General features: G+C 39.5%; 5 protein-coding genes across 5 annotated transcripts; 3 read left to right on the top strand and 2 right to left on the bottom strand.

Annotated features, from left to right (window-relative positions):
- Nucleotides 1-88,835: 88,835 nt before the first annotated feature.
- EDN3 (endothelin 3) lies at nucleotides 88,836-123,237 on the bottom strand. The gene is made up of 4 exons (XM_070940099.1): nucleotides 123,186-123,237; nucleotides 121,121-121,394; nucleotides 89,912-90,082; nucleotides 88,836-88,911 (listed from the first exon to the last, which is right to left on the bottom strand). Exons 1-4 carry the CDS (start codon nucleotides 123,235-123,237, stop codon nucleotides 88,836-88,838), a joined length of 573 nt encoding a protein of 190 aa, XP_070796200.1.
- A 34,823-nt stretch (nucleotides 123,238-158,060) lies between these two features.
- ZNF831 (zinc finger protein 831) lies at nucleotides 158,061-222,863 on the bottom strand. Its single transcript, XM_070940098.1, is given in 6 exon segments — nucleotides 158,061-158,678; nucleotides 159,509-159,591; nucleotides 162,447-162,607; nucleotides 164,414-164,547; nucleotides 165,496-169,625; nucleotides 222,791-222,863. Coding segments are annotated over 6 exon segments (5,199 nt in total).
- A 1,921-nt stretch (nucleotides 222,864-224,784) lies between these two features.
- Nucleotides 224,785-233,410, top strand: LOC139314461 (androgen-induced gene 1 protein-like). Its single transcript, XM_070940097.1, has 6 exons — nucleotides 224,785-224,952; nucleotides 226,574-226,717; nucleotides 229,562-229,663; nucleotides 230,181-230,296; nucleotides 231,910-232,061; nucleotides 233,385-233,410. Exons 1-6 carry the CDS (start codon nucleotides 224,785-224,787, stop codon nucleotides 233,408-233,410), a joined length of 708 nt encoding a protein of 235 aa, XP_070796198.1.
- Nucleotides 233,411-261,083: 27,673 nt separating this feature from the next.
- On the top strand, nucleotides 261,084-270,305 carry LOC139315101 (aurora kinase C-like). The gene is made up of 7 exons (XM_070941123.1): nucleotides 261,084-261,147; nucleotides 261,975-262,032; nucleotides 263,635-263,826; nucleotides 265,610-265,748; nucleotides 266,838-266,986; nucleotides 268,602-268,776; nucleotides 270,102-270,305. The coding sequence occupies exons 1-7, from the start codon at nucleotides 261,084-261,086 to the stop codon at nucleotides 270,303-270,305; spliced, it is 981 nt and encodes a 326-aa protein (XP_070797224.1).
- A 6,400-nt stretch (nucleotides 270,306-276,705) lies between these two features.
- On the top strand, nucleotides 276,706-285,632 carry PRELID3B (PRELI domain containing 3B). The gene is made up of 6 exons (XM_070940096.1): nucleotides 276,706-276,824; nucleotides 279,200-279,368; nucleotides 280,262-280,351; nucleotides 280,756-280,826; nucleotides 283,143-283,245; nucleotides 284,206-285,632. Exons 1-6 carry the CDS (start codon nucleotides 276,793-276,795, stop codon nucleotides 284,323-284,325), a joined length of 585 nt encoding a protein of 194 aa, XP_070796197.1. The 5' UTR covers nucleotides 276,706-276,792; the 3' UTR covers nucleotides 284,326-285,632.
- Nucleotides 285,633-288,358: the final 2,726 nt, after the last annotated feature.

Raw genomic sequence — 288,358 nt, 5'->3', positions numbered from 1 at the left:
TGAACTAAGACTTCCAGCATCTCTAACCATCGGCCAACCTGCCCAGAGGTTGCAATTTAATAAAGTTTGTGTTTTCCTGTGATACAGGGTAGCTGGTGTAAAATACACACACACACAGCCACGAGAATAAAAAATACTAGCTAAAGAAAACAACTTTTAATAGAAAGTAGCTTAACTCAAAGGCTGGCATTCTAGCTTATTTCATTCTGATTTGTGTTGTGTGCTATTTATGTCTATCCACATACTAATTAAAGTAAGGATAGAAAAATCTTTGTTTTACAGTGACCTGGACGCACAACAGTAGAGCAGAATGCATGGATGTTCAAACACCACTTTCACAAAGTACGAACAATATGCTTTGAAAACAGAGGGGAAGATTATGGAAGACATTGAAAAACATGTCTGCAATTGGCGTCAGTTTCCTTCCAAATCAAAGCAAGGAATGAATCATCCCAAATTGGCTGTTTTCTATGAATCAGCAAAATTATAAAGCCCTCTCATTTGGGTGATTCAGCAAGCTGTGCGTATCACTAACCCATCTTCTGTGCTGCTTGATTTCGTTTTGGTTTTTTTTTTCATTTGAAAAGAGAAAATGTCCAGAGGAAAGATTGCCAAAATGGTAGCAACAATAACAATAGCATTCTCATTACTATACAGCAGAGTGCAAACAAATAATAATGGTATTAAAGTGTTTAAAAAGAAGAAAGAAAGCCCATATCTTGGGAATGGTTGAATTGATTTTCCTGCACATTGCAAAGAATTAAACGAATTTCTACAACTCCGTGCGATAACAGAATAACAGAGTTGGAAGGGGCTTTGAAGGTCTTCTAGTCCAGCCACCTGCTCAAGCAGGAGATCGTATACCATTTTAGACAAATGATTGTCCAATCTCTTCTTTAAAATCTCCAGTGTTGGAGCACCCACAACTTCTGGAAGCAAATTGTTCTACTGATTATTTGTTCTCACTATCAGGAAATTTCTCTTTAGTTCTAGGTTGAATCTCTCCGTGATTAGTTTCACTCCATTGCTTTTTGTCCTGCTTTCAGGTGCTTTGGAGAATAGCTTGGCCCCTTCTTCTTTGTGGAAGCCCCTGAGATATTGAAACACTGCTATCATGTCTCCCCTAGTCCTTATTTTCATTGAACTAGACATACCCCAATTGTATGCTTTATCCTCCAGTCCCCTAATCATCTTTGTTGCTCTTCTCTGCACTCATTTTTCAAAAGTTTTGGAGAATAAATCCCCTAACATTCAGAAAGACAATTAAACAAATGGCGAGACCTGCAATCTATTATATTTGAGAACTACCAAATTAAGAAAGGTCTTCTTTTACACAGAGATTGTAAAATTATATGGATATATGCTTCATTGATTTTGCTTCTGGTTTTTTATGTTCTATATTTGGACTCTTGTGCACTTTTCTGAATCCTTAGTGCCTGGGGTGATTTAAAATGCAGTTAAATAAACAAATGAAAAACTGAAGCTGGACCATCTATGGTGAGAACAGTTCACATCTACATATAGATGTAGACACATAACTGAAAAATCACTTCCTCTAGAAAAAGTTTGACTTGTATAATCGAAATGTTTCTTCCAATGTTCAACCAAATCATCTATTTTGTAATTCCTATCAAATTTAATTGAGCCCTGCAAGAGGATAGTTATTAATATAAGTTCATTTTATGTTCTTACTTTATTTGTTTAGCTTTCTCTGAATGCAGAATATTACATTTGTCTCTGCTGATTTCCATTGTGCTACTTTTCAGCGTGTTCTCCATTTGATCAAATTTATATCCAATTCCTTCTAAATGGCTAACATTCCTCTTAGATTTAAATCACTTACCGAAAAATTCTTCACTGAAATTTAGCAAGTGGTCATCAAATGAAGATGGTGCCATTTTTTGCTTTTTGCTTAAAAAAAACAAATTGTGTTTCTCAACCTTGACAACTTTAAGGTTGCTTTAAGGACCTCAATTCCCATAATTTCTCAATTCCCATAATATTCCCATAACTTTAAGGACCTCAATTCCCATAATCAACCAATTAGATCAGAAGTGGGGAACAATGGCCCTTTTACGACTTGTGGACTTCAACTCCCAGAATTCCTGAGCCAGCCTGGCTCAGGAATTCTGGGAGTTGAAGTCCACAAGTCATAAAGGGGTTATGGATCCCCAGTTCTAAACTAGATAGATACCATGTCTTGAGGTGGAAAATAGCTGCTCTGTATAGCCCTAATCTTTATTTCCAAGATTCAGTTACCCTGTTTCCCCCAAAATAAGACATCCCCTGATAATAAGCCCAAACAGGGTTTATTGCACATGGCAATAAGGCCAAGCACTTATTTCAGGGTTCAAAAAAATATAAGACAGGGTCTTATTTTTGGGGAAACATGGTAGTACCCCAAATGTGAATTCCGTGGGGTGTGAGGAAGGGCATCTGACAAGCAAACGCTCAGCTCCATCCAGTCCCCCCAACTCTACCCCGAATTAAGGGATTACAGGGTCATAAAAGGGAGTTTTTAGTGACCACATGGGTGGATTTTTCTCAAAAATGATCTAACCTAGTTTTTCAGGTCTTCCAACAATGTAACTGAGTCCATCTACCTTGCTGTTGGTCATCCTCTTCTTCTCTTTCCTTCCACCTTTCCCAGCATTAGAGTCTTTTTCAGAGAGCTGGATTTTTGCAGAATGTGTGCAAAGAGGCATAATTTGACCTGGTCATTTGTATCTCTAATGAGAACTCTTGAGATGATTTTGTTTGTCTATGGTATTCCCAGGAGACCTTGCCAACACTAAAGTTCAAAATGTGTCTGAATTAATTTTAGCGTCTGAAAACTCCCCATGCTGGAAGTTTTATTTATTTTTTCTTAGCATGATAGAAATTCGTTTTTAAGAAGATGTTGGATAACCATTTGTCTGAAGTGGTGTAGGGTTTCCTGCCTAAGCAGGGTTTTGGACTGGAAGACCTCCAAGGTCCCTTCCAACTCTGTTATTCTATTCTATTCTAATCATTCTGAGATCATTTTTGTCCAATGTATGGAGTAACCATGTTTAAATGAAAATAAGAAACAATTCAATATATTTTAAAATCAAGACCAGATTATTTTTTAGGTAATCTAGGGTTGTTTTGTTTTAAGTAACAAGTGCAAGGTGGTGTAGCTGGAGCACTGGAAGAGACCACATACCTATTCTCTCATATAGAGAACTCTATTTCAAAATACTTTCCTACTCACTGAATCCTCCTTGAACTTAAGAACTTGCTCAATAAAATTCTGCTCCTGGAATAGGAACAGTGGTGGGTTCCTCCTGGTTCAGCCGAGCCGGTAGCAGTGACAATATGACGTCACCGAACCGTGTGATGTGAATTCTAGTCCTACCTTAGCCACAAAGCCAAGTGGGTGACCTTGGGCACAGTCACTTTCTCTCAGCTCTAGGTAAGAGGCAATGGCAAACCACTTCTGAAAAATTTTGCCAAGAAAACTACAGGGATTTGTCCAGAAAGTGTCTAAGATCTCACACATTTGAACTGGGGGAAAAAAAACCTTCTGAGTTATCTCAGTAACTTAAAACTTAAAACAACCACATAACCACAAGAGGTCCCCCTTAGACAGGAAAAAAAAGATTATACAAATACATGCCACTATGAATTAGAGTGATTCCAAATAATATTGCAGTTGTTATGAAATCTCCAGGTCTCATGCGGAGTTTCATGGGGAGTTCTAATTATATCATATCCCAGACTTGGAAAACATTCTTATAATATTCCCAGTTGTTTCCCCAATGCTATTTCTGGCTTTGTGTTCAACAGAGAAAACACATAAATGAAAGATGGATGACACGTCATTAGCTTTTAGTGCCAGAGGTTCTTTATCTCAATATACCCAGAGTTGCTCCTACCTTAATCGCATCTCTTAAACATTAATGTTGCACTGATAATTAGATTATGATCACTGCAAGTGATCATGGAAAGTGAAAGGGAAAACCACAGATCTTTTAGAAAACTTTTATTCCAAATGAAGCTAATTTCTTATTCTTACTGTCAGGCCTGGAAGCCATCTTTTTCGTTGGGCCTTCAGGCCTGCCACATTTCCTACTGTGGGAAACTGGTAGGGGGATTGTATGGAGCCAGGGTGACATATAGTCATAATAACATTCCTTTGTCAGAGAGTCAAGGACATTTTGCCCTGCATTGGGAGGGCTGTGACTTGGAGGAATCTCCAGTTGGCATGGTGGATTGACTGGACCATGTGATGGACATGTGGGTGTTCGGCAGGGATTTGGATTTTCCTTTGGGTGGGGAAAACCTGGAAACTTTCAGATTCGGGTTTTCCCAGATATGCCAATAGGACATCATTAATAAAATAGAACTTGGAGAAAACTCAACCCTCAGAGTTTTCTTTCGTTGGGGTGTTACTTGGAACCCTGATGCTCACATCTCTTGGGAGGCAAAATTACCTCATTTGTAGTTTACCTTAACAAGTAAATATCATGACACAACCTTTTAAAATATAAAAAGAGATTTTTGAATTCGTCAGAGTACATAATAGCCCGTGCACAAATTGAAAAATCCCTCAAATTCAATTAAAATTCAGTGTGGTACCCACTGATTAATCAAATTCAAGTAACTTCCATTAACTTTTTAGGAATTGTATTACAGATGCTCCACCTACCAATGGATAATCCTCAAAAAGAATTTACCTGCTGATAATACCCCTTAGTTATTCAACATATATCATTTAACCGATTAACAGAGTTGGAAGGGACCTTGTAGGTCATCTAGTCCAACTCTGATGTAGGCCATGTATGGACAAGAAATATATACTAGATGGCAGTGGTAATCTACTTTCATATTGTTGCTGAATAATATCCATTATTTCATAAGAGTTGAGCTCGGTTCAAAGGAGGCTTTCATTTTTTATATATAACCCATGTGACCTTACGTGTCCATTGATTGCATGAGCTATGCCAACTTTCCTAACCAAATCATACCAACACAGATATTCCAGCAATCAGTAAATGGGGATCCTTCAAGACTTCCACTGTTATAGTCTCCTTGTCAGAAGCAACAAGTAGAAAAAGGTGATTGTGTGTTGTTCAATTTCTTTTTTTTTATTCCATTGAACGGTGTCTAATTCTCAGAGATTGTCTGGACAAGTTCCCAAAGTTTTCTTGGCAAGGTTTTTCAGACGTGGTTTGCCATTGCTTCCTTCCTAGGGCTGCGAGAAAGTGACTGGCTCAAGATCACTCAGTTGGTCTAAGGCGGGACTAGAACTCACCGATTCTTAGTTTCAAGCCTGATGCCTTAATCTTTATACCAAACTGTTCTCCCGTTGTCCAGTTTATGTGATGTCAAAGTAGCCAGGCTGGGCAGAAAAGGTAGTGGCAAAGTCCTGCCTCTCTCCCAAAACATTGATAAGATCCTGATAATCTTCTTTCGGTGATGTTGTATCTGTTCCATCTCATGGAGACTAAGAGCAAGTTACAAATTCAAGCAAGGATCATGCATGCGGGGAGCAATAGAATGAATGGAGTGTATGTTTATGATTAAATCACTCCAAAATCAATCCCTGTATTATAATAATTTAGGCCTTAGGAGACATCATTAGAAATTGTTCCTGAATCATAGCTAATATTGTGACTTCCAGATTTTACAACTTGGAAATATTTAATTTAGCAATTCAATTCAAAACTGACCAATTCAACTAGACTTGATTTAGCAAGACCAGTCATCCTGAGACAGTTGCCCTACAAATGTGCCGGAGTTATACTAAATATGGAATTGCAACATAGCAATAGCACTTAGACTTATATACTGCTTCATAGTGCTTTTACAGCCCTCTCTAAGCAGTTTACAGAATCAGCATATTGCCCCCAACAATCTGGGTCCTCATCCAAAATCCAAAATTGTCAAACAGCATTCTGCAACTTTTAAGTGTTTAAAAAAGAAGGCATATAGGAGGGGTGGGATGCTAGTGTAATTTCTCAAGAGACAAGACAGGAAACTAAAGCTGACCTACTATGAGCCCTAAATTCTCTCTTAAAGACCAATCTCATTCTGTGTAGACGTTCTCCTCTCACTCCCTAGTAGTTAGCTGCACATCTGGCTGGATAGATCTAACTACAGAAAAATTAGAATGCCTGAAGCATTTAGAAACAGCAGCATAGCATGATACCTAAGACACATTACTATAGGTGTCCTCAGAGAACGACCTCACGCTGATGTGGTGTAAGTTCATGAAACATTAGACTAGGCTAAAATGGAAATGGACAGTTAAAGATGACGGGTCCTTGGTGCTCTCTCAGTTTACTTGTTTTCTTGCAGATGTTTCATTACCAAACTAGTTAACCTCATCAGTGCTCGTCATTTTGGCCTTAGAGAGGGCCTAGTTTGAGTAATGAAGTGTCTGCAAGAAAACAAGCACACCAGTGGTGGGATTCAAATTTTTTTACTATCGGCTTGGTGGGCATGGCATGGCTTGGTGGGCATGGCTTGGTGAGCATGGCAGGGGAAGGATACTGTAAAATCTCCATTCCCTCCCCACTCCAGGTGAAGGTTACTGCAAAATCCCCATTTCTCCCTATCAGCTGGGACTCAGGAGGCAGAGAATAGATGGGGCGGGGCCAGCCAGAGGTGGTATTTGCCGGTTCTCTGAACTACTCAAAATTTCCGCTACTGGTTCTCCAGAACTGGTCAGAACCTGCTGAATACCACCACGCTCAGAGAACACCAAGGTCCCTTCATGTCAACCCAGAGCAACAAATATTCTCCTCTATCAGTACAGTTAAAGATGCAGCACATTGCATTTTGTGGGAGAGCTCAACTCCCTCTATGCTACAGGTCACCAGATATGAGCATTTTGATAAATAAATATTTAAAACCAGTGACTGTCTATAGCAATAGCACTTAGACTTACTCTATTTTTCAGAGTATAAGACGCACTGGAGTATAAGACGCACCTTAGTTTTGGGGGAAGAAAATAGGGGGGAAAGTTCTGCCTACCAGGTATTCATCTGGCTAGTCCTTAGCGTGGTCAACTTCAGCACATTAGTTCACTCGTTGGTTTTGAGGTTGGGGCTGGTTGGGGCTAAAAAACAGCTTCTAAAGCACAGCTGATTGTCGGAGGGAGCAGCAATTAGAAAAGCAGGCAAAGCACGGATGATGGAAGATCGCTTTGCTTGTGTTGGGGCTGAAAAACAGCTTCAAAAGCACAGCTGATCATCGGAGGGAGCTCCAGTGACTAAAGCAAGCCAAGCGTGGAAGGGGTAAGAGTAGGGAGCAGCTGTTCCGGGTAGCCATTTTGGGCACCACATGGGGTTACATTCAGAGAATAAGATGCACCCAATAAATCAGCCTCTTTTAGGAAGGAAAAAAGTGTGTCTTATACTCCGAAAAATATGGTATATACCACTTCACAGTGCTTTACAGCCCTCTCTAAGCGTTGTACAGAGTTGTACAGAGTCAGCATATTGCCCCCAACAATATGGGTTCTCATTTTACCAACCTCAAAAGGATAGAACGCTGAATCAACCTTGAGCTGGTTAGGATCGAATTCCTGGCAGTAGGCAGAGTTAGCCTACAATATTGCATTCTAACCACTGCACCACCAAGGCTCTTGTTGTTATAATCAGGCCATCATGCATTAACCAATAGCATGATTTATTTGTTTGGGCACAGCAATTGAGGCAACCACACCAAAGGTGTTTCATTAACATAAGTTGAAGGTTTAGTGTGTCTTGGGTGACATCAATTATTGTAAGGTGGCTATAATACCTTCCTCCTGCCCTGGCAGTGTGCCATAACCACTTGTATGGGTTTCAAGAGAGCGATCACAACATTTGGAGTAAAACATATTTTATTCTTCTGTCAGAAGGAATATGAGAGGCTTATATATCTTCAGCTTCAAGGAAGCTGCCAAATAAAGCAGGAGATAAACCCCAAGGCAAATGTCCCATCACGCAGCCGTCATGGTAGAGATCAAAACAAGACAGAGGTGTACTCCTAATTGCGAGCCACAAAAATTTAGCTAAGCAGATGTATTACCTTAGTGTTTTTAGGATTACAGAACCTAATCGAGTAAAACATGTGAAAGTTTTAGGAAACCCCACAGTTGCTGCCAAGAGATTATCAGCCTGGGGAATCCAGAACAGCTAAATGTACCTGAGAGAGAAAAATCTTCTGCAGATAATGTCTCTCCACCAGCTACGATAACATCAATCTGAGGTGGTTGCTCAGAAGGCAGAGACACTGTTGTAGAAAGCTGGTGGTTAAATTTTCAGACCTCCTGATTAGATAGTAGCTGAAAAAAGAATACAGGGAGCCCATGACTTAAAACCATTCATTTACAACAGCACTGGAAAAAAAGTGACTTATAAACGGTTCTTCGCCTATGATCATCAAAGCATCTCCACAGTCACGTGATCAAAATTCAGGCACTTGGCAACCGGCCTGTATTTACAATGGCGGCAGCAGCATCCTGTGATCATGTGACTACCATTTGCAACTTTCCAAGCCAACTTTTGACAAGTAGTCGGTGGGGAAAGCCAGGTTCACTTAATAACCATGTGATTCACTTAACAACTGCCGTGATTCTCCTAACAGACATGCCAAGAAGGTCATCAAATGGGACACAACTCACTTAAGTTTACCAATGGAAGTTCTGATCCCAATTGGGGGTCATAAGTCAAGGGCTACCTAGAGAGAGAAAAGCTTCCCCTCTGTCCAGCACTAAAAAGCATTCTAGGATGACACATCCTACACCACATTACATTGCTATTTGTTTTAAAGGACCGGTTGGCACTTTCAATCAAGAGGCGATGAAATCAGTGGTGGGATTCAAATAATTTAACAACTGGTTCTCTGCCCTAATGCCCGGCTGGGTGGGCGTGGCCGTGGTGAGTGTGGCCAGGGGGTGTGACAGGCAGCACTCGGCCTCCTGCACCCCCCTGGGAGTGAAACCAGGCTGGGGGGGCGCTGCACCCCCCCGTGCCCCATTTTGGGCCTAGAAAGCCTTCCTGCAGCCTCCTGGGAGTGCAAATGGGGCGTGTGGGGACTCCTGGAAGGGGCGGGGAGGGGAGGGGTCAGCCAGCAATTTAACTAGCGGTTGACCCGAATCAGCCCGAACCGCCTCAAACCAGCTGAATCCCACCACTGGATGAAATAGAGAATTTAGAGAATGTATCAGAATGGCAGAGAGGCTCCATCTTTTCAAAGATAATTCTCTGCTGTTCTTTCAAATGCTGTTATTATAATATATGTCTACATACTTCAGGGTGATTAATAGATGCCGACATCCACAAAACTTGCAATTATTGGAAATGACACCTCAGAGTCATGTACTATTCAAAGGTTGTAGACAAAGGTTGTAGATAGGTCAGACTGAAGTCGGCGTTTTTCTAAGTTGTCTAAGCCCAAAATTTGGAGTCTGGTGGCATAAGGTATTTTATTGTGGTTAGAGGAATGGAGGACTCTTCTCGTAAAATATCTCTGGACTCTCTTGATTGTATTTATATCTGATATGCAGTGCGGGTTCCAGACAGATGAGCTGTATTCAAGAATTGGTCTAGCAAATGTTTTGTATGCTCTAGTTAGTAGTACAACATTACCAGAGAAGAAGCTACACAAGATTAGGTTAACAACTCTTAATGCCTTTTTGGCAATGTTGTTACAATGGGCTCTGGCACTTAGATCTTTAGAAATGAGTATCTCCCTCCCTCCTTCCCTCCTTCCTACTCTTATGAATTATGGGAACACCTGCACACTTCTCTAATAGGCACCATTTAACTTCAAACACCTTTTAAAAATATGTGCCTGCTCTTTATAGCAAACGGGTGCAAACTGATGCCTAGATAAGCCTTCTTTTCTTGTTTTCTCATGCTGTTTAATTTATGTGTTATGATTTTGATTGGGAAATACTAAGATTCTTGAATAAGCAATAAATGAAAGCTTTATTTCCATCTTGTCAGAGTTTCAGGTTGAATTATATAACTATTCTTTTATTTCGGAGGCGAGGTGTGTGTGTGTTTTTTTTAAATAACCCTCGGAGGGATTCTTAGTCATTGACATCCTAAATTGTGAACATTTTTTCAGTTTGCTGTCTGGAATTCCTGGGGAAAATGTCACATGCCTGATTTATTTGCACAATTGTTCTTGAATAAGAAGCATCATTAATACTCCATTGAATACAGTGATATTTAGCTTCAGTGTATAGGAAAAACACTATATTTCAATGTGCGTATCCTCATATGAATTCAGTATTTGCATCGCACATTTAACCAGATTATATTCACACAACATTACTAACCAAACAATTGCTAATGTTTTGTGGGTCAGTGTGTTATGTGGGCTCAGCTCATGGTTTATGAATCAATGCATTGTGTGAATACAGAAAAGCAGTTTAATAGAAACTAAGGTGTTGTGTAAGTTACCACAGAGAATCTTCATTCCTTCAAGGAAGATCAGGTGATTGTTTTTCCAAATTATACCACCAAGGATCAGAAGGGTATGCACTATGCTTGGGTCTTTCTCCCAAAATAAGAGGGAGGCAGGTGACAAATCTGGAAATGGAAGGATATTTATTGAAATGAGAGCAGGTAGGTGGTGGTGAAAAGCTAGATTTCTGTGTCTCTTTGCTGTTGACTAGCCACCATCTGGATTTCTCCAACCAAGGTCCAAGGCTTTTTGTAAAATGCCCTGCAGCTGTGTTTTTTAATTTAAAAAACACTTTCTTGTTTAAAAGGCTTTCATTTTAAAACATATTATTTATTTATATCACACCTTTAATATTTTTATAAATAACTCAAGGCAGAAAACATATTTCTGGAGGCAATCTGTTCCACTGGTTAATTATTCTCACTGTTAGGAATTTTCTCCACAATTCCAGGTTGCTTCTCTCTTTGATTAGTTGCCAACCATTATTTCTTGTCCTGCCCTCTGGTACTTTGGAGAATAATTTGACCCCCTCTTCTTTGTGGCAGCCTCTCAAATATTGGAATACTGCTCTCATGTCACCCCTAATTCTTCTTTTCTTTAGAATAGACAGACCCAAAACCTGCAGGCCATACTCCAGATTCGGACTGGATTGCTGGATCCAGTAGTGATGGCGGCAGGTGGTTCGGAGGACCAGAAGCAAAAATCCCTGCCCTCCCCCCATGCCCAGCTGAGCCGCGCAATCATCAGAGGCTTTTTTTTATTTTTAAAAGCATTTTTTCTACAACCTCTTTGGCTGAAAAAATGCTTTTAAAAGTAAAAAAAAAAAGCCAATGATGATTGCGCGGCTCAGCTGGGATCATCAGAGGCTTTTAAAAGCATTTTTTCTACAACCTCTTCAGCCAAAGAGGTTGTAGAAAAAAATGCTTTTAAAAGCCTCTGACAATCCCAGCTGAGTTGCCTGATCATCAGAGGCTTTTACAAGCATTTTTTTTACAACCACTTTGGCCGAAGAGGTTGTAGGGAAAAAAAATTTAAAAGAAAAAAAAGCCTCTGCCAATCAGGCAACTCAGCTGAGATCGTCAGAGGTTTTTAAAAGAAAAAAAAAGCCTCTGCCAATCAGGCAACTCAGCTGGGATCGTCAGAGGCTTTTAAAAGCATTTTTTTTACAACCTCTTCGACTGAAGAGATTGTAGAAAAAATGGTTTTAAAAGTAAAAAGTAAAAAAAAAGTTGGCCACGCCCACCCAGTAACATTACCCCACCACCACCAAGCCACACCGACAGAACCGAAAGTAACAAATTTTACATTTCACCACTGCTGCAGCCGTTCTTGATATGGTTCCAACTGTTATGGCCAATGATAGTTCAGGTGATCAAAAAAAAGCATTTGAATTTGGGAATGGTTTTATTCCTCACCTTAGGAATTACCTTGTTTTATTCATAGGTTTTAAAGAGATACATGGGTACTAAGTCTTGTTTTCATTTATGATGCTCTTTGGAAGTAGATTACAGAAGTGCTCTAGATCACTTCCCAATAGCTACCTGTTCTGTCCCCGTACCACACACGCACCTCCACAGACAGCCTGGAGTTAATAAGCCACACAACAAAACTCTTTGAAGATAAAGCTGGCAGCAACCCAGTGGCTAGCTGCCAATTCAGACTTTACTCACACAAAACAAAGATTAGACTGCAAGCATTCCGATAAAACAGGCAGAGTGTCAACAATACAAGGATTAATCCAAATGCAGTCCGATAAAGCAGGCAAAGTCCAGTAACGCAGAGATCATGAAGTATTTCCAGTTTTTGCTCGTCACAAACTGAACTGGCCACCACACCCACATTTATACCCTGTGGGGTGTGGTCCAATGACTCAGCTAATCTCTGGCACGCCTTCCCCTCTGTTGTGCACGCTTCTCCCTACGCCTCTGTCACGGGTCCAGCCAGCACTTATCTTCTTCGTCGCTGTCCACCTGTGGCTGCGGGGACGTGTTTGGCTCTGAGCCTATCATTTGGCCTTCAGTGTCCTCCGGAGGCATTGCCAGAGAGGAGGGTCCTGGAGAGGGAGGCCTTGCCAACTCCTCTCCCTCACTCTCAGAGTCTGCATCTGTCGATAGCCCAGGCTCAGGCAACGGAGCCACAACACTACCTCATAACTTATATATTCTTTTCTACCTTTTCTATATGTTGCTTTTAATGTAATTCCAAAGCTACGGAAGGATTTACATCTGAAGTGTGTAGTTGATTGATTGCTTGATTAACTATATACCATCAAGTCATTTTTGACCCCTAGCAGCTACATAGATAGATCTGCCCCTAACCTGCTCTTTCAAATCTCTCAACAGTGTACACATCTGAAGGTGCAGATGAAGAAACTTTCCTCTAATGATTCCTGCTATTGAGCTAAATTTCACCTAATCTGTATTTTACATTTGGTTTTTCTTGCTTAAATGTAGAACGTTAATTTTCTCTCTGTTGAATTTCATTTTGACAGGAAGGGCCCAGGGTTTGAGTCTGTTGAGATCCATCTGGAACTTGTGATGGTACTGGCTTGCTGTTTTGATCCTTGCATTCTGATTATGTTCTCACCAGGGGTGAAATGCTCCCGGTTCGGACCGGATCGGATGATCCGGTAGCGATTGTCGCAGTTGCTTCAGCAATCCGGTAGTGATGGCGGAGCAAAGCTCCACCCACCTGCCCGGGTATCGTTACTTCCTGGTTTTAACCAGGAAATAATGTGTTTTTTACCTTCTGCGCATGCTTGTTTTGCACATGTGCAGAAGGTCTGCGCGTGCATGTGACGTGCACACACACACACACAAGCGAAGCAAGCACATGCACGGGGCGCATGCACTTCTGAACCCGTAAGGAAGGTAAGTAGATTTCACCCCTGGTTCTCACATGAATGCTATGTTCAAAAAAACCCAATTCTGATAGGAATTTGCAGATCGTCAGTAGCCCTGAAGCTGGTGGAAAAGCAATCTATTGTGTAACTCATACGGAAGAAAAAGAAGTGGGAAAAGCTCGTAACACAATAAAATCCCTCAAGGCTGTGAGAGGGTGGAAGACAATTAATTGCCTGAACCTGAGAGCAATACATTTTATTGATGACAGGCCTTGTAATTTCACAGCCAAGATTCAGTTTTCACTTAGCAACTTGCATATGCCAAATGTGTTTATTCTCTGGGGGGAAATGTTGCTTTCACACTTTCAGGAATGTAGTTCCACCCTGTAATGGGAGTGAAGCTGCATATGTTGCTTACTTAATAAAAGATAATGAGTAAAGTTAATTACAGGTACATGCCTGCTTTTTTCTTCTTGTCCAGATCCCAATTCAGTTTCGGGAGCTGCTGCAAAATCTGTTCAACGTGAATTTTTTTTCCTTTATCCTAATCTTTCTTGAGGTTGATCACTGTGCTGAGATCATATGGAAAACATACAGATGTCTGTCTGTGCTTAGAGTTTTTACTTTTTTTCAAACTTTTCTGAAGTTAGGAAGTAGACTCTTGAATGCCCCCAAAATTGCTTGGCATCTTTTCTGTAAAATGAAGGGGAAAAAAATCTAAAAATTTCCTACAGGTCTCAACAAAGTTGAATAAAGCCATTTTTGTCACCACAGCTCCTACCTAAGGACTGAAGAGGAAGCATGATTGGTAATGTTTTGTCATATTTGAGTTCCCGCAGTGGAAATGTCATGAAGGATAATTATAAGATAGAAGTATCAAGGAAAACTTCAGCTAGCTTCTCTCTTCAATTCTCAAAATTCTCAGCAATGCTTATTCTGGGGGCCGCCAGGTGGGAGAATATCTGTTAACCTCTTTCTGCTGTTCAACCACACCTCTCAGAGCAGTTGCTCAATGTTACGTATGCTGACAGCAGTAAGAATGCTCTATGCATAAAAATGGAAAGATTTTAATTCCCACAATGGAAGACTGGCTGCAAAAGCAGGTGGAATTAGCAGGGATGGCTAAATCGACTGCTTTAATTAAAGAAAGGAATAGAACTGCTTTTGTTTCTACTTGGAAACCGCTTCTGGACTTTGTGCTTGAGGTGGGGGGAAAAAGTGAAACTTTGATTTTGAGTTTTGCTGATTGGCTAGGTTTGTTGTTATAGAAATGGCTAGTATGTAAAAGTTAAAAGTTGACGTATGTTATTTCCATTTTCTATCGTGCTAAAGAGTCGGAAGTCAATGCTTTTCTTTCTCTTTTTTTTTCTTTCTTTCCTTCTTTACGCTACACTTTTTCTTCTTCTCTTTTCCTTCCCTACTTTCCCATTATTTTCGTTTTTCTTTGTATTTTATATTTCAACAAACTAATATAATTCATTCCTTCAAAGGAGCTGTTCAAGTTCTTTCAGTCAGTGTGTCCATGGATAGTAAATTGTTGACATTGAATTAGGTAGTTAGGGCTTTTTTTCTCCCCTTCTTCTTATCATTTTTTTAATAATTTACTGTTGTAGTGTTGACACCTGCTCAGATCTTTTGGGGAACCGAGGGACATATGAATAGTAGAAATTAACAATAAAGCAAACAAACAAGTAAAATTACACAGAAATGTTCATGAATTTACTGGAATCTCTTATTCAGGCTATGTGGCTTTGTCTCAAAACGTTTTTCCTGCTAACTATACTTGTGGAAATCCTCACCACTCTAAAATAAGAGAGCAGAAAGGTCAACTCAATCATTTCATTCAGAGCAATTCAGCCACTCACCATAAATCACTTCATTATCCACTCCTTCTGAAAATATTAGTCCCTAGCATATTAAAGATAAACCAATTCCAAGACTCATCAGATATGCAGACAAAACCAAACTGGCAGGAATAGCCAACACTCCAAAAGATATCCCAAAGGTGTTTTTTCAAGAGGCAACTGGACTTCTTGGTTTTTCTTTGAAGTCATTTCACTTCTCATCCAAGAAGCTTTTCAAAGAAAAACCAGAGAGTCCAATTGCCTCTTGAAAAAGCACTTTTGGGACAACCATGACCTGGATGACTGAGAATCTCCATAGACACTCCAGAAGATAAGCTTGAGTTACCAAAAGACCTCAATAGAATGGAACACTGGGCCCTATCTAACAAAATGAGATTCAATTGTAAGAAATATAAGGTTTTACATTTGGGCAACAAAAAACAAATGCACAGGTATAGAATAAGTTGTACCTGTCTCAACCTTTAAAGCGCTCCATGGCACAGGACCCGGGTACCTTCGAGACCGACTCCTGCCACCAATAGCCTCCCACTGGCCAGTTCGCTCCCACAGAGAGAGTCTCCTTAGGGTGCCATCGGCCAAGTTATGTCGGCTGGCGACACCCAGGGGGAGGGCCTTCTCTGTGGGAGCCCCAGCCCTGTGGAACGAACTGCCCCCAGAAATACGTAAGCTCTCCGACCTCTGGGTGTTTCGTTGTGCACTCAAGACCCTGTTGTTCCACCAGGCTGGTCTATCAACATAACAATTTTAAATTGGGTTTTAAATTTCTGGGGTTTTAAATCGAGCCGAATTTATTTAATAATTTTAAACTATTTTAACTGATGTTGTCTTGTGTTTTTAATAGGCTGTACACCGCCCTGAGTCCTTCGGGAGAAGGGCGGTATAGAAATAAAATTATTCTTATTCTTATTCTTCAATAGTAGTAAGTCTGAGAAGGATTTTGGAGTCTTAGTCGACAATCACTTAAATATGAGCCAAGAGTATGATGCAGCTGCCAAAAAAGCCAACACAGTCCTAGGCTGTATTAACAGAGGAATTGAATCAAGATCATGTGAAGTGTCAGTACTATTTTGTAATGTCTTTGTAAGACCACACTTGAAATATTGTATCCAGTTTTGGTTGCCACAATATAAAAAAGTTGTCAAGATTTTAGAAAGAGTGCAGAGAAGAGCAACAAAGACTGAAGGCTAAAACAAATGAAGAATGGTTGCAGTGTTCTAATATCTAAGGAATTAAAATATAAGAAATTAAAAGATGCTTGCTCCTGGGGAGGAAAGCTATGGCAAATCTAGATAGCTTACTAAAAAGCAGAGACATAGCTGTGCCAACAAAAGTGTGTATAGTCAAGGCTATGGTTTTCCCAGTTGCAATGTATGGCTGTGAAAGTTGGACCATAAGAAAGGCTGAGTGCCAAAGAATTGAGGCCTTTGAACTATGGTGCTGGAGAAAACTCCTGCAAGTCCCTTGGACTACAAGGCAATTAAACCAGTCAGTCCTAGAAGAGATCAACCCTGAATGCTCTTTAGAAGGCCAGATCCTGAAGATGAAACTCAAATACTTTGGCCACCTAATGAGAAGGAAGGACTCACTGGAGAAGAGCCTAATGCTGGGAATGATTGAGGGCAAAAGAAGAAGGGGACAACAGAGAATGAGGTGGTTGGATGGCGTCACTGAAGCAGTAGATGTGAGTTTAAATGGACTCCAGATGATGGTAGAGGACAAGAATGCCTGGAGGAACATTATCCATGGGGTCATAATGGGTCAGACACAACTTCACAACTAACAACAACAACAATATCTAAGGGGCTGCCACAAAGAAGAGGGAGTCAACCTAGTCTCTAAAGCACCTAGAGGTAGGACAAGAAGCAATGGGTGGAAACTGGTCAGAACCTGGAATAAGGAAGAATTTCCTGACGTGAGTATGATTGATCAGTGGAACAGCTTGCCTCCCAGAGTTGTGGGTTATCCATAGCTGGAGGTTTTCAAGAACAGATTAGACAATGGTAATGGGATGGTATAAGGTCTCCTTCCTTGGGTAGGGGGTAGGACGAGAAGATCTCCAAGGTCCCTTCCAGGTCTATGTTTCTTAGATTATGCAAGTCTTTGGGAAGTATGCTATTCCTGATTCCAGGGCAGAGGATGGACAAGAGACAAGCTGGAATAGATCCTAAGAAGATGAGAAAGTTGATTAGGAGACTAATCAAATCCATTAGAAAAGATGGATGGGACAGAGAAAGGAAGACGAAGGTGTAACAAACCTCTGAGAAGTGTAATGTTCCTATTTTGTTTTTCAAAACAACCCACAGTCTGGTGAAATACAATACTTAGAAATACAATACTTCTTCAAGGCCATTTGACATCTAATTCAGAAACTGGATTGGCCAAATAGCTGACATATTTGTGAAAGAAAGTAAGGTTAGGTTATTTAAGAACCTATATTAAAAAAAAAAAAAAAACTAAAAGTGGAACAATTTTCTAGTCTCAGAGACACATTTAAATACCCTTTGATTTCAGTGCAAGAGAGTTAATTATTTTCCAAAATCATCCCAGGGATCATTCATTATAAATGTTAAAGGTGTGATGAGTACTTACCATGCCACGCACCCTAGCCTTGAGGTAAAATTGATCTCAAGATACTATTTCAGTTATGCAGTGGTAGGCCATACCATGGCTCCCTTCAAGAAACAGACACCTTATTTGCCAAATAAGTGCAGTGGAGAAAGAATCTCAATAATAAACAGAATAGAAAAGCCCGCTGATGCATAAGGTGCTTGTTAATTGGCTTAATGGGAGATATCCAATTAGTTGTAAAGATTTAATTTGCGTTTGAAAAATGTAGGTTGACTCATCCAGTTATGGTATATGTGAACAACTACTCCTTCTTTCCACTTAAACTAGCTCTAGGAATTGTCCACAGGGCAAGGAGACGCAGATTATTTCATTGGCAACTTGAAGTGGAAAGAAGGTGGACACTAATAATTTGATCTCTGAATGGCTGGGAAGGCAGGAGCTCAGTAATATCCCTGGCATTTTTCTAAAGAGTAACCACCTGATCATGTATTTTCTTTTCCTTCTCCAGATGGTTTGAAAGTCTGACCTAGCATGGCACGAAAAGGTGGGGCAGAATGTGGGAGCCCTGCAGGATGATTGAGGTAGAAGAACACCTGAGATGTTCTTCAGGCACAGAACATGCCTGGACTTCTTCACCATTTCATTAAAGCCTTTGATATTTTTCCAAAAGAGAAATTACAAGATCAAGCTAAACGGAAGTTTGAACCACTTGGCTGCTGATCCAATGACAAATAAGCAGAGCATGTGGCATTATCTTATTGTCTCAGAGATGAAATGGCACATATCTTTCTTTGAGTATACATTGACCAGTTCAGTTCAGTACATAGTCATTGTTTTCACACCTATGCTATGTTGGAAGAAATATCCTTCTGGGTTCAGTTCCAAGTGGGGAAAAAGACACTGGAAACATGGTGGCTGTTTGGAAAGATGGTTTAATGATGGACAGGATCACATGGCTTGAGTTCCTGAAAAGAAAAAGGCTGAGATGCTGAGAGTTCCTGGGTTTTATGCCCTCTCTGAGCTTTGAACTTCCTGGGGCACAGAAGAGTATCCTGATTGGTTGCTGTCAGAGGTCACAGCTAGCCTTGCTGGCTGATGTAATCTTCCCAGGTGCCATGTGGGAAGTTTCTGTTGCTAGATGTGTCCTTTGTGTTGCAGATGTTGTGTTTGTGTTGAGGCCTTAATGGCCCATTGACAAAGGTGTGGGGAATGAGTTTCTGCTTCTCTGAGGTTCTACTTCTCTTTTAGGGGAAATATTCTTCCTTTTTAGTATATCCTAAAATAATTCATTTTTCTAGCTTCCAACAGCTAAGAATCTTCTTTTGTGGTGATCCTTCCTCAAACAGATTGAGGAGAGATCAGATGTTTTAATCCTGGGATTTTCAGCTTCCTTCCAAAAAAGCTGCTTTGCACCTGTTTTGGTTACCATACAGTACAAGCAACCATAAAAAAACATATAATAATGCTAGATGGGCCAAAATGGATAATTTATCTAGATTTAAAATATACATGTTAGATCGGTTCTGAGAATGTTTTCTAATTCATATGAGAACTGAAATGATTTTTTTCATTTAAGGAATACCCCAGGCCAGAGGTCCCCAACCCCCAGGCCGTGATCCTATACCGGGTCGCGGCTTGTTCAGAACCAGGCCATGGAAGCAGGGGGGGGAGTGTGTTTGTGAGAGATCATGTGCCAGAAAGGTTGGGGAACGCTGCTCCAGATGATTGAATAATTTGTCTGATTTCCAGGATCATTTAGGATCCTTCAGCTCATAGGTTTCTGCATCAGAGTTTCCCTTCTTGGTCTTGTAAATGCATATGCCTGGTACAGTGGTGGCTTTCAAAAATTTTTACTACCGGTTCTGTGGGTGTGGCTTGGTGGGCTGGCAGGGGAAGGATACTGTCAAATCTCCACTCCCTCCCCAATCCAGGGGAAGGTTATTGCAAAATCCCCATTTCCTCCCAATCAGCTAGGACTTGGGAGGCAGAGAATAGATGGGGGCGGGGCCAGTCAGAATTTTTACTACCGGTTCTCCGAACTACTCAAAATTTCCGCTACCGGTTCTCCAGAATTGGTCAGAACCTGCTGAAACCCACTTCTGGCCTGGTAGCTAGATGAATTGGGCCACTTTGAACTTTACAAAATCTAAGCTTATTCAAGTGAGTCTCAAATGTATGCTAGGAATTCATGTATGTATTAAAGCAGGTTTTGCTCAGAATGGAGCAGCATATAACCACATTTGAGAGAAGGAGGGAGGGAGATAGATTGGGAAAGCAGATTTAAGAAAAAAAGAAAACAGGAATCTAACTTCTGCAAATATGAAGCCATACTTCAATATGGCATCAGAATCAAAAAATCAGCAATACTTCCTTTATTCATTGAGTACATTTCGTAGAGCAGTGGTGGTGAACCTTTTCGGCACCGAGTGCCAAAAAAGGAGCATGCACGCACAGCACCAAGTGTGAAGTGCTCCCTTTCCAGCACTTTGTGCCATGCGCACATGTGCCATCACTGATCTAGGATGTCACTCATCTGGGCCAAAACCAGGAATAGGAGTTGTCCAAGGCATGCACTCATGCATCAGGGAATGTACTTGTGGCTTCTTCAGGTTTCTTCTTCTTTACTGCCAGCAAGTCTTCACATTACTGCCACGCATGCATACACACCGATCAGCTAGCTAGCGCACATCCTCACACCAGAAAATGGAAGACCAGCTCTGACACAAGCACAAAGGGCAGCTGATCGTCATGCACACATGCATGCCAGAAACCCAGAAAAGGAACGGGCGCTGCCACGATATGGCTCTGCGTGCCCGAAGTGGTCCTAGAGTATGTCAGTCATTCAAGGTAGATGAATCTAGAAATCCAATGTCATGTACATCAGAACTACATTTATTGTAAGGTAGTTGCAACAAAATTTTGAAATTCTAATGAAATTTCCCCCTCCCTCCCTTCATCTTCACAAAAATAGGGAGAGCCATATCTGAGAAGTTTACTCATGTTACATTCCTGGCCTAGACTCAATCCTCTTTTATCTGACCATTTTCTTAGTAGCGTCTCTTCTTCCCATCCTTTAAAGTCACTCTGTCTGCCTGCTAAATAAAGTAAACACAAGGGAAGGAGAACAGAACTCATTGGCAGAGACTTTTCTGTGGGACATATTGGAACACACTTTTGGGAGGAAACCCCTGAGGTTGGTGCCTAACTAACTAACTAACTTATTCTGACTGGCGAAGCTGCTTGGATGAGCAGTGAAACATCTCAAACTAAGAAGACAAAATAAGTCCCAATTGCCATGACTCAACCTTCAGACAACTTTATCTGGATGACTGAGAATTTTTCATTGACAATCAGATGAGATCTTTCTCTGCATGAGAAAGAGGCTGTTTCTGGCAGTTTTTTAATACTCCACCTTTCCACTAACGGTGGTTATCGTTATAATTAAAACATGCTATAATTTATTTTAATTAAATATAATTAAAATCTAATGCATCCTCTAAAATACAGGAAACAGACTTAAAGATGGAATCAGACATCAAATCAAAATGTTCTGAAGCAGACAAGTTAGTTTCAAGGGCTACCTCTGGTTAAAGATAGTTTTTGCCTTCCAGTGGGAACAATAACAGAGGTAAAGCAATCTGGTGATTTAAATGCCCTGATCTCAAATTATGAAGAACAACTTTTGCTTATTTGGGCACCCTTCAGATCCATGGTCTTATATCCTAGAATTCTCATCATTGACCATGGCAGTTGGGGAATTGTGGGAAGATGGGAAAGAAGCTTTTGTAGATCATAACCTGGACTTGTGATTGTTCTCAGAAAGAGGCTATGTAGGAGATGACCAGGCTGAGCCCAAGGGTAGGGTCAAATGCATCATCAGTTTGCAGCAGTGGTGAAATGTAAAATTTGTTACTACCGGTTCTGTGGACGTGGCTTGGCTTTTTTTTTTTTTTTAAAGCATTTTTTCGGCCGAAGAGGTTGTAGAAAAAATGCTTTTAAAAGTAAAAAAAAAAAAGCCTCTGATGATCGCGCGGCTCAGCTGGGCATGGGGGGTGGGCAGGGATTTTTGCTATCGGTTCTCTGAACCACCCACCACCATCACTACCAGATCGGGCAATCCAGTCTGAACTGGGAGCATTTCACCCCTGGTTTGCAGTCACTATGCTCCCAGAAGAGACCTAAGACCAGCCCCCAGTGAATTCTGTTGACTCTTATCTGGCACCTTGACTTTAGTAGATCAGATTCTTGTGCTTGGGTAAAATGTAATAAACTCACTGTACTTTTGAGGGAGACCACAGCTGCGATATAAGGATATCTGCAAGAGGGACCTAAAGGCCCTGGGAATGGACATTAACAACTGGGAAACCTTGACCTCCGATTGTTCAGCTTGGAGACTAAAAACGCAGCATGGCCTTCTCCAATTCGAAGAGACACTTGTTCGGCAGCTGAGGCAAAGAGGCCGTCCCGGAACCAGTGAAATCTGGGGGCTGGGCAGGGGACAGAATGTATCTGCCCTCAGTGGGGAAGGGATTGCCACTCTCGAATTGGCCTTTTTAATCACACCAGATGCTCTTTTAGAACCTCTTTCCAGAGCACGATACCATAGTCTCTTGAGACTGAAGGATGCCAATGACATGACTTTTGAAATCTATCCCAGCTCCTTTATTTCTTGCCCTGATAGATGAGAGTCAATAAAAATGTATCAAGTCATGTACCTGTAATTCAGAAGCAGTTGGAATTTCTAAATAGACTCAAAGACAGCTTACATACAGCTTGTTACAGTAATCCCTCAAAAATGCATAACTAATTATGACAAGTCCTCTCACGGCCAAATCTGTTGTCTGAAGGATTGCAAACGGTGTGTAGCTGACTGCATCAACATCAGTCATCTTTGTCCAGGATTGATCCTGGGTGTAGATCAAAGCAGTAGATATGATTCATCAAAATATATGCTCATTTAATACAGATTAGTTCACAGGTGCCAAATTTGATTTCATAAAGGGCCACAACAGAGTTGTGTTTGACCTTGGGGGGCTGGGATGGATCTGGCCAGGGTGGGTGTGGCCAGCTCGATGTCACTCGTGTTGGGGGTGCCTGTGGCGGCCCAAGCGCTCTGCCAGTGAAAATGGGATCCTGAGCTCCGTTTTCGGCTGTGACGGCCTCCTGTAGCTCTCTGCCAGTGAAAACAGAGCTCCGTTTTTGCTGGCAGAGGCACTATGGACCAGTCCTTTGCTGTTTCCAGAGTGGCCCTGTGGGCCAGATCTAAGAACCCCATGGGCCAGATCTGGCCCCCAGGCTTTGAATTTGACCCTCCTGGCTGAGATCTTTAGTGGCTACAAGCAGTTCTCCTCTACTTTTTGAAACTGACCATAAAGACCTCCAGATTGTTTTCATTTGGGACATTAAATATCACTTTTAAAAATACAGCTTACATTTCAACAGAAAGAATTTGGATGTGTGTTTGTGTGGTGTGTGTATTCCTCTAAATTAAAGAAAATAATAATAATACTCCTTTACTTAAGGCATAACAGTCACGGAGGGATATCTCATATCTATGAAGACATCAGCTAATCTTCTAATTTCCTGGCTTTGCAGAACTTCAGTCTAAGTTAAGGTAACCTGAATTCTCATATGACTCCCAAAAGTCTTTTTAAAATTATATATTCTGCTCTATGACATCCAACAGATGTATGGTGAAGTAAGAGAACTCGACTTGCTCCCAGGTCCAGTTTGTGATGGCAGTAGTTCATTTTCCACAAGATTATGGGAAACCCTGGAGCCTATGAAGAGGATATGATACTGGATCTTTACAAGTTGCTTAACCAGTGACATCAAGGAACCAAAGCTTATTATGGGATCCTGAAACAACCCATATAAACATAGACCTTTAAAGTTTTAAACTTTAAAATGTCTTTAAAGTTCTTCTCAACAGCCAGAGAGTTTCAGGAATACTTGGATCAGTTCTGTAACTGTTCATTCTCACAATATGATTTATCGTTTTCTTTCTCCTCCCTTCTGCCTTTCCTTTCCTCTCTTTATACTGCAAGATTTATCAACTCTGGGCAATGTACAAGAGCAAATTGGAAACAATACATCAGTAATTAAAATAATATACCTTATTTTTCGGACTATAAGACGCATCTTTCCCCCCCCCCAAAAGGGGGTGAAAATTTGAGTGCGTCTTTTACACCGAATGTAGCCCCTCCCACCCGCTGGCCTCCACCCTTTGACCTCTGCCTCCCAGCAATTTTCCTCCTTGCAGCAAGCAGCAAGAAGAAACAGCCCATTTCAGCTTCAGCACAGCCTAATTAGCACAAGTTGATTGTCCCCGACTCTCAGCTGTTTCAGGCTGCAGGAATTGCCATTGCCTATTGCTGCACGGGCCTCTGCTGCTTGCTGCAAGGAGGTAAATTGCTGAGAGCAGATTTTTTTTTCTTGTGCTAATCAAGCTATGCTGAAAACGAAAATAAAGCAGGCTGTTTGCTGTTTGCTGCAACGAGCCAAAATTGCTGGGAGGCAGAGACAGATTTCTTTTTCTTGTTTTTCTCATCAAAAAAGATAGGTGCATCTTATAGTCCAGTGTGTCTCATACTCCGAAAAATACGGTAGTAAGCAATAATTTTGACCATCTCTCCCTAATCTTCCTAGGTTCTGAAGTTCCCATTGAAACAAAACAGTTTAAAGAGCCTTCCTGAATGAAAAGCGAATGGAAGATAATCCTATAGCAATAACACTTAGACTTCTGTACAGTTTCATAGTGCTTTACAAGCCTCTCTAAGCGGTTTACAGAGTTAGCACATTGCCCCCAACAATCTGGGTCCTCATTTTAGCAACCTTGGAAGAATGGAAAGTTGAGTCAACCTGGAGCCGATCAAGATCAAACTCCTGGCAATGGGCAAAGTTAGCCTGCAGTACAGCATTCTAACCACTGCACCACCATGGCTCTAATCGTATGCATATTGCATAATGCGAGGGCTGCTATCAAGAGGACCTATCCTTTCAACTAGAGTTCTTGATCTTTTGTGGAGAAGGAGAATACATAGCAGGTCTTCCTTCAGTGTTAGTATCAGATGAAGGGGACTCACAATTGGTAAGTATATCCTGATCAGTGGTGGGATTCAAATAATTTAACAACCGGTTCACCCAGGATCAGGCTGGCGGTCGTGAGAGGCATCCCCATCCTCCATCTCTGCCTCACACACGGGACGATCCTCCCACGATGGCCAAGCTGACCCTGGGCAAACCAATTGTTAAATTACCCCACTCCCTGCTATCAAAGTGGATCCTGGGCGCTGTGCTGTGCTGCAATGGAGAAATGGGCAACGGAGCGATTGGCACAAGGGAAGGAGGAGGAGCCTACTACCACAAACAGCCTCCCACCGGCCGGTACGCTCTCATAGAGAGGGGCTCCTCCAGGTGCCATCAGCCAAACAATGTCGACTGGCGGCCCCTAGGGGGAGGGCCTTCTCTGTGGGGGTACCTACTATCTGGAACGAGTTCCCCCCGGAGATACGGAGGATCCCGGATCTGCGCACTTTCCGCCGTGCTTTGAAGACACTCCTATTCCAGCAGGCCGGCCTGGCCTAATTTTCTCCCCTTTTTTTAAATTTTTAAATTGAAATTTTAATTCATTTTAAATTATTGGGAATTTTAATTGTCTCGGGCAAAAATTATTTAATTTGGTTTTAATTATGTTTTTTAACTTTTGTATTCATGTGTTTTATTTTGTGCCTGTTCACCGCCCTGAGTCCTTTGGGAGTAGGGCGGTATACAAATTTAATAAAATGAAATGAAATGAAAATGAAAATGAAAAGAGGGAAAGTAGCTCTGACCGCTCTGTTGCCCATTTCTCCATTGCAGTGCAGTGCCCAGGATCACTTTGATAGCAGTGGTGGTGGTGGGGATTTAACAACTGGTTCAGATGAACCGGTGCAAACTGGCTGAATCCCACCACTAATCCTGATGCTGCAAGGCAGAAGGCATTCGAAGTGATAGCCAACACTTTGACTCGAGTCCAGAAGCCTACTGGCAACCAAAGTCAGTTCTCAAGGTGTAAATTCCGCAACTACAGATCTTCCCAGCAAATTTGTTTTACTCATAAATCATTCTCTGGGTTATCTCTTAACGCTCCTATATTTCCATGCTTAGTTCCAGCTTGGTATGCCAGGCCTAATTTCAAGGCTATCGTAAGATGCTCTGGGGTTACATCCTTAGTAGCTATTTTTAGTGTGCAGATATTTAAACATGCCACAACTAATGTAGCCTGTTCCAGCAGTATGAACCTGGAGATAAGAGGATGTCTGGATGGAAACCTCCAGGCACCTTTAGATGAAATATGATCTTCAGGTCTGACTTAGTCATGTCCAGGTTTCATTCAACAACAAGCTTATACCTGTTTCTTATTTCCTTTCCATTTATCATTGCTATCCTGATAAGAGATAATAAAAAAGGTGTGATTTATGTGCTTCAGCTGAGATCAGTTCATTTTCAGAAATCTTAATATTCTCCTTCTGTCTAACGATATGCAGAGCTTCAAAAGCCCATTTCATTTTATAGCGCAGTTTTTCATTTCATGTTTTTTTTTCCTTAATGACTCTATCCCTGACACCCACCCACCCACCCAAAAAATCCGTAGAAGATTTGCCAGACCTGATCAGAGTCAAGCATAGGATGTAATGTCTAGAAAGGAAATGTGGAATCACTCAGCCCAAATTAGTAAAACTTGATATGTAGGCATTCCAAAAATCTCTTCCAGATTTGTTAAAGCCCAGTGCAAAGACTGTACTGCAGTGAGCTCAGAGCAGTGTTGGGTTGCTACCGGTTCACCCCGGATAGGGCAAATTAGTAGCGGCAGCTACGGGAGGCTCCGCCCACCCGCCCGGACATCTCTGTGCATGTGCAGAAGCGTTGCACGTGCGCAAGCGAACCAGTAGCGACGGGATTTGAAACCCACTACTGGCTCAGAGGCTGTATTGCTGTTCTCCAGCACAGAGCATGGAAGGACAGTAGCCTCTCTACAAAGATCCTGGTACTTTTTAAGTATGGTGGGATTCCTTATAGCTACTTATTAGTAGTTATGGGTGCGTCCCGCTAATCCCATATAACACCACTATTGCGCGAGCTGCACTGGTTGCCGGTGGTCCTCCAGATCCGCTTCAAGATGCTGGTACTCACCTATAAAGCCCTTCATGGCATGGGCCCAGGGTATTTGCAGGATCACCTCCTACCGGCCTCCCACCACCCAGTGCACTCACATAGGGCTGCCCTCCTCCGGGTCCCCTCGGCCAGACAGTGTCAGCTGGCGGTCCCCAGGATGAGGGCATTTTCTGTGGTCGCACCGACCCTCTGGAACAGGTTGCCCACCAGGCTCCGGATGGCCCCCAACCTCCTCACCTTCCGCGCCAACCTAAAGACATGGCTCTTTCAGCAATTTCCCTGATCTGCCGTGGTTTTTAACTTGGGGATTTGGGGATTTTAATTGGTTTTTAATATTATTTAATTTTTATCTATTGTCGGGTTGTTTTATAGTTGTGAGCCGCCCCGAGTCCTAAGGGGGAAGGGCGGCATATAAATCTGACAAATGAATAAATAAATAAATATTATGCCATTCACTGCAGCCCTTCATCACAATTAATTTCATAAGAAAGTTGCACACACATCTGCAGAAGGACATGGTACTAGGACAAAAATGATCAAGTGTCTTCACATCAAATATTTCATCATGTTTATTGTTAGTTCTGTTCACTTCATGAAAGGCTTGTTGTTTGCACAGACTCACATCCAGATTTTATATTTTAATTTCTAACAAAATTACCCTGCATTTTCTCTGCATCTTTTAATAGCACTTAGACTTATATACCATTTCACGGTGCTTACAACTCTCTCTAAGTGGTTTATCAACCATCTCAACTATTTGGGTCCTCATTTTACTGACCTTGGAAGGATGGAAGATTGAATCAACCTTGAGCAGGTGAAAATCCAACTGCCGGCAGCCGAGAGTTAGCAGAATTAGCCTGCAATACTGCATCCTTAACCACTGTGCCACCAGGGGTCTTGATTTACCCTTAATTGTTCCTTTAATCGCATTTTGGAAACAATTATTTTTTTCTATGCATGTCATATGTTTCTCTTACTTTCATCTTTACACTAACCATTTCCATTAATATATTGTTTTCTCATCTGTAGCCTTTTCTTTTCATTCTGCCAAGCAGCCTTTTCATACTTCCCATTATTCCTTTAATTTGTTCCAAACAGCTTACATAAATCCTTTCCTTATCCTCATATTCCATTCGTGTTGGTGGGAGATTTATTTATCTTTTACAGATAATCCTCATTTAATGACCACAATTGGGACCGGGAAGCAAAGCAATTACTAAGTGAAACCTCTACTGCATTGACAGTCTTACTGCAGTTTTCCTTTGCTTTACAGACCTGCAAAAGCCATAAATGTGGGGATTGATTATCATATTACTTTTTCATCTCCATCATAACAGCAAACGATCATCAGATGAGGCAGTCACTAAATGAGGAATATTTGTTATACTTATCCTTATGGAATCACAGAATCATATGGCTGGAAGGGACCTTTGAGCATGATAGGACAGCTCCAGCTCTGTTGTGGCCCGTCAGCAGCCTGTGCAGCTAGTAGCTGATTCCGACAGTGAGGAGGCTGGTGTGGTGCTGCGCCAGCAGCCTGTGCAGCTGACACTCAAGTCGGACAATGAGGAGGCTGGAGAAGATGTGGTGCCAGAGACGGGGATTCAGCCAGGGCCTTCAGAACCTCCAGAAGCTCCCATAAGTGAAGAAGAAGAAGAGGAGGAGCCTCTTCCCGATGCACGGGCGCGCAGAGCTGCCAAAAGGCAGGAGTGGCTCCTCAGGAGGAGGTCTCCTCAAGAGTAAGGCTTGGGGCTAATTGGCCACTCCCTTAGCCTATTTAAGGAAGGATGACGACTGAGGCAATTTGCAGGGAACAACTTCGTTCACTCTCCTTCGGGTCTTGATCTTAGTTCTCTGCAAATTGCTTCTGGGCTTTCTGCCAACCATAGTAAGATTACGATTATTTATTCTTTGGATTCTTGTAGGCTGTTAAGAAAGTTAATTAACAGCCTTTGTTTGAAAAAGACTGATTTAATTTAGTAAACTAAGGTTTGTACAGACTTTGTGTGTACTGCGTTCTTTGGGGTCCGTAGCTGGGGCAGAACAAGCTCTTATGATGAAGTCTATGTTTGATCAGCCTCTAGTGCAGAGGTCTTCAAACTTGGCAGCTTTAAGACTTGTGGACTTCATTTCCCAGAATTCTCCAGCCAACTATGCTATGCTGGCTGGAGAATTCTGGGAGTTGAAGTCTACAAGTCTTAAAGCTGTCAAGTTTGAAGACCTCTGCTCTAGTGATTCCTGGTTTAGTATCTCCTGAAGCTGACACTCCTTCAGGGTCAGAATCTGAGTCCTGAGCCATGACACATTTAATTCTGTTTGCTTTCTAAATCAAATCCTTCCTTTGTCATGACTGTCACCTAATCGGCTCATAGAGGCTCATTGAGCATCTGTATGCTGCACGAGTCAAAATGAGGGCTGTGAAAATATCTACAGACCCCTCACATCCTGTATATAAATTGTTTCAACTTCTACCCTCAAAAAGACGCTATAGAGCACTGCACACCAAAACAACTAGACACAAGGACATTTTTTTCCGATTGCCATCACTCTGCCTAATTCCCACAACACAGTCAAATAATTTACTAAGACTGTATTACTATTATTCTCCTCTTCCTTCCTATTACCTATCTCCTTTTCTACTTATGACTCTAACTTTGTTGCTGTATCTTTCAATTTATATTGTTTTTACTTGTTTCCTAATACGATTTGATAGCTTATTAGTAACCTTGACTATCACTAAGTGTTGTATCTTTTTATCCTTGATGAATGTATTTTATTCTCCTTAATGTACACTGAGAGCATATACACCTAAGACAAATTCCTTGTGTGTCCAATCACACTTGGCCAATAAAGAATTCTATTCTATTCTATTCTATTCTATTCTATTCTATTCTATTCTATTCTATTCTATTCTATTCTATTCTATTCTATTCTATTCTATTCATAAACATTGGTCTCTCTTTCCTTTCATGAATTTGGACAATTGAGGCTTACAGCTAACATTTTTTAGTGAGAAAGAGAAGACACAAACTAGGTTAGCGGGTTTTGCAATAAACATGCAACATGCATCATTCCTTGATAATGGTAATGTAAGTACTAATAATTTTGACATATTTTGACTAGTATTGATTTATTTATTTCATGTATTTATATGCCGCCCTTCTCCAGAAGGACTCAGGGCGGCGAACACAAGTTAAAAACATGTACAACAAAATCCCGTTTTAAACCAAATTAACTAATAAATAATAAAACCCAGAATCAGAGTCAGCCTATTTGCTTGAACAGCCAAGTCTTCAGGTCCCGACGGAAGGAGCGGAGATCAGGAGCCATCCGGAGCTCAGTAGGCAACATATAGTAGCTAGTATACCACAAGCACAACCAAAGTCCAGTTTTACCACATACATAGCCATGCTAACACTCTTCAGACAGGACCTCTAATCTTGAAGCTAGAAAGTCAACATATTAGAAGATATGCAGCTTATTGAGATTTAGCAGGTACAAAAGATGAGTATGGTGATAAATTTTAGTCTGGGTAAGCAGCAGCAGTGGTATTCACTTACCTTCGCTACTAGTCGCAAATGTGAGCGCGCACACCTCCTCCACGCATACACAGAGCCTATCAGCATGCACAGGGGGTAAAAAACAGAACATGATGACATCCAGGCGGGTGGGCAGAGCCTCCCACCACCAGCGCTACCGGATCGCGCGATCTGGATAGAACCAGCTGAATTTCAGCACTGGTAAGCAGGTATTAACACTGTTATTTATTATAATGAACACTTCTCACCTGAATGCTAAAGGCTGTACGCTCTACTAAAAAAATGTTAGCCTTAGGCTGAATCTTGACCTTTTTACCCAAGTCACAATCATATATAACTCTAACGAAAATAAAGTCTTTGGAAGTCTTGAATTAGCTATCCTATTTTTTCAACATAACCCTGCTCTGTGAGGAAGTGGGAGTGGGGGACAGAGAGAGCTGGTATAGTAAGTTTCAAAATCAACAGGAGACTAATAGGACATAGTTTTGTAGATAAGCAATTTAAAAGTTCATTTTAGCCAAATTACCAATATATAAATGATATAAATATAGGGTCATGTGCAAACAGATGCCCATACAAATTGAAGTAAACAAACAAATACAACTAAACTAGTTCAATAAGCCACCCAGAGTCATTTCAACAGTGAGAGGGGTGACATATAAATTTAATTAATAGATAAATTTTATCTTGGTATATTGTGAATTACTCTTTCCCAATCCTGTTCATCATAGGATTGTAATATTCAGAACTTCCAGAGCATATTCTAGCATCACTTCCTGAAATACAGGTAAAAGGGGGCATAGGGAATAAAAAATCTTGTTCCATTTGAGGTCAGTGCAGCAAAACAAAACCCAAAAAAAATCCATTGGTTTGTTTTCTTGGCTATCCATAGTATTCTCAGGAGCCTTCTTCCATACCAAAGTGCAACTAAGTGGGATAATCATTTATATTATAGCTTTGGGTTCTAATGGGAAAAAGTGAGTTGCTTACACTTCTCCTTTTATCATACCCAAATGTTCCACCAATAAAATATATATGGTCCATGATATTACTGCAGAAATATACACACATCATCTTTTAAGGTTTAGAACAGGGGTGTCAAACTCACAGCCCGTGGGCCAGATGTGTCACATGCTGGCAGGGGTGGGATTCTACAGGTTTTTTTTTTTTTAATTTGATTTATATGCCGCCCTTCTCCGGAGACTCAGGGCAGCTTACAATGCGTTAAGCAATAGCCTTCATACTTTTGTATATTTATACAAAGTCAGCTTATTGCCCCCACAAACTGGGTCCTCAATTTACCTACCTTAGAAAGGATGGAAGGCTGAGTCAACCTTGAGCCTTGGCGAGATTCGAACCTGCAGTAATTGCAGGCAGCTGGTCTTAATAACCAGCTTAATAACAGGATGCCTTAGACCACTGTACTACCAAGGCTCTTGGTTTGGACCGGTTCGGGCAAACCGGTAGCTCTGACGACCAGCTGGGAGCGAAATGTTTCACTCTGATGATCAGCTGGGCCCGCCCACCCCTGCACTTTACTTACCTATATCTTTGCAGCTGATTAGTGCAGCAGAGTGGATTGCTGTGCCTCAGCTGTTTTAAATCCCTAGCACTAATGTGGAAGATGATTTTTTGTTCAATTGCACATGTGCGCGTAGCGAAGCGTACGATCATTGAACCGGTTGTTAAATTGGTAGGATCCAGTGGTGGGTTGCCCCTGGTTCACACCAGTTCTATAGAACTGGTAGTAAAACCGGCGGGAGACTCCGCCCACTGACCCTGACATCATCAAAACGCTTCTGTGCTTGTGCAGAAGTGCGCGCACGTGAGTGAAGCGAGCATGCATGCGTGGCCCCATTGCGAACCGGTAGTAGAAGTAAGTAGAACCCACCCCTGATAGGATCCCACCACTGCGCTTGCCACACACATGCCCGGTTTAGCGAAGGGTCAAAAAGTCGCGATACATCACGTGATGACAATATGACACCGCGAGTTTGACACCCCTGATTTATAATCATCAAGTGGTATTAGGGCTTACAAGTAGTGCTTAACCTACAGCCTTGTGTTTAACAATTGTTTGAAGTTACAATGGCACTGGAAAAGGTGACTTATGACCAATCCCTGCACTTATGAGCATTGCAGCATCACCACAGTCATGTGATCAAAATTTGAGCACTTGGCAACCAGTGTGTATTTACCACAGTTGCAGTGTGATCACCATTTGCAACCTTCCCAGCTGGCTTCTGACAAGCAAAGACAATGAGGGAAGCCAGATTCTCTTAATAACTGCATAATTCAGTTAACAGCTGCAGTGATTTCACATACAAAAAAATTAAAATTGGGCATGACTCACTTAACAGATGCCTTGCTTAACAATAAAAATGCTGGTCCCAATTGAGGTCATAAGTCAAGGACTATTTGTAATTACTTCTAGCCCAGAAATTGCTCTCAATCTAGCTAAGCCACAATTGCCCCAGTCCTTACAAAAGGACTGAGTAGCTTATGATTCAGGAAGTAATGAGAAACTCAGCCAGTTGTATATTATATAAAGTGGAATATCATACTAAATCATAATGTGACTTTTTTTTTAATATCGTATTGTACTATGTAGCTATACCATTTTCTTGATCCAAGCTTAAAGCTAAGTATTTGTATCATCCCAGTTACTGCATTGCCCCGACATTCAGATCCCAGGAGGAAAAAAATAGATTAAACTGAGATGTCTGACTAGAACTCCAAGAGGAATTAAAATCTTCATAGTCACCTTCTGTCTTATATGAGTTTCTTTTTTTAATTTATTTATACTTTTTTCTTTAACATATATAAGTATTTAGTAAACAGCCTGAGTCATTTTACATGTACATAATAATAGTAATAATAATATTCTTTACTTGTATATAATAGTATTCTTATTAACTATACACTTAAAGAACAACTGTTCGAGAGAATGAGCATGTAGAATCATAAATTAGTCCCTTGAAAGATTTTAGACATCTAATTGTGGTTAGACTGACTGGGGAAAGGGATTTTTGAGATTCCTGCCTGCCGTTTTAAAAGTTGCAACTGACCCCAGTTCATTGCTGAAACAACACCTTTGTACACAATGCAACTAGTAATGTGCATCAGGAGCTATCCAAGGTCCTGATGATGAATCAGACTAGAGCTGAAAGGGACCTTGGAGGTCTTCTAGTCCAACCCCCTGCTCAAGCAGGAGAATTTATACCATTTCAGACAAGTGGCTGTCCTATATTTTCTTAAAAGCCTCCAGTGATGCAGCACCTGAAGCTTCTGAAGGCAAGCTGTTCCACCAGTTAATTATTCTCATTGTTAGGAAGTTTCTACTTAATTCCAAGTTGCTTCTTTCCTTAATTAGATTCCATCCATTGTTTCTTGTCCTGCCTTCTGGTGCTTTGGAAAATATGTTCACCCCCTCTTCTTTGTGGCGGCCCCTCCTATACTGCAATACTGCTATCATGTCACTCCTACTTTTCTCTAGACTGGCCATACCCAGTTCCTGCAACTGTTCTTAATATGTTTTTGTCTCCAGGCCTTTAGTCATCTTCGTTGCTCTTCTTTGCACTTTTTCCAAACTCTCAACATCTTTTTGGTAATGTGGTGACCAAAACTGGTTGCAGTATTCCAGGTTTGGCCTTACCAAGGTTTATAAAGTGATACTAATACTTCATGTGATTTTGATTCTATGCCTCTGTTTATACAACTAAGGGTTGTATTAGCTTTTTTGACTGCTCCCACACAGCTGGCTCATCTTCAAGTGATCATCCCTCTCACGGTTACTGTTTTTGAGCCAGGTTGCGCCTAATCTGTATTTATACCTTTGATGCTCTACAAAATCTGCCAAGATTATGACTTGGCCAGTGTAAGCCAGTGACTTACTTTGACCTGAACTGACCAATATTGCTATTATTGTGACCTGACTTGTCATCTTTTAAATTCAGACAACCTGACTCTGGTCTGACTTTATCCATGATGTTATCTGACTTGAGTGCTGGATTTAGCTCATCTCATATTTTGCAAGACCCTGGCCTTTGTATCTTAAATCTTGGTCCATAGGAGAGGTTCCATCGCTGTCTAAAGGGGGTGAAGTTTTACCCCCTGTAGACAGGGCACGCAACTTGGGTGTCCTCCTGGATTCACAGTTGAGTTTAGAAGATCATATAACGACTGTGACCAGGGGGGCATACGCCCAGATTCGTCTGGTATGCCAGTTGCGCCCCTACTTGGACCGGGATGCCCTACGCACAGTTACTCATGCGCTAGTCACCTCCCGTATTGACTACGCTCTCTACATGGGGCTGCCCTTGAGGACCACTCGGAGGCTTCAGCTGGTGCAAAATGCAGTCGTGCGGGTTGTGATGGGAGAATCCCGATGCTCCCATGTAACACCCCTCCTGCGCGACCTGCATTGGTTGCCGGTTGCCCTCTGGGTGAGATTCAAGGTGCTGGTGATGACCTATAAAGCCCTACATGGCTTAGGCCCAGGATATTTGGTGGACCACCTGCAGCCAGCAACAACATCCCATCGCCCGGTTCGCGCCCATAGGGAGGGCCTGCTCAGGGTGCCGTCAGCGAGACAATGTCGGCTGGCGGCCCCCAGGGGTAGAGCCTTCTCTGTGGGCGCGCCCATCCTCTGGAATCAACTCCCCTTGGGGCTTCGGCTGGCCCCTGACCTTTGCACCTTTCGCCATGAGTTAAATACTTGGTTATTTGAGTCCCCCGGCCTGGACTGATGGGGGTTTTTTACGGGTTTTTAATAGTATTTGATCTAATTAGGCATTTTAACTTTGCATGATGGATTATTGTGGTTTTATTGTTGTGAGCCGCCCTGAGTCCGTTGGAGATAGGGCGGCATATAAGCCTAATAAAATAAAAAATAAATAAATAAAATTTAAAAAAATAGTTTGCATAAGAGAATTCATATGATTTCCAAAGAGAACTTTCCCAGCCGTGTTGTCTCACAGTAACAACTTATGGAAAAGAACCTGTTGCAATATTTTCAGGATCAGACTCAATAAAGATAATAGAAGTTATAGGTTTAAATATAATTCTCTTTAATCATAATAGGCATTCTATATTCGCTGAATATTTAAGATAGAAGCAAGGAAAATGGGGAGGATGGCTCCTTTTATATACAAGGGGCGGAGCCAGGAATGGGAGTGGTAAAATATGAATACATTAAAGCTCAAGTAATAAGTTAACCCCTGATGTTCCATATATACATTATTTACACATTAGAGAATAAGGCATTTACATCTGACAAATCCCCCTCTAAATGCCGGTTCGTTATACAACACCAGTTACATTCAGATTCAGGACAATATAATACATATAATTTAGAAGTTAAATATTTGTGTTGTTTAGAAGGTAAGGGTTTTGTTAATATGTCAGCTAATTGTTCAGAAGTATCACAATGTATTGCTTTGATGAATCCGTCTTGAGATAGTTGTCTAACGTGCTTAAATTTTATATCAATATGCCTGGACCTTTGTCCAATTGCATCGGATCTAGAAATTTCAATGGCCGCTTTATTATCTTCATGCATAATAAATGGTAAAGTAGGTTTCTTCCAAACATCCGTGATCAAATCATTGAACCATACAAGGTTATTTGCAGCTTTAGACAAGCAAACATATTCTGCTTCTGTGGTAGAGGTGGCTACCAGTTCTTGTTTACCAGTATACCAGTAAACTGGACAATCGTTCAATAGAAAAACATAACCAGAGGTACTCTTTCTGCATGATGTATCACCAGCCCAATCTGCATCAGCATAACAAGTAATTTTTGGTTCTTTGTCATTATTGGGTTCCAATATTAAACAAAAATCTAATGTACTTTTCAGATATCTTAAAATTCTTTTGACAGCTTCCCAATGATACAAGGTTGGTTTGCTAACATATCTTGACAATAAATTGAGAGGTAATGCAATATCTGGCCTAGTCCAATTAGATATATAAAGGAGTGAACCTATAACTGATCTGTAAAATGTGTTGTCTTTAAACTCAGGGGAAGATTCATCATTGTTTCTAAGAAAATCAGTTTGCATAGGTGTGTCACATGTTTTGGCATTATTTAAGTTACATTTGTTTAGGAGTTCAATGATTTTATCTTTTTGAGTAAGTTTGAATCCCCTTTTTGTTTTGTTAATTTGTACACCAAGGTATTTATTCACTCTACCTAGTGATTTCAATGAGAAGTGTTCGTTTAACTTATTTACAAAGATTTCCCTGCTCTCTTTATGCTTTCCAATATATAAAATATCATCCACATAAATTAATACAAATTCAATATGATCATTACTCTTTTTTACAAAGAAACAGTTATCAGCAGTGGTGGCGTTGAAATCCATGGTCTTTAGCACTTTTACCAAACAATCGTACCATCTTTTGCCAGATTGCTTCAATCCGTACAGACTCTTATTTAGTAACCAAATTTCGTTCTTATTAGTGTATTGACTGTGTGGTGCTCTTACATATATTTCCTTATCTAATTTTGCATGTAAGTATGCAGTCTGTATGTCATATTGAAACACGTCTAGATTGAGTGCAGATGCTACTACAAGAGCTGTTTTGACACTCTCTGTTCTCACTGTGGGTGAATATGTGTCAGTATAGTCTTCTGGATATTTTTGTGCATAACCTTGTGCAACTAGTCTGGCCTTGTATAAGGTATTACCTCCTTCTAAATTCTTAATTTTATAAATCCACCTGGTACCTATAATTGTTTTATCCTTAGGTGCGATCGCAGGTGTGAATACATTTAATCCTTGTAAACTTTTCATTTCTTTTTCCATAGCTAGTTCCCATTTTTCTCTTTCTTCACGGGGAAGTTTCAATACTTCCTCATATGTATTAGGTGTTATTTGTTCTCCATCCATATGCATAATATAATCTTTGTATTTATTTGGTATTTGGTTTCTATTATTTCTAATATTTCTTTCAGGTTTGCTATGGTTGTCATGCAAATATCTGGCTTCCTTTTTTGTTAATGTGTCTGTCTTTATTTTATGCTGACTATTTGTCCAAGTTTTGGTTTTGTTCTTACTTTTGTTAATATTTTGATTTTCTGTTGTTCCTTCCTCGCAAGATATATTATCTTTGCTTTTATTAGGAAAAATTTCATTAAGGTGCAACTTAGACCAATTGGCCTGCTCATGAAACACAGCTGTTCTGGATACTATAAATTTGTTATTATTATCGATGAATCTGTACCCTTTGGTTCCAGTTTCGTATCCCATGAATCTTAATCTCCTGGATACGTTTTCTCCCTTTCTCCTCAATTGTTTAGGTATGTGCACGTCTGCAGTAACTCCAAATATGTGCATGTGTGCTAATTTAGGTTTTCTATTGTACATCACCTCATATGGTGTCTTATTCACAATACTGGACCATGTTCTATTTTGAGTGTAATTTGAATAATGTAAGGCTTCTGACCAAAATTGTTTGCCTAAACCAGCATCCTCTAATGTGCATCTAATCATGGTTTGTAGTGTGGAGTTCTTTCTCTCTGCAATCCCATTTTGAAAGGCAGAAAATGGATTGGACGTGAAATGTAGCATCCCTCTATCCTTTAACCATTGGGAGAATTCTTTAGACATGAATTCACATCCCCTATCTGTCATAATTTGTTTTATTCTGATATTATGTTGTGTTTCTATGCGTTTGTAGAATTCCTTAAATTTCTGAAAGGTTTCATCCTTGTGCTTTAATGTGTAAACAAAACCATAGCGACTGTAATCATCCACTATTGTTAGGAAGTAACGTTTTCTATAGGTAATTGATGGAGTTAATGGACCAACTAAGTCCATATGTACCAAATCAAAAATATTGTTAGTTGACCTGTTAGATTTTTTTGGTCTAGGACTGGTTTTTAGTTTGGTGGATTTACATACTGAGCATTCTAAATAATTTTCACAATTTTTTATTTTTACACCTTCTGCGTGTTCAGTCATTTTTTGTACTACAGGAAAGCTTGCATGTCCTAACTTCCTATGTAAGATATGAGCACACTCATCATGAATTGGTTTACCTATTTTTGGTTTCTTCTCATTGTGTGTATTTTTGTTATCATGAGTTATTTTACATTCATCATTGTCACTGTTACTGACATTTTCATCATCTGCTTCAATACAATCTTCCATATTTGAATCAATGTTATGTAACCATCTTTCTTTGGTTATCAGATAGGGTAGACCCCCTTTTATCATCACAGTGCCTACATTTGTTTTGTTCTTTTCTATAGTTGCTTTCCCCTTTGAGAAAACTATATTGATGTCAGATTCTCTGCTTAGTTTTATAGCACTTAGTATGTTGTGAGGTATTTCTGGGATTAATAATACCCCCTCTATTTTCCCTAAACCAGGCAAGGTCACATTTCCTCTGCCTAATACTTGAACCTTTTCTTGATTAGCTACCTTTATCACAAACTTATCTTCTGTAAATGAAGATAATATACTTTTGTTATTAGTGGTGTGATTTGTTGCACCAGAATCAATAAGCCAATTATTGTTCTCATCTTGTTGTGTTTTGGTGCTGTCTTGTTTATTTAGCCCATTTAGTGACCCAGATTTTCTCTCTTTTGAATTTTCTCTACCCCCTCTACTTTCTCTGTAGTTTGGTGGACTTCTATATTTGTGTCTATCTGTGGAAGATTGTCTGTAATTGTATTTGCTCCTATATTCTGGCCTATGTCTCTCCCTTGGGACTTTGGGACAGTCTCTTCTACTGTGTTCCCTGGATCCACAATTGTGGCATCTAAAGGCTTCATTATATTTATCTTGAAAGACTACTTTCCTAAAAGATTTGTGTTCTGTTTGGTTACTGGAACGATTTTTTCTTGAATTGTCTTCTGCTATCAATTTGTTAGATAGACTTTCTATTGATAAATATCCCAAATTAATGGTATCTAAGTGTGACATAAAGCTATCCCATGATGGATCAAGTGAATTGATAATAACACTTTTCATAGTTTGATCTGAAATCACTTCCCCCCTCAATTGCAGCTCAGCTCTTATTTTGTTTAGATTTATCAAATGTTCACTTATAGAAACCCCTGGTTTCACTCTAGAAGAAAAGAAATCCTTAGACATTCTTGTGGTTGTGGCTACGCTATCGCTGTGAAATAGATTAAACATGCATTGAATTATTTCTGATACAGTTAGGTTTGGTTTGATGCTATGATACATTGCAGGAGACACGCTAGAAATTATTATGAAAAATGCTCTATGATGTAAACAGTCTATTTTTAAAGTCCAAGGTCTTCTTGGAGGACTAGTTATAAAGAATAGTAAATTTTCTTTCATAAAAATAACCTGAAGCTGTTGGTACCACTCTTGTAAATTAATGCCATCAACTCTAAGTTTTGGGAAGTCACTGGGTAAGTTCCCCACATTATTTTGTCCATTACTTACAACCTGAGGCAGTCCGTGGTCTCTCAAGTGCAGGAAATTACAGAACGGCATTGGGATGCTTGTAACGAGTCTGCGCGGTTCTCTGGCCAGTTCAAGTCTTTCGGGGCCGTCTACGTAGTTTTGCACATGCGCGTTGCTCATTTCTTCTTTGGCGCCGTTGTGGAAGGTTCTCTCCATTTCAGCTCTCTCGATCCGCTCCTCTTCAGATGAGTCGGTCTCTGGCTCGGTTTTTGGGGCTTTGGTGATGGCGGCGGTTCTTCTCTTTCTCTTGTGTGTGCTGGCACTCGATTCTGTCTGCGGTGTAGGACGGAATCGGCATGGCTCTCTGGGCTCGGGTGTCGTCGTTTTCGAAGTCAGGATGGGAGCGTGCAGGTCTTGAGTTGTCGGTTTGATTTCTTGCTTCTTCGTCGATGTCTTGGAGATTTTCAATCTTGGCCCAAAAGCAGCAAAAAGCGTTTTCATTGCTGACTTTACTTGAGACTTTGTTAAATCGTCTTCACTTTCTGATTTTGGTTCATCTGAAGAGTTTGAGACTTCTTTTTCACTTTCTTCGTCTGATAGTGTTTTTCGCGCCAGAAATTTTGAACTGAGCGTTTTGATTGGCTCTGCTTCACTCTCTTTTGAAGTTCGTTGAAACCAAGATGGCTGCCGTTCAAAATTTCGCGCGGGGTCACATCTTTTCTTTTTTACAACTATTTTCTCAGTAGTCATTTCACTCACAGTTTTTTGATCTTTGGGTTTTTCTTTAATGACGTTTTTCTCTCTCGCTGCTCCGCTGTTCCTCAGCATCTCCTGGAGGTCCGCGATGAGGCTTTCATCATTCTTTTGGCTTTTTAGTATTTTTAATATTTCTGACCTGAGTTCGTTATTTTCTATCTCGATTTCTTCCTGGTCGTTATTTTCACTCATCAGTTCTTCTTCTTCAGTGGTGTATTCTTCGGATTCTCTCGAAATCGCATTAGTGGATTCGTTGATCATCTCTTGATCAGTTTCTATTTCTTTGCTGTAGGCCCTGGTGTTGGGCCTATCTTTCTTGTACATTTTTAATTACTTATTGAGTCAATTAACCATCCTCTGCTACCAGCTTGTTGCAATATTTTCAGGATCAGACTCAATAAAGATAATAGAAGTTATAGGTTTAAATATAATTCTCTTTAATCATAATAGGCATTCTATATTCGCTGAATATTTAAGATAGAAGCAAGGAAAATGGGGAGGATGGCTCCTTTTATATACAAGGGGCGGAGCCAGGAATGGGAGTGGTAAAATATGAATACATTAAAGCTCAAGTAATAAGTTAACCCCTGATGTTCCATATATACATTATTTACACATTAGAGAATAAGGCATTTACATCTGACAGAACCAGTCCCCATTAAAATAGCTTATTTTGAGAGGTTCTGAATTTTGTTACATCTAAATCCCATTTAAGCAATGATCAGGTTGATTTTTTTTTTGCTAAACAAACTTAAGTGGTGTACTTAAATAATCTGAGGGCCAAATTTATCCAAACCCAAACCAAAATGACACAATCATGTCTTTGTTCATCTGGGCCCAAATGTAAAGTACTGACATGATCAGTAAATAAATAAATAAGAATCATCAGCAATTGCATATTCATTGCTAAGCCAGTAATAACTATGCAAATCCAGTTAAATAACAGCATGAACATGTAGTCAGCAGTTCAAGCACCTGTTTCGAGACATGGTGAATACCAGTAGTGATAATCAACCAGTTCGCACCACTTTGGCCAAACCAGTTGTTAAATTGCTGGCTGGCCCCGCCCCACCCTGCCCCTTCCAGAAGTCCCCATGCATCCTGTTTTGGCTCCCAGGTAAGTGCAAGGAGGCCCACTAGGCCCAAAACAGGGTGTGGGGTGTGGTGTAGCCCCCCCCAGCCCATTTTTGCTCCCAGGAGGCTGCAGGGAGGCCTACTAGGCCAGTGGTGAAATGTGAAATTTGTTACTACTGGTTCTGTGGGCGTGGCTTGGTGGGGAGTAATGTGACTGGGTGGGCATGGCCAACTTTTTTTATTTTTACTTTTAAAACCATTTTTTCTACAACCTCTTTGGCCGAAGAGGTTGTAAAAAAAATGCTTTTAAAAGCCTCTGATGATCCCAGCTGAATTGCCTGATCGCCAGAGGCTTTTTTTTCTTTTAAAAACATTTTTTCTACAACCTCTTTGGCCGAAAAGGTTGTAGAAAAAATGCTTTCAAAAGTAAAAAAAAAGCCTCTGATGATTGTGCGGCTCAGCTGGGCATGGGGAGAGCAGGGATTTTTGCTACCAGTTCTCCGAACCACCTGCCACCATCGCTACTGGATTGAGCGATCCGGTCTGAACCAGGAGCACTTCACCCCTGTACTATGCGCAAAATGGGGTTTGTTTGTTTGTTTGTTTGTTTGTTTGTTTTATTAGATTTATATACCGCCCTACTCCCGAAGGGCTCAGGGCGGTGAACAGGCACAAAATAAAATACATAAATACAAAATTTAAAAGCAGAAATAAAACCAGATTAAATAATTTAGCCCGAGACAAATTTAAAACATCCCAATAATTTTAAAACAGATTTAAAATTTTTGATTTAAAAGAAAAGGGGAAAAAGGTTAGGCCAGGTCAGCTTGCTAGAATAGGAAGGTCTTAAGAGCGCGGCGGAAAGTGCGCAGATCCGGGATCCTCCGTATCTCCGGGAGGAGCTCATTCCAGATAGTGGGTGCCCCCACAGAGAAGGCCCTCCCACTGGGGGCCGCCAGTTGACACTGTTTGGCCAACGGCACCCGGAGGAGCCCCTCTCTATGAGAGCGTACCAGCCGGTGGGAGGCTATTTGTGGTAGTAGGCGGTCCCGTAAGTAGCCAGGTCCTAAGCAATGGAGCGCTCTAAAGGTGGTAACCAAAACCTTGAAGCGCACCCAGAAGACCATCGGGAGTCAGTGCAGCTCGCGCAGGAGAGGTGTTACATGGGAGCGCCATGTCGCTCCCATAACCACCCGCGCGGCCACACTCTGCGCCAGTTGGAGCGGGTGCTCTTCAAGGGGAGCCCCATGTAGAGAGTGTTGCAATAGTCCAGGTGGGAAATGACGAGGGCATGAGTGACTGTGTGTAAGGAGTCCTCTGGTCCTCTGGTCTACATGTCTATAAGAGGAGTTGTTATTATTTATTTAGTGTATGATGGGGAAATGACAAAGACAAGTAAACATATATGCACAATCCACATAATTATATACAAAACATCTTTGGGGGTATGGCAGTGGCCTCATAACTGGATGTCCATTCAACTATCCTGATGATCACCTCTGGCATTGCATCATACAGATCTTCTAAGGAGCCACAGAATGCACGTCATGGGCAGTCTTGCACAATATGTTTAATAGTTTGCATATTAGCACCACAGTTGCAGCAAGGAGAATCTTTCCAGCCCTGTTGATACAGGGCAGAGGCACTTCTTCCAGTGTTACATCTAATTCTGTTCAATTTCGTCCAGATTTTATTTATTATTTTTATTTTATTATTCATATTTCTATGCCACCCACTCTCCGAGGACTCTGGGAGGCTTACACTTAGACAGTATACTAAATAGCATATTGCCCCCAACAATCTGGGTCCTCATTTTACCCACCTCGGAAGGATGGAAGGCTGAGTCAACCTTGAGCTGGTGAGATTTGATCCGCTGATCTGCTGAACTAGCAGTCAGCTGAAGTAGCTGGAGTACTGCACTCTAACCACTGCGCCGCCTTGGCTCTTAAATTGAGTTTGACATCTCTACAATAGAGAAACTGGACAAATTGATCAAGTGAATCTTTAACAATCTAACCAAGAATGGTCAAATCACAAAAGAAGAACAGTGGTAGATAAAAAGTAGTGGACCTATCGTGTTACAATCAGAGGTGGGTTTCAGCAGGTTTTGACCAGTTCTGAAGAACTGGTAGCGGAAATTTTGAGTCGTTCGGAGAACTGGTAGTAAAAATTCTGACTGGCCCCACCCCCATCTATTCTCTGCTTCCCAAGTCCCAGCTGATCGAGAGGAAATGGGGATTTTGCAGTAACCTTCCCCTGGAGTGGGGTGGGAATGGAGATTTTACAATGTCCTTCCCTGCCACGCCCACCAAGCCATGCCATGCCCACCAAGCCACACCCACAGAACCGGTAGTAAAAAATTTTGAAACCCACTACTGGTTACAATTCCACGGATGCCTCAAAATACACAAGCCTGATAAATTTCTTTGTACTGTTGTATTGTTACCAGAGACCTCAATATACAACGCAACCAAAGAATTTACACAAAAATTTTGATATTTCACAGAGCAGAGTGAATATTCTATCAACTCTCCACTATAGGGTCCACAGAAAATCAAAGACCTAAAAATAGAAGAAAGTGAAAATATGGTTTCATTTAATATCACAGCACTCTTTACATCCATTGACCCAGAACTAGTGAAATAAACCATGGCAGCAATGCTAACACAACACACCTGATCTAGCCAAATACACTAAGAACATATGCTAAGAATATGGACCTCAACCTTTGCTTGACCACCTACTTTCAGTTCAATGAACAGATATACCAACAAATCAGAGGAATACCCACGGGATCAACACTCACTTCCTAGACCAGTGTTTCTCAACCTTGGCAACTTTAAGATGTGTGGACTTCAATTCATAAAATTTCCTAGCCAGCCATGCTGGGTGGGGAATTCTGGGAGTTGGTCCATGCATCTTAAAGTTGCCAAGGTTGAGAAACACTGCTGTAAGTTTTAGTCTGCCTTCCAAATTAATTGGCCTTTGCACAAAAATGGAAAAATAAAAAGACCCCCGTAGAAGAAGAAATTAGCTAAAATATTAACTTGTGTGGAAATGGACAGGTTGATTCTGGATCTTAAAGATAAGAACGAAACAGAGTATTATGAAATCTGGAACAAATGTTATTATTGGCTGGACAGGAGGAGGAATGCTGGAATAAATGATTATTGACGAGTTGAATGTTTAGAAGCTTTTATGTTAGTTTTCTGTGATAGATAGGAACGAGCTTGGCATTGATGTAACCCTCACAGATGAAAGAATCTGAATGTTTGAAATGTGATAAATAATGTAAATTTGTATAGAGATAAAGAATTGTATCAATTGCAAGGTAAAACTTGATGAAAATGTGTAAACCGGAAACGTCACACCATGCCCGGTGTTTTTAATTTGTATTATTAATAAAAAATGTTTTATAAAAAAAAATTAATTGGCCAATGAGTCATGATTTCTCCATCTCAAGAAGTAAAAAAAGGCTGAAAGAAAGTTATATTTCTCTAGACCACCCATTTAGCTCTTTAGCTGAGAAGGCATTATGTAAATTTTTTACTTCCAATTCAAACTGTCATCTTCACAGAAGCCCATGCTTTGACTGTCAACAATAGCAGAAGAGAAGATCCATTTTCAGTACAGAAGTGAAAAATGACTGGGGGATAAATATTTATCCATGATGGGCTAAATTATATTTAATGTGTGTTCCACATTTAAGTCTCCAGTACCCATTTGCTAAAAGGAAGTTTACTCTTGAAAAACTTGACACATTCGAATATTAATATATTTATGGCCTACAATCAAAAGTTATTTATGTTTCCAATTTCCCCCCCCTTAAATAGCACTTAATCAAGCAATCTTCACCTCTGTGTTAGCTTTTAAGCAGCAGTTAGAGATGTAATTAGCATCACTTTTTTTAAAAAAAATGTCTAAATTAATAAAATGTATAAGTGTGGGGGATTAGTGTTAGAACTGTACTGTACAAAAATGTTTCCTTTGGCACATAAATAGCTGCAAAAATAATTTGTAGTAAGAAACGGTGTAAGGCAACCTCCCAGGTAGGTAGAAAATGATGTGAGGTTATCTAGAAAATGATGGGGGGGCGGGGAGTTGGCCGGTTACCTCACACCGTTTCTTACTACATATTATTTTTACAGCTATTTATGTGCCGACAGAAACATTTTTGTGCAGTACAATCCTAATCCTCATCCTAGATATCCTAATACCTAGAAAATGATCTGAAGACTTTTTGGGGGGAGGTTGCCTCACCATTTCTTACAACAAATTACATATTAGAAATGGTAAGCCCAAAAAATACCCCTCACATCATTTTCTACCTAGAAAATGATGTGAGGGGTTTTTGGGGGAGGGGGGAGGTTGCCTCACACCGTTTCTTACTACAAATTATTTTTGCAGCTATTTATTTGCCGAAGGAAACATATTTATACCATAACCCAACAGCCCCCCCTTTCACATCTTGATAGGGAAATTCCATGGTGCACTGTGAAATTTATCATCAAGGGAGATAATTCTCAGGCAAATTGGTGTTTTGTTTTGTTTTGTTGTTACTATATTTTAGGCTTTGCAAATATATCTCACAGCCAGGTTGGAAATAACACACACAGCAAGAGATGTTATTCATTTACTTTGTATGCCTCATTCCTATGAAAACTTTTCAAGAGGGATTCCTCCTCAGCAGTTACATTTTTGATACTAGTGAAAGCTTTGCTTCAAAAAAAATGAGGTTTTTCTTACTGACATTTGCAGACTATGCATTGATGCAAACAGAGGGGCCAGAACATGTGACTTCTTTTTTAAAAAAAAAAACATTTTTTTTATTTTTTTCAGACACAGAAACATAAAATACATAATTTTCTCCATATTTACTATATATACTCCAATTTCTGCCAATATTCTACTTTCCCCCTTTTATCTATATTTCTTATAGAATATATAATCAATATTACCATTACCTCGCCTCTTTATCTTCACCTATCACAATTTTTTAATTATTGAAATCCTTCACTTTAAGCATAGTCATTCAAACATTTAATTTTTCACAATTATTTCTTTAGTATCAATTTTTCCCAAAGATGGACCAAATTTTTCCTATTTTACTACTTTAGCCATTATTTTACCCTTTTAAGCATATATTTCTTTATATTTGTTTACATCATCTTTATCTAAAAACTAATCATTTTACCATTTTACCCAAAACAATACCATTCTTCCCATTTACTTTTATAACCCCCTTTTTAAGTAAACCTAACTTCCATTTCAAATTCATTCCAACTTTCCCCTTCAAATAATTCCTTTTTTATAATTCAATTTTTACAGTCCCAGTATTAATACAGTTTCTTTACACTTTCAGGGTTACAAAATATACTTCATCTTATTCAAATACTATTATCATCAATATTACTTCTATCTTAATTATTTATACGGCTGTTATTATACTTGTATATAATTACCCCTTCTAAATAAATCATTTTATCTCAAATCAATTATTTTGGCAGTTAAATTCAATTTTATCAATCCCAGTATTTTTAATTTTATCCATTTCCATTTCATTTAAATTTCAATATTTTAATCCCTTCTAAATATATCCAACACCAGAAACAATACAATCCTTCACCTTTGTTTAGAGAACATGTGACTTCTATTAGGTTTTATTTATAGGAAAAGGCAAGTGGGTGGCTCTGTATTATGTTGTTCTTAAACAAATTTACGCTGATGCAAATGGTTTGCATCAGAGTTCTTCCTTTTCCGCACAACCTCTGAAAATTAAATCTGCAATTTTTATATTTTGAAATTTAGAACAGACTTTGGCCGAATGATGGTTCCTGGTCATGAATATTAAAGCAAGCTTATAGTTAAAAATAACATAGAAACAATATAAAAACTGATTTCTTCCTTGGGACTCTCATTCTCCTTGACACAAGTGAAATATCCTTAAAATGAGATAAACTATCAGAATGTTTAAGGTCTTATCTACCTGTGTCTCTGACTTTGATCATCTCCAGTTCAGTCACCATGGTTACAAAGAATTTATTTTATTTCCTGAGAGCCAGGAGTTCATTGTACAAATCCGTAAGACATGCCCTGTCCTAATAGAATAACAGAGTTGGAAAGGACCTTGGAGGTCTTCTAGTCCAACCCCCTGTTCAGGCAGGAAACCCTACACCATTTCATACAAATGGTTGTCCAACCTGTTCTTAAAACCTTCCAGTGTTGGAGCATTCACAACTTCTGGAGGCAAATTGTTCCACTGATTGTCAGAATTTTCTCTTAGTTCTAGGTTGCTTCTCTTCTTGACAGGTTCCCATCCATTTTTTTATTTTTATTTTATTTTATTTTATTTGTATACCGCCCTACTCCCGAAGGACTCAGGGCGGTGAACAGCCATAGAATAAAACATATAAATACAAAATTTAAAATAGAGTAAAACGAATTAAATAATTTGGGTGAAAATTTAAAACCCCAGTAATTTAAAACCAAATTTAAAATTTCCATTTAAAAAGGGGAAAAACTTAGGTCAGGCCAGCTTGATGAAATAAGAACGTCTTGAGCGCGCGATGGAAGGTACGCAGATCCGGAATCCTCCGTATCTCCGGGGGGAGCTCGTTCCAGATAGTAGGTGCCCCCACAGAGATGGCTGTCCCCCTGGGGGCCACCAGTCGACATTGTTTGGCCGACGGCATCCATTGCTTCTTGTCCTGCCTTCGGATGCTTTGGAGAATAGGTTGACCCTCCTCCCCATCTCTTCTTGGTGGCAGCCTCTTAGATATTGGAACACTGCTATCATGTCACCCCTACTCCTTTTCATTAAATAAGACATACCCAATTCCAGCAACCATTCTTTATATGTTTTAGCCTGCGGTCCCCTGATCATCTATGTTGCTCTTCTCTGCACTCTTTCTAGAGTCTCTGTTGTCTGTAACATCCTACTTTTATATTCTTCATTGTTAGCTTTTTAAACATGTTCACAAATGACCTTCACTTTGGGGTAAAAAGTGAGCTCGCCAAGTTTGTGGATGACAGTAAATTGTTCAGAAAGAGTAGAGAGCTAGAGAGATTGACCTTGGAGGAACTATGAGGAAAGAGCTACAAAAACATATTTTAAGCCTAGGAAATGAAAGGAAAAAAAACTAGAAAGAAATTCAGATTGGCTCTGCCTTAATGTCCTGGGTTGTAAACGAGAGAAATGGAAAACACAGCCAGGCTTTTGTGTCTCTGTTATTATAGCCTGTATCAATAGACTTACAGGGGGACGCGGCGACTCAGTGGCTAAGATGTTGAGCTTGTCGATCGAAAGGTCAGCAGTTCAGCAGTTCGAAACCCTAGTGCCACATAACAGGATGAGCTCCTGTTACTTATCCCAGCTTCTGCCAACCTAGCAGTTCTAAAGCATGTAAAAAATGCAAATAGAAAAAGAGGGACCTCTTTGCTGGGAAGATAACAGAGCTCCAAGCGCCTTTGGTGTTTAGTCATGCAGGCCACATGACCACAGAGACGTCTTCTGACAGCGCTGGCTCTTCAGCTTTGAAACGGAGATGAGTACTGTCCCTAGAGCATGTGCCGGAGAACCTTTACCTTTAATAGACTTACATTGGGGAGTCTACGCAGAAGGGCTATCAGCGCTACAGATCATTCCGGAAGGGATTGAAAACAAAACAGTGTCTGCCTCTGAAATATGATAGATACTTTGGGTCACTATAATTGAAAGTGAATATTGAAGAGCTGGCAAAACATGGAAGAGGGCTTAAATGCCTGTTCTACAAGAAAAAGTGGAAGTCTTTGGAACTCTTTAATTAATCTTCTCAGCGTTCCTATCACCCATCTCCTCCCACTTATGACTGTATGACTGTAACCTTGTTGCTGGTATCTTTAAGATTTATATTGACTGTTTCCTAATAGGATTTGATTGCTTATTTGTACCTTATGACTATCATTAAGCGTTGTACCTTATGATTCTTAATGAATGTATCTTTTCTTTTATGTACACTGAAAGCGTAAGCACCAAGATGAATTCCTCGCAGTATTTGAGGGACTGCCACAGAGAGGAGGGGGGTCAACCTGTTTTCCAATCTGAAGGCCAGACAAGGAATAATGGATGGAAACTGATTTGGATAATGGATGGAAACATTAAGTAACTTGCATTTAAGGTCGGTAGAAGTTGTTATAGAGGAAGTTTGGGCGTGGATGCCTAGTTTTGGATGATGGGGGGTTGGATGGAGGAGGATTGGGTGTTAGGATATGGGTGGTGGGACTTTCTTTTGATACAGTCGGCACGGTAGTCAATGTATAAGTCAGTATGTCCTTGTTTTTGATGTCTTTTAAATTCTGATCGGAGTTCACGGGAGCTGATTCTTTGCAATATGGGTAAGTCTGGACGTGAGCGAAGTTTGTTATGGCTGATGTTGGTTTTGGTGATTGAATTTATTCTATGTATGAATATGCATTTGATGGACTCATTTTTGTAAATAACTTTCAGTACCAACACCTTGCCCTACCAATGGACAAAAGCCAGGGTCATCCCTATCTTCAAAAAGGGAGACCCTAGCCTAGTTGAAAATTACAGACCAATCTCTTTATGTTGCGTCAACTGCAAAGTCATGGAATCAATCATTAACCAATCTATTACTCTATTACAGAAAAAATTATCCTGTAATCTACAACTATGACATTGCAAAAGCATATGGACTACACATCTCGATCAGGGCAAAGCAATAGATGCAGTTTACATAGACTTCTGTAAAGCTTTTGATTCAGTGGTACATGACAAATTATTTCTAAAACTAAAATCCTATGGCATTTCTGGACTCCTATATAAATAGATAGCTGCCTTCCTGTCAAACAGACAACAAGTGGTCAAAATAGGAAGCGCTCTATCAAAACCTATACATGTTAATAGCAGTGTTCCCCAAGGCAGTGTCTTAGGTCCAACACTCTTCATACTTTACATAAATGACCTTTGTGATCATATTAAGAGCCTTGGTAGTACAGTGGTTTAATGCACCCTGTTATTAACACAGCTGCCTGCAATTTCTGCAGGTTCGAATCTTACCAGGCTCAAGGTCGACTCAGCCTTCCATCCTTTCTAAGGTAGGTTAAATGAGGACCCAGTTTGTGGTGGCAATAAACTGACTTTGTATAAATATACAAAAGTATGAAGGCTATTGCTTAACGCATTGTAAGCCGCCCTGAGTCTCCGGAGAAGGGCGGCATATAAATCAAATTTTAAAAAAAAAAAACTGTGTTCTCTTCGCTGATGATGTTAAACTATTCAATACCACCAACAATGCAACTACTCTTCAAAAAGACCTTGACTATGTGTCAGATTGGTCTAACAAGTGGCAACTTCAAATCTCAACCAACAAATGCTCTGTCTTACACATTGGCAAAAAAAATCAAAACATAAAATACAAATTAGATGGACATGACCTTGTAGATGACCCTCACTCTGTCAAGGATCTTGGAGTACTCATTTCTAAAGATCTAAGTGCCCAAGCCCACTGTATCAACATTGCCAAAAAGGCATTAAGAGTTGTTAACCTAATCTTGCGTAGCTTCTTCTCTGGTAACTACTAACTAGAGCATACAAAACATTTGCTAGACCAATTCTTGAATACAGCTCATCTGTCTGGAACCCGCACTGCATACAGACATAAATACAATCGAGAGAGTCCAGAGATATTTTACGAGAAGAGTCCTCCATTCCTCTAACCGCAATAAAATACCTTATGCCACCAGACTCCAAATTTCACTTATTTATTTATATTTATTTATTGGTTCGATTTATATGCCGCCCTTCTCTGGAGACTCAGGGCAGCTTACAATGCGTTAAGCAATAGCCTTCATACTTTTGTATATACCTGCTTAGTAGGGCTTTTGGCTTATTGTGGGGGCAATAAGCTTATACAGAGACAGCTTATTGCCCCCACAAACCAGGTCTTCATTTTACCTACCTCGAAAGGATGGAAGGCTGAGTCAACCTTGAGCCTCGTGAGATTTGAACTTGCAGTAATTGCAAGCAGCTGGTGTTACTTAACAGCACTTTAGTCTGCTGCGCCACCAAGGCTCTTTTGGGCTTAGACAATTTAGAACTACACCGACTTCAGTCTGACCGCCATGCCCAGCTGAGCTGCACGATCATCAGAGGCTTTTTTTTTTACTTTTAAAAACATTTTTTCTATAACCTCTTCCAAAGAAAAAATGCTTTTAAAAGTTAAAAAAAAAGCCTCTGATGATCGCGCAGCTCAGCTGGGATCATCAGAGGCTTTTCAAAGCATTTTTTTCTGCAACCTCTTGGCCGAAGAGGTGATAAAAAAAATGCTTTGAAAAGTCTCTGACGATTCCAGCTGAGTTGCCTGATCAGCAGAGAAGTACTTTTTAAAAAAATCTGCCTATCAGGCAACTCAGCTGGGTTTGTCAGAGAGGCTTTTTAAAAAATACCTCTCTGCCGATCAGGCAACTCAGCTGGGATCTAAGAGAGGCTTTTTAAAAAATACCTCTCTGCCATCAGGCAACTCAGCTGGGATTGTCAGAGAGGCTTTTTAAAAAAATACCTCTCTGCCATCAGGCAACTCAGCTGGGATTGGCAGAGAGGTATTTTTTAAAAAGCCTCTCTGACGATCCCAGCTGAGTTGCCTGATCGGCAGAGGCTTTTCAAAGCATTAGAAAAAATGCTTTGAAAAGTTAAAAAAAAAAAAGTTGGCCATGCCCACACAGTCACATTACCCCCCCCCCCAAGCCACGGCCACAGATCCGGTAGTAACAAATTTTACATTTCACTCCTGCCTTCCTGTCAATGACTACTTCAGCTTCAACTACAACAATACAAAAGCAAATAATAGATACAAACTCAAAGTAAACCGTTCCAAACTTGATTGCAGAAAATATGACTTCAGTAACAGAGTGGTCAATGCCTGGAATGTACTACCCGACTCTGTAGTTTCTTCCCTAAACCCCCAAAACTTTAACTTTAAACTGTCTACTGTTGACCTTACCCCATTCCTAAGAGGTTTGTAAGGGGCGTGCATAAGTGCACCAGCGTGCCTACCATCCCTATCCTAATATTCTTTTTTACTTACTCTTTTCATGTATGTTTATACTTTTACCTGTTATCTTATATATGCTTGACAAATAAACTTATGATTATATGATTATGATTATGATCAAGGAGAGATTCAACCTAGAAATAAGGAGAAATTTTCTGACAGTGAAAACAATCAACCAATGGAACAGAAATTGCCTTCGGCAGTTGTGGGAGCTTCATCGCTAGAAGCTTTCAAGAAGAGACTGGACAGCCATCTGTCAGAAATCATATAGGGTCTCCTGCTTGAGCAGGGGGTTGGACTAGATGACCTACAAGATCCCTTCCAGCTGTTATTGTTATTCTGTTAAATTTCTTTAAAACTTTCTAATGTGAGCCAAGGTTTGCTTCTTTGTTTTTTTTTTTCATAATCTTGATTTTTTAAAAAAATGAACCTGCATATAACATGAATAATTACATCCTAGAAAATCCACTTTGTTCTGTGCTTTTTCCTGAACCTTTAACATTTCTCACTCTGCTGACAATTTTATCTGGTTCTATGAACTCAGTTACTTTCACAGTTAACACAATACTCATTGCCTAACAACAACAAAAAAAAAAAAAAACCCAGACCACGATCCTTTGAATACTCCCTTGCCCAACATTTTTAAAATAAATGGTATATTATCAAATAAAGCAGCTAGGAGGAGATTCCTGAAGAATTATGACTTCATTCTTTTTTTAAAAAAAAAAGTTAAAAAATAAAACTGTAGAAGGAATGCTTGATTAGCATCAGCAAAAGCTCATTGGTCTTATGGTCCCAATGTCCACAAGAAATTTAATTCTTCCTGTGAACTACAGATTTGCGTATGGTTGGTGACAGAGTAGGAACAAAAGTCTTTTGTCTCTTCAGAGCTGGAAATGCCCAGCAATGTTTTCTTTCTTTCCAGCATGACAGGAGTAATCTGACCTGGATAACACCTTCCATTCATTACAACACTCAATGTTCAGTTTCTTTTTCAGACTGGCTTGGAACTCAGATCCATGGCTGAAATAGGTCTTAATTTTTTGGGTGCTTGCTTAAACACAGAGCCCTGGTAGTGCAGCAGACTAAAGCACTGTTATTAACATCAGCTGCCTGCAATTACTGCAAGTTCAAATCTCACCAGGCTCAAGCTTGACTCAGCCTTCCATCCTTTCGAGGTAGGTAAAATGAGGACCCAGTTTGTGGGGGCAATAAGCTGACTTTGTATAAAAAAAAGAACACCGCTTGGGGGGGGCGAAAGCCCTACTAAGCAAGTATATACAAAAGTATGAAGGCTATTGCTTAACGCATTGTAAGCCGCCCTGAGTCTCCGGAGAAGGGCGGCATATAAATAAATTAAAAAAAAAAACTAGAGTTAATATTTGGACAGGAGGCTACTAGGAAATCCATGGACTGTAGACTAGGCTACTATACATCCTGGAGAAGACGATGGCAAGCCAATGTCAAATTATTGCCCCCCCCAAAAAAAAATTGCAGGGAGTTATCCATCCAGTTTCCAAGAATCCAGCATAATCTGAGGGAGTATTTAATTGGTTTCCCCTGTTTTTTATAACTCCACATTTAATGAAGGCATTGAATGGAAAACTAAGGAAGAAATGCTAGACACTTTTGTAACATATTGGCTGCTCCCAATGGAAGTGTTATCCAATAATGAAATGTGGATTCTTTTCCATGGCTGTTATTATGCTTTTTAAAGTCTGGATCTCCATTTTTCTCCCTTTTGTTTCCCTCTTCTTCTCCAGCTGCAAAGGCTGCCCAAAGTCGTGACACCAGTTGGCATTTCAAGGAATGTCTTGGTTTACAAAAAGGGTTCTTATTAATTGCTTTTACTGGAAGCAGACTGACTTGGGCAGGTACGGTGTAAACACCACAAGATTCTTTCTCAATAAACACAATCCTCAAGCTTCAATTTGAGAGTATTTGGCATTCACCCTCAGGCTGTGTATCATTTACATCTGTCTGGCTTTTTTAACAAAAAAGCTGTCAGGTAAACATGGCAAGAAATAAGGTCCACACGCAAGAGGAGAAGGAATCGATCGCAGAACCACTTCTCAGTGAATAATTCAATAGAATTTACAATGAATGAGCCTTATAACTGAGGTGATTCTCTCCTCTCTGCAAAGCTGATTCTGAGTGTTATTTAATAGTGGTTTCCTGCTGTTTTAAAACTCCTGAGAGGAACAAATTAATAACACAACCACAGCTTTCTCTCCCAGTAGTTTGTTGGAAGAAATATCCTTCTGGGTTCAGCTCCAAGTGGGTAAAAAGACACTGGAAACATGGAGACTGTTTGGAAAGATGGTTTAATGGTGGACACAAACCATGTGATCCTGAACAGAAAAGGGCCGAGATGCTGAGTGTGCCTTGGTTTTATGCCCTCTCTGAGCTTTGAACTTCCTGGGGCACAGGAAGAGTATCCTGATTGGTTGTCAGACTCCCAGGGGGTGGGGGTCTTAGCTAGCCTTGCTGGCTCATGTAATCTTCCCAGGTGCCATGTGGTGAGTTTCTGTTGCTAGATGGGTCCTATTGTGTTGCAGATGATGGTCCATTGACAAAGGTGGGGGGAATTGGGTTTCTGCCTCTGGCCCATTGACAAAGTGGGGGGGGAGGCAGGAAGGTGGGAGCTGCTTTGTCTTTAAAACATGTTTCTCCATTTCTCAACCAGGGAAATATATTCTGCCTTTTTAATATTTCCTAAAATACTTCATTCTTCTAGGAGAGGGGTGAGTGCTAACTTCCTACAAGTTGATCAAGGAAACCTATAGGGAGGGTTCAAAAAGTCATGATGACCTCCAGAATTCAACTATTAAAATCCTGCATGCTCCAAGTTGTGCTCCTGATTGCCTGGTCAACTTTTATGTTTGTATCTATTTTGTTTCCATTGCTAGAACTTGTCACTGAAATGTCTCTTTCAGTCTATCTCAGGGCTGTCAAACTCGTGGCCCGCGGGCCAGATGCATCATGCACTGACCATGTCCATACCTGGTTTAGCGAAGGGGGGGAAGTCCCAATACGTCATGTGACGACACCATGACAATGCAAGTTTGACACCCTTGGTCTCTCTGAAATGAGAGGCATGTCTAATTTGGTGTTTTACTTCTGGAAGTAAAATAAGGAGAAGCAAATATTTTCTTCTTAGATGAACCTCCAAGGCAGATTAGCTCCCTTTTTTTTTTAAGGCAGTGTTTTCAAACTTGGCAACTTTAAGATGCGTGGACTCCAACTCCCAGAATTCCCCAGCCAGCATTGTCCTAGGCAGAGGATTAAAGAGTCTTCCATTCCTTGCACAGATTTTCCCCATGGAAAACAAAACTAGGCAGTTGTAATTTCTTTATTTACAACATGCTGTTGCTGGTTTTTAAAAAAACAGACTAGAGTGTAAATAAAAATGAAACAAGACACATATGTTAGAATAATGTTATACATATCTTCCATATAAATCAGCCATCCTCAAAAGCATCCAACAGCAGAGTGAAAAGATGTGTCTTAAAGAGTTGTTGAAACTGAATTATTGCAGGGTCCTGATGTATCTCTAAAGCCAGAGAGATTCATAGCAAAACGATCATATCTTTATCTCTAACACGAAAACGAGAGTCCAGGCATAGGGAACATTCCAGTACTACTCAAACCAATTCTATCTTGTGGGTGGAAAGCCTTTTAAGTAAACCATACTCACAGGGGTGGGCTTCAAAAATTTTAGCAAGGGGTTCTCTGCCCGGTTACTGGGTGGGTGTGGCCATGGTGGGTGTGGCCTAGTCAGCCTCCTGAACCATGGGGGGGGCGTTTTTGCCCTCCCCAGGCTCCGGAGGCTTTCCTTGAGCCTCCAGGAGAGCAAAAATGGCCTCCCTATACTCCGGAGGCCCTCTGGAGCCTGGAAATGGACCTGTTTCCAACCTTCACAAACTTCTGGTAGGCCTGTTTTTTGCCCTCCCCAAGCCTCTGCGTGTACCCTGCACTTACCTGCATCCAAAATGGGCCGCGTGGGGACTCCTGGGAGGGGCAGGGTTGAGTGGGCATGGCCAGCCAGGAGTGGGATTTGGGGATTCTCTGAACTGCACAGAATCTTAGCTAGAGGTTCTCCCGAACCCCTGCAAACCCCCAGCAGCCCACCCCTCATACTCAGTCTTCTAAATATAGGAAGTAAGAGAAGCATGTAGTTTCAAGGACTGAGTTACCACCGGACGCAAGCAATGCACACAAGCTTTACAAGGACTAAGTGTGTGAATTGTTTTATCAAAGCTAACAGGTTCATTTGCTTTGAATTCTGGTTTTGAAAAAGACAGTTGAGAGACCCTTGGGTAGTAAGCAGATCCAATCAGTCTATCCTAAAGGAAATCCACCCTGACTGTTGTTTGGAAGGACGGATACAGAAGCTGAAGCTCAAATACTTTGGCCAGCAAATGAGAAGGGAGGACTCATTGGAGAAGACCCAGATGTTGGGAAAAATGGAAGGCAAAAGGAGAAGGGGCAGCAGAGGATGAGATGGTTGTATAGTGTCATCAACACAATGAACATGAATTTGTACAACTATTTATAGCCTTAAGGAAGGAAAACCTGAATTTTTAAAATGCACAGCAAACAATTGCTTTCACCTTTGAATCTTTGTTTGTCAGATAAAAGGTGAAAGAAACCATGCTAGGCTTTGAACATTTCTTCATGGGACTGAAGAATTTGAGGAGGATTATAACTACACAGTTGCATTTTAACTGAAAGCAGCAATTTTTAATGAAACTTTGTTGTTGTTAGTTGCGAAGTTGTGTGTGACCCATCGCGACCCTGTTGTGTTCGGTGGCACCCGGCAACAGGGGACGCCGCCCGGGGATTGGTCAAGAGGCGTGGCCTTAAACGCGGGATTAGCCGCGTTTCCTCAGACCCCATGAACAATGTTCCTCCAGGCCTTCCTGTCCTCTACCATTCTCTGGAGTCCATTTAAGCTCACGCTGACTGCTTCAGTGACTCCATCCAGCTACCTCATTCTCTGCCGTCCCCTTCTTCTTTTGCCCTCAGTCTTTCCCAGCATTAGGCTCTTCTCCAGTGAGTCCTTCCTTTTCATTAGGTGGCCAAAGTATTTGAGTTTCATCTTCAGGATTCGGCCTTCTAAAGAGCAGTCAGGGTTGATCTCTTCTAGGACTGACCAGTTTGATTGCCTTGCAGTCCAAGGACTCGCAGGAGTCTTCTCCAGCACCATAGTTCAAAGGCCTCAATTTTTTGCCTTTCAACCTTTCTTATGGACTTATGATGAAACTTAGAAGAAGTAAAACAGTGATGAGGTGGTAACTATACATTTTATCGTATCATCCTCTCCTGAAAGAGAAGCAGATGATAGCAGAAATTGCTTGATTACAAGGAAACAGATTTCAGTTAAAATGTTCTAATGGTAAGAGCTGGTGGTAAACTTTTATTTGCTCAGGTTTTTAAATGGAGGTTGGAAGAGTGTGTAATGGGCTCCTGGACTCGGCAGATGATACAACTAACCGATCTCCAAAGTCTCTTCCAACAGTTTTATTCCATGATTCTGAAAGTTATAACATGATAGCAACTTACATTTATTTGCTCAGTTTTTATCTGGCAGTTTTAAAAGACAGGAGACTCCAGTGAGCAAAAAAGTTTAATTTACTGGCAGAGCAGTTTGTAGCTATGGTCAAAGCAACGTGAGAACTAGTGTGACCTCCCACAGGATTGTTGGCATTGGAAATACAAAACATTTTAAAATAAATATTGATGCAGTTTGCAGTAAATTGGCAAAAACTGCAGAGATTTGAGAGGGAAAGTGTTGGGGGGGCATATTATTGCTTTCATTTTTTTAAGGAAAGATGGTTATTCAAGATACTACATTCCCAAAATGTTAGTTCAGAAACTTTCTTACAAAACTTTTTAAATCACAAAAAAGATAAAGTTTTAATCACAGGGTTGTGTTTGCCATCTTGACTTTTTTAGGGGAAAAAAGGTAACTTTATTAAAATATTTGCATGGGAAGGTTTCTTATAATGAATTCCAAAATGTTATTTTAAATATATCTTGACCTCATTTGTAACTTTCTAAAATCAAAGTTTTATTCAATCCTTTGCTGTTTATTCCAGGAAAAAAAGTCTGTATTATAACGCCTTTGCTAAGAAGGAACCTCATCTAGTGCTGTAAAACTTGTGGTTCCAAAAGCTCCCAATGGCTTAAAAGCAATTTCTAGAATAGAATAGAATAGAATAGAATAGAATAGAATAGAATAGAATAGAATAGAATAGAATAGAATAGAATAGAATAGAATAGAATAACAGAGTTGGAAGGGACCTTGGAGGTCTTCTAGTCCAACCCCCTGCTTAAGCAGGAAACCCTATACTACTTCAGACAAATGATTATCCAACATCTTCTTAACAACTTCCAGAGTTGGAGCATTCACAACTTCTGGAGGCAAGTTGTTCCACTGATTAATTGTTCTAACTGTCAGGAAATTTCTCCTTTGTTCTAAATTGCTTCTCACTTTGATTAGTTTCCATCCATTGATTCTTGTCCTACCCTCAGGTGCTTTGGAAAATAGCTTGATTCCCTCTTCTTTGTGGCAGCCCCACAAAGGAAGGATGGAAACCCAGTGTCCTTAAAGGTATCAACTGTAGTTTGAGCAATATGATTATTCCTTTATCTCCCAGAGCTCTAAACTGACTGGACGCATTCTTGAGTTCTCCTCACAAGGAACAACTGGATGGAGCACTTTTGGGCAATCTCAAGTTCTCTCCTTGTCTGGAGAGGAATTACAAAGAGCCAATCTACTTGTTGACTCTTCAGTCCACCACTGTTGTCAGCTGCCCTTTTGGCAGGGCCGTTTTCAATTTGCCATTTCTTCCCCAGAGGTCCGACCATCTTTTTTTAACCCAATGTCAAGGTTCCAAGTAACACCCCCAACGAAATAAAACTCCAAGGCTTGAGTTTCCTCAAAGTTACATTTTATTAGATATGTCATATTGGCACATCTGGGAAAACTCGAATCTGAAAGTTTCCAGGTTTTCCCCATCCAAAGAAAAGTTAAAGTTCCTGCCCAGCACCCACATGTCCATCACATGGTCCAATCAGACATCGTCCCAACTGGAGATGTCTCCCAGCTCCAGGCTTCCACGTGCAGGGCAAGTTGTCCTTGACTTCTTGAGAAAGGAATGTTATTATGTGTCAACTGACGGGAAAAGGAATCAGGAGAGTGACTTGGAAGATAGCCAATGAGAAGCAGAGAATTGGGGATCGGAAAGGGAGGGATTGGGGGGCAAAGGTCAGTCTTGACCATCTGTCAGGTTTCGATGCTATCTCAAAATAAATGAACTTCCAAACAGCCCATCTTTAAGGAAATTTTCTCTTTATTCGAGTACAGCAACTGGACCTTGACTCTGTGCGGTCAAGACTGACCTTTGCCCCCCAATTCCTCCCTTTCCGATCTCCAATTCTCTGCTTCTCATTGGCTATCTTCCAAGTCACTCTCCTGATTCCTTTTCCCATCAGTTCACAGGAATGTTTCCCCCCTCCTCATCTCCAAGGAGACCGAAACTTCAAAGGGATTTAGCAGGCAAAAGTTCAGGCTTCATCCTCCCTTTTCTATATCAGCTCTGAGACGCTGACATTATGACTATATATCACCCATACTCCACACAATCCCCCCTCCCAGTTTCCCACAGTAGTAAATGGGGCAGGTCTGAAGGCCTAATGCAAAAGATGGCTTCCAGGCCAGACACCCATGTTGACACACCTATCTTCAGGTAACTTGACTTGGCAATCCTAGCAGCTAACTATAAGAAACCAGAAGCTAAACTATTTCAAACTGATTAAAACTATTGAAATTAGCAAATTCATTAAGGCCACATCTTTCAGAGTAGCAACAAAACATGCCATGGAAGAATGGCTATCTTCTTGATTTTATCTTAATTTTTACATTATTAATATTTGGTGTTTTCCCCAAGTTGGTTATGGAAGAATATAATATGTTTAAAAAAAAAAAAAAAACAGGTGGCGTAAATATTGTAGAGTGAAATTCTTCCATTCAGAATTTCAGACAGCAAACAAACATGTTTGATTCTTAGGAGAGGGAGTCAAAAAATCAAGATGGTGGCTCTCAAAACTTTGCTTCTTTTTATGTGTGTGGCATAAAGGAAGTATATGGCTTTGATTGAATGGCCATGGCCATTGTACTCCTGTTTATTTTAATTTTGCCACTAAGCCCTGGAGCATATTACGCTGTTCCTCCTTACTAGAAAGCTTTAATTCATGTTTTTGTTCGTTTCCACTTAGCTTGAGTTTCTTTCACGTTTGCTAATTCCTCTTTGTTTTCTGTGGATGGTGCCTCTTGTGGCAACACTTTATACAAATGGAAAACGTCATGTTGACCTATATTCATGCACAACATTTCCAGTGTAAATTCAGAAGCGGTACAGTTTAACCACCAATTTAATGTGCTCCTCGTGTAATAACTTCAGTTATTGTTCAACCTAGAAAAGTATAAATAAATTAAGGATGCAATGTTGTCATTCCTTCATGGTGGGCCTGGAAAGGGAAACCCATTTCACAAGTAATACTGGAACCAGGGGTGAAATGTTCCTGGTTCGGACCGGATTGCCCGATCTGGTAGCGATGGCGGCGGATGGTTCGGAGAACCGGTAGCAAAAATCCCTAACCCTAACCCTAACCCCCACCACCACCACCATCATGCCCAGCTGAGCCGCACGATCATCAGAGGCTTTTTTTTTTACTTTTAAAAGCATTTTTTCTACAACCTCTTCTGACGAAAAAATGCTTTTAAAAGTTAAAAAAAAAGTCTCTGATGATTGTGCAGCTCAGCTGGGATCATCAGAAGCTTTTAAAAGCATTTTTTCTGCAACCTCTTGGCTGAAGAGATGGTAAAAAAATGCTTTGAAAACTCTCTGACGATCGCAGCTGAGTTGCCTGATCGGCAGAGGCTTTTCAAAGCATTAGAAAAAATGCTTTGAAAAGTTTAAAAAAAAAAAGTTGGTCATGCCCACCCAGTCACATTACTCCCCCCCCCCCACCAAGCCATGCCCACAGAACCGGTAGTAACAAATTTTATATTTCACCCCTGACTGGAACTCTATATGGTGTATAGATTCAATTTGGAGAAGATTCTTGCGAATACCAGGGACAACCAAGAAAAGCAAACAGATCATCGATCAAATCAAGTCAGAGTTCTAATTTGAGGCACAAATGAGCAGGCTCAAATTTTAGACCTGTTATGCAAAAAAGAGATTTGATCTGCTTATCTGCTGAACTAGCAGTCAGCTGAAGTATCTGCAGTACAGGACTCTAACCACTGCGCCACCTTGGCTCATTACTTAGTTTGGGTAATGAAACATCTGCAAGAAAACAACCAACCTAGAAGAGCGTCAAGGACCCCCTCATTTGAACTACAAATATTCCCTTTTATTGGTATACCTGATCAGGGTATACCGATTTCCCTCATGGGGAAAATCTATCTATGTGGTTGATGGGAGTTGAAAACACTCGGATGGCACCAGGGGTGGGCTTCAAAAATTTTAGCATGGGATTCTCTGCCCGGTTGCTGGGTGGGTGTGACCATGGTGGGCGTGGCCTAGTCAGCCTCCTGCACCACGGTGTGGGGGGGTGTTTTTGCCCTCCCCAGACTCCAGAAGCTTTCCTCTAGCTTCCGGAAGGGCATAAACAGCCTCTCCAGGCTCCAGAGGTTCCCAAACATCCGGTAGACCCATTTTTTGCCCTCCCCAAGCCTCCACGTGCACCCTGCACTTATCTGCATCCAAAATGGGCCACATGGGGAGTCCTGGTCAGGGCGGGGTGGGCAAGGCCATCAAGGAGTGGGATTTGGGGGTTCTCCAAACTGCACAGAATTTTAGCTAGAGGTTCTCCCGAACCCCTGCGAATGCCAGCAGCCCACCCCTGGATGGCACATAATTAATCAATCAACTCTTGAACCTTGAAAGCCAATTGTGTATCTCTTCCCTTTCTCTTATACCCAAAGAGAGGGAGTGAGGTGGTCACTTTAACTTTCTTTCTAATGCTTTTTCCTTTCCCTTCCTTAATCCATGTTTGCTAACTACTGCATTACTTCTCCAGGGTCATCTTTGTGCTTCTCCATAAATATTTTGGCAGCACTTAACAGGCCTTCGTTGATCTTAAAAAGCTAAAAAAGAATCAAGCTTATTTAAGCACTGGGATGAAAGACCACCGGGAAAATCCAAGGTTATAAAATAAATTGGGAAGTAATTAAAAAACATTCCAGAAAAAAAAACAATGACAAGCCACATCTCTGTTGCTGCCAAGAAAATTTTGCACACAGACACAAACACACACACGCACACATTCATTCATTTATTCTTTCATTCAATAAGGCTTATTTTTGAGTAGAAAAAAAAATACAGCTGCTGTGATCAACAGCCCTCAGAAAACAACTGAATTGACTTTTTATTTCTTAAACTCAGGAGTTCAGAATATAGAATTAATCCAATTATCCATAAAAGGTGCATCAGATATTTGCTTGGCTTTTATTATTTTCTCTATAGCCTAGGTTAAGTAAACAGGTTCTTCACATCTGCATCTTTTAAAAAAAATTAAACCAGTAAAAGCATTGCAGTAACATGAGCTGATTAGAAAATAGAATAATAAAAAGGTACATAAATACCAGCTTGGACATCTTGAGAAATTTTTCCAGCTTTGTGTTTTATATATAGGCAATATCTGAGCCTCCAAAAATTGTAGAATAATTTAATTTATTCTTCATGTTTATGTAATAAAAGTATCTGAAATATTTTTTAAAAAGAAAAATCCTATTTTATTTATGATTTCTTTCCCTCTAAGCACTATCCAATGTTTGGGACAAGCTAATAATAAATCTGTTTATAATTCATGTAAGTATTGTGCATTATAACATACCACATTGGATTGTGATATGATGTAAATATTGCAGAATAAATAATATACCGGTTTTCTTTGAATAACAACGTAACTTTTTATGTTTATAGAGTTTACTGAATTTGTCCATTTTTAGGAGTTTGCGTGGTATGTAGTATTTATTATTGAATTTATAACACGGCCTTCCTATTTATTCCAACACACAAGTTTGATTACAGCCACAAAAATACAGAGTATAAAAATGCAAAAATGAATGTTGTTAATTAATGCTAAAATTAATGCTGTTAATTTTAGAATGAAAACTGGAGTCAATCTTCAAAGAATTACAATGGGCAAGACAAAAATAAATTAAAAAAAGATCTTTTTGTTAACCAGGAAATTGAATTTGCATAGTAACCTAAATCAAAGAAAACCAAAAAAAAAAAAGGATAGAAGTTGGCCTGTTGAATGAGTGCAGACATTAGATTTGTAACTGAGGGGGTTGTGTGCCTGCAGCATCACAAGTTAAAGGTTGTCACTTTTAATTTTCAATTACAAGACCTCTCTGATGGCAAAGACTACAGGATTTGCAGAAATTAAACAGGCCTTGCTTTGCCAGTTAGTTCCTCTTTATGAACAAATGTGTTGCTATTGCATGCTACATGTTATAAAGCTTTTAAAGACTAAACATGTCGCCTGAAACAGAACATTTTACTTCTGGCTTATCTGACACTGAAATAACAGCAGCAACAACAATAGCAACAATATGCAAAGGAGTAACAAAGTAGTGAATGCAATCAAGATGTAATATATAAAATATACAAAGATAAAGCCAGTGCCATAAACATAGAATCATAGGGGTGGAAGGGACATTCCAGTCCAAACTTCTAGTCTCTGAATCTTTCCTGGAATCATTAGATTGGCACTGTTTGGAAAGGTACATACAGGGGTGGGCTGCTGGGGGTTCGCAGGAGTTCGGGAGAGCCTCTAGCTAAGATTCTGTGCAGTTCAGAGAACCCCCAAATCCCACTCCTGGCTGGCCCCACCCACCCCACCCCTCCCCTCCCAAGAGTCCCCACGTGGCCCATTTTGGATGCAGGTAAGTGCAGGGCGCACACAGAGGCTTGGGGAGGGCGAAAAACAGGCCTACCAGAAGTTTGGGAAAGCTGGAAATGGGCCCGTTTCTGGCCTCCAGAGGGCCTCCAGAGCCTGGGGAGGCCATTTTCGCCCTCCCGGAGGCTCGAGGAAAGCCTCCGGAGCCCAGGGAGGGCAAAAACACCCTCCGTCCCGCCGTGGTGAAGGAGGCTGATTAGGCCACGCCCACCATGGCCACACCCACCCAGCAACTGGGCAGAGAACCCCTTGCTAAAATTTTTGAAATCCACCTCTGCGTACATAGAGTTGGTACTTGAACACATTTGATTAGGTATCAGTATTTGCATAATATAAGGTTTGGATAATCAAAAGTTAGCTAGCCTGTAACCATTTCTTGTCACCAGTAAAGGACAACAAAGTTATGCATATGGGTTTTTTTTTTCCTTTCTGTTCAATTGTGTGATTCTTGGAGGTTGCCTGGACAAGACCCTGCAGTTTTCTTAGCAAGATTTTTCATAACTGGTTTGCCATTGTCTCCTTCCTAAGGCTGAGAGAACATGACTGGCCTAAGGTAACCCACCTGGCTTCAAGACAGGATTAGAACTCAAGGTTCCTTATCAGTAAACCTTGCTGCAGAGATGAGATGAGAACCATGTGTGGGACTACTTTTAGTTTTAGGCTATGAGCCTAGCTTCTATCCTAGCCTCCAGAAATTGTTGGAATGGACTCTAATGTTCACAATTCCTCTTCATTGTACCAGTGGTGGGTTGCCCCCGGTTCGCACCGGTTCTATAGAACCAGTAGTAAAACCAGTGGGAGGCTCCGCCCACCGACCCCGATGTCATCAAAATACTTCTGCGCATGCACAGAAGAGAGCATGAGCAAAGCAAGTGCGAGCGCACGGCCCCGTTGCGAACCAGTAGTAAAGATAAGTAGAACCCACCCCTGCGTTGTACTGTTGGTCAAAGCTGGTAGACATTGGAGCTGAGAGACCTCCAGACAGTCTGAGGTTTTGCTCTCTACAGTTTGGAAGCAGAATACTGGAAGGATCATCCTTTTCCAGCATACAGCTGTTAAAATCAGGGGTGAAATCCAGCAGGTTCTGACAGGTTCTGGAGAACCGGTAGTGGAAATTTTGAGTAGTTCGGAGAACTGGCAAATACTACCTCTGGCTGGCCCCAGAGTGGGGTGGGAATGGGGATTTTGTAGTGTCCTTCCCCTGCCATGCCCACCAAGCCACACCCACAGAACCAGTAAAAAAAAAATGGATTTCACCACTGGTTAAAATCATCTACTTTCCTCTGTGCTCCAAAATTGTGATTGATAAGGCTTCTTTAGTGGCCCAGTCCAGTCTATTTTATGCCTTGCCTTGAGAGCTTCCCTGCAAATTCTGCCATATGTGAAGCATTCATTTTTAAATCAGTCTCTTGTTTTAGGCTAGAAATGTATACATCCTTACTTGGGAGGAAGTTCTATTGGAGTTTTTTATTGGACATTTTATTTGAGTACCTCTGAGTCAATCTGGACTCCTGACAACAAGAAAATCCCTCCAATTTTCTTGGTGACATTTTCCAAAGTGATTTGCCAGTGCTTTTTTCTCCGAGTTGAGAGGGAGTGACTGGCCCAAAGTCACCCCACTGGCTTCCATAAATAAGGTAGGACTAAAAGTCAAAATCTCCCAGTTTTTAACCTGGTGCTTTCAACCACTACCACTACCAAGCTCATCCTTTCTATTGAACTCAGTGGGAGTTAATTGACAAGCATAATATTGCTCTAATGAGTTTTGCTTGCATAATGAGAATTAATCACACAATTCTGAACAATCATTTTCTGTGGCTTCATAATGTTGAGAAACAATGAAGAATGAAACAGACTCTCCACCTATATCCCTAAAATTCCAAAAACTGAGAAATAATGTTTCAAGAACTAGAACCAAAAGCATCTCCAAGCTCTTCTATAGACCAAGAGTCTTGAAAGGACTCTACTGGAGTCCAGAAGAACCATGATGCTTCTGACATGGGTCATCTACGAAGGTGGGCTAGGTCTGTTGTGATACCAAAATTGGTCTTCAGCCTTGGAAAGCTATCGTGGCCCACCCTCTTCTTTGCCGGTTTGAATAGAATTTCAGAAAAGAGATTTGAAAATAAGTCTTTTTTATATTATTGGGAACAAGACCTGACCACAGATATGTGCAACGTTTCCAAACTGTGATTTTTATCAGCATTTATTTTTCTTGCTACTTTTGAAAAGGAATAATAATGCAGGGTCCCATTCTACAGTTTATTATTTGTAATGGAATGAAGAAATGAACTGTAGAACCCCTTGGGAATGTGCTTAAAAGAGCTTGATGGCTTGTGAAGTGCCTGGAATATTGCAGCCACTTGATTTGTGAGATATGCTACTCTAATTAAATAAACTTTAATGCCTTGATGGAAATACTTTGGTTGGGTGGGGGGGAAATTATTTGGCCAGGGTGATGCTTAGTGCTGCTGATTTGGCTGATATTATTACACATGAAGTCCCAGTGAAAAGTACAGCTGGAGAACAATTGTGAGAACTGCACGTCCGTGCAAGTGTTTTGTTTTGTTTAACTTGGGTGTTCCCTGTCCCCTACTCAACACCTCTCCCGCTATCTTGGTGGCAGCCGATCAACCTAGGAATTCTGGAAGTTACATGGGGAGGGAGGGAGGGAGGGAGGGAGGGAAGGGAGGAAATTGGAAGAGATTGCCAGAGAAGTGCTTCTCTTTGGTCATATATTAAAAGCAGAAAAACATTACACATTACAGATTCTCCAGGCTATGTTCATCGCTTTTAATCTTTTAAATGTTCACATCCCGATCTATATAAATGGCTCTTCTACCCTTTTAACCTAGTTAATTGGAAAAAGTTGTATTACAGTAGCAAAAAATATAACATGTATATAAAAGGTCCTGATTTTTTATTCCAATAACATTAGAGAAAGATGCCACCTTTTAAAGCTGCTATATATATATATATTTTTTCCTTCCAGCCAAGTTACCACCAAATATATTTAGGACAGTCAAAAGGAAGAGCTTACTTTCTTTTCTATTGCTGTATCCTGACTGTGGACTTATTTATTTGCAAATGTACTTTCTTGACACCAACTTTAATTTTAATTTTATTTAGATCCCAAAATTAGCATACTGCTTGAAACTTTAGGAGTTTTAAATTGTGTGGATTATAGACTTTGATCTGTTAAATTCTACCCTGTTAGGATCCTTTCCTGAACTGCATTTTTATTTGACATGATGTTTAGTTTGCAATGCTTCATGTTGATGATCTGCCTTGAACTGTTATGTTGTCAATAGATGAAGTGCAAATCCATGAACCGAAATAACTAGCATATGTGCTTCAAATGGTTGAAATTGAATCTTTGGGTACAGATCCAACCTTGCTTTTTGGGATCCAGAGTTGCCAGCAGGAGAGGGGGAGAATTTAAAAAAGACAAAATGGGAATTATGCCTATTTGAATAAAACCCACCCTTTTTGGATGTGTGTGAATGCCCCTTACATTTACTTAGGAGTTTTATGGTTGTGACTGCTCCCTTAATTTTTTTTGAAACTCATCCCCCCAAGACAACTGGTCCCATAGAGCAGGGAGTCACCAATCCCTGGACTGTGGCCTATTCGGAACCATCTAGCTTTCGTGCACACATGCATGCAACTCAATGTGCGCAAGTTGAACTGTGTGTGCGTACGCATGCATGTTGACCTGCTGCTCGCTCAAGTCAGTCAATCTGCGTGTGGACATGCATGCTGGCCTACCGCTTATGCGGCCTGGTTCCCCTCTCCCCACCTCCAAATTGCAAAAATTGGGGTCCATAGATAACCAGAATTTGAGCCAAAACAGGCTTTGTGTATTATATCTAGACCAATGATGATGAGGAGGATTAATACTCATATTCATTTTTAAATGTAATTAAATTTATGAGATGCCCAGTTCTGAAATCCATTCCTGAATCCCCTAAAATTCATGCTTTTTAATACAAATCTGAAGGTTGCTTTTTTTTTAAATTCAGTTTGCATTTTAATTAATTTAATTTGGGATGTGTTTTGTAACAACCCTGTTTTTAGGCAAAAGACTGGGAATGGTTCACTCTCCAATCATTGTCTTGTAAGCACTTCATGTGTTCAACTATGGCTTAGAAATGTTTATTATTTCACCTGCGTATTATTAAGCTGAACCCAAATGTTAATGATTGTCACAAGAACCAGGGATGCCAATGAAGGTTTTCTTCTCTGACCCCAAGTTTTGGGGGGTCAGGTTTTATCCCTGGGGCAAAAATCACCAAGGAGTTCCTAGAGTGATAGAGCTTGTAACCCTGCTATTGCTCCTCAACTTGATGGCTGTAGATCTCCTGAACCATAGAGAAGATACAGTGAAACACAGTGGTGTAGGGTTTCCTGCCTGGGCAGTGGGTTGGACTAGAAGACCTCCAAGGTCCCTTCCAACTCTGTTATTCTATTCTATTCTATTCTATTCTATTCTATTCTATTCTATTCTATTCTATTCTATTCTATTCTAAAGAAGACTTGGTGGCGCAGCAGACTAAAGTGCTGTTAAAGTAGCACTTAGCTGCCAGCTGCCTGCAATTACTGCGAGTTCAAATCTCACCAGGCTCAAGGCTGACTCAGCCTTCCATCCTTCCGAGGTAGGTAAAATGAGGACCCGGATTGTGGGGGCAATAAGCTGACTTAGTATAAAAAAGAACACCGCTTTGGGGGGGGGCAAAAGCCCTACTAAACAGGTATATACAAAAGTATGAAGGCTATTGCTTAACGCATTGTAAACTGCCCTGAGTCTCCGGAAAAGGGCGGCATATAAATCAAACCAATAAATAAACAATAAATAAATATTCTATTCTATTCTATTCTATTCTATTCTATTCTATTCTATTCTATTCTATTCTATTCTATTCTATTCTATTCTATTATTGTCTCTCAGCTTCTTCCTATCTCTGTATGAATGCTTCCTGTTGTGTTTCAGTTGACCAGAGGGGTATGCAGAATGCAGAACATGTTAGGTGTTTACATGGATCAGCAAAGCTCTTAAATTTCTTAAGTTTTTCAGTAAAGTTGTAGTAAGGACAAAAAAGGAGGAAAACCTGAGCTCCGTGGAGGAAAAGCATGATGCAAATGTGAGAAAGAAACTCATGGTTTCAATTTTGCTGTAAATTTTTAAAAAGCTTCTATTTTTATCCCAGCAGTTAATCTCTTTTTCAAAACTAAGGATACTTAATCTGAAACTTTTTTTTCCAGTAGTTTTGCCTCTTGCGGCGTGAAGGAAAAATACCGCATTTGGTGAAGAGTGAACTCAGATAGGTGAACTCTTGACCTTTGCAAGTTGCCTTCGATCTTTAGCTGGCTTTGATGGCTGTACCCACAAAAAGCTTATGATAGATGAGAGAAAACCAGACCCCAAATCTACCAAAGGGTATTTGGTGCAAGAAAAGTCTCTGCCCAGCTATTCTTACATTACTTTATCATAAAAACCAGACTTTCAGCAAAGGAAAATAATTGATGTGAATAAAGGTTAACCAAACAAGAGTTTCCAATGCATTTATAAATTCACAGCCCTCAAACATTGCTGAGTGAGGCCTTGTAGATCCAAGCTTCCATTCACACATGGTAAAATCTGTTTTGCAAGAAGAACTTTTTGCAAAGTTGAGACTTGGTTGCTTTGAAATTCTTGAGGATAAGAATAATGTCAAGAGCCTTTTCCCCTCTTTCTTGTTGGCCTTGTAGGAGAATTGTGTTTGTCTGCGGTAGCCAAAAATCAGGATTGGGGGAACGCCTTTCCCAACTAACACATTTTATTCAAAAGCATCAGTTGTTGTGGATTCCAGCTCACCTCACGAGATGCATAGAGTAATTAAAAACTCCTTGAATCCAGCAGTCACAAGTTGGATTGATGGTAAAAGTCAAGGAACAATTTCCCCCCCCCTTCCCGCCTTCTTCAACCAAGTGTCAGCAAAAGCTGCAATCTGGAAGCAGCTGTTTGAAGGGGGAAAGGGGTCATGTATATAGTTTATATTTCAAGGATTAAAAATGTTCATTCCTTTCTCACCACCCACAACTCCTCAGTTTCTCCTGCTTGCTGTCCTTCCCTCCAGTTAAACAACCTGAAAATAAGTCCCATCAAGAATGACTGCCAAGCACTGTTACATGAACTTCCCTTGCTAGTTTGTTCTTATCATGCTATAATTCATCAAGGGACAGAATGATGTGAAGAAGAAGCATAAAGAATCAAATACTTGACTAGTTTCCTCTCAGAGCTGAAGTTCCAGCCAGGAAACTAGATATAGGGATGACTTTCCAAGATCTTTTCTATAACCCTCATTTTGATGGTTAGATTTCCACATGTTGTAATTCACACTAGGTGCAAACTCATTTCCAATAGCCTGTCTTATGCATTGAAAGTGTGCTCTTTCACATAACAAATAGGCTTAAGGGAATTTCTGTTTCACAAACAAGAAAAAATATTTCCCTCCAAGGTGTCATAAACAGGAAGGCGAGGAAGACGAGTTCAAGTTACAAAATGAATCATGAAATCGTGAGGCCAAAACCAGGACTTAAAATACTCACTGGGACATGAGTATGAAAGAATGGAGTTTGCACTGTAATATCACCACGTTTCGCATCATTTTGATGCACTGTTGGTCTCCTTCAGATGCCTATGTGTTTTGATGAATAATCATTCAATAGAATAGAATAGAATAGAATAGAATAGAATAGAATAGAATAGAATAGAATAGAATAGAATAGAATAGAATAGAATAGAATAGAATAGAATAAGAGTTGGAAGGGACCTTGGAGGTCTAGTCCAACCCCCTGTTTTGGCAGGAAATCCTACACCACTTCAGACAAATGGTTATCCGACATCTTCTTAAAAACTTCCAGTGTTGCAGCAGTAACAACTTCTGCAGGCAAGTTGTTCCACTGATTAATTGTTCTGTCAGGAAATTTCTCCTTAGTTCTAAGACATTTTAGAATTTCTCTAAATACTTGTTTGTTGTGTAAGATGACCTGGAATGTCAATGTCAGGTTCCAATTAATGTACCCATCACAAATCGAACTCTGAGGCATTTCATTTCCTCAAAGAACAAATTTATTTAGATACATCATCTTGGCACGAACTGGTGGAAAGCCAGTGCTAAAGGTTCCCGTGCTTTCCACCCAGTGGTGGGTTGCCGGTTTGGACCGGTTCGCAAGAAGCGGTAGTAAAACCAGTGAGAGGCTCCACCCACTGACCCGGATGTCATTATAAGTGATCTGCGCATGCGCGGAAGAGCATGCGGGCGCAATGCAAACCAGTAGTAAAGGTAAGTAGAACCTACCTGTTTCCAACCCACTTAAAATAAAAGTTTCTCATTTTTCCAAAACAATATGTCACAATTGGACAGTCTTACTTGCTTGTTTCCGCTGTTCCTTTCTCCACTTCCCCTGAGCTTTAACTACCAAAGCTGAAAAAAGTGTAGTCAGTGGTTGTAGAATTAAAAACAAACATTCAATTTACATCCCAGGATAATATTGTGGCTAAGTTTGCATAGAATGTGTCACATGATTGCCAAATCAAATCATGCACCATATAGGTACCAGCTAACGAAATGCTCACAGGGCAAACCCCACAACAAATCAAAGTTAAAACTAACCAAGCTTACAGGATGCTATGTTTATGTCATCACTAAGATATTTATCTGTCCTGGCTAAATGTTGTGTGAACTCAGACTCTCAGTCTTTATTTTTAATTTTTATTATTATTTATTCATTTGTATCCTATTTATTTATTTATTTGTATCGGCTGAAGAGGTTATAGAAAAAAATGTTTTTAAAAGGAAAAAAAGCCTCTGCCGATTAGGCAAGTCAGCTGGGATCGTCAGAGGCTTTAAAAAAAAAAGAAAGCCTCTGCCCATCAGGCAAGTCAGCTGGGATCGTCAGAGGCTTTAAAAGCATTTTTTTTACAATGTCTTCAGCCAAAGAGGTTGTAGAAAAAATGGTTTTAAAAATAAAAATAAAAAAAGTTGGCCATGCCCACTCAGTCATATTACCCACCACCACCACCAAGCCACGGCCACAGAACCGGTAGTAACAAATTTTACATTTCACCACTGAAGCAGACTCATTGTTCTTATTAATGAGTCCCACCACTGTTGTGTCATCCGCAAATTTAATAATTGCGTTGGTGTTACACAATAGGGTGCAGTCATGTGTGTACAAGGAATAAAGGAAAGGGCTTAGCACACAACCCTGGGGGGCTCCTGTGCTTAGTATCAGAGTAGAGGAATGGTGAGATCCCATCCTTACTGACTGTGGCCTATCTGTCAGAAAATCCTAATGTTTAGTCAAATGAAAAATGCTATATATTGGCTTACTTGCTTCTAAAATAAATAATAGTTTAGAGGGAGAGATAATAGATATAGAGCTAGTTAGGTAGCCAGATAGCTGGAGAAAGAGGGAGGGAGGGAGGGAAGGAGGGATGATAGATGAGAGAAGAGAGAGAAGACAGACAGACAGACAGACAGACAGACAGATGATTGATAGATAGGTAGGTAGTAAAGTAGATAAGTAGATAGATATATGATACAGAGATAGCAATAGTACTTAGACTTATATACTGCTTTACAGCCCTCTCTAAGCAGTTTACAGAGTCAGCATATTTCCCACAACAATCTAGGTCCTCATTTTGGAAGGAATGGAAGGCTGAGTTAACTTTGAGCCAAGTCAGGATCGAACTCCTGACAGTGAGCAGAATTAGCTTGCAATGTTGCATTCTAGAGAGGGGGGAGGGAGGGAGAGGGAGGGAAGGAGAGAGAGAGAGAGAGAGAGAGAAAGAGAGAGAGAGAGAGGGTAGATTGGATTGAATTACAGTAAATTAGATTTGTGATAGAGAAATTAACATTTCATTAAGGTGACCAACTTTTTTACAATGAGAAGGACACAAATAAATTGAAGAAAAAAATATTGTAAATAAAAGAAACATTTTATTCATTGCAACAATAATACAGAATACACTATAATATGATAAATCATAATAAAAACATTTGTAACAATAACATTTTATATTGTAATTATGCTTACATGCCTATTATTATTTAAATGAGTACTTTTCCATTGAATAAATATTTTTTGTCAATGTATCATCTTTTAATAATATATTGGAAATATCTGAACAAGAAATATCCTTCATATTGAATTTTACGGCAAGTGCTGGAGCTAGAGTATCAACATTCAATCTCGATTTCTCATTTTTCCAAAAATCATTAGCAATTGAAAAAACTCTTTCAACTGCTGCATTAGTTCCAGGGCAGCACAACGTAAATTGAACAAGAATAAATAGATTTTCACATGGAATCTGTTCATTTTTGAAATGGCTGAATATTTCCACCCATCTTTTATCAATTTCAATGTGTTTAATTTGAAGTTTTTAAAAAAACTTGTTACTTTACAATTGGAAGCAGATGCATCTGATGATTGTTTATGTTTCTTCGTGGTCAAGTTTTTCGTAATAGCTGCTCTGCCCCCAACTGCAATACAAAATTCTCCGCTGCAAATATTGCAGAAAACAATGTTATCCTTCTTTGATATGAATGGAAATTCCTTATTCAATTTATCGTTGATATGGCATTTCCTCTTTTTTGATTTTTCCATCCCTAAATGAAATTTAAAATTAAAAATAAAATATAGAGCTACACAAACGATGCAAGCACATTCATTATGAATAAATAAAATTATTAAAACTGAAACAATAACATAAGCAAATAAACTTGTAAATAAATTATATATATTTGAAAATTATTAAATAGATAATGAATTAATAAAACGTGAATTATTGTGCTCACCTGTGTATGATTGAATATTCACTGAGAAAGAAGTGAGTCTAATGCGTGCGTGTGTGCCATGTCATGTTTTGGTAAGAAGTAAACAAAGCCACTTGCGCACAGCGCACTCTTGCGCACTGCGCACTCTCTCAAAACAATTCTCCTGTGTGGAGTGCATGCATCTCATAATCACGTCTTGCCACACTGTACCGAGCCTTGATGAATCGTCATATCAAATACAAATACGTCACATCACACGCAACGGATTGGATTGGCATCGATCGAATACGGAGATTTACAGATTAGTCTTCAAATATCGAAAAGGAGGACATGTAGGAGGACACTTTTCGAGAGAGGACAGAACTTACAAAAGAAGGACTGTCCTCCCTAAAGGAGGACAATTGGTCACCTTGCATTTCATTCAAAGATGAATCCTTTTGAAGAAGGTAAAAGAATCCCATTGTGTACCAGCTACCTCTCTGGGAACAAGAGTCACCCTAAGAGCACATGCTGCCATCAAAGTTGGCTTATGTCAGCAAATGTGTCAGCTTAGGCAAACACTTGAGGGCACTTGGGCTGTTAACCTCTGAGACAGGAGGGCAAAATCACATTGAGCCAGGTCCTCAATCATAAATTTCCCTCAAGAAAAGCTTCCTGATGACTTGTGTCAGAGATGTGCATTTAGGTAACTGTCACATGAGTTGGTCTTCTGGGTGGCATCTGAGAAGAAAGGGGTGGGGGCGGGGAGGCAACTCCTTCAATGGGGAATTTCACAGCTGTTCCCCATACTCTGTGGTCAAAGGGTCCTGCGGTCCATATGGCACTCTTCATCCCTCCTTAGATATACGGAGCAGAAGAGAGATTTGTTTTTTTATTGGCACAGACATTTTTGGCAAACAGGCCTAGAGAGTTGGACAGATGTGTCATTTAATTTAATGGTGTTTATCTCTGTGTTTTTTGCATTTTGTCAGAAAGAGTTAAATGAACAATGCATGAAATCCCTTAGCAGAGACACATTAAATAAATCTCAGTCAAATGCTGCCTGTCTACATCTTCTCTATCAGGGTTAACCATAGCAATGTTACTCAGGAAGGCACAATCAAGTTTATTTCAAGGCCATTAAATGGATCTCTAATATCTCAGCTGCCACACTTTTGATCCTAAGTGCTGTTGTCATTCTGGTAATTTACAATCTACCTACTTCCTGCACAATGACTCCTCCAGGTGGTTTCTCCTTTATTTTTTCTATGGCTCCAAGTTGAACATGTCCATTCTTTTCTTGAACGACCTTCCTCATAATGCTGCCTTTGAAATATATTGATTGAAGATTCTAAATCCAGGATATCTCTGGGCACCAAGTGGGAAAATTGGTTTTGACTATCAATCATAGTGTTCAACTTATGACCAGTCACTTCTGACTGCTCTTTTTTTTTTTCCCCACCTAAATAATCAGGAGTGGGACTCAGAGTATTTATGTCTCGTCAGAACTACTGAGTCGAATAAACTGAAAGCAATGGAGGCCTGAGGAGGCGTGGCTAAAGCAATTCGACTCAGTAATTGGTCAGACTGATTGTATCATCCCACTCCTGACCCACTCCGCAGCCTACTGGGAGAATTGATGGAGTTCCCCAGCGCTCTTCTGGATTCGAAGTTCTGACAATTCCCCCCCACCCAGGTGGTCACATGATTGCATTTTGGGTGATCTGGAACTGGTCCACATTTTATAGCCATTTCCAGCATCCCGCAGTTACATGACCATGATTTACAACTGAGGTGGGGAACTATGGCCCCTTTATGACTTGTGAACTTCAACTCCCAGAATTCCTGGGCCAGCATAGCTGGGAATTCTGGGAGTGGAAGTCCACAAGTCATAAAATGGCCCTAGTTCCACATCCCTGATTTACAAGGTTCTTTGCCAGAAATTGCCATTAACTTCCAGTTTCTGGCAAAAAACCCCACCCGTTGGCTAAAATGGGTTTGTTAACAAAAAAAAGGGTCATAAACTCATGCAGGGTCATGTGGTGACCTACTTACTGACCAGCATAACATATGGCCATAACTCTGGTCTCAAAATGGTGGTGTAGCATAAGCAAATAGATTCCGTTTATGTTGCTAGTTGCCTGATTTATTGTAACAAGACTCCAGAAAACTTAATGACATCTTCTTTGCATCGGTTGGCTTTAGCAGCTCTGCCTGTAGTCCAAAGCAGGCAACAGATTGTGATTTTGGTTTATTTCAGATACAAAGCACAGCAGGTTTAGGATGAAGCTTATCTCACTTGGATGGAGATCACTTGGAAATTCCAGAGTTGAAAGCTACAGTAGATTGGGAAGGTGGAAAACAAAATCCTGAAGGAAGGCAGTGGCAAATCCCATCAGTAATCTTGCCAAGAAATGATAAAGATGCAAAGACATGGCTGGGAAGCAAGAAAATTAGGCAAATTACCATACAAAATCCATTTGTGATGTCTCAATGCATGAAGCTTTCACGTTTGTTTCCTATAAAGGTAAAGGTAAAGGTTCCCCTCGCACATATGTGCTAGTTGTTCCTGACTCTAGGGGGCGGTGCTCATCTCCGTTTCAAAGCCAAAGAGCCAGCGCTGTCCGAAGACGTCTCCGTGGTCATGTGGCCAACATAACTAAACACCAAAGGTGCACGGAACGCTGTTACCTTCCCACCAAAGGTGGCCCCTATTTTTCTACTTGCATTTTTTATGTGCTTTCAAACTGCTAGGTTGGTAGAAGCTGGGATAAGTAATGGAAGCTCACCCCGTTACGCAGCACTAGGGATTCGAACCATTGACCTGCTGACCTTTTGATCAACAAGCTCAGCGTCTTAGCCGCTGAGCCACTGCGTCCCATTGGTTTCCTATATTGGGAGGCAAATAAAAAAGACCAGGGCTTATCTTACCATCACAATTCATTTTCCATCATTTTCTGGTCACAACAGTTTGTACCAGGTGATTAAGCATGAATGTAGTGTGCATCTTTTTTCAGCTCAGCAATATTATTGTTGCTAGTACAGGTAGTCCCCAACTTACAACTGTTTGTTTAGTGACTGTCTGAAGTTACAGTGTCACTGAAATAAGTGACTTATGAACATTTTTCACACTTATGACCATTGTAGCATCCCCATGGTTACATGATTTATATTCGGACGCTTGGCAACTGGTTCATATTTATGACATTTCCAGTGTCCCTGGGTCATGTGATCATCTTTTTTGACCTTCTGATGGAATGGGGAATCCAGATTTACTTAACAACCGTGTTACTAATCTAACAACTGCAGTGATTCACTTAACAAATGCGGCAAGAAAAGTCGTTAAATAGGGCAAAACTCACTTAACAAATGTCTCACTTAGCAACATAAGTTCTGGGCTCAATTGTGGTCGTAAGTCAAGGACTACCTGTATTATGTTCCTGGCCCCATTATTTACTATTTTAAACCAAAGTGGAAGAATCCTGCAGGCATATTAAATGAAATCAATACATTCATAAACCCACCCATTGTGGGAAAAGCTACTGCCAGAATCATTAACATCAATGCTGCTTATCATTTGCATTACCATTTCATCTTGCAGTTATGGACTGGAGAAATCTTTGGAAAAAAGACAATTGACTGTAAACTTGTCTTTGAAAAGTCAATGTTCTAAGGCTCCCCTAGAACCAGCATCGCCTTAAATCCAGGCATTCTCTTTTAACTGATTTCAAGACCACATTCCTTGTTTGCTTCATCTTTCAGGCTCTGAACAGGAGCTCAGATTACAGGAAGCCCTCAAACCATTATGGACTTTGGTTTCTATTTCAAGAAGGCCAACAAGCTGAAGTGGAACGATTTCCATCTTAGATAAATCTGAAGCAGTCTTGAAAAGCATAAGGTATAAGCTTGTTTAGGGCTGGGAATTTGTATCTCAGTTTTAGTAATCTGTGCTCTGAGTTAGATAGAAATCAGAATATTTGGGGGGAAAGCCTGCGCAATTGGAGGGAAAATTTGACTTGATGGGCTAGCTTGATTCACCTTTCAACCGCTAACCAGCTTGACCTTCAATTAACCCGTGACTTGATAAATTGACACCAGAAGGTGTTAAATTTTAACTTCATTCCTCTGAAGTTAGCACATGTCCTGAGAGTGATGGGTGAACTAGAGCAAAAAATACAAATTAAAAGGACATGGATACTCCTGTAAAAATGTATAGATCAGCCTAACTTTCCACCAGAGTCCCCTTGAAATAAACATTAAAATATGAATCTCTCACATATTTTTTATTCAATGAGGACATCTACATTGAACTTACTATTTTCTGCTTCTAAATTAAGAGTCCATGTGGGGATGAGAAAAGCTAAGTTCACCTGTAATCCTGTTTAGTTGCCAATTATGGCAGGAAAATAGAAGGAAGAGGAAAATTAAAACTCAAATTTCTACACATCTCCAAGGCAACCTTTTAAAAAAAGATAGAATGGAGATTTGATCTGTTCTTTTTACTGCCTGCATTTCTGTTTTGCTCTGAATCAGGGAGATGTAACAAGTGCATCTCTTGATTTCTGGCACTTCATACCTCACTGGCTTCATTTTTTTTTCTACATTCTGTTCATTAAAACAATAAATTAAATCGGACGGTGGCATTCTGCAAAGAGCATTGTTCCAGCTTCCAGCTTATGTATTTCTAAAACTGCCTCCGGACCTCACTTAGAGTTCAGAGCAATCATTAGAAAATAAAATGATCCAGCATAAATCTATTTTTGAAAAGATAGAAATCTGGGCAGAATAAAAAGACAAACTAAGTCCAAAGAAGATGAGAAGAAGTTGCAGAGGTACTAGCTTACCAGTTTTCTCTTAATAAAATAGAAAATTAGTGTTTTGTGCACATAAATGCCCCGCTTGGAAACCAGGTTAAGAGAGTCCCTATTTCATGTTCTTAAAAATCCAGATGAGTCTAGAAACTGTTTAAATGTTGCCCACCCATGCCTGAAACTGATCTTTCCCCACTGGGGGAAAACCTTATCCATCCAGCCAAATAAAGAGGTAACCCCATCACTCAAGTCTCAGTATCCCTTTCTTGCACAAAGCTGCTCTGTAACTTTAGCCCAGATGATCCCATTCATCAGGAACACTATCTTATTAGAATACTCAGTTCATCAATACTGCAGTTTTGACATGAAGCAGATAAGACTTTTAAAAAGTGAGATAATGCTAAATTGTATGCATTTGGAGACTTACCTTGATTACATGTTGCAGGGGCTTTCTCCCCAATGTTTCATCTTTTAGAAGATTTGTGTGTGTGTGTAACAGTAAGGAGATAAACCAATCAGAGAAACTTCAAAGCCAGTTTTGGAGCATATTAGTATTCCCAGTCTCATGGTCATTAACAACCTCTGTGCATGTGCATAAATAAAGTTTTATGTCGAGTAAAAGTTTCTACTTACCAATTCATTTCATTATACACAAGTTTGCAAATACAGTACCCAGAGACAAAAATCCTAAGCTATTTAATTAATTAAATATTTAATGTGATAAAAAAAAATTCAGAAAAAAACATTTTCTCCCTTTTTAACTCAAACCCTTGTAATTACTCAGAAGTGTAAGTCTTCCTGATTTTGCTTTCTTAGCTGAATGGCAGCATTTTTCTAGTTCAACATTTCTTGGGTTCAGATCTTATTTTTTTCAGACACAAGGTCCACCAACACACAGTTGCAATATCCCTTCCTTAAAAACATGACTATTGTTCTTCTCCATGTTTCCCACCTTGACAATTTTAAATTAAGCTATCCCCTGCTGTTGAGTGGGCTGTTTATACTGCACCAAACTTTGGATTTTATTTGAGCTTATGTTCCACACAAGCTCCTCTAAGCACCCCTTTAAGAAGTTACTCTGGATCTCACACACTCATCAGCAGGATTGGGGTCTACCAGAGATATAAACAAATCTCCCAGCTTCTTTCATAAAGGAGCACATCCTACAAAAACTGAGAAGGACACATTTTGTGGTGGCTGCACCTCTTTCATTAGGAAGCTGTTAAACTGGAACAAAAGGGGGGAGGTGGCAAAAATCCAGAACTGACTATGAAGTCAAACACTAGGTTCAAGAAGCAGGCATAACAATAGAAGCAGGAAGCCAGGTGGCACTTAGTTTCCAAGGTCACTATATGAGGGATGCAACTGCTTGTGCTATTCAAAACTTCTCAAACTTTCTACTTCATTGCATCAAGTTTGTGAAATAAACAGGGAAAATATAGATCGTGATTCAGTAAGGCAAATAGGTATCATTGATTTGGAGGGGAGATGGTGCTTACAATTGACAGGAAAAGGTGGAAGATTTTATACAAAAGAAAGGGATCCAATGAAAATGGTGGAAACTATGTTGTACTATACTTAAAGGAATATATCTACTTGCACAGGAATTAAAGCATGGAAATCCTGCTGGAAGTATTTGGGTAAGAATAAAAGGAGAGAGGAATAAGAATGGCCCACCACAGCAGTTTAATATAGAGCACTAAATTCTAAGTGAAAAGATAAATTCAAAAGTCGGGTCATTCCTTCCCTCTTCAAAATAATTTTTAAAAAATTACTAAAACTCGTCAGAATAAAGCATCTTTTGCAAAGGAGAGGAATTGCAAAGAAATTTGCAAGCTGGTTTGAGGGCAGCATTGTTTCCAGGCTAGATAAACCTGGTTTGTTTCAGCATAATTTTTTTATGTTTTCAAAGATGAATAGCTCTTAATATACTTTGATTTACTAAATTTAATCCATTGGATAAATTTCTTATTGGAACTCAAGTTTGGTAAAGTTCTGAAATACTCTGCAACAGCTTTTTCCTGCTGCATACAAACTTAATATTTAGTTGAAGGTCAAGTAAAAGGTAAAGAGTAATGAGGGAGGAATTTCAACTGGAGGTAATAACGAATTTAGGAAAGAGTGCAACAATTGTGTATTTGGCAAGTATTCCTGTTTTATTTTCCTAATTCCTATTTGGCAACTATTTGAGACTTTAAAAAAATCAGCATCAAAGGGTCAGTTAATAATGTCATCAGAGGAAATAGCTACACTGTGCTTAACAGTAGAGCCAGCTCTGTTCAGAACCTTCGTAAATTAGTATTACTACAATTAAGAGAAGGCAATTTTGGGGAAAAACAGGAGCTTAATATAAACCACGGTGCCCACTGTTGATACCTATTCTTAAGGTTTTTTTATTATTATTTTACAGTATTTCTTTTCCTGGTGACCCAAACCATGCAAGAATCTGAAGCTTTAGCTGCTATTTTAAACATTTCAAAGGGAATTTCCCAGAGGTCTGAATCAAGGCTATGACTCAAAAAGCTTTAGATATGAACCCCTACCTCCTGGCAAACCCTCTTGTATGCACAGTACATACATCAAGCAAGTAAAAAGTATTAGGAAAGGAAGTGCTTTCTTCGAAATACAGCTCAGCCAAATACCAAGATAACATAAACAGAGAATTTAGATGGTCTTTGTTTAGCTTGCCTGATATATTGTAAACCATTTAATCCTGGAAGACTTTGCTATATTATAAACCTTTCCATACAGAGATTAGAAGTATGTCACTTATTTTCTTTCAGAAATCCATCTTGTTCCTTGTGCTCCTACCGCTGTCCTAGCAGCTTCCAACAAATGCATTCAAAAGCCTTAAATCCTTGTGGGTGGTGAATAATTCCTTTTGTTGTGAATGATGTGTGCATCAGCTTTCTTCTCTTAGTTTATTAGGCAGCATGTTTTCAAGGCTATATTCAGAGCTACATTACAAATATTTTAAACGTACTCAAGTCAATCCCATTTTAAAAAATCCCTCATGTAAGAGATTGCAGTTTGGGGTCATGCCTGGATCTCCTTCCTGGAAACCTTTCTTTAAAAAGGTTAAAAAGAAATTAGATTAGCTTGTTCAAGTCAATATAATCCATTTTCAAATGAATATTTTCTGCTTCCCTGCATCCAAAATCAAGAGCCACTGTGTTCCCATTTGAATGTTCACTTGTGAGCACTATTGATTTAAATAACAGGGAAATTTGGAATTCTTTTAGTCCTTTAAACATTTCTGCTCTTGCTCATACAGCAAAGAGGGAGGGAGGCTTACAATGGAAGTGTAGGCAACATTGTGAATTGTAACCAAAATGTTTCTCCCAGAATACATTGGAGCATTTTGTTTCATATGCTATCCCAGTTACCCTATATTTCAGGGAAAGGGGCAGTCTTTTTTCCAACAGTTGATTTGTTCCCACTTTATTAAGATTTCTGTTTGCTGACAAGCACATAGAAAAGCCCCCTTTATGTCATTTCCTAGAGTAAGAATGCAGGGAAATGCTGCTATTCTGTGGCTTCCAGAATTCATTCCAATTTATTTATTTACTTTATTCATTTTAATTTATATATCACCCATCTCACTCTGAAAGCAACTCTGTTACAAATGTATTCTGTCTATGTGTTTCTGCTCTTCATGTTGCATCTGTGTTTAGGTGCATATGTTTACTGAAGGATGGGGTGGGCTGCAAATACCCACTTTGGCTCATACGGTGAGGAGATAGGAGGTGGTGGTAAAATGAAACAATCAACAGCTCCCCCAAAAGCAAGCAAAGAAAAAAAACAATGATCCAATCAACAAAGGTAGGGCAAGCTGTTATATATAAACAGGCAGCAAACTCAACTACCTACTGTACTAATTACCACTTAGCCTGCTAATGAAATATCTGCAGGAAGAGAAACTCTTGAGAACATTAAGAACGCTACATAATATGCAATTCTTCTTGAACATCTAGCACTGTTTAAAGGAAAGAGTGCTACAACACAAAAAAATGATTTCTTTATACCTCAAAATGCTTACTGTCCTTTGGTTATATTAAAAAAGTTAGTTCTATATATTCTGCATTCATGGCATTTGAGATATCTCATCAAGTGAAGCATAAAATGATGTATCTTGTCCAACTGATGGAAACTAAAAGTTCTAAACTGACTTATTGCATGAAGGTCACCAGCTCTATTATCTGGACAAATAGAGTTTAAATTAACATATTGAAAGGGATTTATATCATTAAAAATTAAAATCAACATATTCATACCTGCATTAAGAATTCTTTCCACTGTAAAAAAAAAAATTTCCTTGTTTTATGGCTATCCAAGCAAGAAAAAATATAAAATGATATAAAAAGAGTCATTTTGGTTTCCTTTTATTTAATAAATAGTTTGATGAGAATAAGAGAACTGGAGCTAATTCATTCTTAAAAGTCTTTCTGAAGACTGTGATTTATATTAACACAGAGCACATGCTATTTATAGTAAAGCAGAGCAAATGTTATTTATACAGAAATGTAATATAGCAAAACTTTATTGTATCCTTCAAAAATGCATGTTTGATTCAGACAAAAGCAGGAACCAAATTCAAATTCCTTTTCATTTAAACAATATTTTAAAAACATTAAAAGTGAAATCAAACAGGAAGCCTCCTGTTCACTTCTGATCTAGTACTGAGGCCTGTGAAATAAAATATACCTGCCACGAAGCATTAGATTATAGCAGCGGACATTAAAAAACATATTTCCTTTTTTTCAAGAATGTGTGTAGAGGATAGTATTTAAACTTTAAATATGTGTGACATTCACCCAAGAGACACATTGTTTTTTTTCCTTTATCAGTGAAACAAGTCAGCCCCAAAGGCAGCATTTCAGCACTTCTTTAACTTGCTCCATACTTCTGTGATTCCATTCTGTTGATTTTGTCAGCAGCTGGATCATTTTTCCTCCCAACTGAGCTGCCATGCACCATAAATCACTACTCTTCTGATTTTATACTTAGGGTTGTTCATTTTCCCATGACAACAATTCCTGTTTCCTGGGTCTCACCCCATGACTGGAAACAGCATTTCACCAGCTTTCAAGCCCTGGTCTTTCACACTGTGCAGAAGGTTGGAATTGTGATGGCTTTTCATTCAATCACACCTTGATGGGTTTTAGAACATAGAACACAGAAGGATTGGAAAGGTCCTTGGAGGCTTTGAGCAGGGGATTGATCTGGAGTCCAACCGCCTGCTCAGGCAGGAAACCCTATGCCATTCCAGACAAACGGCTGTCCAGTTTCTTCTTGAAAGCCTCCAGTGATGGAGCACCCACAGTTTCCAGAGATAAGCCAATCCACTGATTAATCATTCTCAATGTCAAGAAATTTATCCTTATTTCTAGTTTTGGATCTCTTTTTTAATTAACCCCCCCCCCTCATTAATTCTTGTCCTGCATCTGGACTTTGGAGAATAGGTTGACACCCCCCCCTCTTTTCTGTGACAGCCCCACAAGTATTGGAACACTGCTATCATATCACTCCTAGTCCTTCTCTTTATTAGACTACACATACCTAGTTCCCTCAATCGATCATCCCAGGCTTTAGCTTCCAGATCCCCTTCTTCAGAGAAGGCAGGGGCTTAAGTCACTGGTTGGTACCATGTTCTACCCTTCCAACTCAGGAACTGTTCATAATTCCTGTGAGGTTTCCAGGGTTTTGCGCTCAACTGCAATAATAACATACATAGGAGAAATGTAAACAGTTTCTCAAAATTAGGGGAATGAAAAGAATTTAAGTGAAATCTCAGATGGATTATAACTTTGTTTTAGATGAGAAAGTCAGCTTTGTCATATATCCATATCACATAAATGAGTTACACAAGTTTGAAAAGCGAACAGCAGTTTGTAATATGTGTTCAGAATCACCTTATTTAAAGAAATGCACAATACTCAAGGGGATATATTTCAGTACAATTAATAATACATAATTCCAACTGGAAACTACAAAAGTATGGCAAAAAATAGAAAACTAATTGAAATATGACATGATAAAAATATCTTACTTTTGTAATTAGAATAATTTATTTATGTAATATACTCATATACACATTTATATAATATATATATATATATTTAATACAAGATCTCTTCTTCTTTTGCAAAACAAAACAAAAAGTCCAGTATCACTTTGCAAATATTATGCAGCCAGTTTGGGAGTTTGCAGCCAGTTTGGTTTTCTTGGCTTTTTTGTTCTGCAGTAGGTCCAAGAGTTAATGCATTCAGCTCAGAGTTGTAATAGTTGTCTTCTAATAAACTATAGCACTATATATGTGGGGAAATCCCAGCTTTAATCAAGTGCCCTTCAAAAGGGTTCCAGCCAGTGGTGAAATCCAAATTTTTTTTACTACTGGTTCTGTGGACGTGGTGTGGCTTGGTGGGCGTGGCTTGGTGGGCATGGCAGGGGAAGGATACCGCAAAAATTCCCACCCCACTCCAGGGGAAGGATACTGAAAAATACCCAGTCCCTCCCCACTCCTGGGGGAAGGATATTGCAAAATCTCCATTCCCACCCCACTCTGGGGCCAGCCAGAGGTGGTATTTGCCAGTTCTACTAACTACTCAAAATTTCCGCTACCGGTTCTCTGAACTACTCAAAATTTCCACTACCGGTTCTCCAGAACCTGTCAGAACCTGCTGAATTTCACCCCTGGTTCCAACTGTTAACTGCACTCCTTTTTCCTCTTTGAATAACAAATGCCAAATCAATATTCTCCTGACATCTTATTTAAATCAACATGCAATCAATTCCAGTCACAGGGTCTATTCTGCGCCCTTTCTTCAGCTTGTTGAAGTATCATAACTTCAAGGAATAATGCCAGAACTCCAAATAACTATTTACTCAACCCTTCTAGAAATTAAAATTAAGGATTACATCCCGGATTGTCATTAGCAAAATGTATTTTTAATCTTTCAGAATTTAGACCAAATAAAGGGTTTTGGAGCACTGTAGCCTTGGTTAGATAATTGTAGTATATGAATCCTTATCTCAAAATTTATCTTGTAGATTTGTTTTAAAATTCAACCTTATTGCAGGGATCAGTTCTTGAATCCAATAATCTAACAAAAATGCAATTCTGTTAGCTTGCTATATATTATAATATTAATAACCATTCTTATTTCATCTGCATAGATATTGTCATTTTTTTAAAATGCCACTGAAATTATAAAAGGACAGGTTTAAGATTAGGAAAAGGGGCTTTTTTTAAACATACAAGAGATGACATCATATATAGGTATTCTTCTAAACTGTACCAATTTCTTTCATGGCATCAGTCTGCAGGAAATAAGGCACTTGTATACACATATACAACAAGCAAGTGAAAGTGGTATTTTTCCTTGTTATACATCAGCATTTTTGATATAATGGCAGGAGCTGTCCTCTGAATCTTAACATGGCAAAACATCATTATCATTCATCATTGTCATCTTTCCCCATGGAACTGTAACCATGTTAGAGATGATATCAGGGCAATGTTTTTCAAGCACATGAAGTCCTCACTTTGAAAAAAACCACTATTCAAGAAAAGGAAATATATACTGTTGGAAAATCCATCTGAATATCTGGGCACAATGTTGATTTTTTGTGAGGAGGTTTTTTTCTTCCATATCTTAGATAGTGTTCTCAATGTCTTACCTTGGGAAGAAAACACATTTGTCTATCAATAGTTAAGGAAAAAGACAGCCTCATTTGGACATATATTTGTTGAGCATATTCCACATTACAAAAGCATGACAATTATCAAGGCCAAAGGTGTCTTGAAAAATAATAAACAGATCCTGAGACACAGTGTGATTACTATGCAGACTAGGTCAACTGTTTCTCAACTTTAACAACTTGAAGAGATATTGACTTCAACTCCCAGAATTCTTCTTCTGAAATCTTCTGAATGGCTTCTGAAGTTGAAGTCAACATATCTTTGAGTTGCCAAAGTTCAGAAATATTGCTCTAAGCTCTTAAACTGGGAGTAATTGCCCCCAAGAAAGTGATTTGGGTATATCTTGGTGGTAATGATGCAATATGTAATTCATTGTTTGTGAGATGAGGATCCCGCTTGAGACTGTCATTGTCCAGATGCTTAGGTAAGACAATAGAGCATGGAACATGTGACTGTGTTTGTTTGTGTGTTAATGATATTATTTGAGACTGGGGAAAGGGGTAATTGGGTCAACTCACAAATCTAAAACATCAAAATAGCACTTGAAAAAAATCCATTTTAAATTTTCATTGCTTTTTTTCCCAACTACCCCTGCTTTACAAAAGTGTCATGTCTGGTGTGAAGAGAATTTCTACCTCCTAGAGAAGAGGTATAGAGCCTAAAACTTTAAAAGCCGCTAGAGGTCTAAAGGGTACCCCTGGAACCCTTCCAAATGCTGCAACTGAACTGTGATTTCTATTACTGAAGAGTAATTTAAAATATTGAATGTAAATACTTTAGTAAATGATGAAATGCATAGGACAGCATCAGCTTAACTGTATTTAATTCATTTTGTTTTCTCTTAATTACAATTATGTTTTTAGACCTGGTTCCACCCATTTTTTTTCTGACTCATTCACTTCCTAGAGTGCAGATCCAACCCATTAGACAATAATTGAGTACATTCTCAGAATGAACACTGTTGTACAATCCTGCCCTAGAGATCAATATGAACTTCTCCATTTGGATTCTCAGAAGTCTTATAGGGCAGCAGCAGAAGAAATTTCTGATATAAATCCATTCCATTTTTCCTTTGGCCATGTCCTACAACTGAAAGAAATGTTGTGTAGTACTGTAGGAAACTCTCTTGAGATTATTTATTATTAAGCACAAAACTTTAGAATATTATGGATATTAGGGATGTTCCTGCAAGAATCAAATGTATGAGATAAGTTTTTAAAAAATCAGTACAAGGATACATATTCAAGCCCAACAGAAGATATTCTACTGCCTCCTTTAAAACATTCATACATTGATTCTCAAAAGTAAAGCAGAACATAACAAGAGAATGAGATTATAGAGCCTTCCACAAAGGGTAATCTTTTTGTTCTCTTGTTCCCTCCTAGGTCTTCTTTTAAAGAAAAAAATCTCAAAATCCTTTGAGATCTTGAAAGAGAGTTCAGGGTTCTCCAAGAAGGTTCCTGTATCATGTTAGTGCTCAGAAGAAAAATCCCACAGTAGAGTATACTCCCAGATACCTATGCACAAGATAGCAGTCATTTTATTCCTCAAAATTGGGACACTGCTTTTTTAGTTTACAATGTTGGCTGGATGTAGGGATGAACAAATACTATCGCAGAGTTGAACAAATCTCTCAGAAGGGTACTTCAGAAAGGGAGCAAAGCATCTTTCTGAAATTTCAATTTCAATTTCAATTTAATTCAATATATATGCCGCCCCTTTCCGAAGACTCAGAAAGTAACCCTTAAAGCAACAAAAAGATATATCATTAAACCATGATTCATAATTTCATCTCATGATTCCTCACACTACCACATGTTCTCATAATTAACACAGATCATACCTCTCCAGTTCAAACCAGTGGAATTTTTCCAAGTTACTGGGTAAGAACACGCTTTTCTTCTTGAAGGAGAGGTCTTCCTGCTGGGTGATTCATTGGCTTCAGATGACTGCTGGGGAGGAGAAGGTTTTTTTTAAAAAAATATATGCTTTTATTCACTATTGGAAGATACTGTAGCTTATGTAAAAAATGTCTTGAAAGGTGAGATAAATGTAAGAAGGGATGCAGAAAAATAAGCATTAGGATGGGTGAAACTTCGACTCAAAACTTTGATATGCTTGAAGCAGCCTTTCAGACAATTGATCTATCTCTTCCAATCAATTTGAAAAGTCAGTGGACTTTTACGCAGGAATATACATGTTTCTGTTGTATTGCATTTTCAAATTAAATCAATGTCATTATTTAAACTGAGTCTTCCAACTTCAGCTTCCAAAGAAACCACACACACCAATAGACAATTGTCTACAAATCTTTCACAGCATTTAAAATCCACCTAAGCCCTTCTTAAGTGGGCATTCATCCATGTGGGAGCGCCTTCCATGATCCTATGCTGTAGGGTAGCATGTATGGGAATTTTCATCATCACACAAGTTGTGCCAATCATCTGTGTTCCTCCAGCACAACTAGTGCTTTCCCATCTTAAATAGATGGGAAGGTACTGTATTCAGATGAACATTGCAACAGAATAATTCTGAATAATTTCTGCATCAGAAAGATATTTCTGATGTAACTGGATCTGGAAAAGGTATATACCTTGCCATGTTTTCCAGTTTTTAACAGATGCGCTTACACATATTTGGGTGGCATTTTTGCCACAGTGGAGTCAGTGTGAGTTGAGTGGCTACATAAAGCTGTTTAATAAATAAAAATGAATTTTAATAACTTCTTTTAAATTATCTAGTTGTGTTTGTCACTGTGATCTCTCTCTCAATATACAAAAATGATGAAATAAAAAGCCTCAATCTCTAATGTAGTATTTGAAAACATTCATTTGTTTCTTAATTACTTTCCTTGAATAAATCAGGTTTCTAATATTAAGGGGCAAGAGGTGGAAATCTCTTTTCATTCTTCTAAGCCATGTGTTATTTCTTTGAAATATCAAGATATCTTACCATTGGACACTCCATGTGCAAAACTGCATGCACAACTTGTCACGTTGATCTGTGCAAGAGCAGCGTGATGGAGATCTTTCTGCTGAATGCAAGTTCTTGTGGAGCTGCTCTGTGGACCTTTTGACCCGGAAATTTCCCCTGTAATTAGCCAACCCATATGGAACAGTTTTCCTGTAACAAGATGCAGAAATATCATCACATTTCAAAATTATTCTTATAATTTCTCCTATGAGTAAGTGAATGAGGGATAGGAGCTCTGGTGGGAACAGCAGTAGAAAAATCTGGAAATTCTTCTCCAAACCAAATTAAAATCCATGGCAAAAATGAGTGAGAAACTTAATAATGTTCACCTATATTTTGACATTTAAAGAGAAGGGAAAGGAACCTTTACAAGAAGGTCCTTCTACTTGAACCCAAGTTCAGCATGTCTCATGGCAGAATTTCTATGTCAGGTATGCTGGAAAACAGAGAGATATAAGTTACTTACTAATTGCCAACCTGTCATCTTAGGCAATAGACATTCCAGACCTCAAGCACATGTGCAGTCTTATCAGTTTTCAAGTGGGGTGCCCAGGGGGGAAAAAAAAAATCACATATAAACTCTGGAAGATGCCTTCTCCCATTACATTCACTTAGCAGCAATAAGTCACTTCTAATTTATGTGATCCAAACCAACCATCTGAAAATGTAGTAGAGTTTAATTTTGAAAAAGATGATAAACCTCTTTCTTTTCTTTGTTTTCCAAAAAGCAGAAATGTCTCTGATTCAATGTTATTTTGAGACATGGGGGGTGAAAAGAAATGTAAAATCCTGAACCAATCTCTGTCAGCTCATACAGAATTAAAATTTTTCAACATAATTTTATTTTATTTTATTCCTTTTAGAATTTAAGAAATTGAATCACCTAAAGTTCTCATGGAATTTTAGATGCATCAAATAATGACAAAACTTCAAACTTTAATTATTGAGGTAGGACTAAGTACTTAACAGTAGAATATAACTCCTTCTTGCTTAAAAGTCTGTGCTGACCAATTGGCCCCCATTTTCACCCATATCTTCAATAAATTGCTAAAGATGTGCTATGTTCCTTCTTGCTTCAAATGCTCTACTATCATCCCAGTGCCGAAGCAGCCCACCATCAAGGAACTGAACGACTACAGACCAGTTGCTCTAACATCTGTAGTCATGAAAACCTTTGAAAGGCTAGAGCTGTCCCACTTGAAAACCATCACGGATCCGCTGTTAGACCCCTTGCAATTTGCATACTGAGCAAATAGATCAACAGATGATGCTGTTAATATGGCTCTACACTACATCCTATAACATCTTGAATCTCCAAAGACCTATGCAAGGGTCCTCTTTGTAGACTTTAGTTCAGCATTCAATACCATCATTCCAGACACACTTCTAACTAAGCTAAACCAGCTACAGGTACCTGAACGCACTTGCAAGTGGATCATAAGCTTTCTAACAAACAGGAAACAGCAGGTGAAGCTAAGCAGAATCACATCAGATATCTGTACAATTAGCACAGGGGCCCCACAAGGCTGTGTGCTCTCCCCACTTCTCTTCTCTCTATATACCAATGACTGCATCTCTAATGATCCATCTGTTAAACTACTGAAGTTCACAGATGACACAACAGTGATCGGTCTCATTCGAGACAATGATGAATCCGCATACAGACAGGTGGTTGAACAACTAGCCTCGTGGTGTGACCGGAACAATCTGGAACTGAACACACTCAAAACCATAGAAATGGTGGTAGACTTTAGGAGAAACCCTTCCATATTTCTACTTCTCACAATACTAGACAACACAGTATCAACAGTAGAGACTTTCAAATTTCTAGGTTCTACCATATCGCAAGATCTAAAATGGACAGCTAACATCAAAAACGTCATCAAAAAAGCACAAGAAAGAATGTTCTTTCTGCACCAACTCAGAAAGCTCAAACTGCCGAAGGAGCTGCTGATCCAGTTCTACAGAGGAATTATTGAGTCTGTCATCTGCACCTCTATAACTGTCTGATTTGGTTCTGCAACCCAACAAGACAGACATAGACTTCAGAGAATAATTAGAACTGCAGAAAAAACAATTGCTACCAACCTGCCTTCCATTGAGGACCTGTATACTGCACGAGTCAAAAAAAGGGCTGTGAAAATATTTACAGACCCCTCGCATCCTGGACATAAACTGTTTCAACTCCTACCCTCAAAACGACACTATAGAGCACTGCACACAGAACAACTAGACACAAGAACAGTTTTTTCCCGAATGCCATCACTCTGCTAAACAAATAATTCCCTCAACATTGTCAAACTATTTATTAAGTCTGCACTACTATTAGTCTTCTCATCGTTCCCACCACCCATCTCCTTCCACTTATGACTGTATGTCTGTAATTTTGTTGCTTGTATCCTTACAATTTATATTGATATTGTTTCCTGATTGCTTATTTGTACCTTATGACTATCATTAAGTGTTGTATGTTTATGATTCTTGATGAAAGTATCTTTTCTTTTATGTACACTGAGAGCATAGACAAATTCCTTGTGTGTCCAATCACATTTGGCCAATAAAAAATTCTATTCTATTCTATTCTAACCTAGTTTATTCTAGATCTCTCAAAGAACAGAATTGACTACCTGACACATTTGAAATACAGCAAACAGGAATCCGAAGAAATAAAGAAATTGATAGTAGCTTGTTTGCTGTAAAGTTTTTCAGGAAACATATTCGTTCCATCCCCACCCTAGCAAACTAATTTCAGCAAGCAAAAACATGACCAATTTCTATTGGAATATAGTAGTTCCTCTATGGGAATAGAGGCACTGTAATGGCTCAGGAGTTAAGATGCTGGGGACCATGTGATGGACATGTGGCCAGTGGTAGAATTCAAAAATTTTTACTATAGGTTCTGTGGGCATGGCTTGGTGGGTGTGGCATGGCTTGGTGGGTATGGCAGGGGAAGGATACTGTAAAATCCCCATTTCGTCCCAATTAGCTGGGACTCGGGAGGCAGAGAATAAATGGAGGTGGTACTTACCAGTTTATTTATTTTATTTATTTATTTATTTAAATTTGATTTATATGCCGCTCTTCTCCGGAGACTCAGGGCGGCTTACAATGCGTTAAGCAATACCTTCATACTTTTGTATATTTATACAAAGTCAGCTTATTTCCCCCACAAACTGGGTCCTCATTTTACCTACCTTAGAAAGGATGGAAGGCTGAGTCAACCTTGAGCCTGGTGAGATTCAAACTTACAGTAATTGCAGACAGCTGGTGTTAATCACAATGCTATCAGTCTGCTGAGCCACCAAGCCCAGTTATCCGAACTACTCAAAATTTCCGCTACCGGTTCTCCAGAACTGGTCAGAACCTGCTGAATACCACCTCTGATGTGGCCCAATGCAAAAAATGGCTTCCAGGCCTGAGAGCTGGGCTTGTTGGCTGACCTGAGCTCCATATGATGGAATGAGCTCCCATCCTCACCCTAGCTCCTGACAACCTAGCAGTTCAAAAGCATACAAATGCATGTAGATAAATAGGTAATATTTTGGTGGGAAGGTAACAAAGCTCCATGATGTCATGCTGGCTACATGACCATGGAAATGTCTTCGGACAGTGCTGGCCCAAGGCCTTGAAACAGAGATAAGCACTATCCCCTATAGTCAGCAACAACTAGCTGAGTAAAATCCACAGGGACTCCCAATATTTACTATGGGAACAGAGGAAAAGAGAAACTTCAACTATCAATAAGTGCATTCCATAGTTCTTTAGAAGGATAGCATTTGTTTATAAAGCCAGTTTAGTCCTTAATTAATTCAAAAACTGTGTGAAACCTTGTAATCACTGTGTTTCTGATGCATGCAGTGATTTAGTTCCAGAGTTCTCGGCCTCCTACATACCACCTTATAAGACTTCATGACTGGGAGAACATGGATTAAATTACTCTAGAAATGGGATAACATCCACCGTTGGCAGAAATTAAGGCTATCAAAGTAATTAAGCATTGCAGTGCATTAAATCCAAATAAACTAGCATCACATTTTGCTGTGTGGGTAGTTAAGAGTCTACATGTATTCAACTCTCTTCCCTCTATAATTTATTAAAATATGTTTTTACTAAAGGAGAAAAGAATAAGCATGGCAAAAAATTAAAACATTATGCAACAGACTACATATGAATATGAGTGTAAAGGGATATGTTTGACATATAATGACAACAATATGAGACATATTCAGTTCAGAACAAATTGAACTACACAAGATATAACTTTGAGAGTTTGGAATTTTGGGTTTTGTTTTGTAATCTATATTTGCCAGCTATTGATCTCAAGAGTTGATCAAATAAACAGCCAACACAACCATTAAAAACAGCTAACCAAGTGACATATGGAAACTAAACAAAATCTTAAATTGTGCAGACATTGGCCTAGTTAACATTTAAGTTAGCAAACACTGCCTTATGCCAAAGCATATCTAGCTAGCTCCATCTAATCTTTCCTGATACAATTTTAATTTGTTTCAATTATGCTATATATTTAACAAGAGAATAGGGAGGCTAAACTTAGGAACTTCGGGATACAATGTTATGTGGTCACCTTCTTGAATCTGATGTCCTTTAATGCCTCAACCATAGTGACTATCACCATTGGAAATTATGGCAGCTGGCACAACTCACTTTCAGGGCTTCCAGTAAAAAAAAAGACTGCATGCCACTTTAGGAATAAGCAGGACAGGATGCATTGAATTATCAGTACTATACACCAAACAATCTGGCCATGTTTGAAATAAAATAATAACAAAAGAAAAGAAAATAAGAAAAGAAAAGAATACATTTGACATTAGAAATGGCAATACCAAAACAACAGTGAAAGAATGTTTTATTTATTTATTCATTCATTCATTCATTCATTCATTCAATTTATATGCCACCCCTCTCCGAAGACCCAGGGCGGCTGAATTCCCTGTGATATGATGTGATGGAAAGGGTGCTTAGTTTCTGAGTAAAAAAACCCACAAAGGTCCTTTTTATCATGTAAACATGAGGAGGAATTCATCAAGTAATTCATTTCTGTTATTGTGGATTAAACAAAGACTTTTACTACAGGCTTTAATCAGTTCACCCTTATAAGAATGCCTGTGTCAAAGCCAACTCCATAAGTAATCATTATCAAAAAATAATTGTCTGCATCTCCTATGTTTCTTTTTTATGGGACCACACTGTTTATATACCTATTCCATTTCAATGGGAATGTAAATAGTACATACTCCCTAGTTAAGATAAAACTTAAAATATTTTATAAAATCAATTATAATCCACATTGTTTATGCTGCAACATATTCATTAATTTTTAATTACCATAAAATCATGTTTGTGCATCAGACTGCAATCTGGTAAAATAAATTGTGCAATATTGCTTACAAACTGTGATTTCAATCAGCAATGTAAATTGAGCAGATCTGTCATTTATTCTGTAACTCCTAAAAAGAATATTAAATTCCAAAGCTCAATGATAAATTAGAATCAGGACCATATACACAAGTCTTGTCTGGTAAACAACATGTTGTTCATATTTTGTTTAGCCAAAGTTATGCTTCTTCTCCTCTTTTAAACAAAAGCAACAATTAGCAAGACATTGTTTGAATTCAATCTCTATGTCCGTGTGGAAATTATATGAAAAAATAAAATGTTACATTAATTAGTGGTTTAAAAGGGCAAGCAAATATGCATACCCCTCCCCATTTAGTTACAAAGAGTTTTAGTTAAATGTACCATAATTCTGCCAATATTTTGGAAAGGAATCAAACCAAAACAATGTCAATAATACTTACAAGAAGATCAAACCCGTTTAGGTTTCAGGAAAGGAAGAATACATTAAAAAGTTTCCACTTTAACTGGAATTAAACACTTTAATTTTGGAACACATTTTTCAACCAGAGTACTCCTATGAGATTCACATAATGTGAAAATATTTGTATTCAGGAAAACTATCCAATACATGAACTGCTGTTGTAATTATCTGTGACATTTTCAGTAGACATCACCAAGAAATCTACTATGAATAAAGTAGAATAACAGAGTTGGAAGGGACCTTGGAAGTCTTCTAGTCCAACCCCCCTGCTTAGGCAGGAAACCCTACACCATTTCAGTCAAATGGTTATCCAACATCTTCTTAAAAACTTCTAGCGTTGGAGCATTCTAGAGTTGGAACAACTTCTGGAGGCAAGATGTTCCACTGATTAATTGTTCTAACTGTCAGGAACTCCTTAGTTCTAAATTGCTTCTCTCCTTGGTTAGTTTCCACCCATGACTTTTGAGGATTTTGGTTTATCTGGAAAATTGAATAATTGTTTGGTTCAATTAGAATGATAAAAAATATTCTCCCAAAATAGTCTTGCACTATTGCCTCTTAGGCCGATTCTTGTATTTGTAAATCTGTTTTGCTAATTTTCTTTAATACTTTTTTACCAGACAAACTATTCCAGTTCCATCTGACTTCAATAAGTTTCCCAGATTCAGCCCTTGTTTCTGCATTCTGAGATTAGTAATACTAATTTTTCAGGAATGCTTCTTCTTCTACTATTTCTATGTCTAGATCAAACTTTAAACTGTCAGAATTAAGCCACCTTCTTGGCTTTGTCATTGGCCATAAAATAAGTCATTATTGGTACATGTCTCTGGTAGTAGCCGACATACCAGCAGATGAGCCGGGCTCTTCATATAGGCGGTTATTTGTTAAGCGACTCCATTTGAGCATATTGGTTTTACATTTAGCCATTCAAACTCTCAACCTATTCAGAGTCCTCCAAGTAGTATAAGGAATGTCAAATCCTTCAGCCATATCTTCCTTTAATAACAAGAGCACTTAGACTTATATACCGCTTTAAAGTTCTTTACAGCCCTCTCTAAGGGATTTATAGAATCAGCATATATTATTCCTTGCATAATGGTCTCCTTCCTCCATCTTTTAATTCAATTTTGTTTTTGTGTATGCTTAAGAATATTTATTCTTAACTTCCGGTTGACGTCACGGCAAGAACGTCTGGAAAATAGCGGTCTCTGTTGAGTCTCACGAAATCCAGCTGGCAACTGCTGTCGGGAGACCCTACGGGGTCAAAGCTACCTTGTAGGGGCAGCGAAGAAAAGAGAGGCACTTTGTGGACCAAAAGGAACTCGCAATTTCCTCGTTAGGTCAGAAGAAAGCTCTCCTGAATGGCAGCAGGGATGACAGGCATTTTTGGCTAGTCACAAGCTGGGACAACCAGGCCCATAAGGTTTGTGACGGAGTGGTCCATGGACAGACCACTGAAGCTGGGCAAGATAACTTCCAACTCTTACTCTAAAGATTTAAGTACAAGAATTTCAAAAAATAATCTCCAAGCATTAAGGAAGTGGCAATCAAACACACAAAGAAGGCTAAAGAAAATTAAGAGGCAAAAGAAATGCCCAAAGGAAGCTTTAAAATATAGAAAGCCTGGAAAAAAGCTTAAACAACCTGAAAGGTGATTTTTGGGAGAAACTGTCTTTCTTACTTATATCTTTAAACCTCCTGGACTTATCGGATAATCAGTTATTTTTGACATACTGTTTAATGTTGGAATTTGGAGTAGGAGAGCCATCTACTGGAGGAAGAGGAGCACTATAGTGTGAGAACTTTCAATGAAAGTGAGGAATGTCTAATACAATAACAGAACAAAGTAAACAACACCTGGAAGGCAGCCTGACCTTGATTCTATTTTAGAACACAATTTGAATATTTTAAAATACTTAGTGAATTTCTTTTCTTTTTTGAAGATTTTGAAGATGAACTAAATAGCAAATTTAAATTGCAAATAACTAACTCTATTGAAATTGGTTATTGGATTGTGGATTTGAAAGATTGGAGAAAACCTAGTGGATTAATTAGGATTTGGATTATTAATGCTATTTGACAGAACACTCTATGAGGCAAAAGAAGAAAGGTAATAGAAGAAAAAAGAAGAAAAGTTAAATAAGACTTTAAAATTTGGACAATTGGAAAGACAAATAACTGGAAAACCAAAAGGCTGTAAAATACTAAAGAACTTTGAAGATTATACATTTAGGGGATTTGGAGATATAACTATGGGATTGACTAAAGCTCTGTTGGCGCTTTTAAATATTGCAATGTTGGAACCATAGAGTTATATTGAGTAATTTTCATTAAATTGTTACAAAATGGATTATCAGGGAATAATAGAGGGATATGAAGAAATAATTTTGATGCTCGAAAGCATGCATGTAACTATAAAGAACAATAAAGAGACAGGGGAATTGTCTAAAGATAAAGAAATGAGTGTAGAAGCTTCTCAACAACTGGGGGGGAAAGATGAACATGATATTCAGAAAATAGATGAGAAATTAGAAGTAGTGGAAGAGAAAAATCAAAATTCGATGCAAGAAGACAAAGATAATGACGAGAAAGGATAAATAGGAATCAAACAGATAATTCCTTAAAAGTTTATAATAGAACAGAGAAAAAAAGAAAAATCTCTTCAAAAAAAGAAAAGATTTATGGATGGGTACTCAAATGATACAGCAGAAAGAGACAAAGGGAAACTCGAAGAAAATATTCAGTGGGTATAAAAATAACAACAAAAGTTATAAGATTCCAAGAGGGGGAAATAAAAGGCTGATTAAAAAGTCAACAAATGATGGAACTCCAAAAAGGTTAAGAGATGATGGATAGTGATAAAATATATTAATAAAATGAAAAAGTAGAAAATACAAATAGGGAAAATAGTAGCATATATATGTTGTGGTCCCCCAGCAGCCTGCGGAGCTGGCAGCAGAGTCGGACAGTGAGGAGGCTGGGGAGGACAATGGGCCAGTCCTGGAGTCAGGGGAAGGCCCAGACAAGGGCTCTGCGTTGGACGCAGAGATGGGGCCAGGGCCATCTGGGAGCGATGCGCGGACTCTGGAGCCTCCAGAGGCAGATAGCAGAGAGGCAGAGGAACAGGAGGAGCCTGTTCCTAGTGCACGCATACAAAGAGATGTCAGAAGGTGACTTAGTAGGGGATAATAAGGGATGTGGTGGCTTAGTGGCTAAGATGCTGAGCTTGTCGATCGAAAGGTTGGCAGTTCAGCGGTTCAAATTCCTAGTGCCACGTAAAAGGGTGAGCTCCCATTACTTGACCCAGTTTCTGCCAACCTAGCAGTTCGAAATCATGTAAAAAATGGTAGATCTGAGAGGCAGGCTTGGGATACATGTCCATTCAGAGGTTGTTGAGGATCATTCTCTTGCTTATTTATTTTATTTATTTATTTTATTTTATTTCTATACCGCCCTTCTCCTGCGGGACTCAGGGCGGTGTACAGCCAAGATAAAACATAGCATATAAAATTTAAAAAACATTTAAAAAAATAATTAAATAATTTTGGCCCAAGTTTAAAACAAACCAATTAAAACCAAATTCAAATTAAAAACTGAGAGGATGGGATCAAGCCAGACCAGCTAGATGGAATAAGTGTGTTTTCAGGGCCCGACAAAAAGTCCAGAGGTCTGATATCATGCGTATCTCAGGGGGCGGGTCATTCCAGAGGGCAGGTGCTGCCACAGAGAAGGCTCTCCCACTGGGGGTTCGCCAGCCGGCACTGTCTGGCCGACGGCACCCTGAGGAGGCCCTCTCTGTGCGAGCGAACCGGTCAGTGGGAGGTTTATTGGCAGGAGAAGGTGGTCTCGCAGATACCCCGGCCCTAAGCTATGGAGCGCTTTAAAGGTGGTCACCAACACCTTGAAGCGCACCTGGAAGACCACAGGAAGCCAGTGCAGCTCGCGCAGGAGAGGTGTTATATGTGAGCGCCCCGTCGCTCCCATAATCCCCCGCACGGCTGCATTCTGAACCAACTGCAGCCTCCGGGTGCACCTCAAGGGGAGCCCCATGTAGAGAGCATTGCAGTAGTCCAGGCGGGAAGTGACGAGTGCTTGAGTGACCGTGCGTAGGGAGTCCCGATCCAGAAAGGGACGCAACTGACGTATCAGGCGAACCTGATAAAAAGCCCCCCTGGCCACGGCCATCATATGCTCTTCTAAAGACAGCCGTGCGTCCAGGAGGACGCCTAAGTTGCGAGCCCTTTCCGTGGGGGCCAGTGATTCACCCCCAATAGCCAGCGATGGCACCAGCTGGCTATATTGGGATGTCGGAAGCCACAGCCACTCGGTCTTGGAAGGGTTGAGTTGGAGCCTGTTTCTCCCCATCCAGGCCTGCACGGCCTCCAGGCACTGGGACATCATTTCAAGGGCATCGTTGGGGTGGCCTGGGGTGGAGATGTACAGCTGGGTGTCATCAGTGTACTGATGGAACTCCACCCCTGCAACTAAATATTGCTACCTGAAGATGGAAACATCCCTTTCTTTAATTTTCTTGAAATGTTCCAAATATGTTATAAGTGCAATTTCAGTCTTTGGTGAGACTGAAAACATTTCAAATGAATTGGAAAACATAAACTCATAATTACATCCACAAATTGTGCACAAGGGAACACCATTAATGTACCAGAAAAGAATTGTGAAGTGTGTTGTGAGAAAAGGACTAAATGTTCTTATAAGCTCTTTTATGGATGGAGTTGAAGTGTCAGCCCTGGTCTTGCTTTCTTTCCATCAGAAGGGAAATCTAGAACAGGCCTGCATAAATCAAAGAGAGGAAAGGGACTAATTAATACCTTAAAAATAATTGGTGGCTACAAAGGAACAGCTTGCGTGCGTATTGGCTATTTGGCAGTTAGTGGTGAGGTATCGGTGATGGTGTTGCCAGTGAGAGCTGGAGGCATTGAAGACCCTTGGCAGGATCCTTCAAGACAGAAGAGTCTGTGAAAGGCAGATCCTTCTTAGCAGTGCCTTTTTTTGGCAGCAGTAGATTGGTTATTTAAAAAAAAAATAGCTGGGGGGACATCCAAGGTTGCTTGGTAGGCTACATATGACCTGGGGCCACATATTGTATGGGACTGATCTAAAACAATGAGAAATTTAAAAATACAGAACACTATGGGGAGATAATATGTAGTGTTCAGCATAAAAATGCCTTCAGGTATATCTCAAAGGTGCTTTTTCAAAAGGCAACTGGACTGCTTTTTTCCTTGAAGAAGAAAGAGAAAAGCAGTTCAGTTGCCTTTTGAAAAAGCACCTTTGAGGTAACTATGATCTGAATGACTGAGAATCTTCACAGATATTTCAGGTATACCATAATCCAAAGAAAAGTTATACCGGTACTTTAACTATCAGTTTCTATAAACTAATCGATACCCAAATTATCAATAAAAGTAAAATATGTCCATATAATTTATAACTGTTTATACATGGAAGAGTTTTCTTATTTTTAAAAATCTCCCTGAAGTTGAGCTTGATCCCTGTTGATTACTCTCTTGGCAAGAATATGGGTATGATTTATCATTGCTTTCTTCTAATTTTTTTTTGGGGGGGTGGGGGGGGTTAGGGAAAGGAAACATTCCAGGTTAGCCTGTAGACTTCTTTGGTGTTATTTCTGAATTTATTTCTAAATATATGGACCTATGATGGCTGGAAATTATATAGAAGCTGACTCAAGATATCTGGAGAGCACCAAGTTGAAAAGCACTGCTGGACAGAATTTCCAGAATTTAATCTGGAAATTCCAGATTAAGAAACCCAAATATTACAAGGATTGAAATAAAATCATCTGACCTATCTGTCCAGGTAACGTGCAGGGCAAATCAGAATCTCAGAAGCTAGTCAGGAGGTGGGTGGCAGTCTTCTTCTGCAGAGTTGATTGGAAACCAAGTAAGAACAAAGCCTTCCGAAGATATTTCTGTGGACATGTGGCCAATATGACTATCTGACTAGGCTCACAGAATCACAACCTTCAATAAAAGAACTGGAGCTGGTAATTTGAACAGCAAGCTGGGGTCGGTAAGGCCAGTGCCCCCACGTACTGGAGTGTTACTTTATGGAATGGGATCTGGGCCATGAGAATAAATTCTGGCATGAGATTTTGGGCTGGAAGAAGCAGCTGATATCACAACTCTTCAGAAATTAACTGTTCCATCCCCCACCACTTTTTTCTTCTAACTTTCTCTTATTGTTATAGGTAATAAATATTCGGGGGTGCAATGACTCAGTGATTAAAAATGCTGAGTTTATCAGTTGGAAAGCTGACAGCCTGTGTTCGAGACCTAAGCACCGCCCAACAGGGTAAGCTCCCATTATCTGCTCCAGCTCCTGCCCAGCTAGCAGTTTGAAATCATGCAAATGGGAGTAGATAAATAGGTACCACTTCAGTGGGAAGGTAACATTATTCTGTGAGTCTAGGCAGATAGTCATATTGGCCACATGTCCACAGAAATATCTTTGGACAATCCTGACTCCTGGGCTAAGAAACATAGATGAGTACTGCCCCCTAAATTCGGACACTACTGGATACCTTTACCTTTTACCTTAATAAATATTTAAAATTCTTGTATAATTATTAACCCCTAGAGCTCATTTTCAAAAAGGGATTTAGCCTTTGGTATACAAAGACATGACTAGGAAATTTTGGGAATTGAATTCCATACATCTTTAAGTTGCCAAAGTTGACAAACATTGCTAGGATGCCAGAGAAATGGAGCAATGCTGAAGCTAGAGCTTTATAGAAAACCAGAACTGGAACACAATAGATTTAACCCCACTTGGTTCTGAATTAATCCCCTCTGCTTAGAATCCAGGAGTTCGCCAACTCTGAAACATATCACTAACAATAAGTCCATCAAGCTACTAATTATTCCAGAGTGATTATAGGTGGTGTACGGATGAACCAAAAAATCAGGTTTGTGGTTGGATAGAATAATGCTTTTGAAGATGGTATTTAAGCTTTTCCCACCCATTTTACAATTAGTAGCTATGTTTTTTCTGGTCCCAACCAAAGCAATTATATAATAAAAAATTATACATTATAAAACAGCAAATTATAATATAATTTAAAACACCACATAGAAATTTATCACACCAGAAACTCTTTCAACTCACAAATTCTTCTGCCAAAGACTTTTTAGGCCCTAAGCTAAGGAAATAGACCAGGTATTTTTCACTTTTCAACCAGGTCAGTGGGATCTTGGCATTAAAAATATTTGTAGTCTATGATTCAACTGGTTAAAGACTCTCAGAAGAAAGCGGGTGAGCCATATTTCTTCCCATTGACTTAAAATGAATATTACAGCTTCTGTGAATCTGGGCAGAAGCCAGCTGTGCAGCTGTTATTTAGATACCCTTTGTGATATTGGGTTGCCAATGTACTACACTTACGATTACCCTTACTACATTGGCAACAATAGAAATGAGGTGGGCTATAATGTCACAACCTTTGTAAAATGCTGATATGAATTATGTTATCTTCTAATAGCATCATAAGTATAGTATGGCTTCTAATGAATGACTCGGTATGATCTGCCTTGCCTGAAGAAGAAAAAACCTCAACAGCAACACAGGAGGATCTTGGAATAATTTGCTTATAATAATATCCTACAGAGTTCAAAAACTTCCCAGATATAATTAGGAAAGTTTAATTTCACATTTGGACAACAGCAATTTCCTTTTCTTTCACAACAGATGTTCCTTTTGTTTTGGCTACCAATATTTTTAATTCCCATTTTGACTTCTTGACTTTTTTAAAAAAAAGAAACTAACAACTATTAATCATCTTGTTGCAATAAATTCCTAAACTAAATGCACAATATAAAGTTAACACTGGGTTTTTTTTAATCTCACCCTTAATTCACCACAAAATTGACTTGCAATTATGTAGGCATCATATTCTATTGTGAAGACTCACCCGGTATTTTTCCAAGGATACAGTTTGCCTAATCCCTGTTGCTAAGTGTCTCCTTAGTATGAAAGAGAGAGAGGGAGGGAGGGAGGGAGGGAGGGAGGGAGGGAGAAAGAGAGACAGAGAGAGAGAGAGTACCATGTTTCCCCAAAAATAAGACCCTGTCTTATATTTTTTGAACCCCGAAATAAGGGCTTGGCAGCGCAACACAGCCATTCGTCAGTTGTTCGCTAGGGCAACCAAAGATGGGAATCTCCCCAGCGTTCTTGGCATTCGCCCGTGGGACAGGGAAGAAGCAAGACGTGTGGAGCGAGACGGGGCTCGCTCCTCTTGCCATCTTTCTGCCCCCCTCGCCAGAGGCCGGGAGAGACGTGTGACGCGTGTCTTACCTGTCTTGCAGCTCTGTCGCATGTCTCGCTATTGTCTGCAGGCAAACACATAGGGTAAAACCAAACTTCTCGTGAGTTCGAGAAGTTTGATTGAACTCGCGAGGTTTTTTTTACCCTACGTGTTTGCCTGCAGACAACAGCGAGACACACGATGGAGCTGCAAGGCAGGTAAGACGGCTCCCTGCATCCCAATGGTACCATAACAGCAGCCTGGCTGCTGCCCTTCCCCATTGTCTCTTTGTCAAAGGGGGGTGGTAGGTAGGGCGGGGGAGGAGCGAGACTGGTGGAGCATAACGGGGCTTGTTTACTGTATAGACACTCTGAAATGTACTATATTTTACATCAAGCAACTAATTGGAGAAACATGATCTCTATGTTGCTTCACCCTAAAGGACCTGTATTTTAGGATCACAAAAATAATCACAGAATGCAGACCTATGAAGAAATTTTAAAAGTCTAACTTGATTATTCCTGCAATGGCAACAAATGATGTTCCTGTGTTCATTCCCTATTAGAATTGCAGCAAAGTTGCTAAAGGGCAGAAACCTATAGCTACCATTGTCAAAAGGCAGTACCTTTCTGACAGTACTAAAATGCTGAGTTACTGAATTTAGACTAAGGAAAGAAAGCTCTAAATTTAAAATAATCCCCCCTCCCAGAAAGGAAGACTAAATCAAAAAGTATTATAAACATGTTGGGCAATCCTTATTTTCCCAATTTTGTCAACCCAACTCTAGAGTGTCAATTCCAGCTGAAAGTAGTCTTGGAGATTTCCCTCATTAAAGGTATACACATACTTGTATATTTGTATATTTGTGTATATATATATTTATATCTGCCAGAAGCTACAGACAACACCAAGACAAAAATATAAATATTAGCTAAAGTAATTAATTAAGATTTCATGAAAAATAAGGTGCTCTGTTTATAAAGCCAACTGATCCCCTACATGCATGTACTAACATTCTCTCAAGTAAGAATAAACAAGGATCCAGTCTGGATCAGTCACTGGGACGAGAGGTTTTTTTTATCCGAGCTTTTGGACTCATGCTGGAGCCTATCTTCAGGGAACTTCTTTCTAGCCAGAGAGAAGACGCCTAGAGAGAAGTTCCCTGAAAATGGAGTCTGAAAGCTCCAAAGATAAAACCTCTGGCCCTGGTGACCAACCGAGATTAGATCCTGCAACATTATCCTGGGACATGTATATTTGCTTCATTCGTAAGAATAAATCACAGAAACACCCAAGCATATACACACATTGTCTTCTTCTTCTTGTCATTTGGCAAAAGAGAAGTTTAAAAATAGCTTGGTGATAAGAAAGATAAGTAAAAGGGTAGCTACATAACAAGAGAAAAGAGAACAAACCTGGATGGAGATATGGTGAGGGAGGGAGGAAGAGGGAGGGAGGAAGAGGGAGAGAGAGAGAAAAAGATGCTGAATATGTGTTACAAAATGTAAAGTACATCCGGGAAGCAGTCCATTCCAAACAATGACTAATCTTCAAGATATCTATGCCATTTAGCAACAATATCTACATATATCTGCAACTCTGGTCATTTACTTTTTTGAAATAGCATATTTTATTTTTCTCAGTGAAATGTAGAACTCGCATCTATTCAAATAATTATGGGGGGATTCTTACCAGGTAATTTATTTTTTTTAATCGCTGCTTGGTAGTATATATACCTGTAGTATATATAGATCCTAGCAGATTCCTATATATTATTGTCATCCATGATCCAATAGAATCTCCAAGAGATACTTCCATATTCTGTCTTTCCAATCAGAGACAGTTTACATTCTCAACAGATTAGTTGTTTCTATATGGAAGAGGAAGGAATTTACCTCTTCTTGATTGACTTGAATATAGCAACACTTGCAAGCACGGAAATCATACAGAGCAAATACAATGTAGTGGTTGTTTCAGTGTTGAAATGGTGCTATACTGGGAGAACCCAGGATTAAATCTACCCTTCACAAGACAGGATCCAGAGAACACTTTGTTCAATATAAGTGATGAGGCATTCCATTATAAGCCTGTTGCCCTTGGTAAGTGTTGGGCTATAGGTCTGGTATATTCAGGCTGTATGGCTTCTGCTCACATTGGCAAGTAAATATAGAATAGACTGCATTGGTAGGAATTGTGAAGTCTGTGGTAGTACAGTATCATGGCAAAAAGAACAGAATGGAATGCAAATTTGCAGAGGGGGGAAGAAGGGAAGGGCAAATTCTGTAGCTAGCTCTTAATTCCTGATTGATGATTGTACCTCAGCTCTACAAAACCCAAGAGACTCCAGGCAAATTGATGTAGAGCTTCAGACAAAGTGGATGTCATGACTAAGGTGTTAAAATGGCACCTGAAAGACTGAGATTCAAGTTGACTCACAGGCACAGAAACTCCTTGAGTGACCCTGGGCCAGTCAGCTTTCTCAGACTAAAAGACAGCATTGTCTAATGGTTGAATTTGGTTGAACTGGCACTGGAAAGTTGGAGAGACCAAGGTTCAAGATTACTCTAAGATACAAAAGCTTATTTTCTCTGTCAACCTGACTTATCAAATGACTGGCGTGGGAAACAAAAGGGAGAAAGGAATTCTATGTACGCCATTTTGAGCTTCTGAATTAAAAAGAGGATATAAATACAACAAAGAAATAAAGAAATATACCATATATTCTTGTTGAATTTTAGATGCCAAAATAGTCTCCAAAAATTGGGTTCAGTTTATCTGTGGATGGGCTTATACTTTTAAAAGTATTCTCTTTTTAAAAACTACCTGGATTCCCCATTTATACTTGAACATAAGCCCATACACAAATAAGAAGACGTTCAGATTTTTAGCCCAAATACCATGAATAAAGTGCCACCCATGGATAAGTCAATTATGAAAATCAAAAGATACAAAAATTTTGAGGGTCAGTTATCTATGAGTAGTGCATTTTTTTAAGGTATTTTAGTTAAAAAATTGAATCTCAGTTTATTTGCAGATGGGTTTTTATTTGCATATATATAATAAGATGGCATGTGGTAGTTTTTCCAGAAATTCACTTGAAAAATAAAAAAAATATTACACATTTTAAAAGAATCTTTCTTCAGGGATAATTTTTGAAATTGTCACATTATGAAAAAAATCTAGTTTCTTCTCCAAGGATTTCCAACTGTCAAACACATAAAGATTAGTTATAGCCTGAAAAGCAATATCACTTCATCTGTGAATTACATATAACAAAACTGTTGAAATAACTCAGAAGGATAGGAAGAAAGAATATGGACAAAACTAACAGTAATTCTATTCTATTTTTATTCTATGAGGGAAAAAATGGTAAAACCTTTGCTTCATTGTATTATAATTTGCAAAAGCTAACGCTTAAAACATTAGATGGGAGTTCTCTTATTCCTAATGTATTGACTTTCACTTTATTGCTGTTTTTAAATATATGGAAAAAGGAATACTACAAGTTCACAAAGAAACTGCCAGTGCAATTTATGTTAGAAAGGTTGTAATTTAATGTTTCCATTGATATTTGACTATGTGTAAACTGGAATAACTGAACACTTTCCAAGACAGCTGAACTCCTACTGAACTAGTAAAAAACATCTATTATAATTATTTTATAACAAATTGTGCTAATACCCATATTTCAAAAAGAAAGACTGTTTGAAAATCAGCAGTACTATACTTCCAAGAACGCAATTCTCCAGATTTTACAATATTGTTCCAACCTTCAAAACTGTCAATGAAAAAAGTGTTCATTATGGAAAGTTGCAAACAAAAAAATGTCATGCAAAGTTCTTTGGAAATTGAATTAAATGTTGATCAAAAATGCATGGATCGGACATTGTCTTACCTGAACGTCCCTTTTCTGGGCGCTGCGACTACAATCCATGGATGGGTATTCTTCCTCATGTCTTGACAGGAACTGAGTGCAAAAAAATTCTTTCTTCGTGCCTTGACCATGTCCCCTCATCCATTGACACGTCAGTCTTTGTCACGAAGGTGCAGCCAACCAAGGTCTACAAGGAACTGGACACAAACAAATTCTGAAACACAAGGCTGCCCCAGAAACCGGGTGCAGGAAGCCGAAAGGGAGGGTGTGGATTGTAGTCGCAGCGCCCAGAAAAGGGACGTTCAGGTAAGACAATGTCCGTTTTCCAATGCGCTGCTCCTACAATCCATGGATCGGATATACCCAAACTCAAACCTCCTGGATGGGAGGCTGACTGCTCCCCGAGGCTAAGGGCAAATGCACAGTCTGCAACACCCTCCTGCCAAACAACGCCTCAGCCGAGACATAACTATCGACCTTGTAATGACGTATAAAAGGTGAAATGGAAGACCAAGTGTCCGCTCGACAAATGTCAGAGACAGAAGCCTGGGTAGCCCAAGCTTCCGTAGTGGCTGCGCTACGGGTGGAATAGGGCAAAATCTTGCCAGGAAGAGGCTTGGCCTTGAGCTCATATGCAGTCGACATGCAGATTTTTATCTACCATCCCACCATGGATGTAGAGACCTTTTGACCCATAGAGGATGGATGAAAGGAGGCCAGAACAGCCTCGGTCCGGCAAAAGGAGGCCGTCCACTGGATATACCAACGGAGAGCCCACCTCATATCTAAGGTGTGCCAGTGTTCCTCCAGCTGATGCCGTGGCGTCGGGCAGAAGTCAGGCAAGATGAGCTCCTGGGCCCAGTTTAACCAGGAGTTCACGTTGGGCAAGAACGAAGAATCCAACCTTAGAACCACTCTATCAGCATGAAATATATAGAAGTCCTTCCTGATGGACAAGGCTGTCAGCTCCGAAACCCTCCTGGCGGATGTAATCACCAAGAGGAAGGTGACCTTGAAGGATAGAAACTTGAGGTCAATGGATCCCAGCGGTTCAAATGGTGCAGATGTGAGAGCTTGTAGAACCAGCAGCAGGTTCCAGGACGGGTAGTGATGCACCACTGGCGGACGCAAATTCGTGGTGCCATGTAGGAAGCCCCGATCCTAGGACCTAGGATGGTGTGTCAGCGACTGGTAAGGGGCGCAAGTGAGAACCGTGGACAAAGCTGCCACCTGTCACTGCAAGGTAGATGGAGCCAGAACTTTATCCAGATCTGCATGCAGGAAGTTGAGAATGTCCGGAATGGAGGCCGATGTTGGGTCAACGTGCTGCTTTGAGGACCAGGTGCAGAACGCCTTCCAGGAGGCCCCATAAATACGGGCTTTAGACAGCCATCTGGATGCTTGGATAGTCTGGATTACTCGTTCTGAGAGGTGGTCCTTCCTCAATAGGACCCTCTCAAGTGCCAGATGGTCAACTGGAGCCACTGAGGCTCTGGATGGAATATGATCCCCAGCACAGAGAGATCCGATGCTGAGGAATTACCCACGGCTGGGTGATGGAGAGCGCCACCAGGTCGGCGAACCATGGTTGGCATAGCCAATGGGGAGCTACTAGTAGAAGTTCAGCTCGCTCATTGAGCATCTTCCGAATAAACTTCAGGATAAGGGGAATGGGGAGAAATGCATATAGCAGGCCAGGAGGCCAGCGGCACCGAAGAGCGTTGCAACCCTCCGCAGTAGGGTTTGGGAAGTGAGAAAGGAACCTCGGGAGCTGAGGGTTTCGTGGACTGGTGAAGAGATCTATCACTGGAAGACCGAACCTTTGTGATAGTTCCAGAAAGAGGTGGGGGTGAAGTTGCCATTCTGCAGGATCAATCCTCTCCCTGCTCAGCCAGTCCGCCCGAACGTTGGAGGTGCCAGATATGTGGTCCACCTTGATTGATAGTGTGTAACGTTCTGCCCAACTCATCAACTTCTCCACCTCGAGCATCAAGGGCCTGGACCGGGTGCCCCCCTCCCGGTTGATATGCGCTTTTGCAGACATGTTGTCCGTGAGAATCAGTACATATTGTCCCTGCAGGACAGGCTGAAAATGACGGAGAGCCAGACGAACAGCTCTCAGCTCCAGCCAGTTTATGCTTTTCGTCTGTTCTGATGGGGACCATCGGCCCTGCGTCACCTGTTCGAAAAGATGAGTGCCCCAGCCATAAAGGCTGGCATCTGAAGTCAGTACCAGATAGTCTGGTTCCAGGAAATAGCAGCCCCTCAGTAGGGCCGGCGACATCCACCACTAGAGGGATAAACGAATCTGAGGAGGCAAGGTCATCTTGTATGTCGAGTTGCTGCGCCCCGTCCGCTGAAAAGGAAGGAGGAACCACTGCAAGGGACGGGTGTGTCTACAAGCCCATGGGACGATGGCGATACATGAGACCATCTTCCCAAGCAGCTGTGACAGGAGCAATAATGGAACTGACAACCACTTGGGCAACCACTTGCCGCACTAAATTGTTGATGCTTTGAACTCAGTCCGGGGACAAGAACACCTGCCCCTTGACCAAGTCGATCATTTTCCCGAGGTGGAGAAGGCGGGTAGTGGGAATCAGTTGGCAGATTGATTGAAAACCCATGCCGTTGGAATGCAGTGATCACTAAGTCCATGTCGTGTGCTGCCTGGGTTGGAGAAGACAACAGAACTAGGATGTCATCGAGGTAACAGAGGTCCCATACCGGGATCACCCTGAGCGTTGCTGCCACAGCCGCCACCAACCTGGTAAAGGTCCTGGGGGCCAATGAGAGACCAAAGGGCATGGCGCAGTACTGAAAGTGGCTGCCCGCATACTCGAACCTCAGATATTTCCGGTGAGCAGGATGAATCGGCACATGTAAATATGCTTCCCTGAGAACCACGGACTATAAGTGGTCCCCTTCTCCAAGGATCGATTGGAGGGAGTGCATCTTGAACCTGTGGTACAGGACAAATGAATTCAGTCGTTTGAGGTTTAGTATCCCCCTCCAGCCCCCCGAACTCTTGGGCACCAGAAATAAGATAGAGTAAAAGCCGGTCCTCTGCTGATCGCTGGGTACCGGCTCGATGGCCCTGATGTCCAATAGGTGACGAATCTCTTCAGCCATCAGAAGTTTCTTTTCGGGCAGGGCAGGAACAACTTTGCTTAATGACTGACTTGCCTGTCCCAATTATAGTCAGTAAGTGAGGACTATCTTTAATAAAAATTACTTAAATGCCTATGCTTATAGAAAAATATAACGAGATTATTTACAATTTTTATTTATTTATTTGTTCAACTTGTATGCCGCCTTTCTCCGAAGACTCAGGCATTAATGGAGGCTTTCCTCAAGTAAAAAATGTTTTATACAGGCATCAAGTCAGCTGCAGGTTTAATTATAAGAAGTAACCAATTATTAGGAGAAGAGGTGTTCTAGTGTATTTTTTTTCCTTTGGTTTTTTTCCCCTCTTTTTATAGTGTGTAAATGTGATTTATCTCCATATGTCTATATAGAATCAAAATCTCGCAAGGTTATCTCACAAATTTCACAAAACTTTGGTGAGTTGGGGGGGCAGGGCTACAATTGAGACCTGAAAAGATTCCTGGTCTCTGACCCAGAAAAATATTTCACTTTCTGGCAGGAGTAGAATTCAAACCACAACTGTTGAGGCTGGAGGTTACTCCTAAGAGGTTATTCCTAGAGACATATGCCTTGCACATCAGGTGCAAAGAATAACATTGCTTCTAAAAAAAGACAAATATCTAGATTTATTTTATGAAGTTATGTGCTACTAGGAGGAGCCATGGTGGAAGCTATGCAGAGAAGCCTCAAAAACAGACCAACACATGGTGTAAGATGCAGGCAAGAACAGCATACGTTAAATGGCAACCATTTTGAACTTAATTCAAAATGATGAACTAGGGCTTGTGACAAAAGTCAAAAATAACAAACAAAAAAGAAGAAGCTTCTTCCAACATCTAAAAAAACAAGAAAAAAGTGAAGAAAATGATTGGCCTATTAATGGAAGAAAATGGCAAGAAGGGGACGAGCACTGCAGCAGGAAGAATGCTTAACTCATTTTTGGCATTTGTCTTTACACAGAAGGAAAAAACAGTCCAACCTATCAAAAAAATACTATAAAAATACTATAAAAATATGAAGAATAGGAATGAAAGTCAAAATAAGCAGGAACATGGTTAGAAAATATCTTATCCACTCTGGATGAATTCAAATCACCAGGACCAGATGGATTACACCCCAAGATTCTGAAGGAATTGACAGACATGATCGCAGAATTACTGAACCATATATTTCAAAAATCCTGGAGTACTGGGCACTACAAGAGGACTTGAAAAGGGCTGATATGGTTCCCATCTTCAAAAAAGGAGGGAAAAAATGGGTCCAGGAAACTACAGACCTAGCAGCCTGACATCAATACATGGAGGCAAACAAACACTTCAGCTCCTGCAGTCATTGGAGGAAATGGATTATCTAGACCCTTTTCAGTCTGGCTTCAGGCCTGGCTACAGCACGGAAACTGCCTTGGTCACGCTGATGGATGATCTCTGGCAAGCCCGAGATGGGGGTCATTCCTCCATCTTGGTGCTACTTGACCTCTCAGCGGCTTTCGATACCATTGACCATGGTATCCTTCTGGGACGACTAAGGGAGTTGGGAGTGGGAGGCATGTTATGGTGGTTCTCCTCCTATCTCTCTGGTCGGTCACAGTCGGTGTTGGTAGGAGGACAGAGGTCGACCCCTAGACCCCTCGTTTGCGGGGTGCCTCAGGGTTCGGTCCTCTCTCCCTTCCTATTTAACATCTACATGAAGCCGCTGGGTGAAATCATCCGATGATACAGGGTGAGGTATCAGCAATACGCTGATGATACCCAGCTGTATATCTCTACCCCGTGTCAATTCAATGAGGCGGTGGATGTGATGTGCTGGTGCCTGGAGGCCGTGAGGGTCTGGATGGGAGTCAACAGGCTCAGACTTAACCCAGACAAGACCGAGTGGCTGTAGGTATTGCCTCCTAAAGACTATGTTGATTGTCCATCCTTGATTCTGGGGGGGAAGAAATTGTCCCCCTCAGAACGGGCTCGCAATTTGGGTGTCCTCCTAGACTCACAGCTGAGATTGGAGCAACATCTGTCAGCTGTGGCTAGAGGGACCTTTGCACAGGTTCACCTGGTGCACCAATTGTGACCCTACTTGGATCAGGAGGCTCTCCTCACAGTCACTCAGGCCCTTGTCACCTCATGGTTAGATTATTGCAATGCACTCTACATGGAGCTACCCTTGAAAAGTGTTCGGAGACTACAGTTGGTCCAGAACGCAGCCGTGCAAGCTGTCGTGGGTGCACCTAGGTATACCCACATTACACCAATTCTCCACGAGCTGCACTGGCTCCCTATTGGTCTCCGGTCACAATTCAAGGTGTTGGTTATTACCTTTAAAGCCCTACATGGCTCAGGGCCAGGTTATCTTCGAGACCGCTTTCTACCGCATAGCTCCCAGCGACCAGTAAGATCCCACAGAGTTGGTCTCCTCCGGGACTCGTCAGCTAAACAGTGCCGGCTGGTGGGCCCACGGGGGAGGGCCTTCTCTGTGGCTGCCCCGGCTTTCTGGAACCAATTACCTCCTGAGATCCAGACCACCCCCACCCTATTGGCCTTCCAAAAAGTGGTAAAGACCTGGCTTTTCCGGCAGACCTGGGGCCATTGATCTCGCTGTTGCGATCTGGTGAGATCCGGCCATGAATGGTGTGAATGGGTTTTAATTGTTTTTAATGTTTTAATTTTTAATGTTTTTATATATGGTTTTTAAATGCATTGTAAGCCACCTTGAGTCTTCGGAGAAAGGCGGCATACAAGTTGAACAAATAAATAAAGTAATAACCAGTTTGATAAACCATCTGTTTGTCAAAACCAGATCATGCCAGATGAATCTTACTGCATTTTTTGACAATGTGACAAAATTACTAGAGAAATGCTGTAGATATAATTCACTTGGACTTCAGTAAGGCATTTGATAAAGTAGACCTCAACCTACTACTTGATAAGATAGAAAAATGTGGGATAGACAGCATCTCCACCAGATGGATTCGTAACTGGCTGACTCAATATGTAATCCTTAATGGAACAGCATCTACAGTACATGGAGGGAAGTATTGAATGGGGTACCCTAAGACTCTGTCTTAGGCCCAGTACTCTTCAATATCATCATCAATGATTTAGATGAGAAGATAGAAGGGAAACTCATCAAATTTGCAAACGAGACCAAGCTGACAGGAATAGCCAACCCTCCAGAAATAGTCTCAAGATACAGAAGGATCTCAACAGACCAAAACACTGGGCCCCATCTAACAAAAAGAAATTCAATGAGGAGAAAAGTAAAGTTTTACATTTAGGCAAGAAAAACCAAATGCACAGGTACAGAATAGGTGGTACCTGGCTCAATAGTAATAACTACAAGAGGAATCTTGGCGACCTAGTGAATAATCACTTAAATATAAACCAGCAGTGTGCTGCAGCTTCCAAAAAAGCCAACACAGTCCTAAGTGGCATTAACCGAGAGATAGAATCAAGATCACATGAAGTGTTAGTACCACTTTATAATGCCTTAGTAAGATCATGCTTGGAATATTGCATCCTGTTTTGGTCAACACAACTTTTAAAAGATTTTGAGACTCTAGAAAGAGTGCAGAAAAAGCAACAGAGATGATTAGGGGACTGGACACTAAAACATATGAATGGTTATAGGAATTGTGTATGTCTAGTTTAATGAAAAGAAGGACTAGGGTGACATGGTAGCAGTGTTCCAATATCTGAGTAGCAAGGTTCCAATATCTGAAGGGCTGCCACAAAGAAGAGAGGGGATTAACCAAAGCACCTGAAGGTAGAACAAGAAGCAATGGATGAAAACTAATCAAGGAGAGAAGCAACTGAGAACTAAGGAGAAATTTCCTGACACTTAGAACAATTAATCAGTAGAACAATTTGTCTCTAGAAGTTGTGGGTTCTCCAACACTGGAGATTTTTAAAAAGAGTTTTGACAACCATTTGTCTGAAATGTTATAGGATTTCCTGCTTGAGCAGGGGGTTAGATTAGAAAGCCTCCAAGGTCCCTTCCTACTCTGTTATTCTGTAACTTCCTGGTTAGATTAATTCAACACACTCTATATAGGGCTGTCTTTGAAGTCTGTCCCAAAATTAAAACTGGTCCAGAATAAAGCAGCACACATAGTTTTGGGCACCTGATTTGTCCATGTTGCACCACTCTTACATGAACTGTACTGCCTTACAGTTTCGTTTCAGGTGCTTTCAATGTGCTGATTATCACCTTTAAGCTCTGAATGACATATAGCTGGTTTATTTGTGGGATCTCTTCTCCCTGAGGATATTTTCCTGCTCCATTGCTATATTTTAATGGAAACTTAAATTTATCTACACGTTCAATTGTAGGGCTATGAAGCATTTCAAATATGATCCCGAAAAAGTGTTTCAGCACATGCAGTGATACAAATGTATTGTCTGTCTGTGACCCTTAAGAACAGCTCCACCTTTTTAAATGGATCAAACAAGAACTGCAACACAATTGTAGAGTTATAACTTCACACTTCTGCAAGCTTTGAAATTCTTTTTTTAAAAAGTTTTTTATTTTTATTTCTCATAACACATTTACATGTACAGTCATTTTCATCATTTTTCATTCATCTTTTCTTTTAACCTTCATTTTTCATTTTTACTTTTTCAGGACTGCTCTTTTACCCTTTACCTTTACTCCAACCTTTCTTCTTCTCCTCCCCTCCCCTTCTCTTCCTTCCTCTTTCTCCTCCTACTTCCTTCGTTCTTCCTCTCCTTCTCTTTCCTACTTCCCTTTCTCTTCCCCCACTCCTCTCTTCTTCCCTCCTTCTAACCTTCTCCTCTGCTCCTCTTTCCCCTCCCTTTTCTTCCTCTCCTTTTCCATTTCTTCTTTCTCCTCTCCTCTCCTCTCCTCTCCTCTCTTCTCTCTTTCTCTCTCTCTACACCTTCCCCTCTCTCCTGTTGTTTCCCTTTTCAGTTAAATCTAAACTGGTATTCGAGCAGCCCCAATTTTCTAATTATCTTTATTCTCATTTCAATTTCTTATTCAATTATTATTTATTTTTATTTCATCTTTTGTGTACATTTTTATAATATCTGCTGCAACATTCCCTCTAACCATGTTTGTATTTTCACCCAATATTGTCTTGTTTCTTTACACAACCACCACATATGATAGTATGATCCTGGCAACTGGTGACATTTCCAACACTTAGCTAATTTATCTTTAAACATCTTAGCTAATCTTTCTGGTGGCATATGCCATCTATAAAACATCTTATACAAGTTTTCTTTATAGGCTGTTGCCATTGTTAATTTATAGTTTCTTTCCCAAAGTTATTGCCATTTCTCCAATTCTATGGTGTATCCAAAATTCTTTGCCCATACTATCATTGTTTCTTTTACTTCTTCATTCTCTAGTCTAATATTCAATAAATAATCATATAATTTCTTAATCATTTTCTCATCTGTTCCTGTCAATATTTCATCCAGTTCTGATTTCCCTAAGTTAAAGCCATATTGTCTATGATCTGCTTCATATCTTGATTGTATTTGCAGTCTTGTATACCAATCTATCTCAATCCCTTGACTCTCTAGTTCTTGTTTTTGTTTCAGTTCTCCCTGATCTGTCAAAATGTCTTTATATCTAACAATATTCACCATATTCACAATATTTGGGTATGTCACTGCTTCTATTGTAGAAAGCCACACTGGAATATTCAAATAATGTTTTTCTTTCATTCTCTCCCACACTGATAACAAATCATTTCTTACATAATGTCTTTGAGGTTCTTGTGAAGCACTGCACAGCCTTAATAGATTAGACACCAGTTCCAACATATTTGTAGAATACCAATGGATATTCATTTCTGTAGTGCAGAATCCATATGATATTGTATACAGAAAGGGACCTGATAGAATGGATCACTGCAGGCTTTCTAAATATTCAAATCCTAACAATACTATAATTGTTACCTGATACTGGAAAATAAAATCCCAATTTTCAATTTGAATTTAATTATTTAAATTGATCAGCAGGTTTCAGCGGTTTGCTGCATTCTTCAGAGGAGGTTACATATTTTAAACAAGATAATTCATTAAGTCACTCAAATATTAACAGATCTCTTAGGCAAATAAAGACATGAGAAAATTAACCAATTACTTCCAGTACAGTAGTGGGTTTCAAATCCCGGTGCTACCGGTTTGCTATCAGTAGCGCCCTTGCATGCTTGCTCACTTTGCAAGCGCATGGCACTTCTGCGCATGTGCAGAGCATTTTTGATGATGTCTGGGCAGGTGGGTGTAGACTTTCACTGCCGCCACTACCGGTTCACCCGAACTGGGTCGAACCAGGAGCAACCCACCACTGTTCCAGTATCTATTAGGGCTTAACAAGAGAAGTGCAGACTTATGCCAAATTATTGCAAAGAGCCATTGTACACAATGCTAATCAAAAATGTTGACCTGACTGACAACTGCTAAACAAGACTTTGTCCTTATGGTTTGTAAGGGTCTTCAAACTTTGCAACTGAAAGATTTGCACTCTACCCTTCCCAAAGCAGTTAGCATCTAGCCCTGTGAACAACAAATGAGATCTAGCAAGGCCTAGCATAGCAAAGAATACTTTGTATTAAATACTGTGAAACATTCCTATTTATGAGCCTGGTACCCCCTGTATACAGTATTTTTGGCCACATATCATCAGTATTTTCAGGGAAAATGAGGGATAGATGGTATTTAGCTAGGAATAATAGGATATTCAGGGAAACACTGAACCATGGCAAAAAGAAAAGAGGGAAGCTAACATGAATATAAGATAAGAAGGTACATATCCTATAGCAGGCTTTGAGTCCTAACCTGTGGTGCACCTCAGCCCCAATCCTTGGCAAGTTGTTGCATAGCTCCAGGCAAAGTCAAGTGGCTGATGTTTTATAATATCTGGGTAAGGTATTGGATTAAGAGTGACGAAACACAGGATCAAATCCCACCTCAGCCATGGATGAAAACTTTTAAGTCATTCATTCTTTCTCTGCCCAACTTGACTCATAGGGCTGTTTTTCTGGTGGTGGTGGTGGGGAATGCAAGAAAGGAGCGCTCAATGGCCACCATGAGCTCCTAGAAAGAGTCTCTCTCTCTTTCTCTCTCTCTTTCTTTCTCTCTCTTCTTTTTTTTCCCTTTCTTTCTCTCTATCTTTCTCGTATGTGCCATCAGGTCAGTGTTGAACCCTGGCAAATCCCTGCAGTTTTCTTAGCAAGATTTTTCAGAAGTTTGTCACTGCCTCCTTCATAGGGCTGAGAGAGAATAACTGGCCCAAGGTCAGGCAGCAGGCTTTGTGCCTCAGGCAGGACTAAAACTCCTGTTCTCTCAGTTTCAGCCCCATGCCTGAACCACTGCACCAAACTGGAACCTCCCAGAGGGAAAGCAGGATATAAAACTTTTTTGAAAGCCAACAATGTTATAGGGATAAAGGTGTGGGGGAACAGCCGTCCATCCTTTCTAAGGTAGGTTAAATGAGGACCCAGTTTGTGGGGGCAATAAGCTGACTTTGTATAAATATACAAAAGTATGAAGGCTATTGCTTAACGCATTGTAAGCCGCCCTGAGTCTCCGGAGAAGGGCGGCATATAAATCAAATTAAAAAAAAAAAAACTTCTAGTCTCTTCTCAATCCTATAAGATTCTTGGGTGACTTTCGGAAAGTTACTTTCTCTAAGTCAACCTACTTCACAGGTTTGTTGCAGAAGGCTTTTGTATGTTTCCTTGTTTTCTGAACAAAAGACAGGTTATGTCTCATAAATCAACAAAAGCTATGTCTGGAAAGATTTTTAAAAGAAGGCAGAAGGAATACTTTTGAGGTCTTAAAGAAAAACCCTTTGAAGAATCTAGCCTACAATGGGAATATTAACTTGTTAGTCTTATAGGCATCTTTTATTATTATTTTCATGTGGCTTGCAGCAGTAATACAATTACCTGCAGCCTCACTGTCTGCAGTGAATAGTAACTGCCTTGAAGCTATCAGATGCATGTGATCCTACCAGGAGTAATATCAGCAGCATCCCTTTGCAGAGCCACCCCACCCCCCCAATTTCTTGTCCCTAGCAGTCCTTGGATTATAAAGTATTGTATTTTTCAGAGTATAAGACGTACCTTTTTCCCCCTTAAAAGAGGCTGAAAATTAGGGTGCGTCTTATACTCCGAATATAGCTTTTTCAAAGCTTTTTTTCCAGCCCTAACGAGGCGCTAGCGAGTGAAGCGATCTTCCCAGCTTTGCCTGCTCCCTCGACTCTCCGCTGTGCTTTAATGAGGCGCTGGTGAGTGAAGCGATCTCCATGCTTTGCTCTGACTCTCAGCTGTTCTTTAGAAGCTTTTTTTTCAGCCCTAACTAGGCGTTAGCCAAGTGAAGCGATCTCCCCATGCTTTGCCTGGTTTTCTCATTGCTGCTTCCTCTCAGCTGTGCCTTAGAAGCTGTTTTTTATCCCCAAGAGGGGATAAAAAACCAGCAAACTAATGTACTGAAGCTGACCAGACTAAGGACGCTACCCAGATGAATGCGGTGCATCTTATACTCCAAAAAATACGGTATACCCCAGCAGGATGCAGTGCCTGGAAATGATGGGAGCTGAAGTTCAACTCACTTCAAAGACAGCAGATGTCAATTTTACATTTTTAAAAGTAGATGCTAAAATGCAGTTAGTGAAAAGGTCTTACAAACAAGACTAGTCATTTAAAGAGAAAAGCAGGCTGTATTGATGTATTTTATTAATTTATTACTTATAATATATTTTATTTATTACTTACTTTTAAGTAAATATTAATTTAATTTAAAGTATTAAATTTATTGGCTGCCCAATTCCAGTGGAATCTGGGCACAGAGGACTGGAAAGAACATAAAAGAGCTAAAAACATTAAATAAAGTACACAGACCATCCTAAATAATCTAGTAAACAGTACAGCAGACCTTCCTCCGTACTTTATTTATCCTCTCATAGTTGAGGTGAGAGCCCAGGACAAGTCCAGCAACAACAGAGCATCTGGTGCCACCATTCCCCCAGGATGATGAGGGGAAAGAAGTACAAGGAAGACCTATTAAGGTCAGAGGCCTCTTCACCACCACCTTCTGTGCAGGATGGCCAAAAGGGCAGAGATGGGAGAGAGATATCATTAAGATACTTTGTCATAAATGTCCACTGATTGCTAAGAGCCCAAATTTTGATCATGTGAGATAATGCAATGGTGGTAAGTGAGAGGACCGGTCATATGTCCATTTTTTCAGCACTATCCTAACTTTGGACAGTCGTTGAACAAATGATTATTTTCTGCTGCCTGGAATGAGAGTCCAATGATGGCCTCTGTGGGACGCTCTCTGGGTCTGGATCCCAGGGAGCCCCTTTGGTTCTCTGAGGAACTCAGAAATGAAACATCAGAAATGCTGCTGGACAACAAAGACCACTGAACATGGGTCAAATTTTTTATTGCTATTTTCCACATGGGGATAAAGGCAGCAAAATATATTTTACTATTCTATCACCTCCTCAGATAGCCAGCCAGTAGCCCTAAATAGAGCAGGAGAGGTCTGTAGGGGTATTGTGAAGAATATTCTAGGCATCTATCAAATAGGGTTGTTTCTCTTTTATTTGGGGAGGGATGGGGGTGCCATCAGGTCAGCAAAGCCAAGTTAGACACACCAAGCCTCAAAGGTTCACCCTCACTAGACTAGGATCACTGGACTCATTTGATTACCAAATTTCATCAATATATTTGGGATGCCTCCTTGAGCCTCTATAGAAAAGGTGGAGCATAAACCCAATAAATAGCAATAAGCTTCTATTAAGCCCAACCCTTTTCATACAATATTAACCAATTCCACTTCTCCAGAAAGTATTTCTCTTCCAGCATCTGGAATTTAGGAATATACTTTCCTTGAAAACAGAAACTTACATAAGTGGTTTTATCCTCTTAGACACAACACTTCACATGCTGAAATGAGGCAGAATTAATTTCTATCTGAGGAAAAGAAAGCACCCCAGATCCTTTTCCCACTTGAAATGCCAACCTATCCCTTTACCCCAGCTCCCTATAGAGGCACTATGCCCCCCACTCACTCTGGGGTGTTGATCCAGATGATATCCAGGTGGCAGTAGTAAACACACTCTTTATCTTTGTAGGTGTAGCAAGTACAGCGTTTGGCTCTGTGGTGGACCTTCCCCTGGTCAGTCACGTTGTCCAGTTTGGAGCTGGTAGCTGAATTCAGCCTTCCGGGTTCTGTGCTGGTTTCTTTTCTGACTCTCTCTGAGAGCCCCAGAAATCTCAACCCTGTGCTATTACTCCTGCTCACACTGGGAAGCAACAGGGGATGAGAGGTGGGTAGCGAGAAACCTGCAAATTGTGGAGGGGGGAAGTGGGGGTGGGGAAAAAGAGGCCAAATTAGATAGAAACTGTTCCTAGCAAAGCAGTCGAGTCCTGCAACAAAACTCCCAGTGCCACATCTTGAAAGTAAGTGGTGTCAGGTTTGGATTTCTTTTTCTCAACTTCTAGAATTACAACTGTGACAAATCATCAGGCAACATTTAAACAGAAACCACTCAGATGCCCCCCACCTCAAGTTCACGGTAATGAATGAAAGCTGGGGAAGAGATCAAGAAAGATAAATGCAAAACAGAAAGTTAATCATAATGCAGCACTAAAAAAATATCAGCATGGCTAATAAAACAGTACTATTGGGATAAATGTAACAAAACTGATTTTTCCAAAACTTTTAGCATATATAACAAAATGTAGATTAGTAAGGGGAGAGAAACCCTAGTTTGTAACAATTTATACACTAGAAAGAGAACGGCATCAAATGTGTTTGTTACTGTCAGGCAGGTGGTCTGTAATTTGAAGAGCCATTTGCAATTTGCAAAGATTTATGTAAAGGCTGCTTCAACTATAGTAATGGAGCTCAAAGAGGTAGCTGCTGAGAAAACATCTTGAAACCCCAGCATTTTAAGCATTCTCTAAAAGGGTGGATTTCAAATGAGATCAAAGCCAGCCTGGTTCCACAAAAGCATAATCCTAAATTTCAAAAAGCAGCTAAGAGGCTTCTGAACACAATTCAACAGGCTCTTGAGAACTCCAACCCAGAATCCTGGAAGCAATTTTTTCATTCAAACAAACTCAGCTAGAAATGTTAGTATTTTGTTTTTCCATCTTGAAAGCACTCTAGATAGATACTGTCACAACAAGCCTGCAAGGCCTGCAAGGGCTCTCACCTCCAAATTCCACCCAAGACTGTTTTTATCATCTCTGGGCTACTGGCTAGTTCTTATTTTAGGATTTTCAGGTGCCAGTTTCAGAGTCTGCCTCTCCACCATCACAACGCCTAACAAAAGAAATTGTATTCTCTTTTCTTCAGAACCAAATGCACACGATTTGGCCACTACATATAATATCAGCAACATAACACCTTATAAAGAAGGGATCTCTTTTGATAGAAAGAAGTATTATAGAATCATAGGGCTGGAAGGGACCTCGTAAGTCTTCTAGTCCAACTCCTTTGCTCAAGGCAGAACACCTTTTGTTTCGTTCCACAGGTCAAGAGAAAAATATATTTTCTCTTGATGTGCAGAACCAAAAAAAATATTTCTGGATATTTCCTTTGGACTAGCATTAGTGGTTGGGGATAAAAGATAATCTTAACAAAATTGGCTAACTAAAAAGCTTTCAAAAATTTAACGGATAGCTTTAAAAGTGTGATTTTGGAAGTTAAAAACTCTCTGTCCGATGTAGCATCTTGCCTTTTTATATGCTTCAAAAACATTAAAATTGTTATAATTATGTAATTGTTTTTTAAAGAAGTGTATTGCTTTCCTGATTTATTCGGGATGCCTCGATTTCTCCGAGGCTCGAAACAATTTTATTTACGAAGCAATTCACGTCTGAATTGTCCTACGATTGCATTCTGATGCCCATTGTCCAGGCAGTAATTTTCCAGCCCGTATTCGGGGCAACCAAATTCCAAGCCAACTTGCCTAGGCCCGCGGTGAAAAAGCACCTTTTCTTTCGCGCGGCTAACTGAAAGCCGCTGTCAAGAAACGGATCAGAAATCATCAGTCGAAATAGGCATCTCTTCTTTCTCACACGCAATTTTTTATTTATTAGGTTAATTATTTTTTCCTTGCATTTTACCTGCGCTCGAGAGAAATGTAAGTCCAACCAGTATCAAGAATCCCCGCTCCATGAAATCCAGATTGCAAGCTTCTCAACTTGCCGCAAATTCCGAGAGCAAGAGAAACGCGATCAAAAATAAATAAATCACAAATCGAAATCCGGTTAATATTTGCAGCGCGTCAAATTTCTCCTGGCTGACTTGCCGTTGCCACGCGCGCTCAGGTTTTCTCAGCACCTGGAGTCTCGAAACGCCCGGGGAGCCTTCCTTCCACTTCCTCTTTTTTGTAAGCTAGTCCCAAAGAGGCAAACGGGACAAAGCCACCTCTCGCTCCATAGCTCGCCTGCTCTTTTCTCGCTCCTTTCCCTCTTCCTCGGCAGCCTTCAATCCGATCCTAAACTGGACTCTTGTTTTTCCAGGCAAATAAAATGAAGAGCGCATTAGACGCCGTCGAGCAAAGAGCCGTTTCCAAGCGAGATCGCCTGGCTGTTATCGCTTCGTCTGTCCAGGCTGTCGCATTGTGCTTCTCCGGCACTTCACCCACACGAGACGCCGAGGCAAGACAAGCCGGCACGCGCTGCTCCCACGCCGAGACCGCCAGACCAGCCAACTGCAGCCGAAAGCGAGAGTCTGTGCGGCGAGTGCAACGCCGCACTTCAAGGGAGCGCTTCACTCTGCTGTGGGCGGGGCGGGGAACCCCGGGAGAGGATGGGGCGCGGCTCCCCCAGAGGTCCTGGTGCTGGTTGCTTATGCCTTAGGCCGGTTTTACGTGCTGAGGTCCGTCAAGGTTGAGAGAGTCCCTTGGCGAGGACTCAAGGGGTACCCACCCATGAGAAAGACTAGAATGAGTTTCTGTAAAAGGATTTGTCGAAAGACTTCAGTGGAAAACATCGGAGCTGCCCGGCTCAGCTATAGGCAAATATAGGTTGCGTTTACAACATCGAACAGGGCCATCGTTTGATTTGACTAAGCTAAGCCAAGCCATGGTTTTGTGAACTTAACAGTGATTGGCTGAGTTCACAAAACTAGCAAAATTGTAAACTACATAGAAATATGTAGCGCCCCCACCACCACCCAACCCATGCAAAGGATTGCCCACCCCTTCCTTAAATGATAGCTCACAAACCACTAGATTCATACAGGGTGCTAAACCAAAATTACACCAGATGTGCATTGCATGCATTTAGTTATTATGGCTCAGTCAAGCTATAGTTAAAACAAGCCAGATAAAGCTTCGTTTCAATGAAGCATCTCTGATATAGGTAGGCTTAATTAAGGATATGCATCCAGGATATCTCAGTGTTTCACCATCCCCACCCTGTTGAAAAAACTCACTAAGTATGCTTTCTCCATGGTTGGGGTCACACACATGCTAAACAAGGATTTGTATAAACTTAGTCTGCTAAATCAACACAATTCACACAAAATGCTAAGCCAAAGCAACCAACCATATGTTGGTACACTTGTGTGAATTTAGCCATCATCTTCCTTATCAGTAAGGCTGAAAAAGGGGTACCCAGTGACATTTATTGAACTTCCAATAGGATTTGCTTTCAAAACTGGCTAGCCAGGTGCTCACAAGGAAGAGTCAGTTAATTTATTTCTGTCATGGCCTTTTTTTAATATATCAAAAATGTACACAACATTAAGTACAGAGGAAATAAATCTAAGCTAATGCCAGATGACATTAGCAGGAATAATGCAATACATTCACAAAGCTCTTGAAAAGTTCCTTCTAAAAATCTGCAGCTCCTAAGTGTGGCTAAATGCCCCTGCCACAAGCAACTATGCCTCATTTACAGAAGAGCCACTGCCACAATACACCACACAACTCTCTGTCACTGGTAAATAATTTACACTGCCTAGAATTTGTGCTGAAGGACAAGAGCCCAACTTGTCAATCTTTATTAAGGAACCATTTGGTTCAAAAGTACAATAAAACTGAAGATCAGGAACATGTAAGCGCAGCACATACAAAAAGCACGGTTTGAGAAATATAGTTAATAGTTGGTTGCTAGTTAATAGTCAGTCAGATGTTTAGACTGGATTTGGTGTTTTTATCCATCTATCAAATCCTTCCCAAGGACCTGGCAAATATTGTTTGGTGGTGTTAAAAGTATCATTGTAGGATATAAGCTGTTCCAAGTAAAGGTGCCTTTTGCAATTAACTGATGGTGATTTTGTCAATGCAGATAGTATTCAAGTGGTGCTCCAAATTTACTGAAAGTGCTCAATAGTAATATGAAGTTTTTTTCTGACAGCTTTAAAAACAGCACTTCTTGAAATGATCAATTATGAAATGCTGGGTAGGGGCAGAACTTTGGAACTGAAATTATTGCTAACATGAAATACTAGCATATCAAGTATTGAATTTTCTACTTTCCTATTCTGTATATATCCAAAATGATTGTCTGCTTATCATTGTTTTAATCATGGTGTGAACATTTACAGAATTTTCTATCTAATTGTTATTTATTAAAGAAATGTAACAAGAGCAATTTTGTAAAATAGTCTGGATTCTATACAGGCAAGGAAGGATTTTCTTAAAGAAGAAAACAAAAATATGGTACAGTATGTTCCCTTTGCATTTCATCAGACCCTTAGAAAAGAAGGAGTGCTTTGGTCTTTGCCCCAAGAGCAAAGTCAGCTTTAGAAGTAACTAAACACTTTCTTTAAGTGCAATCAAAGTTCAGAAATAAAACACCCCAATTCTGGGCTTGGATCCAATTACGTTCTTTGGAATATAATGCAAAGGATTTGACTGAACCTTCATTGCAGAAAAATAACTCTGTCAAAATAAGTAAATAAAATATTTTTAAATTCTCAAAGTCTAAAATGTTTCCGATCAAATGTTCCTTTCAGTGTGATTATTTTGATGGAAGGGAAAGATATCACCTGCAATCTGAGAAGAACAAAACGCCTGTATTTACATTTGCTTCCTAAAGCAAGAATGGCTTTAATCTTATGTATGACCAGGCCCTGAAAATCAGCAAATTGGGTAGAATTATATAAGTGATTCCCAAACATGGGCCACAAGCTCCCCCCCAGGGAACATGTCATATTTGTGGGGGTCATAAGTTCCTGAGGGCCCACCCAAGCATATAATCATTTTGTCATTATCCTCACATTCTCTGTGCTAATTTCAGAAGCATAAATATTGAAAACTGCTACAGTTTATGATGTATATCTTAAGAGTGACTATGGAAGTGAGTCACAGAGACAAATGAGGCTGACAAAGGGGACACAAGCCAAAAATGATCGGGTAATGATGAAATGCTGGATAGTGGCAGAACTTTGCAACTGAAATTATTGCTAACATGGAATACTAGTATTATCAAGTGATGAATTTTCTAATTTCCTATTCTGTATATATCCAAAAAGATTGAGTCACAGAAACAAATGAGGCGGACAAAGGGGACACAAGCTAAAAAAGATGTCAATCTCTGGGTTACCTTGGTACCAGGTAAAAATCACATGAAAGATGACATGGTGCTCTTCTTTAAATTGGGTAAACAACAAACTTGAAGAAAATTTAAGGACTCTAATTGTTTTAATGTTCTAATTGTTTTCTTATTTTATGATGTTGTAAGCTACCCAGTGTCATTTGATAGTAAAATGAATGGTATATAAATTTAATATAAATAGGCATAAATTAGCCCAGATAAGCATTTTGAAGCTGCAATGAAGTCAAGAATTACTAATGGTACTTATTTAGGAATTAAAAGGCATTGCCTTAGTAGTCTCCCCCATGGAGAAGGGGATACTGCTTTCATTATTCTGATGAAAGCAGTGAGACCCTGGGGTCACTATTGTTTACTTAGGAATTCAACTCACATCTCTCGTAAAAGCAATGTTATGCTGGCCGAATTGAGATATTCCCAAAAGTAGAAAAACTGCATGCACCAGTGACAAGCCCTGTACCTTCAGAATGTCATTCTGATAACACAACTGAAGCATGGATATCCATATAGGCAATGTAGAATCCTGCTCTGAAAAACTCTTTGTGCATACAACTACTGAACAAAATATAGTTGCCTGAGAATTTTGATGCTCGTACACAATTTTTTCATTAATTTACCTGAGAGAAATCAGAGTAAATATCAGTTTTCTTTGGTTTCATTCTTTCAAAAATTTTTGGACTATACCTCTCAAAAGCCTAAGGATTATGAAAGTTGATATCCAAAAACCTCTGAAGAGTATCAGCTTGAAAAAAACCCTGTCATTTTATTATTAAACCCTCATCCTCGTCCATCCTCATTAATGCACAAGTCTGGTACTTTCTCTGATTTTTTTTAAAGGCTCACACACATTGCTGCACCTGGATTCAATTAATTTTGTGTCCTAGCAGCCATTTCTAAAGAAAATATATTTCATAAAACTAGCCAGTTTTCTATCTAGTGTTAATTAGGAGGTAGCTGTTTCCTCATATCAAGTAGAAGATTTGTTTAATATTATTGTTACAGTTGTTGCTAGTAACTGAAGTGGTACAATAATAATCCTTGAGGAATGATCAGCCTCAAACCCCATGTGTTCATGGATTAGATGTTTCTTTATTTATACCAGGGAAGATAACAACAGAACATGGCCTTTTTTCTGTTATGACAACAGCATACTCTGCTTTTTCCATATCCTCCTTGTAAGTTTTCAATTTTTATAAACCCTTTTGTTGATCCATTTGGATCAAAGAGTAGAAAAAAAATACAGTGTTTTAAACAGTATCACTTAACCCTTGAGTAAGAAAACTATAGGCTGACAGCAACATCTCCCATTTTTCAGGCACTGTGCTATGATCGCAAAAACTTCAAGATTTTGCTAGTTATACAAACAATATCAGCAAACTGAACAGACATCTGTAAAGAGATCTGGATTGGACACACAAGTGTGTTTCTCTTCCTAAATATATACATTATATATGATGACATATCCTGTTTCCCCAAAATAAGACATACCCTGATAATAAGCTCAATCAGGCTTTTGAGCGCGTGGCAATAAGACCAAGCGCTTATTTCAGGGTTCAAAAAAATATAAGACAGGGTCTTATTTTTGGGGAAACATGGTATATATGACATTTTAAATTCAGTCAAAATGATTTGATGCTGTTGGATAAGGCATCATTACACAAGTCTATTTTTTTAAAATGAGAAAGTTGTTGTCATTTACTTCAATCCTATAATCCAAACTAAATCATTTCCAATAAGCCATTCAGACATAACCTGACACTTGCAGGGAAGAAGAATCAATTCCCTGGGTATACTGTTGAACTGTTCTTATGGTTAGGGATGTTTTCACATGATTCCAAATCTGTCTTTCTGTAATATAAGATCATCACTCTATTCCTACATCCTGGGATGATGGAGAATAAATTGGTCTCCTTCTAGTTTATCTCCTCAGTCATTTGTTTAGAGCCAGACATATACAATCCTTTCAGGCTTTCTTGATAGCATCTATTTTCAGCCTCCTGATGATTCTAATTATGCTTCACTTTGGTTTCACTGACTCTTAACAATGCATGACACACTATTAGATACAATACTTGAGATTGGGGACTGACCAATGCAGAATAAGGTAGAACAATTCATTCTAGAGATATGGAAATAATATTCCTGTTGATGCAACCAAAATCTCCCTTTGTATTTTTTTTACTTTTAATAAATAACTTTTAATCTATAGAATTAAATAATGACAGAATCTTCCAGCTTTATAAAATGAAACATTTTCATTAGAAATATAACAAAACCTTATTAATGAAAAAAGTTATTTGTTGCATAATTCCTGAAACATAGGTTTCGTTTTTCAGATGACCATTCTTGCTTCTTGCCCCACATTGGTTTGGGTTATTATTTTTTTTAATAGCACAACACAAAATCCCCTTGTATTTTTGACAATCGTGTTGGTAAAATGGCTGATTCAAACTCAATTTATGAATAGTTCCAGTTTCAAGATTCGTTTTATATGTACTATTACCAGTCCAAGTACCCTCCATCCTATCCTCATGGATTTGATGTTTTTCCTCTGCAAGGAAGTAATTTTACATTTTCCTCTCTTAACATTAATTATTTTATTTCAGTCCATTTCTTATCTTATTGAGAGCTTTTTCTTCTACTATCCTACCTGGTTTTGTACCATCTGCAAATCATACAAGCATGGTAATAATACTAGATACGTGATCAAATTCGATTCATACCCATTCCAGTTTAACAAGGAACTCTTATTTGAGGATAGTTTTCAAATTAATGATGGTTCCATCAAACATGTCTGTGACATGCTATCCAATTGATTTAATAGCTTCCTAAATAGTGTTCAGGAGGTATTTTATTAAATATTTTCCTAAAGTCAAAATATAAATGTAGTATAAATATTATCTACTAGGAAAATAAAATGAAATAATTTAATAAAGTATCAAAAAATGGAATACTTGTGATCAGTATGACAAGATTTGTTCTTGATAAATCAGCGCTGAAATCTTGTAATCACTAAACAGTTCCATTGATACTTACAAATCAATCATTTTGTTTGTTCTAGAATATTATCAAGTATTGATGTTAGACTGACATGACTGTAGTTACCCTGGTCCAGATCCGGCCCGTGGGGTGCTTAGATCTGGCCCACGGGGCCACCCTGGAAACAGCAAAGGACCGGCCTGTAGTGCCTCTGCCAGCAAAAATGGAGCTCGGGAGGACCCTCCTGAGCTCCATTTTCACTGGCAGAGGGTTGTAGGAGGCTGTTGCAGCAGAAAATAGAGCCTGTTTTCTTTGGCAGAGTGCTCAGGCCACCACATGCATCTCTGAGATGAGTGACATCAAGCTGGCCATGCCCACCCTGGCCATGCTCACCTTGGCCCCCAAGATCAAGCACAACCCCGATGCAGCCCTCAAATAAAATCGAGTTTGATACCCCTGATCTAGCACTACATATTCTTGAAGATAATCCACAAAATTCATTAGAGGGCCTACTACTTATGAGATGAACCAAGCTTCTTGCCCTTTTTTCACCTTACCTGCTTTTGAATTCTCAAGTCTCTGATTAGACAAGCATCTAACTAGATCCTATATCACTTGGGTAAAGATCTTTACATATTAAAATATAAAAACAGTTTCTATATAATTATCTAGGGGTTTTTACCAGCCTTGCAGTACTCCTTGCATGTTTTGCTACCAAAAGAAATGTACTAAATCTTTCAGATGAGAAATGGGGGAGTATTCTATATCATCAAACTCAAGAAAATAATCCATTGTAAAAGGAAATGCCTCTGCAATAGGCAGCTTCCTTGCTTAATAAGCAAGGAAACAAGAGTGTTTATGTATTGGTATGCCCACACAGAAGTGAAAATCCCAACTCTGCCTGCAGTGTTTTGTGAATGCTCTCAGATTTTCTGTGCTCCTTAAGAAAGGCATGATCTTCAAAGAGTCTCTCTGTGTTTTGAATACATTTCATTTTGGGGCACTGGGTACCATGAATTGGCATTTCCAACCTAAGATAACAGATTGAAAAATATTCAAAGAGATATTAGCTGAAGAGTTGTCTGTCCCAAACCTTATGGCTAAGGATATACATACAGTATGAGCAGACTGGAATTTGCCAGACTTCTCTTTTATAAAATACAGTGAAAAAATTAGTTAGAGAGCTCTGTGCATAATATAATGTATATTACATATACATTATGTATATTACATAATGTAATCTACATTAAGGTATTTTGGCTAAGATAAAATTATAGATGACTCTCTCCTGCAGATGCCTTGCTTCACTCTCTAACAAATTATCCTTGGTAGAACTTGTTTCCCAACAGATGCCAAAGTAATTAAATCCCATTCACTACTATTTTGCACCTTTGCTTTTTGGACCAATTCCGTGCTTTCTCTGATGGGATAGTCTCTTGATTGGGTAGTTGGCAACAATCTGTGAAAAAATGCATTTCTTTAGGGAGATGCCAAGACGTACACGGCATATATCCATGGGTGCTTGAATCAGCTCCTCTTGGAATCCAGATTGCTATTAGTCTTACTAGATAGTGATTAGGTATCATCAAAACATGCTTGACTCCTAGTCAAAATATAAATAAAGTTTCTCCATTTCAATCTGTCCCTAACCTCTTCTCTCAGATCTTCCAAGGGGACACTCATATCCACTTGTCCATCTACTTGCTATTGGACATCCTCTTCTTCTCTTCCTCTACTACAAATAGCACTTCTGCTTATATTTTATCTTCTTGTTGTTTTACCCAAGATACTTGCTGTATTGGTATTGTTCATTTGCTTTGATGTATATGGAAAGATAGACAGACAGACAGACAGACAGCCATTACATACTGTATAGTGCAACTCCTCTTTTTTCCTACTGCTATTTTTTTCTTTTGAATAACTATAAGAATAAACTATATCCTTCAATTCGGCCATAGCAATCATCCTACCAGATCCAAATTATGTTAATGAAGATATATTTACTTTCCTACAATACTTCTCTTTTCATTTACTTCATAAGCATTTCCCTACATTAAACATTAATAGATAATTAAGGTCATGAACTTTATGAATCTATGTTTTTCCTGACATTGTCATTGAATAACCCAATGTCCCTATTCTCATACTTAATACTGCAAGGTATAGGTTTTTACTTGAAATTCTTATCTCTAAATTTCAATCTTCAACTTCTACCAAATTCAGTTTCAAACCTCTTAATTAAATCTGGCATGGTTAAATCAGTAAAAGGTGTCCTTCCAGGTGTTCCTAAAATGAAACCCATCTCATCCTAGCAGCCATAATCCAGATCATGTAGACTACAATCTTATCAATCAAGGCTACAATTTGCGCATCTATTAACAACATTTTGTAAGCTAAAGCTTGTTTCTCTTTCTTTCGAAACTTCTTCCATGGATTAAGGAAAAATGGATGTGAATATTACCCAAACTTCCAACTTTTTAGCTTCCATTCTAAAGTTTCTAAGCCCAAGGGTTGTGATTATAGCAGCTGTTGTATTGCACTGTCATATCCTAAACCTATGCTCCAGGGAGACAATACAGTTCACAAGCCATGAGCTCTAGTTGGCAAAGACTATTCTGATTCTTCATAATACAAAATCACTAAGTATAACAATTCTCCTCTTTGCTTCCTTGCTAATAGCAATGGTATCACTTTTGCTGTTCAGGGCTTAGCTTCTCACCTGCTATTACTATTTTTTTTTTTGTTCCATCCCTGGAAGTTCAGAGCCTATTTATTCTGTGAAAGCATGAAAACTATTTCTGAATTCTAGTAGCAGAATCTTTTCCACATATTTTGTTTCAAACTGTCACTTACTCACTGGGTTTGAATATCTGTTTGACTATTATAAATGTGGCTTTCAATCATAGACCACATTATACTGCCTTATTTGTTCTAATAAATCTAGGACTGGTCTCATAAGCTTAGTGTAGCCACTGGATAATTTTGTGCAGTATTCCAGGGAACATTAAAATACACTGGTTCAATCATTTTGGATATAGTTTGATAGTTCTTCTAGATCTAAATCTTGTGGGACAGTTCTCTATATAAGAACACCAAAATGCTATAAATCTTTTTATAATAGTGTCAAGGGTTAGCGTAGGTAGTATTCATAATGAACCCCATAAGTACCAAGAGATATGGTCATGGTTCTTGCCTAAGGAAAACAAGATAAATGGAGGAAGGTAAAGAGAATATCAAGCAGACAGATAAACCAAACCGAAGAACGTTTTGAAACTCAGAACATGACCATTGATCATCTGACATTCTTAGAGTTCCACTATTGATTAGCTTAGCCTGAGCTATCCTTATAGCTAGCAGCCACTTACAATAAGCTCTCAACTCAAGCTCAGTGCAGTGGGGATCTCCAGTGAGGATGAAGTGGGAGTAAAAGGGTTTAGCCTTCTCTCCCTCCCTCCCTCCCTCCCTCCCCCGCCTCTCTCTCTTTCTTTCTCCCTCCCTTTCTCCTTTCTCCCTTCCTGTGAAGAATCCCAGAAGGTCTTTGGTAGGAGGAAGAAAAGCCAGATGTTTTGAAACTCAGAACATGCCCATTGATCATTTGGCATTCTTAGAGCTCCACTATTGATTAGCTTAGTCTGAGCAAGGATAGCTAGCAGCCACTTACAATAAGCTCTCAACTCAAGCTCAGTGCACGTGGGGATCTCCCTAAATAGTGAGGATTTCTTTGTTTCTTTTTCCCTTGAAGCCCCACCCTCCCTTCAGGCAGCCCGTTTTTGCTTCCAGGGGACTGCAGGGAGTCTTGCTAGGCACACACACCCCGTACCCCATTTTGGCCTTAGCAAGCCTCCCTGCAGTTCCTGGGAGCCAAAACAGGGCAAGGGAGACTCCTGTAAGGGGCTGGGAAGGTAAGGTCGTGAGCCTGGTGGGTGTGGCAAAGCATGCTCCGGGGGGGGAGGGCTAGCATGACTTACCTGTAGGCAGGAGGAGGCAGCTCAGTTGGGGCACAGGGCAGGCACCACATGGGAAGGCAGCTTAGGCAGGCAGGCAAGCCGCCTGGGTGGTGAGGAGGAAAAGGAAGTAACTGGGCAGGGCGGCGACCAGGGGACAGGTTCGGGGGCATGGCCAGCCAGCCATTAATACCAGTTCTGCGACCCTCACCAGTTTATTGCTACTGCTTCTCCCAAACCAGTGTGAACCGGTAGCAACCCACCACTGAACTGCCATCTCTTATATAAAAGGCAAGTTTCTTTTATATGCCTTCTCCTTTCCTAGGTCTGAACTGTCGTTTATTTTTTCTTAACAATTCTTGATGATTCCTTCATCAAGGTTATATCTGTATTCCCCTACCATAGTGTCTAGAAGATTCATATCAAATATGAGCTAGTCTTAATACTGAAATTAAGGAGAGAAATGCCACTCTGGTATCATTATGGTAACACGTTGGCTAATTCAGCAAAGCCATTGCAGTTTATTTGAGGTGAGTGGTATTTTTAGTGAGCCAAGAAGCAAACACATTAGAGAAATCCATTAAACCAGCATCATGCTGAGTAAATAATCTTCATAATTTTGCTCCAGGAAACATACATAGGACTGTCCAAAAGCAATACAAGTAATCTGTCAAAGCATTCAAAGTTTAACAATCTCTAAAGCCATTTAAACTCACTGAGGTGGTCTATCCAGGAGGATAAGAAAATCTCAGGACATGGTCTAGACTGTCTCCTACTACAATCTCTTGGAAGTGTATCAGTTCTACTTTAGTTCTACTTTAGTATAAGCTGAAAGTTATGGGGAGAAGGATAACTTTCCTAACACAGGAAGAGCAGTTCAAAATGGAGCCAATGATATTCGCTAAAGGTGCTCCAGTACAGGCCAGACAGGCTTTTAGATTCCCACAATGATCAAGGGGATGGGGCATTGGTCCTACCTGACCCATTCCTTCTCGTCATGCTGGAGACAGCAGCCAGGAATAGGAATGGGTTAATGCCATCTGTCAGTTATTGGACTGAGTCTACAAGTTGTTTAAGCCATGCCTCCTCCTTTTGCTTCCCAGCTTTCTAGACAAAGGTGTTGATACAGACTGAAGTATGAAAACAAAACCATCACCTCCCTCCCCAACCAGGACCAGACATGAATTCAGGTGGGGCTGGCTGCTGTCTCCAGCATGACGAGAAGGAGCATGTCAGGTAGGACCAACGTCCCTTCTCCATAGCGGCTGGAGACAGCAGCCAGGAATGGGTCATACCAAAGCTGGCTGTCCTATTGGGAGGGCGCTGTCCAGTTCAACATCCCCTGTACCGTGCATATTTTCTGAAGTACCCGCCTGCTAAAAGCTGCCTCAGCCAAGGCGTAAGTGGCCAGTTTATAATGGGGGATAAAGGGTGAAGGGGACGACCAGATAGCAGCTCGGCATACCTCCTCCAACGATGCCTGCATAGCCCATGCAGCAGAAGTAGCTGCAGTAGAGTGAGCAGAACCGGTAAAACTGAACCTCATAAGCCTTGGAAATGCAGGCCCTTATCCATCTACCCAAAGTGGGAAAAGACACCTTATTCCCCAAGTGAGGCCGGTTGGATAGATATGAAAAGAGACTCCAACTTCCTCAGAGAAGAAGTCCTCCTGATGTAAATGGGGAGAGCCCTCCGCCTATCCAGGGTATGCCAAGTCTGTTCCAAACAATGGACAGGCTCAGGGCAAAAATTAGGTAGTACAAGCTCCTGAGCGCTATGGAACCATGTGTTTATTTTGGGAATAAATGTTGGGTCTAGGCATAATACCACCCTGTCCGGATGGAAGACACAAAGGTCATTCCTTACTGACAGAGCTGCCAACTCTGAGATATGCCTGGCAGAAGTCTGACCTACCTTGCCAGTTCCCTCAGACTGGCCTCCTGGGAAAGGTATACCTTGGACTCCACCGTATCTATTGTAGCTCCCAGGAGCTATAGTCAGGTTGTGGGAACTAAATGGCTTTTGGATTGATTTATAGAGAATCCGTGGTCTTGCAGGACTTGAATCGTGGAACTGGACTGGATAAGAATATCATCCAGGTAGACTTGGATTCTTATGGTAGAGTCCAAATGCATCCCGCCAGGGTGGCCATTAGTTTGGTGAATACTCTGGGGCGGATGATAGACCAAATGGCAATGCCCAATACTGGTAGTGTTTCCCCATGTATTGGAAGCGGAGAAACTGTCTGTGGACGGGCAGGATGAGAACATAAAGGTACGCCTCCGTCAGGTCCACTGACGTGAGGAAGTTGCCCGTCCTGACGCTTTCCAAGATGGTCTGGAGAGACTGCATCCTGAACCGTCAATAGACTATGTGACAGGTCAGAGTCTTGAGGTCAAGAATTGCCCTCTATCCCTCCCGAGGCCTTCTGTACAACTAACAGTCGGGAATAAAGCCCCTGCCCATGTTGCTCCTCTGGAACCGGCTGGATGGCCTGAATATCCAGGTGGTGGTTTATGGCTGATTCCATGAGGAGCTGTTTTGTCCAATCCCATGATACAGGACAGCAGACGAAAGACCTCAGTGGGCTGGAGAGGAACTCCAGGGAGAGACCTGACCTTGCCATCTCCCTGACCCAAGCGTCCATGGTGGTGACCTCCCACTGGTTGGCAAAAAATGCCAAGTGGCCTCCAATGGGAGGCCTGGACAGGCAGTCACTTAGCGCGTCTTTGAAAGGAGCGACTCCTCCCACCCCGAAAGGACCATTTGGGTAGGTACCTCTGCCCTTTTCTGCCCTGTCTATCTTGCATCTGTCCTTGTCTGGCTGGAAATGGCCGGTATGATCGTGGCATCCCATAAGCGCCCTCCACTTCTCTAAAGGAGAAGGGATGAAAATAAGGTATCAGGCGTAGCTCCGACCAACGAGACAAGCTTGGCAAAAACTTTTGTTTGTCCCTGGATTCTACAAATATAGGCTCCAGGGGTTCTCCAAATAATTTGTCCCCTGTATACGGGGAGGATGCCAGCCGCCACTTATTTCTGGCATCAGCCTGCCATTGACGTAGCCATATGAGGCATCTAGTTGCTACTGAGGAGCCGATGGCTTTGGCCACAAATCAGGATCCAATAGAGTCTGCTGAGAACTCTATTGCTGCCATGATTTTGTTAAGGTCTTGGTGGGACTGTGAATCGGCAGCTGGCAATCGTTCTTGTAGTTGCCTCAGCCAGAGCAGTGATGCTTGATTGAAAACTGAGGCAGTGGAGGATGCCTTAATGGCCCAGGCAGCTGCCTGATGGGCCTTGACCAAAGTCTGCTCTGATCTTTTGTCCTCTGGGCGGAGGTGTTCCTCCAGTGGCCCTGTTATGGCCAACTGTGAGGACAGAGCTACCACTGGGGCATCAACAGCGGGAACCTGCAAGATGTTAGTCAGGTCTGAGCCCGTGTTGTATAAATGCCTGTCCAAGCTGCCAGGGTTTGGTCCTGACGTGGGAGAGGCCCATTGTTTTAGTACAATGTCCCGGAAAAGTCGGAAAGCTGGGACTTCTTCCGACTCTATGATGGGTTCCTCAAATAGGGAGTCTGTGGGATTTTGGAATGCCAGAAAAATTCTTTTAAACCGAGAAGGTTTGGGTAAATTCTACCCTTTGGGGCTTATCTGCAATTTGCAATTCTGCCACCAATGCTCAAGTCACAGCGTCTCGGAGCTAAGCTCATAAAAGCTTGTATTACTGTCCACGCAGCCTGCTAGGCCTTGCCTCCCGAGGGCTGTAGAAATTGGAATGGTCTTACCATTCCTCCAAAATGGTGGCAATCGTCCCCTTTCACGCTCTCCGGCTAGTGCTATAGAGCCAGACTCGTGGGCGCTGCAGTGCAGGGAAAAGCAGCTGATTGAGCTAGACCACTCACTGGTCTTCCCACCGCTCAGATCAATTCGTCACACTCACTAGCAAGTCCTACGGAGCTAGGCTTGTGGGTGCTGAGTGGAATTCGCAACTTTTTTCAGAGACTGTCTTGTCGGCCCTCCAAAATGGCGTCCGATCCTGCCGCATTCTCTGGCTAGCGGTACGGAGCTAGGCTCATGAGCGCTGCCTGGCTGGAGTCAAAGGAACTGAATCCTTGGGTCCCCTCAAGGGTCAGTGGTTTGGGGACAAGCTTGTGAGCGCTGCACTGATATCTGCCAGCTGGCAGTCTCTTCGCCGTCCAAGCGGCCTTCAGCAGGCTCAGGCTGAGTTGCCTTTCACACTGGTATCATGGGGAAGATCAACCAGCCAAACTGGGATCAGTCCCTGCATATGTTGAAATCTTAGGAAAAAGCCATCAGAAATGGTCAGCTCGATAAAACACATCTGTCCAGCTTAGACTGAGTCTGAAAGCTGGGAAGCAAGAGGAGATGTGGCTTAAACAACTTGCAGACTCAGTCCAATAGCTGACAAATGGAGTTAACCCATTCCTGTTCCTGGCTGCTGTCACCAGCCACTATGGAGAATAAACTGTGTTCCACCTTCCAAGATAGTTAAGTCCAGCTGGGTTCGATGGAATTGACTTCCAATTTATTGTAGAACAGAATTAAGCAACTGATTATTTATTTTAGAATGATGGAGAATTGGGCAGCATACAAGTTAAATATATAAGTACAGGTAGTGCTTGACTTACCAACATTCATTTAATCACCATTTGAAGCTACAACAGCACTCAAAAATTGACTTATGACAAGTCCTCATGCTTGTAACCATTGCAGCATCCCTATGGTTACATGATAAAAATTTGGATGCTTGGCAACTGGCATGTATTTACGATGGTTCCAGCATGCAATCTTCTTGGCTAGCTTCCCACAAGCAAAGACAATGGGGGAAACCAGATTGGTTAATGACCATGTGAATCTCTTAAATTTAGTGATTTGCTTAATAACTATGGCAAAATAGGTCATAAAATAGAGGGTGATTCACTTAACAACTGCTTTGCTTAGCAAAGAAAATTCTGGTCCCAACTGTGATTATAAATCGAGGATTACCTGTAGTAATAATAGTAGTAGTGGTATTAGTACCAGCAATAATGCTACTCCATCAGCAAACCAGCTGCCAGTGTTATACTTATTTTAGAGTTCTTCAGACTTCATGGCTTTAAATATTCCATTTCAAAAGGTAATACTGATTATTTCATCTATTTCAACATCCAATCAGAAGACCACAAGTTTCTACTTTAAAGCCCTATATAATGGAACCCATTATATTGACCCAATTATTGACATATAGATTTTATAAAACTTTTAGCAGGAATAAACAGGAATTGAGATGAATGTACTATCCACTCCTCCACATTAATTTCTGCCCTGTTTTAGTGAGTCTGGCCATAAAAATGGTCAGGGGTAACACAATGCCTAAAGAGATCGCATTTAAGGGCGTCGTCAAGAATCTATCTTGATTAAAGATTTCAAAAAGAACCCAAAAAACCACTGGTAAATAGATAACCCAACACAGAGTGAGTTACTTGACTATGGGAAGTTATTTTATGTACCCCCCCCCAAAATCCCTATCTGTTTAAAGCTAAACTATTATCTCTGGGGTCAATTAACATAGCTTTGGAACTTGTATACCATGCTTCCCATGTGAACACAAGCAATGGTGGTAGAACATTTACCAATTAATTCAGGACTGCAGTTTTCACATTGTTCAAAGTCACTGTTTTAGAAGAACAAGAAAAAAAAAGACACAATGGAGTTGTATCCACATGCATATCTGCCCATGCGAAAAGATCAACTCAAGCAAGAGAATGAGATAGTCCAAGAATTCACCTATCACCAAAACACTAGTGCAACAGCAAAGATTACATTTGTACAACACACTGAAACACTAAGCCAGTTTATTTTAGCTTATCTTGTCATGTAAACCAAGAAAACTGATTTATTGTTCTTCTGAAACAGATCGGAACACAAAGTATTCAAGGGATACTGCAGAGCACAGTGCTTCTCCTTGAAGCAATCACATCCCCTGGGTGATTTGGTGGGACTGCTGTAAAGGCTTTTCCAGTTCCATCTGTACGTGCAGTTAAGACAAAATTCTGGGACCACAGATGACATGAAACAGATTCCAAGAGCACACAGGTGGAGACAATTAGAGGCAGCTTCCAAATCAGCCTTGCCAAATTTTCTGAATTATTTGTTAGTCCTAATTTGGACAGTTTAACTTACTTACACAGCTTTATTTACAAGTAGCATTGAGAAGGTGAAAATTTTACATACAACATGTTCTCTAAAAGGCGATTTATAGAAATATGAGTTATGTGGTCAGATATTGGAAAGCATACTAACCTTTCCATTGAAAAAAGCAAATGTATGTGCATCACAACCCTGACAACGAGAATCTAGCCTGAGGAAGGCTTACTGAATCTGGCTAGAACTTTAACAGAAAGGATTAAGAAAATGCATGGGGGATTAGGTAATTCTTAGCATAAGGTACATCCATAAACTGAGACTTCATCAAAATGGGGAAACATCTAAATGATCCCATATTTCATTATATTTATCCATACAAAGTCTATATTTATAGGCAATCCATTCATAAGTAGCTAATGTAATCAGGTCTAATCCAATGAATAAATGGGCTATACATTTATCTTTCCAATGTTGTAATATCAGTCTTTTAGTCATGGTAAGAGTACAAAGAATCCATTTATGTTGGATTCTTAAATTCCATGTACTAGGTATGTAATTCAAGAGAATGCTATCTTTTGAAAATTTTAGCTTTTGTCACATAGTCAGCTTTATATAGTCTACTACTTTCTCCCAAAATTTAGTAATTATAGGATTTATACTATAGTTATACCATAATTTTTATATTATAAAAAGGTATGGATACATATAATAAAATATGGGATTCATTTATATAAAATGCAGGTTTTAAAAAGCATGATAGTTCTATAAGTGTATTACAGATATATATGTTTCTATTAAATAATTATATATAGCATTGCGTTTACTGTTGCAATGACATATTGTTGTTTTTTCCCCCTTATTTTTAAAGCACTTTTTAAAATAATGTATGTATCTTTGTTTTGTCCCTTTTCTTTTATTTCTTTTTCTGTTAATTTAACAGCAAAAAAATGATGAAATGTGCGCCATGATGTCTTGACACAAGATCCACCGTCCACCCCTTATATATTTATACATGACTTCATGCTGCAAGTACAAAATGGGCGGAGTTTTTTATCATGATATTGCAACATACATATCATGGCGCTTTCTTGCTTCACCAGCAGTGATGCCTGGCCTTGCCCTAGCTACATCCTATCAGAAGGATAGGCCGATGGCTCACTCCATGCATGTATGCCTTAGGAACAATGGCAGAAAGAAGGCCCTGAGATTAGCAGTTTCTTAGACAACAAATAGGCAGAATAAAATACAAAGTGAGACCAAACAATAAGTTCCTAACTCCATATTTGTAACCCCTATCCCTTCTGATTAGGAGGTTGCAAGGTCCTAAAGAATCAGTGCAATTGAAAACACATTTCTACATTGTGCCAGAGGACCTTAGAAGAAGAGTGTGCAAACACCCACATTTTCCAATGGATATTTCAACTCTCTTGCATCTAATAAATAGTAGAAAAATTGGGAACATGAAGAATTATGTTTGGGCATTAATGCCAGACTTGAAGTAACTGATGTACTCATTTAATTTTATTTCCAGAGTTTGGTAAGGCAAAGGGCTAAAACTGACAGCTGCACAGCCATAGTGTCAAATACTAGCTATCTTAAGAAAGCATCTCCAAAAGGGAAATAGAGAGAAAATAGGAATTGCAATTTATCAGAATCAGACTTGACAAAATAGGAATACTGAATGGATACTTTGCCAGTTGATGCATAAACTACATCCCAGCTTGTCATGTTTTATCTTGCTTTCAAATTAATTTCCTTACAATCTTTTCAAATAATTTTTCTCATAGTATTTCTGTGAAATGTTTAACACCTGATTTAGGAGGTGACCACATTAATGTAGTAGTAAAAATTCTTCTGGTTATCATGACTTTCACAAGTTGACAAAATTTCACAATGCTAGAAATGATACCATATGGAAATCATTTGATTTCCATAGATTACGTTTCCTCAGCAAGGAAAACAGAAGAAATGGCAATGAGGCGAAGGGGGTTAAGCTATTAAAAGTTGTGTCTTGCAACAGTACGGAAGCTAAATCAAGCTAAACCCAGCAACAAATAATTAGGCCTGCAAATATGGAATCTGGGAATATGTTGTTGCCACTCCTTCTTTAATTTGGAATATCATACAGGACAATTTTTCAGCTCAAGGTTGGCATTAAATACAATCACACTTCCAACTCAGATTCCTGTTTCATACGCACACAGATATACACATATAATCCCTGACACACATAAATAACACTTTAAAAAAAAAAGAAGTACAAATCATGTATTTATCATTACATGCAATTCCACTCTTACACCAGTATCAGAGAATAGCTATGATTTGAGCCATACCAGATGAAGGCAAATAAATGAATCAAATTATTTCTTCTGTGGTTTTTAATTCTTCTGTTCTGTTTCAACATGGAAACAGAGACTAAAGAATCTTTCTTGCTCTGCAATTCTTGAGAACTAAAACTGTCCATCACTAGGTGTCAGCATCTAGCTAACCTTGTCTGATCTCATAAAGCTAATAAGAGTCGCAGCTGATTAGTATGGAAAGGAGACATCAGCAAGATTTCCAGGACTATTGGCTCAAGTGAACAATTAATTTTAAAAATCTTTAACAATATCTTTAAATAAAGCAATTATAAACCAGACAAAGCCACAAACAAAATACATGATGCTTGCATCATTGTGCAACTTGACAGATCAGAAATTGCAGAAGACAATATAAAGGCTTAACTTATTCTCTTTTAATCCTATTATCCATTGTTATTAGCAAGACCTTCATGCAAATACTCCTGAACATAAAAGGCAAGTTATGCAGGGCAGGGCTTTAAAATCAAAATCTATCTTTATAGTTCAGAACTATTAAAGAGACAGGACAATTCTCTTGTAAGTGAAGAATCACACTGGATTTTACTCTTTTCGTCAAGCATGCATTAGATAACAATACAAGTATAAACATGATTATGAATATATGAAATGAATACGAATAAAAAGGGAACATTAGGAAAGGGACGGTAGGCACACTGGTGCGCTTAAAGACCTCTTAGGAATGGGGTGAGGTCTACAGTAGACAGTCTAAGGTTAAAGTTTTGGGGGGTTGGGGAAGAAACCACAGAGTCAGGTAGTGCATTCCAGGCATCGACAAATCTGTTACTGAAGTCATATTTTTCTGGAATCAAGTTTGGAGTGGTTGACCATAAGTTTGTATCCATTGTGTGCTCTTGTATTGTTTTGATTGAAGCTGAAATATTCATTGACAGATAGCACATTGTAGCAGATGATGTACTACGCTTAGGTCAGACCGAAAATGGCAAAGTTCTAAGTTGTCTAAACCCAAAATTTCAAGTCTGGTGGCATAAGGTATTTTGTTGCAAGCAGAGGAGTGGAAGACTCTTCTCGTGAAATATCTCTGGACTCATTCAATTGTATTAATATCCGATATGCAGTGTGGGTTCCAGACAGATGAACTGTATTCAAGAATTGATCTAGCAAAAGTTTTGTATGCCTTACTTAGCAGTCCAATATTACCGGAGAAGAAGCTATGCAAGATTAGGTTAATAACTCTTAGTGCTTTTTTGGCAATGCTGTTACAGTGATCTCTGGCACTTAGATCATTTGAGATGATTATTCCAAGGTTTTTGACAGAGTGAGGGTCATCTACTAGGTCATATCCACCCAGCTTGTATTTTGTGTTCTGATTTTTTTTGCCAGTGTGTAAGACAAAGCATTTGTTGGTTGAGATTTGGAGTTGCCAATTGTTTGACCATTCTGACACATAGTCAAGGTCTTTTTGTAGGGTAGCAGAATTGTCAGTGGTGTTGAATAGTTTTACATCATCAGCGAAGAGAATGCAGTTGCTTATAAGATGATTGCAAAAGTCATATTATAGGTCATATATCGTATAAAGAGTGTGGGTCTTAAAACGCTACCTTGAGGGACACTGCTGTTAACAGGTGCTGGGTTTGATAAGGTGCTCCTTATTTTGACTACTTGTTGCCTGTTTGATAGGAACGCAGCTATCCACTTATGCAGGAATCCGGAAATGCCATAAGATTTTAGTTTTAGAAGTAGTTTGTCGTGTACCACTGAATTGAAGGCTTTACAGAAATCTATATAAATTGCATCTATTGATTTACCCTGTTCGAGGTTTGAGTCCATAAATTTTTGCAGTATAAGAATTGCAGATTGCAGGACAATTTTTTTCTGAAGCTAAATCGCTTGTTAGAGAGTAGGTTGTTAGTCTCCAAGTAGAGGGTAAAGGATTGGTTTATGATTGATTCCATGACTTTGTAGGTGATGCAACATAATGAGATTGGTCTGTAATTATCAACTAGGCTGGGGTCACCCTTTTTGAAGATAGGGATGATGGTGGCTAATGACCATAAATTAGGTAAGGAGCTGGTTCTGAAAGATATTTCGTAGATTATGCTAAGTGGTTCTGCTATGGTGGTTGAGAGCTTTTTTAGGAAGTAGGCACATAATCCATCAGGGCCAATCGATAAATATGATTTTAGGTTGCGTAGTGCCTTTTCGACAGCATCTTCTGTGAAATCGACATGTAGTAGATCCTTGTGATTAGTTGTGGTACGATTGGGAAATGTGGGTCATGATCCATTGCTGTTTACAAAGACTGAACTGAAGAATGTGTTGAAGAGGTTGGCCTTAATGGTTTCATCATTACAGTCTTTTCTGTTTGGCCTTTTTAGTGATGGGATGGATCTTGAGTCTTTAAGTTTGTTGTTTACAAAATTTTAGAAGGCCCGGGTGGATTTAGTGCATATTAGGTTTTCCTCTTGTTTGCTGTGATAACTGATGCATTCTGTCTTTATCTATTGACATAAGCTTTTGTAGCGACTTTTGAAGTTAGCTACATAGCCAGTTTTGCTTTTGTGCCAAAGAGTTATAGGTTTTTTTGTCTGAAACTTCCTTATTGTTATGGGTAATTTGTTTTTCCTGGTTTTGGGGGTTATTAGTGGTACGTATAGTTTGATGATTCTTTTGACTTCTTGCAAAAAAATGTTATAATGGTCTTCGGCAGTGATGCAGCCAGTGAATAGTGTTTGCCAATCAAGACATGAAAGGTCGTCAGTTATGAGATCATAGTTGGCTTTTCTAAAGTTATACTTTGGGAGTCCGTCATTATGATCATCTTTGTAAGGGCATAAATTGAAACAAAAGTCAATCATGCTGTGGTCACTGTTGGAAAAGGGTTCAATTATTTGTAGACCATAGATTGAGTTTAAATTATTGCAGAAGATGAGATCAAGGCAGTTGTTGAGTCTAGTGTTGTTTGTTACTAGTTGGTCCAATCCAGGGGTGAAATCCAGCAGGTTCTGACAGGTTCTGGAGAACCTGTAGTGGAAATTTTGAGTAGTTTGGAAAATCGGTAGTGGAAATTTTGAGTAGTTCGGAGAACCAGCAATTGCCACCTCTGGCTGGCCCCCGAGTGGGGTGGGAATGGAGATTTTGCAATATCCTTCCCCTAGGAGTGGGGAGGGAATGGGGATTTTGCAGTATTCTTCCCCTGGAGTGGGGTGGGATTGGAGATTTTGCAGTATCCTTCCCCTGCCACGCCCACCAAGCCATGCCCACAGAACCAGTAATAAAAAAAATTGGATTTCACCACTGGTCCAATCCCAGATTAGTAACAGCATTATACATGGTTGTATGAATTGGTTCTGTTGTACATTCATTTAGGGTTAATAAGAGGTAGATTGAGGTCACCAAGAAATATAAGAGGGTATGGGCAAGAGGCTGCCCATGTTAGTAGTGAAGTTAGTTTGTTCGCATGTACAAGGTCGTAATCAGGGGCTCTGTAAAAAAGTAAGAAGTGAAATGTGGTATTTAGGGAAAGGTCGCATACGATGGTCTCAGGAAGAGCAAGCTCCTGTGTAACTGGGTGGAGCATAGTATCCTCCCCTCAGTGAGACTGTGGGTCCACATCAAACTGTATATCACATCTGATTTGTGACCAGCTGTAAGTTGAAGGCATACACTGGTCTATTATCTGATTTTTTTTTTTTTCATATAAACAATGCTGTGCCTCAGTGGTTAGATGGCATAGACATTGGTATTTGAACACAGATCTTTTTAACATTTATAGTTAATTGTGTTTTACTAATCTAGGTGAAATGTTAATATATATTGCTAGTCCATGCATGATATGCCATAGGCTAAATAAATAAATATCTTATACTTCTATATCTGGTTTACTTATAGACTGAAAGATTTAAAAAATAATCCTGAAGAACAACTAATGTGGTCTGGAATAAAGAAGAATTCAACTAAGTTCTTATTACTGCTCACCTGTTAATTTATAAGACCTGGAAATTGCTGATGCTATAAATTTTCATCATCAAATGGAAACTAGTAAATAACTAGAATTTATCAGACAATAAAAGAAGTGACATACAGCAGAGCATATGCTTTGCAGATTCATTATGCAGTTAATTGATCTTTCATAGCTTAAGTAGGGAGGACTTCAGAAGAGGATCAAGTTAGACAGGTTACCTTAAGTCTGGCTAAGGCAGCTCTAAATTGAGAAAATAAAGTATTTTGTTTTTCCCAAACCTATAATTCTAATTGAATTTAAACTTTACAGGAAGCAAGTTCATTCCTAAGATACTTCCTGAGATCCCCATCCTATACACGTTTATTTGGAAACAAGTCCAAGTTTAATACCAATTTTATTCTTTGTTTACAGTAGCCCTTACAACTTTGTTTTCTTCAGTAATGCAGAAGATTTGTACATGATTAAGTTGTCATATCGTTTCGTGAATCCAGGTAATAAAACAATTCAGAAACATATGAAATAGTCCACAAGGATAAAGTACTTCTTTTCGTTTGTTGGTTTTATGTATACTGTGCTCAAAGTTTACCCAAACTTCAGAAATCCAAACTTTTGCAGTTTCTTTTACATTGCACACATGAACACACATGCCTACACACATGAATACACGTATGCCAGTTGGAGATTATCAAAGCCCTGAAGTTCTTCCAGATGATGGAACTATGCAAATGGTGGTGAAAGATGGTACACCGCATGACGTTGCAACCAGAAAATTATAATTTTAATATATCTATGGCTATTCAAGAGGAAGGGAACATGGAATGCCAAATGCCAATGGCTATATCTTTATGCCAGCAACATTATACCTTGGATAGAGAAGTGGGATTTAAAGAAATAAATGCTTCAGAAATACCATATCATTGCTTTATGCATCCTGGTTCTTGGTTTGTCCTTTTAGCTCCTAGAATCCTGGCATATGATTTTGCAATTTTTGAAATGCATAATTACAAGCATGTTAGCATTAGCAGTTTGGAAGGCTACAAAAGTTTGTTGCCAAAGAATGAAGAGAAATCTCATCCCAAAAAATTAAAAGATGAAAAAGTTCAAGGAAAACCTGAACCTTATTCTTCAGTCAAATCTAACCTGGCAATCAAAATAATGGGCAGAGACAATCAAATCATGGAAAAACTTGGCCAACCAATTAGGACTGTGGAAGTTTCTTTTTTGGTGAGTTTTTAAAAGGAGGAAGGACAGCTCCACTACTTTTTTCATTTTCATCCACAGGCAGAGAAAAGTTGCTTCAAGCCAGGTAAGCAAAACCCTGATCCTCAGGGTAGGTTGAAGAACAAGAAAAAATAGAATAATCTAGGAATTATTGGAAGCTATATACTGATTACAATGCTGGTTTATTTATGGAAAAGTATATGAGCTGTGATGCCTTTGTTCTATTTTATCCTGACTTTGCTGTGGACATACATGCCTATGTATGCCTCTTGCTGTGTCTGGCTGCAACAAAGGTGACAAGCCTTCCATACAAGCTTTCCATAATGAAATTAGATTTTGATCAAGTTCATACTGTTTCTAGAACTGTTCTCAGAACTACATATTTTGACTGATATAAATGATATGGAGATTCTCAATCATACAGGTCACGGTTGTCCCAAAGGTGATTTTCAAAAGGCAATTGGACTTTCTTGGGGGTTTTTTCCTTGAAACGTTTTGCTTCTCATCCAAGAACTGAAGACCAAGAAAATCCAGTTGCCTTTTGAAAAGCACTTTTGGGATAACATATTAATTTCAACTTCATTCACCAGCTTCCAGTTTGGATATGAGCTTTCCTGGGTCCTATATTTTAGAGCTGCTTGTTTGTTTTTTGTAAGAATGGATCTAACAGTTGATTTATCCATTATGCTAATCCTATAGTTTACTTATGCACAGTGAATTGAGTAAGCTACAACTAGCTGGTTTCATACAGATATAGAATTGCAAAATTGTAAAATGGTTTATAAACCACAATTATTTAGTTTTCATTATGTGCTAATCCCAAACCTAATTCCTCATCTATAATGAAACATCTGGAAAAAGAAAACAGAATGACAGAGTTGGAAGGCACCTTGGAAGTCTTCTAGTCTCAACACTCTGCTCAGGCAGGAAGACCTATACCAGTGATGGTTAACCTTTTCGGAACCAGAACCCAGAAGAAAGCAGCTGGCCGGTGCGCATGTGCACCAGACCAGCTGTCTGCCATGCATGCACGTGACGGAACCCGGAAGAACAGCTGTCTGCCATGCATGCACGTGACGGAACCCGGAAGAACAGCTGGCGATGGCACACGTGCCCACAGAGAGGGCTCTGTGTGCCACATCTGGCACGCATGCCATAGGTTCGCCATCACAAACCTATACCATTTCAGACAAGTGGTTGTCCAATCTCTTCTTAAAAACTTCCAGTGTTGGAGCATTCATACCTTCCAGAGGCAAGTCGATCCACTGATTGATTGTTCTGTTAGGAAATTTTTCCTTAGTTCTAGGTTGCTTCTCTCCTCGATTAGTTTCCATCCATTGCTTCTTGTCGTGCCTTTAGGTACTTTGGAGAATAGATTGACCCCTCTTCTTTGTGGCAGCCCCTCAGATATTGGAACACTGCTACCATGTCATGCAGTGGTGGGATTCAAGTAATTTAACAACCGGTTCTCTGCCCTAATGATTTCTTCCAACAACCAGTTTGCCAAACTGCTCAGAAAGGTAACAACCGGTTCTCACAAAGTGGTGCGAACTGGCTGAATCCCACCACTGATGTCTCCCTTAGTCCTTCTTTTCATTAAACAAGATATACCTAATTCCAGCAACCATTCTTTATATGTTTTAGCTCCAGCTCCTACAGCTAAACATACCAGCCCTGAGTTACATATACAGTATTTATCTATTGTCTCCGATCATATTACTCATACATATTCATTCAATATAGCTAGTTACTACTGAGCCAAAATTTCTGTTGCTAAGCAAGAGAATTATTAAGTGAGTTTTACACCATTTTACAATCTTTCTTGCCACAGTAGCTAAGTGAATAACTGCAGTTGTTAAATTAGTAATATGATTGTTAAATGAATCTGGCTTCCCTATTGACTTTGCTTGTCAGAAGGTAGCAAAATGTGTTCAGATGACCCTGGACACTGCAATCATCATAAATACATGCCAGTTGCCAAGCATCTGAATTTTGATCATGTGGCCATGGAAATGCTACAATGATCATAAGTATGAAACAGTAATAGGTCACTTTTTTCAGTGCCATTGTAACTTCAAAAGGTCACTAAACAAATGTTTGTAAGTCGAGGACTATCTGTAAGGTAGCATCACCATCTTCTCTTCTTCTCAGTGCACTCAGCAGAAACATTATTCTGTAGTCTCAAAATGCATTGACCTACGCGACAGCCATTACCTAGTAGATACCAGCCATGATTTGCACACAACCTGATTCAATGCTTTCAAGAAACTGACCCTTCGGGCATATATGCACAGAAAAGGGAGCACAGGATGTGGTTCTTTTTATTTATAAATTACCTGTGTTTTTGATCTTTGTTTTTTGGTTTGTTTTCTTCCTGTAATTTCCACTTTATTTGTCAGTCCCATTCTTGTATCTTCAACTGGACTCTTTGAAATAGGAGATAAGCTCTTTCAGGAATGGTGACCTCAATTCTCTTTTTTTCCTGTACATAGTTCCATAGGTTACACATGATATGAATAAAACAAAGTAGCTTATTTTTCATTGAGGCTCTTCATATCAGAGATACAATAATAATTTTTACTAGGTTTTTTTTTTCAGTTGTTGCAGTTGGCAAATGCTTTTTTCCTAATCCTTTAAGCTCCTACTTTGTTCCTGGATCAAATATCTGCTCTTCCCTTCCTCCCCACAATTAATTCTCCTTTGAATTTACTTCATCTGAAACTTCCAGTTTGCTAATCCCACATTCAACCTCAGTGCAACTATGTTTATACAATCTCTCTACCAGTTTAAGCTTAAATGTGTTGGCAGTCAAAATCAGGAGAAAGCATGGCACGTCGGTTCTACAAATTATTATTTACCTCAGTGATAAGATGCTAACCTTCTTGGACACAGAATATCTAACCAAAAGGGACTTTGTGTGGACTTCTAAGACTGATATTTTTCCAAACTCGAGATAGGACAACCCAGATTTTTCAAAAGACCCCCAAGAACAGAATATTCACAGAATATACACACCTCCTTCTTCTTGCAATTTCCTAGGTCAGCGTCCTCTTTTTCATTCATTCTTTTATGTCTGATGAAATCAGCAGCCCAGGAGATCTGTGGAAAACACAAAGCACTGATTTGGTTTATTGTCTTGAATGAAAAATATGGATCCATTTCATCATTTCAGGGTTTTTTAAAACACTGAATGGTCTGGAATTGCTTGTGGCTATAAGCCTCCTCCCCTTTTTCTTGTCTCTGCCTCCTCCTCTTCCAGAGATAGAAGGCAATGTGAAAATAGAAATATCATTAGGAATTAAATGTTAATGGAGTTTTTGAGCTGAGGTAATCCACAACCTCTCCTTAAATCAGCAGAAAGCTGAAGTGGCATGAATCTTGCCATCCTCATTGCTAATCCCTATGCTGCTGTCTGGATTGTCTCTGTCTCAAGTCCCAGCAGTCTCAGTGCTTCCTTCAGGATGTCAGCCAAGGTGACAAAGCTTCACTGATTTGATATACTCTGAGGATACTAGACTTGGAAAATCTTATGTTCACATCAGTACAATTAAAGACAACATAATCCTATTTCAGACATGGGCTAAGAATACGATAAAAGCAACTTCAAAGAGATATGACAAAAAAAAATTAGAAGAGGTAGGATTGAGGAGAGAAGAGCCCCTTCTCATGTCTGTTCCAAGTAATAGTGGTCAGATAATGTTGTATTGATTGTCACGTGTGCTCTTTGTTATTGGTTCTCCTTTCTGGTTTACTTACTGCTGTTTCCCAACAGTAAGTCACCAGCCCGCAGAGGGAAGCAAGGCATTAGAGCAGAAATAATGTAAGTTTTTAAGGCCTTTTTGTCTGCTTCTCTCCTCTACATCCCATTGGACATCCTCCAAGTTAAAATGTGAAAAAGATGGGAAGATACCAGGGAAGGACAGAAATTTGTCTTTTTCTTAGCTTTTTTTAGTTGTCTGCTTTCAGTGGTGGATAAATGTAGTTTCTTTCTATATATGTTGATGACACATGCTTTTAATGAAACTCTCAATTTTCTGCATTTTTGTTTCTGTCTACTGACCTTTTGGATTTTTGCAGGGCAGCAATGCAAGCTCTACCCCTAGAGCAACGTTTCTCAAAACTTCAGCAACTTTAAGATGCATAGACTTCAACTTTCAGGATTTCCCAGCAAACATAGATATTTAGGAAATAAAAGTCCACAAACCAGTTTGAGAACCAGTCTGGTCAAGTGGTTAAGGTATCAACCTAGAAACCATTAAGACTGTTGAGTTTTAGTTCCAGAAAGCCAATTAGTTTAATGAAAGCCAGCAGCGTGACCTTGGGCCAGTCCCTCTCTCCAGTGATGGGTTTCAAATTTTTTTACTACCGGTTCTGTGGGCGTGGCTTGGTGGGCGTGGCAGAAGGATACTGTTAAATCTCCATTCCCACCCCACTCTGGGGGAAGGATACTGCAAAATCCCTATTCCCTCCCAATCAGCTGGGACTTGGGAGGCAGAGAATAGATGGGGGCGGGGCCAGTCAGAGTTTTTAGGTTCTCTGAACTATTCAAAATTTCTGCTACCAGTTCTCCAGAACTGGTCAGAACTTGCTGAAACCCACCTCTGCCTCTCTCTCAACCCAACCTACCTCACAAGATTGTTGTGGAGAAAAAAAGGAGAGAGGAGCATTATGTGCATTCCCCACCTTGAGTTATTTATTAAAACAAAATGGGATATAAATTAAATTAAACCTTAAATCCGAGGTTGAGAAACGTGGTTCTAGGTTATTTCTGACAGAGGAAGGATGACTAAGAAAGAACCCTTTACTTTCCAAAGAGTTTCCTGCATTGTCTGTAAACGTGAAGGGGGGCAGAGCAGCAACGGGGATGGTGCAGCGTGTCAGAAGGCGGGAAGAGGAGTTTACTACAGAAAACCAGATTTAAATTGGTCGGCCAACCCTGCGCTCCTCTAACCACTCCTCGCATGGGAAATTTCGTTTCTTTTGGGAAATTCTGGGAATTATTGCCCACACATCTTTTCGTTTCTTTTGGGAAATTCTGGGAATTATTGCCCACACATCTTTAAAGTTGCTGAGTTTGAGAGGCGGGGAGTGGGGGGGGGGCAGAAGAAAGCGCGCGAGGGTCACGTGTTTAACGCCTGCGGGGTGGGGGAAGACGCCACACCCCTAACGGACATCCGCCGCTCGCGCTCACTCCCTCCGTCGCACGTGCTCGGGGCCGAGATCTTCGCAGGAGGAGCCTCATTCGTTGCAAATCTCGCGAGAGGCGCCTCTTTGTTTTCCCGTTGGAGTCGTCTGGAGGGGAGGTGAAGCCCGGCTTTAGGGAGGGCGTTTCGTCAAGCTTCCAAGGGGCGGCTCGTCTCACCGTTTGGCGGCGTCGAGACAGCGACCGGGGGTTTCCGTGGTGCTGGAGCGTGCCAGAAGGGGAGGGAGAGGGGGAGATTTTGCGGCCGAGGGGCTGGGGAGTCCCGGTATCCCATTGGACGGGGGACCCGAGTCTCTCCTCTCTCAGTCCCACCCTTGGATTACTTTGCTCTCGTCTCCTTCGCTGAAGGCCGTGCATACGTCTATTGTTTTGCGTTGATTTATCATCGGCCCTTTATTTTGTACAAGTCGATTCGATATACCTGGTGGTGAGCTGGGTTGGGCAGAGAGACTATGGCGTTGGAAGTCTCCAGTGCCAGCCCGACATCAGAGAAAACTTTTGGTAGGCTGTCTTGTTTGTTTGATAGAGCAATTGCATTTAGGTTCTGCAAGCCACCAATCTGAGCAGCAGCCCAACATTCCTGGTTTACCGCATTGGGTTTCCTAAACAGTGCGGATTTGGATGCGGATTTGTATTATTAATTTATCATCTCTGCACCTTCGTTATACAAACATAACAAGGCAATTTCCAATAATAATCTTGTGAAGCAACTGAGGAGCCCTTTCTTGTCTAATTTTTCATTCAATGGAGAAAAAAAAAGACTGCTGTTTGCAGTATTGGTCTCCAAATTCAGTCTCCTGTTTCCTTCAAAGTAAAAGGGGTTGAATTAAACACCGTAGTCCAAATACATTTTTAAGTACCCTTATAGTGAGGGCCAGGTGGGATGAGCAGATATGCCTTCTTTGATCAGTGGGAAGTGAAATACCAGGGAAAGGTGTTCGGTTTTTTTTTTTAGTTGGGAGCTGTAAGTAGATGCAATTCTCAGAATCGGTTGCTATAATAAGATTATATGTTATTGCTGAGAATATTTCATAGGTCTAAAGCATTCAGAGTACACCTGTATTGTTCTTCCATTTGGTAGCACGTATTATTTTTCCATCACTGAAATTATTAAGCATGTGAAGGCAAGTTTGGACAGCTCAGCTTCAAGTCTTGTGTAAGATCTGCTATTTTCCTTAGCCAAAGGGAATTATTGTTGCTTGTAAAAACACCATTTTAGAGTTTGTAACATCACAAAACTTATGATATTCAAGCTCATTATTATGCAGAGAAAGCAGGGATAAATTGAGATATAAGCAGGCAATGTTCACAGAATTCAAAACTGCCTCTAGTGTTATGGTCTCTGAAATAGCGTAACTTAAACTTGATACCCAATGAAAGAATAATCAAAGTGGTAAAAATTACCACTAATCTATACATGCTTCAGTAGGGTTGCTTTGGGCTCTGAATTAGTATGTAGCTCTAACTGGAAAGAAGCTTTTCAAAGTAAGTCCTCAAGTTTGACTCTGGATAAAACACACACAGTAGTGGGACCAATCACTTTGCTAAATCATTTATTTCTGAGGTTTGGAAACATTTAAGTCAGTCCATTCCATCACATGTATGAAGAAAGACCAGATTCCACAGGATGGGTGTGGGTACATTATACAATACAGCATTGTAAATCATGGTTAGGCTGTGTGTTATGAAAGCAATTCTCTTGTAACATTACAGATGACTAAATGTTATATATTCCATAGTACTATATATGATCCAGTTACCGTATTTAATTCTCAGTTTCTCAGTTGTAATTAAAAAGACTAGACTCACAAGTAGATAGTTGCCATGTTGTACTGTCATGCTTAGAGAATAGTAACTGATTTTGCTTCTCTCATTGCTTTTCTAAGAATCTGGCATCAGGCCCAATACTTGAAATTTGTGAACAATGAAACTGAAAACCAAGAATTTAATTCTGGACTACAGAAGTTTGGCAAAAATGTGTGTGCTGCCGTTTGGATCAAGTGAAGCTAGATAATCAAAATCATTATGGGAAACAAGCATGATCTTAATTCCAGGAGGATGAGGCATGTGACTCTTACACAGTAATAAAGTGACCTATCGTGTCATCCAGAGAAAAAGTGTTTCCACAACCTATATTAATCTTTTTTTCCTTCAGGGAATGTAACTTGTTACCTAGACCAATAGTACATTTATATTATCTGATTTCAAATTGAACTTCCTGGCCATATCCATTCTTGTATTTACTCCTGACAATGGTGTATTACTTCCACTGTTTCTCTAAAATTAATAAACAGAAATAAGAGGAACAGCTGCATGTGCAAAGTGTTGGTACTTCATTTAGAAACCTTGCAAGATAATGTATTAATGTTATGATGCATGCTCATCCTTACCACTAATATTACTGCAGTACTATGGTTCATCGTGCTGAAAGCCATCAGAAATGTCAGGATAATATTGTTCACCTACCTTCTTGGCTCAGATCCACTAGGGTGAACAGATGAAACACATCTACAAATCAAATTAGAGCACATCCAAATAATTGGTTTCAACCTGGAAATGAAATTTAACTTATGTTCATGTATACAAAGATGACATTTTTTTTTATTTTAAAAAAGTAATACATTTTCAATGTATTGTCTATATTTTTAAAGTCTTTGTTTTTTATTCTTGTATGTTACACTTTAAGTTCTGTAAGTATTACGGAAGTGGTTAATACAGATGCAGGAAATAAATCTTCACTGCTTTTCTAACCATCCTGGTTATTTTGAACAGATTGCTGTATTACAATTTGAAGAGTACTATTTATGCTCCACCTAGATAAGATCCAAATGTTTTTTAGCGAGCAGGCAAAACTGAAATATGCCAGAAAGCAAATGTCTCACCTGCTAAGTGTCATTTGCTTCTTTTTTTAATATGTGAAGTTTTTGTGTTTTTATGCTTGTGCTATAATTCATTCAAAACATTCTACATTTGGCCATCATACTATTTCAGTTGTTCTACTGTGTTGCCTTCTTCTTAAGGGAGGGGTGATGTAAAAATTATGTTGAACGAGAATAGCGCAGTATCATAACATATTTCATTGTTTTGATATGCTTTGTTTCTCGAAAAGAAAGTTCAGTTACATTTGACTGATTACAAGTCTTGTACCACAGTCAAATGGTATTGATTATAGTATTCACTAATAAGGCTATTTTCTGGGACAAAATATGGGTGGATCACATCAATTCACATTATAATCTCTGAATATTGTATAAATGATTCTTTTTCCAAAATAGGCTAATGCTAATTCTGGAACATTTTAAATTTTTGTAACCATTTTAATTAATGTTAATTAATTACTCACATCTGTAAGAATGTAGAAGTACAGAAATTCACAGGAAGCATTTTAGTCAGACAAAATATTTGCCAGAGTATAGTTAGTTGTATATTCATTTGGCATTTTAACTGAAAAAATATTCAGAGGGAAATAAAGACTGAAATATTTGCCTGCAAAGGAGGTGCATGAACAAAAAGAAATTCTTTTAAACTCAGAATTCTTGTGTTTTGGTTATTCTGGTGAATAATTTCAAATCGGTAATGATTCAGCAGCAACAAAACCTGAAACATTTTGCATTGTACATTCTGCCTAAAAAATCCCAAGGGATTCCAGAGTGACTTTGTACAGAGTGATTTTATGCAAAAAGCACAAAGCTGATGCAACACAAAATGTTTTTCTGGATTCCGCTATCAATTTGATTCCAAATACCCACATGGAGGCTCTGTGGGCTACCCATTTGTATGCCATCTCCAGGGAAACAACCAGGATCTGCTCATCCCTATTGCCATGGCAACTGAACTCCAACTCACAATTCCCTCTTCTGTATAGTCTTGCCAGCCTTCCCATTGCTACGCAACAAGAATGGATCAGCAGCCCATTTGGGCAATCAAGGGCTGGGTTGAGGCTAACAATGCAGGTTCAGATTAAAAATTGAGTCCATTAGAAAACAGCTGTGCCTGTGAAATTTTAGAAATGAGGGTAGAGGAGATGATCAGTAGTTTTTATGTTGACAAACTTTGACTTCCACGTGGGCTTAAGGCTATTAGGCAGTGGTTTCTATTCTGCCCCTACTCTGTCCAGTTTCTCCATCTATGGATGTGGCAAAATAAATATTGCAAAAGTAAGGAGTGAATTTCACACTGAGTCATAAGGCTATAGTAACTGAAGGTTAAAGAAAGCCAGTCACTGTAAATAATATATTTCATCCCTTTCCATCTGTATTTCAAGACTATATACAGTTTTTAAGCCATTATTGTGTTCTGCCGTTATAGTACACAAAAGTTTTATGGAGTGCATAAAGATAAAAGCTAATTTCAGGCATTATATAAAAGCAGCCAAAATATTAACTGGAAAACTTTCAGAAGCCATCTACCTGCTTTTCAAAGTTCATAGCAGAGTGTGACTGTTCTGTGCCATGGACTTTTGACCCCGTGTTGCATTTTTTAAAAAGAAATTAGATTGTAGAAAGGCATTTAGAAAGATACTGTATAGATAAGCATAAAGATCAATATATATTTTATAATGGGTCATATCTCCAGTTTCAAGAAATAATATATGGTGGCATTTCAGTAATTTGGATGATTAAACGTCATTTTCAGTATTAATACATTCAGCAGAAGGCTCATCCTCTGCTTTAATTTTGCAGAAATGTGTTTTTTCTCTTATTGCCTTACTGGGCCAGCATATTAGGAACAACCTACAAATGCTTAATCTGTCTCCTGCTCAAAGAAAGGCACCTATGAATTTTACATGAAAGTTTTGATAGCTTGTTAAGATATATGAAATATTAAATATAAAACAAATATAATACAATAGTACAGTTAAGCTCCAAATGATCATTGCTTCACAAGTGTTCTAATGCAATGGAAGTGTGTTTAGGAAAGTGCATGATTTTCAATTAGGCAAATGTTTAACTGCCACCCTAGTGCACAGATTTGACATGTATGTAAAGGGAAGAAAGTACTTGTTTGTTTATGCTTTCAGTTCTTTTTGACAAAGCTATGCATTTTCATTTGGCATAATAAATATTTTCCCCAACTGACCTGAGAAACAAGTTCAAAGAATATCTTCCTATTGTAGAAAAGGTAACATTATATCAAAGAGATAAGGAAGTATGTACAGGTCTACAGAAAAGGCACAAAACAAATCAATGCATGCTTGAGTTGTTTGCCAGAAGAGATGTGGGAATATTTGTGCAATACAAAAAATGCTGCAAAGTGATTTAAGGACACTGATTTCATGCAAAATTGAGGAAAGGAAAAGTTAAGATTAAATAAGCAGCACAGAGCAGCTGAGAAAACAAGTTGCTTTCCTATCTTCAGGGCTAACTTTCCACTTCTCAAAGAAGGCAAAATGATTCTTAGTCTACTTTCTGAGGTATAAATAGAGAAAGTGATAAAATGCGATTGTATAGATAATTTGATGAAGAGAAATTATGTAGTGAACTCCTTGGGATTTAAATGTGCAACTAATTGCACTTGTAAAGAAGCCCAGATCCTTGGCAAATATTTGCACGGGCGTCGTTTTTGACTTTTAAGATACAAGAGAAAGGTAGGTTGATGATGGCTACCCCTTCATATTGAGCTCTGCTTTAAATAATACGTAACTTATTCCTTAGATTTCTATAACCAACCTGTCTTCATCATCACTGCTGCTTATGTCATCGTATTCCAAATGAATTGGCTTATTCATTGCTTCCAAGCTTTGCTTTTGTTTAGATGGCGTTCCAGGTAAGGATTTAGTTGAAACTGACATCTCGGTAAGTCTTGATGTGAGCGAAACAGGACATAGACTTTGGCATGTGGGAGCATGTTGCTCTTTTAAAGAAGGATACAAATCTCTCTCCATTAATTGTTCTGTTCTTTCTGTAGTAGGAATGGGGGGCTCTAGAATGATAACATTTTTATCCTTTGATTCTAAGTTATTACAGCCTCTTTTTGAACAAACAAAAAAAGGTCTAGTAATCTGAGATCCAACAAAGTTACACAGCTGGTTCTTTGTATCTTTGAATTCCAAATGATAAGGTTCAGTAGACGGTCTGTTGTACTCAGAATCTACATCTGGGTGTTGTTCTTTTGAAAAGATTTCCAAGGAGCAACTATCTAGACTGCTGGGTTTTTCTGCTGATACATTATTAGACAGTGGACAGGAGTATGTAGGTACTTCTCGGATTGTAGAAATTCTTGGAAGAAATAAGCTGTCACTTGAGCATTTGTTAAGTCCAAGTGTGTCCTACCAGACATAAAGAAGAAATTTATCAATTCATCAGTTGCTATAAACTAGTAATATGTATGTCACTGAATTCCACTTTCCGGGGGAAGAACAATGAGAGGCATTAATACATCCTTGACCTGCTTGAGGATTTCCTCACAGCAGCTGATTGGGAAGAGAATGTTGGACAAGATCTGATTAAGCCAAATACAGCTGTCCTCTAGAATACTAACAGCATCATTGGCAAGAATGTCTTCCCATGACATGCTTTGTGTTAAGTAACTTGTCTTGTAACTAATTGTGAAATTAAGTGTTTACTGAGACACTTGGTCTACCCCAACATGTGGGAGGGGGCATTCTGCTCCCTTTCGCCTTTCAGCTCCAATCCAATAATTGTGAAATATATATTTTCGCAAAAAATTAAGATTCCATAAGAATGGCCACAATACAATAAATCTTTTTAAGAATTAATTTACTTAATATTAACTGAATATATTTAGCCATTGACCATCATGAATGCTACAACAATACAATATCGTACATACTATTCTTTCTTGGTACTAAATAATTAGTACCAAGCAAAATGTATTCCACTCATTATCCAATACTTTACAACTTTTAATAGGCTCTTTAATCTTGTCTTTCCAAGTTCTTCCTAACAATATTCTGCATTCTAAAGATCCTCTCTTATTTTCTTAATATGGCCTATCAATGCAAAAATTTTATTTGATGCATTTTAAGCAGATGTTACTATTCATTTGGTGAACAATCAAGTTAATAACCCACGTCAGATTAACATGAAGTATCTGATTTAGCATGGGAAAAAATGTCATGCATAAGTCACTCCTTACTTGTTTCATCTTATCCTCCTCCAAATGGAAAGCTACTTTATCCGTTAAGCTGTAATGTAGCTGTTGCAGATTTTTGTCATTTCCTGTTTGGAAAAAAATACTTTTATTTACTGATGCTGATACACTTACCCGTTTCTCAAAAAAGGGTAAATATGGATTTTGTTTAAATCTGATTTCACTGTTAATACATTTGAGAAATTGAATAATTTATAGGCATCTCTTTAATTTTAATTAGTTAAGATAACTTTACTAATTTATTCCCAAGGGATAAAAATGGGTTAAGATGTCATTCTAATTGTGACTTCAATTATGGTCTTAAATCAAGCACTACCTGTATGTACAAATCATACATAAAGTTTTAAAGATCAACATTTAATTGAAACCAGAACTTTTCTTGCTGGAATGAATGGACCATCAATTAGAAAAAAAGTCATGGAAAATTATGTACAAAAATTGGAAGATTCTGAAATAAATCACAACAGAGGAATGGTTGATGAAGATGACAGAACTAGCAGAGATGGCAAAACTAACTTGTTTGATTAGAGAAAAATCAATATATCTTTATCACTGACTAGAAACTGTTTATGGACTTTTTGTCAGGAAAAAAACCAAAAATGTGATTTATGGGTTGAAGATTATAAACAGTAGCTTATTGAAAAGAAAATTATGAAGTAACCTTAAAAAGAGTGTAAAATATAAATGCATTGATAATCGGTCAAAAAGATCTGAAGTTGCTTCTTTATCATCTTTTTATTTATTTCTATTTTCTTTCATTTTCTCTTATTCACAGTTCTTTATTTTCTGTTTCTTTTCTAATATTGCTTTGTTAAAATTTTCTTCATTAAAATTATATTTTAAAATATAAGTATATTAAAGAGGTTTGATCCTAGAGAATGAATGAGAATCAAATTGTACAATGAATATACAAGGAAAAAATGGATTGAGAGAAAGGGGGGGGAATAATGGGAGGAGTTCATGGAATCCTTAAGAAGAGACCGATGAAAAGTATGAAGAATAAAAAGTAGAATGTGAAGTTGTACAGAGATGTGATGGAAGCAAGGGTGGTTTATGGAATGGTGATGCTCAAATTATTCCACATTGCCTCTAATACTGGGAAAGGTGGAAGAAAAGAGAAAAAGTAGAAAAAAGGACAACCAGGAGCAAGGTGAATAGACTATCCATGTGGTTACTAAAAATTGATGACAACTTAATGTCACAGTCAAGAAATGGTAAATGATGTAAATTGGATGTAACCCTTTGCTATCATGCCTATCATATCTTTTGCTGATTATTTCTTACTTTTTTTCTGTTTTTCCATAACTGCTTTCATCAAAAGAAAATAACGCAATGGGGATTTCTACATTCTTATGGAAAATTTGTATGGCAACAAATGTAAAGTGGCAACAAAGTCCAATTCTTACATAGCTCTCCAAATTATTTTTATAACTATGGAAGATAAAAAATAGATCAGTTCATGTTCATAATTTGTCTTACTACTTGAATTCTAAGATCTGAAGAATACAGGATAGAATTAAGAAATCCAGTACAAAAGTTTTTTCTTTTCTTTTCTTAGTGCAGTAGAAAAGCTGGGCCTGGTAAATTATATGCTTAAAAATTCAAGTTATGTTCTTTACCATAACCTATTATAAATTCAAAGTCTCCAAGGAAATTGACATTAAGGAGCTAATTCAGGATGACTAAAAAGAATTTGAAGCTGGAAAAAAATGACCCAAATAAGAAACTGACCAAAGCCTAAAACCAAACCCCAAGTATAATTCAAAGAAAAACTGCACAGGAATCCTGGAGCACATGTAAACATCATAGAAATTGAAAATTAATATCTTATAATAGCAGTCCTATCATTACATTGATTACTACCAGGCAATATAACATTTCAATATTTCAATCTGCTTTAACCTGCCTTCAAGTCCGTTTTTACTCCTGGCAACTGCCTGGGCTAGTCCCTGCAGTCTTCTTGCCAAGATTTTAGAATTGGTTTGCCATTACCACCTCCTTAGAGTTGAGAGAGAATGACCGGCCCAAAATCAGGCTGCTGGTTTTATAACTAAAATAAAACTAGAACTCAGGGTCTCCTGGTTTTTAGTTTGTTGCTTTAATTACTATACCAAATTCTCTAGTTATCTTAACAAATATCTTATTCTTTAGTTATCTTAACAAATATCTTAGCAAAGAATGTAGTAAAATATGTTCAGGGTGAACTATCAGGTTCTGCAGGATGACTGTTAAGTCCAAGAAGTCTGGGCAATGGCCTAAGGGGATCCTACAATCTGTTGGGATCTTCGAATGAGGGATTTTTCAGGACAGATGTTGGAGGAAATCCTTAAACTCCAAGTAGCTTCCCTTAGTCTTCATTTTCTTTTATTCATATCCTGCCTTTCATTTAATAGATTATGGCAACATATAGAAGACTCTCCCATATTTTTCCCATCAACAATAACCTTGTGAGCAAAGATGTCCGCAAGATACCCTCAAAAAAGTCAAGAGGCCACAAGGGTACAATTGAAGCTGCCCCTTTTTTTAAATCTGCGCTGCATTAAAAACAGAACTCTGATGATACCATTATGCCAATCAACTTGACTTTTTCAACCATACAATTCTGCCTGCATGGTATGCTGGATCGATGGAGAATGATTGCTGAAATGCAGCCATTGAGCCTTCTATGACTGCAATTATTTTTTTTCAGGCATATTGATAAGCTTTCTTCCCAAGTTAAAAGTCCATCAAAGATTATTAGATTGAAGAAAAATGAAGATGATTTAGTTTTTATTTTCTATGTTACTCTGTTATGGCAAACTGAATACCAGAAGTAAGGGCAAATATCCATATCAAGGAGCAGGAATTTGCAAACAAAAAGACCCCACAAATGTTACTCTTGACATTTTTTGTCATTTTCCATTTTCCCTCCTATCTAACTTACCTAGTGAAGTCGTTGGAAAACAATGGCATTTTCCACAATGCTCCCAAATGCCAGACGCGTTGATGTGGGAACGCTTTCTGGAAGTCCTCAAGGCCCAGCATTGCTTGCTTGATTGGTGGCTTCTGAGAAGACGATGTCTTTGTGCGTGATGATCTTCATGTCTATATAATGAAATCTACAAATTAATATTATGTCATTCGAACATCCTTCAAGCTCACATTTCATTACAAATATTTAGGACTGCTTTGCTTGCCAAACTTCAGTAATCCAGAAAAAATAAAGAATATTCTTTCCTGTACAGTTTGTCTCAACAGGGAAAAAATTACGTTCAGTGTAACCGACCGTAATGTTCAACAATCAGCTAATTAAATTTAACTGTTGTGAACTTTAAAAATGCCAGAAAATATCCTACTTGAAACAAATGAAATTATATCTCATTAAAATGTTCAATTTTTATTCCTACTTTCAAATCTCCTTAATGATATAATCTGTTTTGCCTGATTTAAATTGGTTGTGCTGAAAAGCAAGTTCTGTCTTTGGAGATTTCTATATAATTTTAACCATGTCTAATATGACTTTTTTTTTTCCTGCTACAGAAAAATTTTCAGCTACCAGTACACAAGCCTCATGATTTTATCCAACCTCAGCAAGCCTTTTTTGTAATGGTTTTTGCATCAACTTTAAACTTTGGGAGAGATAAAATCATTTTTTTCAAATACCAGCATTTCAATCCCACAATGATCAAATGTAGAAACAAAAAATGTCCTATTTGATGCTTTCAGTATTAAATATCTGTTCTTTCTTCCCTGTCTGCATTCCCTTTTTCCTACTATGGTAATATGTCCATTATGATTTTTTTGCAAGCAAAGAAAGAAAAAAGATGTAGAGTGATCAAATAAGAATACAGGTAGTCCTCAATTTACAACAGTTCATTTAGTGACCGTTCAAAGTTACAACGGCACTAAAAAAAGTGACTTATGACCATTTTTCACACTTACAACCTTTCTAGCATCCCCATGATCATGTGATCAAAATTCAGATGCTTGGCAACTGGTTCATACTTAGACCGTTGCTGTTTCCCAAGGTCATGTGATCCCCTTTTGTGACCACCTGATAAGCAAAATCAATGGGGAAGCCAGATTCACTTAACCATGTTACTAACTTAACAACTGCAGTGATTCATTTAACAACTGTAGCAAACATTGGTTGTAAAATGGGGCAAAACTCACTTAAATGTCTCACTTAACAACAGAAATTTTGGGCTCAATTGTGGTCGTAAGTAGAGGACTACCTGTAATATGTTGGAGGGAGCATTTTATTTTCCTGGAGAGAGGTCCAATCTGTAAAAAAACCATTGAATTTTTTGTAGTTTTTAACAGAAAGAACGTTTAACTACAGAAAATGCAATATATATAACTAGCTGGCTACAATATATTCTACCAAGAGAAGTTCAAGAAAAGTATGATTAGGGAACAAAGGCAGGAAAGAAACTCTTGACATTAGCTACCTTGTAAACAAAGAGGAGACAAAGCAACAAATGTGAAGGCAGAGGAATTTCCTAATTCTTTAATCATGGGTTAAAGCAAAAGCTAAAACTTAATTACTTATAGCACAAGTAGGATAGCATTTTTGTTATGATGTGCAGGTTATAGTATTGAAGATGTCTGTCCCATTCCCTGTTGACATCAATAGGTGATGAAGACTGAGATATGACTGACATCTGAAGTCACAACGTAATAGTTAATCCAGGAACTTAATTTAAGTCTTTTAAACCTTAGTAGATTACTTTTGTTAGTGTCAGTACTACTGTTGCACGATCCATGTAAGTGTCCTACTTCTTTCTAAAATAAAATTTTGAAAAATTCTCCTCACAAAGCCTTTCCACCGTATCGTTCAGTTATGAATGTTTTTCATAATCAAAGAAAAATTGTTTTTCTAAGACTTAAGACTAAACCCCCATTTCTTACCTCTTGGGGTTGATCTTCACTTTTATCCTTTTTAAGTTTCTCTTTTCTCTCCTTTTGTAAAATTTTTCTTTTTTCTTTTCTAGTTCTGGGATGCTTTTGGAAACCTCCTGAGCACCAGTATTTAAAAAGTACTTCTGTGAATGCAAAAAATGAATAACATTGCATGACAAAAATCAAAATGTAGACAGCAGCACACAACATGAAAATAGTGGAACAGTTTGTCTCCTCTCAAAAGAATGTTGGATGTAGTTGTGATTGTTTTATTATGTGCTTCGTTACCGTTTTGTATTTGGTATTTATATATTGTATTGTTTATTGTAAAGACTTTTTTCCCTTCTTTGATTTCTTCTTTGTTCTTATGTTGTATACCACCCAGAGTCATAGTGGTTGACTTGGGCAGCCTTATAAATCTTATAAATAAAGAAAACATCTCCATCTTATGACAGCAACCATGGCACTACAATTATAATGCCAGAAAAGACACATTTATTCTTTCAATTTTTAAATATGTTTTCTTTTATTCTAATTACAGAACATATTATTTATAAATATCTCATTTTTGCAAAGGAATGAGAATGGTTCTCTGCTTTCCAGAAGAGCACCCAGAGGATCAGAACCATGGGAATCTGTCTTCCCAGTGCTACACATCATCTTCTGAAGTGGCTGCAAACTGATTGTGGAAGAAATGGGGTATTCAAAGGCATTTCTAATGTGGCAGGAGACTAATTTCTCTAACCACAGACAGTTCACAGAGTGTTTTTGAGATAGATAAATTCAGAGACAGCATCACTAATCTCCCTTCTGGCAAATTAGAGTTGGGTGGCTAATGAATTTAAGATGATCGGGATCGTGATGATAAATACATAACCTTTGTGGCAACATATTCTCAAAATTCCAAGAAAGATTACCTACATTGTTCTAACCTAATGGTTCAACCCATAATCATCACACTGAATCCACAATCTTCAAATCTATTACTAATAAAGTGGTATAACACTTCTTAACAACCATTCCCATTTTATTTTAAAACTAAATCAACAGCATTCCTCTATCTAGGAACTGGAAAAGCATAAAGCCATTACCTTCTCTGTTTCATGCCTTTGTGGAGAAGAGACCAGTGTTTGGGGTTTTTCAATTCCCCAGCCTTTCCTAGCAGCCTTCCCGTGGCTTTTCATTTTGCAGATGGACTGTCCACATTTTGAAATGAAGTTTTCATTCATATACAAAGAAGAATATGCAGAATCTTTCATTTCCTTTTGCTCAATAGGAAGTGGGAGGCTTCTTGACAAGCAACACCAAGTCAGCTGAGGCTCCGCATTTAGAGTTGGGAAGGATAGATTCAGACTTGGTATTTGTAAGTTTCCTGCATGAGATTCTATGCTTAATTGGGGCCGAGAGCAAATCTCCTTTGGTTGAGTGCACAGCACATGACAATAAAGCATATTGGAAGAGTGGCAAAGACATTTTGGACTGCTAACTGAACAGGTGGGCAAGTTTTCAAGTCCTGGTAAAGGGTTAGTCTCCAATTGCCATTCCTTGACTTCCTTTTCGCTACTATCACACAAAACTGCCCTTTCCACCAATGAAGAGAGTGAAATTACTGAACTCTTTGCTGATTGTATTAACTTTAAGGCTGAATTTTGCCTAGTCATGTCTGATGATAAGAAAAGCCCTCCTGTATAAATTGTGGTAAAGCATACTTTCCTCCCAGGAATGTGTGATGTGCAAGAAACTATACATTCATCCTCTTTTGTTGTCAATCTTTGATCATCTAAGTTGTCTTTACTGTCTCCTTTACTTGTATCTTTAACTTTCCTGCTTGCACTTTGAAAATGACATTTTTGATCTACCATGGTTGCAATTGTTGTTGCTTCAAGAAGAGTTGGTGCAGGAGCTACCAAGGGTGTCCATGTTGTGTGCAAGTCCCATTTTAGCTCTTTTCTTCTGGCTGGATGCCTCAGATCCAACTGCAAAGGGCACAAAGTTACATCAATGGAATTACTATCAAGTAGTTTATTTTTACAAGCAGGATATGGGGAAATGGTTGAGCTGCTTGGCAATGAAACATATGGTATATTTTCTGGCTCTCTTGTAAGAAACAATGGCACACCTATATTGTTTCCTTCTTGTGAATATTTTAAGATGTACTTTGGAAGAAAATCGTTTTTCTTTAGATGAGAAATCACTTGATTTCTTACCACATGCTGAGTGTGGGTTGGTGCTGAGTCTATACAGTTTGATAATTCTTCTGTTGCTGTGCGAGATGCGAATTTTTTTATTGCAAACAAATTACTGGTGTGTTCCTCTGTTACATCAGTCTTGAATTGTTCAGGAAATGTGGTTGCAGATATACTTGCTGTATCTGTTAGACTTACAATACAATCCCTATCATTAGATACTGTTATAGAATGTTGGATTTCTTCCTCACATTCCATACTGCTACCTGAAGCAGGTGTTCCTACCATTACTGTCCATTTTTTCCCCTTAGCTGAGTCCTTTGCTGATTCTGCAGCAACTATGTTAAGATTATAACAGTCTATCAGTTTCACAACCAACTCGGTTGAACTACTATTTTTAAATGTTATATTTTCCATGTTTTTCAGTTTATCCACCTTAGGCTTCTTCCTTTCTGAGGGTAACTTCTGAGATTCATACGCCAGCTCACTGGTGTTGCACTGTGGTGCCGATAAAGCTGTGTGTCCAAGGTGGGCAGTTTCTTTCCCCCTGCATCCTTTTCTATTAGCTGCAGTATCCTCGTATTTTTGTACACATTCAGTAATGTGTCCATGTGCATCTTCTAAGTCATGATCATGCCGAGTAGCAAAGTTCAGCTGAGTTTCCTTAAAGTGGACTTTCAATTCACAGCCTTTACTTAAAGGCAAAGCTTTACTATTGCCACTCTGGTTGTGTTTTGAAACATGGAAGTCTCTGCATCGATGTTCAACAGATGACGTTTCACTTGCCATGCTGTGTTGTTCACAATCACCAACTGAACACAAGGTTTCTCTTAATTCTGCCAATTGTCCTGAATTCTCCTGAGAAAAAGTAGGGTGACCAACAGGGTTAGTTTTGGAATGACTTTCCAATGTGTCAGGATTTGCTTTTGCAATACCATCTACTAATGATGAAATTACGTTTCCAGTTTCAGAGCTTCGGCCTTCTCTCGACAATGTAACTTCCTTCCCACAGGCAGTTTCCTTGGTATCTGAATAAATGTTTGAAACATTTGTTAAATGACCTTTTTGTTTTTTGGTTGGTTGACTGCTTTTCACCTTCTGATAAATTTTCTTAAATGTCTCATCCCCATAAACTTGCCATTTTTCCTGAGAAAACATTTTTAATTTTCTCTGACTGGGTTTCTTATTCTTGCTGTTCACTCCTTCCACCCCAGCTTCAGATTTCTGTTTACCTTTTTTCTCCTCTAAAGAGGGCGAAGATTCAGTCATATAATTTAATGGCACATCATCTACTGCCACCTGTCTAACAAGTGCCCGGGGGTGGCTGTTAAGAACATTTGTCATATTTGTGTCTAAATTGCTGCTATGCAACAAGCCAGAAAAACCTACATCTGGGGATACTCTAGTGAAAGAAGACAATTTTGAACTATCTGCCTGATCCTGCATCTTCTTTGTACTCTCAATAAAAGGCAGGGAGTTACTTCTTGTAACAGGCACACAGTCAATTGTTGTTGAGAATTGAGTGGGAACTGAGTGAAAAAACAATGGTTTAGTCTTTTCCGCAGGAGTGAAGATAGATTTGGCTGAGCGCAGAGAAATATTCTTTTTCTTGCTGATGTCCAGAGGCCGTATATCAAAATGGAATGAGTCTTTGTACATGTAAGGCATTGGCAAATCAATGCTTCCTTGTTTGGATAGAACCGTTTTCCTGGGCCTAACACTGTCCAACTGGGTGTCATCCACAACTGCTTTATTATGAGATATTAGCCTTGAGATATGCTCTTCCAACCTTTTTTTCTCCAGGGTTACAGCTCCTGTTGCTTTCTCAGTTGAATCTACTTTTGAGAAACTGTAAGTCATGCATTTACTGGTGACAGCTGCATCATCTTCTGACTCTGTGCTATGTTCGCAAAGACTGTGCAGGAAGCCAGGTGAGGGTGTCTGATGTTCCACACTATCAGAGCGTGACAGATAACCAGAGTCGGTGCTCTCGCACTTTTTTAGCTTGGTGTCCACAGATCTGCTGTTCCATAGCTTCTCTGAATACAGAGCTTGCTGTCTCTGTAGCTGACTATGTTTGCTTCCTGTTGGAGACCTCTGATCCTGGATCTTCTTTCTCTGAGGTAGATCTGTGGCGTCTCTGGCGCTCTCTTTTTCAAAGACATTCTGATTTATTTCTCCATGGCAGGAGTTACCCGTTTTTATCTTCTGACTTTCCGAAACAGGGAGCGTTTCCAATAACGAAGTAGCAAGAATATGTTTGTCACTGGGCTCTGAAGCAGCAGATGTAATCCTGGCACTTGGCTGGACATCATTTTTATCATGAGATTCTATGGTGGGGGAGGACGCAACTATCTCGGTCAGCTTCTCATTCTCTTCTAATAGACTACTGATATCAGATTCTGAAGGCACCCTGGCATTATTGACATGGGTCTGAGTTCTCCTGTGTTTATACAGATTGCTTTGAGTTTTAAACGCAATGCCACATGTTGTACATGGAAAAGGCCTCTCACCTGTATGTGATCGCATATGTTTCTCAAGGACACTTGGCTTCAGACAGTCACGCCCACAATGTTTACACAGGTACTTCCCAGAACCTTTGGCCTTCCCTGGGCTTCCAGCTGATGCACCTGGAGAAGAACTTTGTGGCAAAAGTGAAAAATGACTAACTATGTTTATTGTACTGGGTTGCTTCTGAATGATTGCCTGAAGTTGATCTGTCCCTTTCGAATGCAAAAGTGGATTGAGGATTAAAGGTAAATTACTATTGTCTATGTTGATATTTGTCTGGACTCTGGAAAGTTTATGGTTTGATTGAACAGGCTGATAAAAAGGAATAGTTAGCGCTTTTAAATAAACAGTTTGAGCAAGTGCTTGTTCTGGCTGAAGAATCATGGGACTCAGCAAGAGATCTGATGCTGTTGGAATGGCCTGAAGGCAGGAGAGCTGAACTGGTGGGTCTTCTAAGGAAACAGGTGGACAAGGAAATCTCTGGTCCTCCATTTCCTTTAGATGTTCCAACACTGTATTTGGGCCTATCTGTGGGAAACAAAGAACATCTACATTTGAAATCTGAACACATTTTCCTCACTTCCAGAAATAGGTCAGGGCTACACTGATGCCAAGTCACTATATGGGAACATATTAACCAATATATAAATTCATCCGTGATGAGATTTTTTAAAAGTATTTTCTTTCAAAAGTCATCACAGGCATACAAATTATTATCTAATACACATTTCTACATACGGTATTTTTCAGAGTATAAGACACACCTTTTTTTTTTTTTTTTTAGACAAACACACATACAATGTATTTTCTTTGAACAGAGTATTTGGCCGGTTCACAAATTTAAACAGTGTTTAGTCATTTCAATTAAATTTACAATTTTTATATTTCCTTTTTGCCATATTTATTCCTCATCTATTTTTTTAAAAAACCAATATTACCCTTCATCCTCATCTCTAATCCTAATCAAATTCAATTTTTCCCTTCTGTTCTATATTATACCCCTTCCCATTGTCATCTATTTTTATATCCATCCTCACATTGGTTAATTATGTAATATTACAATTGTTTAATACAAATTCAACATTTTAATATAAGTCAATTAGTTATATAACTATCTTTTTTGTATATTAATCAATATGAACATGAATATTCCAATTATTTCCATGCAATCCAATTTCTTACAAATCAATTAATTATATTTACCAATAATAATAAACCAAATAATTTTCCCCATATATTCCTCCAAACCACAACTTAACCATTTCTGCTTCCAACACAATATACAATTAATAGTATCTCAATTATTACAATTCCCTAGTTAAATAGAGCTTTCCCCTTATGTTACTCATTTTCACATCTTAAACTCTCCCAATAACCCAAATAGTTTTGCCCATATAATCCTCCAAATCACAATTTAATCATTTCTACTTTCATCACAATATATAATTAAAAATATTTCAATTGTTACAATTTCCCTAAATTTAAAAATGTTCTAGCTGTTATCCAAGCTACAATTTAATCCTTTTTACTTTCACCACCATATACCATTAAAGATATTTCAATTGTTACAGTTTTTACTAATTCATATTTCTAAAAAAATAAAAAATTATCGTCTAGATTTCAAAAATACAAAGAAAAATATTCTAATTATTATTCATTTCATTTTTACAATCATGATTTCCCATTTATTTCTTACCACTATTCATATTTCAATTCTAAATATGTATAACATCTTTCTCTTTCATTTCTTTTTCTTTTTCTCCCTTCCCATTTTTATTTTTGCCTTTTTCTTTCTCCTTCTTTTCTTTTGTGTTTTAAAATCTTGAACTCTCCTCTTTTGTCCTAAATTTCCCATTGTTTGAACCTCACCTTTTTTGGTGAGGAAAAAGAAGAAAAAGAAATCTTCCTCTGCCTCTGCCTAATTTTGCGACTAACAGCCAAGAGCATGCTTTACTTTCATTTTTGTTTTCAGCATAGCTTGATTAGCACAAGGAAAAAAAAAATCTGCTCCAGTAATTTACCTCTTTGCAGCAAGCAGCAGAGCCCTCCCCAAAACAGCTGAGAGCAAATCAGCTGAGAGTGGGGAGGCCGATCTAATCAACTTGTGCTAATTTTAGGCTGTGCTGAAGCTGAAAGGAGCTGTTTTTTCTTGCTGTTTGCTTGCAAGGTAACTGCTGCAAGGCATAGGCCAAAGAGTGGGGGCCAGTGGCTGGGCGGGACTACATTTGGTGTATAAGACGCACCTAAATTTTCACCCCCTTTTAGGTGCGTCTTATACTCCGAAAAATACGGTACTTAGCAACGGATATTTTGGGCTCCACTGAGATCATAAGTTGAAGACTAACTGTATAAGATTTTATTATTTTTATTCAAATAAAAATTGTATTGCGATATACTATTTACTTGCTTGTAACAAAAATGAAGATAATATACTACAATCATTGATTTCTAAGAAATAAAATGAAGTAAAATGAAAAATCTTGTGAGATTTTGGCAGTCAAATGCGAGGAGTGGGTGGGAGTGGTGGGGTGGGAAGCAGGGCGGGACTGAATCCCACCACTGTGCGGGCCGGATACATTGTGTCAGCAGGACGGTGGTTTGAGGAGCCCTGCCTTAAAGGAATGGTTTTACAGGTCTATGCAGTGTCTTGCAACATTCTAGCAACTATTTGTCCTTTATTTTTGTGTCTGAGCCAGTGCTTGAACCCAGAAAAAAAAAAAAACATCTTTTTGCTACATACTTATGACAAGCAACTATGTATTGTATTTGAGGCACATTGAGAAAGAACGCCAAATGTTCAGGCACCATTGGAGGGAAATGAAACTGAAGGATGGGAGCAATTAAAATTGAATCAATACATCCTCTTCTGGACTACAAATAGACATTGGCAGGATTCAATTAAGTATACTTGAAGGGCTGCTTTTAGTAGTAATCAGTTATGCACGACACAAACAAAAGATCCTCAAAAGAGGATCAGGTTTAATGAACCAAAGGTCAAAGCACCTTTTGAAATAAAATGAAGAACAATAAAGGCACAACATAATTATAATAGATATTTAAAAGACATGAATATTACATTATAATATTTAATAACTACGTTGTTCCAAGCTTAATACGCAAAACAATAAAGAATCCAGGCAAATTGTATAGGTGTTGGCTTTTAAATAGAGTGCAATGGGAGTGATTTAAATTGTGCCAGATTCCCATTCACATCCATACAAATGAAAATAATTTACATTGCATATATTTTAACCAGCATTTTGAATATAAATTACAGCAAATTTTTTTTTTTTTAATTTGATTTATATGCCGCCCTTCTCCGGAGACTCAGGGCGGCTTACAATGTGCTCAGCAATAGCCTTCATCCTTTTGTATATTTATACAAAGTTTTATACAAATATTTTCCTGATACATAAGAAGAAACTATTCTTAAAAAAAAAAAAACAGTAAAATGAAATGTTCTTGCAATGGAATCGAGAGTTTCCTATTTATTCTGCAATTATTGAACAAAAATGTCTAGAAATATTCAAATTTTGAGTAATAACCGAATGCTGGCAGTGCACCTGCTGCTTTTCAAAAAGTTTATTATTGGAATGTATATTAACGTTCCTGAAGGACTTCCGGTGGTGACATTACGCTGTTGTGAGGTGAACGAGCAGGACTCCGCTCATTTTCACCCGATTTTTCGTGTTTTGAGGCCCCCAAGGGCGAAATTCGATCCTGGAGTGATCAAAGAAGTAGAGTGGTATCCTCAGAATTTAATCGGAGAGAGGTGTGAGCTCCCATTTAGCAAGAGGAACTCTCAGATCAGGCACGGAAGAAATCGGCCTTACATGGCGGATCCAGAGGCATGATGATCCGATGGTTCGAGTAGGAAGAAAAGAGAGGAAAGCAGCTCGAAGGATCAGGAAGAAGAGAAATATAAGAGACAGAAAGGAAAAACTCTCAGCGATTGTGAAACGATATGATATATCAGCAGTGACTCAAGTCTCCTGGAAGGTGGCGATCTGGCGGTGGGAGCAGAGGCTACAAGCTATCAAATATCGGAAAATAACATGTGTGAGGTATGAGTGGATTTGGGCTTTTTGTGAAAGATTAACTGGACTTTGATAACGGTGCCTTAAAAGAGAAAACACTCTGCATTCTAGAGAGAAATTCAGCTAGAGAGAACTACGGTGACTGTGCATATTTTAATTGAGACGACATCTCAGCAGCGGCTCCGCGGCAAGGCCAGAGTCGGGGAATGGTGCATTTCCCGACTCCAGGGAATGGGGCGGGTGGGCGGAGCCGTGGGAGAAAGATAAGGACACACCGCTTGGCGATGAGAGAGCAGGCAGCGGCTCCAGGGCAAGGCTGGTATCGGGGAATGGTGCATTCCCCGACCTGGTTGAGGCAGGCGGCGAGCAGGCAGCGGCTCCAGGGCCCAAGGGAATGGCACATCCTGGGGACTGGCCACTGACCCAAAGCGAAGAGAGAGTGGGTGGCAGAATAGAAATTTAAAAGTTTTTCCTACCGGGTTCTGTGGGTGTGGCTTGGTGGGCAGGGGTCTTGTGACTGAGTGGGCGTGGCTGTGAGTGACATTGAGTTGGCCATGCCCACTCAGTCACAGGATACCCCACCACCACCAAGCCACGCCCACAGAACCGGTAGGGAAAAATTTCAGATTTCACCCCTGGAAAAAGTATATTATTCATAACTACTTTCAAATGTTATACAGTCAAAAGAATATCCTAGAATAAAATATTAAAAAGTACTTACAAGAGAGAAATGTGCCCAAGATATCAGAGGAAGCTAGAAAAATGTTAAATGATAAAATAACTTTAATAGAAATGAAGGTGGAAATTAAGAAACAAAAAAAATAATAAAACACCAGGGCCAGATGGGATCCTCGTGGAAATATATAAAAAGTTTCAAAAATTATTGGAGGAAACTATGCTAGAAATGTATAATGAAATATTAGAGCGAGCTATAATGCCAAATTCATGGACCAAGGCATTCATAACACTAATTCCACAAGAAGATACAGATAATCAATTTATTAAAAATTATAGGCCAAACTCGCTGCTGAATGCTGACTATAAAATCTATGCGACAATCATAGCAGAAAGACTTTAAAATATATTAAATAAAATTATTCATTCGGACTAAAACAGATTTTTACCCAAAAGACAAATAAGAAATAACACAAGAATGAATGTATTAGAGTACTATGAAACCCACCCTGAAAAACAATTAGCATTAATATTGGTAGATGCACAAAAGACTCAATAATTTGAATTGGCAATTTCTAACCACACAATTAACCATTATGAAAGTCGGAGAAAAATTTATCAGAATGATCAAGGCAATATATTCAAATCAAACAGCGAAAATAATGATAAACGGAGATCTAACAGAGAAAGTCACCATAAATAAAGGGGTTAGGCAAGGATGCCCACTATCCCCTCTTCTATTTATTCCTTCGTTTGAAGTTTTATTGACACAGATTAGGGAAAATCAGGAAATAAAAGGGTTAAAAATAAAAAAAGAAGAGTATAAAACACAGTTCACAGATGACATGGCTTTTATAATAGAAGATCCTCTTGAAACAGGAGAAATATTAATTCAGGAAATAGAGAAATTTGGAAAGGTCGCTGGTTTATAAATAAATGAAAACAAAACGAAGATAATAACCAAAAATCTTACAGAAGGCCAAAATAAGGAATTAGAGAGAATATTGGAAATTCAAATAGTGAAAAAAGTAAAATATCTTGGAATCTGGCTGACAGCAAAAATTTGCTCCATAAAAGAAGATAATTATTCAAAACTATTACAACAAATTCAAAAAAACTTGAGGAATTGGGCAAAACTACAAATATCTCTGGTCGGAAGAATTGCGACCATAAAAATGAACATCTTACCAAAAATTTTATATTTATTCCAGACTGTACCCATAAAATTAAGGAAAAAGTTTTTTGAATAAATAAAATAATTCTAAAATTTATCTGGCTGAGGGAAAAAGCTAGAATTAAATTAAAACTCCTACAGGATTCCAGAACTAAAGGAGGCTTTGGTCTCCCTGACTGGGTACTTTATTACCAGGCAGCAGCTGTAGCATGGCTTAAAGAGTGGATAATTCTAAAAAAATAGAAGAATATTAATGATAGAAGGACATGATTTATAGCGGGGATGGCATGCCTTGATTTGGGAGGGAAAGAATAAAGCCCATAAATATTTTCAGAGACACCAGGTGAGAGATGCCTTATTAGAGATTTGGGTGAAAATTTAAAACAAATTCTATATAAAAATGCCTAGATGGATATCAACTATGGAAGCAATGGTTTACCCCAACCTAATTGATTTGAACAGGATAGTAACTTACAAAGAGCTATTAGATGGGCAAGGGAAACTCAAATCAAATCAGGATCTAAAAATACAAGGAATTAAAATAGACTGGTGGCTGTTCCTACAGATTGAAACAAGATATAAAAAAGATTCAGGACAATATGGGTTTCAAAATGAGCAACAAGAATTAGACAAAGTATTAACAGGTCCTGATTAAAAAATGATTACCAAAACATACAATTGCCTTCTTAAATTTTAAATGGAGGAGGAAACTGTAAAAGAAACAATGATAATTTGGGCTAAAAATTTCGGCTATAATATTGAATTGGAGCATTGGGAAAAATTATGGGAAAAAATTATAAAATTACGATGTCGGCTGCATACAAGGGGAACATTTACAAAATGTTTTATAGATGGCATTTACCCCCGGCAAGATTGGCCAAAATGTTTCCCAATAGACCATCAAATTGCTGGACCCTACTACCACATGTGTCGACATGTCCCAAAGCCAGGAATTATTGGACAAAAATTAAAAAATGGTTGGAGGAAATTGTTGAACAAAAAATTGATTATGAAGCCAGAGTATTCCTTTTGGGTATAATAAAAGGCAATACAAGCAAAGAAATTCAATACATCTTGCTCCATATAATCACCGTAGCCAGAATCACATTCGCCCAATATTGGAAGCAAGAAAACACTCCATCAAACACAATGATTATAAAAAAGGCGTTAGAATACTGAGAAATGGACAAATTAATGATGGAATTAAGGGACAGAGAGGAAACAGTGTATTAAGAGACATGGAACAGGTGGTATAATTGGCTTGAAAAGAAGTCTAAAATTAACGTATACTGAATGTACAGAAAAGATAATAAATGGATAAAATGTAAATTTTAGAGTGTAGTAGACATGTAAATATGTATATATTATAAAAATAAGTAACTATGAAATAACGTATATGTATAAAACAATAGGCCTGTGGGTAAGTTGAAATTAAGAAAAAATTCCGATAACGGAAAGCTGTAATTGTATAATTGTGATTTTAAAGGTTAAAAACGTTGAATAAAAATATTTATAAAAAAAAAAAAAAACATTCCCGAAGACTTAAGCTTTTCTATTGACATATTGGCTCTTTCTATTTGCTCATAGTGGGACACGGTGGCTCAGTAGCTAAGACACTGAGCTTGTCAATCAAAAGGTCAGCAGTTTAGCGGTTCAAATCCCTAGTGCAGTGTAATGGGGTGAGCTCCCGTTACTTGTCCCAGCTTTCAGCAGTTCGAAAGTAGGTAAAAAATGCAAATAGAAAAATAGGGACCACCTTTGGTGGGAAGGTATCAGCGTTCTGTGTGCCTTTGGCATTTAGCCATGCCAGTCACATGAGCACAGAGATGTCTTCAGACAGCGCTGGCTCTTCGGCTTGGAAATGGAGATAGAGTCAGGAACAACTAGCACATATGTGCGAGGGGAACCTTTACCTTTTACTTTTATTTGCTCATAAGGCAGGTAGGCTGTGGAGGCCTATCGCTGACTATGGAGGAGAATACTAGGAAAAGGCACGTCCCCCATAAGATAGATGGTAGCCATAGTAACTAACCAGGAACTATATCAGGGCAGGAAGGCCAGACAGGATGTACCAACCCAGAGACTTCCAGGAGAAGAGATATAAAACCTCCAGGCCAGCCTGTTGCTACAATATGTGGAAAAAATCTGGACGTCTTGGACTTTCAGTAGAAAATTTGATTTTATGCATTTTTGTTTGTCACGGCTGTGAGGCCTAAGAGGGCAGTACAGCTGTATCTGGTCATGGTCACCCATTTAGCACTGTCCAGGAAGCACATGTAGCTTAAGAAATGCTACGGACATGACTGTATTTATTGAATTTACTGAACAGACTGGCTGCAACATCCTGGGGTGATGATGCCAACACCCTAAGAACAACAGCCTTGGCTTTGGTTTATTCCCCAGCTGAATATTGTGTCAGTGTGTTGCTTAACAGCACTCACACTCAAATGGTTGATGTCCAACTCTGCCAGACAATACATATTATCTCTGGCACTCAGGTGCACTGGTTACCAGTATTTGGCAATATCATACCGCCCCACATTAGAAGACAACAAGCTTTCATTAAGCTACGGTCAAGGATGCTTAATAAGGCCCACCCTGTTCACCAGGACAATGCATAGTGCATCACAAGTTTGAAATCTCGTAAGGCAGCATGGAAAACAACAATTCATCTACCCAATTTAACCTTCAGAATGCATGGAGAGAGGAATGGTCTAAGGTGCCTTTCTGTGGCCTGATCATTGGCGATCCCTCTACCAAACCACTTGTTTTGCCCAACCTCACTCTGTCTGGACAAAATTGAACAGAAGTAGGTGCAATACTGGAAGAAGTCCCTCTACCCTGTATCATTGAGGATGGAAAGATTTCCCTTTGTTGCAATTATGATGCTGATATGCAAACTATTAAATATATTGTGCAAGGCTGCCCATGACATGCATTCCCTGGTTCCCTAGAAGACTTGCACAAAGCAATGCCAGAGGCGATTGCCTGGATAGTTGAATTGGACATCCAATTATGAGGCCGCTGCCGTACCACCATAGAAATTTTGTATATACTATAATTACATGGATTGTATGTTTATGTTTACTTCCCCTCTGTCAAGTTTTCATCATATGCTAAATAAATAAATAAGAAGTAGAAAATGAATTAAACAGAAGAAATAAAACCTTAAAATAACATTGCTAAACATTTCTAGCTAAAAGAAAAAGGCAGTCTGCTGCTCAATGTTAAAAAAAAATTAGATCATCAAGCAATGCCAACCGAATACAAACAGCTTAAGAATTTGACATAAAAACAAACTTTTATCTTCCTAGACTCAAACATTTGCAAGGAAGATAAGTAAAGCCATGAAATAAAGAGACATCTGTTACTTGAGAGGAAGATGACAAATCTAGACGAAGTATTAAAATGCAAATAAATCATATAGACAAAAAAGATATTGTCAAGGGCATTATGTTATTATTGTAACATTTGGCTATGAAAGTTGGAACAAGTTGGAGTGACAAAACATCGATCCTTTGAATTATGTGCTGAAGAGACTATCTTGGACTACAAGTAGAAGAAATAATTTAATACCAGATAAAATAAAACCAGACTTCACTGGAAGTACAAGTAATGAAGTTATAGCTTCAGTATTTTGGACACACAATGCAAAAGAAAAGCCAAAAGGTCATGGAAAAAGAATATTTGGAAAAATGAAGGCAATAGGTGTCTAGATACAAACACTGATGAAACAAGCAAGAGCTTAAAATAATGCAAAGAAGCAGAATGAACTGTTTTCTCCAGAATGAACTGTCTTCAACGTGACCTTTTAGATCTCTCACTGGATATACATCCAACAGGAACAAGAAGTGCCTCACAGGAGCAGATAAAGGTAAATCCTAGAGAGGCAGGAAATGCATCACTGAACAATGGAAATGAATGCTAGAGAGGAATAAAGCTGCATACAAGGCAAACATAACACTTGTAACAGTGTAGGCATGCAGGGGGGACAGGGGGGAGCACAGGGGAGGGATGCCACATCCCCCCCCCACTCGTTTTTGGTCCGAGGCTTCAGGGAGGCCTGCTAGGCCCAAAACGGGGCACAGGGGGGTTGTGCATGCATGCACAGGTGACGGGGAAGCCGGCGTGCGGGGCTGACGCACACATGCACGGGGGGGTGGCACGCGCATTTTATTATGGGTGTGGGCACGCACGCTTTTAGCACACAAGGACAAAAAGGTTAGCCATCACTGCCATAGGATAATGTACAAAACGGTGAAGATAACTCAGTAAGGTTAGTGCCTCATTTTAAGTATTTTGCAAAATATAGTACATGCATCAAATCTGTATCATTACAGGTCATATATCTTATCCACACAGGCAAATTATGCCTACTAAACAATAATCAATATGGATAATTTAGGAATCACTTCTTTAAGTAGAATTTATCTGGCTTCAATTTAGAGAGAGAATGCTAAAGAAACTATCTCTGAAAATTCAAGGGGACATGGACTGAAGTTTGCCATCCCCTCCCAGAGATGTACCTAACATCCCCACCCCCCGCATCCTCACATACTATTAACCTTCCGCAAAGCAGTCAAATCTGTGTTGTTTGAACACAGCACTCAGAAGTTAGATCCGTTGGGGTTTGTCAGAACGGGCGGCCATCTGCATTCTAAATGTATTGTTTCTGTTCACTTGATGTTGGTTTTTACATTTACAGTTAAATTGCCAGCAGTCTCATTAAGCTGAATATAGAGGATCTTCTAATAAATATACAAAATGTGTGGATGCTAGCATTATAAATACGGTATCCTAAAATCATTTTCTGATGAACAATATTGTTCATGGATAGCAGTTTTAAAACAATGACAATCTTAATGAATGACCCTTGTGCTTACTCCGGCATATGCAAGCTTTCATGTAACTGAAAAGTGAAAAGCATACAGTACTTGAAAATAAAAAATGGTGTATTACATTTGTATTAACAGACTCAAGCTACGATAATGTGCTTCTAAAAAGAAAACATTGAACTCAGTAACAATACAGATGGTGTGAAGCAGCCCCATACTCTTAGCCGATGACAGTACTCTAGTGTTTTCCAAAACAAGCTGATTCTATCTTTCTTTGTGGTATCCGGTGTTTTGCATATTTCAGTCTGATCCTCTGACTCTGTAAGTTCTGAAAATTCTTATATGGGACAGTCATTCTCTTTCTTTGCACGCAGATGCACTTTGCACGCCCACTCAATTCTTAAATCAGAATGTGCCAGTTCAGGAAACAGGGTAGTCTTTGCAAATATATGGCATGCTGGTATTGAAAGCTTTCCACTGAAGATAACACACCTTATTTACTAGTCAAATAGAAAGGCTCTTTTCTGGTGCATTCATTTTCCACTTAGTTTGGTGTTGTTTTTTGACATAAAGGGATGTGTTAAAAAGTATAGTTGAAGCCACAAATTCTGTCCTATTACTACATTTGATCCATTAGGCTTATCTATGATAACTGAAACATGATGTACAGTGATGCCCTGCCAGTGAGAACTAAAAAGAGAAAACTATTGCAATTTACTAGTCTCAGCCAGTAAAATCAGGATGTTGTGCACGGCAATGCAACAAACCTGAAGAGCCAGAAATTAACCACCACTGGATATGAAAGTCTATAGAGATGCTCAGTCATCCAGGTCATGCGGCTTGCCCCAAAGATGTTTTTTCAAGAGCAAATGGACTTTCTGGTTTTTCTTTGAACACGTTTCGCTTCTCATCCAAGAAACCTTTTCAACTCTGACTTCCATTCTTCCATTACCCACCATCCAGTCAGAGCATCCAGTCAGAGCTGAAGAAGCTTCTTGGATGAGAAGTGAAACGTCCTCAAAGAAAAACCAGAAAGTCCAGTTGCCTCTTGAAAAAGCACCTTTGGGATACTGGATATGAAAGCCTTTTTTCTATGTTATTAAATGAAGACAAAATTACTTATCAGGATTCATTTTTATACAGCATTAAATCAGGCTAAATCAGGCCAATGAAGAATCCCTATGAGGAATGAATTAAATGGCACTACTAACATTGTAAATATTTTAAAAATTGCTTCTAATAAAGTATTTTGCTTTTGCAAAAACTGTTAGATATGCCCACTCTATTTTTTTCCCATTCCTCCTCTGCATTAATGAGAACTCTAGGAATATCTATTCTTTTATCTCAAAATCCGGTTCACAAGAATTGTAAAGTCACTCAAAGACTACTGGGAGCCAGTGCAGCTCGCGCAGGAGGGGTGTCATGTGGGCGCAACGAGGAAAGATATTATATCTAGGTCTCCATTTACTAATTGAAAAAAAGAATTATCTTTTTGTGCATCCTCTGTTTATATTTATTTAAATCAAATGTGCAACCACAACTGTATCAATGTTTCCCCTTTCCCACTGCAAAAGACATTCCACATAAATGGCTGTTTACAAAATGCTCACTAATGTTTCCAAGATGGATTTTGATAGGCCTTCTGCAGTTCTTAAAGAGATAGGAGTACCAAACCATCCTATTTGTCTCTTGAGAAACTTATATGCGGGTCAAGAAGCAACAGTGAGAACTGGACATGGAGCCACTGATTGGTTCAAAATTGGGAAAGGAGTCCAGCAAGGCTGTATACTGTCCCCCTGCTTATTTAACTTATATGCAGAGCACATCATGAGAAAAGCAGAGCTAGATGAATCAAAAGTTGGAATAAAGTTTGCTGGGAGAAATATCAACAACCTCAGATGTGCAGATGATACCACTCTAATGGCAGAAAGCAAAGAGGAACTAAAGAGCCTCTTGATGCGGGTGAAGAAGGAGAGTGCAAAAGTTGGCTTGAAACTCAACATTAAGAAAACTAAGATCATGGCATTTGGCCCTCTCAATTCCTGGCAAATAGATGGGGAATAAATGGAGGTAGTGACAGATTTTATTTTCTTGGGCTTCAAGATCACCACAGATGGGGGACTGCAGCCAAGAAATTAAAAGACGCTTACTCCTGGGGAGGACAGCTATGGCAAATCTAGACAGCATACTAAAAAGCAGAGACATCACCCTGCCAACAAAAGTGTATATAGTCAAAGCTATGGTTTTCCCAGTTGTAATGTATGGCTGTGAAAAGTTGGACCACAAGAAAGGCTGAGCGCCAAAGAATTGAGGCCTTTAAACTATGGTGCTGGAGAAGACTCCTACGAGTCCCTTGGACTGCAAGGCGAACAAACAAATCAGTCCTAGAGGAGATCAAACCTGAATGCTCCTTAGGAGGTCAGATCCTGAAGATGAAACTCAAAGACTTTGGCCACCTAATGAGAAGGAAGGACTCCCTGCAGAAGAGCCTAATTCTGGGAAAGACTGAGGGCAAAAGAAGAAGGGGATGACAGAGAATGAAGTGGCTGGATGGAGTCACTGAAGCAGTAGGCGTGATCTTAAATGGACTCCAGAGGATGGTAGAGGACAGGAAGGCCTGGAGGAACGTTGTCCATGGAGTCACGATGGGTCGAACATGACTTCGCAACTAACAACAAAAAGGCCTTCTGTTTTGCCAAGAGAAGGGGGCTACACTTAAACCTTGGCTTTCCAGATAGGACTGAGAAAGATTATAGTGTGTGGTTCTGGAGAGGTGTTGCCAATTCATAGAGATATCGCTGACATATATAATCCAGGGCCTGATACAGCATAAATTTCTCATTTTCCTGTTCTAGAAGGCATGACACTTTTCCTGACAAATCTTGGGGAATTATAATTCATGAAGAAAAATGGCCAGTTTTTTTTTTCCCCTAGTGACATACTGTATGTTATACACCATGAGCCAAAATCATAATCTATATGCAACTCAGCCTCAGCCCCTGAAAAATGCTGGTGTAAAGCTTCATCAAGATATCGCAAGATGAATTCCCCTAGGGTCAAAGAATCTCCATTTCAATTGCTTACAGTCCTTTTTTTTTTATTGAAAAAGTTTTTCAAATACAGATTTTTCCCCCTTTTCCCCCCCCCTCCTCCCTAACCCCCCCTCCCCCTCCCCTCCCCCTGTGGCTTCTCCAAAATAAAACCCAAATTAGTAACAGATTATATAATACTTTACCATCCTTTTTACTCCACCCCCCATATGCTGACCCTTTCTTTCTAACAATATTATTATATCCCCCTTATACTATACATTTCAAAGCACCATTCAGCTGTAAAATTATATAATAAATCCTAATTTAGCAATTTCTACTCATAATCTATCCATTTCCTCCTCCCCCATGCATATATCTCTTAATTCAAATCTTTTACGTATATTAATATAACCTAACATCCCTTTTCCTAAACTAAACAATCAATAAGCTAACCTATCTCCACCCACTTTCCTACAGGTCTACCATACATAATATTTTCAATATCTTTGTTCTTCTGCCCACACCACTAAAAAAAAATATTTCCATATATAAATAAAATCCTCAAATGACTTTAAACTTGTAATCCATATGATATCTTCTGTAATGTCTTTCAACTGGATTGTTAATTCCATCACCCATGTTAGGGTAACATCAAATTCTAGTTCCAACAGTATGTTCGGTATCTTCAATTACCATCTGCCCCCATCAATAATAAATGTTTTCATATATCAAAAAACCACCCGAGTGACTTTATATTTATATTCCATATAATGTCTTTTGTAATGTCTTTCATCTAGATTATTCATTCCAACCACCGTGTTAGGGTAACAACCAGATCTTCTGCATGCCCCAATCCCATAGTTCTCTTGCCTTGTAGCTCAACATAAACGTAATCCATTTGTCAAAGAGTCCAGAATAGAAAGTTCCAATCCACTCAATTTAAGGCCATCTTCCACATCCCAAAAGTACAGCACTGCAGAGATCTGTCACTCTCCTCAAAATAGTATAAACCAATAATTTGCCTCAGCTATATTTTCATGTATTTAATTGGGTTGTTTTAATTTACAGCCAAATATTTAATTATTTTAATACTGTTTTTAAATTTTGTATGCTCTGTTTTTACCTTGGCTGTGCACCACCCTGAGTCCTATTTGGAGAAGGGCGGTATAGAAATTTAATAAATAAATAAATAAATAAATAAATAAATAAATAAATAAATAAATAAATAAATAAATAAATAAATTGTCTCTTAAGTAACTGGCATTACACTGTTGTTTAGTCTAAAAAATTTTATTTTTGTAGGACCTGCTTCTTCTCTTCTTAACTTTTTGTGGCTTAGATCTCCATCCTGGTTGCCTTTCTATGAGTTGTATATCAACTGATTGATTTCCATGCTGGTCTGTAACTTGATAAGTCATCACATTAGAATCCAAAGCCGCCTCTCTTGTATTTATAGGTAATCCAACTATAACCTCTGAAGGAGAATCCAAAAGCGGCTCATCCAAAAAGGCCTCTGTAACTTGTTGTTTTTCCATTACCTCCACCTCCATCTGCTTAGCCTGGGTTCCAATCTCTTGTTGATTTTGCTTTTCTTTATTCCCCTCATGTGTTATACGTGGAGATGTTGAATTCATTTTAAGAACCTTATAATAAAATTCTTCCGCTTTTTCAACAGTATTTAGTTGATATCTTTCTCCTTGATATCTCAATATTATTCCAACTGGAGCATCCCACCTAAATGGGATGTTTTGTTTCTTTAGCTCTGTCACCAAAAATCCAAAATCCTTTCTATCTTTTAACATCTTCGGCGGCAGCTCTTTAAATATCCAAATCTTCCTTCCATGCATTTCAAGAGTGGAGTTAAAAGACTTTTGCACAATATCATTTCTTATTCCTTTATCAGTAAAGTAAATCACCACATCTCTAGGCAACTGCCTTTGCTTTGCCAGCCAAGAATTTGCTCTGTAGGCCTTATCAATCTTACAGGATACCTCTTCAGGACTAACCTTTAAAATCCCAGCCAGAACTTCAGCAGACATCTTTCTCAAATCTTCTTTTTTATTTTCCTGTATTCCCCTAATTCTGACCGCAAATTCCATAAATCTGAATTGCATCATTGTGACTTCATTTTCAATCCTTTGTTTTATATTATCTGCATTATAAGTCTTGTTGTCAGCTTCCTTTATTTTTGACTCTACTTCTGAGCTATTTTCTTGAATCATTGTTAAATCATTTTCAATTCTTTGTATTTTATTATCCAAATTATAAATCTTATGATCAACTTCCTTCATTTTAGACTCTATTTCTAAATTGATCTCTTTATCCATCTTCATCATTGCGTCTAAGAAATTTATCATATGTTGCTTGAATTTATCATACTTTTGTTGAACCAACTCTTTAATTTCCTGTCTAAATTTTTCAAGGTTCTGGTTCACAATCTCATCATGTCTTGCCATCTCCTCCTGAACAAATTGTGTTAGATCTTTAAAGCCATTCCTCTGCATCTGCAAGCTCAAAACTTGTTCATGTGGTTTATAAGTGGGGGAGCCCCCCCCCACAGCTTGGTTGTCTGGCTTTGTCAGTTTTAACACCATCCTGCCACACAAGCAGATTTTTTTCCCCCTTTAAAGAAGAAAACTTCTCTCCAAACAATATCAATATCAAGTCTCTACGAAGGAAGAAGCATGAAATAGGAATTTTTCTCTTCACTTCTAGCCAGCGCTGTTGTCTCAATTACTTTGTAACATATTAAACTGGTCAAACGGAAGGACTTTCGCTTTCGGCTTTCTTCTCAAGCCTCAGCCAGTCGCCATTTTAAACTTTCTTTTTTCCCCCCTTCTGCTCTTCTTTACTTTTAAAGTCAGTCTTAGGGTTATTGGAAATACTTGCAATTTAGGGTCCCAGGTCCAGATTTCATCCTACTTGTTCGGAGAATCTGTTAGTTTTCGTTAGTTGGTCTGGTCCCATCGCCTGGCTCTGCAAAGCGCAGAGTTCTCCCGAAGCCCGGAGCAGCGGCGAGCAAAAATAGGGAGCCTCATCCTGCTTCCTCCCCAGAGACAAAAAAAGAACTCTGGGGACTTCGCAGAGGGCTCTACCTGCCCTCGCCGGCTCTGTCTCTCGTTTCCTTATGGAAACGGAGTTTTTCGAGCCGCCTTTCAGCTGTAAAGGCGGCTCTTTACGGGCGACGGGGCTGGCGGTCTCAAGGGACCATCTGGCGGCGACGGAAGCCAAACCGGAAGCCTCAATTGCTTACAGTCCTGATTATCTTGCATTCAAGTTTTTTCAATTCCTAGCACTCACACAGATAGATTTTCTCCTAGATGATGGAGTCCTAACCTGTCTTTTCAAGTCTCCTGATGGTGTATTATTCATCACCACTGTAACTGAATCCATTCATTTTGCTGCTGATCATCCTCTTCTCTTTCCTTTCATCTTTCTTAGCATTAGTCTTTTCCAGGAAGCTGGGTCTTCACATAACATTTCTAAAGTAAGATAATTTGAGCCCATTTGTGTTTCTAATAACAACTCTGAGTTTATTTGTCCAATGGTCCATCAGCCTGTTTTCTTGGCTGTCCATAATTAAAAAATGATTAGGGGACTGGAGGCTAAAACATATGAAGAACAGTTGCAGGAATTGGGTATGTCTAGTTTAATGAAAAGAAGGACTAGGGGAGACATGATAGCAGTCTTCCAATATCTCAGGGGCTGCCACAAAGAGACAGTCAAGCTATTCTCCAAAGCACCTGAAGGCAGGATAAGAAGCAATGGGTGGAAACTAATCAAGGAGAGAAGCAACCTAGAACTAAGGAGAAATTTCCTGACAGTTAGAACAATCAATCTGTGGAACAACTTGCCTCCAGAAGTAATTGAATGCTCCAACGCTGGAAGTTTTTAAGAAGTTGGATAACCATTTGTCTGAAGGGATGTAGGGTTTCCTGCCTAAGCAGGGGGTTGGACTAGAAGACCTCCAAGGTCCCTTCCAACTCTTTTATTCTATATTCTCAGAAGTCTTTTCCAACAGGGCAGTTCAAAAGCATCAATACTCCATCTGCTTCCTATCCTATCCTAAGTACTTTAATATAGGAATTATGTAAATGGTAGCTATTTCTCAGAAATACTATCAGCATCTTTTTCCAAATGGTAAAGTCGTTAAGTATCAAGAAGTAAATCTAAGTTTGCCAAAGCCTTTTTTAATTGAGACCCTGCCTTGTGAATTGAGTCTGGCTTTTGCAATTTTATCTCCATGTTCCTGTAAGTGTGCTGTATCATATCTGTAGGGTCTTTCTGTATTATCATGGCTAGAGGAATAGTTTGCAATTTTATTTTACCAAAGCAAAGACAAATAAATTACTACAAAAGTCTTTTCTCCATGGTCTACATGGCTTTATATTTTAAAATATATAACGTCAGATATCTTGTTTTTTCCCATGGCAAATCATTTAGTTATTCAGACTGTGAGCCCATACTAAAGTGTTGCTGCTTGCAAAAAGTACTGTAGGCCATTGTGAAGACTGAAATGAATAATAAGGAGCATGAGAAAAATGACTAAATTTAAATATAACATTAGAACAATATGTGCATAGAAGCAAGAGCAAAGCTTTCAACAATGATTTGCCACAAAGCAATGTGTTCACTGTGACCAATGGATTGAATGTTTAAAAATAAAAACAATGGAAGAGAAAAATAACAGTAAGCAATGATTCACGTGCACGTGTTTGGTTCATAAACTGCAAGGAAAAGAACTTCCATAAAGGTATTAATCCCCCCAAATTATTTTCACATTATGGAGGGTTTGTGTGTGAAGATATCCTAGCTAAATTTTATAAGAAAGCAGCATTCATAGATTAGATTCATAGGTTCAATAAATCATAATGCAGTCTGCTTGGATTAATAGGATCACAAGTCTGCCACTGTGATCTGGGAATCATTCTTTTTACATCTTACTGCAATCTCTATTCCCAACAACTGACAGTTATTTTACACACATTTTAAAAGTAAACAGTTAGCTTAATGTGTCAATACAGCCAATCCTAAAAGAGATTTTTTATACGAAGTGCAGCCCCATAGGGATTGTTAGAAAAGAAAAATGATTTTTCTTCATTTTGTTCGGAAATATGACCTCCTGGTGAGAGAAAAGCTAGAGAATGGATAAAAGTAAGAAAGAAGCATCATCTGCCAAACCATGGCAGAAATCAACTTCCTCAATTTTCTTTCTAGTGAGTTTTCTAACAGGCTGTATCTTCATCACAGTTACTTTGTGGTGGCCAATTTATATTAAACTCAATTCAATTTACATGTAGCCCTCATTTAAAGACCACAATTGGGACTGGCACTCCATTGTTAAGCAAGGTGGTTGCTAAGTGAAACCGCAACTGTGTTTACAATCTTAGTCCAGGTTTCCTTTGCTTTATAGACCTTGTTCCTTTCCCTGGTTGTAAACAAAGTCATTACCCCCACTACCACCACCAAAAAACCCACCCCAAAACCAAAAATCCAGACTTTGTTGTTTTACACAAGCAACTCAGCAGTGAAAGTCTAAACTACATAACTTGCTAAGTGATAAGATGTGGGTTGGACAGCATTACTACCAGATGGATTCATAAACTGGCCAACCACCTGAACTCAATGTGTAGCAGGGTGGATAAAAATCAATGATTTTTTTTAAAAAATCAAAAAAATCAGATTTTTTGATTTAAATCAGATTTTTTTGATTTAAATCGGATTTTTTTGATTTTTATCAAATTTATTTTAATAAAAAACTTTTGGGGTAAAAATCTATCATAAGATAGTTTTCTATTTATGATACATAAATAATTTAGTTTATTCAGCATGAAATGGAGCTTAGTTATGTAGCATGAGGCTGCATATTCTGCAACACTGGGACTATCGGTGAGTCAACAGTAGGTCAAAGGAGTAGCAGAGATGACAGTTGCTCTTTAAAAATTATGATTTAAATCGAGTTGATTTAAATCAAGCCTTTTTACTAGTATCTACATGGAGGAGAATATGCAATGGGGTGCCCCAAGGCTCTGTCTTAGGCCCAGTACTCTTCAATATCTTCATCAAAGATTTAAATGAAGGGATAGATGGGAACTCATCAAATTTGCAGATGACACCAAGCTGGCAGGAATAACCAACACTCCAGAAGAGTTTAAAATACAATAGGATCTTGACAGATTTGGACACTGGGCCCCATCAAACAAAATGAAATTCAAAAGACCTCACTTGGAATACTGTATCCAGTTTTGATTGGCATGATGTAAAAAATGATGTTGATACTCTAGAAAGAGTATAGAGAAAAGCAACGAAGATAATTAGGGGACTGGAGGCTAAAACAGCTGCAAGAATTGAATATGTCTAGTTTAATGAAAAGAAGGACTAGGGATGTCATGGGAGCAGGGTTCCAATATTTCAGGGGCTGTCACAAAGAAGAGGGAGTCACCTTATTCTCTAAAGCACTTGAAGGCAGGACAAGAAGCAATGGATGGAAACTAATCAAGGACAGAAGCAACTTAGAACTACGGAGAAATTTCCTGACAGTTAGAACAATTTATCAGTGGAATGACTTGCCTCCAGAAGTTGTGGATGCTCCAACAGTGGAAGTTTTTAAAAAGAAATTGGACAACCATTTGTATGAAATGGTACAGGGCAGTGGTGAAATCTGAACTGGCTTGCTACCGGTTTGCTAATCACGCATACGTGCTGCGCGCCAAGCATGTGCTGCATGAGTGCATGCGCACCAAATGTACGCTTTTTGCGCATGTGTGGTGCACACCAAACACACGCTGCGCATTTAAAAAGCTAAGCTACGATCCGACGATCAGCTGTTCCACCCAGTTTAGCTAACTACCAGTTCACCCGAACCGGTAGCTTTTATTTTAACTACAGGTTCACCCAAACCGGAGCAAACCGGTAGAATTTCATCCCTGGTACAGGTTTTCCTGCCTGAGCAGGGGGTTGGACTAGAAGGCTTCCAAGGTCCCTTCCAACACTGTTATTTTGAAAAGTTTTAACTCACAAAATGCAAAAATTACTTTATTACCTCCATAATATGCCCAAAACACCCCTTGGGATCAATCACCCCAAGTTTAAAATTCACTGCTTTATCTAAAGCTTTCATACATTCTGGACTTTAGAATTAGCTACTCCCAAAATCCAGAACCAATTCCCTGGTGACCTTATGAGCCTTATCAGCATCAGTCCATCTTTGAGGAATTCCTAAGACGTCTTCACCAAGCTTTCAATTATCTCCTTATAAATCAGAATGTGTCCTTTAGAATGCACAGTCCTTTAGAGCAGGGGTCTCCAACCTTGGCAACTTTAAGACATGTGGACTTCAACTCCCAAAGCTGGCTGAAGTATTCTGGGAGTTGAAATTCACAAGTCTTAAAGTTGCCAAGGTTGGAGACCCGTGCTTTAGAATGCACAGTCATCTAATCTTCTGCAGCTCAAACATTTGTTATATGGATCCACCTTTCTTCCGCAAAGGACTAAAGAAAATTAATGCAGGGTCTCTTTATGAATAAAAGTCCTTAGAAGTTAGCAGTTAAATTACAAAAAAGTGCTCTATACTGACAGATGTTTTGCTGCTCTCAGGTTCACTTCATGACTATACTATCCATATGTTGCCAGGCTAATCAGCACTTTAAAAGAAACAGAGGGCCTCATTTATATTTGGAAGCTGATTGAAATGTTTCTGAATACAACAGGATACTGGGACTTCTTTGCTAAAATTACTTTCAGTGAACTAAGTTCTTGAAATATAAGGCTTGCATAGATCAGAAGGCCAGACTGCCTAGCTTTCATGTTCCAATCAGCCCAAGAATCAAATGACAGTGAAGATGGGCCCTTCAACCTTTAGCTTAGTTATTGATAAAGCATGTTTATTCTGGAGGCCATGGATGACTTGGCATTCTATATATTAAGGAGAAAAGATTGAGATTTCTCCAAGCTCTGTTTGGCAGTCAATCTATGAAACAGCATGCTAAAGTTGATGGATAGGAATTCTGTGTGACATTGAGTATAAGTAGTATTATCTCATTGACCAGAACATTCAACCAACTCTATGACTATTTAAAACAGAGGTGTCAAACTCATGTTGTCACGGAGGCGTCACATAACATATTGGGACTTTTTCCCCCTTCACTAAACCGGGTGTGGGTCAGCGCAGGCCAGGAGTTTGACAGTCCTGATTTAAAGTGTCTCTTGCTCCAATTGAGTGGCTGGATCACTGTAAAGTTACAAGCTTATAAGTGGCATCTGTGGCAAGGAGAATATTTGCATGATTATAGGCACATCCCATCTTAAGTGGAAATGCCCTCAAAAAGTGTCCAAAATTACAATTAGCACAAAGTGTGGTAGTTAAGCTATTAACTGGTACAAGGAATAAAGATTTTTATTTTATTTATGTCCCAGTTTTATTATTTTTATAAATAACTCAACAACAGCAAACATACAGAATATCCCTTCCTTCTATTTTTACCACAACTCTATAGGTGGGTTGGATTGAGAGAGAGTGACTAACCTAAAGTCACCTAGGCAACTCACAGTCTCCTGGTTTCTAACTGGGTGCCTTAACCACTAGATCAAAATGGCTATTTTAAAGATACCCTGTCAGGGTTCCAAGTAACACCTCCAACGAAATCAAACTATGAGGCTTGAAGTTCCTCAAAGCTAACTTTTATTAGAGATGTCATATTAGCACATCTGAGAAAACCCGAATCGGAGAGTTTCCGGGTTGTCCTCACCCAAAAGAAAGTTCAAGTCCTTGCCTCTCACCCACATGTCCATCACATGAACCAAACAGGTACTCTCCGGAACAGAAGATACCTCCTCATTCTTCTCAGCACAGCTGCAGGGCACAACGGCCTTGACTTTCTAAAAAGAATTTTATTTTGACTACATATCCTCTTCACTCTATACAATCCCCCCTCCCAGTTTCCCAGTAGAATTTGTGGCAGGCCTGATGCCTGAAGGCTCAAAGGTAGAAAGATGGCTTCCAGGTCTGATAACCCTGCTTTTAGAAGTTTATCTATCTGGTGTACAGGAGAGAACCTTCTTTGGTATTCCCTGGATATTAAAGGTACTCTTCAAGGAGACGTCTTTGGTTCATCTAAATATTCAGGAAATGGGTGGAAAGATCATATCTTGCCCAAAGCTTTTCCATGTAACTGAAATAATTTTCATTTTACTTCAGATTTTAACTTCATTTGTTTCAAATATTTATTTCAAATGTTTATATAGCCACCCACTTTACATCCAACCGTTCCCAATCAATAGTTAAAGCAACATTAACAATAAACAATCTAATACATACATCTATCTATTTATTTAAAACTTTGCATATAGTTTTATGTTCTATAAATTTTTCTTGTTAGCAACTGTGGTAAGGCATTTGAGTGTTCCATGCTTAGATAGACAGGATGCAAACTGAACAAATATTCATCAACTACTTAATAAAAAACCCAGGATCTATTTTATCCTAAACCACAAACAAATTACAGAATAAATGGTTATGGTAATTGGAAAATAAAATTGTGTAATGGATCACCTGCAATCCAGATTCCTAGAAATCAAAATTGGAAAAAGTATTCTTAAAATCCACATAATTTTAGCATCAATCCAACACTCTTGCAGTTGAATACTAGTCTCATTTCTTGCATTTGAATGGCACAGATTTGAGGAAGAAGTACTGTAATTCCAGTCTGAGGTAAGAGATTTGCAGGATATAAGTGTTTCTTTTATTCAACTATGTATTATCCAACCTCACAAAAAAAGTCAATTCCATAAAATACATCTTGTTTCTTCATTTTTCAAGGTTACATTTAAATTAGGTCCAGGCAATCTTTTCTGGAATTGTGATTCTGTCAGCACTTCAACCTGCATTTACTCTAGTAAATCAACATCGAAACCTGACAGATTCTCAAATAGGAAAAGATAGATCTATAAGAAACCATGAAAGCAATTTGAAAGGCTCTAAAAAGAAAGGGAACTGATTAATAAAGTTTTTTTACTTATTTCCAGATGTGGTTGACTTTAATCATTTCCAATGGGGGCTCACAAAGACATTATAAATCAAGACGGTTAGACATTGATTTACAATCTTATTTATCATTGTTCTTCAGAACAATGATAAATAACAATATCCATATGTCCTATTTTCTGATTGTTTTAAATAATGCAGAAACAGACTGGATATTTTAGAGATGAAAATAACACTTATCTATGTAAATTTAATCTGCTTAATTTCAAATGATTTATTCTGTTACTTACTTACACATTTCGGTTGAATATATGCAATTATTCCAAAGAGCTTGGGATATTTGATTTCTCATCCTCAACTTGATAATCCCCAAATATGATTTTATCTACAAATCTGAAAGGTAGCATATTGAGTAGAACTGGTTTGCAAAATAATTTTTAACTTCTAGATTCACAAACTATGCCATACTAACTAAACAGTACCCATTAAAATGCTACCCGTTTTAAGTCAAAACAATCTGGGGATGGCAGAAATATCATCCTCCCCCCAAAAAGCATTTCCTCATAGGTAGACTACTGGGCAGTGTATGGCAAGGGTACCACAGGGTACCATTAAGTGAGGCATGATCTATTTGTACATTGTTTCCATTTGTTCACATTACTTATGCATCCGCTTATATTGTTTTACATTTGCATATTTGAGTTCAATAGGACCAGAGCTTTCATTCCTATTCAGCATCTTTTTCCCTAGAAAATACTTTGCTAAGATTCTCATGGTGCTTCTATATACCAATATTATCTCCTCACGTAAGGTTAAACATTAGATTTTCCACTAGAAGGGTAAGTTTGTTTTCATGAATCATCTTCTTTTAACAACCCCATAATCCCTTGTGGAATGGAGTCTGGGCAACTGAATGGAGCTGAGTGTTTACTGGCCGGATGCTCTTCCTGTCGCCAATGCAGAGTTATATTCAGCAGATACATTCTCATCATGCCCAGAGAGAGAAATATTTGCCTCAACCTAGGATCGAACTCACAGCCTCCTGATTGTGAGGCGAGTGCTCCACCTCTAGGCCACCGCACCACTCAAGTTTGTTTTCATGAATGATGTAATAGATGTGCCATGGAAGCATATCAAAGATTGCAGAGGTAAAGAATCCCTCACATACAGCTTAACTCTTGATGACCAGATGGGTACGTCCATGTGATTTGCCCCTGCTTTCTTCAACTTCCCACACTAGTCTTTAATCTGAAGTTCCTCATGTTTCCTGTCCAGCTAACAAAGTGCAATGTAATTGAGTTCCTCTGAGAACTGTGACTGGTTGTTTGCCAATGCAGTATGGGTTATATAAAAGATCATTTTAAAATGTAAGCCATTGTTAAGAGATGAAGCATACTTAGCTTTTAAATTAATACAATCTGACTTCATCCAGCAGCCTTTTCATTTCGTTGCAATTTGCAAGAAGCAAAATTACCATTCATTTATACTTCCCCGTTCCTTCTTATGTCCTGGTAGATACATTGGATGTCTTCAGGAACACGGTCTGCTGTCTGCTTGATATAACACGACATTTTTAATTTCCTATCCTGCCTTTGTTTTACTAGTATGTCAGTCTCGTACATCCAACCATATTTGTGAAAGCAACCTTTTGGAAAACTGTTCATATTTGCATTCAGTTTTCATTAATAAATTGGGAAAAATGGTACAGCTAACCAAAAGGCTTCCTGCTGAGCTCTGAGCATCATTTATTAGGCTAGTTTTCCTGTGGTTTTCTTCTTCCTCTTCTTCCAAGCAAATGGCATCATCATGAAGCAACAGGGGGGAGGGGGGAGGAACCAAGAGAATTTTCAAAATTGAAAAAAAACATGAATATTTTTCTTCGAATATGGCTTGCATTAGGCTTCTGTCAATAGGCCTAGAACTGAGGAATTATGCTTCAAGTCTACCCTCAGTCATAAAGTTCCTAGTATGAGTTTGGGATTGTTGGTTATCTCACCACCTGAGATACCAAGAAAATTAGTGTGTGTGTGTGTGTGTGTGTGTGTGTGTGTGTGTGTGAGAGAGAGAGAGAGAGAGAGAGAGGGAGGGAGAGGGAGAGAGGGAGAGGGAGAGAGAAAGTGAAATTGCTATTGCCTGCAGATTTAAAACAAACTCTCTCTGTATCAGAAAAAGATCAGAAATTTAAAATCCCAGACTTTAGGCATTCTAAATTTTTAATTATTAAAAATAAGTAAGGAATACCATTATACAATATGCCTTTACCTATTTTTGTATTATTATACAGATGGACCAATGGTAAAACAAAAGAATCTGGGGTGCTGGAGCAACTCATATAAAAGTAGGGTATCTAAGAGTATTCAATTTTGAAGAGAGTTAAGGAAAACAAACAATGTATATTGCGAGGAAAGTAGTAAGGCGTTATTCTGTATTATTTCTAATATCATAGTACCGTGATGGCAAACCTCTCTGCGGGCATGCGCATCATTGCCAGCTGTTCTTCTAATCTTCGTGCATGCCGGAGCCCCGAAAACCCAAAGACCACCTGATCTTCAGGTTTCCGGGGCTCCGGTGCGCACGAAGACTAGCTGGCCTCCTCGCATGCGCGCCAGAAGACCAGCTGGTCTTCGAGTTTCCGGGGCTCTGGCATGCGCGCACGCACACACATACGCACATTCCGGTTTGAGCACTCGGTGCTAAAAAGGTTCACCATCACTGTCATAGGCTTTTTAAAAAAGGAGGGGAGCAACTAAGTTTTAAGCAGCTAACGTGGAAGTCTCCCATAAAGATTTCTAGCTGGAGAGGAAAGTTGTGAAAACATGAATGTTTTTTTCTATATACCAGGGGTGTCAAACTCAAGACTCGGAGGCCGGATCCAGTCCGCAAGGTGGTTAGATCTGGCCCAGGAGGCTGCCCTGGAAACAGCAAAGGACCAGCCCGCAGTGCCTCTGCCAGCAAAAAACAGAGCTTGGGAGGGCTGCGTGAGGCCCTCCTGTGCCCCGTTTTCCCTGGCAGAGGGTTTCAGGAGGTCGTCGCAGCCAAAAAAGGAGCTCAGGAGCCCGTTTTCACTGGCAGAGCGCTTGGGCCGCCACAGGTGCCCCTGACACGAGTGATGTCGAGCTGGCCTCAACTACAGGGCCATGCCCACTCCGGCCCCCAGAGGTCAAACACAACCCTGATGCGGCCCTCAATGAAATCAAGTTTGACACCCCTGCTATACACTATCTTAACAAGTAAGACAATCTGATTATAAACATACATTCTGGGGACAAGTTAAAAGTGCTTCCTAATTACACAAAACTTCTTTATCTTTTAAAATATTTTTAACAAGAAAAATGTGGATAAAAGCCATCTGAGACCATTCACACTTTTATAAAATGAATACAATACCTATACCCAGACAACTTTTCTACTTGAACATTCTTCCAAATCTCATGTTCAGAAGAAGTTAAGTTTGACCATACATGATATGGAACACAACGATTCAAAATCTTAGGAACTGAGTTTCCATAGCAGCTTAAATATATGAGACAATATTAGGAAACTTGGGTTTGTTTTCCTTCTAGAAAATCTAAATCAATTCAGCTTGCTGCAAATACCCTTTTGAGATTCTTTCAGAAAGCAGCCCTGTGGTTAGTTTTATCATAATACTTTCAGCAGCAGCACGCTGAAAACTTCCTACATAACTAAAAGGGCTCCTAGGCCCGCTTGACACCAGGAATTCAAGGTCTTTTATCAATAGCAAGCTTTGTGAGACATTGGGATTATCCCAGCAGCTGATCCAAAATAGGGTTGTGCAAATGCCCATAGCTAAATGGATAAACAAGCTGATATAAAATAATCATAAAGTACTTTAGAAGGAGAAAACCAAAGACAATTGACCATTTGTATAATGTTTGGAACTGTTGTATCCTGCAAAACTCTTGATCAAATATAATGAGCCTAATAGCAAACCACATGGAGGTTAGGACTCTACTAATGTCCTTAACGGATAGTGATAAAAAATAAGTTTGTCCCTTTGTACAGTATTTCTAGACTGGATCATCTAATGGCAAGACCTATTGCATTAAAGAATATTAATGTTGTTCTGGGACAGTGAATAATATCTGTCCCTGTGGGCCTTCGCGAATTATCCCAAATAAGCATAAAAGCTTGAAGAGCTTGTACACTGGCAGCTTAAAATCAGTGAGATTCCATATCTTTTGGCAATGGTCCTTCCATAGAAAAAAACCTGGTTCTGCACTTTACTACCATAGCATTGGGGGGGGGGGATGAAACATCTGTTAGAACAATTACTGTTTTCCTAACTTGTGTTACAAAAAGATAATTACTTCATCTTTTTAAATGCACTAAAAAAGATTCTTGTGTATGAAAAGACATATGGTTACGATTTGGATATTTGAAGGCATGAAGCAATTTATCCTTTTGCAGGAGCAGAGTTTTATATAAACCAGAATACTATTATAAAAGCTACCAGCTGAATTATAGGATCCTCTAGTCCAGAAACTTTAGAATCATTTTTAGCCCCAGATCGGAATGTCAGCTCTTCAGACTGATAAGCAACATAGAAGGTCAGGTTTTGCTTGGTTCATTCTTGACTTGGTTCATTCTTCACACCCAGCTGTTATTGTAATATTTTTGTGCAATTACTACATTTCTAATACTACATACAGATCAAGGCAGCACATCTCAAAAACACTATTAAATGACTGAGAAGAATGCCAAGAAGATAATTTAAATTATCAGGCACAGAAGTCATGCTTTGTGCCAAATATGTCAATTAGATTTTCTCTCTTCACCATATTTCTCAAGAAAAGTTAAGAAGAATGCACTACTATACAGAACATTAGGAAACAATTCATACAAGTAATTCCCTGTCTAAAAGAACCCAAAATATTGCCCATATACTTGTTAGTCACAAGGTTCAAGACTCTCTAATGCAGGCGTGTCAAACTCAATTTCATTGAGGGCTGCATCAGGGTTGTGTTTGACCTCAGGAGGCCAGGGTAGATGTGGCCAGCTCGATGTCACTCATGTCGGGGCTGCCTGTGGTGGCCTGAGCGCTCTGCCAGTGAAAACGGAGCTCCCAAGCTCCATTTTCAGATGCGACGGCATCCCTCTGCCAATGAAAATGGAGCTCAAGAGGATCGCTCTGGCCCTCTTGAGCTCTATTTTTGCTGGCACCATGGGCCAGTCATTCGCTATTTCCAGGGTGGCCCTGTGGTCCAGATCTAAGCACCCCGTGAGCTGGATTTGGCCCCTGGCCTTGAGTTTGACACCCCTGCTCTAATGGTTAGAGTTTGGATGCCAATAATCATGGACTGCATGAAGAGAACACCTTCTTTACAAAAAAGGTAAGAGCAGTTGTAAATAGCATTTCATTTTACCATAAGAACATACAGTCCTGGAATTAAAAAAATTACTGGAAAGAGTCTCCATTATTACTGGCAATTAACAAAGAAAGGCTCAATTCATACTCTGTAATCTATTCATCTTGAACTAATTAAATGGACCCAACAGTAGATTGCAGGTCAATCTAAAATGGAATCCAGCAGAGGAACAATCACAATTAAATAGACATGCAGAAAGATGAAGGAAAAAAGGATATTGTGGACAAAAGAAAGAGATGCCAAAAACTAAAAATAGATCTCAGTTGGTAGGCTGAAAAAGCTGATCTTTATTTTGTGTTGTGCAGAAAATGCCCGCTTTAAAAAGGAATCAAAGCATTAGGAGATACAGTAGATGCCACAAGATATTGCTTATTGACAAGCATAACAACAGGGATCATTGGGCCTAAACAATGCAAAAGAGTCCCAGTCTTAAGCAAGGTTAAATGTTATATACCCCCAGAAATGTTTCATAGTTGAATCATAAAGGAAGTAATATAAATTGTATTGTGATCTTTATACCAGGTAGGTAGCATTTGATAATACTACAGGATTTCTCTTTCTGTCCTAGCCACTTTTTACAGAGGCATAATTGAGAAAATTTTAACAAAATGCATCACTGTTTGGTTTGGTGGCAGCAGTGCCTCAGATAGAAAGTCCATACAGAGAGTGGTAAGGACAGCCGAGAAGATTATAGGAAGCTCATTTCCTTTTTTCAGGATACTGCTTAGAAGCGCTATGTGCTTAGAGTTGAAAGCATTTTCAGAGACCCCACACAACCACTTTACGGTCTGTTTCTGTTGCTCCCGTCTGGGAGGAGATTTCGAAGTATTTCTAGCAGGACTACAAGATTCTATAACAGCTTTATTCCCTATGCCATCTCCGGTCTGGTAAACTCGCAAGATTCATTTTTCTCGCCAAGTACATCCAAACTAGGCTGTATACATCCAAACTATACATCCAAACTAGACTGTGTTGTTTCTCTGTGTCATATAATATATGTGGGTATATGCATAATTTATATCTAATTGTTTATTTATATTTTGGTCATGTTTATGTGGTGTATATTGGAGGTGGTGATCCTTTGAGAGCTGCATGCAATGAAATTTCATTTTAAAGTATGCCGATTAGTGTAAATTCAAAGTGACAATAAAGTTAGTCTAAGTCTCAGTCTAAGTATGGCCTTACTATAGCTATCCAAGTACCTCTTGATTATTTGATACTAACAGAACTCTAACCCATCCTAATTACAGGTAGAGGCATATTTCATTTTTTTTATTACACTTTGCTTTACCGTGCTACACAGATATGGCATTTTCTTACAAGATTCTCCACCAGCAAAAACATTTCAACTTGCTGAAAGATGAGATGATGATTAGCATTTTTTGCAATAAAGTATTATTTTAATTAAGGTACATACATTTTTGTTAAACATAATGCTACTGCACACTCAATAACTCCAGGAAAGGGTAAACATAATTTTTATATGCACCTGAAAACCAAAATTTTATATAACTCTCTTTATTGCAATATTTGCTTTATTGCACTGGACTGGAACCAAGACCTAAATATCTCCGAGGTATGCTTGCGTTCATTGTTTATGACATTTATTGTATTCACATAACATCTCCCTTGTCAGTAAGCAAAAAATAAAAATCTGGTTTTTGTTATCTGCCTCCTCATTCTCCAGGCTCATCAGGTGGCTTTAGTTAGCTTGCTCTTTGATATTTCTTGCCTTTCCTCCTGTTTATTTATATATTGATATAGCTGCCCTCTCACACATGTAACCCTGAGCAACTTGCAACATTAAAAATAATAAAAACAGATACAAAATTATAAAACTCACAGCTGCCAGGAAACAAAATAACAAAGCAACACTTTAATATTCAATACAGCCAGGCAATGTGTAGCGATGTACAGGTAATCCTCGATTTACAACCATTCATTCAGCAACCTTTCGAAGTTACAATAGCAGTAAAAAAAAGTGACTGACAACTGATTTTCACACTTGACTGTCGCAGCACCACCACCCCACAATCAAGTGATCAAAATTTGTGTGCTTGGCAACCGTCGTGGACTTACATCCCAACATCAACATCCCAAGACCCCATGTTCACAATCTGCGACCTTCCTAGCTGGTTTCCTGAAAACAGTTAAAGGAGAAGCCAGATCTGTTTAATGATTGCAGTGATTTGTTTAACAAAAAGATTGTAAAATCAGACGTGATTCACTTAACAACCATCTCGCTTAGCAACAGAAATTCTGGTCCCAATTGCGGTTGTTAAGCTGTACTAGGCTTAACAAGCTTGTACTACCTGTACAAACCACCATATATGACACCCTTTGATAATCTGAAAGTATTTAAGAGAATAATGTGGACCTCTCATAGCTTCTAGTAAATCTGAACTTGGGAAAAAAAAATCTAGCAAATAGATTAATGTTGAGAAATAAAATTCCCATTCGTTCTGTCTCATAGGAAGAGCAATTTATTTTTAAATGCAGAAATTGTGCTCCTATACAAATAAATCTGGACAAAATCTTTTAATGATCAGAGCTGCCAAGTGGATGACTATAACAACTGGCTTGAATTAAATAGTAAAAGCAATATAATTTATGTAATATTTACGGAGTAAAAGGCTAGAATTTAGTGGCTTATATGGAAGATTGGCTGGTAGTGCTGATATTTTCTGTTCTTTTGAGGGTACCTTGCATTCCGGAGAATATTCACATGCCGAGATCTGTCCACAACTATTGAACGCCATTATTGCACTTATTATATAACAAAACATATACATTTTAGCCTGATTTATTTTAAATTAGCCATAATCAGAACATACCATAAGAAACTGTGGTTAACTTCTAAAGTAGAATATTTCAGCCTCATCTCTGAACTATGTAGAGGGGAAAAGAAACAGATCAGCCTCAAATTCATAAAGATCCAATGCTACAGCATGGCTATTTATTACCACTAAATATGGTCTTCCTGTCTTTCTAATATTTTTTCATGTCTTATCATTCTGGATTTGTAACCGCACAAAACTGCAAACTAAATGGTAAGGGATCTTTTTCTTTAAATATACACAGGGAGGAAATTTACTCAAGGACAATTAGTCTACAATTTCTACAGTTACAAACTATTCAAATTTTCATTTTATATGCCAAAGCTAGCAGGGTAGAGTGAATCAGTCCTCTCTTGTACCCAGATGAGCCAAGGATATTAACTATTATTGCATAGGTCTTATATAAAATGTTGATCAATAACAGCTTAAACATTATGTGTTAAATAAGAGACACAATAGAGAGATTATTTTTACAACCAGTAAGAGAAACACAAGGATCTTTCATAATCTGAAATTATTACAAATGCATTCGTTGAAAAACAACATAGCGGTTTCCGTAAATGACTTATGGAAGGTTTTGGCTATTATTCTAATGAGCAGACCCTGTACATTACAACAAAAAGGGATGGTGAGACACAACAATATGCAACAATATGCATTCGGGAACACCTGGACTCTGACTGGGTAGATTCAGGGGGGAGGACAGAGGCAGGTCTTGTGAGTATTATCTGGGAAGAGTTTGATTCTGTGACGCCCGAAGACATGGACAGGATACTGGGCAGACTGAGTGCAGCCACGTTTACTGGACCCGTGTCCCTCCTGGCTGGTGCTGAGGCGGTGGTGAGGCCTCTCCTCAAGAAGCCTTCCCTGGACCCAGCATTGTTGGCAAATTACCGTCCAGTCTCCAACCTTCGCTTCGTTGCGAAGGTTGTTGAGAGTGTGGTAGCACGACAGCTCCCTCAGTACCTGGATGAATCGTCATATCTGGATCCGTTCCAGTCGGGCTTCAGGCCTCGGTACAGCACGGAAACGGCATTGGTCGCGTTGGTTGATGATCTCTGGAGGGCTCGGGACAGGGGTTGTTCCTCTGTCCTAGTCCTATTAGACCTCTCAGTGGCTTTTGATACCATCGACCATGGTATCATGCTGCACCGGCTAGAGAAGTTAGGGGTGGGGGGCACTGTCCGACGGTGGTTCTCCTCCTTTCTCTTTGACCGGTCGCAGTCCGTGTTGACAGGGGGGCAGAGGTCGACCCCGAGGCCCCTTGTATGTGGGGTGCCACAAGGGTCGATCCTCTCGCCCCTTCTGTTCAACATTTATGTGAAGCCGCTGGGTGAGATCATCCATGGTTTCGGGGTGAAGTACCATCAGTACGCTGACGACACTCAGCTGTACATCTCCACCCCGGACCACCCCAACGATGCCCTTGAAGCGATGTCCCGGTGCCTGGAGGCCATGCGGATCTGGAGGGGAGAAACAGACTCAGGCTCAACCCATCCAAGACCAAGTGGCTGTGGTTTCCGACATCCTGATATAGTCAGTTGGTGCCATCACTGACTATTGGGGGCGAGTCATTGGCCCCCACGGAGAGGGTATGTAGTGTATATCGGACATTAATACAATTGAGCGGGTCCAGATGTATTTCACAAGAAGAGTACTCTACTCCTCACAATATACCTTATGCCACACCAGGCTTGAAATTTTGGGCTTGGACAACCTAGAACTACGCCGCCTACGGTCTGACCTAAGCATAGCGTGCCTACCGTCCCTGTCTCACTGTCACCAATTATTTGTACTCATTACCTGTGCTCATGTCCATGTTTATACTTATACCTGTTATCTCGTACATGTTTGACAAACTAAATAAAAAAATAAAATTATGGTAACGGAAAACATTAATTCGTAGGGATTTTCAGTAACTACAAATTGGTCTCACAATTCAGCAGGAAGCAAGAATAGAATGAAAGCATTAATGAACGCCATTCCAAATAGTATATACATGAATATCTGTTTATCTATCTCCATGCTTACAGGGAGAGAAATAACACAAGCGCTTAAAAACCCAAAATGAACATCCTTCTGCCTTTAACACCAACAGTATCATTAAGATTTCTAATCATCTACTTGAAATGGGATTTGGGTATTTGTCTTTTCTAAATACACTTTTTTTTAATTTGACTGATATTTTTTCAGACTGATGTCTGCTACTTTCCTGTTTAAAAAAATCATTCAAGAATTGGATGATACCAGAAACAAGAACCCTGAAGTAGCACACTGAATCATACTTGGCATTCATGAAGTTACGTTTAAAACATATGAAGAAATCAAGATCGATGTTTTGATTGTGTTAATATTCCTGGTTTATGCTAAAAGTTGTTTTATTAAAGTATAACTCAATAGAAATAATATTAAATATCTGGTTTCTTGCAAATTAATATTTGTTCCTGTGATCGCTGGACACCATTTTCATGCAAAACTTACATCAAAAGCAAAAATATAAAAAAACCCATATTTTTCTTTTGCTATTAGCAAAATCCTGTGGTTATCCATAACCCACACTGATATAGGCAGTCCTCGACTTATAACAGTTCATTTAGTGACCATTCAAAGTTATAACAGCACTGAAAAAAAACAATTTATGACCATTTTTCACACTTATGACCTTTGCAGCATTCCCCCATAGCCATCTGATGAAAATTCAACTGTTTCCTAACTGACATCTTAATAACAGTTGCAGTGTCCCAGGGTCATGTGATCACTTTTTGTGACCTTCTGACCAGCAAAGTCAATGGGAAAGCTGGATCCACTTAACAACCATGTAACTAACTTAACAACTGCAGTGATTCACTTATCAATTGTGGCAAGAAAGATCATAAATATGAGGCAAATTCCACTTAACTGTCTTACGTAGCAACAGACATTTTGGGCTCAATTCTGGTCATAAGTTGAGGACTACCTGTAGTCTGCTGAGAGATTTTGGTCACTGAGAGTTGGAAATTCAACAAATTTGGTTTCTCATACTAATTAGCATTAGCATTTCAAACATGATTTAAAGTGGGTGCAGGTACCACAGAACTTCTAAGAGAAGTCGTCTTTGCTCCAACCTCAGGAATACTTGTCCAAATTGAACAAATATATTTCACAAGGGATGCAGAGATGTTTAGGATACTAAAACACGAAATCAGAGTAGCAGATTTGTGAATGTTTAATTAGGACAGCAACTTATTCTCAGTATGAAATATCATCATAGTTAACATTTGCTTTCTCTTTGAATACGTCCCAGAGAAGCTTCCATTTGAGTAAAATACTACATTGTAAGAAAAACAAGTAATTTAACTATGCTCAATTATTCTCCCAAATATTTCAGCTTTTAAAAATGAAGGCACTAACAAGCCTTCACTCAAATATTTCACTGTAGGTAATCAATTTATGACTATAACTGAGCCCAGAATTACAATCATAGGTCATAGTGGTTGTTGAATGGTTCACCACGTGACTGTGCCCAATTTTCTGACCTTTTTTGTGGCGGATGTTAAGCCTATATACAAAGCAATAACCAGATAATTAGCCTAGAAATAACACACTTACTGAAAAATTACTACCAATTGCTCCATTCTCTCTCTCTCTCTCTCCCTCCCTCCCCCCCCCCCTCTCTCTCTCTCTCTCTCTCGGTGACCTACAGCAGGGGTCCCAACCTTTCAGACCACAGGGACCACTAAATTCATAATTTTAAATCCCACGGACCACTAATATGATCTGCCTAATGACTGGCTGGGTGGGCGTGGCTGGGTGGGCGTGGCTAGGTGGTTATGTGACTGGGTGAGCATGGCCAACTTGATGGCCAACTCAATGTCACTTACATCAAGGACACCTCACCAGCCTCTACTCACCCCTCTCCTGCCATCCACTCCTCCCCTGCCCACCCAGGCTCCTTAGGGCCCCAACAGGAAGCAGTTGTTGGAGCTAAGCAGCCACCATGAGAAACAGTTGGGAAAACAGCTGGCTCAGTTCAAATTGTATCTGACCAAGAGGGAGGCTCAGCAGAAGGACCTCAGTGAGGACTACAACCATAGGCTTTCCAAGCAGAGGGAAGCCCTGCAGGAGTGCAAGGCCAGGTACCGGCATCTGGAGGATCAGCGGGCTGAGATGATCAGCCAGTTCCAGGCCACGATGCAGTCCCACTGGAACATGGCCCTCTGGCTCCTTGCCACCAGTGGCACTTCCTTCCAGCCATTGCCCAAAGTCCTGCACCAGGAGGCTGAAGCAGACCCCAAGTTGGAATTTCTGCCCCCCTCCAACCTGCACAAAAAGACCCCGAAGGGGAAGGCTCTCTGCAGCAACACAAATGTTCATTGCACGTATCTGGGCCAGGGGCTATAGTTTGAGGATCCCGATTTAGTGCAATATTTAAAAAATGCAAATAATTTTTCTGCGGACTACCAAAATTTTCTCACGGACCACCAGTGGTCCACGGACCACCAGTTGGTGACTGCTGACTTAGAGTGAAGTACATGCAACTTAGCCTGTGTTTCCCAGTACACAGAGAAACACAAACAAATACAAATGCAACACAATGGGAGAGGAGAAACAAAGAAGTTACAAGAAAGAAAAAAAATGACTTTTTGTCTAAGTCATTTGGGCATAAACTACATATATTTTTGGAAATACTAATAACTTTCGAAGAATCTATCTTACAAAAAATTCACTCCGGATAGTTAGTTACATAGAATTATATAACTAGAAAACAGTGTTATAGTATCTATGGCCCTCCAAATATGCAGCCAAAACTAACATGGCCAAGAACACCTGGCTTTAATTCAACAACATGTGGAAGGCTAAAAGTTAATTACCCCTATAATAAAATAGCAAGGCTTAAGAAAGCTTATAAAACATGTGGCTAGTGGTTTTTTTTGGGTGCTGAAGAATAATTAACATTTTATGGGTGTTTTTATTGTCACAGGTCATTACCTATATTGAACATGAGTACTTTACTTGATGCATCTTTGCACATTATATTCTGCTAAATAATAAAAGCCATTTTATAGTGCATTATAACATGAGAGACCAAATTATTATGATTGGTACTGAGAGTTCAAACTTTAAAGCTCCTTAGATTCCAAAGCAAAAGAAACAAGCATCTCTTACTCATTTACACATACAAGACAATTTAGATTTCCTGTCATATTTTTGCAAAGCTAAAATATTACAAAAACTGTTATAAGAAAAACAAGTCTTTGCATTATACATAATAAATAAAAATTTCCTTAAGACACTATCATTTTAATATGAATATACTTTTCACCTAAGGTAAATCATATAACAGAAGTACAATATGAATTATTTTGCAGAAAATTAAATTTTTATCAGTACTGTCAGTGGGAAAGGAAAGATACTATTCTGCTTTTCCATAACAAGCTGCAGAAAAATGTGTTTTAAAGGGATTTGCTATAAAATTGGTAGAAATAATTCTAATGTGCTTTATGCCAGAAAAGTGCAGGCTGACTATGGTTTATATACCAACATCATCAACAGATATGCCTTTTCTATGACCATATCTAGTATTTTAATCTAGATTTCAACATGTGTGTGGCTGAACCAAAGAAACTAAAGATCCTGATGACAGAGCCCTTTTGCAGGTTTTTAGGGAATTAAATTATGTACAAGCAATTATCGTAGCCAGAAATTACTGAAGTAAAAAGCCTGTTCCTTGCAGATTCTCACTAAAATTTCTAAATTTTAAAATCAATGAAGCTTTTGCTAACCTTTAGATGACCAAGTCCATAGGCCAAAGAGGAGTTTTAGGGTTCTTTGAGACAGCACAGGAGGAACAACGAAAAAGAGTAATCCGGAATCATCATCTTTTTCTCCAGCTTTCTTTTTCTTAATCTGTAAAAACATCAATCCACAAAAGGTTAGGAGGCATTAGGTGAACTCTGGGTAGGGAAGAAAGAAGAGGGCTGTATCTACCCACATTTCACGTGGGAAGAGTTTTTAATGGCTCTTGCTTGTAATTCGGTTTTCCAAGTACTGTACAGTGTCTCACTACTGCAGCTCTGTGTGGGCGTAAAGAAATGAAACGACTGGGTTTCAAACCATCAGAGAAACATTTGAAAAACAGATAAATATATATATAAAAAACTCAGCAGGTAACTCAGCTATGTCATTTTTAAGACATAGTAAAAGTAATGATACTTCAATCTACTAAAAGCCTTATAGCCATGTATAACTCAAGCACTATTTAAAATATAAAGGAGCAGGTTTGATAATACTCTTGCAATCAATGTTTAATTAATTACTTCTGAAATTGCTTTGTATGATTTCAAATTGACAATGAATAAAATGCTTGAAATGCCAAGATTGCAGGGAGAGTTACCAAAATATCCCAGGCTCACTTCTAATCCACATATATATATAAAGGAGGGAAGAAGTAAAGCACATTCAGACTTTGGAAGATTCTGTTGCTATAGTCAATCTTAAAGTAGTTTTAGGCACATTTGGTGTCTGTTTGTTGGGCTGGTCTATCTTGTAGGGCTGGCAATGGGAAAGGAAACTTGGAAGCAAGTAACTTCTACTCCCATCCTAAAGGGTCCCAAACACTCTCTCTCAAAAAAGAAGAAAGAAACCTGACCAAAATTCATTGCTGAAGTATAAGTTAAAGTACAACTGAAATCAGAGACTTTTCTTTGGGGACTAATGGAAAAGCAATAAGAAAAAAAACGTAATGGCACTTTGCTTTTGTACATGACATCTATAGGAAGACTACCATGTTTCCCCAAAACTACGACTTACCCTGAAAATAAGCCCTAGCCTGATTTTTGGGGGTGGGCCTAATACAATAGGCCCTATTCCAAAAATAAGCCCTAGTGAAGGGGTGGTTGTGGCCAGCACAGGAGGTAGCCCTTCCCTTCTTCAGTCATCTCATGGAGGCTCGGACCCTTAATTGTGGTCCACGGATCAGCTGAGCCAGTGAGGGCCAGGCAACTCGGCACAGATCTCCAGAGCACCTCCCCAACCGCCCGCTTGCCAGGGCTCCTTCACCAGTAGTCGCACCATCCTGCACGACTTCCATGGCGGTCCTGCAGCAGGAGGCAGTGGGAGATCACCCCAAAACCCCATCTTCCATGGCCGCCGAGCCCCCTGCCTGTATCCCTCTCATTGGAGCAAGATATACAATTCAGTACCGATATTACCCATGGAGGCCTCCCAGTGCAACGCTCTGTTGTAGTTTAGGAACAAACCTCCACCTTCCCTGCGCAGGATAGCACAGGAAAATCCCACACACACACATTTTCCTACCAATGGTTCTTTATTTGGGATCACAGGACAGACGCATGTCCCCAAAATGCTCCATCCGAAGGCTTCAGCCTTACAATCCTGGGATGTGCGTCTTTACTGCAATCCCAAAGAAAGAACAGTCTGCAAGACTGTTCTTTATTTGGGATCACAGGACACCCTCTCTCTCCCCCTCCACCCTCTCTCTCACACACAAACACACACACACACACACACACACACACACACACACACAGGTCCCTCGCCCCCCCTACACCCCCAAGGCAGCCACATCCCTTCACTAACCTGCTTTCTACTCCGTTCTCCACTGCGTGTGCAGGGCAAGAAGTCTGTGGGACTAGGGTAAAAAAAATAGTTGAGACCTTCCAACTTCGCGAGATTTTTTTTTTTTTTCATGAGAAGTTGAAAGGTCTGAACTATGGTATCTTTTTACCATAATCCCAAGGACTTCTTGCCCTACACACGGAGCGGTGAACGGAGCTGAAAAGCAGGTTAGTGAAGGATGTGGCTGCCTTGGAGGAGGTGGGGGGGTGAGGGACCTTTGTGTGTGTGTGTGTGTGTGTGTGTGTGTGTGTCTGTGTCTGTGTCTGTGTCTGTGTCTGTGTCTGTGTGTGAGAGAGATCCAATCCAACCTCAGCTGGCGGCGATGTGCTCTCTCTCTACTGAATGTTGACCATGTGACACCCTGGCAATATTGCCATGAGCATCTGGGTGAAAAACAGGCATACGTCACTTTTGTTTCAGTGGGATAGTTGGAAAGAGGAGATTGCAAATATCCAAGCCAACAGCATGGAATCCAAAACCTCCTGCAACGAGGGACCTTTTTTGCAAAGAAAAGGCAGCTCTTCTTTGCTGCTCTGGACCACGTGGATTGGGACAAAATAAACACCGCTTAAAAAATTGTGGATTGCTCGTGTGAATGTTAGTTTAGGCAGCATGAGGCATGTGGGGTGGGTTGTTCAGCCTCCCAGTCTTTGCAGCCGCAAAAGAAGTGGCTGTGGGCAGGGTTCTCGGAGTAGCCGCCACAAGGCTGTTTCAGGTGGATGGCCGGTGCGACCATTAGGTAAGGGCATGTGGGTCAAGTTCCTCCCCACTTTCCACCCCTTCAGCGTCGTCTCACCTTGTGCTATCTGCCCTGCAAGCAACAAGGAGGCCCAGCAATGTGTGGGACGCATCGCTGGGCCACTTTTGTGGTTGCAGAAGTGGCCACATTTGCTGGAGGCGGCGACTTGAGTGGCACCTGCAAAGCAGCTGCTTTGTGGATGGTGGGATGGCCTGCTGTGACCCTTTGAGAAACTGGCACAAGGGGCCACTCGCACCCCCCGCCTACCGGTACGGGGGGGGGATTAAGACACCCACAAAAAGAAGTCCTAGCCATTTTTTCAGGGGTCAAAAGAAAATAAGACCCAGTCTTATTTTCAGGGAAACACTGTATTATATGCTCAAAAGTCGAAAACGTCAGTACTACCTACCATGGAGGAATGGATGGTGAAGATGAAATTTGTGGAGATGGTTAAATTAACCTTTTTGGTTAGAGAAAAAATAATGTCTACATTTATGACTGACTGGAAACCCCTTATAGGAAACCCCTTTTTGCATAAAATGGAAAATGTACTTATGATTTGTAGTAGACTCTGAGGGTTGAAGCGAAGAAAAAGAAATACAGCAAATTCTGCAATACAGAAGACAAAACAATGGACTCCCAAGGACAGGAGCTGCGACACAGCCCCACAAGCAGACAAGAATAGCTCTGGTTATTGGTATTTCATTATTAAAAGCAACGGAAACAGATGGATGATGACTGGACTCATCAGCTCACGAAGGGAGATGTGTCCCAGGTTCATGGACATGACCAAACAATTTTCAAGATTTAACAAGTTCACTGATAATTATCTCTTCCTGTTGATACAGGTGGGGACAAATGACACTGCAAAGAACAGCTGCGACTATCACATTTAATAACCTTGGAAGAAAGCTCAAGACCCCAGGGCATTCTCATCCAACTATGGAAGATAAGTGAAAAGGGAAAGAATACTAAATTGGCTACACAGATGCTGTAAACAGAAATGTGGGTCTGGCACAACAGTCTTTTTGACCTATATAACAGACTGCTGAGACAGGATGGGCTGTATCATATATGGACTGGTGTAATAGTGTTTGGCCAGTGCATATCCTTATTAGGAGGGCTTTAAAATGAATCTTTTGCAGAATGGAAGCAAAAAAAAGACAAGATAAAGATTTTAGATAAACACTTGTGCATTGCAGAAAATATAAGTAGTACTAAAATGAGACCTCTTAAGCCATTCAAAGAAAAAAAAAAGACAAAGAAAATTAGTTCATAAAATTTATGGAAAAAAGAAACATTAAAAGCACAATTGCAAAAAATAAGAACTAGTAAAAGAAGCTAGTGTGACTACTCAAAAACACCTAATGAACATATTAAAACTACAAAGTAATGGGAAGAGAAGTACAGAGAGATAATCCAAAACTGTATAGTCAGTGTCAAGAAAGTAAACGCTCAAATAAATTGAAGTTAGTGAAGGATGCTGAGAACAAGAAGGATTTTTTTCTAACTTTCAAAAGAAAAAGAACCAGTAAATCCAGTATTCAATAAAAATAAAATACTAACAGTAGAGAATCAAAACTATTCCATTTTGAGTATTCAAGAAAACTACATCCAAAGATAGATTCATTATTTTTCAGTTGTCACTGGTGAGTTGTCCTTCAACTTTACATAGTTCAACCTATTACAATCTATCGAAGTTAATACAAAAGTGGTTCCTTTTCTCCTAGTTTTAATTTTGGTTTCATAGGAAATGGCAATAAGAGCCTCGGTGGTGCAGCGGACTAAAGTGCTGTTAAGTGCTAGCACTTAGCTAACACTTAGCTGCCAGCTGCCTGCAATTAGTGTAAGTTCAAATCTCACCAGGCTCAAGGTTGACTCAGCCTTCCATCCTTTCGAGGTAGGTAAACTGAGGACATGAATTGTGGGGGCAATAAGCCAACTTTGTATAGAACACCGCTTGGTGGGGGGGAGGGGGGGCAAAGCCCTAATAAGCAGGTATATACAAAAAAGTATGCAGGTTATGGCTATAATGCATTGTAAGCCGCCCTGAGTCTACGGAGAAGGGCGGCATATAAATTGGACTAATAAATAAATAATAATGCTTTATCAGATTTAATTACTTTGGCTTTCACAATTTTAAGTTCTTCATATCTCATATATGCCCCTTTCCAAACTCTAGAAAATCTGCAGTCCATCTGTTTAGACATTGACTGAAGTTTCACCATTAATTCAAAGGTTGTTCTCCTCTTCAAGACAGCCCTACATCTGGGGCTAATACTGCTGTATCTCACCTGGCAAAGTTTTGAGACACAGTGCAGAACCTCGTTCAGCTTTCCTCCTTCTCCAGTATTTGGAACGGAGCTCTTTGCTCAACGTGACTGAGGGTAACCATCTTCCTGACTTTATACATCATATCTTTGAAATAATGTAATATACAGATTGTTAATGCAAATTGTGAAAGTTTTGGGATTAACTGGGCAACATTCAAGGTCCAAGTGAAATGAAAGAAAGCAACCATCAAACCAGAAGTCAGTAACAGCCACGAGTACTATGCTGCCACCCAGAAGACATTTTATGTAAATGGTATAAATCAGTCTACATTTGGACAATCTGACAAATATTCCTAGGCCCAAGCTGCCACCACAACTAGATAGTTCTCGATTTACAACAGTTCATTTAGTGACTATTCAAAGTTACAGCAGCACTGAAAAAAGTGACTTACGATCATTTTTCACACTTATGACCATTGTGGCATCCCCATAGTCAAAATTCTTACACTTGGCAATTGACTCATATTTATGATGAGTGTCCCGGATCATGTGATCACCATTTGCAATCTTTTGACAAGCAAAGTCAATGGGGAAGCCAGATTCACTTAACAATTGTGTTACTAACTTAACATCTGCAGTGATTCTTTTATCAACTTTGGCAAGAAAAATCGTAAAATGGAGCAAAACTCACTTAACAACTGTCTCACATAGCAATAGAAATTTCTGGCTCAATTGTGGTCATTAAATTGAGGACTACCTGCATTGGTATAACAATATAGCTTTAGACTACGTAGGACACAACTAAAGCAAATTTAGAAATAACGGTTTCTCCCAATTAAAGACAATAAAAATTGTGTTTTTAAAAAACCATTAACAGAAAGCTCTTGATTTTGAAAGATATCAAGAGCATTAATGATTCCACACAAGTATCCTTAATTCAGCACTGTCCCTTGAATATCTCACCAGTCAGGAGTTTGTATTACATAATTACTACATTTCCTAATGGCCTCAGATATACCTGCTTTACTCCTAAGATTCCCAATATGCATACTTGGCATTAAAGAGATTGGAAAATTTGTATTTATATCCCAGTTTTTGTCACATTCTGTAAATTAGCTGATCTGAAGAATGCTGGTTCAAAAACTGTTGACCTATGATGCAACATTTCACCCAATTTAATATTACAAACCAACAGGCCCAAGAGGTTTTATAATAGCAAAAGCACGATGCTTTACACCCCTCTCTACAAAGTCAGCATTTTGCCCCCATACAGATATTCTGCAAAATATAATCTTTGAGAAAATCGAATTAGCTCAATCCAATAGTACTACAACTGTCAAAATTTTGCCTGCTATCTTAGACTATTCTTTACATTAATATTTGAATATAGGAAAATATCACAAATTAAAATTACCATTCTTTTCATAAATATAGTGCTTCTTAGACCTGAACAGAATTTACATGGTAGAATTTTAAATTCTTTTGGAAATAGAAATTTCCATTTCAAGAATATCAGTTCAGCAATCTTGTTTTTCTCTAAACAAAGCAAATGATGGTAGAATCCTATAAAGCTCCTAATTACCTTCTGTTTCAGTCACATGTCTTTGGGACACAATGAATCTTAAATTTAGAGTTACTAATTTGAGCCTATCTAAAATTGCTTCTATTTTGTGGACAAAGTTGTATCATAGTGCTGCTGACACGAAGCACAAAACCTTATGTACTAAACTCAGTCCGTCTGCTTGACTTGCATGTTTGCCTTAACCTTAAATAACTCAAAGTTCTCTTTCCAATACTCTTTGGCTCCCTCACTCATGGAAAATAGATTAATCACATCTGCAGCTTCTTGAAAAAATGAGGGATGACTTTTTTGTAGCATGAGCCCCCATGGTGTTTCAACCACTGTCTAAGGGGGAATGGAATGAAATCACCAGGACTCTTTGCTAACAAAAGTCAGAGATTTGTTTGTGCTGTTATTCTGCAGCTAGACAAGCAATACAGATAGTCCTCAGATTACAATGACCACTGGAACCACGACTGTCATCACTAACCAAGTCATAAAGCAGGTAATTACATCCCTTAATGATGGCAATCCCGACAGGTTGCTATTGTAATGCCAAGATGCAAGCTGATCATTAAGCAATGATTTAATTCTTTTAATTATCTTAACTTTTGCATTTGTATGTTTTTTAATTTTGGCTGTTCACCACCCTGAGTCCCTTCTGGGAGAAGGGCGGTATACAAATTGAATTAATAAATAAATAAATAAATAAAGCAGAAAGCAGTGGGAGCCCTAGATAAGGAGCATGAGGTTGTTGGGGTTGATCTTGGGAGGCCCAACATAGAACAAGCACGAGGTGGGGGAAGAGAGTGCTGTAGTGCGGCACCAAGGGCAGACAGACAGAGGTTCATGTGAGCGCAAGCAAGCTGCAGGACAGAGGGTGTAGCACAGTGCAAGTGAAGAGAAGCCAAGGGAAGGCTTCTTTGCAGGTACATTTGAGCAAAAGGAGGCCAAGGGAAAGAGGGCACTTTGCAGTGCACAGGAAGGCTGTGGGGGCAGGGGAGAGACATGCAATCTTCCCGCCCCATTGACTTTCCTCGTGGGAAACCAGCAGGGGAATGTCACAAATGGTGATCACATGACCAAGGGGTACAGCAGCTATTATAAGTGTGAGCTGGTTGCCAAGCACCCAAATCGTGATCACATGACTGTGGGTGCACTGCAAATCACCACTATTATTAAGTGAATCATGTAGTCATTTAGTGAATTGGCATATCCAATCGGTGTTTTCTTTACCATTTTCTGCTGGAAAATGGAAAAATTTTGCAAATTGTGTTCAAGTGACTGTTGGACATGGTCTTACTTTCTTTTGGACCCCGAAATGAGGGCTTGGCCTTATATTGAGGGGTCTTATTATTTCAGGAGTGCAGAAGGCCCCAGGCGGACTGCGCACTCACAGCCGGGAGTCCAGCAGAGAAAGGCTCCCTTCACGCGCTGCCATCAAGCCTCTCCCTCCCCCCGCGGGATGTGTATGTAGAACGTGAACGGCCCAAAGGCACCAAGCCATGCGAGTGCCTGTCCCCACCCCCCGCTCATGCACCTCCCAGGCCTCACTACGTCGATGTGGGCGAAGCCGGTGAGCACCAGGTCCTTGAAGAGCTCGTAGCAAATGCCACCAGCGCCCACCACCAGCAGCCCCACGGAAGCCATGGCCTGGGCCAGCTCTCCCTGCAGGGTCCAGCTCCAGCCATCCCCAGAGTGGGAAGCACACCCCCAGAGCGGCCACTGCCCTGGCTGGGGTTTGGAAGCTGCAGAAGCAGAGTTTGGGGGAAAGACTTCTGCTGCTTTCCTTGCATGCAGCCAAAAGTAGAAGCAGCTGAAGTCTTTCTTTCTCTCCATCAAACTCTGCCTCCGCAGTTTCCAAACCCCAGCCAGGGCAGCGGCCACTCTGGGCATGTGCTTCCCACCCTATGGTGACGATCACTGGAGGCCTCCCCCCCTGCTCCTCCCAACTCCAATTGCCCCCATCTGAGCACTGGCTGTCAGGAGCGCCCACCAGCGAGCCCAAGAAGCCCCTCCATCTCGGGAGTCACCAGACTGGATGGCGATCAGGCCAGATTCTTCCTGAAGAAAGGAGCCTCATGGGATCCTTGCCCACCCTCCCTTCCTCCCGCAGGTCCAGTTTAATCTTTCCAGGCGCCCGGCAGCAAGACACCAGGCAGCCGCACGGAGGGCAACCCCAACAGACACAGCTCAGCCAGCCCAGCCATGGCCAACGCTCCTTGCCCGCGGCTGAGCTTGGCCGCAGGGGGCCGCTTGGCTTCTGTAGGCAACGGTGGCAGCAACAACACCTGCAGCACCTCAGCCATCCTCAAGACCCGCGCCCAGCTGCAGGACGTGCCAGGCCTGCTCTTGTAGTCCTCCGCAACTGCCTCTGATGCATGGAGGCCTTTCTGCCACCGGTGGCCGCCCTGGCAAGGAAGCCCCGGGGCGGCGATACTTGCACTGGGGCTGCTGTGGCGGGCGCTCAGTAGCGCAGGCTATGCCGACGCGGACCCTGGGCGCGGGGGCAAGAGCAGGTCAGCCGCCACCATGGCAGAGTAGGAGTTCAAGGTCTACGGTCAGTGCCGCGGGCAGCGAAAGAAGCGGAGGGCACAGGAGTTCGCAGGGATGTGGTTGCCTGGGGGGGGCTTGGGGGGGTGAAGGACCTGTGTGTTGAGAGAGAGGGGGGGACTTATTTTCAGGGAAGGACATATATTTAGACCCCCACAAAAAAATCAGTCTTGACCTTATTTTCAGGACATGTCCTATTTTGGGGAAAACACAGTATTGTTTGCACGTGTATTATTATGGTTGAAGCTGAAGTAGTCATTGACAGGTAGGACTTTGAACAGACAATTTTGTGTGCTAAGTTTAAGTCTGACCATAGGTGGCATAGTTCTAGGTTGTCCAGGCCTAAAATTTCAAGCCTGGTGGCATAAGGTATTCTGTTGTGAGTAGAGGAGTGAAGTACTCTTCTCGGGAAATATCTCTGGACTCACTCAATTGTGTAAATGTCCGATATACAGTGTGAATTCCAGGCAGATGAGCTGTATTCGAGAATTGGTCTGGCAAAGGTTTTGTATGCCCTAGTTTGCAGTACAATGTTACCGGAGAAGAAGCTTCACAAAATTAGGTTAACAATTCTTAATGCCTTTTTGGCAATGCTGTGAACTCTGGGGCTTAGATCTTTTGAAATTAGTATTCCTACGTCCTTGACAGAATGAGAGTCGTCTACGAAGTCGTATCCACCTATTGGTCTGATTTTTTTTTTTCAACTTTTACAATGCTCAAAATATTCTGAAAGGATTTACTCCATGCTGCAGGTGAAAAGTTGAGAGTAGCTTCTTTAAAACAAGCCAATGGTTATAGGCAAATATATATGTCAAGGAACAAGGCATATCCTTGGCATTAATTAGGCAAACATACTGAATTCATCAACTTTACAGTACAAGGAAGCAATTTCTCTATGTGCAGATAACATATGGAACTTGTATCAAAGTAATAAAACTACAGATGAAGAACTGTTGACAAGGTCTTGCTATTCTGCATATTCATCTGAAGATAATTAAGATGGCTGTATTAATGTTTAAAGTCTACACACTAAAGAATTCATTACTTAATTACTAAGTGATTAATTTAGCATTGGATTCATTGCTTTTACTCGTTCTCGGTATATGTCACATAAAAATATACTGAAAAATGAATTCTACAATATTCTGCAAAGGTAAAAGTAAACTCTATTGAACACAGCTGTACTAATAAAAGGACAAGCGCCTAGAGGGAACCCTTCTCTGTAACCTCTCACTAAGATTCTGAGTAGGCAGGCTTATTGCATGGAAAAAATGGAGTTAGGCTACAGAATCTTGAAACAGAATTCAACAGTGAGCCTATTAAAGTAGGCCTCCCTATTGCATGGGGGTGCTTTTTCTGGGTCTTGGTTTAATAAGGATACTAACAGCATATTTAATACTACAAAAAAGGCCCATCTGTTCTTGTTCTGCGGTATTTTGGAATGCCCATTTTTGTGCATAAAATTACATCATGGTGCAAGCAGTGGTAGGAAGATATGAGACATGTTTATTTTATTGGAGTTGCTTTGTAATACAAAAGATAAAAGGCTTTGGATAAGAAATATTTTTGCTTTATGTTTCTTTCAGAAATTTCCTTATAATTTCGTAAAGTAAAGCAAGAGTCAACAGATACATAAACACATGCACATCATTTAAATATTGAACAGAGATAGTGAAGTGTAGCTAATCACAGAACTGAAACATAAAATTCAATAATGTAACAAATTGCTCTTATGACTGATACTTTAGTATGGTCTCACTGACTGCAATGTGTCTCTATAGATATACAGGTGTTCTGTCCCCGTACCATGCACACACCCACCCAACCAGCCAGCCGAGGGTTAAATAAACTCTTCAAACACACGTCAGTGATAAGGAACTTGGCAGCAACTCCGTGGCTGCCTGCCAAGAGCTTTTACTCTGATAACACAGACAAAAATACACAGTTTGAATAGTCCAGTTTGTAATTAAATCCACGGCAAATAGATGTTGTGTCCGAAGGTGCAAGTGCCTCGCCAGAGATTAGCTTTGTCCGTCACAGAATCCAAATGGCCACCACACTCCCTTTTATAGCCTGTGGGGTGTGGTCCAGTGACTCAGCTTAATCTCTGGCACGCCTCCTTTTCTGCTGCTCACGCTTCTCTCCGACGCTGGCGTGGGTCCAACCACAATGTTTCTTCGTCACTATCCGAAACACCTGGCTCCTGGCCAATCTCTTCTCCTTCGGGAGACACCTGAGGCATTGCCAGAGAGGAGGATCCTGGAGAGGGAAGCCTGGCCGTCTCCTCTTTCGGAGCCTTCTTCCTCCGATAAGATAGGCTTGGAGGACGGAGCCACAACAACAGGTAGTCTTTGACTTACAACAGTTCATTTAGTGACCATTCAAAGTTACAACAGCACTGAAGTGACTTATGACCATTTTTTACACTTACGATTGTTCCAGCATCCCCATGGTCACATGATCAAAATTTAGATGCTTGGCAAGTCGTTCATATATATGATGGTTGCAGTGTCCCAGGGTCATGACCTCTTGATAAGTAAAATAAGTGAGGAAGCTAGATTCACTTAACAACCGTGATACTACCTTAATAACTGCAGTGATTCACTTAACAACTGTGGCAAGAAAAGTTATAAAATGGGGCAAAATTCACTTAACAACTGTCTTACTTAGCAACAGAAATACTGGGCTCAATCATGGTCATAATTCCAGCGCTACCTGTATGTTTTTTATTTGTGATCTGCCTGAAGTTGTTAGGGCAGACAAAAGGAAAATTTAGTAAATAAATAAATAAATCTTAAAACTGAAACTAGAATTAAAATAATTACTTTCAAATTTAGGAGCTCTAAAATATTTTTAAAAAATTAAATACCATTAAACAAAAGACAAAATTGACATCATTGTATAATGTTAAAAGTAATAACTGATGGTAACTGGACTGCTGAAAACTATGCAATTTTTATTGAAAAATAAAGCACCATGGAAACTTGAAAAACAGCATTAAAAAAGCTGACCCATTTTTAAATATCTGAGTAAAAAATTCAAAATAGTAACAGGGCTTTATTTAAAATTAGTGAAATATGGTTTACATCATTCTTTTTTTTTTTTAAAGGAATCTAGGAGCAACCTGTATAGAAGAACATTCTATATGGTATTTTCCTAACAGAGTTGAAATGGGTCAGCTACAATATAAAATACTATACTGATCTATTTTGGCTATAGTTTTATGATCTGGCATGTCAATTCCAGTTTAACTGTAGTGGCATGAGGTTAATTTCCTTACATTGCAGGTTAAACCTCAGAGATGTTATTTTTTTAAAAAGGAGAAATCTTCTAGTTTAATTTAAGGTTGTTGTGTTATTTGCATAATGGTTGAAACTTGAGTTTATTCATTTTAATTTGTACCTTGAAAACCTTTGATTCCCGAGAAGCTTGAGTAGCTCTCCCTTTCTGTCTATTTTTTAACAGATTATTGTGTAATAAGTGAAGGTTTTTAACCATAGCATATACAATCCGTGCAGAATCACAGCCACATCTTCTACTGTACCTGATAAGCATTTTTATGACACAACATATTCATGCTCTATTCTTTTAGAAGTGTGTGAGTATATATGTGGGTATATGTATGTATACACAATCTTGTTTACATGTGGTTTTTTTAAAAAAAGAGAATGCATGAATGCATATAGCTGTGCAAACATACTTGTAAAAACTTCCAAATTTCAAGACAAGTCAATTGTTTTTTAAATTGTTCTCTTCATGGACCACTTCTACAATTCTAAGGAAATCCTACATCAATACAGAATTTCTCTCCCTTTACATCTGGAAAACTGAAAATTACTCCTGATTCATCAACTGCAGATTTTATAACATTTGTCTAATTTTCTTATCTATTCACCTTGTTTAAATCTAGGAATTTTCAAACAATAAATATATTGTATAAAATCAAAGATGACCTTCCATTAAAAATAGAATTTTAATTTTTCAAGAGTTATCCCTGCTTAATATTAGAAAAACTGAGAAACTAAGTCTCAAATAGCTCCATTGCTACTAAAGACAGAACTTTTAAACTGTGAGTTATATTTACATTTCATTTCACACTGGAAACTGTACTTAGTCATTAGTACAAGTGTGCATAGGTGTCTGTCAGCAATCTTATTATAGAGAAGATTAACAGATAACTGAATGAAATGCAGTTGTGGAGGTATAAAAATCATCACCTTCTTGCTATGAATATACCTGCTGCAGTTATTAATTCCTTTTGGATGAACTCATTACTATTTTTTGTAATTGCAATTTGCATTTTTTAAAGTTTATCTGGAGAAATTTCTTCTATCAGTTACCATTTATAGCATAGGTTTTCACAAAATATCAAAACTGCTGCAGAGCATTAAAATTTAACAGAAAAGAAGCATTGTTTTCCAACTTTATATAATTCATTTTGCTCAAGAATATTTGGTTCCAGAAGTTAAGATTTTTAAACCTGAAATCATTTATATTAGATTCTAAATGGCAACATTCCTTGTTATTACTTTAAAAATTAAAAATGGGACAAACTTTATAAATGCAAATGGAGTGCCAACTGTTTACAGAATATTGGAGAAAATACCAAATTTCTTTTCTGTTCAAGGAATTTAGATTTCAAAGAATGCAGTTTTGTACTCATGCATGCCTTCATTTTATTAATGCCTCTTGAACATAAACTCTTAGTAAAAAATCTGCATCCTTGTAAGGATAAGTATTAAGAAAGGTTGAAATCTCAAAACACAGTAAGGATATAATAGCCAATACAAATACAGATTTATAAATGCAAAAAAGTGATTTAATATGAACTACTGGATGCTTCCATATGGACACCAAAAAGAAAAAAAGCATAAACAAGGAACATGACTACCTCAAGGTACACTGGCTCATGAATCTTTCTATATGTTAACATGGAAAAAAATTCAAGCATACCTTAAGCACACCAAATCATACTCAGATTTGGTCAGACTCTTGCCTCCTTGATTTTTTTGTAGATCCAATCCAAATGCTACAAAGTTTATAACTGTACTTCTCACAAGTCTTTTCTCTCCTTACTTTACATGTAACCTCAACAGATTAAGCTACTGCTGTCCCAACCCACGCTATTTATGAGTGCCGCATCCTTCTATCTTGGTTTTTATGCACTTGTGTTTTTATCAGTTGTCAAGGAAACACCAGATTTCTACTACTGCAGCTCTGTGTTTAGATCAGTTATGGTAAAGACAGTATTATCTTGAAATGTAGAGGTAACTCATCTAATTTTCCCCATAACCTTGAGATCACAATTTGTTGCTAACATTGAAGCTTTTAAAAAAAATATTTTTGTTATTTGACATCTAAATTTACAGAAAAGGTAGTTTTAACCTGTATATTGTATTTATACATAAGTGTTATTACTCCCGAGAAATGAATAACTTGTAACTGCTCAAATCCTCCATGGCAGCCATTTTGTGAAAATTACCAGGATGTTTTGTCAATATTCCAAATATTTTTACCAGCCCCAAAAGACTTCTAAGTTTGGGCTTCACTTAAAAAACCAAGGTGTCCAATCCTACCCACCACTACCACCCAACTGCATTTACTTTTTAAAGATTTGTCATTTGCCTGTCAACATCTGCTCACATGCTAACCAAAGAGAAACAGAGAGAAAAAATAATCCCCTAACTGTAGCGTTATTGCAAAAATCATGGATAAAAAATTCAATGAGCCTTAAACCGAGCAAATAACCATGAGTAAACAATGGCCCATTGTGCCGAGCCTTTTATTGGTAGAAAATATAGACAAGCAATAAACTTTTAAAAAGCTAACTGCAGGAGGAACAGTGGAAAGAAGCCACCTTGTTACTCTGTTACTTCACAGATTAAACAAACAAAATATATAATCCTGGATTCTATTTCTAAAATCTCTAAAAAGTCCAGAAACAGGACAAGAAAATCTCATTAAGTACCTGAAGTATACTCTACCTAAATTTGGAGACTATGTATTTTTATGTTGCATATTACTTTTATAAGTAATATATTGAGATAGTAGATTCAATAGATTTGGCAGTCATTTTAGCCAACTGTGCTATTTATAAGGTACAGAAGATATTGAAGATCTAGCAGTCTGTACTCTTAACAAATGTCTTGAGAACTAACCTAGAACTAAGGAGAAATTTTGTGACAGTTAAGATTACACTGATTAATTGTATCAGGGGAATGGCTTGTCTCCAGAAGTTGGGGGTGCTCCAACAGTCAAGGTTTTTAAGGAGAGATGGGACAACCATTTGTTTGAAACAGTATAGGGCGTATCGCAACTTTTTTTCCTCTTTGCTAAATCCGGCATGGGCGTGGCCAGCATGTGACGCATCCTGCCTGTGGGCTGCAAGTTTGACAGCCCTGGTATAGGGTCTCCTGCCTGAGCAGAAGGTTGGACTAGAAGACCTCCAAGGTCGTTTCCAACTCAGTTATTTTATTATTTACTGCAAAACTGAGGAACTGTGACTGAATGCAACTTCTTGCACAGCATAAAGTGTTGTGTTTCCTTGTGCACTCAGCTGTATAATGAAACAAGAACTGATGCTTTTCTAGTAGCTCTCCATATGTCAGCCAGCTGCATCTTGTTAAAGTACAACAAAGCTGTTCTATACTTTACATGCTAAATATACTTAAAGAGCAATCAGGATATAAGCTTCTGAGGGCATAACTCTTTCAATGCAGCTACTTGGAAGAACTTATGATTCACCTGCCAATGGGTTATTCATTCAGTTAAACTATTATGAGTGTATTCAGATATTTTTGTTTTACTCAAAGTAAAATCCATTGCCACAAGAAGTTGTGGTTATGATTACTAATTTACATATTTTACAGAAGCATCACACAAACATAGCAGTAGACTATGTTTAATTTCTTGTTAACAGATGTTCCAAAATAGTCCATGGGACAACTACACAAAGGAAATATGAGGCACTTAGTTTAAATCAACAACTTACCAAGGAAAATAATTATTTGCACTGGAAATCAATCACAATTTCTTTGATCTTCAAATAGTGATTTAACATATTTTATTTTCCAATGTCCCTTGACTGAGTTCTAAGTTTGCAAAAGTACAGTATTTTCCTGGAAACAGAAATCACAGAAATCAGTGATTCACTTTTGAGTAGACACATACAGAAATAAGCATTATAATAATCTAGTTAGTATGTTTCATGTTTTAATTTATCTTATACAAATATAGTTTATGTTTAAGTTTATTTGTCAAGCATATATAAGATTACAGGTAAAAGTATAAACATAATTTGAACATGAAAAAAGTAAAAAGAAATATTACGACAGGGACGGTAGGCACGCTAGTGCACTTATGCACACCCCTTACAGACCTCTTAGGAATGGGGTGAGATCAACAGTAGACAGTTTAAGTTTTAAGTTTTGGGGAAGAAACTACAGAGTCATGTAGTGCATTCCAGGCATTGACCACTCTGTTACTGAAGTCATATTTTCTGCAATCAAGTTTGGAATGGTTTACCTTGAGTTTGTATCTATTGTGTGCTCATGTATTGTTGTGGTTGAAGCTGAAGTAGTCATTGACAAGAAGGACACTGTGGCAGATGATTTTATGTACTATGCTTAGGTCAGACTGAAGTCGGCGTAGTTTTCTAAGCCCAAAATTTTGAGTCTGGTGGCATAAGGTATTTTATTGCAGTTAGAGGCCAGTATTCCCATTTAAAATTACATACCCTTGCACACAAAACAATTTTGAAATGGCTCACAGATAAATAACACACAAACATAAGCTACCACAATTTTTAAATAAAAAGACAAAAAATAAAAATGTTAAAAATCTGTGGTAGATTTTTTTAAAAATCATTTTTAAGTAAATATAAAGCTTGGTTCCTTCTGTTTTTAAAGGCACATCATTCTGGTTTTCTTGGCTGCAATACAAAAATCGTTTACTATTGCTTTCTTTTGTAATATTTTTCCACATCCTAAAAGTTTAGAGCCTAGGATTTATTTCCTAGTGGTCTCTCATTCAACATTAATCAGGTCTCATTGTCATTCGTGCCCACCCCCTCAAAAATAATACTGTTTTTAAAAGTGCATCCTTTTCCGCAACCTGAATCTGTACCATCAACATTCCTAACCAAAATAGTAAAAAGGTAAATTATAAAATAAAATTTGGAAGGAAAATCTCAACATTTTCAACTTCTCATTTACTCAGAACAAATGTTAAAATCAAGGTCTGCATTCATAAATGCATAAATTGGTATAAATTTATATAATTATAATTATATATATTATATATAATTATAAGCTGGTATAAACTTATGCATAAATGCATGTTGGTGCATAAGCCACCAACGTGCCTATCGTCCCTGTCCTAATGTCCCCTTTTATTCGTATCAATTTAATGTTTTCATTATGTTATCTAATACACGCTTGACAAATAAAATCAATAAAATAAAATAAATATAAATAAAGCACGCTTACACCTTTGACTCCCGCCCATATACTTAGGCCCCACCTATCTCAGTCAGGTCAGTACCATTCCAAGGTTATCTCACGGGGGGGAGTGAACAAAACATCCCCTAACAAGGGAACGAATATCTAAAGGCAGTTCCTATCAACCTACAGCTTCGGAAATATCAAATATTCTCAATTCTCCCTGCACCAAATACTTATCGAATAATGAAACTTACACCGGGAGAGTCACTATTCTTCCTTTACCTTCCCCCCTCCCCAAAGGTAGAGACATGGAACTGTCCATCACGGCCCACTGTGAGGCGAGGAAGCGTCACGGTCCAAAATTCGCCTTTTAAGCTTCAAAGGCAGCCAAGATGGCGGCGGGCGATTGAGCGCCAAATTCCCTCTCAGCGCCTGCGCGGAGGATCCGCCGGCGCGTGGCGCCGCCGCGCCTGTAAAAACTTTATCCCCCACCCCACCCCATTACCACTTTCTACCCACCGCGGCGTGAAATGAACGACCATGCCGTTGGCCGTGCGAGGTCAGAGAGCTGTGGCGCTCCTGCACTTCCTCTGCTTCCTCTGGGCGACCTTCGCCCTGACTCAAAATTTGGGGTTGCCCAAGCCGGTCCGGAAGGTGCACGACGACAGTTATGGCGGCCAATGGAAATACCTGACCTTCCTCAACCAGGTGGGCGCGCGAAACGGAAAGCGCGCGGCGCTTGGCCAAATCAGTCTTGGCCCCTTCGCACGTGGCGGAGGAGGGGCTTTGGGGAGAGTGAGCCAATGAAAGCGAGGCTAGGCGGGGCGAGAGGGAAGGGAGTTTACCTTAAAGCAGGGGTCTCCAACCTTGGTCACTTTAAGCCTGGAGGACTTCAACTACCGGAATTCCCCAGCCAGCTTCGTTGCCTCGGGAATTCTGGGAGTTGAAGTCCTCCAGGCTTAAAGGGGCCAAGGTTGGAGACCCCTGCCTTAAAGCGTCAGTTTAGTACAGGTGAAGCCAAATCCTGGGGATCCTTCCTTAGACCTACTTTTGGATCGTAATGGAGATGACCCCCTCGATCAATCTGACGAGAGTTGGGCTACAAAATTCCCAGCCGACGGCCGTTCTGACTGGGAATTCTGGAAAGTGCAGACCAGAACAAGGGGAACTTAAGAGGCAGAGCGAAGAATCTCTTCAATCAGCCTTTTCCCTGACCTGGTGTCCTCAGAAATAAAGAAAGGCAAATCAGTCCCAGCACAAGTCTGAATTTTGGCAGCCAATAATGACTGGAGATTTTGGGAGAGGTTATTTTTTTAGCAATACTGAGTGATGAGTGGTATAAAAACTCAGGTTGGATTCATTTCTATTGCACTTATAAGTAACCATTTGAGTTTTACTTGTATATGTAGTATTGTATGATTCTTTAATTCATTGGTGTTTTGCCAGAGATGATTTTTAGCAATATTGAATGATATGGTGGTATGGAATAAATACTCCGGTTGGATTCATTTGTATTGTACTTATAAGTAACCATTTGAGTTTACTTTTATATGTAATGTATTAATTCTTTTAATTCATTGATGTCCTTCTCGGTACCTATCACTTAACATCCTTAATGGATTTTTTTTTCATATTGTGCTGTTAGTGACTAATTGATGGTATATGTGCGCTAGAATAACTTATTATGTTACCATGGCTCCTTATCTCTTTCTGCTGCTAAAATCAGCCTGCCAGAATAACCATTGGGATCTTGGCTCAACTTGCCTTTACATAAAAACTGCTGCATTGCATTTCCACAAAAGTCTCTGCAGGATTTTCAAACCATGATGGGTATCGAGGTCTTTCTTTGTGGCTAGATCAGTTGTAAAGCAGTTATTTCTCTAATATGGATCCTCTGGTAAATGCTCAGACCGCCCTTGATCAACATAAAAACTAGGTAAACTTATGGCTTTTTCCTTCGTGATTCTGGGTGCAAGAGACCAGAGACTCATTGGAACCTGCTAGCTTGCAACGATAAATTGTTGATCCCCTTCAGTTGTTGCTGAGTTACTTTTGCCACCACATTGGAAATTCTATGAACTGCAATCCAAAATGTCAGCAAAGCACTAGGTGAGGAGGATTTAGATGGTAGATTCACAGTTCTCACTTTTGAGGTTACTATACTTGGTCTAGTGTACTGAAGAAATCTTGATTAAGGGACTTGGGATATTTTTTATCTCTTCTATTATATCTAAGTCATAGCTTTTAACTTTAAATATTATTCTTGGATTATAAATGATGGAAAGAAAATGCATGCTCCACCTTGAATATAACTTCTTTGAATTCATAGCTTCTACAGACATTGCTGTACTTATTGTGTGTCACAATTGATGCTGTAGCTCTGTTTGTCCCTTCCCAAGAAAAGAAAGTGTCATCTATAGTGCTGCCTATTAGAGATTTCATCTTCTCTGCATATGTATTCCCTGTTGGCTTAGTAAGTAATTACAATATCTGCTATTATTTAAATAATTCCATATTGTACTATAAGTCCATTAAATTGAGATTTGCTTAAAGCAGAGGTGGGGAATGATGGCCCCTTTATGGACTTGTGGACTTCAACTCCCAGAATTCCTGAGCACAGAATTTTTGGGAGTTGAAGTCCCCAAGCCATAAAAGGACCATCGTTCCCCCACCCCTGCCTTAAAGGTGCATGAGATTGTAGATGGTTTTCTTAAGAATCACATGATCCTTTCCATAATCACAGCAAACAAGTATATCAACTTGCTTTACTGATAAAATCAACAAATGCAACCATTTGATGGTTACCATTTGATTTCTCAATGGTAACCTCATAATTGTGGACCAGTTATTATTTATTTTGTCCTCCCATATAGCACCCAAAAAAATTTCCACTGTAGCATTTGCCTAAGAAAATTGATGGTTTTGTTCTTTAAAGCAGTCATTTTGAGATCTTGGCCTGTTGAAGAACAGAAAACAGATAGTAGTCAGTAAACGGTCAATTTTCATAATGAAGGGGCATAAACAAACAGATGTGTGCAGAGCTCAGCGCTAGCAAAAGAAACATTACATTTGAAAAAGATCTAGATTTGGCTTGGGAAAAACTTTTCCGAAAAAAAAATTCCCAAGTGCAGCTCTACAAGAGTTGGCTCAGAAATTGGTGACTGCTCCATTCTATGACCCTGTTTTTCTTCCTAGTTATGTGTTCCACAGCACTGAATGTGGAGTTCCCTCTCTGCTGCCCAGTATTCATGAATATACTACCACAGTACAATCACACACACAACATGCTACTTGCACAAAAGAAAATGGCGTCAGTGGCTAAGACGCTGAGCTTGTCGATCGAAAGGTCGGCAGTTCAGCGGTTCGAGTCCCTAGTGCCGCGTAACGGGGTGAGCTCCCGTTACTTGTCCCAGCTTCTGCCAACCTAGCTGTTTGAAAGCACGTAAAAAATGCAAGTAGAAAAATAGGGACCACCTTTGATGGGAAGGTAACAGCGTTCTGTGCGCCTTTGGTGTTTAGTCATGCCGGCCACATGACCATGGAGACGTCTTCGGACAGCGCTGGCTGTCGGGGATCCAGCCAAGACTTATCTCTGTCGCTGTCTAACTGCGGCTGCTCGGAAGTGCCTGGCTCCTGGCCTATCTCTTCTCCTTCGGAAGACACCTGAGGCATTGCTACAGAGGAGGGTCCTGGAGAGGGAGGCCTTGCCAACTTTTTGGAGTCTTCTCCCTCCGATAAGACGGGCTCGGCGGTTGGAGTCACAACAAATGGGGCAAAACTTACTTAACAAATTCCTCACTTCACAACACAAATTTCGAGCTCAATTGTGGCCATAAGTTAAGGACTACCAGTATTAAACCATCTTGCTTCATTCCTAAACTGTTCTAATAAAGATACTGCCATTTGAGGTATATAAAAAGGAGCTCAAGAAGGATGAGTAAGATAACTTTTACTATTCCATTTTACTTAGAAATATAATTTAAAAACCAGTTTGATGTAGTGGTTAAGATACTATGCTAGAAAGCCAGAGACTGTGAATTCTAGTCCCTCCTTAGGCACAAAACCAGGTAGGTGCCCTTGGACCCCTGACTCTCTCCTAGCCCTAGGAAGGAAGTAATTGCAAACCACGTCTGAAAATGTTGCCAAAATTTGAGGGAGTTACCCAATGCCCAAGCAGTTGCCAGGAATCAGCACTGACTAAAAGCCCTTAAAAATGACTAGCCTTTATAAGATACCTCTAGCATCTATCAGTAAATATATAATCATGCATAGTTTTAAGTAAAAAACAGCAAATAAAGTGGGATTTCCGTTCAAGTAGGTAGGGACCGAAATACACATTGAGCGGGGTTCATTTGTGGAGAGTCCTAAATTGGGGTTTTCAAATGTTTTTAAGGAGTTAATTAAAAAATAAATTCTTGATCAAAAGACGGCTCAACTGATAAAAATGGGCAATGAAGTGAAACTTGTACACCTTATCATTTATTTATGAAACTTTATGTCTTAAACTTATTTGCATGTCACAAAATTGAAAACTCCAGTTATTGTCTCTGAAAGTTCCTCCACTTTTTTTAAAAAAGTATAAAAAGTAATCTGATTTCCAGTGTACAAAAATTATAATTTGCATTTTATAATTACTGTACTTGGGAGTTAATGATTCAGCCAAGTAAATCATTGTTGTCTGCCTATTTCTTTTCTTTAAAAAATTGCTAGAAATGTCCTTTTTTTCTCTCCTTCCTGGCATGGTTCTGGAAAAATTGCCTCTATAGATCAGCTATTTGTATTTCAGATGAGAATTTCATTGGCAGCAATAGCAGATTTAAAATGCAAATAAAATTTGACAGCAATTTTTATTAACAGAGTAGGAAGAAAAGTTTAATTTTCTCATCCATCCATCCATCCATCCATCCTACTTACTTACTTTATTTTATTTTATTATGTAAAGCTATCTTTACATAACAAAATATAATGTTAAAAATTACATAATATTTAGTTTTGATTCTTTAAAGCAAAGGGAGTTGCTCTGAAATTGAGAAGGAGAGGGTTTATAAATTAAACAACTAATAATTTAGCAAATTGATATGCTACCTGACTCCCTGCAACTTTACAGGTGCAGATACAATTGTATGTTGCACTGCATGATCCAGAATATGTTTGAAGGTTAAGTTTTTAATCATATGTTTATCTGGAGAAATTAAAATGATAGCCATATTATGTTCATACATGTACAAAGGCAGTTTGTAAGATGGTGACTACCAGATTTCTAAAAAAAAATTCCAACATTTGAGGTTCTCATTAATGTTCAGATGTTTTCTCTTAGTTTGTAGCTGTTGCTTTCTGGGGCCTTTATGCAATTGACAGAGAACTAGTGTATCCTAAAGAGCTGGATGAGATTAATCCGGATTGGCTTAATCATACCATGGTAAGTATTTGAAGCTTTGAGTCTTCTTTTGGCACATGCAATTTGTTATCAATGAGATGATCGGTATTTTAAATGGCCGGTCGTATCTCAAGGACCATCTGTATTCACATAGGCTTTTCAAAACGAACACTATAACTTGACAGGATTTTCTGCTTTCAGAAAAAATATCTTGAAAGTATTTTTCTTGCAATAATGTTGGAACAGAAGAGCAATAGCAATAAAACTCAGAACTATATACCACTTGATAGTGCTTCGCAGCCCTCTCTAAGCACTTTACAGAGTCAGCATGTTGCCCCAAACAATCTGGATCCTCATTTTACCGACCTTGGAAAGATGGAAGGCTGAGTCAACCTTGAGCCTGGTCAGAATCGAACTCCAGGCTGTGAGCAGATTTTGCAATATTGCATTCTAACCACTGTGCCACCATGACTCCTAGTGGTTTGAAACCAGAATAAGAAGCAATACGACTGATTTTGTTTCCATATATATACTTTTATGTTCTACTTCTGCTTTTTAGCACACTACTATCCTGCCACTGCTTTTCATAGAGCTGGTTATATGTTCACATAAGTATCCTCCTAGATGGAAAGGATTATTGGGACTTGGCATCTTTACTGTTGTATACCTATCATGGTAGGTATTCAATCTTGTTTGAGAAATGTATTTGAATTAAAACTTTTTTATTCATTTTGTTCAGATATTTCATTTGTATTAACTGGAAGGAAAGATGGAAGGGAAGGGAAGGGAAGACAGAGGAGAGAATCAATTGCTTCTCTGAACAATTGAATAATTCTTGTAGAATATTTAAAAATCACTATACAAGTTTGGAGGCAAAATTACAACAGTAATATATATGGATTGGGGTGAAATGCTTTCGGTTCAGACCAGATCGCCCGATCCGGTAGCAATGGCAGCGGGTGGTTCGGAGAACCGGTAGCAAAAATCCCTACGCGCCCCCCCCCCCCACCATGCCCAGCTGAGCCGCACGATCATCAGAGGCTTTTTTTTTAACTTTTAAAAGCATTTTTTCTACAACCTCTTCCAACAAAAAAATGCTTTTAAAAGTTTTTTTAAAAAGCCTTTGATGATCGCGGGGCTCAGCTGGGATCCTCAGGCTTTCCAAAGCATTTTTTTCTGCAACTTCTTGGCCGAAGAGGTGGTAAAAAAAATGCTTTGAAAAGTCTCTGATGATCCCAGCTGAGTTGCCTGATCGGCAGAGGCTTTTCAAAGCATTAGGAAAAATGCTTTGAAAAGTTTTTTTTTAAAGTTGGCCACGCCCACCCAGTCACATTACCCACCACCACCAAGCCATGCCCACAGAACTGGTAGTAACAAATTTTACATTTCACCCCTGATATGGATTCAATGCAGGGGTGGGCTTTAAAAAAATTTAGCAAGGGGTTTTCTGCCTGGTTGTGTGGTGGGCATGGCTATGGTGGGTGTGGCCTAGTCATCCATGCATCATGGTGGGGGGGCGTTTTTGCCCTCCCCAGGCTCCAGAGGCTTTCCTCTAGCCTCTGGGGAGGCAAAAATGGCCTCCCCAGACTCCAGAGGCCCTTCCCAAACTTCCGGTAGGCCTGTTTTCCGCCCTCCCCAAGCCTCCGTGCATGCCCTGCACTTACCTGCATCCAAAACAGGCCGCATGGGGACTCCTGGGAGGGGAGGAGCAGGGTGGGCGGGGCCAGCCAGGAGTGGGATTTAGGGGTTCTCCGAACTACACAGAATCTTAGCTAGAGGTTCTCCTGAACCCCTGCAAACCCCCTGCAGCCCACCCCTGATTCAATGCCACTTATGTATCTATCATAAACCCGGTATTTCTACCTCTCATGAACTATGGAACCTGTAGCATTTAGATATTGCTGACTTCAACTCCAAGTAGCCCAAATCCATCTTTCACTACAGTAATGGAAGTTGGAAAATGTAGTTTTAGTAGTAGTATCTGGAAAATAACAGATTCACCATTATGAAGTAATCATTGTCAAGCATTTTGTGCCTTACTGATTTAAATAGAAAGTTAAGAGCATTTCATTTTTCCTCATATAAACTGAGCTTTTCAAAGGTCTAGCCCTAGCCTTGGAGATCACATTGTAGATTTTTAATTCTCTTCAAGTTCATGTAATATTAACTTTTGCATCTGTAAGAACTAGCCAACCGAAATATTTTCAGGCAGCCTCGAAATAGGTGCCATGTTTAACCTGTTTTGGCTTCTTGTATTTCACTATGTTGCTTCTCTTGCTTTGTTTTAGGATAATTTGGATACATCATGTAGCAGGGATTTGGGCTTATCCAGTTTTAGGAGTGCTTGGCTTCCTTGGGAAGGCAGCGTTTTTCTCTGTCGCTGTGGGCATAATGTTCATCTTCTATTTCCTTGGAGAGCACCTAACAAAATGGTTGTGGGGTAAATGATGCTTTTTTCCCACTCTTTTTCTACATTTTCAGTGCCCTGTCTGCTTACATCAGAGGTCTTCAAACTTGGCAGCTTTAAGACTTGTGGACTTTAACTCCCAGAATTCTGGGAGTTGAAGTCCACAAGTCTTAAAGCTTGAGGTTTGAAGCTTTAAGAATAGTTGTCAGGCATTAGTGAATTCATGGGACACGGTGGCTCAGTGGCTAAAACACTGAGCTCATCAATCAAAAGGTCAGCAGTTCAGCGGATCCCTAGTGCCGCGTAACGGGGTGAGCTCCCACTATTGTCCCAGCTTCTGCCAACCTAGCAGTTCAAAAGCATGTAAAAAAAAATGCAAGTAGAAAAATAGGGACCACCTTTGGTGGGAAGGTAACAGTGTTCCGTGCGCCTTTGGCATTTAGTCATGCCGGCCACATGACCACGGAGACGTCTTCGGACAGCGCTGGCTCTTTGGCTTTGAAACGGAGATGAACACCGCCCCTTAGAGTCGGGAACTACTAGCGCATATGTGCAAGGGGAACCTTTACCTTTACCTTATTAGTGCATGCTGGCATGTCACCAAAACGTCTGGGCATGTCACCTTTGACAGGTGTGCCATAGGTTCGCCATCACTGTCCTAAACCTTGGATTAGAGTGGGTGGCAGACCCCTTGTGATTATGTGGTCGTTTCTCTAGACACTCTTTTTATACTATGGCATTTAGTTTAAATTTGTTTACATTTTGTAGATTGTACACCACCAAAAGTTCATAATTGGTTTGGCTAACACCCCATCTTCAATTACACAGATTTCACTCTCCTGGCTCTCTCAAAATCACCCTAAATTCAGTGTGCACTACTAGGACCTTGGAGAAGACCACATCCTCACCTAACTGTTAATGGTGCAACGGGTGGCTATCATGGAAAGAGTCCCGTTCTCTGAAGGGCTTTCTTTGGAGAGACCCCTTAGCATCCTCAGTGAATGTCCTTAGAGGCCAGACTTCCTTTTCTGGTAGGCATTAAATTTTTAATATTTTCACTAGTTTATGTAAATATTGGTGAAGTATAAAAGGATGCCGTTTATCATGAGCAGCTGAGCCCAAATGCATTAGTCCTTGTGTATTTCAGCAATTGGAAGAAGGAAAGGTTTAGCCATAAATTTGCAGGGATCTCTTCCATATATAGAGGGAAACATGTCTGGGAGGGCTTTGTATCTATGCTCCAGTGATATATAAATTATTATGCTAAGTTTATTTTATTTCTTTATTTGTCCATTTTAAAAGTTTGCAGAATAGCCAAATAGTTTAACATTCTGTTTATCTTTAATTCCCTTACAGCAAGGCGTAAAAAGAAGTGCATGTAGAAGAAGACCCCGAGAAAGACATCAGTTCATTAAAAGGGCAAGCTCACCCAGTGGAATACAGTGCAACTTGAACCTAGAAAACATTATTGATTGTAACTGGTTCTTAATGTTTTCAGGGGAAAAATAACATTTTCTCAATCTCATGACCTTTGGAGCAGAAGTGAAGAATCTTGGGTCTTCCAGATGTTGTTGACACACAGTTCCCAGCCATGCCAGTTACTGTGTCGTGGTTTCAAGTAATGGGTTTTTTTTTTTTTTTAATCAACAGCAGTTTGGAAGACCACAAGCTCCCTATTCATACAGTAAAAAACCATCCAAGTAGAAAGAGAAAAATGGCAGGGAAAAAAAATGCTGCTACCGATATGGTAGCAAGACCCCCTGAATGCAGATAATGGGCTGTGTGCCTACCTGAGTAATCAGAGAAGTGATCCTGCAAATAAGATTATTTCATTAATAATGTCAGCAAATGAAGCACTTTACATCTCAACTTTCTATTTTATTTTTTTAACAGGCTAAAAATTAAAAATAACATAAACCATGCCTTTGGGGAGAACAGTTGTCTCCCCAGCAGCCAATAAGGTCACACACTAGTAAGTAGAATCTATTTAAACTTTTACCCAATTTCTCTATAAATCTCTGCCCAGAAAGAGGTCTTACTCTTGACATCATAATCATCAGGTTCAAGCAATAAAATAAAATCAAGCTGCTTCATCCTTCCTTCGCCTGAAAGTTCAAAAACGCTGTACTTTGAAACAGCAGTGCATGAATCTTTATCTGAGATACCGTCTGACTTTAAAAAAAAAAAACAGGTAGTCCTCGAGATATGACAGGTCATTTAATAACAGTTCAAAGTTACGACAGATGCCCCCACATTGCATACAGGTAGTCCTCGACTTACAACAGTTCATTTAATGACTGTTCAAAGTTACAACAGCACTGGAAAAACCTGACTTATGTCCATTTTTCACAACGACTATTGCAGCAGCCCCCATGGTCCCATGATTTACATTCGGACGCTTAACAGGCGGTTCATATTTATGACGGTCGCAGTGTCCCCAGGGTCATGTGATTGATTCCCTTTTGCAACTTTCAGACAAAGTCAAGGGGCAAGCCAGATTCATTTAACAACTGTGTCACTAATTTAACAACTGCAACGATCCACTTAAACGTCATAAAATGAGGCAAAGCTCACTTAACAAATTTCTCACTCCACAACATAAATTTTGGGCTCAGATGTCGTAAGTCGAGGACTACCTGCACAACTCTGTTTCAAAGTTACAACTGCTGCAGCATCCCCATGGTCATTCGCCCTTAACGGCCCTCGTGTCATCCCACCCGGCCCAGCACTGCTTGGGCCTGCCCCCCTTCTTGGAAGCAGTGGTCATTTTCAGTGGGAAACGATAGCGCCTTTCAGAGCTTTTTGGTTCTGATCAGTTGGCCATCAGGAGATTGCAAACCTTCTCCTGGCTCTTGCTAAGCTTTGGGGAGTCAGACCCTGCATGCAAAGGCAGCAGCTTCAGGGTAAGGTTTCCAAACAAAACCTTACCCTTGCTTTAACCCCCTCCCTCCCCCAGAAAGCCATATTTCTTCAATAAATCAAAGCTGGGAGGGACAGACTTGTTGATCTTTCTTCCCCACCCCAGCTCTTCCCCTCTGCCCTGCAACCTCTTATCACTTTCAAAAACCTTGGCTTGAAGAGGGAAGGAAAGGGAGCAAGTGAAGAAAATCTTTCTTGCCTTGAGGAGCTGAACCAAAGCAAAAGTGGCTAAAGCAGAAACATGCAATAAACAGCCATGGCAAAAGCTGGGTCCTAAAGATAGTCAGAACAGGCAAGTACAGATAGTCCTCAACTTACAACAATTCACTTAGTGACCGTTCAAAGTTACAACGGCGCTGAAAAAAGTGACTTATGACCATTTTTCACACTTTGGACCTTTGTAGCACCCGCATGATCATGTGATCAAAATTCAGATGCTTGGCAACCGGTTCACACTTATGACCGTTGCACTGTTCCAGGCTCACGTTGATCCCTTTGGCAACCTTCTGACGAGCAAAGGCCATGGGGAAGCCAGATTCACTTAACAACCGTGTTGCTAACTTACCAACTGCAGTGATTCACTTAACAACCGTGGCAAGAAAAGTCGTAAACGGGGGCAAAACTCACTTAATGTCTCACTTAACAACAGAAACGTTGGGCTCGATTGTGGTCGTAAGTCGAGGACTACCTGTAAAGAGCTTCAAAAACTTTGGAAAGCTCTTTGCTGCCTATCTGATACCCTTTAGGACCCAGCTTCTTCCATGGCCATTTGCTGTGTCTGTTTCTGCTTTTGCTTTGGGGCTTTTTCTTTAGGTTCTGAATGCTGGAGAAAGATTTTCTTTGCTTGCTTGCTTGCTTGCTTGCTTCCTTTCCTCTACTATTCAGCCTCCGGGGCCAAGATAAATAACTTTTAAAAGCATTTTTTCTACAACCTCTTCCGAAGAAAAAATGCTTTTAAAAGTAAAAAAAAAAAAAAAAGCCTCTGATGATCACACGGCTCAGCTGGGATCATCAGAGGCTTTTCAAAGCATTTTTTTCTGCAACCTCTTGGCCGAAGAGGTGGTAAAAAAAAATGCTTTGAAAAGTCTCTGGCAACTCCCAGCTGAGTTGCCTGATCGGCAGAGAGATATTTTTTAAAATGCCTCTCTGACGATCCCAGCTGAGTTGCCTGATCGGCAGAGGCTTTTCAAAGCATTAGAAAAAATGCTTTGAAAAGTTAAAAAAAAAAAAGTTGACCACGCCCACCCAGTCACATTAACCCACCACCACCAAGCCACGCCCACAGAACTGGCAGTAACAAATTTTACATTTCATCCCTGATTAGACTAGAGATACTTAATTCCTGCAACTGTTCATACACTTTATTTTCCAGTCCCCTAATCGTCTTCGTTGCTCTTCTCTGCACTTTTTCTAGAACAGTGATGGTGAACCTTTTAGACACTGAGTGTCCAAACTGCCTGTGCGCGCATGCCCAACCTGAAAGGTGCATGCGCACATGCGCAGCAGAGACCTGAAGACCAGCTGGCTGGCGGGAGACGGGGCATCCCAACACCTTCAGTGCAGCAAGATCTTTTTTCTTTTGTGAGCGTCTGCCACAGAGATCTGACCTGGGGCGATGGCACGCTTGCCAGCAGAGAGGGCTCTACATGCCACCTGTTCCCCATCACAGTTCTAGAATCTTGACAACGTCTTTTGGACAATGATGACCAAAACTGGACACAGTATTCCAAGGATGGTCTTACCAGTGCAGTATAAAGTGATTCTAACACTTCACATGATCTTGATACCATCCCTCTGTTGATACAGCCTAGGACAGCATTGGATTTTTTGACACCAGCAGCACACTGCTGGCTCATACTTAAGTAACCTAGATTCTTATTTGCCTATACAAGTCCCTATTTGCCTATTTTGACTTGTATTCCAAATCTGTCTTTTGCAGCACTGTTTTTGTTAGACTGGACTATTTTTTTTTTCTCTTAAGATTGGCAGGCTTTTAGAAAAGTTCTACAGAGCAATCCATTTTTTTTTTATTAAAACTATGCAAACTTACTGTCAGAATTAATCTAGAGTGCAATTTTCAAATGTCAGGCTTAGCAAACAGTCATATTATTTTCAATTTACATCTTGAAAAACAAAATGCTTATGAAAATTTCTTTGGTGCAATATACATACAGTTTTCTATTAGTTTGTTTTCAATGGGGGAAGAGAGAAGTGCTGTGTTTTATGTACTGCAAAACCACATATTTAATGTCATGTTTACTTCCTCTATTTTGTTCCATGATGTTAGTTAATCCTCCTTGAGTACTGAAACAATTTCCTTCCCCAGCATGCCATTTATTGTCATGGTGCCCATTATTGTTTTTAGCTATTTTCAGACATTATCTCCTTTATGTACAAAGCAGATAAAAACTAATTAAAAGCACATTTCTTTTTTTAAAAAACACATGTTGGTTAAATATACTCTTTAATAACAAAAAAGTGCATAAAATATTGGATATTGTTGTTCTGAGCACTTGGAAACCTGACACCTTTTTTATTAATGCAAGTATCATGTTTAATCATTTTCAAACTTGGCAACTTTTAAGATGCTGGCTGGGGAATTCTGGGAGTTGAAGTCCACATATCTTAAAGTTGCCAAGTAATTTTGATTAAAGAGCCCACAGATACTGTAAAATATAGAAAGTCTACACATCACTGTTAAAATGCCAGGTTTTTGAGATAAAAAAAAAATCATACCAAGATAAATTATTTCCGAATTCTGTTCATCTTTAATATATAACATAAAAGCTGTACAATTTATTTATTGTTAAATTTATTTGCTCCTTATCTCACCATGGGGATACTCGGGCAAAAAACTGAAATCTTTTAGGGGAGTAAAAGCAACAATAAAAATGTACAATAATGTAGTTGTATAAGTGTGCACACCCTAAAACTAATGAAGAGAATGGAATGGGATGGGATGGGATGGAATGGAATGGAATGGAATGGAATGGAATGGAATGGAATGGAATGGAATGGAATGGAATAACAGAGTTGGAAGGGACCTTGGAGGTCTTCTAGTCCAACCCCTGCTCAGGCAGGAAGTGCTATATCATTTCAGACAAATGGTTGTCCAATCTCTTCTTAAAAACTTCCAGTGTTGGAGCATTCACAACTTCTGGAGGCAAGTTGTTCCACTGATTAATTGTTCTAACTGTAAAGAAAGTTCTCCTTAGTTGTCTCTTTGATTTGTTGAAGCACCTTTGGATGTTATGACAGAATTCAGTCTCTTGGTGTAGAGTCATAGCATATCTTAGCTTGGGAATCTTTGCCCATTCTTGCAAAAGTGCTCCAAATCTGTCAGACTGCAAAGTCATCTCTTGTGTACAGGCCTTTTCAGGTTTTCCATCGGATTCAGATCTGGGCTCTGGCTGGGTCATTCCAGAACTATGATCTTCTTCTGGTGAAGCTGTTCTTTTATTGATTTGGAGGTATGCTTTGAGTTGTTCTTGTGTTAAAAGGTGAAATTCCTCTTCATCTTCAGTATTTTAACAGAGACCTGAAGATCTTTTTGCCAGAATTGACTGATACTTGGAACTGTTTATTATTTCCTCCACCTTGAGTAAATCCTCAGTTCCAGCTGAAGAAAAGCAGCCTCAAAGCATAATGTTGCCACTACTATGCTTCACTGAGGGCATTGTGTACTTTTGGTGATGCACAGTGTTGCGTTCTTGCACCAAACATACTTTTTGGAATTTCAGATTTTCTTATAGCCCTCATGCTTGAAATCAGTGTAGGAATTTTGCATTCATATGGGTCATGTCAACTTCCTTTGAAGAGATGTTAATGAAATGGATACTTTCTGTTGGATCACAGATTGAATCAGATTGAAGGAGATGGTGTCCCCCATTCTCAAGAAGCCATTCTTGGAACCCATTTTATCAGACAAACTTTGTCCAGTCTCCTAACTACCCGTTTTAAGGAAGTTTATTGGCAGGGTGGTCAGCACACAAGTAGCAGGTTCCAGTCCTTCCTTCATTCCCCTCTGTATGTTTGCCAAAATTCTAGTTCTGAGGTGCTGACTTTAAAACAGAGTGATAAAAATCGATGATTTTTTTTAAAAAAAACATAACAAATGGATTTTTAAAAATTTAAATCAGATATTTTTTTATTTAAATCAGATTTTTTTTATTTTTATCAAATTAATTTTAATAAAATGCTTTTGGAGTAAAAATCTATCTAAAGATAGTTTTCTGTTTAAGATAAATTAATAATTTATTCAGCATGAAATGGCGCTTAGTTATGTAGCATGAGACTATATATTCTGCAATATTGGAACTGTCAGTGAGTCAAGAGCAGGTCAGAGGAGGAGCCGCTGCGGGACAGAGACGACAGTTGCTCTTTTAAAATTATGATTTAAATCGAGCTGATTTAAATCAAGACTTTTTACTAGTGATTTAAATCACAACTTGATTTAAATCAAATCCACCCTGCTTTTTTTTTTAAAGGTATGTTGTGATGATTATAGTTTTTCCAATTATATTTACATTTTCATGAAGGTTTAAGATTAGTTCATCAAAAAAACCTATTTCGCAGGAAAACGCGCATCTCTCATTAGAAAACAAACGTTTTCATAAATCGCATGAATTCCGAAAAGAATATGGTGACTCATTCCTGCAAATGAGTCACTCAGCAAAAGTTCCACAGTGAACAACTTGTCCTTGATCTGCCTACTAGTATTCTTCATTACTGCTACATATTATTATATCAGATTTTTTTTCCTCCTCTTAAGTGGAATCCTGCATGATAACTACTGCCTAAATAAACATCATGGCTTGGCAGAACTGCAAATGTTTTTAAATTCTTAAGGATTTATTGTAGCTGCATTACATTGCTACATTACCTTAGGAACAATGGGAGGAATCCAGAACTGTGCTTGATGGTGGAAGAGGCCAGAGAAGTAATCCACACACCTCCTCTTCTTTTAACGCCATGAGCCTTTGAGGCCCTAATCTGGAAAGCTGAGGATCTCTCCAGAATAGCAAAAGAGGCAAAAATTACCAAAGAAAGAATATATCTTCCCTTATTCCATGTCTCCGTTAAGCAACCATCTGGTGAATGCTAGCATCCTTCTATTCATGTAATGGCCAATCTGGATCCATGATAGAGGCTGGGTTCACACAACATGCGAAGGAAGTATTTTACAAACTATCACGCCATGCCTTGGTGTGACTTGTGAATCCATCTGGAACGTTTGATCAGTTTTGCCAGAATTGTTGGGTGTTTTTCTCAATACATCTGTTTCAGAACTAGCACAGAAATCTCACAGCATAACATTGGAATTATCTGTGTTGAATGGTTATATAAATCCCTTTCTCTGGACTGTAGTTAACTTGTGTAAATTCATTGTGCATGGTTTCAAACATACAGCAGTCATGTATTTCAGACTTCAGTATTGCAAGACCGTTTTATTACTTGCAGTGTTCATAAATAATGCTAAATAGGTTCCCAGCTGAGCGCTTACGTATCTTACTCATAAAACCGGCTGCTGTTGAAATTGGTTAATGTCTTTTAATTCCCAAGCACAATGAGTGATAGATACCCTGTGCTTAAATCAGCTCTGAAACAGCTTTTAAAGTTATAAAACTCACTGGGCCTTAGAATGTAGAAACAAAGCCTAAAACCACAGTGATTCTGTCTCCTTTGGGGAAGAAATGTTAAGTGCAGTATTTCGGAACCTGCATACAGTAAAGTAAAACCAAGTGTAGACACTATGTCTTTGGTTGGAATAAAATTAATTTGTTTTTTTATTACTCAAGTTTTTCTTCTGCTTTTGTTATAGCCTGAACCAGTGGTGGGATTCAGTTCGCACCACTTCAGGAGAACCGGTTGTTAACTTTCTGAGCAGTTTGGCAAACTGGTTGTTGGAAGAAATCATTAGGGCAGAGAACCGGTTGTTAAATTACTTGAATCCCACCACTGATAGGCCTGAACAAAACAGTGAACAATAGCAATCAAGTAAAAACATTAGATTTCTGAATAATTCAGTTCTCCCCAGCTTACTACAAGTGGTCCTCGAGGTATGACCACTTGTCCAGTGACTGTTCAGAGTTATAACAGCCCTAAACAAGTATAATCTATAACCAGTCCTCAAAGTTAACAGTTGTTGCGGGGTGCCCATGGTCATGTGATCGCAGTTCACGAACTTGGCAACTGACTTGCACTTAGAACAGTTTCAGTGTCCCGGAGACCCATGATTGCCATCTGCCGGCTTCCAACAAGCAAAGCCAATGGGGAAGCAAGCAGAAGGTTACAAGTTGCTCTGGTAAACCATTCCTGCTCTCACTGCTTTTTCTCCTGAGGAGCCCACAGGTGGCAGGACAAATTGTTGGTCCCAGGCTCCCATCACCCTGTCCATACTTGTGCCAAGCCATGGCACCCACTCTCCCCACCCATATCTGTGCTGCACCACAAAAACCAACTCCCTTGCCCACGTACCCACACTTGCACTGGGTTATAACACTCACCAGCACGCCTGGCTACACTCATCCCACATCTCAGCAGACCTATCCATCTACCTGCACTTGCACCCAGCCATAGTAATTATTCATCCAAACTCTGGAATACTCACCTGCCCATTGCCCTGCTTGCAAGCCACTTGCCGTGAGTGGGACTAGCAACTTCCTGCTGGCTTTCCCATGATCTTTGCTTGTTGGAAGCTGGCAGGAAGTCGCAATTCACAGTCACATGAGGTCCTCATTTAATGGCCTGTGATGCTCACTTAATAACAGCAACAGAGACTGCTGGGATTGCCAACAATAAGCACTGCAGTCACTTGACATCACACTTTATGATCACATTGCTAAGTGATGGAAATTCCAGTCCCAATTACCTTTGTTAAGCAAAGACTACCTGTAGTTTCTTTGGCAGCTTTTGAATGGGCTACATTCCTGGTGCTTATGAGATTATAAATTTTTATTCTGATGTCTCTGCCATTTCATTGTAATATGTCTGTATGTTTTAGCTTAATTTTAATAGAGCTTGGTGTGCATACCACTCAGAATTAGCATCGAAGAGTAGCTTGTAAGCCTGGTAAAGTAAATAATATTTCTAGAATAAAGTGACAAAATAAATTATTTGCAATACTTGAGAATTATTTTTTGAAGCGTAGACTACCCCAGTCTTTGGACTCTCACTCTCTCGTTCACCCACCGAACCTGAAGATGCTAATTTAATGAGCACATTATTCAGGGATCCCCAACCCCCAGTCCGTGTACCAGCACCGGTCAACGGCATGCCATCAACCAGTCCGTACAAACAAGCGAAGTCCCATCCAAGGGATGCAGGCAGCATGCAAAACCACGTCCCCTCTAGGCTGCAGAATCTCTCTGCATGGAACCAGTCCCTGGTGCCCAAAAGGTTGTGGGCCGCTGACATTAATTCCCCAACTGATAAAATTATACGGTTAAATGCTGGATGTCCTCAAGTCTTTGTTTCAATTTGAAATATAAAGAAAAGACTAAGGACTAATACAAACTCTTAGTCAAAGACTCATTATCAGAGAATATTGACAGATCTTTTAGCTAGAAAGGAAGGTCTAGTCCGGGTGTTGGCAATCCATGGCTCTGGAGCCGCATGCGGCTCTTTGGGCCCTCTGCTGTGGCTCCCTATTGGGTGGTCTCTCCGCTGGCTGGCCCCGCCCCTCACCCTCCCCTCCCCTCCCAGTCACTCTTCGCCTGGCCTAAGAAGGTAAGGGTGATGGCGGGGGATGGATAAGCGGCTGCGGCTGATTCTCCAGCGCTTCATCTCTTGCTGGCACTTCTGGCCCTTATTGGTGCTGGGCATGCCTCGGTCACTTGGGGAGACACGAAACCTGCTCTCTGCCCCAAGACTGGCCCGAGCTGGCCGCGACCAATGCCAGCCTCAGTAACATGAGGGCTGGCAGGGTGGGAATGGGGTCTAGCAGGCGGGGATGACGGAAAGGGGGACAGGTCCATAGCCGCAGCTTTAAACCTTGCACGAGGGACTTTTGCCGCCCAGAGGATGCTTATCAATCAAAGCCTGTCGGCGGCACTGCTCCCCTGGAGGAGTAAAGAAGCTCAGGGCAGCTGGAAAAGGGGGCTGGCCCCACCGAGCCTTGCATGCCTACCTCGGGGATCAGGCTCGGAGAAAGCCAGAGAACCCTTGCCAGCCGCTCGCTTGAGGAGGGTCTCCTCACTTGTGCGTGCACTCCCAGCCCTGCCACAGCCGGCCAGGTTGTCGTGACAGGAGGGGGAGGAGGGTCGTCTTTGGGAAAGCCTACATCGCAGCTCATTTCTCAGCCCGGATTTCCAAAAAGTTGCCAAGAACAAAAAGGAGTAGCAAAGAGCCCCAAGGAGAGCTCGCCAGGTTGGCCCAGTCTCGGCTTTCTGAGAGACAGAGAGATACAGAGGGGGGGCGGGGAGAGAGAGAAACAGACACACACACACACACACACACACACACACAGAGAGACACACACACACAGAGACACAAAGAAAGATACAGAGAGAAACAGAAAGAGACAGGGATGGAGAGAGAGAGAGGGATGGAGAGAGAGACAGAGAGACACATAGACAGAGAGAGACACACAGACACAGAGAGAGATACAGAGATACACAGAGAGAGAGAGAGAGAGACAGAGAGAGAGAGAGATACAGAGAGAGGTGGGAGAAAGAGACATAGAGAGATACAGGGAGAGCGGGAGAGAAAGAGGGAGAGATGTCAAAAGGGTTTTGTGGTTCCCAGTGTTTTTTAACAACCAGTTCTCTGCCCTAATGACCAGCTGAGTAGGCGTGGCTAGGGGGTCATGTGACTAGGTGGGAGTGAGTGATGATGAGTTGGCCATGCCCTCCCAGGTTTTGTGGCTCCCGCTGTTTTGTTTTCTGTGGGAAATGAGTCCAAATGGCCCTTTGGGTGTTTACGGTTGCAGCTCCCTGGTCTAGTCCTTTCGTAAACGAAAAGGGACCTTCATTAGGTAGAAATGTTTCAATATTTACAATATTTTTCCTTCATTATACTTGTGCTGGTGGATTCCGTTGTTCTTTTTCACTTCAGATTTCGCCATGTGCCTTGGGACCACAAGTGAAATTCTAGCATGCCTAGAAAATGCAAAATTGAAAAAGACTGGGCTGCTTCATTTAATTATTGCAATAAACCACAACCCATCAGGAAGCTTTTCTATACTGACACCAGTCAAATGAATATGAACCATGAAATGACTTCAGTCATACACTTTGGAGTGCTGTATTTTGGGGAGGTGGGAATAAACATTGAGAAGCTGCCTTTGCATTGAAATGAATGGTCTGGTGCTATGAACTGTCAGGGATGTTTTTATAAAATATTTGAGGAGCACTAGATTGCCTATCTGTGGCAAAGGTTTTCTTGGTTGAATAGCATATAACAGCTTGAATTTTAATTTGCCTTCTGTGAGTGGAACAAACATTAAGAGAACATGAATTTTCTTTGTCTTTACAGCCTCCTAAAAATCTGTCTATGGATGTAGGGAGATACTGTACTTAGAAATATGGAAATGGGCTGCAGAGGAATAGAGTAATTGTCAGAAATCACACAAACCTATAGAAACGGAACGTTTGAGCCATTCAGCCAATTACATGTAGTCCTGGACTTGTGACTAGTTGTTTAACAACTGGTTGAAATTATGACTCCTGAAAGAATTTATAACCCAGTTCCAAAGTTCTGATGGCTGTTGTTTCCCCATCTGTTGTGGTCTGCCAGCAGCTTGTGGAGCTGGCAGTGGAGTCGGACAGCAGTGAGGCAGAGGAAGAACATGGGCCAGTCCTTGAGGCTGGGGAAGGCCCAGATGAGGGCTCTGCGTCGGAGGCAGAGATGGGGCCAGGGCCATCGGGGAGTGATGTGCGGACTCCGGAGCCTCCAGAGGCTGACAGTAGAGAAGCACATATGCCTAGTTCACGTATGAGAAGAGCTCCCAGAAGGCAGGAGCAGCTAAAGCAGAGAGGACAACTCAGGAGTAAGGCCAAGAGATGATTGGGCCCTCCCATAAGGCTTAAAAGGCCAGCAACGGCTCTTGGCCTCTTTGCCGGAAAACAACCATTTAGAGAATTGCTTCTTGTTTGGCTGTAGTTATTTCTTCTGTTCCTGAACTGTTGCCAAGAAAAGTCTTTGGCAGTTTGCCTAATTATCCCAAGGTCAGAGATAAACCAAAGACTGGTGTTTTGAGGACTTTGCTTTCATTTAATTTAGAATACACTGAGAATGAGTTAATTCTCAGCTGTTTTAATAAAATCTGTTTGTTTTTTGGAACTGTTTTGCATTTAATATCAACTACGTGGGCCTGGGTCACAACACCATCCACCACCACCATCCCAATGTTCATATATAGCCATTTGCAGAATCCCATAGTCATTACTCTTTTATGACTGCATTTTATGCCCCATTGCAAACAATGGGTTTGCTTAACAATTGCCGTGGTCTCTTTCTGACCATGAGGTTCACTTAAAGACCACCAGAGAAAAGATCATGAAATCAAATCAGTCGCCCAGGTGACGTGCTTTACAACCATCACAACTTAACGATTGTAACAAGAGATATATAAATAAAAGGCTATGGAAAATATCTTCAAAGATTTTTTGCCATTTGACAAAATCACGGACTTCCATTAAAAGTGAGGAGATTCGAGTTAGATTTTTTTTTTTTTACATACGTATTCAAACTGCAATCTGATGCCATGTGATAGACACCACTTTAGATGGAAATGGAATGGAATCAGTGGTGGGTTGCTACCGGTTCTCCCCGGTTCTTGCGAACCGGTAGTGGAAATTTTGAGTCGTTCGGAGAACTGGTAAATACCACCTCTGCCTGGCCCCACCCCCAATCTATTCGCTGCCTCCTGAGTTCCAGCTGATCAGCTAGAAGAAAAAAAAACTGTTTAAACTCTTGCCACAACACTTCAAAGGGCCATCCTACAGCTGATCAGTGGTAAAAAGCAGTTTGGTGGTAGACCAATGCGCTTCAAGAACAAGAACAAATGGGTAGACTGGAACGCTCCAAAAACAAATAGGTAGACCGGAACACTCCAAAAACAAATGGGTAGACCGATATGGCTCTGCAAGCAGTTAAAAGCCTGGTAGACCAGTATCTTTGCTAAATCCTAAAGAATTGTTTGTCACATGACCATCAAACCACGCCCACAAAATAAGCTACGCCCACAGAACCGGTAGTAAAAAAAAATTAGAACTCACCCCTGAATGGAATGGAATGGAATAGAATGGAATAGAATAGAATAGAATAGAATAGAATAGAATAGAATAGAATAGAATAGAATAGAATAGAATAGAAGAGTTGGAAGGGACCTTGGAGGTCTTCTAGTCCAACCCCTAGTCCAATGGAGTGTTCAGTATAAGAGTGCATAGGACAGAGGTCTTCAAACTTGGCAGCTTTAAGACTTGTGGACTTCAACCAACAAATCAATATATTATTATTAATATATATATTAAGAATTATTTCTATGAAAAATTGGTCATGCTTAATTGTCTCAGGGTGTTTTATTTTTGTTTTTAAGAATATCATCATTCCAACTGAAGGGGGGCCAGCAAAAGATTTGCATGCACATTAATGTAATGCAGCTCATTTCTATAATTGAGGAACAGCTTTATCAAAAGGGTGCTTTTGGTGGGTGAATCATGCAATGTGTATATTTCATTTCAGGCACAATGAGTCACTTTTTAATTGAAATGGTGTGTCATCCCCAAACTAAGATAAAAATCCACCAGTTAAGAAAGTTATTTGCCACCTACGTAGGACCTTCTGGACTTCTGTGCATAATAGAAACATATGTGAATGCAACCTGTTTTCTCTTTTCATAATGGAACAATTCTAGAGCAATAACTATCACAGGGAGGCTGACTGAAGGAATATTCCACTTTGGTGGGGGGGAAAGGTCAATTTGAATTTGACTTCAAATCTAAAAGGAATGCCTCCCCCCCCCCCCCCCCAGAGATAAATGTTACGGCCTTCTTAAACATTTGTAGGCACCATGAATAAGAAGGAGAAATAATCCACTGGCTTCCCTTTAATCCACGATACATTATACTCAAGAAAATTTTCCAATAATGATAATTATAACACTACAGTGTGTCCCATTAAATAAACTGGAGATCATGTGAAGTAGATTTGGGTAAATTACTTCCCCTTTTCCACACCTGGAATAATATGTGTAGTTCTAATTGCCACATTTGGAAAAATTCTTTGAGAAGCTGCACAAAAGGATATTTTCATAGCCCTCTTTTTGACTCCTGCAGTATACAGGATTTCATGGGTTGGATACTATGATTTCATGGATTGGGTATGAAAAGATCGTTAAACATGGGAAGTTGACAGAAAAAAGGGATTGCTAAGGCATCTTGGCCATGCTTAGTTTCAAATGGAAAAAGACCTAAAGACTCAGCGTTACCTCTCTACCGCTGCTTTGTCCTAGGCTTCTATATTCTCTGTTGGTCAGCAACAGCCATATTTTTTATTATCTTTCTATTGATTTAACAATAACCCATTAAGTCAAGGTTCTTTCTTTACCCTGTATTTTCCCACCCCCCCCCCACCCCCCCACTGAAGCTTACTGCTCATTCAACCCTTATATTTCCCAGTGGACACCCTTTTGGTTTCTGTCCAGGCTGAGTGAAGTTTGATGATGTCATGGGAAGAAAGAATAGGAAGAAGAGCCATTACCAAGAGCAACAGTTAGATAAAAGAATTCTGAGTCTGGACTTAATATCAGCAGCTAGGCTGTTGGTAGCGCAATATTGGAAGAAGGACTCTTTGCCTACTATTGAAGAGTGGACACTGAAAGTAACGAATTTAGCAGAAATGGCGAAAATTTCAGCGTATTTGAAGGACTATACACAAGAAAGATACGTAACGGAATGGAGAAGATGGATTGATTATATTCAAGATAAGTATCAGACAAGAAAATATCAAATAGCTTATGAATGAATGTTAAAACTTTAGAAGTATTATGTTATCCATAGTGGAGTTAAGGTTTCAGGGGCGGATTTGGTAGTTTAAGAATAGTTAGGCTAATTTAGTTTATGATTGTTAATTGAAATACCCTGCATTTTGCTCTGGGAAGTCTGGGGGGGGGAGGGGGGGATGGGAAGGGGGGAAGGGGGGGTGGGGGGGTGGGGAGGGAAAAAGGGTGGGGGGAATATTGGGGAGGGAATGTTTTTTGTAAAACTTTTCAATTAAAAAAAAAAGAATTCTGAGTCTGGGACAGAACTGTAATGTGAGCAAGCATCTCAGGCAAGAACCTCTCTAGTTTTCATGAAAATAAGGGGAGTAGAATGCATTCAGATTTGCATGATTCAGTTACTGTAACTTTATAATAAAAGTAGCATTAGCATTCATAACTTGGATAAACCTCCAAGTGCTTCAATGACCCTCTAAAAGGATGCAAATGACCAGCTGTCTGCAAGGAATATAAATCCTTCCATCCCCACTATCCTATCAGAGCTGAAGAGGCTTCTTGGATGAGAAGTGAAAAGTCTTCAAAAGAAAAAAACGAGAATGTCCAGTTGCCACCTGAAAAAGCACCTTTGGTGCATTCATAACTTTGTTTTCCAAGTCTGTCTATCCTAAAGCTCCCTTTGCTTTCTCGCACCCTTCCCATAATATGGCAATGTGTTCTTTTCCCATTTTTCCCCTCCTACATCTTTAACTTGCAAGGCAGCCAGCTCAAATCTCAATGAAAGCAACATTACTTCTATGACGTTGAACCATCAATTCTCCCTTGTTGCAGAGACCTACAGTGGAGTATAGGAGCAAAGAAACAGCCAGCACAGTATCATTAGAGCAATTATGATATAATAAAAAGAAAGACATAACAGTGTCAAAGGAGAGAACCTGGCAAGAGTATATGATGGCATCCATCTGTTCAAACATCTGGAAAAGAAAAGGGATTGATGAGGAGTCACAATCTCTAAAAGGGAAAGGCAGGCACTGGAAGACCTACCCATCCAAGGGCCAGCCAAAAAGGCTTCCCTGAATGGATGAGAAGAGCAAGACGCAAGCAAAACACCAATTGGGGCCTGCAGTGGCTGTTATTTGGACTCAGCGTCAACTCAACTCCTGTTACTAAATCTCTGTAATCCACTCTGGAATGATTAGGAACAGCCGGAACGAGTACGAAAGCAGTAGCTTAAGTTACATGCAAGAATTGCTAATATAGGATCCTACATGAGTAAGATAGTGAGTGGGTGTTCGTATACAACGCCACACAATAAATCAAGGCCAGCAACCTGCCTCCTTCCCACCGCACAGGTTCCTAGTTTGTCAGCTTTGGAGGCCATACTGGTGACATAATTGCCAACAGAACTATTTTCCATTGTTTTGAGATAGGACATGAAACTCTGCCATAGCCTTACTCACTTTTTAGCCCTCCACACTACTAAAATGATCAGGTTAGTGCTTGGTTCCCAAGTCCTGTAATAAAATATGACTATCTATCTATCTATCTATCTATCTATCTATCTATCTATCTATCTATCTATCTATCTATCTATCATCTATCTATCATCCTGTTGTGGTCCGCCAGCAGCCTGTGGAGCTGGCAGCAGAGTCGGACAGTGAGGAGGCTGAGGAAGAACATGGGCCAGTCCTGGAGGCTGGGGAAGGCCTGGATGAGGGCTCTGCATCAGAGGCAGAGATGGGGCCAGGGCCTTCGGGGAGTGATATGTGGATTCCAGAGCCTCCAGAGGCTGACAGCAGAGAGGCAGAGGAACAGGGGGAGCCTGTTCCTAGTGCACGCATGAGAAGAGCTGCCAGAAGGCAAGAGCAGCTAAAGCAAAAAGGACGACTCAGGAGTAAGGCCAAGAGATAATTGGCCTCTCCCATAAGGCTTAAAAGACCAGCAACGGCTCTTGGGCTCTTTGTCGGAAAACAACATTGATAGATTTGTTTCTTGTCTTGCTGCATTTATTTCTTGTCAGCGTCTTCTGCTTCTGAACTTTTGCCAAGAAAAGTCTTTGGCAGGTTGCCTAATTAGACCAAGGCTGGTGATAAGGCTAAAGAACTGTGTTATGAAGAATTTGTTTTGAATTAGTTTGGACTATGCTGAGAATGAGTTAATTCTCAGCTGTTCTAATAATGTCTGTTTGTTTCAAACTGATTGTGTCTGATAATACCTACTTGGGCCTGGGTCACAACACATCCATCCATCCATCCATCCATCCATCCATCCATCCATCCATATAGCCATCTGTCAAAATTTGTAGTACTCTTCTGATTCTAGGCAGCTTACAATAATAATAATAAAAACAATTGGAGCACCACTTGAACACCATTGGCATTGACAAAATCACCATCAGCCAATTGCAAAAGGAAATTTTACTCAGAACAGCTTACATCCTGTATAGATATTTTTAACACCATCAAACATCCACATCTACCTATGCCAGATCCTTGGAAAGCACTCAATAGGTGGATAAAAATGCCACATTCAGTCTGAACATCTGTGTGATGAACCAATAATAGTAATCAATTATTACCTAAGTCTACATATTTTTCTAAGCAATGAGTTTACAAAATAAGAGCTCTGGTGGCTCAGCAGACTAATTAACATCCTCTTACATCAGCTGCCTGCAATTACTGCAAGTTCAAATCTCACCAGGCTCAAGGCTGACTCAGCCTTCCATCCTTTCTAAGGTAGGTAAAATGAGGACCCAGATTATGGGGGCAATAAGATGACTTTGTATAAATATACAAAAGTATGAAGGCTATTGCTTAACGCATTGTAAGCCGCCCTGAGTCTCTGGAGAAGGGCGGCATATAAATCATTTTTTTTTAAAATAAATAAATAAATAAATAAATGCTCTACCTGACTTCACACAAACAACAAACCACAGCACAAATTAGTTTGTTCTGTCATTAAGTATCTAGATTTGCCTGTCTCATTAAGAGATGATTTAACTATGGTTGGTTGAATAATCCAAAGTAGATAAAAACACAAGCCCAAGGACATGTGGCTTATGAGAAAATTAGAGGCCCCTTAAGAATCTGTGCCCCACATATCCCATGCCGCCACCCACAAGCATCCATGGAAAGGTAATCAAACAAGATGGTCACAGCATGACTGAAGCCCCATTCTTTTTATATGTGTTGGTTGTGATTCAGCTAAAAGATGTGAGGTTTCTATTGTATAATTATGGCCACCATCTTTTTTTTCTTTCTTTTTTTTTCTTTTAATTTATATGCCGCCCTTCTCCGGAGACTCAGGACGGCTTACAATGCGTTAAGCAATAGCCTTCATACTTTTGTATATTTATACAAAGTCATCTTATTGCCCCCACAATCTGGGTCCTCATTTCACCTACCTTAGAAAGGATGGAAGGCTGAGTCAACCTTGAGCCTGGTGACATTTGAACTTGCAGTAATTGCAATCAGCAGATGTTAAGAACAGTGCTTTAGTCTACTGTACTACAGGCTCTGTAATCTTCATTTGTTTGACCTCCTTCACTCCACCAGAGATGCTCTAGGCATCATTTGTCCCTGTCTCATCCTGCTGTGAAACACATATATCGATATTTTTTTCTAATGAGCTATGAGAATAATTTTGGAAAAAAGAAGGAAGAGTTACAGCCCTAGACAAAGGTCTGATAAGAGAAATTTGAATCTAAAGAAAGGATGGGGAGGAAGATTGTGCCTCAGAAGAATCCCTCCCTAGTTCTCTGAGAAGTAAAGCCAGAAGAGGGGGAAAGTGTTTTCAGACTTGCAAAATTCTGTTACTATATCTTTACAATAAGAGTAGTAATAATACGATGGTTTGACTTCCTGTCTGGATTATGCCGAAGGATTGACCATTTCAGAGAAAGTATTTACTCTATATAATGGTACAGGGATTGTTGTTGCGTACACACATTAACATTTCACAATGCAATCATTTAATTAAAGTAATATTTAATGTGGAATCCCCATCATCACCCCTTTTTGAAATTTTTCAAAAAGCTTTGCCCGCTTTTGGCATAACTAGCCATTCAGGTCTTTTGATGCCCTCAAAAGTTGTATGATCCTTCCTTAAGCCATGTTTCACCATGTACAGCGGCTTTTCCCACAACACACTGAGCAAAAGTTTAAAAGCCACATGAACATGAGAGGTGAACCAGTCGGAGATGGCTTACCAGTAGACGCCAAAACCCCGACCACCACACAAAGTAGAAGGCACAGGGCTAACTAGAAAAAGCCCTCACCAACTTGAAGCTCCTTGGATTGTCCATGGCTACTTCTGATTAAATTTAAGGGAAGAACAAATATAAATAGGGACAGTGAGGAAAAGTATTTAGCCCAATGTTCAGCAAAAGTGTGAAAGAAATTTCTTCTTATCTACAACTTGAAAAGCATCCCTTTAAAGCAGGACCTACAATGGAGGCTTTTTAAAAAGTAAGTTTCCTTCCTGAGAGGGCCAAACTTTGTCTTCAAAAGAAGAGACCAGTCTCCATCTGGGCATCATCTGTGTTCATAATTTGGACATCAAAACTATTTTCACCACAGATGTTTCTTCAGACATCTGGCGGCTACATCTGCTGAAAGAAATGCTGCATCTTGAAAGGATTCTCTTGGTCAAGCAAGCCAAGGGTAATTTATTACTTTGATTTGAATTCCTTGCAACAGGAAAAAAAACCACTTGTTCAAGAATGCAGGCTTAAAAACCAACAGTTGTAGTTGGCATTATTTAAAAACATTCTAAAGAAAGAAGAAAACAGACTAAACACAAAGCTGTTTTTTTCCAAAGAAGAGGGTTTTTTTTTTTCAAAGCAAATTCAGCTCAATATTTTAGAACTACTTCTGAACCATCATAAGATTTGATGATTTGCAGTGATCATCTGTCCAACATTCCTCCTATGCAGACACTGTCATAAATTGCAGATTAACACTATGATTCTGCTTCTACATAGTGTCATGCTATGTCAAAAAAAAATTTAAAACAAAAACAAAAACCTGTCCATACAACCCACTAAGATATTTTGGATAGTTAATGATGAAAATCACAGCACGATCTAATGCCACATTTTCTATGTAACCATTTAATCTGTGCCCAAGGTCTCTAGAAAATGAGGCATGTTTTCCAAATCTGAAGTAATTCCTGTTTCATCCAGCATTTGCAATCATGCTTCATTTGAATTCAGAACCAAGAATCAAAATGGAAGCATGCTTCTTCTTTAGCACATTCCTTTGGCGGAGAGGTAAAATAAGAAGAAAAGGAACATCTTTTCTCTCTTTATGTTTTCTTCAGAATATGCAATCTTTGACAATGCATATACATTCTGGCACCCACTTCTAGTAGGAATTTAATACTTCTGTCTGACAAATCTGCTGTTGCATCTGGACAATCTGTTGTTTCAGTTTAGTTACCTGCTACTGAAAGCCCCAGCAATTTCTAGATGGAGCTTTGTTGTAAGATGTCTATGGAGATTCTCAGTCATCCAGGTCATGGTTGTCCCAAAGGTGCTTTTTCAAGAGGCAACTGGACTGTCTGATTTTTTCTTTGAAGACGTGAAGCTTCTTGGATGAGAAGTGTTCTTGGATGAAAAGCGAAGAAGCTTCTTGGATGAAAAGCAAAACATCTTCAGAAGAAAACCAGAAAGTCCAGCTGCTTCCTGAAAAAGCACCTTTGGGATGGTTGTAAAGAGGCACATCAAAAAAAAATGACAGTGTTGGAAGAGTCCTTGGAGATAGTCTAGTCCAAACCCCTGTTCAGGGAGGAAACATACTATTTGAGACAAATAGCTGCCCAATCTCTTCTTAAAAACACCCACAACTTCTGAAGACAAGCTGTTCCACTGATTAATTATTCTCACTGACAGGAAATTTCTCCTTAATTGTAGGTTGGCTCTCTCTTTGATAAGTTTCCATCCATTACTTCTTGTCTTGCTCTCGGGTGTTTTGGAGAATAGATTGATCCCCTTTTTTCTGTGACCGCCCCTCAAATATTGAAAGACTGCTCTCATGACACTCCTAGTTCTCTTTGTTAGACTAGACATAACCAGATTCTGCAACTATTGATCCTGTGTGTTAGTCTCCAGTCCCCTAATCATCTTTCTTGCTCTTCTCTGCACTCTTTTTAGAGTCTCAACACCTTTTTTCTATTGTGGTGACCAAAATTGGATGCAGTATTCCAAGGGTAGTCTTACCAGTGCAGTACTACATCACTGCAGATGTTAATAACATGGTTAAGTAAATCAAGCTTTCCCATTAACTTTGCTTGTCAGGTCACAAAAATGTTCACATGACCTCAGGACAAAGCAACTGTCATCAATACATGCCATATGCCAAGCAATCAAAGTTGGATCATTTGACCATGGGGATGCTGCAATGATTGTAAGCATAAAAGCAATCACAACTCACTTTTTGCAATGCTATTCTACTTTTTTTTTTTAAAAAAAAAAAATTGATTTATATGCCGCCCTTCTCCAGAGACTCAGGGCAGCTTACAATGCATTAAGCAATAGTCTTCATACTTTTGTATATTTACACAAAGTCAGCTTATTGCCCCCACAAACTGGGTCAATTTACCTACCTTAGAAAGGATGGAAGGCTGAGTCAACTTTGAATCTGGTGAGATTCGAACTTACAGTAATTGCAGACAGCTGGTGTTAATCACAATGCTATCAGTCTACTGAGCCACCAGGCCCACTTTGGAATGGTGACTAAACAAATGGTTGTAAGTTGAGGACTACCTGTGTATAGTTAGATCAATTCTTTTAAAAAAAGACCTTTGAGTTCATCATGAATCAATACATTGATTTGGCTTAGCTGCATGTCCTGCTTGGCCTGGTTTGAGGATAGTCTTCCTGGATGGTTGATTTCCTGATCTGGTCTATTTAGGGCAGGGGTGTCAAACTCAAGGCCCAGGGGCCGCAGGGTGCTTAGCAGTGGTGGGTTGCTACCGGTTCGCCCCCGATCGGACGAACCAGTAGCGGTGGTGGCAGGAGGCTCCGCCCACCTGCCCGGGTGTCTCTGCACATGCGCAGAAGCTTCTGTGCATGCACAGAAGTGTCGTGCACACGCGTGAGTGCGTGCGCACCTGCTGTCAGCGTTCCAGAAAAAAACCCAACTCCAAGTAAAGACTCTGAAGCAAGCATTTTTCAAAGTTCTATTTACTAGAATAGGTAAACTGGCACACCTGGGAAAACCTGAATCTGAGAGGTCCGGGTTTTCCCTCAGTAAATCAAAAACCCCAAAACCATCCCCTCACTCCTCCGTCGATCACATGCTCCAATCAACTGTCGTCCCATCTCGAGACAAGCCCTCTGACCACTCCTTCTCCAGATGCAGGATCGCCCTTACCTTGACAACAGGAAGAATGTTATTATGTCTACAGACAACCCCGCTACTAAATCCCCCCTGCTACTTTTCCACACATGAGAAGGTGGCAGCATGGAAGTTTCCGGCTTAATATGGCTTCCAAAGCTGACAGTCACAAGCAAACCGGTAGCAACCAAAATTGAAATCCACTACTGGTGCTTAGATGTGGCCCATGGGGCTGCCTTGGAAATAGCGAAGGACCAGCCCACGGTGCCTCTGCCAGCAAAAACAGAGCTCCCGAGCAGCCCTCCCGAACTCCGTTTTCACTGGCAGAGGGTTTCAGGAGGCCGTCGCAGTTGAAAACGGAGCTCAGGAGCCCATTTTTGCTGGCAGAGCGCTCAGGCTGCCACAGGCGCCCCCCAACACAAGTGACGTCATGCTGGCCATGCCCACCCTGGCCATGCCCACCCCAGCCCCCACCAAGGTCAAACACAACCCTGATGCGGCCCTCAATGAAATCAAGTTTGACACCCCTGATTTAGGGGGACAGGCAAGTTTGAGAATGAGAGAGTGTGATAGGATTCTCACAGCCTGAGCAATTTAATTATAGTTTGATTCTGGAACTCCTGACAAAAAGAATATGGTTGTCTGGCTACTTGGCCACCTTATACCCAGACACCTCCAAGTATTCACTTCCAAGAGATGGGGTGCCTTTGGGAATATGCGGCAGTGTCTGCTTCTCTTCAGGAGGGGGCGATTCCTCAGCCTTGCGGAAGACCGTGGTGTGCCTTTTCCTTAAGAGACTATTGGTGAACCCAAACATCATGGACAACTGGAGAAACATCTTGGAGATGGTATCCCCCACGTATGTTTTGATTGCATTTCCCAGATTTCCTTGAGATTCTTCCAAATTCCCTTGAGGAATCAAGCCAGCCATATTAAATAAGACAGAGGGAGATCCATGGTTCCAGAACATGATTGAATGAGGAAGGGAGGGAGGGAGGGAAGGAGGGAGGGAATAAAGAGAGAGAGAGAGAAGGAAAGAAAAAAAGAAAGAGAGAGAGAGAGAGAGAAAGAAAGAAAGAAAGAAAGGAAGGAAGGAAGGAAGGAAGGAAGGAAGGAAGGAAGGAAGGAAGGAAGAAAAGAAAGAAAGAAAGAAAGAAAGAAAGAAAGAAAGAAAGAAAGAAAGAAAGGAAAGAAAGAAAGAAAGAAAGAAAGAAAGAAAGAAAGAAAGAAAGAAAGAAAGAAAGAAAGAAAGAAAGAAAGAAAGAAAGAAAGAAAGAAAGACAGACAGATTCCAGTGAAGGGTTCAGTTTGGGGGAGCAGGAGAAACACCTGTCTTTTCCTATCTAAATCCAAGCCTATCAAAAGATTCCTAAAAACATATAAATTCTCTCAAAAACATTTGGAAAAACTTTTAACAGCCTTTCATTTTCTTGGCTAAATACTTTTTAAAAAAGCATGTAGCCAAGAAAATGAAAGGCTGTCAAAAGTTTTTCCAATTTTTTTTTTTACAAAAAGTAAAACATGCATCTCTTTTTTATTTCCAGTGTCAGACTGACATACGATTCTATTTTCTTTTGTTCTAGATAGAAAAATACTTTCTATATATAATTTTTAGGGGACACGGTGGCTCAGTGGCTAAGACGCTGAGCTTGTCGATCGAATGGTCGGCAGTTCAGCGGTTCAAATCCCTAGTGCCACGTAACAGGGTGAGCTCCCGTTACTTGTCCCAGCTTCTGCCAACCTAGCAGTTCGAAAGCACGTAAAAAATGCAAGTAAAAAATAGGAAGCACCTTTGGTGGGAAGGTAACAGCATTCTGTGCGCTTTTGGTGTTTAGTCATGCCAGCCACATGACCACAGAGACGTCTTCGGACAGCGCTGGCTCTTCGGCTTTGAAACGGAGATGAGCACCGCCTCCTAGAGTCGGGAACGACTAGCACATATGTGCGAGGGGAACCTTTACCTTTATATATAATTTTCTAAAATTGTGGCTGCGGCTGCAGCTGTTTTGCATAGCTACCCGTTCTGCTGCTACTGTTGTTATTTTTAAAGGTGTGCAAGAGAACTGGCAGACAGCAAAAATCATGCTGAATTTTGAGCCATGATTCAGTTTCCAAACTAAATTCCTAAAATAGTGCCTTAAGAGCATAACAAGAAACACTGTTTTGTAACTTTTATAACCTCTGTTTTATAACTAACTTTTATAACCAGCGTGGTTATAAAACCCTGTAAGCAAAGTTACAAAACAAATTGGCTGGACATAGTTTTGATGAACCCTAAATAATAAGGGCAAAGCTACAAATTATCACTGCAACAGCTTTTCACCACAGCTAAGTTGCTTACGTGGAATAGGCAGTGTTGCTCTGCCCTCCAGTGGCTAGTACCAGCAAAAGTGATGTAATGCAAAGGAGGACCAAATCCATCTATCTTTAAGGGAAGAAATGTGGGCAGGTATCTAAAATAAAACAGACAGTTACTCTGGCCAATCAAAAGTTGCCTTTGCATATTGTTCTTGATCTGAGAGAATAAGGCTTCCAGGCAATTCTTTTTCTAGCCCTACTAGGAAAGATACCATTTGTGGTAAGATTCCTCAGTCATCTCTTGGTGTCTTGGACTTTCAAGGAGTTTTGCAAGCTGAGTTATTCTAGTAGGTAATATGTTGTGGACAAGAGGCATACATGCTAAGTGCTTTGTGCATTGAAATTAAGCCATGACATGGTTTAATTCTGGATTAGCATTGTGTGAACTTAGTCCTTGGGATATGATGTATATTGTGTGAATCTACCAACCACATACATTATGGTTAACTATTATTATGGTTCAATGTAGTGTGTAAATTAGGCTTTTTTTAAGGGTTATAAGATTAAAGTAATGCAGAAGAATTATTAAGCAAATGGAATACTATTCAGCTCTATAAGTGTTAATATTTTACTCAAGCTTATATTTACGTATGTATTTGTATCCCAACCAGGGTGGATAAAAATCAATGATTTTTTTAAAAAAAATCAAAAAAATCAGATTTTTTTTATTTAAATCGGATTTTTTTTTATTTTTATCGAATTTATTTTAATAAAAAACTTTTGGGGTAAAAATCTATCGTAAGATAGTTTTCTATTTAAGATACATAAATAATTTATTTATTCAGCATGAAATGGAGCTTAGTTATATAGCATGAGGCTGTATATTCTGCAACACTGGGGCTATCGGTGAGTCAACAGTGGGTCAAGGGAGTAGCAGAGATGACAGTTGCTCTTTAAAAATTATGATTTAAATCAAGTTGATTTAAATCAAGCCTTTTTACTAGTGATTTAAATCATGATTTAAATTGTGATTTAAATCAACTCAATTTAAATCAAATCCACCCTGATCCCAACTTTTATTATCTTTACAAATAACTCAAGGCAGCAAACATAGTCAAACACATCTTTCCCTTCCTATTTTCCCCACAACAACCCTGTGAGGTGAATTGGACTGAGAGAGCGCAACTAGCCCAAAGTCATCCAGCTGGCTTTCATGGCAAAGGACTTGAACTCACCATCTCCTGTTTTCTAGTCTGGTACCTTAACCACTAGACTGAACTGGCTCCCAAGGCGTGCGATCTTATGAAACTTAACATTAATATAGTGTATAGTATTTGCTGTGTTTTTGTTTGAATAATTCTAAAGGACTGTATCTTTTTATAGTAAGTCAGAGAAGCCCCCGTTTTTTGGGGAATGTCACCCCGTGTGTTCAGAGATAAGAGTAGCAGAGAAATGAATGTTTGTACCCTAATTGCTTTACAACTTGTGTCACACATGCTAAATTTGTGACAGAGAACTGACACAAATTTGTTTGGTGTGAGGTAGCATAATGGTTTGTTTGGTGTGAGTTAGCACAATGGATAAACTAGTGTCGGAAGAATAATCTGGGGTTCCAACTAGAGCTGGAGCTGCACAAGAATAAATATAAATGAGATCCAGATATCTATGAGACAATAATGTTTATTCCTAAAAGCAAAACAATTTGCCTTTAGGGGAAGACTGCAGAGAAATGGGGTACAGCAGAAGATTTTTATAGGGTGGAGCTTGTCCAGGGTAGTGTCTACATGCTGATTCTAGGGTGACACTTGGTGTGTGTGTGTGCATGTGTAGGTAGGTAGGTAGATATGTTTATTCTTGTGAACATGCAGTTATTCTGGGAGACCTGGTTTAATTAACTGTTTGCAGATCTTATCTTTTGATATGTGGATTAGGTCTGGGTAACTTATTTGGGGGTTTGCTAATTTTACTTGATTAACTTAGTTTCAGCTTGACTGTCGATTATCTAGTGGAGATACTGATTCTCACACCATTGTGGGTTCTGTTAACGTTTTAAGGGAAGATGGAAACAGTATAAAGAACATATTTGGATATAAAACTTCTCACACTAGCCAGTTATGCTAAGTGTGTTATATTAAGCCCAGATCATTGGTCAACAGTCAGTAAATTATGGCTGAGGGCAATATCTGATTCCAGCATTGTACGTTTCAAATCGGCACCATCATTTTCATGTAGCATAAAAGCTGGGATTCTGATGTGTGTTTAGACGCCAACCACTTGAGTTCTGTCCCAGGATATTTAAAATCCATGGGTTCTACTAATCAAAAAGACCAAAATTCTGTCATAATTTTCAACACAGCAATTTAGTTGCAGCCATTAAAGTTGCTCTGATTAGTCTTTTCCTGTTTGTGCTTAATTTCAACACCATTGTGTTGTCCTAGTAACATTTTTCTGCTGTAATCTCCATGATTTCATATCCATCTCAGTTAAGATAGGCTTATGCCATCCTTAGCTAAACTAATGTTAGTGCAGTATAACACAATTCTTCTCTATCTTCCAAGCAGTTTCCCTACCCTATTTTCTTATATCTATTTTCCATACAGTGGAGAGATTAATGATTTCTACTTTTTCATATAGAACTTCCTGCACAATCAAAAGGCAGTTTTGGTTCAAGCATGGCCCTCAATGCAAATGAGGACCTTTACAATGGAGTAACTAGCTTGCAAGCCAACATAACCCTGTGCATGCATCCCACTACCTAACATCCATGCAGGGTACTGACACAAATCCAGGGTAATTCATGTATTTCTAATAATAAGCTATAAAGCTTTTACAGTATCATTTCAATAATTTATATATATATATTTTGAATAGTGTTAGGACTCTGTGGATTTGGCAGAATGGATGTTAAAAATAAATAGAACGTACACAAAAACTAATTTTTTTCATTATTTTCTAGTAATAAATGCAAATCTCCAATTACCAATCCATCAAATTAGTTTTAATATGGACTCCAAAATAATATCTGAAACAGGTATTCATAAGAAAATGAAAAGGGGGGGGATTGGGAGTTGCAAATGAAATTTTCCTTGCCTATTTACAAACTTTGGACCCCAAATTGTAGTGTTTTGAACAGGGGTGCATTTTAGACTCTTTACATCTTCTTTTTACTTTCTGCAACTAAACTTAAATAAAATCTATATTTTTGATTCTTCAGATTTTGTTTTCTTCTTTCCCTGGTGAACTGCTAAAGTTCTTGTTGTCAACTATTAGGTGGTTATGGTTATATAAATGTCTCTTGGATTGCTTGCCCAGCCATGTGCTACTAAACCACTCATTCTGCTGTGCAACGAAGAACTTTGAAGAAGCAGCTCAGTTGGTCCCAAAGGTACTTTTTCAAGAGGCAACTGGACTTTCTGGTTTTTCTTTGAAAACGTTTCGCTTCTCATTCAAGAAGCTTCTTCAGCTCTGACTGGATGGTGGGGAATGGATGGATTTATGAAATTTTTCATAAACATCTTCAAAGAAAAACCAGTTGCCTCTTGAAAAAGCACCTTTGGGACAATCATGACCTGGATGACTGAGAAGCTCCATAGACACATGCAGCTCAGTAGTTTTTCTTTCTCCATTTGTAGGTTTCAGAGAGGATTTTTCTCCAGAATTCAAGAATCTCCTAAAAGACAAAGAAGAACCAATGGGTATGTTACTATAGGTGTCATGTGACAATTTAATCAGATCTGGGTAATTTATTGTATTTAAGTATACTAATAAGTAGTCCATCTTATGAAGTAATAACTGCCTCCAATAACTTTGATTTTTTTTGTACTTAATAGAAAGAAAATATATGGGTTATCTCTTGAGCAATAGTTATGCAAATCTTAAAATTAGTCTCTGTCCTTTTTGTTTCCTTCTTTTATATTTTTTCACACTGTCTTCTTCTCATCTGCCCTCCATTTCAGTCTATTGATCTTTTATTTTGGTATTTGATTTCTATCTCACTAGGTTCAATCATATTCTTATACTCTTGCAGTTCTCTTCATCCTAACGCATAGAAAATGTGCAGCACTACACATACACACTTCCTCTCAATACTAGAATACACGAGTATCCAATGAAATTGAATGAACAATAATTCAGAATAGAGATACTAATAGCTATCTAGCTACGAACTTTAAAGGAGGACTAGTAAAGCTATGGAGAATAAGCAGCTGTCAATTATCATGAGGACTATGATCATATCAGCACTGCTCTTGGACATCATAAGCAAGTGATACTGCCATATATTTGAGGAATTATCCTGCCAATCTGTGGTTATTGAGGTTAGGGAATGCTAAAGCAGAAAGGCTTTTGACTGGAACCAAAGTAGACCTCTAATATAATTACTGACTATTACAAGCAGAAGCTTTTTAGATAATAAAGATTACCATGTCCCTAAATCCATGCAAATTTGTTTGGCAGGGGAGAAAAGTGAATCCAAAGCAACCACCAGCTCTGCCCCTGATTCTCAACCTCCCAGGTAACTATTAAGGAACTCTGCTGATAGGAAAACAAATGTTGCATGAAGGAGCCTCCATATTTTAGAGGTTTGCTTTCTGACTGGAAAATGTATCTCTATATAGCACAGGCATTTTATGCTTGCTCTTCATTCTTGAGGTACCAATTGTTTCTTTGCAGATCAATTGGTTCCTTTCAAAAATGTTCTTTTTCAGACTGCTTCATATTCAGTATTCCATTTGGCCAGGAGTGAAATCCAGCAGGTTCTGGAGAAACCGATAGCGGAAATTTTCAGTTTGGAGAACCAATAGCGGAAATTTTGAGTAGTTCGGAAAATCAGTAGCAGAAATTTTGAGTAGTTCGGAGAACTGGCAAATACCACCTCTGGCTGCTCCCAGAGTGGGGTGGGAATGGAGATTTTACAATATCCTTCCCCCAGGAGTGGGGAGGGAATGGAGATTTTACAGCATCCTTCCCCTGCCACGCCCACCAAGCCACACCACGCCCACCAAGCCACATCCACAGAACTGGTAGTAAAAAAAATTTGAATTTCACCACTGCATTTGGTCCACAGTTAAACCACATCATATTATTTGGAGTGCCCATGCCTTTTTATTATTGGTCCACCACCATAATAAGGTTTACTTAGGCCATTTCCTCACTTATTTGCCTTACTATCACAGTGTGTTTTTGATAACACCATATTGTAAGCTACTGTTCATCTACTATATCAGTGTTTCTCAACCTTGGCAACACCACGATTTATAGATTTCAACTCCCAGGATTCCCTAGAACAAGTACAATCTCCCTAGAATATCTCATGTTTCTTATTTTTTAAAAAAGACTCTAGGAAAATTATAAATAGATACAAATGTATCTTATCTTGAAACTGTTCAGGTGAAAATATATAAAATGAAATACAATTTCACTTTATATCTCATCATTTTACCCATAAGGCAACTAATAAATATAGTTAATAATTATGTCTGATCTCCTCCATATAATGATTCCATAGTTCCATCTTGGTCAGTTTGCCCACTACCATTCTGCAATCAAAGTCCAGAGAAAGACTGCCAAGATGATGAAAAGATTGGAAACTAAGTTCTAGAAGGGATGGTTGAAAGACCTAGATAGGTTTAGCTTGAAGAAGGTTGAAAGGGGACATAATAACCTCTTCAGATATATCATAGCTATTATATGGTAGAGGGTCCAGATTTATTCTTTGTTCCAGAAGCTGAGATTCAAATCAATGGGGAGGGGGACCCTTTAAGCATGTAGAAACAGATAAGACATTTGGAAAACCTTCTTCATAGTAAGAACTGTCACTTGTGGAACAGGTTACCCACACAGAATAGTTCCTTCGTCTTCATTGGAGGTTTTCAACCAGAGGTGGAATAATCATCTGACAGGCATAGCGTAGTGTGCAGGGAGTTGGACTTCATGACCGCTTAGTTTCCTTCTAACTCTTGGAGTCTATAAATATGAAAACTAACTCAAACTATGATGGAAAAAAAAAAGATCAGTAAGGTAGATAGTTAATAGAAATGTGAGGACCAGCCCTTGCCAGGGTTGATCATATTGGTCTGGTTGGTAAAGAAAGCATTATTAGTTTTCATATTTACAGGAAAGAATGGGACACAGGAGACTTTGAATTCGGCAAACCTCTCGGGAAAGGGAGATTTGGAGCAGTCTACTTGGCCAGAGAGAAAAAGACCCACTTCATCTTGGCTTTAAAAGTCATGTTCAAGTCTGTCTTGGAGAAAGCTCAGCTGGAACATCAGCTTCGAAGAGAGATAGAAATCCTAAGTCACCTCAGGTAACCCAGCTGGAATGGCATGGGATGAATGTTGAGCTCTTAGTTGGATGGAGTTATCCTTGTCCTGTTGCCCCTTTAGTTCTATCCTTTGGAACTAGAGGATTGGAAAATATGGGTTTAGAGACAGTTACTTGAAATATAAACATAGGCACAGCATAATGTTTTAGCATACAGCCAAAATCCACTGCTCATCATCCCTTTGGAGCAAGATAGTCCGTATTCCCAAACGTTGAAAAGATACACATTAAGATCTGTGCAGAATAGTTTTGACATTACCTCAAGATCTGGATGATTTCTTTATTCTACCACTACTCTGTTTCAGCACGAAAGCTTCCATGAGTATTCAGAACAAAGCAGTGTAGCTGCTCTGAAGTGAAGTGCCACTTAGCGGCTTCAACTCAAGCTTTGAAGGCAAAACTTCCTTTAAAAATTATACTGCATGACCCTAATGCAGATTCCAGATTCATGCAGGCCCCATTGGCCAGGATATTCTGGAAGGTGCGGGTCCAGGCGAAGAGCCTTCTGTGCTATTACACATCCCTGTTAGAATATCATTCTCAGAGACTCTTCCCATCCTGCTTACAATCTTTTTGGACTGTTGCCTTCTGGCAGAAGATACAGAACAATTAAAACTCGGACCACACATTTTCTGAATAGTTTTTATCCCAGAGCTATAATTGCATTCAACAATGAACTAAAGGGCCACTGTCAGTGAGCTGTTGGACAGCATTACTTGGTCTGTTGTGTGGATGTTTGGGTGGTTTAAGGGTGGGGAATTTGTGGTGGGGGGGGGTGTTTGGGGATTGTTATGTGTTGGACCTGGTCTTTGGGTGTTAAGTGAATTTCATTGTATGGGTATATTGTGTATACCCATACAATGACAATAAAGTTATTGTTGTTGTTATTATTATTATATATAGTCTTTTAAAGTGAAAACTCCTTATGCACAGTCACTCATGCCCTCGTCACTTCCCTCCTGGACTACTGTAATGCTCTCTATATGGGGCTCCTTGAGGAGCACCCGGAGGCTCCAACTGGTCCAGAATGCAGCCGCGCAGGTGGTTATGGGAGCGACGTGGCATTCTCATGTAACACCTCTCCTGCGTGAGCTGCACTGGCTCCCAGTGTTCTTCCAGGTGCGCTTCAAGGTTTTGGTTACCACCTTTAGAGCACTCCAAGGCTTAGGACTGGGGTACTTACGAGACCGCCTTCTGCCAACAGTAGCCTCTCACCGGCCAGTACGCTCCCAGAGAGGGGCTCCTCAGGGTGCCGTCGGTCAAACAGTGTCGACTGGCGGCTCCCAGGGGGAGAGCCTTCTCTGTGGGGGCACCTGCCATTTGGAACGAGCTCCCCCCGGAGATACGGAGGATCCCGGATTTGCACACTTTCCGCCGTGCCCTCAAGACCTTCTTATTTCAACAGGCTGGCCTGGCCTAACCTCCTTTTAACTGTTAATTTTAAATTTGTTTTAAAATAATAGGGATGTTTTAATTTGGGCCAAATTATTTAATGTGTTTTATATTGTTTTTAAAGTTTGTATTATGTGTATTTTATCTTTTGGCTGTTCACCGCCCTGAGTCCTTCGGGAGTAGGGCGGTATATAAATCCAATTATAAATATAATAAATATAAAAGTAGTTTGTCCCTTTCCTTGAATTGGGAGTGAACAGATCATCCCCTAACCTTTGTCGGCTATCCTTGGGACAGGAGTGTCTTATCAACTTTCCTTTCCAAAGTCAGTTTGTACCTTTCTTCCCCCTCCCCGCTCCCCATGCTCTCTCCAGACATCCAAACATTTTAAGAATGTATAACTACTTTCATGATCGGACACGGATTTTTCTGATGCTGGAATATGCTCCAGGGGGAGAGCTGTACAAGGAGTTACAAAAAAACCAACGATTTGACGACAATAGAACAGCCACTGTAAGTACCACAACCCTGTTAGACTAATATATTTTGTCGGAACCAAGGTATAAGAAAAGCACTGAACGTGTTAAAATTTATACATACATAATTGGATTAATGACAAGCAGTCATATTTGTCTGAGAAGCCAATGATTGCAGAATTGGGTAATCGAGAGTGGGATGGGGGGGTAGTGCAACCATCCTCGGTCTCCTTAATCTCTCACTAGCCTTCAATACCATCGATCATTGTATGCTTTTGAGTCAGCTATGGGGGCTGGGGCTGGGTAGCATGCACTCATGGGAAGAAAACTCCTTGGTGTAAAGATATTGGAGTCCTAGTGGACAATCACTTAAATATGAGCCAGCAGTGTGCAGCAGCTGCCAAAAAAGCCAACACAGTTCTAGGCTGCATAAACAGAGGGATAGAATCAAGATCACGTGAAGTGTTAATATCACTTTATAATGCCTTGGTAAGGCCACACTTGGAATACTGCATTCAGTTTTGGTTGCCATGATGTAAAAAAGATGTGGAGACTCTAGAAAGAGTGCAGAGAAGAGCAACAAAGATGATTAGGGGACTGGAGGCCAAAATATATGAAGAATGGCTGCAGGAACTGGGTATGTCTAGTTTAATGAAAAGAAGGACTAGGGGAGACATGATAGCAATGTTCCAATATCTCAGGGGTTGCCACAAAGAAGAGGGAATCAAGCTATTCTCCAAAGCACCTGAGGGTACGACAAGAAGCAATGGGTAGAAACTAATCAAGGAGAGAAGCAATTTAGAACTAAGGAGAAATTTCCTGACAGTTAGAACAATTAATCAGTGGAACAACTTGCCTCCAGAAGTTGTGGGTGCTCCAACACTGGAAGTTTTTAAGATGTTGGATAACCATTTGTCTGAAGTGGTATAGAGTTTCCTGCCTAAGCAGGGGGTTGGACTAGAAGACCTTCAAGGTCCCTTCCAACTCTGTTGTTCTATTCTATTCTAGTCTAGTTTAGTCTAGTCTAGTCTATTTATCTATAGAATATTATAGCTAATGGGCTGGAAATCCAAATCTGAGATTAACTTCTTGCTATATTTTAACACATGATGATGTACCAAAACAGTACATTGAAGAAATATCTGATGCTCTGATGTACTGCCATGCTCGGAAAGTGATCCACAGAGATATCAAGCCTGAAAATCTCCTTTTAGGATTAAGAGGGGAGCTTAAGTTGGCAGATTTTGGATGGTCAGTGCATACTCCTTCACTAAGGTAGGTTGCTTGCATTTCTTTATAAAGAAAAAACAAATAGGAGAAATGGCCTCTAAGCGAAAGTCTGCATGGTGAATTTGGGACTAGGAGAGCATTTCAAATTCTCTCATAGATGATCTTTTAAACTATCAGTTCTGTGCAAGGCTAAATAAACCCAATTTTATTTAAAATATGAGTGTGTTGCATATGACAAATCAGATAATTAATCCAATTAAGAATGTTCAAACCTGTTTCTTTCTTTACTTTATCCATGCATTTGGATCAATGTCCAAGGCCATGTTTTGCCTTCCTTTCCTCCATCCCAATATGATGAGCCAACAAGAGATAAAGCCAACAGTTCCTTGTTGCCAACAGATGTCCTGTGGACAGTCATCCACCTGGTCTCCCACAATTCAAGTTGTATTTTTTGGTGGCTACAAGGAAGCATCCCAGAGGTGGTATTCAGCCGGTTCGCACAAACTGTTGGCGGAAATTTGGCCAAGGTCGCCCAACCGGTAACGATGACTGGCTGGCCACACCCCCGAACCGGTACTCCAGTCACCACTAACTCGCCCCACCCACCATGTTTGTCACCATGTTCTTCACGCATGCATATCCCATTGCCTTGCAAATCCAATGGGATGCGCATGCACAAAGAACATGGTGGTGACGGCAGCAGCTTTTTCCACAACCTCTGGTACTTTTTGGCGGCCTGCAGCCTTCTTTGCCAGCTGCTTTCCAGCAGTGGTGGCTGGCTGGGGGCCGCAGAAAACTCCAATCTGCTTGCCTTCTGGACTCTGGACCAGCAGCCATGGAAGGTAAGCAGCCCGAACAAAGAGGCGGTGGTGGGGTAGGAAGCAGGGCTAGGGCCAGGGCCGCTAAAGGGGGGGGAAATGGGGGTGACTGGCAAAGGGAGGGTGGGGGTAAATAGGTGGAAATTCCAAAAATTTTCCTACCTTTTCCTGTGGGCATGGCTAGGTGGGAGGGTCATGTGACTGAGTGGGCATGGGAGTGACATCAAGTTGGCCACACCCACTCAGTCACATGCCCCCCACCTAGCCACACTCACCAAACCGGTAGCAAAAATGTTTGAATCCCACCACTGACACATCCGTGTTGTTTTCATTGTAATAGTATGGAAGTAGCTATTGTTTTCTCCAGGGATGTTTTTGAACTCTACTCTGTCTGGCCTTAATAATTCTGACTAAGTGAACAGGCTTTCTGTGTGGAAAATAGTTAACTGATTTGTTCAAGCTGCTTGGCTCTGGTTCGGGGTGCCTTGCTGTTTCTGTAGCATGCTCTATTAAAATGCTGTTAACTGGCCTGTAGGATAAAATAATTGTATTAATTAAAATGTTCTTGTCAAAATATTTCCCCCGTCATGGTAAGGCTTCTAGAGCAGAGTTTCCAGATCAAATGGCATTTATATGTGCAAAATACCTGTGCTACAGTATTGCTAACCTTTGGCCTTTTCTGTGGGTAAAGAAATGACCAGTTATCTGGATTTTTTCCCCCAGGCTTCACCAAATCTCTGATTTCACTTGGATCTTACTGAATGGTGACTGAAAAGAAATTATAAATGCGGTCATTTGAACACTGTATTTTTTCCTTTGTTTTTCTTTTTTTTTTTAAATAGGAGGACAACACTATGCGGCACTCCAGATTATCTTGCTCCAGAAATGATAGAGGGGAGTCCCCATGATGAAAATGTTGATGTGTGGTGTGTTGGCATTCTTTGTTATGAGTGTCTTGCAGGATTTGCACCTTTTGAAGCACCCACTCGCATGGAGACATTCAGACGAATAAAGGAGGTACGTTCTTCCAAATCAAAGGCCTGTAAATGAGGTAGTGCTTACAACAGTCACTGGAAACTCATGGCCAGATGTTGTGTTTATTCATGAATGTATGCCAAAATTCAGAGGATTACATTGGAGAGAACAGGAGGAACTCACACATACCTTCTTCTATTCATATGACAAAAATCCCAGAAAGAATTTAGGAAACTTTACAATAAGATGTTTTCACGACCAAATTAAGTAACATCATCAATGCTAACACTGAAAATGTTACCTGGTTTGGTCATGAGACACCTGCAAGAAAGTTACCAAACTCAGAGAGCACCAAGAGAGCACTGTTCAAACCTGAGCTAAAAATATTATCTTCTATTGGTTTACAATAAAAGTGCAAAAAAAAAAAAGATCTAAAAAAGTTACATGTGACTTGGTGTAATAATCCTTTTGTGGTCTTCAGAGAAGGTTGGATCAAAAATATGGACCCCCTTTTGTATTGATCAAGGCTGGTGGATTTAACAGGAAATGTGGCAATTACTGTATTTTTCAGAGTATAAAACACACCTTTTTTCTCTCTAAAAGAGGGTGAAAATTTGGGTGCGTCGTATATACCAAATGTAGCCCTGCCCACCTGCTGGCCCCCACTCTTTGGCCTTTCCCTCCCAGCAATTTACCTCCTTGCAGCAAGCAGCAAACAACCCATTTCAGCTTCAGCACAGCCTGATTAGCACAAACAGTTGATTGTTCGTTGGATCGGCCTCCCGACCCTCAGCTGTTTCAGACTGCAGGGATTGCCATTGCTTATTGCCACATGGGCCTCCGCTGTTTGCTGCAAGGAGGCAAATTGCTGGGAGGGAGGTTTTTTTTTTCTTGTGCTAATCTGGCTGTGCTGAAAATGAAACTAAAGCAGGCTGTTTACTGTTTGCTGCAAGGAGGCAAATTGCTGGGAGGCAGAGGCAGATTTTTTTTTCTTGTTTTCCTCCCCAAAAAAGGTAGGTGCGTCTTATAGTCCGGAGCGTTTTATACTCTGAAAAATACAGTATCTTACCCTATGAAATTTGCAAAGGGCCCCTGGTTGCATCCACAAATAGAGAGTGGCTATCAACATGCCACATAAAGCCTCATGTAGTCCTTGAACTGATGGTTATTACACACCTTTGCCATACAATAAGCAGAAAAGGCTTGTACCAGGAGAAGCAGCAGCAACAACATTGTGTCAGTGAAACAGGGGGAAAAAAATAGATCAGTTGGAGAAGCAGATAAATCGAGATTGTGGTCCAGTTAAACTTTGCACAATATAGTTGTTTTCATAACAAAATCTAACTTTAAAAAAAAATTATTTTAAGGTGAATTTCAAATTTCCTCCTTGGATATCAGAGGGAGCCAAGGATCTAATTGCTAAAGTCCTTAACCGTACACCTTCTCTCAGACTTTCTCTTGAAGGAATAATGGAGCATCCATGGGTTAAGACAAAGTCAAGAAGAATTTTGCCACCTGTCTACAGTGAAGTAGAAAAGCAAATGTTTATGGCATCTCCTAAAGGCTCTTAGCTCATTTTCTTCGCAAATCTCTCTTGTATCTCTTTAGATGACTTGCTGTTAGATGACTTGCTGTTTGCTGTAATAGACAGCTGTTGAATCACTATTGTAAATGTCTTTCTCACATTCTTATTTAAATGACTTCTTGCTACTAATGGCAATAATATTGCATGTTAACTGGATTTGTAAAGTGAGGGTATTAGTCATTAATGTAATAAAGAAAACAAATGTATTCTTTTAAAAATAAAACATGACTCACAAGGCAATAGCAATTGGACAGATGGTATAGATATAGAGGTTATGTTCTTTGGTTCATAACATCTTTGAGTAAGAGAACCAATTGACTGTTTACCTCTTTGAAAATATAGGTAGTAGTAATATTCTGAAAAGTGTGGAGTAAACAGAAACTACTAACCTTCACCAGGAAAAATACCTTTCTTTTCCTTTTTTGATAGCCTTCTGTCAGATCTGTGTAGGCATTAAAGCTGATAAAAATCTTGCCTTAAAAATAAAAGTTGTAAAATATCAAAACTAATAAAAATAGTATTATATTTACTGTTTGGCGTCTCAAACTGAATTTTATCTTTTTTCCTGAATATTTTGAGGCTGCTCTAATTATAAATACAACACATACTGTTTGACTCGAAAACATAATCAAGGAAAAATCTCTTAAGCCACTATAGTGCTACTGAATAGTTTCTACTTGATATCTAATTATGACTGCAACATAATAAGTTTTGGTTTACCAAATGTATTAAATCAAGCCATTATGTACCTTGCTTATCTAGTTATTTTGATTGTTAAGCCCAGATTTTAGTATTTATATATATCATGATTTATGGTTTAGCATATTAACAGAATAACAGAGTTGGGAGGGACTTTGAAGATCTTCTAGTCCAACTCTCTACTCAAGCAGGAGACCTATAGTATACCATTTAAGACAAATGGTTGTCCAAACTCTTTTTAAAAATTCCCAGTTTTGGAGCACCCACAACTTCTAAAGGCAAGTCATTCCACTGATTAATTGTTCTCACTGTCAGGAAATTTCTCCTTAGTTCTAGGTTGCTTCTCTCCTTGATTAGTTTCCATCCATTGCTTCTTGTCCTGCCTTCAGGTGTTTTGGAAAATAGGTTGACACCCCCCCCCCCCATTTTTTCTTTGTGGCAGCACCTTAGATATTGGAACACTGCTATCACTACAATTTTTTACACTGTTATTGTGTAAACCAAAATAATTATAGCTTGTTAAATAAGGCACAGTTAAGCAAACCATTAAAACCTGTAACTAAAGCAGTTTTAAGGCTTTGGGGATATATGTGAACATGTTGAGGAGGAAATGGTGAACATAGCTACTAGAATGCTTTCCCACACTTTTACTAGGAGTGGGTAAATAGGAGGCATCTATATTCTTCTATTGTTGTGTTTCTGCTTTCCCTTCTATTTGTGTCTTTTGTCTATGTGCACTGGGACATATGAAGTAAGCTGAATATGCTCTATTCTGCAGCTGTGATCATTAAAGAAGAGGGGATGAGGTCCAGAATTTAGGAAATGGGAGCATTCCAAGCCTCTTCTTGGGTGATTTAGGGGTGGAGAATTGTGGTAGATTGTAGTGTGTTTGGGGATTGTTAAGTATGTTGGACCTGGTCTTTGGGTGTTAAGTGAATTTCATTGTATGGGTATACTGTGTACACACGTACAATGACAATAAAGTTGTTATTATTCTCAATGGCATAGATTACAGAATTTTTTTCAGGAATGTTTTTTCCTGCCTCCCCTGGCTTGATCAGGGCCATTTTTTTTTTTAAAAAAAATCAGCTTTCTTTTAGTTGCCTTTCTTTTCACACCAGATTTGGTCCAATTTTGCTGTTTTTCAGAGACTTATTCTGCTTTTAGACAGATAAAGTCCCAGGTCGCTTGAGGTAATCTATTTCCAACATTCCATTTGCTTGAAAAAACTGATATTCACAAGACCAAAACCCCTCAACAGAAAATCCTCATCTGACAAGCAAATATTTTGGCAAGGTATACAATTGCTCACCTACAGACTAAGTGTGGGTTTTTGGGGCTACTAAACCATGTCTTTATGATGTGGACTCCGTATCTCACTAAGCAAAAGGTTGGCAACCATGGCTTGTCATAAAGGAATCCAGCTTCTGTCCCTTCTCAACCCCGTTCCTCTAGAACAGTTATCTTGAGTTAATCTGCCATTACTTTCAGTTCTTCAAAATGAAAATTATTCCTTGAATTGGATCCAAATTTTGTTGAGCTGTATAATTTAGGTCTTATAGAAGAAGAAAAATTAATTGCTCTGCTTCTGAAAAATTGGGTGTGCAAACAAAGTTCCTCATTGATTTCCTTTAGCCGAGAGCCTCTCCCAGAGACACAATAGTTCCTTTATCAAATCAGTCTTTATCATGTATAAACTTCCAATTCCTTTGTGGGGGAAAAAGCCAGGCTAAGGTGATCCTATTAAAGTATGTTCTCTTGTACACTAAACTGATGTTGAAGAATGTGTGAGTTACCTATTCTGTAAATAACACTGATATCAAATAGCTTACTCACTTGGAGAGAATTACTATTGTCCATCCAAAGTTCAAATCCAAGCAAAGGAATTACACAAAAGATCAGCAGGTATAGAACATCTCATAGCACATAAGAAATGTGACTTAACAGCAAAATTTAGATTTTGAATCTTTAGTTTCCTCGGATGTAATTGTATTAGTCTGCTTTAGTCAGATTGTGTTTCCTTTAACAAGCAAGATGAGCACATGTTTCTGAATAGTGATTGTAGCAATTCCTTAGTGTTGCTCACAATGCAAAAAAAATCTTCCTCCTAGGTGAGAAAAATATCCTGCTGTCTTTGGATATTCTGTCTCATTACTCAGCCTTGAAATTTGTTCACATGATTCCAGGGTGCACAAGGTCTATTTCTTTTGGATTGCTACAACTGCCTTGAAGCAGCAGAGATATACTGTAATTATACCAAGACGCAGCCCCATTTTCCCAATTTACAAGACTCAAGTGATACCTTGGTCAGAAAAAAAAGCAAGCTTAATTGAAAAGAATGCTTTTGTGGCTCAATTTCGCTATGAGAACTCTCTGAGGAATGGGGCTCTATAAATCAAAACATCCAAAGGAAACCCAATTCCTCTGGGCAATTCCTTGAGAAACATTCCACAACTCTAATCATCCCTAAAGCAATTAGCCTGCTACAACAAAAATAAATGTTTTGCAGTAATATTATCTTTCAATGAAGATTATAATAAAACCAGATTTCCATGGATAAGTTCTCCTTTGGCCCTAGCTGCACCCCATCTGGCCAGGAAGAACATTATCTCTAACAATGTTAAGATTGGTGCCTGCAATGCCAAAGATTTTGGGATGGATGAAAGGTCAGCCACCATGTGCCAAGGAGGGCTGCACAGCCCCAGTTTATACTGGTTTGGAGGGAGGGGGGAAATCATCTTTTTATATATTATTTTTCTTTTATTTGCTTTTTTTCCTATCTCTTTGCACTTCTCTTTTTCTTTCCTCCATTTTTCACATTTTCCTTACTTTATATTAGTCTTTTCTCTTTGTATTTGTGTTGCTCTGATAAAATTATTTTTTTTTTAAACTACATGTGGTGGGAGAAGATACAGTTTGAGGTCTTGGTGGATTAATGCCATACCTTGTTTTGTTTTGAGATATAATTTAAAAAGCAGTTAAGTGGCGAAGGTTTTCAATTTCTTACAGGAAATGCAACATCAGCGGCAGGAACTTTCATTCTGAAACACTAACTTTAGGCTGAGGCAACCCTCATTAAGGTGACTAAAGAAATCATAGAAGCTGATTTGAGGAGCTATTTGCAATTTCACAATGGTAGAGAATTACAAATATTTTGCCTATTGCACCCATGGGTGGCAAATTACATCAGGGAATTGTATATTGCAAGCTTAGTTTTGGTTCATTAAGAATAGATTTCCCCAGTTTAGTATTTTCAGATAGGCAAGACTACAATTATGAAAAACTTTCATAAAAATTTCCTCTCATGAAAGTTTACCCTCATGTAGAAGAACTACTTCTTCCTTAGAGAGTTTCCATTAAAATAATAGTAAAAACATGGTTCCAGGAGAAAGCATATTGAGAATGTCAGCCTTTAGTAGTAAGGCAGCATGGAAATGTAAGAATGGGAATAGAATAGAATAGAATAGAATAGAATAGAATAGAATAGAATAGAATAGAATAGAATAGAATAGAATAGAATAGAATAGAATAGAATAGAATTCTTTATTGGCCAAGTGTGATTGGACACACAAGGAATTTGTCTTGGTGCATACGCTCTCAGTGTACATAAAAGAAAAGATACATTTGTCAAGAATCATAAGGTACAACACTTAATGATAGTCATAGGGTACAAATAAGCAATCAAATCATATTAGAAAACAGTCAATATAAATCTTAAGGATACCAGCAACAAGATTACATTCATACAGTCATAAGTGGGGTGATAGGAACGATGAGAAGATTAATAGTAATGTAGACTTAGTGAATAGTTTGACAGTGTTGAGGGAATTGCTTGTCGCTTTGCTTCCCGGTTCAATTCAAGGTGCTGGCCAGGAAAGTCAGGCTTCATTACTCTATTAGCATTTTAAAAAATGATATTATCTATTACATCTGTTAGATGTATTTTGGCGAGTCCCAGTGTTTCCTCGAAACTCAGGCACCCTCCTTGTGGAACATTCTTCCCCTATCCAAAGTTATGTGAGTTCCATCTCTGCTAATGTTCTGGAAATCCTCAAGACCTGGTTATATCATCAGGCCTGTGAGTCTCAGGGAACTGGACATATGGTCAGATGACTGCATTACTGAGGTGGATATACTCTCTCTCTCCATGCCTGAGGTTGATATATTTTCATTTTAATATTTAATTTTTAGCACTGATTTTTAATATATTTGTGATCATTTTTACACATGCATTGATACACACATTTTATAACGCATCTAACAAATAAATGTTTAAGAAAATCAAATCAGCCATGAGGAGTGTCTGTTCAGCCTCTTAAACAAATCCAAAGCTCCATAGCTTCCATAAGTAACCCGTTCTGCTCTCCTAGAGATCTTACCTTCAAAGTTTTTTTCTCCTGAAACTTAAATGATCAATCCACGATGATAATGGAAGGGCAGAACTGCAGAAAAAACAATTGCTACCAACCTGCTTTCCACTGAGGACCTGTATACTGCACGACTCAAAAAGAGGGCTGTGAAAATATCTACAGACCCCTCACATCCTGGACATAAATTGTTTCAATTACTACCCTCAAAATGACGATATAGGGCACTGCACACCAAAACAACTAGACACAAGGACAGTTTTTTCCCCGAACGCCATCACTCTGCTTAACAACTAATTCCCTCAACACTGTCAAATAATTTACTAAGACTTTATTACTATTATTCTTCTCTTCCTTACTAGTATCTATTTCTTCCCACTTATTACTATAACCATGTTGCTTGTACCTTTCAATTATATAGTTTTTATTTGTTTCCAAGTACGATTTGATAGCTTATTAGTAACCTTGACTATCTTTTTTGTATCTTTTTATTCTTGATGAATGTATTTTATTCTCCTTATGTACACGGAGAGCAGATACATCCAAGACAAATTCCTTGTGTATCCAATTACACTTGGCCAATAAAGAATTCTATTCTATTCTATTCTATTCTATTCTATTCTATTCTATTCTATTCTATTCTAGTCTAGTCTAGTCTAGTCTAGTCTAGTCTAGTCTAGTCTAGTCTAGTCTAGTCTACTCTAGTCTATTCCAAACGATGGGGAGGAAGTCCCAAAGATGCTTTTTCAAGAGGTAATTGGACTTTCTGGTTTTTATTTATTTTATTTTTTATTTTAATTTGATTTATATGCCGCCCTTCTCCTTCTCCGGAGACTCAGGGCGGCTTACAATGCGTTAAGCAATGGTTTCTTTAAAGATGTTTCGCTTCTCATCCAAGAAGCTTCTTCAGCTCTGACTAGATGGTGGGAAACGTCTTCAAAGAAAAACCAAAAACCAGCCTCTTAAAAAAAGCACCTTTGGGACAACCATGACATGGATGACTGAGAATCTCCATAGATGGGGAGGAAGGGACGCCGCACATCTTCCCTCTCCACAACCCCAAGAGGCTCTACCCAAGTTTAAACCAGACCGTTACCTTTTCGCGCAGGCGCAGTCGGGCGGCCTTCAGCGGGCCGGGTGGGGAAAAAAAAAAAGGAACGTTGATTTCAGTTCTGACGTCACCGGCCCTCAATAGTCAGCCGCCCTATCCGAGGCCTCCCGGAGGCTTGGCCCCACCCACTCTTCTGCAGCCGCGCCTCGCGCTAACCGCGCAGGCGCCTTTGGGTCTCCGCCTCGCCCGGCTTCTTCGGCAACGCTACCTCGCCGCGAGTTCCTGGTCGGTGTCGGCGGGCTGGCGAAGGCGGCGTCTCCCCAGAGGGTTGCGAGGAAGCACCGCCGCCCTTCACGATGAAGATCTGGACCTCGGAGCACACCTTCGAGTGAGTGGCCGAGGCGTCTGAGGAGCGACGGTTCCTCGCGGGGGTGGGGGGGCGTCACCAGGGTAACGGAGGCTCCCATTCCCTCCGGGCGGGGGAATAATGAACGCTTGGACGGTCCTTCGACCCCCGGGGAGAGCCTTCTCCTTCTCCTTCTGCGGCCTTCATTCATTCGTCCATATATCTCTCAGCGCGGGGAAATCCTCCAGGGCTGACCTTGGCGGAGAAGGTGCGGGCGTCCCCCAGGGCGAAGGACTACAGGGCCCATCATCCTCCCAGGCCGGGTGACGGGGGGTCGCCGGTGTCAAAGCCACCCATCATCTGCTTGGAGCCGTGCAGCCCCTCGGCTCCTTTTCATCCTCGAGGTCTCCCCTTGGAGGTCTCCCCTGGGGGGGGGGGACACCGCACCTGTCTTTGGGGAGGCCGAGAAGGCTGAGCAAAACAGTTACAGAATTGGAAGGGACCTTGGAGGTCATCTAGTCCACCCCCCTGCTCACGCAGGAGACCTCTACTAGGGATTCGAACCGCCAAACTGCCGACCTTCGCTGCCTCTCTTTCCCAAAGGGTGCTTCTTTTGGAGAGAGCAGTGCAAGCCGGTCCTCGACTTGTGACTGCAATGGAGCCTGCAAGGTTTCTGTTGGCTAAGCTATATCAGTGATTCTGTCGCTGTTTGTTAAGCGAATTTTGCTCCGCTTTTATGACCTTCCTTGCCACAGTGGTTTAAGAGAATTGCGGTAGTTGCTGAGTGAGTAACACGGTGGTTAAGTGAATCTGGCTTTCCTCCTTCCCCCCCCCTCCCCATTGCTTTGTCAGAAAGTCCACCAAAAGGGGATCACATGATCCTTGGGAGACTGCAACTGTCATAAATATGAGCCAAGTGCCAAGCATTCAGCATTTGGTTCACGTGGACATAAGTGTGAAAAATGGTCATAAGGCACTTTTTCAGTGCCGTTGTAACTTTGAACAGTTACTAAATGAACTGTGTAAATCTGAGGACTATCTGTAGTTTTTCTCTCTCTTTCCTTCCCTCTGTCCTGGCCTTAAGGACAAATGATGAAAGGTACAGTGTGCTTGATTATAAACCCTGTGATTGGTAAAGGGAAAGGGGGGAAAAAGGAGCAAAAGCAGAAGAGATGAGCTTAGCTGTTTTTCAGAAGCAGGAATTATATAGTACAATGCTAGGATTTAGCTTTCAGTTGTGTTTTTGTTTACAGCGTGATTGTGACAAAGGCATTGTCCTGGGGAATTACAGTATTACCTTATGTGTGTGTGTGTGTATGTAGGTGTATAGGTTTGAAAGGATTCCTTTAGGCCACTGTAAAACTAACCCCTTGCCAGTGCTAGAATCCAAAAGAAAGCATCTTGCCAAATGGCTCTGCCTGAGCATAACCTGCCATCCTCAGCAGGTGTTGGATTGTTCTTACGAAGCTTTTTCTAAACTTTCAACCAAAAACTTTCTTCCACTGTTAAGATCTTTATTCCCTGACCAGCTGTCTGGAATAATAAAGGACAGTCCTTAACTGTGGAACCTTTCAGGTATTTGAAGAGAACTGTCATTTTCCCAAAGTCTTTTGTTAAGATTAAACTTCAATGCTTAATATTTTACTCTTCCCCGTACCTTTTCCAGAAATTATATTGTTAAATTTATATGCCACCCAATTCCCAGCAACTCTTGGGAGTTTACAATTGTTAAAAACATTAAAAAAAAAAATACAAAACCCCTCATAAAAATGGCATAAGACAAAAGAACAATAATGGCAAAGCAAATAAACCCAGAGGGGAACAAGAAGAAAGGGGCATCGGTCAGCCTCTCCAAAGGCCTGGGGGAAAGCTAGGTCTTTAAGGTCCTTCAAAAAAGCAGTAGGTTGGGAATTGTCCAAATTTTGGGGAACCTCATGTATATCTGGAAAACATGTACCTTGAGATCATGGTTGGCGTTCCTGGGCCACATTGAATAAATAGGAATTGTCCTGAGCTGCTTATAATATATATAGTTAATGTATATAAATAAGAAACTTGCTTTATTTTTAATATTTTTCATTGTCTTACGGGGCTGCATTACTCGCTCTCCAGGGCTGCATATGGCCCACAAATTGTCCATTTGCCTTTTGAAAAAGCACCTTTGGGATAACCTTTTAAACATTTTTTATTTTGCTTTGAAATGATTATAAGCAAAGTACTTAAGCTTCCTGGGGGCTTAATAACATATACACACGCACCAAAAAACATATGGCTTGTTGTCAGACTATGTTGGGGAGGGTTGATATTTTTTTTAAAAAAAATTGACCCATCAGGAACAAACAACATACTAGTCGCTGGTTGCCCATCCATGCATCATGTAGCCTAATGAAAGGTGTGTTTTTGTTTTCGCTTTATAGTCACCCCTGGAAGACTGTTACTACAGCTGCTATGCAGAAATACCCCAATCCCATGAATCCCAGCGTAGTTGGAGTTGATGTTTTGGACCGGCATGTTGATACTAATGGAAAATTACATAGCCACCGGCTGCTGAGTACAGAATGGGGAATGCCATCCATTGTAAAATCAGTAAGTGCCATACCAAGAGTTAAGGCTTTCAACAGTTCTCTTTGAATGTATGTCATGTGACTTTGGTTTTACAAAATATAGTATATAGTCCACAATTGTAGCATATTGCATTACATTTTCTTTAGAATTTCTGTTACTTAAGATACAAAAGGTGGATATTTCCATAACAGAAATAGTGTTTCTGTTATGGAGTGTAGTGTACAGAATTTGAATAGACCAAATTCTCACAGAAAGTTACTATTGCATATTCATTTAGGGTTTTTTATAATAAAGGTGACTGGTACATTGGATTGTGCAACAGCTCCTTATAGCTGATGAATGAATCCATTGTGCTTGTTACATCATAAACAACTGCATGTTACAGCAAGTTGAATTGCTTTATTGTTCATTTTTTCCCTCAGAAATACTAAGTATACACTAAGTATAAGGACAGTTTTTATACAAAACTGACATTTTATACAAATGTCAATTTAAATGCAGAAAAGTTTTATAAGTTGAGAAAGAAATGTTATATTTTTCTATGCATTTATATCTATACTAGACAACTCATGACCCATTGAGTCTTCCTTTCAGAAATTCTTCCATTGTGGGTACATACATACCTAGAGCATGTCATAGTTGTAAATGGAGGATTGAATTTTGTACAAGTATTAAGGATGTAGTGTATACATTTGATGCACATACTTGGCTTGAAAGAGGTTCAGTTAAATCAGGGTAGAGAAGCAGGAAAATCCCATTTGTATTTTAAAACAACCTTTATGGAAGGTGAACTCGGTGCAAAAATTCTGGATTGTTTCTTCTTTTATTTCATGCCCCCGAAACAGCATAATGTAATTCAGCTTTTGATGCTATGCTTATGTCACAATGCAGCTAATGCTGTATTTATCTTCTAGCTTATTGGTGCTTGTAGAATGAGAACCTATGTTCAAGAGCACTCTGTAGTTGACCCAGTTGAGAAAATAATGGAGCTCAAGTCTATTAATGTAAGTATTACACAAATGAACTTAAACATTTCAAGTAGACTTAATTCCTGTAAGTCATACTTCCAAGTATCTCTTCAGAGGTGGCAGAATACTAGAAAGATACTGTGTGCTTCTCCTTCTGAAGTCCTTAGAATTTCAGATTTTTCTCAGGAAATATCTGTTTTGTACTTTGTAAAATTGACCGTCTTTTCTAAAATGGTATCTTCCCAAGTGAAATGGATTACTTTATTATTATAGCTATAGATCATAATGCATTTGTGTATCGTAGTCTTATGAAAAAGTACAATGAAATCTGTATCTGAGGAAGCCAATGTAATCTATGCTTATTAAATTATGCTCTCACAAGTTAATTGTGTTCACTGGATTATTTTTTAATGCTGAAGCTTACATTAAATTTCTTGTAGATTTCATTTACCAATCTGGTGTCAGTAGATGAGAGACTAATTTATAAGCCACATCCTCAAGAGCCAGAAAAGTAAGTAATGTTATTTTCATAATTTTCCTCTATTTATCTTTATTGTATGAAATACTTCAGCAAATCACAGTAGATTGTTTAAAAATAATTAAAATACTGCTCAACATTGTTGGACCAATAATAAAAAACTAAATGCAACAGATATAATCTATGGTAAATTAATTCAAACTTAAACAAATGTGAAGTGCCACTTTACAACAGTAATAACCTATTTGATATTTGTGAATACTGAAAAGAAATTTTATCCCCAAATATGATTTTCACTGATAAGTAATCCTTGATTTACAACTATAATTGGGACCAGAATTTTGGTCATAAGTCAAGGCATCCACATGACTGCTTTGTTCACTAAGCAGAGTGCTGGGGAGCATCAGAGGGTGGGGGAGACCCTGGTGCAGGCCATGCAGGGTGGGGGAGACCCATGTCTGGTGCAGGCCATGCAGTAGCTGGGGCTGTGCTACCGTGTGGTGCAAAGCTGCAGCCATCCCAGCCCAACTATATATGACATTCTACTTAAATATGGTTAATTATGATTAATTTCCAATTGTTTAATTTTTTTTCTTTTATGGTCATATTAAAAACCATACATTTAGTTCATTTTGAGGGCCTTGTGAGCCTAAATAATGCTTTGAGGATTTATCTGTGATCCTGACCCTCGTGTTGTATGCTTCTGTTGGGTTGGCTATTTTGTGACTGAGGCCTCATTTAACATTTGTGCAGAGGATTGGGTCAGACACATTTCCAAAATTCAAACATAAGGATGTGTTCGGAGGATATCTTGATGTTTCCCTTTCTTTTTCAATAATGGCATACGTAGCATATATATTGAGGCATATGCAGACATATAGTTGGCTTAAGACCACAGTTGAGTCCAAAATTTCGGTTGTTAAGTGAGTTTTGCCCAATTTTACAACCTTTCTTGCCACAATTCTTAAGTGAATCACTGCACCTGTTGTTAGTATCACGGTTATTAAGTAAATCTGGCTTCCCTATTGACTGCTTTTCAGAAGGTCGCAAAAGGAAATCACATGACCCCAGAACACTGCAACCATCATAAGTACATGCCAGGTGCAGTGATTCACCTGAATTTTGATTACGTGACCATGTGGATGTTGCAATGGTTGTAACGATAGCACTTAGACTTATATAGATATAGCGCTTCATAGTGCTTTATAGCCCTCTCTAAGCGGTTTACAGTCAGCACATTGCCTCCAACAATCTGGGTCCTCATTTTACCACCCACAGAAAGATGGAAGGCTGAGTCAACCTTGAGCCAGTCAGAATCAAACCCCTGGCAGTTGGCAGAATTAGCCTGCAGTATTGCATTCTAACCACTGCGCCACCATGGCTCTTGTAAGTGTGAAAAACAGTCATAAATCATTTTTCAGTGACATTGTGACTTCAAACAGTCATTAAACGAATGGTTATAAGTCAAGCACTATCCGTGCTATATATTATTATGGCAGAAAACAGATCCCTTTTCAGTCATCTTTGTCAGAAGGAATTCCAAGAGCCATCCATGCAAACACAGAAATGCATACCCACAACTTAGGGTTTAAAGCAATTCTGAGATTGTTGGTTGCCCATTCCCTACCCTGTTTCCCTCAAAATAAGACAAGACATCCCCTGATAATAAACCCAGTCGGGCTTTTGAGCACATGGCAATAAGGCCAAGCGCTTATTTCAGGGTTCAAAAAAATATAAGACAGGGTCTTCTTTTCGGGGAAACACGGTATTATTTATTTTATTTTTATTATTGAATTTGTATACCGCCCTACTCCCGAAGGACTCAGGGCGGTGAACAGCCATAAAAATAAAACATATAAATACAAAATTTAAAATAGAGATAAAACAAATTAAATAAATTTGGCTGAACCATATTTAAAACCCCAATAATTTAAAACCGAATTTAAAATTCCCATTTAAAAACGGAGAAGTTTAAGTCAGGCCGGCTTGCTGGAATAGAAACGTCTTAAGCGTGCGACGGAAGGTGCGCAGATCCGGAATCCTCCGTATCTCGGGGGGGAGCTCGTTCCAGATAGTAGGTGCCCCCACAGAGAAGGCTCTCCCCCTGGGGGCCGCCAGTCGACATTGTTTGGCCGACGGCACCCGGAGGAGCCCCTCTCTATGGGAGCGTACTGGTCGGTGGGAGGCTATTGGTGGTAGCAGGCGGTACTAGCTTAATGTATCTGTGAACACTCTATCCCTGTGGAAATTGATTGGTGGTTGTAATATGTTTTTTATAGACATGAACAATTACTTATTGATTACTGTTTGAGAAATAAATTGATAAACTATTGTTGTATTTTTCCATAGAACTATTTTGACTCAAGAAGCAACTATCTGTGTAAAAGGAGTTAGTCTCAGCAGTTACTTAGAAGGACTAATGGAAAACACAATTTCTTCTAATGCCAAAAAAGTATGTATTGCCAACTTATTTTGAGAAGACAGGAGATAATAGTGGATGAGTTGGGATGGAATGAAAATATGAGATTATTAATGGCTGTGTTATATTTTATGAATATTACCTACTTCACACTTAAGGATACCCTGAATGATTTTTTTGTTAATAGGGAAACTAAATAAAAGTAATTTACTTGTGGGATTAAAACAGATTTTTTTCACAAACGAAAGTAAACATGTGTCTCTGGATAATCTTGCAGGACCAATCTGGGTCAGTCATTGGGACCAGAGGTTTAGTCTTCAAGCTTTTGGACTCGTGCTGGAGCTTATCCTCAGGGAACCTCTCTCTACCGGAATGTGATGAGAGAGAAGTTCCCTGAGGATGGGCTCCAGCTCAGAAGATTACACCTCTGATCCCAATGACCAACCCAGATTGGATCCTGCAACAGATTTTTTTTACTGTGAATCTATTTTGATAATCACTTTTAGCCATTTAATCAATGTTTACAAGAATTGAAAAGATAGCAATATTGATCATATAGATCAGGGGTGTCAAACTCAGGGACCAGATCTGGCCCACGGTGCTTAGATCTGGCCCATTGGCCCATCCTGGAAACAAAGGACCAGCCCACAGTGCCTCTGCCAGCGAAATCGTTTTTTCTGGCAGAGGGTTGCAGGAGGCCATGGCAGTTGAAAACAGAGCTAGGGAGTCCGTTTTCACTGGCAGAAGCACCATGGGCCGATCCTTCACTGTTTCCAGGGCAGCCCCAAGGACCAGATCTAAGTACCCCATGGGCTGGAACTGGCCCCAGGGCCTTGAGTTTGACACCCCTGCTTTACACCCTTTAACCTAAAATTCTAAAATTTTAAAGTAGTACCAATGTAATTAATATTTATGATCAGTCTCATTTCTGTAAATTACTATGATCTCTGAGATACTTGGACTTGTTTCAATAAAGAATGTGTGTCTTCACAGGGACGTGAAGCATTGGAATGGGTCATCAGCAAACTTAATGCTGAAATAGAAGAATTCACTTCTTCAGCAAGAGGAAATATGAGATCTCCAATAGCAGCAGCCGCCTTTGTGGAAGAATAGTATAGAAGCTACACCAAGTTGTTAGGCCTGACAATTTGAAAGGAACACTCTCAAGCTTCCTCAAAGCTGGAAATATTTATTCTTATACCTATTTAAAAAATAGATCTGTAGTTTAGATTTTTAAATTAAAATTTTGGAGAGAACTTGCCTAAATCTCTACCTGAAGGTAACACGCATGGCTTTTTGTTGAATTGTACATTCCTTAAACTGGAATGCAGGCATTCAAGACAGTTCATGTGTTTGCAGATTATATTCTGGGCACAAGATTTTGAGCAGTTTGTTACAGGGTTTAGCTTTGAAGAACAAACGCTATTACTTGAAATAGGATCTAAAGTGCTTTTTTATAGGCTGTTTTCATGAAAGTTACCATTTGCTAACCTGAGAAGTTTGATATTTAACATTCATGTTTACAGAAGCTCCACCGTTTTGAAAACTATTCTGAACGTGACAGAAATTGCATGCTATATAATTAGATATGAACTAAAAGTGGCTTACAATTTCAGTTTTTCAAAGTCTTTACTTGGTAAAGATAGTTAAATTGTTGAACAATGCAACTTGTTGAACTTAATCATTTTGGTCCCACATTTTCTAAGAATCAGAAATTGTATAATAGCTACATGCATAGGTAGAAATTGCTCCTCCCTTTTAAAATGCATAATCATGATTTATGTACTCCAGACAACCGAAGTCTCTTAAATTGTACTTTGTTGTTTCTCTTTGTTGTTTTGTTCTTTGCTATATATCCATACTGCCCAACTTTCTATATACAGAAGTCTAGGTACTTCAGAACAAATATATCTAAATTCCATAAGTAAAAGAATAGTTCCCTTCCAATATCAAAATAGTCCTTTCTTCACAGGGGAGTATTTATATATTCAAAAACTGGAAAACCCAAAAGGCTTTTATGTCTGTGATACAGGTACAATGTCAAATGTAAGTATCTTTGATGAGCAGGACACTAGTAGAACTCTGGTATCTGTCATAAATGACAAGAACTAATGAGTTGTAGACATATCTTAATTTCTGAATTCTGATTCCTTTAATACTCTCATCTGTGGTGCTTAGCATGGAATATTTTCTTAAGGATGTCTGTAAATACTATAATATGGACCTGAAGCTAGTTTTAAAAGTTAACATTTCAGTAGAAGGTACTGATTCTTGTGTGGTGAGGTGTGATTGCAAACATTTACCAATGCATTTAAATGTTAAATATTTTTCTACTGGGTTATGTTTTGTCTTTTTCATTTTTAAAAACTGCAAAAACATTTTATAGAGACAATGTTATTAAAAAAGGTTAATGTTTGATACTCTAATCTCTGTTTTAATTCAGTAAGTCAAATACTCCTCCTTGAGTGATGAATGGCAGCAGACCATGGTTGACCATGGTGAATGGGGAGAAGGTCTCATTGAGACAATAGAAACATGCTGACTCAAAGGGTGGGGTGGGGGTTTTGTCTTGGCCAGGAACCCTAATATATTTAAGAAAGTCAAAGTAGCATCCTGTGGCCACTCTTTGCCGAAATTCTACATATATTCAGTTTACTTTTTATTTTGAATTATGTATATATGACTATTGCTTTTCTTTGTTTTTCCCAATCATCCCTTTTCTGATTTTTTTTTTCCTAATCCATTTAATGTCCCCATTAGGGACATTAAAGTGTAGTTTGTTTAGCTCCATATGATAGGTCCACAACTGGCTGGCTACTCACATTCTGAGAATCTATATTAATGGCTCTTCATTGAGTATTCATTGATTTACTCATTCACTCTTTCAGTTTATATGACCACACATCTCAGGTTTATGCCTCTGGGCAGTTAACAATAATTAAAAGCAACATAAACACACTAACCTGTAACAAATTAATAGTCATTGTATGGGCTCAGATATACATTTTAATCCCTAGCCCTGTTGATTAATTGGATTTATAGGCCAATTTCATTTTGTGCAACCCAGGACAGTATGCATAATACTCCCTCCTATTTTCACCATCACAGTATCCCTGTAAGGCACTTTCATCTAAGAGACTGAGAGAAATTCCAATCTCACAGGTTATAGGTCTAGGACTATCTGTAAAACCCAGTTTTCTCAGTCCCCCCAGTTTTTAGTCTACCACCTTAACCAAACTGGCTCTTAATTTGGAATTTGAATTGAATTTCAAAGTGAAGAAAACTGAGGGAAGAGATGTATCAGTGTGCTATAGAGAAAATATTACCAGAAAAACTAACATCAGAAATAATGGATATACGTTCCAGGTACCTACATTTTATTTAAATAGGTAAAAATATCCTTACAGAAAGATCTGGACAATAGTGGAACAGTTTACCTACAATTGTGCATTTTCTACATCTGGAGTGACTGCATGTCCCACCTCTTGTTGTTAATTTAATTTTCCTGAATCCTGCAGAGGTTTTCTGGTTCCATCCAAGTTTATAATTCAACGATTATACAATTTTCTTAAATCTGGAGGATAGAGTAGCTTTGGAGACGTATTTTCTGCTACACAGAGAGGAGGTTTGACAGAATACCTTGTCAATCTAAATCAGTGTTTCCCAATTTGTTTACTATCCAGAACCAATTATCAGCTTTTTTTTTACCCAATGTAGGCAAAACACTTGATTAAATTATTTATTATTTAATTTAAACATTATTTAAATTGCAATTTTAAAAAGTCAATTTGCCCGTTAGGAGTGGGTAATGGACTGCTGTACTGTTTTCCAAAGGAAAAAAAAACACTTTTACCCAATTTTGGATAATTTACCCAGGTTTGGGAAGCACTGCTATAAGTCAAACAATGTTCAGGCATAGATATATCTACTAGGATCCCATGGTAGTTATTCTGTTGTCATGGGGAAAAAAGGCAGCTGCACTGAAATGAAAAGCAGAGCAATGGAGTTGTTTTTTTAATTAAGATATGCAGGGATCACTGGTCACCACCAAAACAAGATGAGAGCCCTCAGTTTAGGTCAGTGAGGATTACAGGTAGTCTTCAACTTACGACCACAATTGAGCCCAAAATTTATGTTGCTAAGTGAGAAATTTGTTTAGTGAGTGTTGCCCCATTTTACGACTTTTTGCCAGTTATTAAGCGAATCAGGGTTGTTAAGCAACTGACTTTGCTTGTCGGAAGATAATCACATGATCCCGGGACATTGTAACCATCATAAATATGAACCAGTTACCAAGCATCCAAATGTAAATCACATGACCATGGTGAAGCTGCGATGGTCATAAGTGTGAAAAATGGTCATATGTCACTTTTCAGTATTGTTATAACTTCGGTCACTAAGCGAACTGTTGTAAGTGGAGGACTACTTGCATACAGAAATGGGGAAAATGTGCTAATCAGCACTGCACAATTAATTACATAGTGCAGTCCCAATTTTCCATCACCAGTGAGGAAAATACTACATGGAACCCAATCTTGGCTTTTGAAAGGTGGCTGGGCCAGTCACTTCGGCTAACACTGGTCGGTTAACGAAACGTCTGCATGCAAACAACCAAGCCGCCATAGACACCAAGGACAATCTCTCTCCTCCCAATTCACCCACTGAGCTGGTGCTGTGAAAGAAATAGAAGGAATATTAGGGGACATTCGCCGTTTTGATTCATTAAAAATAATAAAGGCTGGGTAGAAAAACTAAGAAACCCTCGCATTTTTCGAAACGTGCTTTAAGAATTTATGGGATAATTTAAAGCTAATTCAGTGATGCCCTCCCTTCTATAGTGGCTCCATCTCTCCTAGTAGGGCGTCAAGACCTGGTTCTGCCAAGTTGGCAGATGGGTCTAAAATAATATGCAAAATCTGGGGAGTGATTGGTGGGTTGAGGGCACTCCCTCCGCCTCTTAACTTTTTAACCTGCAATTTTAACTTCGTTTTTAATGGCTTTTTAATTATGTTTTCTACATCGAGGTATGCTTTTTTATTTCTAAACAGCCCAGCCTGTTGCTCAGATAAAGATGGGTGGTGTAGAAATTAGATAACTTTGATTAATGAAAGATATAAAACACGATAAAAAAATTAAATCATTGCAA

This window comes from Pituophis catenifer, unplaced genomic scaffold (assembly GCF_029215685.1).
Source record: "Pituophis catenifer annectens isolate HBS135680 unplaced genomic scaffold, rPitCat1.0.hap2 SCAF_3, whole genome shotgun sequence".
Taxonomy (NCBI): Eukaryota; Metazoa; Chordata; class Lepidosauria; order Squamata; family Colubridae; genus Pituophis; species Pituophis catenifer.
This window is presented reverse-complemented; position numbering and strand designations above follow the sequence as displayed.

What these genes read in the sequence shown, in the direction of transcription:
- LOC139314461 (XM_070940097.1), top strand. Translation starts at nt 224,785, where the DNA reads ATGCCGTTGGCCGTGCGAGGTCAGAGAGCTGTGGCGCTCCTGCACTTC. An exon ending in ACCTGACCTTCCTCAACCAG is followed by an intron (nt 224,953 to 226,573) that starts GTGGGCGCGCGA and finishes TTGAATTCATAG; the next exon opens with CTTCTACAGACATTGCTGTA. An exon ending in ACTGTTGTATACCTATCATG is followed by an intron (nt 230,297 to 231,909) that starts GTAGGTATTCAA and finishes GCTTTGTTTTAG; the next exon opens with GATAATTTGGATACATCATG.
- LOC139315101 (XM_070941123.1), top strand. Translation starts at nt 261,084, where the DNA reads ATGACCTGGATGACTGAGAAGCTCCATAGACACATGCAGCTCAGTAGT. An exon ending in ACGACAATAGAACAGCCACT is followed by an intron (nt 265,749 to 266,837) that starts GTAAGTACCACA and finishes GTACCAAAACAG; the next exon opens with TACATTGAAGAAATATCTGA. An exon ending in CATTCAGACGAATAAAGGAG is followed by an intron (nt 268,777 to 270,101) that starts GTACGTTCTTCC and finishes AATTATTTTAAG; the next exon opens with GTGAATTTCAAATTTCCTCC.
- EDN3 (XM_070940099.1), bottom strand. Translation starts at nt 123,237, where the DNA reads ATGGAGCGGGGATTCTTGATACTGGTTGGACTTACATTTCTCTCGAGC. An exon ending in ATCTGGATCAACACCCCAGA is followed by an intron (nt 90,083 to 121,120) that starts GTGAGTGGGGGG and finishes ATCTTGTTACAG; the next exon opens with GAAAACTGTTCCATATGGGT. An exon ending in TGCACATGGAGTGTCCAATG is followed by an intron (nt 88,912 to 89,911) that starts GTAAGATATCTT and finishes TCTCCTCCCCAG; the next exon opens with CAGTCATCTGAAGCCAATGA.
- PRELID3B (XM_070940096.1), top strand. Translation starts at nt 276,793, where the DNA reads ATGAAGATCTGGACCTCGGAGCACACCTTCGA. An exon ending in ACCTCGGAGCACACCTTCGA is followed by an intron (nt 276,825 to 279,199) that starts GTGAGTGGCCGA and finishes TTCGCTTTATAG; the next exon opens with TCACCCCTGGAAGACTGTTA. An exon ending in TGCCATCCATTGTAAAATCA is followed by an intron (nt 279,369 to 280,261) that starts GTAAGTGCCATA and finishes TTTATCTTCTAG; the next exon opens with CTTATTGGTGCTTGTAGAAT.